Below are 288358 nucleotides of genomic sequence, written 5' to 3' on the forward strand. Positions count from 1 at the left end.
TGTACATCTCCACGTACTCCAAATTGTGGGCAAATAACGTAGAAAGAATTAAAGAAGAAACCATGAAGTGGTAGTTCCAGTATTATTTACTGGAAGGAAGACTTCCTTTCCAGGGCTTTTCCTCATACTCCCTGGGCAACCTCCGCTACCCCAGGACCTAAATTGCCAACTATAGTTGATGATTCCCAAAACTGTATTTCCAGCCAAGATTTTTCTTTCGTGTTACAAACCAATACATCTCGCTAGATACTAGATAAGCCCACTTGGTTAATTCAAGTACCTACAGTTTTTTTCAGTGTTTCCAGTTTCCATGAATGACTTCATCCACCTACTCAGCTGCCTGAGCCAGAAATCCTCTACTGCTCCCTTACTATGCATAATCAGATGTCAAGTCTAGAGACTGCGTCACCTAAGTCTTGAATTCACCCATGCCTCCCTATTCTCATTATCTCTATCCTAATTTAAGTTCTCTCCCACCTGAACTATGATAGCTCAGTTCTTACCCCCATCTCCAATCCCATTCTTCTCTGTAGTCAGATTGCTTTGTCTAAAATCCATCTTACTCCCAAACTTCACTTGCTATGCTTCTCCATATACCACACCAAGAGTTTTGTGATGGCTTTAATGCACCATGTTTTCTCTCATCTCTGAGCCTTCACAGATATGTTTCCTCTGTCTGAAACATGTTTTACTCTCCTGATCCCACCCCACAGTTTCATATATCTCCTTTCTGACCTACTTCTCTTCCTCTCTCTCTTTCTTTAAAGATTTTATTTATTTATTTGAGAGAGAGAGAGCATGAGCGGGGTGAGGGGCAGAGGGAGAGGGACAAGCAGACTCCCTGCTAAGCTGGGTGCCTAGTGTGGGGCTTGATCTCAAGACCCTGAGATCATAACTCGAGCAGAAGGCAGACATTTACCTGAGACACTATGTGCCCTTGACCTACTCCTCTTTCATCTATCAGGTCAAATATCACTTCTTCTGGAAAACCTTCCCTAACTTTCGAAAGTTATTTACTCAGCAGCAACCTGTACTTCCTCATCAGACTTTTTTGAAATTGCTTAAATGCCTTTTTTCCTCAGACTTTAAGCTATACAAAGGCAGGTGCAGAGTCTGTTTTATGGACCATTGTAGCCCCATTCCTAAAATAGTGGTTGGTGTATAAAGGCGTGCAATAAATGTTGGCTAAATAAATATCTGTTGAATGAGCGGATGGATTCACCCAATAAATTTACCTTGTGTTTCACTGACTCATCCTACGTTTACATATAACAAATTTTGAGACTCTACCAGGGTGTGGCATATGTAATATCCCTTACTTGATTTTAGCATCCATAAAAATTCACACCCAGTTACTCACACCCACCAGTCTAAACCCCATACACACTTTTAAAAAAAGATTTTATTAATTCATTCGACAGAGAGAACACAAGCAGGGGAAGTGGGAGAGGGAGAGGGAAAAGTAGACTCCCCACTGAACAGGGAGCCTGATGTGGGGCTCCATCCCAGGATCCTGGGATCATGACCTGAGCCGGAGACAGACACTTAATCCACTAAGCCACCCAGGCCCCCCACACAAACACTTGTTTCAGTTAGTCTTTGTTATGTAACAAACCACATCAAAACTTAGTGGCTAAAAAAACTTAGTGGCTTAAAATGAAAACTATTACTGCAATTTTGTGGGTTGGAAATCTGTTGTTTGCATGGTTCCCCTGGGATCACTCATGCAGCTACAGACATCTGACAGCTTAACTGAAGTTGGAGGATCCAAATTGGCTTCATCACATCTCTGGCAGCTGGTGCTGGCTGTTGGCTGGGTCCATTCTCCGCATGACTGCTCATGCTTGGTAGAATAGACTGTGCTTTTTCATAGGATGGTGAAACATTCTAAGAGTATGAGAGTGGAAGGCGGGGCCTAAGTCCTAGGCTCCAAAGTATACAAGATCACTTCTGTCACATTCTGTTGGTCAAAGCAAATCATAAGGCTAGCCCAGATTCAATAGGGCAGTGAAACAGGCTAAGTGTTTTCATGGGAAGAACAATAATATCACATTGCAAAGGCACGGAGAGAAAGAAAAGTGTAATTCATTGCATACAATCATAATGAATCACATCAAAGTCAGATTTTGTACTATTTAAACTTGAAAATCGAAATTATTAACCAAAAAAGAGAAATAATGAAATTCCAAGTAAAGTAACACTGAAATAATCATTAAATATGTAATTAAAGTATAATGGTTTTGCTTTCATATTATTAATAGAACAACAAAGCCATGACTGACCCTCAGAATAAGCACAACTCCTAAAAGCTTTGTTTCTCTTTATTTCCTTTTAGTCTTTTGAGTTATACTTACCAAGTACTTTATTTTATTTTATTTTTTTAAAGATTTTATTAATTTATTTGACAGAGAGAGATCACAAGTAGGCAGAGAGGCAGGCAGAGAGAAAGAGAGGAGGAAGCAGGCTCCCCGCCGAGCAGAGAGCCCGATGCGGGACTCGATTCCGGGACGCGAGATCACGACCTGAGCTGAAGGCAGCGGCTTAACCCACTGAGCCACCCAGGTGCCCCACCAAGTACTTTATTTTAAATTGTCTCTCTAGAATATAAAATCACAGAAAAATTATCCTCAATCATGTCTTTACTTTGATATGCCCAAGTAATCTATAGCAGTCCCTTAGGCAATGAGTCTATAAGAGAAGGGCAGTGAATATCTCCACCGGGAATGGGGAAAAAAAAACTCCTCCAGTTTCTCCCACAGGAGATTCTGATGCTCCCCTCAGGAAAGGAAAGTGAAGCGACTCTCATCCCCTCATGCCCATCCCTTTAAGCATCAATATCATAAAGATCTCAGACTTGTGTTTAATCAGCTCCTATGAGGCCTTTCTGCATAGAGACTGTTAAACTGACTGTTCGTAGTATTTAGTTAGATCTCTGGGCAGAACAGTTCGGTTTCTCTGGAGTTTAAAAGTGCTATTTGCATTACCTAAGCAGTTCCTAAAAACGTTTGAGAAAGAAATTAAATAATATTAAAGTATTAGGTGTTATCTAAATTTGCTATCCTTAGCATTAGAAGTGGATAAAACGAACACCCAACTCTAATAATCATTTAGCTAGGCTGTGATCTCTGAATTTAAAAAAAAAAACACATTAAAAAAGTTCATAAATTTGGACTAATGGAAGGCTGATTTCAGAGATCCAACAGTCAAAATTATTGAATTTTAAAGGAAAAGCTATTTTGTTTCAAATACAGTTTTTACCAGTGGTTCTCAAACTTTTTGGTCTAACTTTTGGTCTCAGGACTACTTTTTTTTTTTAAGATTTTATTTATTTATTTGAGGGAGAGAGAGATAGAGGGAGAGAGCATGAGAGGGGAGGTCAGAGGGAGAAACAGACTCCCCATGGAGCTGGGAGCCTGATGTGGGACTCGATCCCTGGATTCCGGGATCAGGACTCGAGCCAAAGGCAGTCACTCAACCAACTGAGCCACCCAGGCACCCCAAGTTTCAGGACCACTTTTATTAAGAATTATTGAGAGCCCCCAAACGTCTTGGTATACATGGATATCTACTATATTAGAAATTAAAACTAAGAAGTGTTTAAAATATTTACTCATTTAAAACTAAAAATAATAAACTCATTACATGTCGTATTGGTCAACTTTCTCCAAAGAAATAGGACCAACAGAATGTGTGTATATGAAGAGAAAGTTAGTATGAGGAATTAGCTCACCCAATTATGGAGGCTAGCAAGTCCAAAATCTGCAGTGTGGGCTAGCAGGCTGGAGTCCCAGAGAAGCTGATGATTATACAGATGAATTCTGAAGGCACTCTGAAGGAGAATTCTGTCTTGCTTGGGGAGGCTGGGTTTTTGTTCTTTTCTTTCTTTCTTTCTTTCTTTCTTTTTTAAGATTTTATTTATTTATTTGAGAGAGAATGAGTGAGAGAGAGCATGAGAGAGGAGGAGGTCAGAGGGAGAAGCAGACTCCCCAGGGAGCTGGGAGCCCGATGTGGGACTAGATCCTGGAAGTCCAGGATCATGACCTGAGCTGAAGGCAGTCACTCAACCAACTGAGCCACGCAAGCGCCCCCTGGACTTTTGTTCTATTCCAGCTGATGAGATGAGGTCCCCCTATATTATGAAGAACAATCTGCTTTACTCAAAGTTCAATGATTAAACACTAATTTCATCCCCAAATCATCACATATGTTGATATAAATATATTTTTATATATAGTAACAATATTTTCCAAAAGACATTTAATGATAGTGGCTTTGGTTTACATTTAAAAAAAAAACTTTTTAATATTTGGCTTTGCGGGATCAAGCTGGATTCTTTTTTTTTTTTTTTTAAAGATTTTATTTATTTATTTGACAGAGAGAAATCACAAGTAGTAGGAGAGGCAGGCAGAGAGAGAGAGGGAAGCAGGCTCCCTGCTGAGCAGAGAGCCCGATGCGGGGCTCAATCCCAGGACCCTGAGATCATGACCTGAGCCGAAGGCAGCGGCTTAACCCACTGAGCCACCCAGGCGCCCTCAAGCTGGATTCTTATACATGTTTCTGCACTCAATTTTCTATGATATGTTGTTTGGGTTGAAAGACATGAAAAAACACAGTATCACATAGATATGTAATAGGAAAGGAAATAGTATTTTTCCAAAATTCGGCTTTTTCAGATAATTGTAATTTCTTAAAGACTAGCAATGTAGAATCTAAAACTTTATCCATGAACTTTTTGAACTCTGTTACATTAAAATGGCAATCAACATTGCCCTTGAATGGATTTATTTATTTATTTATTTATTTTTAACGATTTTATTTATTTATTTGTCAGAGAGACAGAGAGAGCACAGGTAGCCAGAGTGGCAGGCAGAGGCAGAGGGAGAAGCATACTCCCTGCGTAGCAAGGACCCCGATATGGGACTCGATCCCAGGATGCTGGAATCATGACCTGAGCCAAAGGCAGCCGCTTAACTGACTGAGTCATCCAGGTGACCCTTGAATAGGTTTTTAAATCAATCCTGACTTAGTAATATCTCACATTGATGGTTTTGAAAATATTAGTTCAATATTATAACTGAGTTATACAGGTCTTCCCAATGTTGATGCACATAATTATATAATATTTTAAAATCATGACAATATCACCACTGATGATCTCAGAAAACTGGGAGGCTGTCAAACTCAGAGTAAGAGAAACAAGTTTTCCAAAACATAATTTTCATTTAAAGCTCAAATTTTCATTGTCAACAAATTCCATCAGTTGTTTCCCTTGAATAAATGGGCTCACATTGTTCATTTTCCCAAAAAATGTCACATATCAAGATCAAATTAGACATCATTTATCTGTTAGACTCTCTGGCAATCCATGAAAAAAGTAGCTAGTTTAGCTTGTAAGTCCTTTTCCTTGAGGAAACCCTCCTGCTTCTCTATGCAATGGAACTCCTTTATTTGTACTTCCTATTTCAGCACACAGACTATTAAAAAGACATGTTCCAGAGCCATGGTTTATTAAAACTAATCACTTTTACTGCCTCATCATGGGCATTCTTAAATGAAACTGGCTTTTTTTTTTTAAACCATTACTGTGTGTAATGAAGACAATGTTTGCAAGTACAGTTTGGTGTCACTAAAGAACCGAGTCTTACCAATCACTGCTTTTGCACTATCAGTGCTAATGTCACTGGTAAAAACAACAACAACAAAAAAAACCCAATTAACATCTTAGTATTAATATGAAAATTTTGACTTGAAGACCTTCAGGGATCAACATGGATCTGGGGACAAACGAGATCTTTTGACCAGACTTTGGGGACTGCTGGTTTATCCTATCATTTGAATTAACATAAACAATGAAAGAGTCGAAAGAGAAGGAATAACTAATGGAGAACAGGAGGTTGAAGATAATAAGAGAAAAATGGAAGTCCCTAAAGAGATGAAGAAACTAGCACATGATGGGAGCAGGGATACCCCTTCCTCTGAAGCAGGGAGGAAGGAAGCAAGTACAAGTACAGTGCTGTTAAGTGAGTGAGTGAGAAGGCAAGAAGTTAAAGCAGTTGGTGACTTTGGGAAACAAAGAGAAAGTTAGGAGAGCTTCCTTAAGGACTTAAAGCAAATTGTGAAAGCCCAAAATGGGCATAATATTATATATTCCCACATAATACTGTGGGAAACTGGAGAAGGAGCAAATGTTTCCTGAGAAGTGTTGTTCTTTGCTTCTGAGGGCTCAACTAAGGTAAGAGACCATACAATTTTTAAAAAAATATTTATTTTATGAGAGAAGAGCTCAAGTGCACACACATGTGACCAGGGGGAGGGGCAGAGGGAGAGGGAGAGAGAGTCTCAAGCAGACTCCCTGCTGAGTGCAGAGACTGACATGGGCTTGATCTCACAAACCTGAGATCACAACCTGAGTGGAAACCAAGAGTCAGATGGTTAACCAACTGCACCACCCAGGCGCCCCTGAGAGCAGGAGAATATACCAAGTAAGAGTTTGCCAGGCTCTTCTTCTCATAGTCTCCATACATATTCTTCTTCTTGTATTTCCTATTCTTTTCTTTTCTTTTCTTTTTTTCTTTTTTTTTAGATTTTATTTTTAAGTGATCCCTATACCCAACATGTGGCTCAAACTTACAACCCCAAGATCAAGAGTTGCACTCTCCACCAACTGACCTAACCAGGTGCTCCTTGTATTTCCCATTCTGATTAATGTCAGCTACTCCAGATAGTATCCCTGTCTTGGATCCAGCCAGTTGGAACTTTTAAATATCTCCCATTTTCCTCTTCATATTCCCATCATTGCCTTCCTTGTTTAGTTAGGCCTTTTCCTTCGCATGAATTATCATTGCAACCTCCCAAATCTTCAGGTGTTGTTCTTGATTGATCCTCTGCCAACAGAGTGTTTTAAAGAAAACAAAAAAAATCAGGGGTGCCTGGGTGACTCAGTGGGTTAAAGCCTCTGCCTTCTGCTCAGGTCATGGTCCCAGGGTCCTGGGATCGAGCCCCGCATCGGGCTCTCTGCTCAGCAAGGAGCCTGCTTCCTCTTCTCTCTGCCTGCCTCTCTGCTGACTTGTGATCTCTGTCTGTCAAATAAATAAATAAAATCTTTAAAGAAAAAAAATCAGTTCGATGTTAGGTGGTTGGTTGTGAGAGAGAGGAGGGGGCGCTGAGGATAACCCTTTGGCATTTGAATGAATGATGACACATTAACCTTGACATAGAGTGGAAGAAGAAGAGCAATTCAACAGGAGAGGCAATACATGTGTAGGGAAGAATGTTACACATGCATTTATTCATTTGGCCACAACTTTTGAGCATCTGCTTTGTGCCAGGCACTCTTCCAGATGCTGGATATATGACATGAACAACAACAAAAAAGACATAGAACTTACTTTTTCAGGGTGAGGGGATTCAAGATAATAAGCACAAGCCAATAAATATGATTTTAGGTGCTGATAAGATCTTGTGAAAGTAGAGAAGGCAGGAAGTGAAAGGATGGTAAGGGAGGCTAGGATAGTCAGAGAAGGACTCAAGATTGATGACATTTGAACAGAAGCTATGTAGTAAAAATAAGTTGACGAATTGCTAAATGAGTATCAAAACAGAAAGGATTACTTCCAGTAAAGGAGATGGTATTTGTGCTGGCCTTCACCGGAAGTTTATGGGTAAAGATTCCTGAAGAGAGTCAATCCAGATAAAAGGAAGGGTGTGCACCAAAACTAGGAAGTCCATACTACATTCAGAAAATAACCAGTTAATTATTATATAATAGAGATAAGTAGAGTCAGAATGTGTCAGTATTTGAATGCCATATTACTATCTGGACTTATTCTCTACTCTTAGGGAGTCACCAAAAATTTATGAGCAGAAGTGTGACATGTTCAGAAGTGTGCTTTAAAAAAAAAAATCACCTTTTATGAATGGATTGGAGAAGGAAAAAACACCAGTTTGAAACCTATTATAGTAGCCCAAGTGAAAGGTAATGAGACACAGAGTAGAAATAAATAGAATATCTTATAGAATATATAATATATAAGAGCTGGTATGAAAATAAGATCACCATGGTTTTGTTTTGCTTTTTTAAAATGTAAGGCCCAAAAGAGAGACAAAAATACTGAGTTCATATGTCTAGGAAGATCTAATTTTTTTTTTAATGTCTGGGAAGAACTTGATGTAACTAACAGAGAAAAATCACAAGAAATCACAAGACAGAAAAAAGTAAATTAGAAGACGTCAAGTGACACCAGTGAGAAGTCCCAGCTTTTCCACAGCAGTAGCTGCAGCTCTGAGATGAAGTGCCTTTACCCTACCCCTACACCTTGCTCTTCTGGAAAGATGAGACTACAATTGATTTTTTTTTAAGATTTTTAAAATTTATTTGACAGTGAGAGACACAGTGAGAGAGGGAGCACAAGCAGGGGGAGTGGGAGAGGGAGAAGCAGGCTTCCTGCAGAGCAAGGAGCCGGATGTAGGGCTGGATCCCAGGACCCTGGGACCATGACCTGAGCGGAAGGCAGACCCTTAACTACTGAACCACCCAGGTGCCTGACTACAATTGATTTTGAACTAGCTTAATATGATTAAAGCCAGTCTTTCACAAATTTCAGGAAAAGGAAGTAGTGTCTGCTATCTGACAAAATTAGTAGCATTATATACATAATTCTCTGTAGAAAGTGAACCACAGGTCCTATCTTGGCTCTAGGCCACCAGGTCATTGAAAAAGAAACTATTTTCTTAGAAAATTCACCTTAATATAAGTTTATAAATTGCAACATATAATAATCCTGTGATCCATTCCATAATTATGCATCGCGTGCCTGCATAATTTTTCATGAAAAGAAAGTAGTTGAGCAAGCTTAAACTGGGTGTGCCCAGAACTAGTGCGTTTTGACCCCAAACAGCACCCTGCCAGTCCTGAGATGGCCTGGGCTGCAATCGGTTTACATCTCCAACCGGGGAAGCTGTGTGCAGAAGTAAAACTACACTTCCCGGCGATCTCTGCGCGGTTAGGCCCGTAGCGAGAAAGGGCGGGGAACGGGGGGGGCGTGTCTCTGTGTGAATAGCCTTCCTATTGGTGCGCAATCCAAAGGGTCGTGTAAACTCGTGGACGATTGGACAGATTCGTGCATACTCAGTGGCGCCGCTTCGCTACCGGATTTAAGTTTTGTTTTTCGGTTGGGGTCTCTGACTCGGAGGCTTAGTGTGGCGTGAGTACAGAGTTTTGGGTTTAGGATGCTGGGATTGGGGAATGGGGCCATAGACTAAAAAAACTTAGCGAGGGAGAAGTAGGTGCGGGGACCGGAAGAGGGAAGTTAGGACGTGCAAAGTGAAAGGGTTCAGGGAGGTGTTGGAGGATTGGGGAGCCATAGCAAGAGGGAGTCAACAGCGGGATGAAATGTAAACGGGGTGTAGAATTTGGAGGTCCTGGAAATGCGTTCCAATGTTCCCTCATTCCAGGATAGTCTAAGCCCTCAATTTCCTCATTTGTAGAACTAAGGAATAATAAAAAATACTTGACAGAGTTGTTGTGGGGGGTGTATAATTGAAAATTCAAATCAAAATATTGAAAGATGTTATTTGTTTATTCAATGATAATTATTACTCTGTGCCAGGGAGTGTTTTAGATAATGAGGTAGTCATAAACGCAGTGAGAGTAATGATGTTCCCACAGAAGTGGTTAGAGGAAGTAGAAAAGAAAGCTGAAGACAGAACCTTTTGAACCAAGAGAGGAAAATTATCAGTAAAAATAATAATGATCTCCATTTATTGAGCACTGGCGTATCAAACACTGTGCTCAGCCCTTTTATTCATTATTTCATTTAATTCTTACACCAACCTATTATAAATGCTATTCTCCTTCTCTTTTAATAAGTAACTCGAGTGTAGAGAGGTGAAGTAACTTGCCTCATCACACATCTAATAAGGAAAAGAGCTTTGACTGAAAGCCAAGCCTTTTTGATTTCAGAGCCCAAGCTCTGAACTACAAAATTTTTTAAAAAGATTTTATTTATTTATTTGCCAGAGAGAGAGCGAACACAGGCAGGCAGAGTGGCAGCAGAGGCAGAGGGAGAAGCAGGCTCCCTGCCAAGCAAGGAGCCCCATGTGGGACTCGATCCCAGGACGCTGGGATCATGACCTGAGCCGAAGGCAGCCGCTTAACCAACTGAGCCACCCAGGTGTCCCTGAACTACAGTATTTTAAAAAAGGTGATCATTACTATCAAAGTAAGCGTATAAATTGAGGAGTGGGGATGCTCAGGTCATGATCCCAGGGCCCTGGGATCGAGTCCCACATCGGGCTCCTTGCTCACTGGGGACACCTGCTACTCCATCTCCCTGCGTATTCTCTCTTTCAAATAAATACATAAATAAAAATCTTTTAAAAATAAATAAATAAATAAATCGAGGAGTGACTTGCTGGGTGGAGGATGGAAAACCAAGAAAGCAGCTGAATTCATTCATTTGGGTGTCTAATGACCAAGAAAATAACTTCAATTCCGATGTTATAGTAGGCGTTGGTAGTATAGTGGTGAGCATAGCTGCCTTCCAGATGTTGTAGAAGTCAGACTGTGAGAGGTTTATAAAACGAAATGAGATGTGAATGTAGATACCGTTTTTGTTGACCTGCAGTAGTCACAGGCAAGAGAAGGAATGAGGATAGTTACTATAAGGAAGAAGAGAAGTTACAGGTTCTTAGAAGGCTCTTTAAAAGTTCCAAGATATTCTGCGGTGCCTGGCTGGCTCAGTTGGTAGAGCATGCAACTCTCTTTTTTTTTTTTTTAAGATTTATTTATTTATTTGAGAGAGGAAGAGCATGCACAAACAGTGGGAAAGGGAGAGGGAGAGAATCCTTGAGCAGACTCCCCGCGGAGCATGGAGCCTAACTCAGGGCTCAATCCCAGGACCCTGAGATCATAACCCAAGCCAAAAGCAAAAGTTGGCTGGCCAACCCACTGATTCACCCAAAGGGGCCTGAGCATGCAACTCTTCATCTTGGGGTCTTGAGTTTGAGCCCCACATTGGGCATAGAGATTACTTTAAAAACAAACAAACAAATGACTCAAAAGATTATTTAAAAAAAAAAAAAGTTCCAAGTTACTCTTAAATAGTTGTAGAACAGTGACATTCATCTTTAAGATGTCACCTGTATTTATAAAAGGGAATATTATTTGGCCATATATAGGAATACTATATATTCCTATATATATATAGAAAAACTAACACCTGCTACAACATGGATGAACCTTGAAAACATCATGCTAAGTGAAAGAAATCCGTCATAGCCAGCCACAAAAGGACCACATACTATATGATCTCATTCTTATGGAAGTCCAAATTAAGGAGCTCTATAGAAATAGAAAGCAGGGCACCTGGGTGGCTCAGTGGATTAAGCCTCTGCCTTCAGCTCAGGTCATGATCTCAGTGTCCTGGCATTGAACCCTGCATTGGGCTCTCTGTGCAGCAGGGAGCCTGCTTCCCCCTCTCTTTCTGCCTGCCTCCCTGCCTACTTGTGATCTTTCTCTCTGTCAAAAAATAAATAAAAAATAAATAAAATCTTTAAAAAAAAAGGTAATAGAAAGTAGATTAGTAGTTGCTTAGGGCTTGGGGGGAGGTGGAACACACGGCTGATGGCTAAAGGTTATAGGATTTCTTGAAGTGATGAAAATGTTCTGTAATTGTGAGAGTTGCACATATCTGAGTATACTAAAATCACTGAATTGTACACTTTGAGTTGTATGGAATGTGAATTATCTAATTATATCTCTATAAAGCTGTTAAAAAAAATGTTGCCCATAATCCTACCATACCAACCCAATTACCATTTTTATTTTCTAGGTTGTTTTTTACAAGAGACAAATTCACCCAGTTTGAAGAAGCTTTGTGGAAGGAAGTGAGTTTAAAGGAGGAGAGTAGTCATTTAAAGGAGAGAGTGAGAAAAAGAGATGGCATGCTTGAAGGGTTGGTGGGCAGAAAGAAGCTAATGGAATGACAGAAGCAGAAACTGATTTTCTAGTTATGTCAGTGACATAAAAGTGAAGCAGAGAAGGTAGGTAAGGAGATGCCAGAAGGTCAGAGAAGACTTTACCAAGAAGGCGACAGTAAAACCCTCAAGGAGAGGGAGAAAGCCATATATAGGTAAATCGGAAAAGAACATCATAAATGAAGTAGAAGGTGGAAGTCTGAGGTAAAGGTTTATCTGGCATGTTTGAAGAACAGCAGAGGCCAGCATTGGTGGCACATTGAGCAGGGGGAGAGTTCTAGGTGAAGCCACAGAAGTCCTGGGGTAGCCAGATCATGTAGGACCTTGGAAGCCATTTTAAAGACTTTGGCTTTCTGACTAAAATTAAAAGTCGTAGGAAGCTTTTGAGCAGAGGAATTTTGTGTTGTGACTTACATTTTACTTATTTTTTATTTTTTAATTTTTGAAAAGATTTTCTTTACTTATTTGACAGACACAGCAAGAGACGGAACACAAGCAGGGCGAGTGGGAGAGGGAGAAGCAGGTTTCCTGCTGAACAGGGAGCCAGATGTGGGACTCCATCCCAGGACCCTGGGATCATGACCTGAGTCGAAGGCAGATGCTTAAGTGACTGAACCCAGGCCTCCCTTGACTTAACATTTTAGATAATCTAACTGCTGTGTTGAAAATAGACTGCAAGGGCTAAATTTGAAAGTGGAAGCAAAGAGACCCGATAAAGAGGCTATTTTAGTCCTCCAAGCAAGAGATTGTAGTGAGTTGGACCAGGGCAGCATGGGCATAAGCCACTGTCTGATTCTAGGTATTTTGGTGGTAGAGCTAAGGGGATTTGCTCTTGGATTGAGCATGTAGGACAAGAGGAGTAAAATTTCTCCAAGGTTTTTGGTCATAAGCAATTGGCAAGATAGAGGTAGTAATCACTGGAATGTAGAATTCTGAGAGAAGAGCAGGTTTTGGTGGTAGGTGTTTATCAGGAACTTGGTTTTGTACTTGGGAAGCTTGAGAGACCTGTTAGACATCCAAGTGGAGATAAATAGGGCAATGAGATAGGTATGAGTGGAGTGGAGGCCAGAGTTAGCCCTGGAGGTAGGAATTTGAAAACGATTAGTGTGTATGTGGTATTTAAGAATGACACTTTTTTTTTTTGACACTTTTTTTTTTTTTAAAGATTTTATTTATTTATTTGACAGAGAGAGATTACAAGTAGGCAGAGAGGCAGGCAGAGAGAGAGAGGAAGAAGCAGGCTCCCTGCTGAGCAGAGAGCCCGATGCAGGACTCAATCCCAGGACCCTGAGATCATGACCTGAGCCGAAGGCAGCGGCTTAACCCACTGAGCCACCCAGGCGCCCATTTTTTGGGGGATTTTTTATTTATTCGTTTGAGAGAGAGTTCACGAGTTAGGGGAGGGATAGGACAGAGGGAGGGGGAGAAGCAGGCTCCCCGCTAAGCAGGGAACCTGATGTGGGGTTCAATCCCAGGACTCCAGGGTCATGACCTGAGTTGAAGGCAGACACTTAACTGGCTGAGCCACCCAGTTGCCCCTAAAACTGACACTTTATACAGTCACCAAGGCCCTATGAAAAGAAGGCAGTGACTGAAAATTAATGACCAGTGAAGAAGAAAGAAAACCAGGAACCTCTGGTGTCCTAGAAGGCAAATGAAGAAAGGTTTTAAGGAGGAGGTGCAAAGGCATTCTGGGGTTCCAAGCGGGAAAGTGATCTAGAATTAACAAGAGTGATGGTCTCTTCACTCTTGTTCATGAAATTCTTCTCCAAAGGACTGAAGATTATAAACAGATACATACAGATTAAAAGAGCACAAGAACAGAATATTACATCATCATGCCCAAGATCAGAATGGGTTGACAAAGCATGCTTGATAAGCCAGCATTCCCCAAAGCTAATAAAATAAACTCTCCCCTTCTGTCCCTCCTTCTCTCCTCCCTCCTCTCCCTTTCTTCTCCTCTTCTCTCCCCTTCTCTCCTTCTCTTCTGTTCCCTCCCTGACTGTGAGGTTATCTTCATGAAAATTTCTGTGATAAGATTATTCAAATAGAGGAACCCAAGCCCCACCTTAGCAATCGGAATGGAGATTGTAAGTGGACCTTACAAAGCTTGAAAGTAATTTTTTCTTTCTCTAAGATGAAGCAATAGATAAAGTTCACCAGATGTCAGTGGCTTTGCATTTATTTTAAATTTAGTGTAACTAAATTAATTTCCATTTGCCGTCCCTTGTTAGGAACATTTCTGCATCTCCCTCCTCTTTCAGCAAAAGGACTGTCAATTCGTTTTGCATTGCTGCAGACAACCTCCATGTTAAGGAGGCTTTTCTTTTGTGTGTGCTTCTCCATCCAAACATTAGATGCCATGATGATTTTATTCAAAAATAATAATGATAAATGCCTTATGAAGATTCAAAAGTCAAAGATTTTCAGGATTTGGAACCACTTTAAAGAATCCTACATTGTAGAGCATCACATTCTCACCAGCATGTGATGGTGGAAATGAAACCTGTCTGTGTATCCTGTACTGTTGTTTTTGTTTTTGTTTTTGTTTTTTTGGTCTGTTCCTGACCCTTCATTCTGAATTTTTGTGTATTTGACAGGTGTGAAGAGGACAGCATGAACTTTACCCCAGTGCGTACCCCCGTCTGCAGAAAGTAAGACATTTGCCTATTTGCGAGTTGTTAAAGAATCAAGAGTTCTGTAGCCAGAAGCATTAAGTTAGCTGAGAAACTAGAAAGGTTTTAGAAGCATGTTTCCAACCTCTGGATTTGAACTATATTACATGTCATTTATCTATTCTTATTAAGTGCCATTAAGATTCAAAACTGGGACATATTAAATGTTGATACCCGAATCCAGGCAGTTTGAATGGGCCTGGTATAGTGCCCGTGGATCCTGGGTTACAGAGGAGACAACCAGCATGCATAAGCAGGGGACTTTTAATTCTGGTTCTGCCCTCTGCTTCCCACACAACAGACATCCTCCTCATCCTCTTTGCAACAACTCTCCACTGCAAAAGCTCAGCAGGACCTCTTAGTTCATCCACTGGTCTATTTCCCAGAGTACTTACAAGGCAACTCCCTTTGAAGACATGAAACATTAAGTAAAAAAACATTTCTGTCATGAGCTTTTAGTTATTGAGAAAACTCTAGGATTTTTTTTCCCCCTTCGTGCTAGCTGAAAGTGAATTTTAATATCTCTTCTATACACTCTTATTAAAGGTGCTGACCATCTCCATTGTTAACTGCAGCTTTGGGAATCCAGTATAAAGTTTCTGCAGGGAGTTAGCCAAAGTGGATTAATTTTCACAGGGTTTTTCCACTTCCACACCATGTATTTTCTGACTTGGCATTGTTTCAGCTGAACGCTCTTGTTTGCTAAAAACAAACAAATAGAACTTCTTGCCTAGCCTTTCATTAGCCTCTGGTCTTGTCTAGTCTTGGTCTGCGTGATTTAAACGTTCTGATGCTGGTGTGATTGCGTGGTTACTAACTAAGGCTCTATCTTCTAATCCTGAATCTTACATTTGTCATTTCCTTTCTTTTTTTTTTTTTTTTTAAAGATTTTATTTATTTATTTGACAGAGAGAAATTACAAGTAGATGGAGAGGCAGGCAGAGAGAGAGAGAGGGAAGCAGGCTCCCCGCTGAGCAGAGAGCCCGATGCGGGACTCGATCCCAGGACCCTGAGATCATGACCTGAGCCGAAGGCAGCGGCTTAACCCACTGAGCCACCCAGGCGCCCCTGTCATTTCCTTTCTTAATAATTTTGCCACTTACATGTACCTGTTCCTAAAAAGTTTCATTTGGCAAGTTCCATTCTTAAATGGTAGTATCTTCTACATATGCATCTACGTACTTTTTACCGCTTAATGTTGTTTGAATGATTCAATGATATTTGGATATCTCTAATCCATTGTTTCTAATGACTTTGAGTAATGTTCCATTTATATAAATATACCACAATTCATCCATTACCCTATTGAGTGGATGTCTGGAAGGTTTACCGGTTTTGTTATTACAAATAATGTTGCTATCAACATTTTCATGTGTGTTGCCTTGTACACATATGCATGAGTTTCTCTAGGACAGAGGGATAGCGGTTTTACTAGATTCTGCCAAATTATTCTATGTAGTGTCAAGTTAGACTCCACCAGCAGTGGAATGTGTTCTTTTGCTCTGTGTCTTAATAGTATTAAATTTTCGGTTATTACCGGGTCTTGCTTGGGTAATATTTCATTTTTAATGATCTTTTTACTCTTTTAACATGTATTTTGAATCTAGCTGTAAGCCTTTAATACTTGGAAACTGGTTCATAAAACTACTTACTAAGCCAGAACATCAAACTTTAAAGGTTTATGAGCACCTTAATTATGGCACTTCCAGAACATAAACATTTTTATTTAAGAAATTACAGTGTCTCATAACTGTTCACATCGTTGAATGACTATGTCCTTTTTGATTTCTCACAGGCCGACGACTGTCTCCAAACACGATGTTCCCTGTAGCTTCAGCGGTCCCACCAAGTGGAAGAGAATGTCTTTCTTGGATTCAATGGAGTCTACTCCCTTGCCTTCCACGGAAGATCGTCTGGCTGTCCTCTGCCCTTCTCAGGAGCTTCTTGAATATTACCAAAAGAAGATGACCGAGTGTGAGGAAGAAAATGAGGAACTGCTGAAGAAACTGGAACTCTACAAAGCAGCTTGTGATGCGCAGGTGAAAGGGATGACACGCTGTACCCTTTTAGGGCTCTGATTGAATCTTTTCCTTTCTGAGAGCAGTTCCAGCTCGTACCATAAGCAGATATCTTATTTAAGAAATTATTTTTTTATTCCTTTCTGCCTCAGCCTAGCTACCTATACACCTTTTGGGTCCCTCACTAGGTCATAATCTCCCCCAGCTGCTGGAACTCTTAAACTCTTATATCTCGGGCTCTTGTATACTTCTAGATCTTTCACCCCCTTACACCTGACTTCATTTAACGTCATTGTTAGCTCTATAGCTCCTTGACAGTTCGGTTTTCTAAGCATTGCCTGCCAGCTTCTGAACTCACATCCTTCCTTTCTAATCCAGGCTCCCCTGGGCTTCACTTCAGGAACTGTACTGCCTACATGGGACCCCTTGCTTATTCTGCCTTGCTTGCCTAGCACAAGCCCTAGCTAGAATTTCGCCCAGTTCCCTACCACCTCTTCTCTTGGAGCAGGATTCTTAACGTTGGCATTATTGACATTTGGGGCTTGGTACTTGTTTGTTGTGAAGACTGTTCTGTGCATTGTAGGATTTGAAGTAGCACCCTTGGCCTCCACTCACCAGATACCAGTAGCGCACCTCTTCTCCCATCCCCCCCATCCCCAGTTCATGACACATCAAAAATGCCTGCCGTTGCCCAGTTTCTCCTGGGGCATAGGCAGAATCGCCCCTGTTGAGAACCATTGTCCTAACATGGTTACATATCATTACAGAATAAATTCATGATAAACTTGTTCATCTATATCCTTAGTCACTATACAGCAGTTTTCTTGGCCTGTGCACACCTGTGCCATACCTTCACCCTCCACCAGCCTGCAACCCCTTCTTAGTCCTCTTCTCTCTGGCTATCTTGTTTCCGAGTTCATGGAGGAAACACCACCTATCACACATGTGCTCCCTTTCTGCCCATCCATGCAAGTTACCTACGTCTACATCCATGTCTCCTCTCTTACTGCTTCGGGGATGAGCTGTCTCTGCCTGTTCAAGCTGCACTAATCCAGCAGTCCCCCTGACCCCCAACCCTTTCTCCCCCTCAGAAACCCTGCTTCATCATCTCTCTTCTCTGTGTGTTCTATTTTTAACTTCTTGCCTGACATTGGCTTTTGGTCCTCAGTATATAAACCTACTCAAGTCTTTCCCAACTTAAAAAAACACCCTTCTGTAGTTGACTTTCCCCTCTAACTTCTTTCTTATGTAGGTGGCTCTTTCTCAACCATACCTTTAGAATAGCTTGACTTTGTCACCCACTCAATGACCTCTTGATTGCAGTTTGGTCTCTGTCCTCATTGCTCCACTAAAAATCACCCCCTGTGGTCCCTGGAACCTGCTAGTCAGAATGATCTCTTCATGGCCTTGGCCGTAGTTGTCACTATTGATCTCTCCTTTCTGAAGACTTGTCCTTTCTTGATTTCCTTTCCCAGTTTCTGTCTTATCTCTCTGACCGGTTTTTCTCAGTCTCCGTCAACGGCCTTCCCCTTCCTTAGTCTTAAGTATCAAAGTTCCAGATTCCACCATATATGGTCTCATTGTATTCATGCCTTCTACTACCACATATGAGGTGATGACACCAAATAACTAATGTGGACTCACTTTTCTCCAGAGTTCCTTGTTAATATGTCCATGTCTGAACTGCTCTCTCTCTCCTACCCTACCCACACATGATGTGTACCACTGATGTTTCCCCTCCTTCCATTCCTTATCTCTTTGCTTTTTCTTTATTCCATGTCCCGTAAATGGCATCATTGCCTGCAATTCTCCCCAGCTCCTACTTCTGTCACTTGGCAAGTCCTTTTGATTCTGCTTCCTAAATGCCACTGCACCCATTCCAACAACTTAATCACTGTTCCCTCAACATCGGTTCCAACTCTCATTATGTCTCCCCCGAACTATTAAAGTGTCCTCCATACCAGTATCCAGCCTGGATATCATACTTCCCCACTCTGCCTCTCGCTGTCCACTCCAGCAATACTGAAATACTTGGGGTTACCCAGACACTTAGGGCTCTGATGGTTTGGTATTTCTCTCCCTTTCCCTAGAGTACTTGTCTTCTGGTTGTCTGTAGCAGTCTTCATCTTTCAAGTTCCGGCTTTGCCTGTGTTCTCTGACTTCCCAAAACCTGCAGAGGTTTTACTCTACTGTACTTTCCCAACAACCATTTTACTATGCATTCTCTTTCATGAAATAACTATTTCATTTTAGTTGTTTGCATTTCTCTCCCCTCCAACAAAATTCTTCAACTCTGTGGGCAAGAATCATACCTTTTTATCCATGTTTTTTGAAAATTTTGTAATCCTTATTACATAGAAAGCATTAAAAAAAAGAAGTGTGACTAGAACAGGTAAATCATGGCATTATAGGGTTCTGTAATCTGTAAAAGGAAGATACAGGAGCTTTGATGTTATAGGCAAACATCACACTCACCCTGCAGCTGTTAAACTCAAGTCTGGACACAACCTGTTGTTGTCATTTGAATTCCATGTTGGTGAAACCATTCACTCTGTAATATTTCTTTTCTTTTTTTTTTTTTTTTTAAGATTTTATTATTTGACAGAGAGACACACAGGGAGAGAGGGAACACAAGCAGGGGAAACAGGGAGAAGCAGGCTTCCTGCTGAGCAGGGACCCTGACATGGGGCTTGATCCCAGGACCCTGGGATCATGGCCTGAGCCAAAGGCAGATGTCCAACCAACTGAACCACCAAGGCGCCCCCACTCTGTAATTTCTGCATGACCTGATCCACCAGGTCCAATCAGAGATACTCCCATGAAGTGCAGTATCTTTTCAATACCTTTTTTCCCCCCCAGCATAAACTAGAATGGGATTTGCAGCAGAGGGAGGAAGAGATTGCGGAATTGCAGAAAGCTCTAAGCGATATACAGGTCTGCCTCTTCCAGGAACGGGAACATGTTTTACGCCTCTACTCAGAAAACGACCGACTGAGAATCAGGTACCCAGTGGGAGAAGGGAAATATTGGAGTTCTATTTCTAAATTACACTAAACAAGATACATTTCTCTTAGGTTGTGTTCCCCAGGAAGCAGACTCTGAGATGGATACAAGGATGGTTAGTTGGGGGACTCAGCAATAATATCTCTGAGCAAATTTGAGCAGAGGGAGAATTTGAACTGTGATTCTATGGTAGGAGAGGCTTTAGCCAACTGCACAGGGAGCTCTGAGGCCAGGACAGCCATTCAGAGGCAAAGGGGTTGACCATTTGTAGCCCATAGTGATCACTCATTGGATGTCGGCTGTCAACAGGGAGGGGATGTAAATTTGAGAGAGGCAGCCCCTGTCAGCCTAGGGCAGTTCCTGGAGAAGGACTCAACTCTTGGGTGATGGATATCTAGGTTCTGAAAGTGGCATCTGAGCAGTGTTCCACAGGATCCACTAAATTTTTTTTTTAATTGTGATAAAATATACTTAACATAAATTTTACCATTTTAGTCATTTTCAAGGGCATAGTGCAGTGGCGCTTAGTATATTTATGTTACCAGGCAGCCATACCACTATCCAGGTCTAGAACTTTTAACCTTCCTTATAGAAACTCTGTCCCCATTAAACAATAACTCCTCATCATCACCCCTCCTCAGCCCTTAGTCACCGCTGTTACATTTTCTGTCTATGTATTTGACCTCATATAAGTAGAATCATACAGTATTTGTCCCTTTGTGAGTGGCTTATTTCACTTAGCATGATGTTTTCAGGGTTCATCCATGTTGTAGCATGTATCAAAATTTCATTGCTTTTTAAGGCCATATTCATATTCAAATTCATATTTAAAAAGTCATTGACAAATCCAGTATCACTATAGTTTTTTGTTTGTTTGCTTGTTTGTTTTTTTAAGAGAGAGCACTTGTGAATGGATATAGGGAAGGGGCAGAGGGAGAGGGAGAAAGAAAATCTTAAGCAGGCTCCATGCCCAGCGCAGAGCCCAACACAGGGCTCCATCTCAAACCTTGAGATCATGACCTGAGCCCCAGTCAGGAGTCAGGTGCTCAACCACCTGAGCCACCCAGGCACCCCCAACTGTGTTTTAGAGTTTTAGCTCTTACAGGTAGGTCTTTGATCCATTTTAAGATAAACTTTTGTATATTGTGTTAGGTAAGGGTCTACCTTCATTCTTTTGCATGTTGGATATCCAGTTTTCCCAGCACCATTTCTTGAAAAGACTGTCTTTTCTCCATTGAAAGTTGAAAATCACTTAACCATACATGTGGGACTTATTTGTGGGCTGTCTATTTGATTCCAGTGGTCTAAAGATCTGTCATTGTCAATACCACACTATTTTGATTACTGTACCTTTGTAGTAAGTTTTGAAATCAAGATGTGTGGGTCTTCTAATGGTGTTCTTTTTCTAGATTGTCTTAACTATTTTGAGTTTCCATATGAATCCTGAGATTCCATATGAATTTTAGGGTGGATTTTTCTATTTCTGAAAAAAAATGTCATTGAGATTTGATGGGAGTTGCTCTGAATCTGTAGATTGCTTTGGGTAATATTGACATCATTATATCAAGTCTTCCAATCCATGTACATGGCATCTCTTCATTTATGTATGTATAGTATACAAGTCTTTCACTTTCTTTTTTAATTCGTAAGTATTTTATTCTTTTTGATGCTAATCTAAAGCAAATTACTGTCTTAATTTCCTTTTCAGGTTGTTCACCATTAGTGTATAGAAATGCACCTGATTTTTGCATGAAGAATTTGTATTTTGCTACTTTGCTGAATTCTCTTTTATCAGTTCTAATGGGATTTCCTTCCTTTGTTTGGTTTGGCTTTTGTTGTTTTTGTGGAACCCTTCGGTTTTCTACATATAAGATTATGTCATCTGTGAACAAAGATAATTTTACTTCTCTCTTTCTACTTTGGATGTCTCTTCCTTTTTTCTTCCTCCTTGCCCTAGCTAGTATTTCCAGTACTGTGTTAAATGGATATTGTGAAAATGGGCATCTTTGTCTTGTTCTCAATCAGAGAGGAAAACTTTTGGTCTTTCACCATTGAGTATGATATTAACTATGGGTTTTCCATACATGGCTTTTATTGGGTAGAGGTTGTTTCCTTCTTTAGCTAGTTTGTTGAGTGTTTTTATCATAAAAGGGTTTTGAATATTGTTACATGAGTTTCCTTTATCAATTGATGATTGTGGTTTTTTTCCTTTCATTTTGCTAATGTGATATATTATATTGATCAATTTTCATATGCTGAACTATGCTTGGATTCCAGAAATAAATCCCACTTAATCATGGTATGTAATCCATTTAATGCTCCTGAATTTGGTTTGCTTGTATTTTGTTGAGGATTTTCACATCAGCATTCGTGAGAGATATTGGTCTGTAGTTGTCTCTTTTTCAGTTTTTAGAAAAGTTTGAGAATTATTGGCGTTGTCCTTTAGATACTTGGTTGGGTTCACTAGTGAAGACATCGGGTCTAGAGTTTGTCTTTGTCAGGAGGTTTTTGATTATCGACTCAATCTCCTTAATAGTTTTAGCCTTGACCTAATGCAGAATTTCCTTTCAACTCTGGGCCACACTGAAAGCTCATCTTTCATGTCACTTGATATATGGGTCAAAGCAGTATTCCATAGTATGGGATATGGTCTCTAAGAGATTTGAAGAGTCCTTTTTTCTACTTGGTAAGGGTAAGGCACAGTAATTTGTTTTTTACTTTGAAGGAAATGTCTGGTCATGCCTAGATCAGATCCCTAAAACTTCACTGATATGCTTTGAAAGGTTTACTCCAACCCTCTCAAGCCCATGTATCTTACCAAGGGTTTTACTGCATCTGCCATTTCTTGTCTAGCCAATCTAATTTAATCTGATATCATTAGTAATGAACTAATGAAATCTGTGGTATGGCCAGATCCAGGTCTCTTTAGACTTATTTGATAGGATGCAGAAGAGTTAACATGGTTTTATGGAAAGACTGTGGTTTTATGGAAAGTGTACTGTGTTCACCTCATACAAATGAGAACTATTTCTGGTCCTGTTAGGAATGGAAAGGAATGCATTTGCTTACTCAGTATCCATATACCATGTATCTAAAACCAAGTTAATCTACTCTAGCAAAAATACTACTTCTAGGACAATGACTGAAATTGGGACCTCCTTGACCTCCTTGGTAGTAGTCCACTGTTATCCTTCTGATTTTGCATAGGTCATACTGTGAATTAAATGGGGATTTGATGGTGACTTTGACCCCACATCTTTTAAGTCTTTATATTCCATCTTGGCAGGGGTGGAGAGGGGCAGTTTCAGAGTCTTCCTTTTACCTTAACCCAGATGCCAGGAAACCAGGCAACTACCAACTACCAAATTTGCCAACTACCAAATATGGCTATTCCAGTTACACATTTAGAGATGGGGAAACTAACCATTGATTGGGTCTGGACCCAGTGGACCCACTGTGAGCTGGGCCTGGTACAAAATTGTGTTGATTACAGGGTTCCTATATACTCCAGTGCCATGATAATGGCAGGTATCAATGTCAGTTCAGACCCTGGATCCATCAGTCCTTGAATTACCTGTGTATTTCCTTTTCTCCAGTGTGTAATTACTTAAATAAATGGCCATGGGTCTTTTGGGGAAAGCCTAGGGGACTCATTATCGTGTACTTGCTGTGGTGTCACCAAGTCTTACCTCCTGGGGGACCCAGCTTCTTTGTCAAGTAATTATCTTTACGCTGGCTGAGGTGTGGAAAATGGATCAGAAATTGTGCTTTTGCGTAGGGTGCTGCCCTTAGCCTCCCTTCATCTTTGATTTATTTTATTTTATTTATTCATTTATTTCTTTTAAGTAGGCTCCACATCTGATGTGAAGCCCAGTGTGGAGCTTGAACTCACAACTCTGAGATCAAGACCTGAGCTGAGATCAAAAGTTGGATGCTTAACCAACAGAGCTACCCAGGAGCCCATCTTTGATTTATTTTACTTTTTTAAGCTGTACTTTGTTAACCACCCGTCTGTTTTGCCCCTCAGAACACTGTGTTTGTTATTAAAGATGTTATTTATTTAGAGAGAGAAAAGGAGCACAAGGGGAGGTGAGGCCAAAGGAGAGGGTGAGAGAGAGAATCTCCAACAGACTTTGTGCTGAGCACAGAGCCCAACACAGGGCTGGATCCCATGACCCTGAAATCATGACCTGAGCCCAAATCAAGAGTCAGGTGCTCAGCCGACTGAGCCACTCAGGCACCACAAGAACACTATGTTCTATAAACCATCTCCATATCACAGACTCTGAAATCTCGTTTTAGAGTTTGCTTCCTTGGTCCATTTCTGTTATCAACTGTCTCAGGTTGGGTTCTCCAGAAAACAGACTTTGTAATGGATATTTGCTTGCAGGAGATTGTTTAGGAGAGTCCCTTCAGGGATAAACCACCTATGAAGGAATAAAGTCTGATTGGGCAGCAGTAGAACTATTTAATTAATCACAGAAGACCTCAGCCAGTGCCACAGGGTGCACTGAAGCTGGGATGGCCCTTCAGAGGTATTCTGAATTGAGGCAAGGGAATTGGATTTTTCTGTCCTCTCATTAGCCAGGCCCTGGGTCCAGTCTGTCCGTTGGGTATACAGTTGGTTAAGGCAGTCCCTCTTGACTGAGGACAATTCTGGAGAGATATTCAGCTGTGAGCCCCAGTTTGCGACATTGCTGGCAATTGGAGGAATTAACCCATTAGTGCTGAAGAGGGGAATCTGAGCAGGGTACCCCAGCATCCACTATAACTCTCTTCGGGAACCAACTAAGAAATTATTTTGTGGTCCCCTCTCTCAATTTCTGAATATAAATATCTGATGTTTTAAAAATTAGATCCAAGGTCTCAATAAATCTTATTCAATTTTAATTTGATGTTGATTGTCTTAAATCAGAAAGGAGATCCTTTAAACAGAAAAGTTTATTTCCTCTGAACACAATGTGTGGTTTACTCTCTTTGAGAATCGCAGGGAGATAGAAGACAAGAAAAAGATTCAGAATCTCTTGGCTCTTGTGGGCACAGACACTGGAGAAGTGACCTATTTTTATAAGGAGCCTCCAAACAAAGTAAGTAGTCTTTGGTATGGCATGGTAAGCATTACTTTTTATAAAAAAAAAAAAAAAAATAGGCTGGGGTCTATAATAAGAGCAATTTTGGTACTTGCTAAAGAAGATAGAAGGAGAATTAGCTGTCTTAGTCCCTAAGTCTTCAAAGCATTTTCTATAATTACAAAGAACTTTGTGCTTTCGTTTACTTTTTTCCCCCAAAAAAACCTTGGGAGGTGGCATCATTTCACTGTTTGGAAATCTTAAAGCACAGAGGAGTGGATGTTTTGGGTGAGGTTAGAGAGGAAAGCAGGAGCTGACTTAGTATGGGAGCAAATTTGCAATACTCAGATTTCTTTTTTATCTTAGTTTATGCTGATGATAAAGTACTACATGGTCTTTATGAAAAACAGACAGATTTCAGAAATCTGTCATATAAAAGTGGCAGTCTCTTTTATCCCCAGAGAGAAAGCTCTTTTCCCATTCATATAGAAATATTTGTGTGTATATATAGTTTTTTTTATTTTTACTTTTCTATAAACTGCCTCAGTGAACATCTTTGTGCATATCTACATATGCATGCTTTTGTGTTCCTGTTATTTTCCTAAAGGTCCTTGCCAAAGATGCCCCACCCCTTTCTTTTAGCAGATAGTATGAAATAACTCTGAAATTTAATTTTTTAGCTTATTTCATTAGCGCTGAGTTTTGTCTACTTTAGTGTCCCTCACACATGACATCCTTGTATGATTATGGTAATTTCGACCAATTGTATTTGTGAGTAGTGTTTTGATCTATAGAAGTAAAGCTAAAAAGTGAAATACAACATTTATAGGAAAGCTAACTCTATACTTTTTGGTTTTTTTGCTTCTTCAGGTCAGCATTCACTCCAAGACTATCCAGGCTATAGGTATATGTGAACAGAATGAATCTTCCTCAGCTTTCAGAGCAGGTATCAGCCATATTGCTATAAATTCTCGTTGATGCAGAATTCAAAAACACAGTCAAATAATTAGATTTTGTTTCTACTATGTGGTAATAATGAATGTTCTTATTGATGTCCCTGCTAGTTTAAGATCTCACTGAGCTTTTTTTCCTTTAACCTTCCTGTGATGTTTTAATAAAGGAGAATAAAGAATACATAATAAACATGCTTATAGGTAATAAAACAGATTTGGATAACTTCTGGGATCACAGAATGTTAATTAGCTTCTAAGCCTCAGTCTCCCCCTGCCCCTTTTTTTTTATGGAAATCCCAATTTTATTTCTTTCTTTGCCTTTTTTTTTTTTTAGAAAATTGAGATGTAATTGACATATAATATTACATTTAAGTATATAATGTAAGGATTCAATATTTGCATATATTATGAAATGATCACCACAATAAATCTAAATAACATTCATTACCACAGTGGTTACAGATTTTTCTTGTGATAAGAACTTTTAAGATCTGTTCTCTTAGTGTGAGCTTTTTGAATCATCCTAGGAATTTTGTTCAGTGTAATTTTAGTGTTTCTTATTTTTAAAATAATCTTGTCTTTTGAAAATTGGGTGATCCATCATAACCAAATATTTAGACTTACTTTTCCTTATTCCTTATCTTTTCTGATTAAATACGATTTTATGAAGAAAACAGATACAACTTCAAAGGAAAATTTAGTATATTCTTTAGAAAGATGAATATTATTATTCAGGAGACATCCTAGCAGAGTTCCTTTAGAGAGATTCTCATTTGAAAAAGTATTGCTGTAGTCATTGTTTGCTTTCCTTTTTCTTCCTTTCCTTCTCTTCTAGGTAAATGAAATCAGACTCCTCTGCAGAAGTCTGCTGATGCTCAAATACCCAAAATAAAAACTAAGTAAAGGTCTTGATTAATTTTTGTTTTCTATTTTAGATTCTAAAGTAAACAAAAAAAAACCAGCAATGAGAGAGAAGGAAGAAAGTTCTGAGCAATATCAGAGAGACATACAAACACTTATCCTGCAGGTAAAGCAGACCAGAACAGTTTCTGTCCACAAGTTTAGCTTTGTGTAACATATCTTTGTTATCATATAAGTATCTCCTTGCACGCATATTATTTTTTCCTTTTGTGTGTGTGTGTGTCTATGTTTTCTTTTTTTTTTATTAACATATATTGTTTATTTCAGGTCTGTGATTCATTGGTCTTATATAATACTCAGTGCTCATTACAATACGTACCCTCTCCAGTGTCCATCACCCTATTACCCCAACCCCTACCTCTCCCCTCCAGCAATCCTCAGTTTCCTAAGATTAAGAGTCTCTTATGGTTTGTCTCCCTTTATAGTTTTGTCTTGTTTCATTTTTTCCTTTCTTCCCCTATGATCCTCTCCCTGCCTCTCAAATTCCTCATATCACTGAGATCATATGATAATTGTCTTTCTCTGACTGACTTACTTTGCTTAGCATAATACCCTCTAGTTCCATCCACGTTGTTACAAATGGCAAGATTTCATTTTTTTACGGTCTTGCGCACATATATCTAGGTATCAAGTGATTACGAAAATTTAGGTTGTTCCTAATTTCTGAGAGTTTATTCTGTATTCAGCCATTCTAGAAGCGCTATCCTTAGTCCTACCTAACAAAACTATCATATAGTAAGAATTTCCTTTGTGGCTTAAGGGATACGCAGAGAGTTACAATTGTCTCTGCTGAAAGATTGACCAGTAGGGGTACATCCATTTATTTAGTGCATGTGTGCTAAAGTCACCAATCATCCTTCTACCACCTGGTAGTTGTGCAGCACTTGCAACCATGCGCTCAAGTTCCTGTCCTTACTAGGGTCTGTTGCTTTAAATGACAGTTTCTGCCTTTGGCCAGTATCTCCCCTGGGAGTCATGACAACCAGAATCAGAGAAGGAAATAACATACTGATTTTTCTTCACTTTTTTAAATTAAAGGATGAAGAAAGGAGTCATTCTATTTCTATGCAACTAGGGAGTCTTAGAAGGGAGATAGTCCTAAGAATCCCAAAAGGAAGCTAGTGAAAAGCTGAAAATGTTAGGGTAGAGGAAACTGGATTTTCCAGCTTTTTGTATGTGACGCAGATCCTGTGTGGTGTGAACAGAGCTTGCTCTTGTGTAGCCTAACCCCATGTATAAGACATTAAATGAAAAGGAGTACACTTAAGATTTTTCTTCTATTTGTTTCGCTGCCGTGCTTTTGTTTGTGGATTTGTTTTGTTTTGTTTTCTAAAGTTTTCTGGAGAAAGACTGGCTTTTTGAGGTAAGAAATAAGTGGAAGTGAGACAGGAGTGGATACCTCACCCCTTTTGGCCTGTCCAGGTGGAATCACTGCAGGCTCAGCTGGAAGAGCAGACCAAGCTTTCTAGAGAGCAAGTTGAAGGGCTCATGGAGGACAGACGGATTCGCATTGAGGAAATACAAGTTCATCACCAGAGAAATCAGGACAAAATCAAAGAGCTTACCAAAAAGTGAGTGTTCAAGAAAGCTGCACCTGACAGATCTGTAAATTTTTCTGAGTGGCTTGGAAGTTAACAGTCCTGTCCTTTAGCAGCATAGCACTGTGCAACTGAAAGGGATCTGGAAAATTCGTCTTTGTCAGATACCCCTGCCTCTATGTAGGTGGGTGTCCGGTCTTCTCCACAAGTGCTGTTGATTCTTTTCTTGAATAGCTGCCAAGTATCCCCCATGCTCCGTTTAACCCACTTGACTTTTAGCTTGATCTTAGTGGTGAAGAAATATTCTCTTATCCACTGATAGGTTATCCAGTGCAGCCCAATACGGTAGGGACATTTTCTTTTGTTTGGCCCTTCACAAATGTGGGAAAAATGACTACGTACCTGTACAAAAACCACAAACTCTCTGTCCTCGCTGCTTTAATTCCGCACCTGCCTGCCTTTCCTCACCTTTCTGCAGTCAGATTTCATCCCCACTGTTTTACCAAGTATGCCCTTTCTTTTTTTTTTTTTTTAATTTTTTTTAAATTTATTTATTTATTTGTTTGACAGATAGAGATCACAGGTAAGCAGAGAGAGAGAGAGGAGGAAGCAGGCTCCCCGCTGAGCAGAGAGCCCGACGCGGGGCTCGATCCCAGGACCCTGGGATCATGACCTGAGCCGAAGGCAGAAGCTCTAACCCACTGAGCCACCCAGGTGCCCCAAGCATGCCCTTTCTAAGGTCATCACTGACTTCATAATCTCTTTAAAGTGCCCGCTGTAACTAGTATACTAGTATCATTCTGTATATTCAGTACCGCTAAGCTCCCTTTCTTTGAGGTGAATTCTCTTTGCTTCTACCTGTCTGACCCTCCTCAGATTTTTTAACGGTTCCAGTGGCTAGACTGTGCTGTACAGATCTCTTCCGTAACGTTCGAATGCCTCCAATTTACTGCAACTGAAACAGACTGTTTTTCTTCCCCAAGAAACATCTCATTGTCCCATCTCAAACCTACTACTACACTCTTTTTCCCATTTACTTTAAAGATATCCATCCTGTTTCCCAAGCTTCCTGACCTTAGAGTTACCTTGAACTCCCCACTCTCTTATTCCTGAATTCCGAGCCCTAATGAGTATGATGAGCCTGGGAAGCCTCTCCAGGCCGTTCTCTCCCTCTCATTCTTCTCACATTGGTTCAACCTATTCTTTTTTTTTTTTTTTTTTTTAAGATTTTATATTTTTCTAAGTATCTCTACCCCCAACATAGCACTCGAATTTGTGATTCTGAGACCCAAGAGTTGGGTATTCTCTCCTGAGCCAGTCAGGGGTCCCCCAGCTCTATTGTTTACATTCCTGCAGTAATCTAACTGTTCTTCCTATCACTGATCCCACCGCCTTCTACACTTTTCCTCACTGCTATGAGTTAGAAGTTACCAACTGCTCCATTGGGAGTTACCAACTGCTCAGAAACATACAATAGCTTCCCATTTATCTCATGATAAAGTCCTGCTGCCTCAGCATGAATTACTAGAATCTTCGTCATCTGGCACCAAATTAACCTTTTCAGACTTAGCTCTTCCTCTACTGCTGTGTTTTAACCTGTCCTTCAGTCTGACCACTCATGTCTATTGCTTATGGGATCCTTGCTGTGTGGCAGGCACTTGGCTGTGCATGGTCATCTCTTCTCTGAACACTTCCCTTGGCAGAATTTAATTTTTCCTCCTCCGCATTCCTCTGATGCCTCGCCTGCCTCCGGTGGCACTAATCACCACCTATTGGAGTTATGTCTGTTCCCCAGGGGCATGCTGTGGCCTCAGTTAAGCATCTGACTCTTGTTCTGAGCTCAGGTTTTGATCTCAAGATTATGAGTTCAAGCCCTGCCTTGGCCTCCATGCCCAGCGTGGAGTCTATTAAAAAAAAAAAAAAGTGTGATGATTAAAATTGGATGTGAGGGGCGCCTGGGTGGCTCAGTGGGTTAAGCCGCTGCCTTTGGCTCAGGTCGTGATCTCGGGGTCCTGGGATCGAGCCCCGCATCAGGCTCTCTGCTCAGCAGGGAGCCTGCTTCCTCCTCTCTCTCTGCCTGCCTCTCTGCCTGCTTGTGATCTCTCTCTGTCAAATAAACAAATAAAATCTTGAAAAAAAAAAATTGGATGTGATTCTTAAATTAAGATCTCCCAATACAGGCTAGAAAATGCATTCTGCCTCTTACAGACTCGGGTTTTTTGTTTTTTGTTTTGTTTTGTTTTTGTTTTTAAGATGTTACACATTTATTTGACAAACAGAGATCACAAGCAGGCAGAGAGACAGGCATAGAGAGGTGGGGGTTGGGGGTGGGAAGCAGGCTCCCCGCTGAGCAGAGAGCCGGATTTGGGGCTCGATCCCAGGACCCTGAGATCGTGACCTGAGCTGAAGGCAGAGGCTTAACCCACTGAGCCACCCAGGCACTTCACAGACTTTGTTTCTTTTAACACAGTATAATATGTTTTCATGTGGCCAGCATATCTCCATCTTCATTTTCATGTTTGGTATTTTGTGCTTACACATAGCATGTTCACTTTTCATTGGATTTTAATTGTTTTTAAGGAAGCAGTGTTTTTAAATTGTCACAGTAATTTGTAATTTTATATCTGTCTTCTAGCAGATTAATAACCATCCTAGTTTAGCATTATCTGCCCATCTGAGCATATAATCAGTCCCTTACATTTGATAGATCATCCTAAGGATATTGAATGGCATGAAATCCAAGGCCTTTAATGACTGTCCTTTGGGTCTCATTTTCTTTTTTTTTTTTTTTTTTTCTAAGATTTTATTTATTCATCAGAGAGAGAGGGAGAGAGAGCAAGCACAGGCGGACAGAATGGCAGGCAGAGTCAGAGGGAGGAGCAGGCTCCCTGCCGAGCAAGGAGCCCGATGTGGGACTCGATCCCAGGACGCTGGGATCATGACCTGAGCCGAAGGCAGCTGCTTAACCAGCTGAGCCACCCAGGCGTCCCTGGGTCTCATTTTCATACCATTTATACATTAACAAGACTATTTCTTGCTCAGTTTGTAATCGAGAACATAATGTAAAATAGAATAAAATAACTCATTGAAAGCACGAGAGATCTTGTGGTAACTGAATCAGTCTCTCTTTATACGCATACGTATTTACCTAAGTATATGTATACATTCGTCTGGTGACAGTTACCCTGCTTTGTGCCTGCATTATGCTCTCATGTTCCCCTTATCTGTGTATCTTATTACTCATGAAAAGAACTTAGTTTCTCTGACATTATTTGGCCAGTGGAAAATTACAGTGATTGCCTCATGGTATTTAATATTCTTTGCAAGCAGTGTGATCATTTGGTACAGTATTTTTCTAGAAAGTATTGATATTAAACTGATGAGTTGCTAACTTCTTAGGGATATCCTTTTTTAAAGATAGAAACATCATTTGCCTATTCCTAAATCTCAGTAGTCAGCAGGAATTTGTTTAGTACTCTGTGTATGTTTAGTATTTGGTACTATTCTTGACAATATGGTGATAGCAAGGCAAAAGCAAATGATAAATAGGGGATATGCTTTCACTCAGGCTAGAAAAAATATGCATGTTGGGGCGCCTGGCTGGCTCAGTTGGGAAAGTATGCGACTCTTGATCTTGGGGTTATAAGTTTGAGACCCACATTGGGTGTAGAGATTACTTAAAAACAAAATCGTTAAAAAAAAAGAAGAAGAAATTGTGCCTGTTGACAGTTAAAACATGACAAAGGCTCCTGGGTGGCTCAATCAGTTAGGCATCTGCCTTTGGCTCAAGTTGTGGTCCTGGGGTCCTGAGATTGGGCCCTAAGTCAGGCTCCCTGCTCAGTGTGGGTCTGCTTCTCTCTCTCCCCTCCTGTTTGTGCTTTCTCTCTCTCTCACTCACTCTCTCAAATAAATAAAATCTTAAATATAAAATAAATTAAAATTACTAAAACATGACACAGTCTATGAGCAAGTGTCAAATTATAACACAGGGGTAGAAATTTAAACTGAAACAGAATTTCAGAGAATGGAGAAACTAAATGGGCTAAAGTTGTCACAATCTCTCCATGGAGGAAACTGATGTTGAGGAAAGGACAAGTTTTGCTACCAGGCAGTTTACATGTGGAGTACAGCATAACAAAACCAAAACTATTTTTGACATTTTAGAACTTGTGTTCACCCTCAGTCAGGGAATATATTCCATACTTGTGCAGGCTCTGTGTAGATATTTCTGTAAATCTTTTAATGATATAAACTAGAATTAGCATTGGGAAAATATAAAGACCAGTCTACGTTGGGCACATGGGTGACACAGTCAGTTAAGCAACTTAGCCTGATTTTAGCTCAGGTCATGGTCTCAGGGTGGTGAGATGAAGCCCTGCATTGTTCTCCGCGCTCAGCAGAGAGTCTGCTGGAGATTCTCTCTCTCCCTCTGCCCCTCCTCCTACCCAATGCATGCGCGCATGCTCTCTCTCTCTCTTTCTCTCAAATAAATAAATTTTTAATTTAATTTTATTATTATTTTTTAAGATTTTATTTATTTATTTGACAGACAGAGATCACAAGTAGGCAGAGAGGCAGACACAGAGAAAGGAAGCGAAGCAGGCTCCCTGCCAAGCAGAGAGCCCGATGTGGGGCTCGATCCCAGGACCTTGGGATCATGACCTGAGCTGAAGGCAGAGGCTTAACCCACTGAGCCACCCAGGTGCCCCAATAAATAAATCTTTTTAAAAAATAATGTTTTTATTTAAGAGCGAGAGATCATGAGCAGGGTGGGAGGGGCAGAGGGAGAAGTAGACTCTGCCGAGCAGGGAGCCCAATACTGGACTCAATCCCAGGCTCCTAGGATCATAACCTGAGCCAAAGGCCGAGGCTTAACCAACTGAGCCATCCAGGTGCCCAGTAAATAAATCTTAAAAAAAAAAAAAAAAGACCTGTCTGTGAACTAGTGTGCGTGGATAGGTACATTACACTTTGTCCAGTAAAACATGTAAGTTTACCAGTGATTAGATTGTCTTTTAAATACTGCTAGTGATATTTTATAGAATTTGTGTATTGCACAATTTTTAAAGAACTCGTATCTTTCCTTTGTTTGAGTAACTATGTACCATATGTACCCCTAAACATGGTGTCCACATTTGTACTTTCTTTCATAGTCTCCATCACACCCAAGAACTTCTCTATGAGAGCACGAAAGACTTTTTGCAACTCAGATTTGAAAGCCAAAATAAAGAGAAGTCATGGATGCTTGAAAAGGATCATTTGATGTCGAAGATTAAGCAATACAGCATGCAGTGTAAGAAGAAAGAAGAAAAAATTGGAAAAGTTTGGCCAGTCATTCATGAGACTCATCATAACCAAAATGAATATATTAAGGTAGTCTTCTTATGTCCTACAGAAATTGTTAATTTTTCTGGAAAAGTTGAAAGAACTCAGAGAATTCCAAAGAACTAGAGAATTGAAATACAAGGTCCATTCAGTCTAGAAAGCTGTTGTAGCAGCAGCCTCAAGAACTAGGTTTCAAAGAGTAGCTTATTGGGACGCCTGGGTGGCACAGTTGGTTGGACGACTGCCTTTGGCTCAGGGCGTGATCCTGGAGTCCCGGGATCGAGTCCCACATCAGGCTCCCAGCTCCATGGGGAGTCTGCTTTGCTCTCTGACCTTCTCCTCCCTCATGCTCTCTCTCACTGTCTCTCTCAAATAAAAAAAAAAAAAAAAAAAAAAGAGTAGCTTATCATTATAGTGTTTAGGGATTTAGAAAAGTGAACTATTGATTGATTCATTTAACAAATATTTATTGCACTCCTACTGTGGGCTTGGCTCTGCAGCAATAGATAAATTAGACCAGGTTTGCCTTTGCGGCATTTACATTTTAATGGGTGCAGGGTGGGGAGGGAAGATGGGACTGGCTGGCTCAGTAGTGAGAGCATGCACCTCTTGGTCTTTTGAGTTCAAGCCCCACATGGGGTGTAGAGACTATTTTAATTAATTAATTAAAACTTTCATGGGTGAGAGGGTACAGAAACAAAACAGAGAAAATGATAGCTTATTTTAAAAAATGGTGTTAAGGAATCAAAAAGATTATATGAAGATTTTATATAGTTGCTGAAAGTCTGCTTTTATAGGGAAGCACAAGGACCCTCTGTGAAGTCTGATATTGTTGCTGAGACCTATAAAATGGTACTGAGCTTGCCATACAGACCTAGGGGAAGAAAATTCCAGGCAGAGGGAATAGCAAGTCTGAAGTATGTCCAGGGAAGAGAGGGAATATCATTGTGGTCATGGAGGGATAAACAAGAAAGAAGTGGTAAGCAGAGAGGTTGGAGGGTGGGTAGCAGCCAGTCATGGAGGGCCTTCCAGGGCCTTTACACGCCTGGAAAGACTATTTAGCTCTAAGTGTTGTATGTCTTTGAAGGATTGTGTGTAAGGAAGAAACATGAGCTGATTAAGGTTTTTATCCATCATTCCCTCTGCTCAATGGAACATGTATATTATGTGTTCTTGTTGTTTCTATTTAAAGAAGAGCAAATTTGTGCCAAAACATGTTGTCATGTCCTACTTGGTATAGTTCTAAGCTCCATTATCTGACCCTTCTCAGAGCCCAAAATAAATAAAATAAATTTATTTTAAAGAATTTCTACTGTGGACACTTCAGGAAAAGGTTAAGAGAATCATCTAGAAATAGGAGGCTTTCAGATGTTCTCCAACGTTCCTTGCCATCTTGTTCCTTAGTTCGTTTTAGACTTAATGGAAATCATTTCTTTCCTTTCTTTTGTTGCCTAAGTACTATTTGAATTACCGAAATTGTAATTTTATTTTCCCTCTGACCTGCAGTCCCTAAAGGATAAGTTAGTTCAAGAGAAAAAACTGTCCAACATGTATCAAGAGCAGTGCATTTCCCTAGAAGAAGAACTTGCCCGAATTCGTGAGGAAGAGGGAGTGAGGAGAGAGATCTTCAAGGTACAAATTCTCTGCCACTTCTGATGGGGTAGGAAGCGCAGATGCTCCGGGAATGTGTCCCTCTCTTCACAAAAGCCTTGCCATGTCTCTATATTTAGGATCGCACTAACAAGATGGGGAAGCGTTTACAGGTGATGACAAGACGCTATGAGGCCTTGGAGAATCGGCGCATCCTGGAAGTAGAAGGCTTTAAGACGGATATTAAGATTCTCCGGCAAAAGCTGAAACACTTGGAGCAAATCCTCTATAAGGTAATCACTGATCCTGAATTACCGAGAGTGGAGAAAAGGGGTGCAGGTAAGGAAACATGGTCGTGAGGGCTCCTCAGAAGAAAGATGGGCTGTTTCCCTGGTGGTAGACCCTCGCGGATCAACATCCTTTAAGTCTCATTAAAAGCAGCTTAAGTACACAGCAGAGGGAAGACACAGTAGACTAAAATCATTGCTAGTCTGCACCATTGTACTTCCATCTGAGTTAAACTTAGCAGAAAGCTTCCTCCTTCCCAGATCAAGAAGCAGATGAAAAGAACTGTGTCTATTTTACCAATGGAGAGGGAGTGAGTGAGTAAGGAATGAAGTAGTTTCTCCCCTCAAACACAGCTTTATTTAGAATTCAGGTTGCCTCAGAATCCTTCTTAGATTTTTTTTTTAAGATTTTATTTATTAATTTGACAGACAGAGATCACAAGTAGGGGGAGAGGCAGGCAGAGAGAGAGGAGGAAGCAGCTCCCTGCTGAGCAGAGAGACTGATGTGGGGCTTGATCCCCAGGACCTTGGGATCATGACCTGAGCCGAAGGCAGAGGCTTTAACCCACTGAGCCACCCAGGCGCCCCGAGTCCTTCTTAGATTTAAGCAGTAATCCACATATCCTAAATGATTGCTATGTGCCAAATGAGGTTAGTTACAGAAGAGAAGCTTTTTTTCCCATTCTTTGGCAAATTTACCAGTAACGTTTATATTGGCCTCTGTTTTTACTCATTACTCTTTGTTGACCTCTATCTTTTTTTTTTTTTTTTAAAGATTTTATTTATTTATTTGGTAGAGAGAGATCACAAGCAGGCAGAGAGGCAGGCAGAGAAAGAGAGAAGGAAGCAGAGAAAGAGAGAAGGAAGCAGGCTCCCGGCTGAGCAGAGAGCCCGATGCGGGGCTCGATCCCTGCGACCATGACCCGAGCCGAAGGCAGTGGCTTAACCCACTGAGCCACCCAGGCACCCCTGTTGACCTCTGTCTTATGGCTTCTTTACTATCGTATAGAAAAGCAGAGTCTCATGCCTTTTCTGCTTTAATTCTACTCTACATTTTCTTTCTTTTAGTCATTAGCAAGCTAAGGATTGAATTTATCTTATGTGCTAAAAGTCTGCCAAAAAGGAGCCAGCATGGCCTAGTCTTTATGACTGATTTCTTTCTCCTGGAATGTGCCATAAACATTTTTTCTTTTTTTTCCCAATCTCTAGGCAACACTGAATGCCCAGGCAAACCAGGATCTTGCCATTCTGTGTGAGGTGCGTGACAGCAATAGACGGGCACATAAGCTTCAAGGAGAACTGAAGAACCTTAAGTCCAAAGTCTTTGGTCTGGAGAATGAACTTAGACTCTGTTGACTTTTACATTTAGCCATTGCCTTTATCTGGAATAGGTCTGCTTCCTAAAATCTGAGGAAAAGGTCCTTTTCTCCCAGAAACTATGCACAGAGCTGGCTAGAATCGTGATATCCGTTATTAAGAAGATGGAGCTAGGAATTGGGGACCACTAAAAGAGCCCTTCTTGCATGCTAAGCTTTAGCTATCATTTTTGCTGTCCTATTAACCCTCTTTGTGTTTTTGGTCTGGATTATAACCTGAATCACTTAGAGACTTTCCCACATCATTTCTCCCATTTATAATATGATGACAGTTTTTGTTTTTTTAAGAAGGCAGTGATGATGAAAATTCCAGAAGGAAGTATTTTTTTGCTATGAGCTTGACTGGGTGTCGGAAGTTGAAACTCTGCCTTAGATCAAGGCATCCTCTGAGGTTGCCCAAGGCAGCAAATCACAATCTATCACATGTAAATAGTAATTCTGCTATTTAACTCTTCCATTGTGAGCCAAATTACTTTTTTGGATACCCAGTCTCAGTAAGTTTCACCAGAGGGCACTAGAGACCCTAGTCTTTTTTTTTCTTTTTTTCTTTTAGAGACGCTATTTTTAAGTAATATGTTCATCTAGGAAAATAAAGGTGCCACGTTGGTAAGAGTGAGTGAAACTTTAGTCATCCTTATATGAAAGATCATTATCATACCAATAAAATGCTTTTTTACTTTAAAAAAAATGCTTTTTTAAAAAAATCTATAAATCAACTATTTTTCAATAAAAATGTAATTTAAAAGATTCTGGTTTCTATAATTTCTTGTTAAAACCACATTTATAACTTTGTTAATGACTCGGTTTATTTACTTGTTCCGTGGTCTCTGTAGTTTTGTACAATTATTAAGGTTTTTTACTCTGAAATTTTATGATTTAATAACCTTTTTGTTTGATGCCTAGCATCAAAACAGTAACTAATAAAAAGTCAGTTCCTTAAGTGTTAGCACAAAAGGAAGAACCATCCGTTATATATGTCCCTCTAAAGCCCAAGACTGATCCTTCTGGGAATTTGGGGTTGAATTTATTAGTGAAAAAACTGTAATCTGGGGGCACCTGGGTGGCTCAGTGGGTTAAGCCTTTGCCTTCGGCTCAGGTCATGATCTCAGGGTCCTGGGATCGAGCTTCACATTGGGCTCTCTGCTTGGCAGGGAGCTGCTTCCTCCTCTCTCTCTCTCTCTGCCTGCCTCTCTGCCTACTTGTGATCTCTGTCTGTAAAATAAATAAATAAATAAAATCTTTTTTAAAAAAAGAAAATCTTTAAAATATATATATAATAAAAAAAGAGTCCCATGTTTTACCAAATGAACCGGTCTCCAAAAGGTCTTTTTTTGTTGTTAAGATTTTATTTATTTCTTTGACAGAGAGATCACAAGTAGGCAGAGAGGCAGGCAGAGAGAGAGAAGAGGAAGCAGGCTCCCTGCTGAGCAGAGAGCCCAACGCTGGGCTGGATTCCAGGACCCTGGGATCATGACCTGAGCCGAAGGCAGAGGCTTTATCCCACTGAGCCACCCAGGTGCCCCCAAAAGGTCTTTTTTTAAGCCTCTACATAGCTTTATGGGTCTCAGCTGTGAAGGAGTCCACTCCTGGACTGACCCGTGGCTTTAGTTCCCAGTTAGTCCTACAAAAAAGCAAGTGTGTACATAACAAAGACTTCTGGAGCACTCACTTCCTTGATTACGTGTGTCTAAGGTGACATCACAGTCTTTCCCTGTTACCGTTTGGAGTAGCTCTCAGTTTGCAAATGACATAATTTACTTCTAAGCTACTAGATGATAATATTCACACCCTAAGTGGAACCTAAGTGTATGGAGTAAGATTGTTACTCCACTGCCCTTGCCATAGCAGCTTTCTGGGAACTCGCCTGTCAAATAGCAGTGATCACCGCTTTTGTTTGCAGATCTTTTTGGTATCTCTTCCTCTTTGCTCCTTGGACTGCATGACTTCTTTTTGAAAACTGAGCCAGCCACGCCTTTTTTTTTAAACTAAATGTGTTGTATTGACACACGAACAGACTGACCAATGGCACAGAATATGAAGTGGAGAAATAGGCCCAATTAAATACTGGAATTTAGGTTATTGTCATAGAGTCAAGTTGGTCTGCTAAATATGTATTTGTTTTAGTTAAACAATTATTTATTATAAAATCTTGTGCTTGAAAAATTAGCTCATTTACCTCCACCTGCTGACATCTATGCCAGAATACCTTTTTTTTTTTTTTAATTTTATTTATTTATTTGACAGACAAAGATCACAAGCAGGCAGAGAGAGGAGGAAGCAGGCTCTATGCTGAGCAGAGAACCCAACGATGCGGGGCTCAATCCCAGGACTCTGGGATCATAACCTGAGCTGAAGGCAGAGGCTTTAACCCACTGAGCCACCCAGGCACCCCCTATGCCAGAATATCTTTTAGATAATTGCAGAGTCACATGTGGTTGTAAGAAATCATACAGAGAGATCCTTTTATATGCAGTTTCCCCAAGTACTCCATTCCGACACAGCTAGACTACAGTTTTTGCATCCCAGCAAACTCTGAATAGGACCACAAGGTTTCTGATGGGCCTTGTGTTGGTTTTGTGCCCCTCCCCCCCTTTTGCTTCATGATTGTCCTACCCACTAAGCATCTTGGTATTTAACCATATCAGTGCTAATTTTAAATTTGTACAATCTTGATATTGCTATGTTGACTGTTCTTTGCCTTGACATTTAGAAAGAGATAATGAAATGTTAAATGGAGGAATCTAAAATCTGAGTAATGTAGTATTATAGTATTGTCATGCAGATTTCTATAAAATTTCACTGGGCCCCAAGCTCCAGAATCAGTAAGGATTGAGCTGGTCTGTCTGAAGTTCTTTTACTTAAACTAGAGTGATTCTTCATTTCAGCCCTACGACTTGCATCACTCCCTAGGCCAGGCCAGCACCTGATAAGCTTCTGCAGAAAATAGCTATGTTCTCTATGTGCCAAAAGCTGTGTTCTCTTTCTTGCTTTGTGTCAAAGCAATGAATTCCTTTCCCCTCCAAAACGACCTCATAAAATTCCTCTTTCTCTGTATGTTCTTTGCTCAAATCCTCTATAACGTTTTTGGGATTCTGTATTTCGCCTCTACTTAGTCTGGGCATAACCCTCTGGAATTCATCCTGCACCTTCTCCTTGTGGGTCATACCTGGCCTCCCAGCTTCACCTCCTGAGCACTGGCATCTTAGGATGCTACCCTGTCCTCGCCTGTTCTCCCTGCTTTGTCAATCTCTGTCCCAGCTCCTCTGTCTGCTGGGTTTGCTCACTCCTTGCCTGATTCTCTTCTGCTTATCCCACAATGTCAGTATCCCCAGGACTCTGTGACCCACATGATCCTCCCTAGGTGATCTCGTGCTTTTCTATCATGCCAACAATGTTATGGGATTTCTTTTCCTAGAGGTCTCAAAAAGCAGGAGTAATCTCCCTTGAGAACAGTATGGAATTTTTAAAAAGAAACTTTTATTATTTTTTAAAATTATTTATTTTATAAAGTACTCTCTACACCCAATATGGGGCTTGAACTCACAACCCTGAGACCAAGAGTTGCATGCCCTACCCACCAACCCCGCCAGGCACCCCAGAACAGTATAAAATTTAAGGAAAAAGTTAGTTGAAAGCAAAACTTTCCATGTAGTAAGCCAAGGTTGCACTGGGTTGGGAGAATGTATAGCAAAGGGTGACTGAACTCAGATGAGAAAAATAAATCAGAGATTTATTTATTTATTTTTAAATATTTATTTTTTTTTACAGAGATCACAAGTAGGTAGAGAGGCAGGCAGACAGAGAGGGGGAAGCAGGCTCCCCTCCCCAGGCACCCCTCAGAGACTGATTTAAAGTTCCCAAGTTCACTTTCTAATAATCTAAAGAAAAACCGAGAGCATGAAATGTCCCCTAAAAAGATCTGGGATGATGGAATGCAAGGTGTTCCCATGCATATCTCTCACTGACCTGTACTGACAGCCCTCTTTTGAGGGTAGGATGTCAGGCTGAAGAGCAGAATCTTTGTCAAGGTAGAAGAATTTTTTTAGAACTCAAGGGAATAAAAAAGTTTAGGAAGACCTCAGCATTTCACTTTCTCCAAGAGTGGTTCCTTATACCCAACACACACCCTGACCACCCTCCACTACCATCACATACACACTGGGTATTTGGTGAATATATGAAGGGCGAGGAGAGCAAAAGAAAAGAAACCCCATCATGTGACTAGTTGTGCTGTCCTTGTCCCAAATCACTAGATGGGTTTTATCTCCTCTCTTCATAGCTTCACCCAATGAGAATGTTCTATTTCAATTGGTTCTTGGAAACTGACTTTATTATTTTTTTTATGGTGAAAAGATTTATATTTAGAATTAGCCAGCTGGACTCAGTTTAGATGATCCCAATTTTGTTGGCAACATCCAAAGCATCCTAGTCAGGAGCCAGCTGAATGGAACATATGCCTTCTTCTCTCCATCGGGCCTGATCAGGGTGTTGACCTTGGCCACAACAATGTCACAGAGCTCCTTCACAGCCTGTTTGATCTTGTGCTTTTTGGCCGCAACATCCACAATGAATGCAAGTGTGCTGTTGTCTTCTATTTCTTCATGGTTGACTCGGTGGTCCTGATGATGGCAGACTGCTCAAGCTTGCTTCTCCTGGGAGTGCTCTGTTGAAGATATTTGGGCTGCCTTCAGAGACGTCTTGGGCCGTCTTAGGTAAGTGACGTGCAGATCTTTTCTCTGTGACTGTGGGCACCTTTCAGCACCCCTGTCCTGGCCTTGCTTTGGCTTTGGCTTTGGCTTTGGCTTTGGGAGGGGCAGGGGCTTCCTCGTCACCTCTGGTGCCATCTTCATGAAAGGGCTGGTTCTTGTAAACTGATTTTAAATCCGACTCCCAATCTCAACACCTTAGCATTGACCATGGAAGGTGATAGGAGCCTCCCCCGCCACCAAGAGGGGCCGAAATCCTTCTTGTCCTCACCCTAACCCCTTCCTGCTCCTGACGAGCCTCAATATTCACGGGGTTTGCTGCCTGCAGAGGGCGTTGAGAGTGGATGAGCAGCGTTGCTCTTAAATTTTCCCTCTCCAGAGCCAAGTTAAATTCCGGAGAACCACATACAGTGAGGATTTTTGTTTTCTTTCTTCCATCCCCAGTCCGGGTGGCGGCAGAGCTCAAAGGGTAGTCTGTTCTGGGGAAAAGACGGCGTCTGCCTCTCTCCCAAACCAGCCCTGATCAAATCCCAAGCAGCCGGTCCTTAGATAACACAGCTGAGAAACCTGAAACCAACAGCCCGGACTCCCATCGGTGCCCAGCATCACCGTCTGAAACGGAGACATGCCGCTGAGATGCCACAGTGATTGAGTGTTAAGTAGCATGGCTGGGGTTCTCTCACCAGAGTTTATAGCCTGGACCTCTGAACTTAGACAAAGAAGGTTTTCAGAAAGTCTGTCTAGGGCTGGAGCCCTGGAGCTGTTTTGTGGCACTCTGCACACGTACTAGCCGTTAGGATCATTGTTCTTCCCTAGCAAAGCCATTCGGTACGTTCATCCAGCCTGCTGTCCACTGGCCTGGGTTGCCTGCCACTTTCCCAGCAGGTGAGGGGATTTGATTGTGTTTGTGGCAAGGAGAGGAACGTCCCTATTTCCACTGTTGCTTTAATAGAGGAAGACATCCTTCAATGAGGGGGTTGAAGAGGAGGCAGAGCCTCCTGGGATAAGGAGTAAGAACACTTCCCCTTATGACAGAGTGTTTACAGAGTGACTTCTGGGCTGGAAGCTCTAGAAGGAGTACAGCTTGTAGCATGTAGAACGGATGTGGTCCTTGACAAGCCCTGTTAGTGACTGGAGAAGCTGGGAAGTGGTAGATGTGTATGGAAGAGTTTCTTCAGGATGAAAGAATAGAGGTAAGAAATCCAGCTCCCCTCAGGGGCTTGGAGACCCACAGTTTATTCTGAAAATACTGAGAACATCCTCAACGCTGCAGAAGGTGGTGCCAGAGAGCTAAGTCAGGCAAGAAAGCTGCCTCTGAGTCTACCCTCTGGACAGTGTGGGTCCACCTTGTGTGTATGCATACTTGTGGGGACCAAGCCTGTGGGGTGTGTTGTCCTGGGAGAAGAGAAGAAAGCACCAAGGGTTCACTCAGAGGTACGTGGGTCATGGGTTTCAAGCCATGGCAAGTCACATAGCTCTCAGACATCAAACACTGCCAGGACGTGGGAGTGGGGAAGAAGCTTCCATGCTTTAGCTTTAGCTCCAAAGCCCCTCACCATTACCTGCAGTAGCAGATCGCAGCATGCAGACAGGAGAGAATGTCTTTCGACAGAAGGGTGAGAGCATGTCTTTCTCATGAGGTTTAGTGGTCAGAGAAAAGGGAGGTAGAGCTCCAGGGAAGGCTCTTTTAGCCTCTGTCTCAGCACCAACTAATGAGCAATGGAGAGTGCTGCTCACCCTTTCTCCTTGTGGGTTTCCCAGCAACAAAGCAAATCTGAGTGGAGGGGAATAATTGCTGTTACTCAGCTGAAAAGCCTGAACAAGTCGAAGTTAATTTTTTGACTTAGATAATTGTCTGTTGACTTGCTGGGGAATCCCTTTCCTTGGGGGAGGAAGGCAGGAAGAGGGGTTGTGATAATTTGGAGGTATTCACACTGCAGACTGGAAAGAGAAGCAAGACCCAGCAATAGACGCCAAGTTTAAGCTTCGAAGCATATAGTTCCAGTCTGGGTCATACCTTGCATTTGCTGAAGATCAAATCAACAACTCCATTTGCTTGGGAGGGAGATGAAGCCATAAGCTCTCAGTCTGTGAACTGCCTGGGAACCTTTCCTGAAAGCTAAAGAGCTTTGTTCTGACCCGTAACATCTCTGCCCTCTGTTCGTCTTTCCTTTGACTCTTCTCTAGACATGATATTTTTTCAAAAAATCTTTTGTTGATTTTAGAGAGAGTTTTATTTATTTGAGAGAGAGAGAGAGAGAGAGAGTGAGAGAGGGAAAGCAGAGAGGAAGAATGAGAGAGAGAAGAAGACTCCCCGCTGAGCAGGGAGCCTGCCCTGGGGCTTGATTCCAGGACCTGGAGATCATGAACTGAGTTGAAGGTAGATGCTTAACTGACTGAGCCATAGAGAGGGGAAAAAGCGACCTCGTTTGTGAAGAGTGGAGCAGCAGCACTGAAGAGGGTGGGGAGGAGCAGGAGGAGAAGTATTATCATGTGGCTCCATGAGTTATGGATGTGTGAGAGTGAGCTCAGAGTTTCCAGGGTGAATATATTGCTCCAGGGAAACTTCCAGGGAAATATGTGCAAAGGGGGGGGGAAGGCATTGGATCTGAAGTTAGAAAGCCTGAGTGTGAGTGTCATCTAAGATGCAAGTCACCTATATCACCTTGAACCAGTTATTTAACATCTCCTTATCTGTAAAATGGAACTAGTGAAATCTATAGCCGTGGATGTGATACATGAGCTGAAAGAGATAAAGCAAATAAATGCTAGCCATGATGGCCATGGCACTGGGAGATAGTTTCACGACTGTCCTTTCCTCTCTTAGGAATTGTCTCAGAATAAAGGAACTCAGCCCTCTGCATTGTCATAGTCTAAGACATTGACTTAGCAATGGCCCAGAAACCCTCACTGAACTATCATCAGAATTTCTACTAACCAAGATACATGTCCATGAAATACTTTGAAGAGCAGAGAAGTTCCTGAAGTAAAAGACAAGAGCGAGGGTCTATATGGGCAGAGGGCAATATGGAAGCTCAGGCCAGAGGAGTTGTTTGGGTCCAATGGAAAGAGAAACAGAGGCTAAAGTCGTGGTTCTAGTTCTGATTCCATCACCGCACTGGTTATCTGATCTTGGCACAGATCACCTTGAAGAAACTGAGGTTTGCACAGTTCATCTGTCAATAGAGGAGAGTATCTTTCCTACTATTCTCATGTGGTCATGAGGAAGAAAACACATATGATGAATATGTAAGTTCAAGGTGCCACATTATAGTGTAAGTGTCAGGTTTGAGGAAATGGGAAAGGGAGACTCTGGGATCATGGCAGTTACATAGTAAAGGCTGCCATCCCTATGACTAGAATCCATATGGCTCTGGACACAAGAGTTCTGCTACCACACCTACTGGTCACTGTACACATTTCCCTTTTGAATTCTCTACAAACCAGAATTTCCTGGTCCCTGTGCTAGCCTCGGCCCATTTTAGAAAGCTTCGACTGACCTCTCTCACAAAGCCTCTGCAATTTAGGAGAAGAGATTTTGTGGTTTGACCTGATGCTGACATTCTAGCCAAGCCAAAGACCAGAGCCCATGCCATCCAAATTACAGGTGACATGATGGAAATGCTCTTTCTTTTCAGGTGTGAATTGTGCAACATGACCCTGGGCCATTGTGGACAGGGGCCAGCACTAAAGTGGGAGAGTGAAAAGACAGTGAAAATCATCAGAAGAACCAGTGAGTATCCAGAAAAATTGACATGACAATGAACAGATATATTGTGCCACTAAAATTATACCTTAACCTATATACTTAGCTTTGGACCTGAGGGAAAAGGACAGCTAGCTCCCATTGATTGAAAAAAAGAATTTGGGTCTCAAAGTCTGGATGCTGCTGCCTTGCTGTGATATTAGGAGTCAAAAGGGGATTTGGAACAAGCTGTCTGAAAGCAGCATCTGGATGGGAGGGAAATCTCAGTGCTGAGGAGATAGAAGAGGAAGAGCCACAAAGGTTTCCTGGCATCCTTATCCTTGCCATCCATGCACCCTCTCACCATAAGTAGAGAAAGAAAAGATTTTTTTTAATTTTTATTTATTAACTTTTTAAAAAGTAAGTGCTACATCCAATATGGGGCTTGAACTCATGACCCCAAAGTCAAGAGTCACATGCTCTTCCAACTAACCCAGGCTGGCATCCCAGAAATGAGCTGTTTAAGGTATAAGAACACAGAATGGGAAGAGAAGGGCAAAGAAATGAGATGTGCAGAGTGATCTCTTTCCCTTAACGAATTTCTTTGGAATTTACTATTAGGACCAGAAACTTAGTCTTTAAGTTGTCAGATCTCTTTCTGTGGAATGTCATTCCTCCTCAACTAAATGGCTGCCCTTTGTTTTATCTCCCTCCCAGTTCCCACATAGTGGATACTTCAAGGGTTTGGTTGATAGAAGTGGTTACATGTGTCCTCTCAGGAGGAACTATCTTTTTAATTAATTAAATTTAATTTTTTATTAATTATTTGATAGACAGAGATCACATGTAGGCGGAGAGGCAGGCAGAGAGAGAAGGGGGGAAGCAGGCTCCTTGCTGAGCAGAGAGCCTGATGCGGGGCTCGATCCCAGGACCCTGGGATCACGACATGAGCCGAAGGCAGAGGCTTAACCCACTGAGCCACCCAGGTGCTCCTTTTTTATTAATTATTTTTATTAATATATAATGTATTATTTGCCCCAGGGGTACAGGTCTGTGAATCTTCAGGCTTACACATTTCATAGCATTCACCATAGCACATACCCTCTCCAATGTCCATAACCCAACTACCCTCTCCACATCCTCCCTCGCCCCAGCAACCCTCAGTTTGTTTTGTGAGATTAAGAGTCTCTTATGGTTTGTCTCCCTCCTGATCCCATCTTGTTTCATTTTTTCCTTCCCTACCCCCCTAACCCCCTACTCTGCCTCTCAAATTCCTCATATAAGGGAGATCATATGATAATTGTCTTTCTCTGATTGACTTATTTCGCTCAATATACTACCTTCTAGTTCCATCCATGTTGGTGCAGTTGGCAAGATTTCATTTCTTTTGATGACTGCATAGTATTCCATTATATATATGTGTGTATGTGTGTATATATATACACACATATATATCACATCTTCTTTATCCATTCATCTGTTGATGGACATCTAGGTTCTTTCCATAGTTTGGCTGCTGTGGACATTGCTGCTATAAACATTTGGGTGCAGGTGCCCCTTCGGATCATTACACTTGTATCTTTAGGGTAAATACCCAGTAGTGCAACTGCTGGGTTGTAGGGTAGCTCTATTTTCAACTTTTTGAGGAAAGGAGGAACTATCTTGAGGAGAGGATTGTAGTAGGGGCTGCTACATGTTTCCATGACAAAGTACCTGAGAGGGACTCAGGCTAACAGTCAATCTGGTTGCTCCCAATGAGAGAAAGAGAGAGAGAGAGAGAGAGAGACTCTCTACTTACAGAGACCAGGCTCACCCAGCACCTTTCTCAACCAAGATTGTCGGTGCTGACTGCTCTTGCCTCTCAGCCTCTTGGTCAGAAGAGCATGGGAAATGTACACGTCTCTGGTTTGGAAATTTGCAGAGATATGTCCTTGGGGCTATTAGAGAATTGCTCTTTAGATCTAACTTTTGTTAAAAAACTACACCGGAAGTTCTGGCAGCTGTTTGCTCCAAGCAGTATCTTCATCCTCAAACATTACTCAGTGCTAAAAGGGACATTGTGCCACCTCTTGAAGAAGCAAAGTTCCCACTTTCCAAGCCTCGCGGTGAGGCTGGGGAGTCTGTATACATCCGCGGGTGGGGCAGGTTATCAGTTCTACAGGAACTCCAACCAGGATAGGGTTGTCCAAGATGGGGTTGGTCCAAAAAAACTTCATAGAACCTAAAACGGACCTTGAAGCAAGGGTCAAATGTGACTAACCAAAAAAAAAAAAAAAAAAAAAAAGATAATGTATTGTGTGCAGCAAATGACTTCATTTTAGCAGGTTTCATATGCTCACATAAAGTTGGAAAAGGTTTTAGAAAACCTTGACTTCCGGATTTACAGTTTGCATTTTAATCAGTAAGCACTAGGAAGTCATTAAATATTTGTGAGCAAGTGTATGAATGGGTCAAAGAACTGGTAAGGGAGACAATGGTGGGGGTGGGGTGGTAGCTGGGAAAAGTCACAATAGTCCCTACAGATTATTGGACTACGCAGTATCCAACTAAGCTTGTAGCAGAGAATGGGAGGCACAGCACTCAATTCTCCGAACTTCTGTCTTGGAACACTGCATGTTGCTGGCTTGAATTAAAAATATGTGGGAATGCCTCTCTGCTCCTTGCTTCCTTCATTTCTCCTGACCACTTTCCCCAGGAAAGTGGAAGGAAAACTGCCATATTACCTGTTGATTGTCCCCAGGCAACTCACTGGGCTCCACTGGACCTTCATTATCTCATTTAAATCAGATGATCATAATTTTACCTGCCGGAAGGCAGAGCGCTGGAGTACGGAATATCTTGATGATCTTTTCAACTCTTTGAGTGCCTTTCTTGTGTGTATGTGTGTGTGTGTGTGTGTGTGTGTGTGTGTTTTAAATATTTATTATTTAAGTGATCTCTGCACTCAGCCTGGGGCTCCAATTCACCACTGGGAGATCAAGAGTCGCTCCATCTTTCAACTGAGGCAGACAGGCACCCCTCTTTTCCATTTTTAATTTTTCAGAACTCTCCAACATCTGCTTTCCCTCAATAGCTATTTCATCCCAGTCTGGGAAAAACCACTTGGGGTTCGATCTGGGGTGTGTATAACTTCCCCAGATTTTCTGGTTGACGTGGTGGTTGAAGGCGGGGATGCAAAGGTCTTCAAATCCAACTCGGACGAGGAATCTGTGGCTGAGTGAAGCGGTCATTGCCTCCCAACTAACACCACGTCTACTCTTATTATTAAAGTAGGAAGGAGGGCAGTCCCTGGCCCCGAGAGGCCCTGAAGTCAAAGCCTCAGGCTTCGATCACCCCCCCCCCCGCCCCCCAGCTCTTCTCCAGAGTGACCGCTCCCCAACTCCCCACTCTGCGCCCCTCTTCAACCCAGCTTCTATTTCACTTCTGCCTGAGGCACCACTCCTGCTAAGTGCCTGGGGGGTACCTCAGTTTCCCTCAGTCACACAGATTTCGGATCAGAACTCGCCCCCTCCAACACCCCAACCGTCCGAGTCGATGAAGGCGCCAGTCAATCTCTGGCCGCATCTTTTGCTGCCCCAAGGAGGTCAAAAGGGGTTCTTCCCCGAGGTTGCTCAGGGGCGGAGCCCACCTGGGCCCCGGGGGCGGGGCCGGGGCGGGGGCGGGACAGGTGGGTGTGCGGTCGCGCGAAGGGCTGGGCCAAGAATCCCGAGCGGGAGGCGGAGGAGAGGCGGGCGGGCGCGCACCTAGGGAAGCCTCCCTGTGGGCAGTGTGAGAGCGAGCGAGCGAGCGGGCGAGGAGGCGGGCAGGCGGGCGGGCGGGCGGCGTCGAGCCTGCGACGAGGAGAGGCGTGGAGAGGAGAGCCGGGCGCGGAGGACACTCGGGGGAGGAGGCGCCGGGTCTGCTCGCGGACAGAGACCTGCGAGGCGGCGGTGCGAGGCGCCCGCGCCGCGGGAGGGACCCCTCGCGCCTGGAGCATGAAGGGGGAGACGGCCTCGGCTCAGCCCTGAGACCCTGGGCTGGGGCTGGGCCACCGCGCGCCCGGGGCGCTGGGCCCGGCAGGGGGGCGGGGGCTGGGTGCCGAGCGTCCAGCGCGGGCGGCTGCAGCCGGGGCGCCAAGCCATGGGGAGCCCCCGGGCCGCGCTGCTCCTGCTGCTCCTGCGCCCGGTCAAGCTGCTGCGGAGGCGCTTCCGGCTGCTGCTGGCGCTCGCCCTGGTGTCCGTGGGGCTCTGGACTCTTTATCTGGAACTGGTGGCGTCGGCCCAGGTCGGCGGAAACCCCCTGAACCGGAGTAAGTGAGCGCCGGGGGCACGGGAAGGGCGCGGAGGTGGGAGGAGGCAGGACCGGTGGCTCCCGGGTTGCGGAGACCCGCCTCATCCTCAGGCCCGATTTCCAACTCCTTTTCGTCTCCAGGTGCCCGGCGCCGCCCCGCTGCCTACTCCGGGAAGAGAAGGGGGGCGTGGGGGCCGGTCGCCGAGTTCGGAAACCGGGCCTGCCCGCGAGGCCGTGTGGGGCCAGGGCATCCTCGGGGCTGCTGGCTGCTCCCCTCGGAGGACCGCGTGGAGAGAGGCTCCCACCCGCGGAAATGCGGGCGGAGACGCGGGGCACCTCCCGCACGCTAGACTTGCAGCCCCCACCCCCACCCCCAGCAAGGGAAACGCGCGGTCCAGGCGTGGGCTGGGGGTCCGTGCCCAGGGTGCTCTCGGCCGTGTGCCCCCCGAGGAGGCGCGCTCCGGTTAGCGCGGCCCAAACTTTTCTCTGTGGCTCGCTCCGTTTCCTCTCCCGCTGCGCTTTCTGCGGTTCTTTATTTTAACCATTCCTCCGAGAGTCCCCACACCTCCCCCTTCCTCTGCGCCACTACCCGCCACCCGGTCCCTTCCTCTTCCTCACTGAGCCGGGCCCCTCTCCTAGTCCTGACCACCCCTCCAGCTAGTTATCCGAAGCTCCTTTTGGAACTCTTCGGAACGTACTGAATTCACCAGACCCTGGGCATGGAGACAATGGACGGCACAGTGCACCAGTTAGTGGCTACATCCCTACTTCTTTTAACGTAGCCAGAGCCACTTATTTTTCTGTGCCTCAGTTTCCTGCTAAGACATGGGAGGGAACGGTCTCTTTCTCGTTTTCCTTCAACAGCTATGGCTGTCCGACGTCATTTTCAGTTTACTGTTGATGGAGCTAACAAAGTAAAATTTCAAGAGTGTCAGGGACTGTAAAAGGTCAACAATAGCAGGAAAAAGTGGAGAAGCTCCCAGAGAGGAGGCTCCCTGCCCAAGCCTGACTGAGTGGAGGTTCATAGTTGGAGCACGTTGTCTCCCATGCCTTCACTTCCCACTTTGAGGAAATTCTGAAGGTATATGCGGTGATGAAATTGCTGGTGAGAAGATGCTTTGACATGTCCTCCTGTCAACTGCTCTGCCCAGAGTTGGGTGTGGTGCCTTGTCTCCTCCTGTGGCCAAAGGGAGGGAATTACTAGGGTCAGTAATTTTGCTGGTTTAGGGTAGAGACATATACTTATGGCAGAACCTCTCTGTTGAAGTAATTCTGGCTTTAATTAGGGAGAGTGGGGTGCCAGTCCTGGTTCTGCCACTAACGAGTTGGAGGAGCAAAGGCAAAATGGCAGCTTCTCAGGTGGAAGGAGCAAGTTGGGCTAAATGATCTCTAAGGTCCCTCTGAGTCTGGATGCTTAGGTTGTGTGATTTCACCTCTTGGGCTTTTCCGGGGCCAGAGAGCTCGAGGAGGGCTTTGCTTAGCCACAGCTCCACAGCTCCAAATAGGAGAGTTCTTCCTTATGGTGACCAAAACTCGCCTTCCCATAGCTAGTTCTTCCCTCCCCTGAGCCTTGAAAGACAGTGCTCTTCCATACTGTGGCCGCTCAGCCCCTTGGAGTGTGTGCAGGTGGGGACTCCCTTCTCTCCTCCTTGGGACACCCCTTCTCAAGGTGACCACCATTTTGTTAATGTGGTAGCCAGTGGGATCCTCTGCATAGATTAAAAACAGAGGAAAGCAGTTGCTTTGTGATCCTGAAATTAGTGATGTTTCTTCTTCCTCCCACCCGCACCCCAACACACTTTCCCTTTACCTCAAGTGTGCTTTTTCCTCAGAGACCAGAACCAGTTTGCCATCATCATAATCTCACACTCTGGCTCCTACCCTGACTCCTGTTGGCTATCTCATCCTTAGCTATCAGTTTGTGGGGCTGTTTGGTTTCCCTTCTAGATGAATCTTAACTCTGACTGGGTTTCCATATTCTGTCTTTTTCCAAACTGACCCTTCTCCAGAAAGATGTTCCCAGCTTCCAGTTCCAGCAATGTCTTTGTTTGTCTAATCATCATTTTTAATGAGAGCCCAGGCCTGGACGCTGATGGGTCTTTCGTTTGCTTGTCTCAGCCTCCTAAAAACCCCGAAACCATCTACTCTGCAGGGTGACTTTTAGTGCTGGGCTGTCTCATTGTATTCTACTCTTGCCTGGATTTCCTTTTGGAATGAGATTTAGACAGTGGCTGTGGTTTCTGGCTCCTTGTCTCCCATCCTTCTTTATTTTCAAGAAGCCCAGACATCTTTCATCGAAGTCCTCTCCTGTCCTATAGGTCTTACTCCCAGCTCAGAGCTGTTTCTCTGGAGGGAGAGCAGGGGAGGAGGAATTAAAGAATAGAGGTAAGGAAAGGCTTCCTGGCCTTTCCTTTACACCCCGACATACCAACAGCAACCAGGCAATAGAACTTTCCCTCCCAGTACTGTACCCGTGGCCTTGACCACAGCAGCCAGAGTCCCAGCTTGGCTCTGCTTCCCAGCAAGCCACCCTGCCTCCTCTCCCTAGTAGTCCCTGCCAACTCACTCTGCCATCAGCCTTCCTGTCATCTGTAAGGCCGGGAAGGGAGGGAACCTTTCATTTGCCTGTCCCTGGATGACGGGTACATTGATCTGATGCTGGAAGAAGTGTATGGAGAAATGGCAGTCCCAAACTCCAGGGTGGTAAAGTAATGACAGGGGGAGCAAACTTCCTGCTTCATCTCCATGGAATAACCCAGTAGTTTAAGATATGGATGATGTGTAGTTTGGGTTCTGTATGTAGAAGGAGATACAACCACAACTGAGTAACCTCAGAGAAAAACAACCCAAATCTTTAACAGATAGAAAATGGGTCCCTTGGACAAAAGAATCAGAACTATTCACTCACTCACTTAAACAAATATTTATTGAGCACATACCTTGAGCAAAGCCTTGTGCTAGGTCACTTCGATATAATGGTGAGCAGATTATGTTGTCTGCCCCTCAGCAGCTTTCTCTCTGGGAGGGGAGTAGAGGTACGTGTATAAAAATAACTGTAATATGGAACAGTCATTAAGTTTTACAACTGGGGACACTAGGTGTTGCTGTGACACTCCTGGAAATGGGATACGGCTCTTCCAACTAATATTTCATGCAAATGGTGACATTTCAGGAGAGCTTGAGAAGTTGGTAAGATTTTAATGGATTTGGAAAAAGAAGGCTATTCCAGGCAGAAGGCAGTATAAACAAAGACCAGGGAAAAGTTAGTGTTTGGGAATGTTGAGCATCTGGGTTTGATGAAGCGGAGAGTAGGAGGGAGGAGATAGGATGGCGCTGTATTATGAAAGACTTTGAAAGCAACCTTCAAGACTGACATTTATTCAGTAGATAAGAGAAGGCAGTTTGGGAATAGGGTAGGTAACCTTGTAGAATGGAGCCAGCCAGGATCAAGCAGTTTTGCGATACTTTGGCCTGGAGGATGCCTAAACAGGGCTCTGAAGGTCCCTTGCTGTGGCTGGCACAAGCCCTTTAGCTGCTGAGTCATGAAGCTCTCCTGGGGGCAGGTCAGGGTGGTCAGGGGCATTCAGAGGGCTTGGGGCAGTCACTCTATGCCAGCATGTTCAGAAGTCTTTTGGTAGTTGAATAACTAGTACAGCCATACTGAAGTGTACCCGCTGAGAAGCAGCCCTGGGAACAGACTATTGTTGGAAGTTAAAGACTCTCCATCCTGGCAGGTTTTAACAAGTTATACCCATTTGTTCAGATTGGATTAGCTAAATCCTGCCCGGGGCCAGAGGTCTGGACCAAAATGGTTTCTAGGTTCTTTGCTCTATAATTGACCTACTGCTGGGACCAACTTGGTGCTGGAGCCAAGAGATTGCGTTCGGGCCCAGAGCCAGGACAGAATGATAGCATGCAGTGGCCCCTTTCTAGATCTCGCAAGGCTGGTTCCGGCGTGTCCCTGTTTCTCAGTGTCAGGTTTACCCGCTGAACCCTAGAGTGTCCTCAGGCTCAGGAATGAATTGACTTTTGCTGCATTACATCTGTAACACACCTTCCAGGTTGGCCCCTGTAACTTTCGATGGACTCCTTAGTGGGCGGAGTGGGGCATACCCACCAAAGGCAGCCAGGCACCTCACCTCCTGGGGTCACCACATCACGCTGGTTTGGAAAGGATACAGACCCTTCCTAGCAGAGGTAGGAGTCTGAGCCACAGGCAGAGAGAGAGGGAGAGCAAGTCAGACAGATGTGTGGGCAGAGTGGGGCTGGTGTGACTTAGGGCCGACCCTCAGAGCAGATGTGAGTGTTGGAGAGGAGCACACCTCCTTCTGTGCTCCATGTGGCTAGGGACCATGTCTCCTCTCCCCCTCCTTCCCTTGGAGCCTCGGTTCCTGTGTCCTACTTAACGCCCCTTTTTCTGCTGCCACCCTGGGCACCTGGCTGCTGTGTGTATATTCAGATCAGTATTCCACTCTGGGCACACACTAGGTGCTTGACTAAATACCTCCTCGTTATGGATGGTAAGCTCTGAATTTCCAAGCACCTGATATTTTCCACTGGCAGATACTTTATCAGGGACCTATCCAAGAATAGAACCTAGGAATTCTTGTTCCTTGTAGTGTAGCACATATAAGCAACAATAGCCTTTCCACACATATGCAAAGGGTAAGAATTAAGCCATCAATGCCTTTTTACATAAGTGTATTTTCTTTGGACCCAGGACCAGCTGGACCCAGAATGCCATGTGTGACAGGGAGTAGGAGACCTTACCCAGACTTGGCATCTCCTTTCCCTGGTCTCTTCCGTTCTCCTTCTGATGTGGCCAGGACAGCTGTAGGAGCACACCTTGCCATCTACCCTGCCCACACCCCCTGGGGGCCCTTGGTCTGGAATCGAGGACCCTGCTCCTCCCTGCTCCTCCACCCCATACGCCTGCAGAGGCTTCTTAACGCTCCCTGTACCGGGAGTTGTTCAGACGCCCTGCCTGGGTAGAACTGCTTCAGAGCACCAGGTCTTTGAAACAACCACTTTTGTGCTGGTTTTAGGAGCTGCTGTTGCTCGCACTGCAGTAATTTTCCAGGCCACGGAGCCTGCTGGTCTTGCCCTCTAGAGCTGAGAGCTTTATGGAGCAGAGCGGAGCAGCCGCCATAGCGGAGTTTGCTTTGGAAGGGGGCCTAGAGGCTGTTCTTGGAGCCTAGTTCTCTACCAAGTTCCACCGGTCTCAAAATCTACCGTTTTTATGTTCCACGAATACTTGCCTTATATCCAAGGATGGTAAGGTCAGCTCACCAGGCCAGCTCTGTAGTTTGCTTTCAGAGCCCTCTCACCTTGTGATCCACAATTAATAGATTTCTGTGTTACCCGATATTAAAAAAAAAATACTACTGGAGGAGGTGAGAAAAGTTGGGAGGGTGTATATAAAGGGCGTTGGGCTGGGTATGTTATATATTCTGAGCAAAGCATGATGGATAGCTCCTTAAATTTTGCAGACTTTTAGGTTCTAACAAGTGCTGCTTTCAGTGTTACAAGTATCCATGAGACAAGCAAAAATGAATATTATTTTTATCCTTGTGATATTTTTGTATGTGATTTATTTTTTATGCTAATTTTTTAAAAACTACTAACCAACTTTTTTAGAAAGTAAAGCCACAAATTATCCTAAAGGTCCCTGGCTGTATGTGGGTTTTATTTTGTTTTTTGTAACTTTTCTTTGAAATATCTGGTGTTTAGAAAAGTGCACATATGAGTGTACCGCTTGAATTATCAGAAACTGAACATACGTGTGTAATGAGCGCCCCAATGAAGAAATGGAACATTGCCAGCACCCAGCAGCCCCCGTTAAATTCCCTTTCAGTCACTACCCTTAGGACAGATATGCTTTACCTATTTTTATACTTCTTGTATTAAAATACATGCTTTATTTTAAAGTTGATATTTATCATTATAAAAATAATGCATGTTCATTATACCAGATGACAGCTTCATAGCTGGACCACATTAACCCCTGTAAAATTACATTTTTGTGCTGTGGATACCCACAAATAACTGATAGAATAGCTTAAGGAGTAGGTAGTGAAGACCCAGGACCTAAAAGCTCTGAGATAGAGCCCTGTGAAATTCTCCATTAGAATTGCTACCAGGGTGGGGTTGAGAAGCATTGCTTATCATGTGTGTGAGAACTGTCCAAAAAGGCTTCTCTGGTCTTGATTTTAGAAATAGCTGTGCTTCTTTTGAGCAATTTGTTTAAATTTTTATTGACCATGGTAAATTGTATAACTACCAGGTTTTTCCCCTTTGTATTGGTTACTAGAAAGCTTTAGAATTCAGTTTTTGGTTCATCTGGAAAAAAATGTAAAAGGCTTTATGATCTGCCTCTTGGTATTAATTTTATGCCTCCCATATCTTTATTCTGCCCCTCCCCCCACAATGACTTCCAGCTTATGTCATTTTACATTCTTTATCAGAGCAAATCAAGGCATAAAAGAAATCAGTAGAAATGCTATGGTATATATAAAAGTATGAAGAAGAAATTAAAAATCACCTATAATCCCACTACTTTGACCTAGGGATTGTTTGAAAGAAAAATAATAAGTATAATAAGCTGTGATCACCAGATGCTGGATTCTGGAATACTTTAAACTAGAATTCTGGAGGAAAAAAAGCCAAAAAATAATATTCCCAGTCTTTTTTTTTTTCTTTTGGTTTTTAGTTTATTTAGGTGTCCGAGTCAAATGGCATTCAAAAATAAATTCTCACCTCTTTATGAGGATCATTAAAAACTTAGAATTTACTAGACAGATGTTGGGGCCTGAGCCAGTGTCATTGAGAACAGAGACATAAATACAAGGAAAATTCAGTAAAGCTTGGGGAAGCCCATGACCACTGATCAGGTAAGTGAGGGCACTGGTCCAGAAGGCCAGGAACCTCAAGTTGGTCATGTGGATTCCTGCCCTGCCAGGCCAGCAGTGAGACCATAAGCGTGAAGACCTGTAGTCCCCAAGCCTGTGTGTGGCTTATGTGCATAACGTCACACACATCAGAAAGCCAGCCCCTTTACTAACAGATGAGAAACCAGGCCCAGGGAAGAGATGTTATCTGCCTCCTCTACTAATTTCTTTTAAATTGAATTCTTGTGGTGCCTAGCAGGGTCTAGGCGCTCATCCTACCCTATCCCAGATAGAATTGTGCTTAACAGTATCAGGACCTGGGAAAAGGGCCCACGGATGGGAAGAAGAGAAAGAAAAGTGGGGGTGGGAAGAGAGAAGCGATGCTGCAAACAGACCGAGGATGTTATCTGTCGATGCCCAGAAGCTGCATGATGTGTATTTTTCCATTTTTATTTATTTTGCAAATCCTGAGTGGCCACAGAGGTGATTAATTTTCAAACTAAAAATGTTCATGGAGCATTTACTTGCTTGTGGGGGACTCTGTGGGGTAAAAAGTGTTGATGGTTCCTGGAAAAAATGATGGACTTCGAAGACAAGGCAGGGCTCAAATCCAAGCTCAGTTACTCACTGGTTGCAGGACTTGACTTAGCCCTTTTCAAGACTCAGATGCTTCTTCTGGGTAAGGGGAGGGGGTAGGTTGGGTTATAATGCCCGCCCTGTAGAGCTTTTCTTATGATTTTGTAAGATGTAGTGAGCCTAACACATATTAGGTGCCCAATTAGATTTAACATAAGCCTTGCACATATTAAGAGCTCAGTGAATGTTGGTTCCCATCTCTGCCCCCTGTGAGTTTACAGTCTGGTAGGAATTGGAAAATGGCCGGACAGGAAGGAGGGGATAGATACATTCTTCAGCTAGCCCTTTGCCAGTGTCTCTTCGGCTCGCAGTCCGTGACACAGCTGTGCCCTGTCCTCAGCAGTCCCCATCTATGTCCAGCACCTGCCAGCAAATACATGGTCTTTAACCACCTTTTTTCTTTGATATTCAGCACTGCCTCCATCTTTCTGTCCCCATCCCAGGGAAAGATTTGCATTAGGGGGAGCGAGGGGTGGATCGGAAATCAAGGATTTTGCTGAGAATGACAGATCTGTTGGGGAAGAGCTCTGTGCTTGGGAAGTGGGAGCCGGTCCCTCTGCTGTGTACCCTGAGCACACTCTGAGCATTTCTGGAACGGGAAGGCAGAAACACTGGGCACACATCTTTGTTTAAATCCTAGCTTTGTAATGGACTTATTGAGGGTCCTTGGGCAAGTGCCTTTTCTTGTGAGGGTTTCAGTTTCATAATCTTTGGAAGGAGACGCCTCTCTCAGGAGTAGGTTTGGAATCTCTGCAGTGTCACTGAGATGTCAAGGGGACAGTCAGTCTTGGCCATTCTGGCACTGGTCTTTCATGACTCAGTTGCCTTGAACTGAGAGGTGGCAGCTATCCCAGGGCTTCTGGCTACTTGGTCTCCAAGGTCATTTCTGACAACGTGGTCTCCATACAAGCAGTTGGCCTCAAAGATTAAAGGCCTCTCTGCTGAGATCTTCTTACAAATCCTCTGATCCACTCCTTTCCACCCTGCCTGCCAACCTGGGTTCAAATGGAAGCATGCAGGCATGTGTACATACACACCCTCCTGTCCCAAACAGCTGGTCTCCTGACCACACACCACCACCTATGACTCAAAGATTGGCAGGAGGAGTGAGGACATTGAGGATTTCTTCACGCACCAGGGACTAATTGTTAATGGAGCATCCCAATTCTTGGTTGTCCTTTTTGTTCCAGCCAAGTTGAGGGCCTAGAAAAAGGGAGAGGACAATGGGGAACAGATCTCAGGTGAACAGCTTCCAGAAGGCAGGGAAATGTACAGCACAATGAAGGGGAGAAGTTGGGTGGGAGAAAGACATTATCCCATTTTCGCAGTTGATTCAATGACTATATTTTTCAAAGATAAAAGTTTTTTTTAAAAAGATTTAATTTATTTATTTGACAGATAGAGATCACAAGTAGGCAGAGAGGCAGGCAGAGAGAGATAGAGAAGCAGGCTCCCCACTGAGCAGAGAGCCCGATGTGGGACTCAATCCCAGGACCCTGGGATCATGACCTGAGCCGAAGGCAGAGGCTTAACCCACTGAGCCACCCAGGCGCCCCCAAAGATATAAGTTTTATCTGGTTCAGTTTTACATTTGGTTCCTTTTAACATACTACTTAGAAACTACATTGTTCTTCTGTTTATAATAACAAAAAATTAATGTAATTAAGTAATTAAAATTAATTGACATAAAATTAATGTAAAACATTTATTTTTTTTCTAATCTATTATCTAAAATTGTTGGTTGCCCCAGACTAAGAGGCTGCTAAAGTGTTAGTGTCTGCTTGATGCTCTGACATTCAGTTCTTTTTTTTTTAAAGATATTTATTTATTTATTTATTTGACACAGAGAGAGAGAGAGAGAGAGAGAGAGATCACAAGTAGGCAGAGCAGCAGGCAGAGAGGGGGAAGCAGGCTCCCTGCTGAGCAGAGAGCCTGATGGAGGGCTCCATCCTAGGACCCCGCGACCATGACCTGAGCCGAAGGCAGAGACTTAACCCACTGAGTCACCCAGGTGCTCCTGACATTCAGTTCTTTTTTTAAAAGTAAACTCTACACCCAACATGCAGCTCGAACTCACAACCCCAAGATCAAGAGCTGGATGCTCTACTGACTGAACCAACCAGGAGCCCCTCACTCCTTTATATTCTGGTTCCTGGAGATTTCCAGAAAAAGACGTTTGTTGTATTTTGTCCAGCCTTTCTTAGTATTTCACTGTATTTCCCAGAAGGAAGTCCTTTGGCTTGAATGTTTAAGACCAAATTTCCAGCCCCACTAGCCTGTAATTATTGGGAGTTGTGTGTGTAAGCAAAGGTGAATGTTCCCATTTGAGGAATCTAGCAGAAGCTAGGTAAACATTGAGGGAATGCCAGTCCTGTAGCACAGAGTCTCACATGGTCTGAAGATGCAGTTGGGACAATGGTTGTGACATGATTGTGTTGTCTCCAAGTGACAGGCTGCTGAGGTTGGATTTGGTGTGGGGTGACATACGGTCTTTTTGTTTTGTTTTGCTTTTAAAGATTTTATTTATTTATTTCATAGAGATCACAAGTAGGCAGAGAGGCAGCAGAGAGAGCAGGGGAAGCAGGCTTCCCGCGGAGCAGAGAATCTGATTCGGGGCTCGATCCCAGGACCCTGAGATCATGACCTGAGCTGAAGGCAGAGGCTTAGCTTAACCCACTGAACAACGCAGGTGCTCCCAACATAACGTTATTTATTTTTATTTGTTTATTTTTAAAAGATTTTATTTATTTATTTGACAGAGACACATACAGCGAGAGAGGGAACATAAACAGGGAGTGGGAGAAGGAGAAGCAGGCTTCCCATGGGGCAGGGAGCCCGATGTGGGGCTTGATCCCAGGACCCAGAGACCATGACCTGAGCCGAAGGCAGATGCCTAACAACTGAGCCACCCAAGCGGCCCACAACATACATTTTTTTATAGCAGGGATTTGATATGATGAAGGCAGTGTTTTCTTATTTTTCATCCACTGACTTGACTTTGATTCTTCAGACACTTGTTGAATACCTTTTACATCCTAGGAACTGTGGCTCTAGGTCAATGAATCCGTTGGAAGCTTGCAGGACAGCGTGGAGATAGTGGGGGCACTCAGGTACTTATCATAGTGACCTAAAGTGTAGGCAGCGAGTGTCTAGCTGAGAAGAGTGACAGAGAATCGCTGAGACCTGTCAAAGAAACAAGTGACAGAATTTGGTGGTAGAGTTGATGTAGAAGGTGACAGAATGTTGGTCGTGAGTTTCTCCCACGGTTCTGTCTACACTGCTGTGATCATTTTAATTAAGGGCAGCCCTGTACAGCCAGCATCACAAAAGATGTTCTCATGGAAAAAAAAAAGGGGCTTTCATGTATCTGTACAGCTTGCTCTCTGGGATTTAGATGTTGTGCTGTTTCTGAAGGACAATACAAAGGGACAGGAGACAGACACTCATTTATTCCACAAATATTCATTGCATGCTCGTTCTAGGTATTAGAATATTGAAGGGAACCAGAAATTCAAGGCTGTCATGGTGCTTACATTGCATGAAAAAAAGTAATAATAAACATGTAAACAAACATAAGAATTTCAGATGGTGATTAGTTCTTGGAAGGAAATGAAATGTGGTGATGGCACAAAATTTCTAGGCAGAGGGGTGAGAGGGAAGACTAGCTTAGAGAGTCAGGGGACTCTCTGAGAAGTGACTTACCTGAAATAGCTGACTAGGGGTAAAGGACATGATTAAGCCCAAAATGAGTGAGTACCTCAGGAGTTCAGAGAATGGGAACTGGGTAGAAGAGGGAAAAAATGTAGAACAGAGTCATTGCTCATTTTCAGGAGATGCTCTCCTGGCTACCGCCTCCCATTGTCCTGAAAACAATGTTCTCCTTCACCTCCCTGGCAGGAATAGGGTCAGCCTTAGACTCAGTTTTCACTGGGAGTCCCTGAGAAAGAGGGGCTAGCCAAAGGCTCTGTCTGGGCCTGAGGAGAAGTAATAGTTGTTGCTTTTCCTCATTACAAACTTGGATCCCAAAACCAGGAATGGAGGGGCAGAGGGTGTCCTAAGCACAGCACAGTTGGAATCCACCTCTGTTCCCCCTTCCCTCACGGATTTTTTTTTTTTCATACGTTCCATTAGTGCACTTATCAAAGTCTGCCTTCCATCAAAGTTATTTATGTCTGTGTTTGTCTTCCCCCATGGGATAGTGAATTTCTAGAGTGCTGGACCTGGGCATTTTTCTCCCTATGTCTCCCTAGTGCAGACGTTTTTAACCTTTTGTGGCTCATATACACTTGTAGAATCTGAAGAAGAAACTGGAAATTTGCACATAAATTTGCCTGCCCTCTTATCTGTTTTGCATGCTGTTTTGGGGAAGTACCCAGGCCCCTGACTCCCATCTGTGGATCCCTAGTCAGGAACCCTGCCTGAGTGATTTTCCCAACACCTGGTACACAGCTAAGTTCCCAGAGTTGTTTTTTTTTTTTTTTTTAAAGATTTTTATTTATTTATTTGACAGAGAGAGATCACAAGTAGACAGAGAAGCAGGCAGAGAGAGAGAGAGGAAGGGAAGCAGGCTCCCCGCCGAGCAGAGAGCCCGATGTGGGACTCGATCCCAGGACCCTGAAATCATGACCTGAGCCGAAGGCAGCGGCTTAATCCACTGAGCCACCCAGGCGCCCCTAAGTTCCCAGAGTTTGATTTGGGGGCATATGCCCAGGTAAATCCTGTTACTCTGGCTGCAGGGGGTGGATGTTGCGTGGGAGAGAGGCAAAAGCAGTCCAGAAGAGTGTGTACAGACCGGAAGTAGCCGTCCAGAGAGCAATCGCCTCACTGTTGCTTCTTGTCCCTGCAGAGTCAGAGTTGGTGTCTCCTTCCTCTCGGGCTGGTCTTCTCCCAGACTCTTGAAGTGCTGCTGTCCAGCCTCATGCTATTCCTTGGGCCTGCTTTTCAAAGCCCTGCCCATTCCTTCAGCCCCATCTTTTCCCTGAAGCCTTCCTCAGTTATTTCTGTGCCAGCTGACTTTACCCTTTCTGGAGCTTCTGTTGCACTTAAGTTGCCTGCAACTCACATGTTGGTATTTTGTTTTGTTATTTTATTTTGTTTTATTTATTTATTAGAGAGAGAGAGAGAGAGGCAGGTGGGGAGGGGCAGAATCTTGAACGGTCTACACGCCCAGCATGGAGCGGGACACGGGGCTCTATCTCCCGACCCTGAGATAGTGACCTTGAGCTGGAATCAGGAGTTGGGTGCTTAACGGGCTGAGCCACCCAGGTGCCCCTCTTTTGTTAGTTTAGATGTTTTCTTTTGTCTCTGCTTCATCCAGTTGGGCCTTATGTACTCCAGCTAGGGTTGTTAGAGAAGCCAAAGATGATGGGTCCCGAGGACCGGGTGATGGCGGTTTGCTCTACCCTCCCCGCAAGCATCGATGAAGTGCTTGGAAGAGGCAGGAGGTGAACTTGGAATTGAGTGGGCACAGGCTTTGTTGTGCCCACGTTTCTTCCATGTGGACACAGCCATCCCTTCTACCTTAATTCTGGAGGTTGCTGTTCTGTCTTCTGTGCCAACTGCTATTGTCTCCCCCCTCCCCCACCCAACTCCTTTTCTTCCTTTGTCGTAGCATCGCTGTCAGGAGCAGTCTCTGAAGGCGGACTGCCTGGGTTTGAATCCTAGCTTTGGTTCTCAGTAATTGGTGCTTTAGTGAACAGAGTACTAAGCTTCACGATGCCCCAGTTACTTGTCTGTGGAATGGGAACATTAATAGTTCTACCTTGTTGGATTTTTGTTGCGGCAGTTAAGTGAAATAAGACACACAAAGTACTTAGAACAGTTCTGAATATATAATGTTTAATAAATGTTAGCTGCTTGTTTTTATTATTGTCTTATTTTTAAAATTATTCTTGTTTTTTTAACCATTTAATCAGCCTTTAAAGCCCCTTTGTTTTTGTTGTTGTTTGTTTTGTTTTAAGATTTTATTTTTATTTATTTGGCAGAGAGAGGAGAGACAAGCAGGGGGGTGCAGCAGAGGGAGAAGTAAGCTCCCTGCTTAGCAAGGAGCCGAGTGTGAGACTCTGTCCTAGGACCCCAGCATCATGACCTGACCCCAGGTCTTTGCTTCAGGTGTCCCTGAAGCCCCTTTGTTTCTCTTTTGGTTTTGGGGAGCTATCCTTCGTATATTGTAGAGAATCCAGGGGCAGAATGGATCTCAGAGATTTTTAAATTCTGAGATGGAAAATACCTGTATTTCTTATTCCAGGCCGATGGCAGACATCTTCAGAACATGGAATTCTTCTACTAAGCCCAGAGGCAGTCTCAACGTCTTTCTCAACACAGCTCATCAGGCAGTGGCGAGTTGCCTCTTCAAGTGTAATCTGTTTGCTCAAACTCCGCGTTTCACCAATGCAGGGTGTAAGGCCTAGAGAGTTTAAGCAACCTGCCTACAGCACAGTGCTGGGCTCAGAATTCCTGAGGCCTGAGCAGTGCACTTGACTGGACACCATGTCACTCACCATTCTGCCACTGCTTGTCCCCATTTTGTTTGCTGAGGGTGCTTTCTTTTCATGTCTAAGTTTCATGACGTTTTTTTTTTCCTACCCATCCAAGCAGTCGGACAGTGTATGAAGCAGGCATATAACCCATTCTCAAGTTTATCTGTTCTTGCCAGTGAAGGAGTAGAAGTTACTGTCCCCTAGCTGGGGGTGGATCGTGGGCCCACCTCAGCTGCTGTGGGGGTGACTTGTGAGTTTTCTGAAATTTCTCTAGTGACTCTCTGCGTTGATATCAATAGCTGAGGGTAACCTGCAGAGAGGCTCTTGTTGATGCTGCATTTTCATATTGCAAAGGGCAGGCCAAGATGTAACATTTCTCATCCAGCAGGTCCTTTTGTTCCCCACACCCTCTCATCCTCAGAACAGCTCCTCTTGGAAAGGAATAAAGAGCTTCTTTAAAAGAAAAAAAAAAAAAGAAAAGAAAAATTCAGGGGCACCTGGATGGCTCAGTCGGTTAAACATCTGCCTTTGGCTCAGGTCATGATCCCAGGTCCTGGGATTGTCCTGCGTCAAATTCCCTGTGCAGCCAAGAGTCTGCTTCTCTTTCTCGCTGCTCATGCTCTCTCACTCTGTCTCTCTCAAGAGGTAAATAAAACCGGGGCGCCTGGGTGGCTCAGTGGGTTAAGCCGCTGCCTTCGGCTCAGGTCATGATCTCAGGGTCCTGGGATCGAGTCCCGTATCGGGCTCTCTGCTCAGCAGGGAGCCTGCTTCCCTCTCTCTCTCTCTCTGCCTGCCTCTCTGCCTACTTGTGATTTCTCTCTGTCAAATAAATAAATAAAATCTTAAAAAAAAAAAAAAAAAGAGGTAAATAAAACCTTAAAAAAAATCAAGGTAAATCAAGACTCTTGAAACATATAAATCATGATGAGATCCTTTGGTAAAAACTACATATTATTTTTTTTTAAGATTTTTTTAATTCATTTGACAGAGATGACAAGTAGGCAGAGAGACAGGCAGAGAGAGAGGACGGGAAGCAGGCTCCCCGCCCAGCAGAGAGCCTAATGCGGGGCTTAATCCCTGGACGCCTGGACCATGCCTGAGCCATAGGCAGAGGCTTTAACCCACTGAGCCACCCAGGCGCCCCCAAAAGTACATATTTTTAAAAGATTTTGTCATCTCCTTTATTCTCATCTCTGGAGAAAGATACAAGCTGATGAGGGCTAATGTTTTCGTAATCCTAGTCCTCATTAGCAAGTGGAAGTCTACTGCCAGCAATTCTGAGCAGGGAAATAAAATGGTTGACAAATTGAACATAAATTGCAAAGAGATAGTAGTAAGGGGGTTCAGAATGCATTTGGAAGCGTATAGAGAGGAGGTGAAAAAATTAATATTCAAGTTTGATTTAACCTGTTGAATAAGAATTCAACTTTGCTCTGATGCATGAAGGTTGGAAAAATATTTGCATAAGGAACATTCTATAATAGTGAAGCTTTAATTATGTTTCTCAGGAAATACCAACTGTCTGTCATGGGACAACATTTATCAAAGCAAGAGGTATTAAATTGGAAGTTGGTATTTACTTTGAGAAAAAGAAATGAGCATGATAAAGTGCCTAACAGACTTGTTGATATCAAAAATTAGCTTCAATGTCTGGGAAATGGCAATATATTGTAATATTTTTAGGGAAACAGTTATGAAATTTTTTAGTGTCCCTTACAGATCTAAAGCCGTTTTGTCAGTTTAGCAAGATAAACATCTATTGTACATAACTTGGTTTGCTCAAAATGATTATGCTTGGTATATTTAGAAATTGGAAAGCCTGAGAGGCAGGGGGTAAGAAAAAAACCCAAAGTTGTTTCTTCTAAAACCAAGAAAAAAAGCCCTCGAAATAAAGGTTGTTTTTCTATATTTTTCTGCCCCTGTCTGTCTCTAATAAGGTTTGGAAAGTTCCAGAGTAGTGAACACTTTCCCCAGCTGGCAGGGGTTTCATGATCCAATCATGTGAGGGAAGGAGTGGAAGGCGAGGGAGAACAATAGTACCTTGTTTTCACCAGGAACTTTTCTCCTGGGAACTTGGAGCAAGTTAGGCTGCGCCCACCTTTTAGGACCAGAGATTGTTATTTCTCCTGGAAGGAAGATTGCTCCTTTTGACCTGTCTGTGAAGGTGTCCTTTGCCGCCGTCTAAGGATGCGTATGGAGCAATGTTGGTGGGAAATGACATTCACCCAGCGTCGTGAGTGCTGGCGTTTACTTGGAAGACAGAAGGGGCAGCCTGCTGCCCACTTTATATAGAGAGAAAACCAAGCAAGAGGGGGCAAGGGGTATACACAAACCTATTAAGCCTGCTGAGGAAGGGCCTTCACTCAAGTGCGCTGGCTGTCAGGGTTGGGGGCTACGGGATGGCTCAGAAGCTAGCGGACCTCAGTAGGCAGTCTAGAATCTCTCTTGAGTAACTTAACTCTCACTGAGGGTATTTTGTTTCATGGCTGTGGCCCTCCCAAAGAACCCTGCCCTAGACCAGTGAGCTGGCATTCGTTGGACAGTCAAAGCTGGGGTAGAGAGAGCACACCTTGGAATCTAGTCATCAGCAGAACAAGGGGGCACCCTTGGTTGCCTGCAACTAGCCAGTGAGGGAGACAAAATGAGCAATTAAGGAAATGTGGAGGAGAGGGTCATTCTTCAAAGGAGGCTTTAAAAAATATATATATATATTTATTTATTTGAGAAAGAGCGAGAGTATGAGCAGGCAGAGGGGCAGAGAGAAGCACACTCCCCACTGGGCAGGGAGCCCAGTGCAGGTTTCAATCCCAGGACCCCCGGATCATGCAGGACCTGAGCTGAAGGCAGATGCTTAACTGAGCGCTCTTAGGAAGTCTTGATAAGGCAAAAGGTGAACAACAGTGTGAGGTGCAGATGAAAGATCCAGAGGGATGAGACTTGAGAGGAAACTAGTGTATTTGGCCAAGGAGCAGGGAGAGTCACTGGTGAACTACATGGTCAGTTGAGTTCTGTCATAACTGAAGGGGGAAGGTAGAAGCCAGGTTATAGAATCATTGAGTATTTGGGCTAGAAGAGAACTTGGATGTCTTTTTCTTTTAGGCACATGGTTAGGGCTAAGAACCTTGGGCTGGGAGTCAGGGCACCTGGATTCTAGTCTTGGTTATGATATGAACTGGTTCTGTGACTTTGAACAGGTCATTTCTGCCATCTGGGCCTCAATTTTCTTTTCCTTTCCTTTCTTTTTTTCCTTTTTCTTTTTTTTTTTTTTTAAGATTTTTATTTATTTATTTGACAGAGAGAGAGTACAAGCAGGGCGAGCAGTAGGCAGAGGGAGAAGCAGACTCTGCTGAGCAGAGAGCCCAGCGTGGGACTCCATCCCATGACCCTGGGATGATGACCTGAGCCGAAGGCAGACGCTTAACCGACTGAGCCACCCAGCTGCTTCAGGGCCTCAATTTTCTTACTTGTAAATGAGAAGGCTTGGTTCCTTGGTCTTTGAGGTCCCCTCTGGCTCCAGCATTATTTCCACAGAAAGTGGTATTCGCACCAGCACTGAGGATTCTGAGCTGGATGTGGCTAGAGAAAGACTGGAAAAAAGATTCAGAGAGATGCCTGGATTCAAATCCTGGCTCCCGTTGCTAGGTATGGTACCTTGCCTTCTCATTCAGTTAGCGCTGGGAATTGGGTCCTGGACCCAGCTTCTATCCCAGAGACCGATGTCCACCTCCACCTTCTTCTAGCATTCTCTCCTCCTCCACTGATTTTGGAAAGACAGGTTCCATAGATGGGGGGGGACAGTGAAGGAGAGGTTGAGTTGAGGTATGAGCCCAGGGGAATGATCGTTGGGGTCTCTGGGAAGCCTTTGGTTGGAGAATCTTAGTGACTTGGTGGGACATCTCTATGAGCCCTAGTGACCATGGTCATCTTTCCCATAGCCCTCCCACCTACTCTTCCTGTGTACTTCTGAGCTGCGGACCCCCTGCCCTTGCACTTCAGCCCAGGGTGAGAGGGACTTGTGCCCAGGGGTTGGGCCTGGGCTTAGCTGCTTTTTTTTTGGCAGCTCCAACCACAGGCTTCCTGAACAGACCGTCAGAAGCTGGGGGACCTAGAGGTGGGGGCAGTGAGTCATGGGCTCACGCTCTGCCTCAGGGAGGGAGTCCTCTCTAGAGGTACCCCTCCAGGAAGCAGACTCTCCCTCCAAAAGAAGGGGACTGATACATCTGGATTCTTCCTCACAGGGTCACTGACTTAGGTCAGCTAATTCGATGAGCACCCTTGTTGGGTTCAGTATAATGGGATTAATGATCCTGACCTCAGAAGGCTGTGGTGGCAGATTGAAAACCTGTCACACCTTAAACTTGCTGGAAGTTTGCTTTCCTTTCCTTGGTGTCCCTTGAGTAAAGAATAGGACCGGGTATACCCCATAGGTGCAGACATGGAGGAAAAGCAGAAGCAAAGCAAAAGTCAAGTCCCACATACATGGCTGTTTTTGCTTCCCCTGTTTCCCCAGTTCCAGCATGATGGGAAAGAGGGACTTGGCTCCGTGCTGCCTTCTCCTAACCCCTTGTTGTCCTGGGCCAGACAGGCTCCCAGTCATTACCTCACCGCAGGGCCTGGCCTGCCAGAGTGAGTGGTGGAACTGCCTGGGTGGAGAGCCGGAGGCTAATTTTAGACCAGGAGACTCCCTGCCAGCAGCTGTGGCTGGGCCCAGGCAGCTGGCCTGGGCCGCCTGTGGGGCGTTCTCAGTCTCCTTGCAGGGAGCCATGGGACACAACCCTCCAGGTCTGCTCTCCGGGCACATTCCTGCCTCTTCTTTGCTGCCGGGAAAGCCTAGGACACGGGTCCTCCGAATGTAGGGTTGGGCCTTGAAGCTGCCACTTTCTCCCAAGTCCTCTCGCAATAAGATATTTCTAGCTTTTATTCCTTTCCAGGTGATTGATATCGCGCCTCCACAGTGGGCTGGTGGCTTCTGAAAAGGGGCAGCTGGGGGCAATGGGTAGAAGAGCGTATCCCCAGACTGTCTTGGGTTGATAGATTAAATCCAGCCTCCCACTCAGCACCAAGTGAATGATGGGATTTAGGGCTCGTCAGCTTTTTTCTTACTGGTACACAGAGAAAGTGACAGGAAAGTATTTTTCTGTCCCGCGGGAGGGTAAAGAGATAAAGGTATTTGTGGATGAGTGCAGCCAGCCCTGGAGTTCCGCTGCCCCAGGACCCCAAGGGGTTGATACTGAGCACATCTGGTACCCATTTGAAGCTGGCTAGAAGGCCATGGTGCAGCAGGTAGGAAATGCATTCTGTCAGCAGCGTGCCAAGTCCTAGCCCCAGGACACACTGGAGACTGAAAAGAAACCCAGAAAGCATGGAAACTGTCCTCTCCTTACAGATGAGGAAACTGAGGTTCAGATAGGTTACCGACCTTGTTTAGGGTTTTGTGGCGAATAATCTTTGCAGTCAAGCTTAAGGGAGAGCGCTCACATCTTAGCCTGTGCACGCTGTGATGCAAGTGAGCTGTTGGGTTCAGTGAGCTGGCCTGGAGGCAGGGGCTGGGGTAATCTCTCTAAACTTCGACTTCCCATCTGTCAAATGGAACTCATTTTACTTGCTACTCCTTCTTGTGTAAACAGTTTGAATATGAATATAAAAGTACCGTATCACTGTAAAAAGTCGCATCTACTGAGAACGAATGCCATGCCAGCAGTATACTGCTCACCTCTTCCCTTCACCCCATCAAGACCTTATGACTGCTGTTTCACAGGGCCGTTTGCCTCCTTGCTCTCCGCACTCCTCCATTAACAAATCGTGTCTCCCTGCCTTCCCCGGGGTGTCCCACTTTGTCAGTGGCAGTCATTCCAGAGCTGAGATGCTACAAAGCATCTGTCCTCTCCCCACCCCGAGTGCAAGCAATGCCACTGTTGGTACATGCCAGGTTCCATGGTTATCTCTGGGGGCCATCACCCTCCGCTGAGAAGGTGGAGGCTTTGAAATCCTTTATTTATCCCCGTGGTTCTCAATCTGGCTACACATTTGAATCACCTGGGGAGCTTTAAGAACTATCCATACCAAGATGTCACCTCAAGTCAATCAATTAGATCTGAGAAGAGGGGGACCAAAGCATCAGCTTTCCAGGTGATTTTCATGGGTAGCCAAGGTTAAAACAAAACAAAACAAAACCAACAAAACCAAAACAAACAAACAAAAAAGTTAGGTCTGTGCTTGCTCTCCAGATGGGATGAGCTAAGAAATAAAGGATAATGAAGAGATAAAGAAGTACATGGCTAAGCAGTGACCCAGAATGCCCAGGGCCTCAGGTTGATCCAGGATTAGGCCAGTGAAGACTGGAAATGGGGCAAGTAACAGAGGAGGAAGGAGACAATGAAGGAGAAAGGAAAGAGGAGAAAGTGGGAAAAAATGCTTGGTGTTGGAGGATGCTATATTGCCCCCTATCATGACCCCCTATATTCCCAGTGATACCTGTTTCATGAGTTGTTTCACCCAATAAATATTTGATCATGTGGATTGTGTGAACTGCAGGAGATACAAAGAAGTGTCAGCTCCACCCTGTTGGTATTCCAAGAGCTACGATGTTCTTGCACAGGTGGATGTATGTATCAGAAATAATGCATTCCCTTAACAGTACTCTCTCCAGCATTCAGAAACTCTCTCACCTTGGGTAGAGCTTATTACACTTGTTTAGAGTCTGTCATGTAAGGGCAAGAAACATGTCTGTTTTTTGTCTTAGTCACCACTCTATCACCCAAAACCTAGCATTATGCCCACTTCAAAGAAAGCTCTCAACAGATTCCATATTTGTTTAATGAATCTGATTATCTGAAACAACTAAAGCAAGGTGAGCTGTAAGGGCATTGGTCACATGGTTATGTACTCAAGCGCCTGGTAGAAGTAAGAGAAATAAAATCTAGCTAGGAGAGGAAGACTTCGGGGGAGATGGGCTTTGAATTAGGACTTAAATGGTGCAAAGGGCTTAGATGGAGATAAAGGAGCTTGAAGATGGAGGGAGTGAGCAAGGATATGCCATGGGCATGAAGAGGAGCCTGGTCTGATAAAAAGAGGCTACTGTAGGGCGCCTGGGTGGTTCAGGGGGTTAAGCCGCTGCCTTCGGCTCAGGTCATGATCTCAGGGTCCTGGGATGGAATCCTGTATCGGGCTCTCTGCTCAGCAGGGAGCCTGCTTCCCCCTCTCTCTCTGCCTGCCTGTCTACTTGTGATCTTTATCTCTGTCAAAGAAATAAATAAATAAAATCTAAAAAAAAAAAAAAAAAAGAGGCTACTGTATTCCCTAGGGAAGGTGGGCAGGGAGAGGAAAGAGGTCCTCACAGTCCAAGGGCAGCTCAAGTTGAGAGAGAGGGAGGAAGGAACCAGCTGTGGGAAATGGGGACAGACTCAATAGATACATGAAGGATAGATGAATTACTTGATCATTTAAATAAATTTTCTGTCTTCATTTTGAGCCTAATTCTATAATATGAGCGATCAGCAAATTGAGACCCCTTGTGGCGGGTTGGTGTTTACAGGTGTTCCATCTAGAAACAAAAGATGTGAGGAATCCATGACCCAGAAATGAGTGAATAACCTCAGGATTCGCAGTCCCAGTGCCTCGGCTGGCAATAAACAATGACAGAGCAGTAGTTCTCAACCCTGGCTGCATACTGGGTTATCCCTGAAGCTTAAAAAAGAATTGACACAAAAGAGTGGAGGTTATACAAGTGTGTACATTTGTCAACACTCACAGGACCGTTCACTTAAAATGGGTACATTTTGTTGTATACAAATTATCCTTAAGCATAGTTAATTTTAAAACAAAACATACTGGAGGAGAAACTTCCAGGGGAACCAGTGCCAGCACAGGAAAACCCAAACTGTAATTGACAAATTGCTAGAAGCTCAGTGTGGACAAGTCTGAGAGTTAAAAACATCAAGGGAGAGATCTAATGCACAGCATAGTGATTATAGTCAACAGTACTGTGTCATAAACTTCAAAGTTACTAAGACTAGATCCTAATTGTTATCACCACAAAAAAATGATAATTATGTGGCACAACAGAGGTATTAGCTAACTGTGGTGGTAATCCTATTGCAGTATATAAGTGTATCAAAACAACACATTCTATGCTTTAAACTTACACAATGCGGGGCTCCTGGGTGGCTCAGGTGGTTAAGTGTCTGCCTTTGGTTCAGGTAATGATCTCAGGGTGCTGGGATCAAGCCCCCCACATCCAGCTCCCTGTTCAGCAGGGAACCTGCTTCTCCTTCTCCCTCTGTCTCCCCTGTACTTGTGCTCTCCCTCTCTCTCAAATGAAGAAATAAAATCTGTAAAAAAAAAAAAAAAAACCTTACACAATGTTGTAAGCCATTTATATCTCTAAAAAGAAAAAATTTCAGGGGGACCCATTCATAGGGGAGCCCTCCCACTTTTGTGTTTTACTTCTAGGAACTCTACCAGGTCCTCACAGTGGATACTGGAGAAAAATCCCCTTGTGCTTCTACCCTGGGGAAGAGAAAGGAACTACTAAATACTCCAGAGCAGTCTCTTCTTAACAAGGTCTGCCCTAAGAAGAAGCTATTTTACCAGGGCCTGACCTATCTAGGGGAAAAGAAATACCCAGCTCCAGCCTGCTTTAGTCATACTGTCCCACCTAAGGGCAAGGAGTGGGAATTGAGTAGCACCAGTGAAGGTCACAGTCCAGATGGACAGGTTCACCAAAAGACTGAGACCTAATCACAGGTCTGTAGAATACTTCCCCTTCCCCCACACCTACTGTCACATCCCTAAAGGCCTATTTACTGCAGTCCTCTCTACCGAATATATTATGTCTGCCTTTCAATAAAAATATCACAAGGCATACTAAAAAGCAAAAGCACAGTTTGAAAAGACTAAACCAACATTAGAACCAGAGTCAGATATGTGGAAATGTTGGAAGTATCAGACCAGTACCTTAAAAAAAATTTATGGTTAATATGCTGAGGGCTTTAATGGAAAAAGTAGACAACATGCAAAAACAGATGGATAACATAAGCAGAGAGATGGAAATTCTAAGACTGAAAAATTACAGAGATCAAAAACATGGCAGTGGAAATGAAGATGTCTTTTTTTTTTTTTTTTAAAGAGGGAGGTTGGGGAGGGGCAGAAGGAAAGAGAATCTTAAGCAGGCTCCATGTCCAGTGTGGGGCCCAACATGGGGTTCGATCTCACAACCCTGAGATCATGACGTAACCTGATATCAAGAGTTGGTTGCTTAACCTACTGAGCCACCCAGGCACCCCTGCAGAGTGCCTTTGATGGGTCATTAGTTGACTGGACATGACCAAAGAGAATCTCTGAGCTTGAGGATATGACAATAGAAACTTATAAAACTGAGAAGCAAACAAACAAATGAAGATTGAAAAAAAAAAAAAGAATAGACTATCAAAGAACCATGGGACAACTATGGAAGGTGTAACACATGCATAATATTCACCAGAAGAGAACAAGGAAAGAAAAGAGCCAAAGAGATATTTGAAGTATTAATGACTGATAATTTCCCCAAATTAATATCAGACATCGAATTACAGATCCAGGAAGCTTAGAGAACCGTATATAGGCCAAATGCCTCTCTACCCTAATCACATACCAATTTCAGAAAATCAAAGATAAAGGAAAAATCCCTGGCAGAAGTGGTGGGGGGCCCTTCTCACCTATAGGAGATCAAAGATAAGAATTGTTTGTCATCTCAAAAACCATGTAAGCAAGAAGGATGATGAGAAGTGTTTAAAGTGTTAAGTGAAAAAAAAAAAACCCAAATTCTGTACCCTGTGAAATTAATTATCTTTCAAAAGCAAAGGAGAAATATTTTTTCAGACAAACAGAAATTGAGGGAATTTATTGCCAGTAGACCTATCTTGCAAAAAATGTTTTAAAAGGTTCGCCAGAGGTGCCTGGGTGGCTCAGTCGGCCAAGTGTCTACCTTCAGCTCAGGTCATGATCTTTTTTTTTTAAAAGATTTTATTTAGGGGCGCCTGGGTGGCTCAGTGGGTTAAGCCGCTGCCTTCGGCTCAGGTCATGATCTCAGGGTCCTGGGATCGAGTCCCGCGTCGGGCTCTCTGCTCGGTGGGGAGCCTGCTTCCCTCTCTCTCTCTCTCTGCCTGCCTCTCTACTTGTGATCTCTGTCTGTCAAATAAACAAATACAATCTTAAAAAAAAAAGATTTTATTTATTTATTAGACAGAGATCACAAGTAGGCAGAGAGGCAGGCAGAGAGCGATAAGAGGAAGCAGGCTTCCTGCTGGGCAGAGAGCCTGACTCTGCTTGATCCCAGGACCCTGGGATCATGAGCCGAAGGCAGAGGGTTTAACCCATTGAGCCAGCCAGGCACCCCCCCCTTTTTTTAAACAAAAAGAGAAATGGACAAATCAGTGAAACAAAATAGAGATCTTAGAAACAAACCCACATAGGGCAACCCTCTAGGGTTCCCTCCCTCCTTGGGAACTTTGTACTATCACTTTGCTATTGTTCAATAGGCCTTGCTTTGCTACACACACACACACACACACACACACAAAAGGAAAGAAACCGACCTACATATAGTCAGCTGATCTTTGGCAAAGGAGCAAAGGTAATACAATGGAGCAGATAGTTTTTCCAACAAATGGTGCCGGAATAACTGGATATCCACATGCGAAAAATAAAACCAAATCTAGACACAGACCTTCCACTTCTCACAGAGATCAACTCAATCTGAATCACAGACCTAAATCTGCAAATCAAAACTATAAAACCCCTAGAAGATAACATAAGAGAAAAAGCCTAGATGACCCCGGGTATGGCAATGACTTTTTAGATACAACACCAAAGGCACAAGCCATAAAAGAAATCAATGATAAGCTGGACTGTATTACAATTAAAAACTTGCATAAAAACCAATGTCAAGAGAATAGGAAGACAAGCCTGAGACTGGGAGAAAATAAGTAAAATAATTTCTGATACTGGACTGCTACCCAGAATATACAAAGAACTCTTAAATTCAACAACAAGAAAAAGAATGGACTGATTTAAAAATGGGCAAAAGACCTGAACAGATACCTCACTAAAGATAGTCAGATGACATATATAAGCATATGAAAAATACGTTCAACATCATGTGATATTAGGAAATTACAAGTAAAAACAACAGTGAGATATCACTGGATATGCTGTACAAATAGCCCAAATCCAAAATACGGAGACCACCAAATGCTAACAAGGATGTGGAGCATCCAGTACTGGTGGGAGTGTAAAACGGTATAGTCTCTTTGGAAGGCACTTTGGGTGTTTTTTTCAAAACTAGACATATTCTTACCATATAATCCAGCAATCATGCTCCTTGGTATTTACCCAAAGGAGTGGAAGAATTATGTCCACACAAAAACCTGCACACAGATGTTTATAGCAGCTTTATTCGTAATTACCAACACTTAGAAGCAATGAGGATGTCCTTCTGTAGGTGAATGGTTCAATAAACTGGTGCATTCAGACAATGTACTGAAAAGAAATGAACCATCAAGATCTATAAAGACATTGGAGGGACCTTAAATGCACATTACTAAGTTGAAAGAAGCCAATCTGAAAAGGCCACATGCTGTATGATTACAACTAGTTGACATTCTGGAGAAGGCAAAACTATGGAGCCCATAAGAAAAAAGTTGGTAACTGCCAGGGGTTGGGGGGAGGGGTGGCACGAATAGGCAGAGCAAAGAGGATTTTTAGGGCAGTAAAACTATTCTGTATGATAACCACAGTGGTGGCTGCATGTCATTATACGTTTGTCAAAACCCATAACATGTACAATGCCGAGAGAAACACTAGTAACCCTATTATAAACTATGGACTTTGGGTGACAATGATGTGACAATATGGGTTTATCAATTGTAACAAATGTACCATTCTTTTTATTTATTTATTTTTTGACAGAGAGAGATCACAGGCAGGCAGAGAGGCAGGCAGAGAGAGAGAGGAGGAAGCAGGCTCCCTGCTGAGCAGAGAGCCCGATGCGGGACTCGATCCCAGAACCCTGGGATCATGACCTGAGCCGAAGGCAGTGGCTTAACCCACTGAGCTACCCAGGTGCCCCAAATGTACCATTCTGATGAGAATGTTGATAGTCGGGGAGTTTGTGGGTATTTTGGATAGGAACTCAGTACTGTTTGCTCAATTTTGCTTTGACTCTCAAATTCCTCTTAAATAAGTTTATTAACTTTAAAAAGTGCAGGAGGGGTCTGTGGGTTGTGTGCCCCTGGTCTAGAGTTATAAAGAAACTAACAAAAAATTGCTGTTTACCATCCCACCATTCCCCAGATACTTTATTTGGTCTGGGAAGGACCCAGGCTTTAGCATATTTTCTAAAAGTTTCTTGGATTATTGTTATCCACAGCTAGGATTTCCACTTGTAGGTTAAAAATTTGGGAGCAGAAAGAAGATCAAAGATAATCTGGGCAAACCTGTGTGTTTTACAAATATGTAAGTGGACTGAAAGTGAAGCTTCTTATTGACCAAATCTAATAGACATTTTTTGTAGCCATTATCCTCAACCTCCATAACCTATCCTCTTATAAACCTCCTAGGCTGCACCATACCTGTGTTCTCAGACTCTGAGACTAACCTCATCTAAATGACATTCTTTTTTTTTTTTCCCAATTTATTTATTTTCAGAAAAACAGTATTCATTATTTTTTCACCACACCCAGTGCTCCATGCAAGCTGTGCCTTCTATAATACCACCACCTGGTACCCCAACTAAATGATATTCTTTAAATATGATAGCTCTTTCTAAAAAACAAGACAAGTTTAAGTGGCAGGGAATTCAGTCCCCTAGTGATTTGAGGATTCATGGTACCCTGGTTTGATTTATATGTATCTTACGTCCTTATTTTCTCCATGAGGCCTTCTTGTTTTCCCAATAAAATCTTACCCATCAAAAGACCCATTTGCATTTGATCTCTGAGTATTCCTATATTCTTTGTTCTTTATTTTTTGTTTTTAAAGATTTTATTTATTTATTTGACAGACAGAGATCACAAGTAGGCAGAGAGCCAGGTAGAGAGAGAGGGAGGAAGCAGGCCCCTTTTGAGCAGAGAGCCCAATGCGGAGCTCAGTCCCAGACCCTGAGATCATAACCTGAGCCGAAGGCAGAGGCTTTAACCCACTGAGCCACCCAGGCGCCCCTATCCACTAGCTTTTTATATAACCTTGGGTACGTTTTCCATCTCATTTAAACATGAATCATCAGGATTTGGAAGTAATTAATAAAAAAGTAACAGTAGCCATAGGGATGGGTGGTAGGTTTTAGGTATCTCTTGGAACTGATGACTCAATATTAGCTAAGTCCTCATAGGTCATACATCACTCATCTGAAGGCCTTCCCAATAAAGTTCTCAACTTCATGGGTATAGGTCATCTTTAGAAAAGGGCCTTATTATCTGTTCCTTAAAACGTAAAGAATCTTAGCCCCGTCGGTCAGAAAGTTCCATTGGCGGCTCTGGTATTTCAAACAACCAAACCCTTACGTTAAACTGATTTCTCCTTAACCTTAAATTCAGCCCTCCACCTGAATTTAAGAGGCAAGAGTTCAGGAGAGTGAGTGTTTGGGCTCTGGAGTTTCTGCTCTCTTTTCCCCCATTTTCCATCATTCCATAGCAGCCATGTAGGATTGGAAGGGACTGTAGTTTAAGGTATTGGAACAACACACAGGTACAGCTTGGGAGAACTTCCTGAAGGATGTGGTTTTCCTGTTTCAGAAACTGATGGGTAATATTAGAAGCTGAGGCTTTCGTACAGGGATGTAGGAAGCCCTACAGATTGGCCCCTTGTTACCAGGCATGTCAATGACCAAGTAGCTTGAACAGCAAAAAGTGGAGCACACAGAGCTCCTGAGAGCAGCGATGGGAGAGTACACTGGGAAGACAGGCTATGGCCTGATGTTGGTGGGTGTCTTTATTCTTTTTTTTAGATTTTTAAGTTTATTTTATTTTTAAAAGGATAGAACACATGAGTGGGAGGTAGGACAGAGGGAGAGGGAGAGAGAGAGTCTCCAGGAGACTCCGCATTAAGCAGGGAGCCTGATGCAGGGCTCAGTCCTACGACCCTGAACTCATGACCTTGGGGGACCCAAGTGCCCAGTGTCTTTATTCTTTGTTAATAGATAGTCATTAATTGGAGCGTTTTCAGGATTTGGACTCAGATTTTACTTGCTATGTTAAGGATATTTGTGAAAGCCCCTACCTAGCCCCTTTGGTTAGGAGTTAAAAAATCTGTGGAGGTATAAAAGGAGATGTTGAGTTTTATTTATTTTTTTTTTTTTTAGGGATTTCACTTTTTTTTTTTTTTAAAGATTTTATTTATTTATTTGACAGAGAGAGAGATCACAAGCAGGCGGAGAGTCAGGCAGAGAGAGAGAGAGAGAAGCAGGCTCCCGCCAAGCAAAGAGCCCGATGCAGGGCTCGATCCCAGGACACTGAGATCATGACCTGAGCCGAAGGCAGCGGCTTAATCCACTGAGCCACCCAGGCGCCCCAGATGTTGAGTTTTAATTAGCTTCAGGCTCTGGCATAAACAAGGTACTGGAATTTTAGTAATAATTAGTATTTGTGGGGGTGCCTGGGTGGCTCAGCCAGTTAAGCCTCCAACTCTTGATTTTGGCTCAGGTCCTAGTACCAGAATTACGAGATCGAGCCCTGCATCAGGCTCCACACTATGTGTGGAGATTGAGATTTTCTCATTTCCTCTCCTTCTGCTCCACCCCCGGCCCCCTACTCACACACTCTCTGTCTCTTAAAAAAAAAAAAAGTGTTTGTGGAGCACTTTCTATGTGCAGGCACAGTGTGAAGTACTTTGCATGCAGTAGCCCATTAAAATCTTTAAAGGCTCCTTGCAAAGTAGGTATTATTTTTCTTTTACAGCTAAGTGAATTGATAATCAGAAGGGTTAAGTAATTTGCTCCAAGTTACATAGTTACACTGTAACAGTCCTGATTTGAGACCAGGTCTGTCTGACTTCAGAACCCATGCTCCTACTTAACTTCCGTATACCTGCTCTTCTAAAGTGATTTTGGATTACCTTTGGTTTGGGGGTTCACCTTACTAAGGGAGGATTTCCGGTTTCCTTCTTTGAGTTTCCTCATTCTCTTCTGAATTCTTGCGGACTTTCTCTCACCCCTTAGTCACTTTCACTTTCATTGTAAACCTTAATCCAATTGATCAATGTGCCCTTTCCCAAATAGGCTATCTGAGATAAGAAACTGAAGAGTCATATAGACCTCGAAAATGCCTTGGATGAGATCTGATTACCTCTACTGTTGCTTCCTATTTTCAGCAGTTGGGAGTACCCAGTTTATTTCCAGGCCTGTGCGCAGGGGTTATTGTATACAGTTGTGCAGGTTGTATACTGCATAGGTATTTGCCTGCCAAGGTGTGAGTGGGAACCAAAATCTAGCATGAGCTCCACTTACTAAGCTGCATGCCTGGAGGAAGGGCACAAAGGCACTAAACAGTCAAATGGTGGCCCTGACTGTGCTAGAGCTGCTCAGGGTTGAGTCTTGCTCTTGGGTAGCTATCTTATCTTTACTTAGAATTGTATCCGCATGAATTAATGGAAGCAGGGGCCATTTGGTTTTTAAGAATTACAGGAATAAGGAGACATCTGGGTGGCTCAGTCACTAAGCTGCTGCCTTCAGCTCAGGTCATGATCCCCGGGTACTGGGATTGAGTCCTGCATCAGGCTCCTTGCTTGGCAGGGAGCCTGATTCTCTCTCTGCCTCTGCTTGCTGCCCTGCCTGCTTGTGTGTGTGTTCGCTTTCTCTCTCTCTCTCTGACAAATAAATAAATAAAATCTTAAAAAAAAAAAAAGAATTACAGAAATAAGAAAAAAAGAATTATAGGAATATCAGCATTCATGAATGATTTACATTTTAAAAAAAGATTTTATTTATTTTTGAGAGGGAGAGAGAGAGAGCACGAGCGAGGAAAGGGGCAGAGGGAGAAGCAGACTCCCCACTGAGCAGGGAGCCCAATGTGAGACTTGATCCCAGGACCCCGGGATCATGACCTGAGCCAAAGGCAGATGCTTAATCGATGGAGAGACCCAGGTGCCCATGAATGATTTAAATTTTAAGAGTATGCATTTATTGTATTTTACCGATAGTATACATTTTGTGTTTTGTATATGTATCCATAAATGTAAAAGCAATTTTATATCCTTGTCCCTCCCGTGTATTCCAGAACTCTTTCTTGAGGGGTAGAGAAAAGGTTGAAATTTGTTAGGTTCTTGAGAATTGCCAAGGACTCCAAAATGTCCATAGATGTGTCATGCCAAGTCACCTGTCAAGGATCGTGGCAGAGAAAGGATTGAGAGCTACAGAACTAAAGAACAGATGGTAGTATTTCTGTCCCTTACCCATCTCTGGTTCCTGCCTTTCTATTTTGATATTTCTAAGCCTTGTTCCCTAGAATCCCTTGCTGCCTTCATTCATTCACTCATTGATTCATTCGTTCATTTTTTAAAATTGAACTGAAATTCATATAATATTGACCTTTTAAAGTGTACAGTTCAGAGGGTACCTGGGTGGGTCACTCAGTTAAGTGTCCAACTCTTGATTTTGACTCAGGTTGTGGTCCCAGGGTCATGAGATTGAGCTCTGCATCAGGCTCCATGCTCCGTGCAGAGTCTGCTTGGCCCTCTCCCTCTCCACCCCACCAGCCCCGCTCATACTCTCTCTCTGTCAAATAAATAAATAAACAAACAAACAAGCAAACAAATAAAATCTCTAAAAAATGATGAAGTCTGTAGTTCAGTGGCATTTAGTACATTGATAACGTTATTTAATTCCAAAATATTTTCCTCATCCCTGAAGGAGACTCTGTACCCATGAAGCAGTCATTCTCCATTCCTTCTACCCCTAGCCCCTGACAACCTCTAATTTGGACCCCAAGGCAGGGCTCAGTCTCATGTCCTGAGATTGCGACCTGAGCCAAAACCAAGAATCGGGAGCTCAACCCACTGAGCCACCCAGGCACCCATCTCCCTCTCCATTTCTGCACCTCACCTTATCTCCCAAGTCCGGATGTAGACATTTTAATTTTTCTTGTTTTCGTCACCAGCATTCCCAAACCTGGTGTCCCTAAGCTGTTCTTGCCATCTTCTTGTCGTGCCTCTTGTTCAGTAGCACAACCATCCTCAAAGTGTTTTGATTTCCTAGTCTAAACACGTCCTAGCTTGTTTCCAGTCACTGCGATCCTTAAGTCCCCTCCTGGGGACAGTGCATGTTGGGTTACTTAGCTCTTCCCACCCTCGCCCCTCTTCCACACTCACCCCAGATTTCCCTTGTAGTGGCTAAACAGTAAACAGACCTGCCTCTACCTTCTAGCTTTCTGCCCTCCTCACCCCCACTGCCCTGGCCGTTTGCCAAGTCTTCTGTGCCTTCTCCTGGACTTATTAATACCTTAGCAGTGCCCTCCATTTGACCTGAAGAGAGATTATTTTTCCCTCTTCCTATTTGATGCTGCTTCTGATTGGATATCATGAAGCCAACCTTCATGTTTCTTACCGCTCAGAGGTGGTTTTGAATGAGTGCTGAGTTCCCCAGCTCCCATACCACAATTTCTACCCAGGTCCAGTTGCCACCCGAAGAGCAGACACTTCAGGCTACAGGTCACTGCAAGGTTACACTGTACTGCTTTGGATGCTCCAAACCATTGCCCCCTCCTAGGCACTAGAATGAAGCTCTCTGACCCGTCTTGAATTTATATAACTGTATCTGTGGTCCCATTTAATGTTGACTTCCTGATTTTACTTTGTTCTTTGTATATTCCTTGTATGTTTATATATACCCACGTTGTCAGTTTCTGTTAGTTCTCAGGAAGCAATGGTTTGTACATGCGAAAGACGACATGCTTGGGGGTAGGCCAAAGAGGCAGGTATGACTGGGTGGCAGGTACAGAAAAATAAAATTTTCAGATTGGAATAACATGCTGAGGAAAGCAGAGATGTGGGGCTAGGTTAGAAGACTCAGAATGGCAAAGTAGAGGAATTTATATTGATAAGGCAGCATTTCTAACTTTGTCTTCTTGGATATTCCCAAGTCTGTCCTTAAAGAGGCTCCCTCCAGCAAGCTGGACAGCTTGCCCTGGCCTGAAAAGACTCTCAATGATGGTGTCACCTAGATAGTAGAACTGGGAAATCCAATGATAAATGGCAATTTGGTGAATCTAGAGGCACAATGGTGGAGCTTTGGTGTGGAGAGAAGACCACAAATCTGGTAGGAATCTGGGTCAGAGCCCAGAGACGCCAACAATGTAATCTGAGGACAGTACTGTTTGAGGGGTCTGGAGAAGCTTCTAGGGACTGATAGTCTCCGTTCAGGAAGCTTGAGCTGGTGCAGGGATAGTATCATGAGACTTGCCTACCTGGTGGTGACCATTCTGACCTTTGTCCGTTTAGCTCAGGGTGTGGGGGTTGGTGTCAGAAGCTTACGGTCCAAGCAGGTGACTTTCAGTAAATAAACAAACATACACTTTGGGTGAGTTACATGGGCCATACTCCATGTGCAAGGGAGAGCCCTCTCTCCCTATACCTAGAATAGTGCCTTGCCTGTGGTGGGCACTCAAAAATTCATTTGTTATATGAACAAAGAAAGGAAGGTGGCCACTACTCAGCTGGCTCCAGCCCTTTATTTCCATTTGGTTATGGGTCCTGTTCTGCCAGTTTAGCCTACTTTGCAAGAGATTAGAAATTCGGAGTTTATGTAAAATCTTCCAAGTTTTAAGTATTGGCTCAAATTTATTCAAAGCACCGTGAATTCTAAGGAGTTTGCAGCTCCTAACTTAGAGCTTTTGATCTAGCAAATGCACAAGGTTATAGGAGAAGTATTTCTTCAAAATGTTAGCATGCACCTGTCAAGCTGAATAAAGGTTCTCAGAGCAAATTTAAATGAGGAGACTCATGGGAGGAGGTGAATATAAGATTTTGACTATTTAAGTTGTACTTGTGGCTGGGTTCCTGTTCATGTCTTCCTGTGTGAATCAAGTTCTGCCTGGAAAAAAGCTCCAGTGGTAGGTGAAGGGGACCAGGATAACTGAACTGGGCAGAATGATGGGAGCGGAGGAAGCCTGGGATTTGGAGCATGGATATTCAGCTGATATGTACCGATATTAAAATATTTCTGCATTGGGAAGTAAATAGATGCTGGTCTGAATCCCCTGGGTGCCGCTCCCCTCCCGTACCTCCCCCGCCAATTCTCTAAATCTCCATGCAGTCTAACAACCAAAAAGGTGATACCAGGCCATTAGCGAGTCCCCAGTACTGTGCTCCATTGCCAGGGCCAGCATCTAGTCTCAGTAATGAGCCTGTGCCATAGCATTTGTCAAGTATTTGGAACTCAGCCCTAGGTAAACTGGAGTTTAAATCCTAGCTCTATTTCTTACTTAGCTGAGTATTTCTTAACAAATTACTTAATCTCTTTCCCCTTAACTTTCTTTATCCATAGAATGGGGATACTACTACTACTCACACTACCCTATTGTTGGGGTTGTTGTGAAAATTAACTGAGATCAGGCTGCTATTATTATTGTTTTCCATCTTAACAGGAAACAGCATCCTTTCTAACCTTTACACAAAGCTTAGAGAAGTAGAGGTCAGAGACTAGAGGCTGAAGGTTTGCACAGTGGTGTGAACTGTGGGGTCCCCAAAGTTGGTGGTGCTAATGAATCACCAAGAGGTTAACTATAGGTCCCTCATGACATGTTTTTAAAAGAGTTTATTTATTCATTTGGGAGAGAGGGAGAGTGAGAGGGAGAAGCAGGCTCCCCACTGAGCAGGGAGCCTGACTTGAGGCTTGATCCCAGGACCTGGAGACCGTGACCTGAGCCAAAGGCAGACATTTAACTGACTAAGCTACCCAGGTGCCTCCCTCCCATAAAATTCTAATTCTGTAGATATAGTGGGGTCCAGGAATCATTATTTTTCTCAAGTACTCTTAGATGATCCTGATTGGCAGCCAGATGCAGGAACTGTCCTATTCTGTCATCAAGGTGAGTGTCATCTCCTGACTCTGCCTCTTCACACAGAACTCAGTGCCACAGTCTACCTGCATCAGGGGCTCAGTGCACGGGACTGAGTGATGGGCCGGTTGGGATGGGAAGAGATAAGTGCTCCTTAGCCAGTTGGGATGGAGGCCATTTCCCCATGCTTTATTGCTTCCTCTGTCATAGAGCTTGTCCCATCCCCTCAGTGGGATCGAGGCATTCCCTAAGGTTGAGAGCAAAGGACAAGGGGGAGAAGAAGCCCAGGGATCTTGTTGGGCTTCAAGATAAACTAAACACAGGGCGAGGATTGGGTTTCCATCCCAGGAGTGGAGATCCGGTCTAGGCAGATTAGCTTGCTGGTGAGTGTTTTCCCCATCACATCCCCTTAAGGCCTGGACCCAGTTGGCTGACCTTGTACAGGCCACCTGTTGACAGGGCTTCCTGTGTCCTGAGCTGGGCCTCCAGCACCCGCCTGCCCCCTTGTCTTCATCAGATGCTCTGACTTGTAGCAGCTGTCATCACTGAGTACCCCTTCTGCCTGGCAGCTGCGCTTGGTGCCTCATCATTGTATCCCTGGGTGGAGGGCTTCCTTGGAGGTGGAGTATCATAACTCCACCTTGAGAGTTCTGCTCCCAATGTTGCACTGGTTCCAAATGATAGGGATGTGGAAAGCGGCCTAGGGATGGAGGGCTGAGAGACAGATGTGGAGAGATCCAAAGAAGAAGAAACGAGAAACCAGAGACAGAAAAAAGGGGAAGTGATGGGAAAAAAATCTCAGGAAGAGAAGCCAAAAAGACCTCAGGAGGGAAGTTAAAATCTGGGAAGCCAGTGAGAAGGTGAGCAGTATTCTTAGCACATGTGTGCAGAGGGTGAAAGTCCTTGCCATTATTTTTAATGGCATTAATTGAGGAGGAGTGACATCTGTGAGCATGATTTCCTTTTTGTTTAAATAAGTTCTTGAGTAGGCACCCCGAGACAGATGCAGTGACTCACCAGATGCAATAGGTAGGATGTTTGGGGTTCGCAAGCTCTGGCCGATGTTTCCCAGCAGGTAGATTCTGGAAATTGCAGGGAGTATGTGCAGTGACTCACATGACCACAAGACCTCCCTGCTTTACAGCCTTGGCCTCGCTTACCTGTTCTCTCTCACCTGCGCACCTATCCAACCCCCACTCAACGACCACGCCCCACTCTCTCAGAGGTCCTCAACTGAGCTTCCTCCGTCACCAGGCAGGGCCCTGACTGCACTCACACACCCATCTTTTTTCCTCCATCCAACCTTCACCTCCCTCAAAGAGTTTCCTGGGAGCCATGACTTCTCTTCCATCAGGTGTCAAATCCTTTGCAGGTCTTGCACAAGCTTCCTTCCTGCCTGTGTCTCAGGTTTCTGACCTGTGAAATGAACCTCAGGCTCACTACTAAACCCTCCCTGCTCTGTGGAGCAGTGAATTAACGTCTTTCAGGAGCTTGGAGCTTGTCAGATGAAAGATGCCGCTTCTACTCTTCTTCCTCCCGCCATACCTCCCCTTCACCCCTGAACCAAATCCTGCCCTTCCCTTAGTGTTTCCCAGGCAGGTGAGCCCTTGATTACCAAAGCGAGACACCTGAGGTCTGTGAACCTTGGTAGACCCCAGTTCTCCAACCTCATCCACTCAGCCCTGCAGCATTTGGTGCTGTTGACGACCTACTTCCTTTCTAAGATTATAAAAGTAATGCGTGCTCATTGTTTAAAAAAAAAAAAAAGAATAAAGAAAAAGAAAATCCAAGACTGTGGAGTTGAATTTAAGTAAAATATAAAAACTACTAGTACTCTCATCTCCCCCATATGGTCATGAAATGTGTGTCTCCCATTGGTCCCCTCTCTCATACCCCTTGAAGCATTTACCATATTCGAGTGTTAAATGTCTGTTTCCTCTTATTTGATTGAGGTCAGTGACTGTTCATCTGTATGTCTTCATTGTCAGGCATAATGCCTACCATACGAAGGAATGGATGAGTTCATAATAAGAAAATTGGACTTGCATTCAAATCTTTGCTTCCTGGTTGAGTGGACCTCTGTTTCTTCACCTTTAAAATTGGAATAATAAGACTGATGAATCACAGACCTGTACCCCTGAAACAAATAATACATTATATGTTTTTTTTTCTTTTTTGTTTTTTTTTTTTAAAGATTTTATTTGTTTATTTTACAGAGAAAGATCACAAGTAGATGGAGAGGCAGGCAGAGAGAGAGAGAGAGAGGGAAGCAGGCTCCCTGCCGAGCAGAGAGCCCGATGTGGGACTCGATCCCAGGACCCTGAGATCATGACCTGAGCCGAAGGCAGCGGCTTAACCCACTGAGCCACCCAGGCGCCCAATACATTATATGTTAATAAAAAAATAAATAAAATTGGAATAGTAATTCATGACCTCCCTGCTGCCCCCTGGGGTTGCTTTGAAATTAAATATGATGTCAGAAATAGGATCAGCTCGGTGCTTGTTGAGTTGGATTCTAAAGGGACCCCCTTGCCCTTCTCCGTGCACAAACCTGGGCCCACCCTGTGGGTGTTGAACACTCCCACTGTGTAGAGCTTGGACTCCTGGTTTCCTAACGGCCAAGAAGTTACCAGCCTGGGGCACCTGGGTGGCTCAGTGTGTTGAGCCTCTGCCTTTGGCTCAGGTCATGATCCCAGGGTCCTGGGATCGAGCCCCGCATCGGGCTCTCTCCTCCTCAGGCGGCCTGCTTCCCCCCCTCTCTCTGCCTACTTGTGATCTCCCTCTCTCTGTTAAATAAAAAAAATCTTAAAAAAAAAAAAAAAGTTACCAACCTGCTGTTGGGGAGCTTCTGGTTTGACTGGGGAGACGTAAGCAAGCCCCACCTAGTGGACCTGCAGTACAGATGCTGCACCAAAGGCCCAGTGTTTGGAGAGGGACAGGGAGGAGGACACAGGAAGAGAGCTTCTGGGAGTACGTTTGGGGATACAGGCTGGGTTGTTAGTTTGAATGAGTTCTAGGTCAACTTTTCTAGGCTCAGACAGGTTATTCCATACGGGAGGCTGTTGAGACATCATCGGCTGCCTCTTCTCCAGATCTCTGCTGATCCTTCCATGTCAGGAACTCCAGCTGGTTACTGTGATCCCCTAAAAAAGTACACTTTACATCGCCAGTACAAACACACACACTTACACTTCATAGTTATAACTGGAACGAAAATTTAACAACACAATACTTACTGCGACTATTGGGGGATACTGTGATATTTTTCATTTTTTAAAGATACTGTTTGCAATCCACTAAACTGATTTCATGGACCTCTGATCTTCAAATAAAAAAATACCGTCTGGTTTAATGATTCCACTTGCAGTTTGCTTTCAGTTCCGTTCTGTTGTGCCTTGTTAACTCCAGTTTGCAGCTGCGAAAACCAAAGCTCAGTGAGAGTCAGAATCTGTCCAAGGATGTATACCCGATAAGTGGCAAAGCCAAGGGTCAAATGTAGGTCTGGATGTCTGTAAAGCCCATTCACTGAGTCAAGTCCCTTTCTCTGGCACTTTGCCTGGAGGCCCTGTCAGCCGGTCACTGGGTCACTAATCAAGGATCATTAAATGTGGCCCATTTCTTCATACCCTAGGATGTTTGGCCAAGGTGACAGCTAAGCCTGCCTTGTATTATCAAGTACCGCTTGCCTAAAGCTGAGCAGGCAGGCCTTAGACAATGAGATTTTAACTTTATATTTGAGATTTGAAGTTTATTTTTATTTTAAGTTTATTTTGGGCAGGGGCAGAGGGAGAGGAAGAGAGAGAATCTTAAGCAGACTCCATGCTCCGTGTGGAGCCCTATGTGGGTTTGATCTCACAAACCTGAGATCAAGACCTGAGCTGACATCAGGAGTCAGACATTTAACTGACTGAGCTACCCGGGTGTCCAGAACAGTGAAGTTTTAACCTGCCAAGTTAGTTATGGAGAAAAGGTACAGAAGATTAATGTGTTGCACAGAAGCTAAAGATGATAAGACAAAGCCGTGTCTCCTTGCCCACAGCACTGTCCTCATACCCCTGTCCTTTGGACCCCTTTAGTCTGAAATTGGGGGGGTCTTCTGTGCCACCCCAGAAAAGAAGGAAGTGTGAAGAGAGACAATTAGAGAAGGAGATGAACTGGGGAAAGAAGGGAGCTAAGGAAGACCGGGAGTACAGACGGAAAAGGATTTCCAGAGAAGGCTGTTGCTATAGCCATAGGTCTGTGGTATCTTTGAAATCCTAAAAACTGCCGAAAGGCAATAGCTTTTATGGGAAGAAGGAGGCAATAAGAGGCTGTGTCCAGCCACAGTTGTAAAATCATTGGCAGTGGGGGAGGGGGAGAGGGGTCGACTGTGGGTGTCCTGCTGAGATAAGGGAGAAGCTCATTGAGATAGTGGGCAGAACTGGCTTCCTGCCAAGCTGGTCTCTTCCCATCTTTGTGCCAAGTAGTGGCTCACTGATAGGTGAATTGTATTTGCTGACATATACGTGTGACATAGGAACAGGCTGGACATACGCACAAGGGTGGACTACATTACACGGGCTACTCTTGGGTTTGCTTTTGAAATCTCTCTTATTTCATATTGGAAACTAATAAGCAGACCTGGTTTGAATTGATCTTGGCACTTTTTCCCTCCCTGGACCTCAGAGCACAAATTATATATGTAATGGTTGTATGTGTGTGTGTGTGTGTGTGTGTGTGCGTGCGTGCATTTTATTGATTCTTGTAACATTCTGGAGAGGGCAGTAGTTATTACTTTATGGCATGAAACCAAAACGGAAAATGACCCAGCACTCACTGAAAGTGGCAGCATGGGCGAGTGCAGTAGCAGAAGGAAAGTGTGGGGCTGACTCACAGATCCAAAGTCCTGTCTGCCTTGAATGCCAGAGTTAGGACATTCACCTCAGGGAGAGCCTAGGCTGGGCTCCTATAAAAATTTACTACTTTCAAGAAGCCGCATACTTCCATTCAATACTAATCACTCCATTATTCCACATGTACCATTGAGTTACTAGTTTGTGCTATGTTAACTTATATCTGCTGGTGCTTTTGTAAAAATCTATTTTTTTCCTTTGTATTAGTCTAGTGTTCTTAAATTTGAGGATATAAAAACTCTTTAAAGTTAGGATAAATTCCTAAACCTTCTATTTCTCTCTTTACCCTCTGCCCTCAAACCCCACACCCCTCCTGCCATGTGTATATACACATCCCTATGGTTGTAGGAAGGCTTTGTCATAGGATTTAACAGATATTCTACACTATGTAATCAGGGAATTAACCAGTTATTTGGTAGCTGTGCTTTGAGACAACCTGGGATTTGGCTGTCTTCCTGGAATAAATTAACATCAGGGGAAAGAACAGAGAGAGAGAGATGCGTGACCACCATGCCGACTTTACCCAGAAAAATGGCACCACCACCAGTGGCTTTGCAATGGCCTCCCCTGTTGGTTCCCACTGCAGCCTCCAACCTTGGGCTCCCAAGAGCCCAGCCAGGGAAAGGAGGGTACTGTCTACACTGCCCATACATCCCCATCCTTCTTGGATTGGACAGTTGCTTTGGATAAACCCCAAGTCAGTACTTGGCTCTTGCTGAAATTTGCCTGGGGGAGAGATTTGCCCCCATCCCTAGGTTTGGCTTTTGTGATTCCTGGCCTTTCTCATTCTTCTCATCCCATTTTCGGAATGTTTGCAATGGGTGAGATACTGTCTCCCTGGCACATTTTGCTGTCATGGGGGATGGTGTCCTGAAGACCCTTGTTTCACATTACCAGGTCCAGGATTGCTATCTTCAGAGAGATAGGGGTTGAATAGGTCTGCCTCTCAAATTGTTCTGCATCTGGAGTTGATAGGAGCTGGGGGAGGTGAATGGCAAACTGGAAACAAAGCTTTGTGGAACCCGCCAAGGACTTTCAACCCTCTCCCATGAAGAGCCCTAGATCAATGACAAGTGGGAGCATTGCCACTTGCAACTCCATCCATCCTTTTTTGTCTTCCTTCATTTGCATAGATTCGAGCCAGTTAAGCATCAGCCAGTACTCTTCTTAAAAATCAGTCTGTAACCCAATTTGTCTCCCCCCTTTTTTCCCCCCTAACTTCGAAAACTACAGCGTACCTGTACATCCCGGAAAAATTCTATGTGGTTCAGATTTTTTTTTTAGGGGCTGAAATATTTTGAATGCATTAGGGGGGCTTTGTTACTTAAAGGAAACCATCACGGATCTGCTGGCAACACACGAGGCTTTTGTGTGTGTTTATCATCACAGAGGGTAACATTTGGAATGCCCCTAAATGTCATCATTTTATAGGTGAGAAAACCGAGGTTCTGAGAGGGTCACTGGGATCGCAAAGCTATAGGGAGAACAAGGACCAAAACCCCTGGCCTCCTGACACCTAGTTTCGTGCACTTCCTATCACAGGAACAACAGAATATGGCAGAATGTTCCAGTTTTGATTCTCCTCTATTTTCATTCCTGTCTATACCACTTAAATCCATTTTTAAAAAATTTAGAAGTGTATAATGTAAACAGTGTCTTCCCAGAGGTAACAACCATAAAAAGTTTGATATGCCTTCCTGAGTTTCCTCTATGCCTATATGATACATGTACACATATAAACCCCTATATTCATAATATAAGTACATTTTTTACAAAGAAATTTTATTTATTTATGTATATATAGAGAGAGCATGAGCCAGAGTGGGGGAGCAGAGAAGAGGGAGAGGGACCAGCAGACTCCACACTGAGTGCAGAAGCCCAACTTGGGGCTCCATCCCACGACATTTAGAGCATTACCTGAGCCAAAATTAAGAGTCTGACGCTTAATTAACAGAGCCGCCTGGGTGCCCTGACATAAGTACATTTTTAAATACAGCTTTTCTTTTAGAATAGTTTTATATTCACAAAATATTGCAAAGATCATACAGGGAGTTCTTTTTTTTTTTTTTAGGCTCCACATCTAACGGGTTTGAAGCCCAGTGTGGGGCAGGAACTCACCACCACTGAGATCAGTTGCCCCATGCTCCACTGACTGAGCCAGCCAGGTGCCCCCTGGGAGTTTTACTTACCTTATATCCAGTTTCCCCTATTATTAATGTCTTAACATTAGTATGGTACATTTGTTACAATTAATAAACTAGTATTGATGCGTTGTTATTAACTAAAGTACATACTTCATTCTTATTCCCTTTCAAATGTCCTTTTTCTGTTTAGGGTCCCATCCCCGTCATTCCATTATGTTCACTTATGTCTCTTCAGCCTCTTTGCCGTGACAGTTTAAAACACACACACACAACTTTTTTTAGATGACTTCACTTTGGTAACGTTATATGGCCACTTTTTCACATAACCATATGTTTTGAACATGTTTCAGGGCTAGTGAGTGAGGCCTTGCCCACCTTTAAAATCACCATGGTAGGGCTCTACCCCGTCATTTTACACTGCCCTTGGCTTGGAGCATCTGTCTGACAGTGTCCTTGAGTCTAGGTACTGTCACGTGACTTAGACACTTCCTGCTGTCTCAGAGTTCTGACATGCTCGAAGGCAGAGAACTCGGGTGGAATGGACTGACAGAGCTCAGAGAAAGGCACCCGCCTCTCTGCGCCAACCCCCCCCCCAACCTGCACCGCGTGCCTCTGCATGGTGGGGGTGGTGAGAGTTGATGCTTCTGGCTGAAGAAGGGCTGAAGAAGGGCTTATTCTGGGAGGCCCCACAAAACACAAGAATTTGGTTAACAATGTGAACCAATAGTGGGGCAGCTACCTTGGCAGGCAGAACATTCCTGGTCACTGGTTCTTTCTAGCAGTGGCTCTGGTGGCCACCTCTCAGGAGTGCTTGAGTAGAAGGCTGGTATAAACCTATGAGGGAAATTTCTGGTGGTGATCAATTATAACCAGAAAAGATCCCCAAAGTCATGTACCCTGTGGTCCTGCAGTCAATGATGGGGGGGCTCCGCAGCTCTGCAGGCTGGACATCCCATTAATACGAGCTGATGAAGACAAAGCTTACACACCCTTCACAGATTGTTCTGTCATTTCAGAAGGGCTAGACCCTATTTTTTTTTTAAGATTTTATTTATTCATTTGACAGAGATCACAAGTAGGCAGAGAGGCAGGCGGAGAGAGAGGGGGAAACGGGCTCCCCGCCGAGCAGAGCCCGATGTGGGGCTCGATTCCAGGACTCCGGGATCATGACCTGAGCCAAAGGCAGAGGCTTTAACCCACTGAGCCACCCAGGTGCTCCAGGCTAGTCCCTATTTTGAAACAACTGTTTTGTCTTAGCATTTTGCCTATTTCACTGAGGTTTGGTTTTCTGCAGACGTCCCTGGGAACATCATACATAGCCTCTGATCTGCCTCCCACCTTCTGACTTAAACATTCACCACCATCCAGGCCCCCTGTTCTCTGCCTCTGACCCCTTGTTTCCAACAGAGCTCCAGGGCTGTCCTCCCTGGACCTGAGCTTACAGATGCACTCCCGGGACTGGCCTTCTCTGACTGAAGCCAGAGGAAGGAAACCCTTAGACGGCCCTCTTTGTATCATTACACAGAGCCCCCGAGCTGGCTTCCCACACTGCAAACTAGAATCAGTCCACTCTCGGAAAGGAGCCATGCAGCCTAGGGAGGCCGACAGGATAGCGTGTGACCCGAGCTGGGCAGAGGCGCTAGGCTCCAAATGCCTTGCGAAAGAGTCCCTCCACTTGGGAAAGGTGTAGACACTACACACTCAGCTGGTTTTTCTCACCCAACAACAGAATCTGCCAGGTCTCCACAGGTATCTGGGACACACTCACTCCCATGACACTGCTTTCCCCATCTCTGCCTGCTTTCCAACTCTTCCAAGGTGGTGGACAGCTTGTGCTGGGGCAGATGGTGTAGGTCCAAGACCCCTGTAACCCGCAGACCTTCTGCTGTGCCCTTTCTCCTCCTCCTTTGTGGTACTTGGACCTCATTTAGGAGTGGGTGGATGGGCTTGTTGAGCAAAAGGGCTGACAGCTGACAAGTAGTTTGCAAAGTGTCATTGCTTAATAAGTCAGCGTTAGGGGCACCTGAGTAGCTAAGTCGGTTTAAGGCTCTGACTCTTAATTTCGGCTCAGGTCATGATTTCAGGGTCATGAGATCAAGCCCCACGTGTGGAGCCTGCTTAGGATTCTCCCTCTCTCCCTCTGCCCCTCCCCTGCTCCTTTGCCCTCACACCTTCCTCTCTTAATAATAATAATAATAATGACAATATAATAGAGCATTAGAAGGTAGTCTGGGGTCACTGTTTGAGGAGACTCATCAGCACTGAGAGGACGGAGAAAGGGAGGTTTCCATGGCAGGAGAAACTCAGGAAGCAACACTGAGTAGGGGGAAGGGGAGGCTTCCTGGGGGATTTGGATGATACTGAAACCCGGATATGGGATAGGAGAAAAAAATAGCAACTTTGCTCTCAGGAGGGAGTCTTCACTCTCCCAAATGCTGATTTCATCGACCCAAATCAGGTCTTTGCTCCTGTTTGCTGGGACCTATTTTAAGTGAGTCTTATAAATATACAAGGACGGAAATGCCTGGGTGTGGGGGGGGGGGTGGCAGGAGGATGTGGTTCTTCTCCAGGACAGGATCTGACTCAAATCACACCTCTCTCCTGGATTCCAGGCTGTCGGGAGGGATGCCTCCGAGGTGGTGTTTGGAAGGAGGAGTGAGAGCAGAGTCAGTCGTTCGAAGTTCTAACTGTGGCCCAGAGAAGCTCCTGACAGCTTTGATAATGTGTGTCCTGCCAGCGCCTGAGGCTGCAGGGGCAGAAACGTGCACTGTGGGTGGGGTGGTGGGAGCAGGGAGGAGGGGACACCCGGACACCTTTTCTCCTCCACACTCCTGGAGAGCCTCTGTGCTCTATTTCCTCCCTTGCTGCATGACATCAAAATGATTACTTCTGTGTCAGTCCTCTCCTGCCCTCCTGGCCCAGAGAGTCTTTCCTGCACAGACCTCCGTTCCCCTACAGGACCTAGAGAATTTAGTCCTTGTTTGTTGAACTGAAAATTCACCAGTCTTAGAGCCTGGAGAAATAATCTAGACCCTGACCCTTATTTTTCACTTAGACCCAGATTACTGCAGGAGTTAGCTGCATGGTATCTCCAAGGCATTCATCTCAAGTGAGTTTGGGCAGGCACAGAGCCCCCAGAGTGGGATACCACTGTCTGAGGCTAAGATGTGGCAGCAAAGCTCAGGCAGGAGGGTTCCAGATACCCTTCTGGCAATCTTGCACATGACAAGTCTTTGATGAACCAGGAACTCTGCAAACATTTGCGCAGATGCTGAGCCGTTTGCCTGCAGGCCTTGTAAGCCATAAACTAAGAAGACGTTGTGTCAGCTCTTCGAGGGGTTGGTGTGGCCTTCCTTGGGTGAGAAAGCTCAGTAGGTAGGGGTGGCAGCAACCCCCTTACCCTCTGGTTTCCTCGGACTGTCTGAGCAGTGGGCAGGGGGTGGAACCGGGAAGGAGAGGGAAACAGGCCCTTCCAGTGCAAGTCAGACTCTGGTGAGCTGTTTATCCCGCCTTGGGCCCAAGGGTGCAACTGTGAGTCATTTAATCTAATTGGTTTAATAAGTAAACGATCTGGTTACAAAGAGGAGGGGGTTGGGTCTGTGAGGGAGGGGCAGGGCACAAACCCAACCTAGGCAGCTTTGAAAAGAAACCTGTTGCCTGCTCTCTAGGGATCAAGATAATTAAACTGGGGGTGGAGAGGCTGGGCTGGAGGGAGAAGGGAGAATAGAGAGACCCAGATGTTTGAGGTGGAAAGAGAATTGAAGGCTGCGGGGGTGTTATTTGTTGATTAAAGTACAAAACTCAGTGGTTTTAGTATATTCCCATCATCACCCTCTACTTCTAGAACAGTCTTATTCCCAAAAGGAACCTGGTACCCATTTAACAGTCACTCCCTGTTTCCCTCACCCTCTCAAACCCTCTCCCCCTATCCCCCACTGGCAGCCTGTACTCGGCTTTCTGTCTCTCTGGATTTGACCTATTGCAAACATCTCATATTAATGGGATCAGACAGTATGTGATAAGTTGTGTCTGGCTTCTTTGACTTAGCACAATGTTTTCCAGGCTCATCCAGGTACTGGTGCTGCAGTTTATAAATTGGCTGACTAATGCCCCTTAGTATGAATATACTACATTTTGTTTATCCATTCGTCACCTGATGGATAGTGGGGTGGTTTCCACTTTGGGGCTATAATAAAGAATGGTGCTCTGATGTTTTCCTTTTTCTTGGGTATATGCCAAGGAGTAGGAATACGGTAGCTCTATATTGAATGTTTTGAGGAACTGCCAGACCATTTTCCAAAGAGGTCACACTATTGTACATCCCCAACAGGACTATATATGAGGGTCCCAATTTCTTCCACGTCCTTGCCATCCTTGCCACTTCTTACTATCTGTCTTGTTGATGATAGCTATCCTAGCGGGTATGGAGTGCTTCTGTACTTGTTTTGGAATAATTTCTACCTTCTCTGGTCAGTGCAGGAAGGTCAACATTGTCATCCCCATTTCCTCCGGAGAGCAACTGTTCCAGGTGGGAGAGAAATGTGCTCCAGGTCACAGAGGTGAATTGTAAGACATAAACAGTGACATTTTTAAGCTATTGAAGAGATGCCCAGGATACATTGTTGAGGAGAAAAAAGCAAGTTGCAGGATAGGATGTATAGTATAAGCCCATCTAGGTTTTAAAAATGGACACTCCCATCAGATTGGCAAAAAATTTTTAAATTAATATGTGGTGCTGGTGAAGTTGTCCCGAAACTTGTAAGTAACACTGGCAACAATTCAGACCTTTTTAGAAAGTAATACTCAGGAATGCCTGGATGACTCCGTTAAGCATCCGCATCTTGATTTCAGTTCTGGTCACTATCTCAGTGTCACGAGATCAAGCCCATGTCTCAGTCTCTGCTTGAGATTCTCTCTCCCTCTCCTTCTGCCCCTTCTACTTGTGCTTTCTCTCTCTCTCTCTCTCACTTCTCTTTATTTATATAAATAAATAAATCTTAAACCAAAAAAAGTAATATTTAGTTACTTACTTTTAAAAATGCACTTTACCGGGACACCTGGGTGGCTCAGTTGGTTGAGCAGCTGCCTTCGGCTCAGGTCATGATCCCAGCGTCCTGGGATCGAGTCCCACATCGGGCTCCTTGCTCGGCGGGGAGCCTGCTTCTCCCTCTCTGCCTGCCATTCTGTCTGCCTATGCTCGCTCTCTCCCCCCCTCTCTCTCTGATAAATAAATAAAATCTTAAAAAAAAAATAAAAAATAAAAATGCACTTTACCTTGCAATCTCACTTTGGAACTTATCTGTAGAAACCATAGCAGCCATACATGCTTGAAGCATTATTTGGGATGTCTATCAGCAGGAAACTAGTTTACTAAATTGTATGGCTAAAGTCATACTATGGAATATTTTTGCAGCTGTTTTTAAAAAAATGAATTATGTTTTGGCCTAGAGAAATATCTGTGTTTGCGAGTGAGAAAAGCAGTTCCAGAGTAGTATGTATGCAATATGAACCTATTTTCTAAAACTAAAAAACAAAGAAATTCTATTAGTGTGTGAGCAAGTAGAAAGGTATGGATGTTTATCTAACCATTAGTATCAGTTAGGGTGGGGAGGGATGGAAGGAGATGAGATACTTTAAAAAAAATATATGTTTCGGGACGCCTGGGTGGCTCAGTTGGTTAAGCAGCTGCCTTCAGCTCAGGTCATGATCCCAGCGTCCTGGGATCGAGTCCCACATCGGGCTCCTTGCTCGGCAGGGAGCCTGCTTCTCCCTCTGCCTCTGCCTGCCTCTCTGTCTGCCTGTGCTCGCTCTCTCTCCCTCTCTCTCTCACAAATAAATAAATAAAATCTTTAAAAAAAAATATGTTTCTGTAGTTCACTTGTTGTGGTGAACACTTGGAATTTTTAGGAAATCAGGAACTATGCAATAGAGTTTGTAATCAGAGCAGAATAGAGGATAAGGACAGACACTGGAGCCAGAGACCCTGGGTTGTGATCCTCCCTCTGCCACTTACCAACTGTGTGACCTTGGGAAGTGACTTAACCTCTCTGAATGTCAATTTCCTCATCTATAAAAGAGAGGTAATAATAGTACCTATCTCAAAGGGTTTTTATGAGAATTAAGTGAGACAATATTTGTAAAATGCTTAGCACACTGCCTGACACATAGTCAATGCTAAATATATTAACTATTAGTATTATTATTACCTCCAGTATTTATTGAGCACTTACTGTATGCTGCTCTCATTTGATTTTCATAATAACCCCAATAAGGTAAATCCTACTAATGTCACTATTTTAGAGAAGAAAATCAAAGTTAGAGGTTAAGGTTACCTAGCTAGGTACTATCACGTCTGCCTAGAGAGTTCTTGCTTCTAACCCTCGTGTGAAAGTACATGGATGCTATTAACAGTGACATTATTCATCCTCTTAAGTGTCTATTCTGTGTTAGGCATAATGAACAAAAGACATGTAGGGAGAAGGTAGATTTTATACATATGCAGGCATAAAATGTCAAGTGATAGTAGGTGCTATTAAGAAAGATAATGCAGGGTAAGGGAGAAAGATGGGCTGGGGGTAGACAGCATCTGTTGTAGGTAGAATGATCAGGAGGGCCTCTGATATTTGAGCAGAGACTGGAATGAGGAGAGCAAGTGTGCCCGGTAGATACGTGAGGGAGTGTGTTTCAGGTAGAGGAAGTGCAAAGACCCTGAGGTACTGTGTACCTGGCATGGAGCAGCTGGAGTGGAAGGATGATGAAGAGATACAGGAGATGAGATTAGGGCAAGGATTTAATCTAATCTGCAGGGCCTCCGTAGATGGGTGACTGTATCATTTGTTGTGCAAACTGGGACCCCATTGACAGTGAGTCCTGGCTGTTAATAAGACTGCTAGAACAGCCACTGACCTGGGTCTGTCCCCAGCCAACTTCACTTCTAGGTGATCAGAGACTCTTGGATTATAATTTGGGTGTGCTAAGAAGGCATTGCAGGATTCTGAGCAGGGAATTGCCATGGCCTGACTTGCATTTTAGTGGAGTCCCTCCTGCTCTAGACTGTAGGGTATGATGGGGGCAGGAGAAGTCGAGGGGTCAAAAGTAGGCCAATGTGGGATCATTTTTGAAGGTACAACTGACAAGACTTGCTGATGAACTGGGGTATGGGGAGAGGAATCAAGCATGGTTCACAGATTTCTACCCTGGGCAGTTGGAAGGCTGGAGTTGGCCATTCACTAAAATGGGGAGGAATGGGGAGAATGGGCAAGAGCAGGTTTGGCAGGAAAAGTCAAGACTTATGAAGTCTGAAATGCCTCTCTGATCTTCAAGTGGGGAAATGAGTGAGTCAGATCCTACCAATGTGGAGTTTGGAGAGGGTCAGCGCTGAAACTAAGGAAGGCATGACAGACTGACTGATGGTATTCAAAAAGATCAGAAGAGATTTGCAAGGGTTGGAGTGTAGACAGAAAAAAGAAGTAGTCCATGGACTGAGCCCCCGGGGTAACTTACACGGTGTGTAAAGGTAGGCAAATGAGGAGCACCTAGCAAGAGGAGTGAGCGGTGGCCTGTAGGGAGGAGAGTAGGGAGTCCAGAGATGGTCACTTTCTGCTCCATGAACTTCTATGCTGTGACCTTGGGGGAGGATGGTGTTCATATGTTACTTTTATTTCAGAAAACGCTTCTGGGTTCCAGTCGAGGAACTGGGTGGGGCTTGGAGAGGGCCAGTGGAAACAATCCAAATTGTCTTGTAAAATCTAGGTCTCTGTAGGGGCAGTGACTGACTTCCATTCCCAGACTCAGCAACTCCACCTGCTTCTCAAAACACTTGCTCTGGACCTGCTTCGTCACCAAGTCTTCCCTGACCGCCAGAGTCCTCCTCTCGACGGGAGCCTTATTTGGTGATTCACAGCGCATCACGTTCTATTACCAAACCTTCCTGCGTGTGCAAAGCAGTGTTGTGTCACAGAAAAAAGCAGGGGGGGGGTGGGGAGACATAGACCTGGGTGTGAAAATCCACCTCGATGGTACATCCACCTCGATGGCAGAGCTATCGGCAGTGGCCTCTCACTCCTGACTGGGTTAGTTTATTTGCCTGCATTTCCTTCCTGTAAATAGGTCTCCAGAATACTGGTTTGTGCTGGTTGGCAGTGAGGATTAACTGGGCAGCAGTGGAGAAAGACTGTGGACTTTGGAACTCAAAAGAACCAGTCTGAACCCCAGTTCAGCTGTTTACAGGATCTTGAGCGAATCATGTAAACTCTTTAAACATCAGATGTACTATGAGGAGAATGGGGGAAATAGTACTTACCCTATAGGGTTATTGTCCCTTGGAAATTAACCCATGTAAAATGCCTGGCAGAGTCAGTGCTGGGTCAGTCAGTAAGTAGCTGGTACCCCAGTTACTTAAGGAGTTGCCGGTGAGCCTGAATGCAGGAACAGATGCCTAATTCATTCATGGAGCGAATTGATCTTTCTAACGGAAATGGTGGGGGGAGGTGTCAGGGATATGAGATAGCTGAAGCTCTGAGAGGTGAAAAGACTTGTCAGAGGTCCCACAGACAGAAGGTGGCAGGGCCGGGATTCATTTCTAGATCTTTCTGACGCTGAACATGGTTCTTTAATGAATGCATGGTCAGCCCAGAGCCAAGCGAAGCCTCACCATGTCCATACTAGATGCTCAATAAAATCTAGTTTTACAGACTGCTCATGCAGCCTCCGCTTTCCATCCCTAGGTCTCTCTTTTAAGGTTTCCTTCCCGCTACGAGCCATTTAGTGCAGCCATCACAACTCTAATAAACGGATCCCAGAAGCCAGTTCAAAACCAACAGCAGACTGTGCAGGCTTTGTGAGAAATCCGGCTCTGTTCTGTATAGGGGTGAGCTCCAGGCAGACCTAACTCGCTGCTTCCACCCGCTCCGGGGAATATTTGCATCTTCCTCCACAGACAGCCTACAACAGGCTCTTTGAAAGATGGAAAGCATATTCCCCTAAGACCAGGGAATGTGAAACAGTTAATGGATTCCCAAGGGTTTTATGTATTACCGGGATACCGACCTCTGTTGCAGGTCAAGGTCATTAAATATCAAAGTTTATGCTCAGGAAGCCAAAAAATAATCTAAGTTCTCTGTGCCTCACTTGTCTTCACAAATAGTCCAAGTAAGAGAATGTTCCCGAAACCATGCGGGTATCACACAGGTAAAATGAGAGCTGCACAGATGGGAAAGATGGAAATATTAAACTGTTAGCGGCACGCGGCTTGGTGGTAGTAAGTCTCCCTCTTGCTTTTTAATCTTTGGAGCTTTCTTGTAGCATCAGCTTCTCCAAAGGGCTCTGTTACTTTTCTCTTTTTTGGTAAAGGATCAGAGTTGTCTGCCGGATTTCTCAGCAGTTTTTATCAGCTCATCTCTTTGGCTATCTTTGAGTTCCTCTTTGGTTTCCACCAGACCTTGTTGATTGGTTCTTTCACTGAGGTTCTTTGAGCCAAATCAGGCACACAAATTCAGGCTGAGTGACCAGCTTCTTAGCACAGTCTACTCGGTAAAAAGTGGGTAAGTTGAGCCCTCACTCAACTTTCAGTAGTGCTCGTGATAATGCTGAAAGTTTTCTTTGATTTGCCAGGTTGGTCCCTTTCATATTTTTGGCTCCATAAGTCCTCTGTGTGGGGGAGCAGATTTCAAAATATATTTTGCTTAGCAGTGATTCTCTGTCATCTCCACTAATGTGTACGGTTTAGGTCAAAAGTCACTTGTATCCAGATAGTGGTGGTAGATTGGCCTGTTGGCTCAGGGAATGGGAAGAAATTGTTGGGGGGTAGAAACTGTCAGGTGGAAGAAATTGTTGGGGGGTAGGGTCAAGATCAGGCAAGATGTGAGACGGAGGACCTTGGAATGACCTTTTATCCTCTTGAATGTTTGGGCGTCTCTAGGCAGCCCTCCTGTTAATCTGGTATAAGTGGGCTTGATGGAATTGTATGGATCAATCGTGCTTTGCCAGTTCACTAGTGAATTTAGCAAATTTGGTGAGGTTAAGGACCATAGAGTTCTATGAAACTCATGGTTTAGTGTCAGATAAACAATGTGACTGTTTGGCCTGAGTTTCCAGGAAAGATTAACTGTTTCAAACATACTGTTGCCTTGGTTACACCACCTATCCTGATTTGGGGTTCAGAAAATATGGTCGCTGACATATCAAATAACCAGTTGATTTAATCAGATATTCATTTTTCTACTTACTGTACTTTTCCCATTAGACATAGAGCTGGTACTTTGATTGTATGGGCTATAAAAGCCATACACTAAATAGTTTAATCAGCTGTCCTAAGCATCAGTGTTTTATTGCGTTTGTGGAGATAAGAGTGGACTGGTGGAAATTGTATGGTATTTTATGGTATTATGACCAATAGTGTCTAAAGTAGATATTTCAATTTCAGTTCCTCTAAAGTAGATATTTCAATCATGACACTGCAGTCCAGGGAGCAGATTTTTATTTGTGAAGGTAGAAGACAGGTAATACCAAGTGAGCTCTTGGTGCTTCTACTCAGCCTTTTCCCGAGTTGAAATTTTTTTCCTATTCCCAAACATATTTTTCCATTTATTTTAAAAGTAGTTGTTTGCCAAGAGAAGAGCATTTTTTTCCCTTCCATGTAGAGTTTTAATAGATAGCATGGCAAAGTAATATTTAATGTGCTTTTGGTTATATATGTATGTAGGTTAAGTATTTTTTAATCATGAGAGAACAGGAGCACCTGGGTGGCTCAGTTAGTTAAGCATCTGCCTTTGGCTCAGTTCATGATCTCAGGGTCCTGATTCAGTTCTGCATCAGGTTCCCTGCTCAGCGGAGGAGTCTGCTTGTCCCTCTCCCTCTGCGCCATGCACGCATGCATGCATGCTCTCTCTCAATCTCAAATAAATAAAAACTTAAAAATAATTAGATAACAGGGGTGCCTGGGTAGCTCAGTGGGTTAAGCCTCTGCCTTCGGCTCGGGTCATGGTCTCAGGGTCCTGGGATCGAGCCCCACGTTAGGCTCTGTGCTAAGCGGGGAGCCTGCTTCTCCTTCTCTCTCTGTCTGCCTCTCTGCCTACTTGTGATCTCTCTCTCTGTCAAATAAATAAATAAAATTGTTTTTAAAATAGAGAACAAAATATAATAAAAACAATAAAAGGTATTTCAGTGAAATCCATTAGTCATTTATTGAACATCTACCATATTTAAACGTGCCTACAGGAGAGACAAAGGTAAGCGTGACACAGCCTCTGTTTCCGAAAAGCTCAAAAGCCTTCTGTTATAGAACAGCCACAGATTCTGGATTTAGAGTGGTCTGGACCCAAACTAGCAGGCTCTCAGATACTCGGAGAAACTTGTTCCCCAGGTTGTCTCTTTAGAGCACAATCCCAGTTTGCACAAGAGTGGCTGTGCTCGGTCCTAGGATTCCAAACGACAAAGGTCTTCCAACAGCACCCTTACCGCTGTGTGTGTTCAGAAAGCCCAAACCTGGGAACCACCTCCTGCATTAGCAGGTTAGTTCTGTGGTCTGAACAGAAGACTCCTGATCCAGAAGAGAGGAAACCTGGATTCAAGTCCTGGTTCTGTCTCTAACTTGCTTTGCCACTTCAGCCAGTGGCCCAGTCTTCAAGGCTTCACCGCTCTACAGTGGACAATGTTGAGGCTCCAGCAATGATGATCTCTAAGCTCCCCCATAGGCCAACAACTCTTGCATTCTCTCTCCCTAGTTTTTGTTTTTTTTTTTTAAACTGAGGTTAAAATGAATTAGATGGAGTATCACTTTCAAAGGCTCTGATGAATGATTGTTTTACCTCTCTTTCTGAGAAATGGGTTTTTGAACATTGTCTCTCTGTATGAGTCTGGAACTTTTCCTGAGGATATTCTAAATAATCAACTCTCCCATCTTTTATGTATTCTATAAAGTCTCTTAAGTATTGGAAAACTAACTCCATGTGTGTACTTTCGGCTATCTCTGCATTTTATGTGCCCCTGCTTTAAAAATATAATGACCCTGACAAATTCCACTTTTTATTTTTTAATTTTTTTTTAATTTCACTTAAAAAAAAAAGATTTTATTTATTTCGGAGAGAGAGTGCACAAGTAGGGGTGGCGAACAGGCAGAGAAAAAGAGAGAAGCAGACACTCTGCTGAGCAGGGAACCTGATGCACGGCTCCATCCCAGGACCCCAAGATCCAGCCCTATGTTGGGCGTGGAGCCTACTTTAAATAAATAAATAATTTTATAAAGGAATAATAGTCAGTTGTTCAGAGCTAAGTTGTTTTCACGTGGAAGATTCAGAAAAATCCCCATGCTACATCTGCTCCCTCCCTCTACCTGTTCTAACTGAGTTTGCTGAGGTCTCATCTTTACTCTACACAACATGCCCCCCCTGTCCACTACCCCCAGACACTGGACCCAAGCTAAAACCACTCAGGTTCTCTTTCCTGGGAATTTAACTCTGAGCAGAGACACACAGAAGGCGTTTAGAGCAGTCTTGGGCCGGCTGCTGAGATTCCAGCCACTACCGTGGTTCTTGGCTCTTCTGGGGTCCGTTTGTGTCATTCTCTCTGATTCTCTGAGCTACTCTCCAGTTTTTTCCAGAGTTACCTGTAGCGTAAGTTAGGAAGGAACAGAGGAAGGAAGGAAGACAGGCAGGTCTATGAAGCTAACCGGAACAAACTATGGTGAAGGACCAGTTTTTCCAGTTTTTGCTTTTAGTTCCCAGTCTGTCACTGACTGATGTGGTCATGCTACATTTTTCCAGGATGTGGCATTCAAAACATCCAAAAATGACCTATACCATGTTCAGTGAGATGACTCCATTATCCCATGTTGATGTTCAAAAAGGCTCTAAATGCTTTCTCTGAGTTTCTGTGCCTGTCTTACTGAGGACTAGTATCAGCACGGAGCTGGAGTTTCTAGGGGCCCAGGAAACGAAACTTCACTCTGAAGTCGGGATGTGTTGAAGCTGCTAATTTCTACATAGGCTAGTGTACTCAGTTCCTAGAGAAAGCCCTACAGTGGGCCCACTCAGAAGTTCTGCTTTTCCTCCTAACTTGTTGGTTGGGAGTGCTCCAACCTGATCCCACACACCCACCCCTCCTCCTCCTTCAACTCAATGTCTCCAGACTTCTTATATTCTCAGTCGAACAAGAAGTTTGCCGCCTTGTCTTTACTATGAGGACAGCAGCCTGGCTCCCTTGGCGTATCTCTGGAAGAATGAAAAAGTTTTTAGCAGTTCAAAAGAGAGTGCCTTATGAAAGAAAAGAAAACAGGGACTCACACAGATATGTGTACATCCGTGTTTATAGTAGTAGTAGTCACAATAACCAAAACGTGAAAACAACACACATGTCCATTGATGGGTGTGTGGAGAAATGAAATGTGGTCTGTACATTCAATACAATATGGTTCAGCCTTAAAAATTCTGACACATGCTAGATCCTGGATGGACCTTGAAAACATGGTGCTAAGTAAGCCAGCCATAGAAGGCCAAATACTGTATGATTTTGCTCATATGAGATAACGTAGAGTCAGATTCATAGAGACAGAAAGTAGAATGGTGGTTGCCAGAGACCCGGAGCAGAGAGGAGTGGGGAATTAGTGTTGAATGCGTACAGAGTTTCAGTCTGGGAAGATAGAAAAAAATATTGGAGACGGTGGTGGTGGTTGCATACCAGTGTGTGCGTAATGCCATGAAACACTTAAACATGGTTACGATGGCAAATTTTATGTTAATTGTATTTTACCACATACACACAGAGACTTGGAAGTTGAAGTTTTGAAAAGAGAGACTGAGCACCCTAAGAGAGCTTTCTCAGAGGTAGCCTCGGTTTGTGCCTTTGTGAGTGCCCACGGGTGTTGAGAAAGCCTTCAGCAGGTCAGCTTCTCAGAATGTCAGGGCTGGTGTCTGTCAGTTCATTCAAGCCTTAGTCCAGAAGACCCCTAAATAGTTCTGTGATGATAAACACGGCAGGTCCCTCCTGCACCCTCTGTGTCGTTCTTTCATTCATTCAGTCAATCAGTCAGTCAGCCAGTCAGTCGGCCAGTCAGTCACTCCGCATGCGTGAAGCGCCTGCCCTCTACAATGGGAACATAAAATCAGGCCCAGGTAGTTTAACCGCTCTCTGAAGCAGGCATAGGTTAAAACTGCTCCTTTCAGCTGATTTATACAGTGGGAGGACAACGAAGAACAAGACCTAGCCCCTGCCAGCACAGTGCTAAATTCCAGCCCTTTCCTCACGTGGCCTCCGTCGGAGTGCCACGGAACGCCAGCAGCTCAGGCACACACCACGCCATGGAGGAGCAGCCTCGAGCCAAGAATCAAAGGCCCAGGCTCCAGCCTGGCCTTAGCACTGGCTTCCATTTGACATTAAACAAGTCTGTTGACCTATCTGTGGGTCTCTGTGTCCCCTCAGCCTCCCAGAATGCCTCCCAGGATGGGGGGTGAAAGTAAAAATGAGACCAAGTGTGTGAAAGAGCTCTGATACAAAACGTGAGCTGCATTGGTTGTGGTGGAATGGTGACAAGGGGTTGGGGACAAACACACAACTCAGGCCTCTGCCGTCGGTTGGTCCAACCTGTGAGGTTCCGCTAATGGTGATGTGTTGTGGAAAGGAGGAGAGTAGAGTCCCCGGATTCCTCTCTTGTCCCCCATGCCTTCCCTGTCCCATTCATCACCTCTCCTTCCCCCAAGCAGGTCGTAACAACCTCAGCTTGGCATTGGCCAGTCACCTTCATCAGCCGTCCCAAATCCAGCCTCTGGCAGTCTGTCAGATCAGATAATGCGTCTGATGCATTTTCAGGCCTGGTGCAGAAAAGAGAATGGGCTCAATGAGATGCGTAAAAGCGTGTGGTGTTCTAAGAGGAGACATCGGGTGGAGAGGGAGGTGGAAGGTGGCTCCTGACTTCTTTTCCCAAACCCAGTCCTTGTGTGGCCCTTAGAAAACTTCCTTGGCCTCTGGGCTCCTCTCTCTTCCTACTTCATTTGGATCCCATTGTTTTTTCACTCACCAAACCAAAGGGTGTGTGTAAGAGAATTGTTAAGAGAATTTTTTTTGATGAGTCAGGTGCTTGGGTTTTGAAAATCTCAGCTCTCACACCGCATCTAGAGGCTGTGAGGTTTGGGCAGATACGTACCCTCCTCACTGCCCATGGCCTCCATTTTCTCATCTGTAAAATGGGAATAATATTACTCTCTACCTGAAAGGATGGTTATGAAGAGTGAATGAATGAATGCTTAGCATGCTGACTGGCCTAAACAAGTGCACAGATGTTAGCTCTTGTGGTTATTCTCTGTTAAATCCACTTGGTACTAACCTGTTTAGTGGGCTGAGTGGGTTAATGCGTGGAGGAGGGCTTTGTCAACAGTGTTGTTCCCCTCCTAGGTCCCTTTTGGCATTTTACTGTAGTAACCCCAGAGTCTTTACATAATTATTATCAAATATTCCCACTTCTCCCCTCTTGTCTCATTACCTGGCAGGGTGGGGCTTGCTCTCCTCTTTTTCAAAGCTCTTCTCCCCTCCTAGCCTTCCCATCCTCCCGCCCACCCCCCACCCCCCACCCCCTCTGGGCTGGGGTTTTTTTCCTTCTGGTTCCAACTCTTTTCTTTCTAGAACACCTTCCATGAGCCTGAAGGTCCTCCAAGACCCGTAACTATGGAAACCACGCCTCTCCCTCATGTTGGGGAGGGGCCACCTCCACCCAGCTGGGAAAGAGTCCAGGGATCTTGGGCCTCTGCTGCTCCCTCCTCCCTCTTGAAAAGAAGTAGAAGAAAGGGGGGGGGGCGCCTGGGTGGCTCAGTGGGTTAAAGAAGTAGAAGAAAGAGCACTGTCTTTTGCCTGGCTCCTAGACTGTTGTTCCACTACGGCTCCCACCTGTCAGGGATTCCAATAGGCAATGTCAGCCTTCAACTGTGTCCTGGGATAATTCTGCCAAAATGATTCCATTGCCATTTTACAGAACCAGGGTTTTCCTATACCTGTGCTGCTTCTCCTGAACTCTCTGGGATCCTAAAGACCAGTTGCCTTATTCCAGAACGGTTTGCAGAGTGTCTTGCCTGAGATTCCTGCAAATCTGGAAGATCATCAAGCCCTATCCCATCACTCACCTCCAGTTAGCCCAGCTGTCTACTGTGGGTCTGTTTGCATAGAGCAGAACTGGCCTGTACATGCCCAGAGTGTATGCACAGGTGTGGGTGCCGGAACACACACACAAGTCCACAGACATGTTGGTCCTCGCGTCTCAGTTTTTACCTTCTGTTTTGTTTTTTATGATTTTATTTTGAAGTAATCTGCACCCATCATGGGGCTCGAACTCACAACCCTGAGCTCAAGAGTCGCATGCTTCCTTCCACTGAGCCACCCAGGCACCCCTCAGTTTGTACCTTTCTGTCTATTAGGGCAGTTAGCAGAGTTCTGAGTATACAACATGCTCAATACATGCCACTGATTTGTTGGTCCACTGATTCATTTATTCACTCTTTCCCAACCTGCTAATTGCTTCTTCTTGAGCACCACTAAACTTTCTCTTTGCCAGGAAGGAAAAGGATTGTTCCCCGTTTTCCTCCATGTTCATAATCTTGTCCGTGTCCCAGTCCAGAATCAGGACTGGAAACAATCCCGGTGACTTCCATCATGATCTGAGGGGCCCGGAAACTACCTAAATGGTCCTTGTCTAGGTCCATGAGAGGATGAAAACACCTCTTCAGTGGGCTTGGGCCAGTCTTAGAAGTCCTGGGCCACAAACTGCGTTTGTGGCTGTAATTGTCCAGTTGACACTGACTAGCAAATAGGGCCTTACATGTTGTCGGAGTTTTTGGTTTTGTTTTTGTTTTATAATAATGATAATGACGGTATCCTAAGGGTGCCTTGGGACCTGGCCAAACCTTCTGGGACCTCTACCGATCAAATCTGTGGCTCCGGGAATGGAAAGTTACAAGCTAGGCTGTGTGCAGACAGACCCTATGTTCCTGGAGCAGTGGCAGAGCCATGGAAAGAGCCTTTACCCTCTCTGTCTCCTCTCCTCATCTACCCCCTTAAAGTTGTTTGCTCGAGTCTGGACGCTTGAGTGAACAGGAAGTACTGACAGCAGAGCTGAAATACACAAGCACATAGTTGGCTTAGCTCCAGTGCCCTCTTTTAGGCCCCCTTTAGGTGGCACCCAGCAGGGCAGTAGGTACAGTCCCTTGCGTCTTGCTGGCAAGCCTCAGCCTGCCAGCAGCCAAAACCATTCCAGCAGCTCAGGTGCTAGCTTGGCAGGGAGCTGGGGAGCAGCTGGCCGTTCTGGTTCCTGAGCTCCGCTCTAAGCAGCGGCAGTTGGTGGTGGGGGGGGGGGGTTTGAGGGTAGGGGGCAGTGGGGGGAGAGGCTCATCAAGGAGGATCTGGGGAGACACCTGGACCCCACCTCGTGCCTGGTCCTCATTAACCTCCCCCCGCCCCCAGCACACACCTGTGCTGTGAGGGAGGGTGAGCAACCCGAGCAAACCACTTCTAATCTTCCTCTGAACCAAACCCTGCGTGCAGACACAGTGCTGGATTATTTACCTTCAGGTTGGGAAGGACGAGGCTCAGAAACCAGGAAGAGGGGAGCAGGCCTACATGAAGATGCTTTCATGTCTAGTTTTCAGCTGTTTGGGGGTACCCGGGTCTCTATACTCCCTCTTGCTTTTCTTTGGCTTATATGGAGAGGTGTTTGTGGCCAAGTTAGAAGGAGTAAGGAAATAGTTGGGGGGGGGTTGGCAGGTGTGGGTGGTGAGGGGGAGGTCATGAGGGACGGGATAGTTTGGTGACTAAATGAGTGTGTGACACCAGGTGATAATGATGGTGATGTAGAAGTGGATGGAAATTCTCAAGTGTATTCAGTAGGGACTAGCGGAGTTAAGGACGTGGGCTTTTTTACCTCGGTTCAAATACTGGCCTCTTCCACTTATGACCCCTGGCTTTCAGCAAAACTTTTAAACCCTAAGTCTTGTTTTCCTGAAATACTCTATATTTCATCTAATATGAATATATATATGGATCACACATCAATATTAACTGCTAAGGTTACGTGAATAATAAGTTCTCTTGCATCATGGTGTCATGGGCTGGGAAGGAAAGATTAAGCTGCACAGCCTTCTGTCTCTGCCACTGGAGCTTTCTGTTTGCCTCAGGGACTGCCTCCCAGGTGACAGTCCCGGGTTTCATCCCTGTTTGGCTGTGTCACCGCAGGTTTCTGGCTGGGGGTGGGGTGGGGGGTGGGGAGGGGTGTCCAGGCCCTGCTGGCTTCTAGACATAGGGGCTTTGTTGTGCTGAGGACATGTGACTGGCCCTAAAGGGCACTCCAAGGTCAGAGCCACAGAGCCACAGTCTTGCGTTTTTGTCCTAGGACTCAGGGCAGGTTGCTGGCATTTGTGGAAGCGTGCTCTGAGTGGCACGACCTCTCATTCCCTTGGCAACCTCTTGTCCTCTAGGTTCATCACCTCTTCTCTGGACAGATGCTGGGCTTCTTAGCAAATCCTCTGCATTCACCCTGGATCTTTGGGTCCCTCACATCTGATGGAGCCCATGGGACCAGCCCTCCTAGGCTCCTCCTTCAGTCCCAACATCCCACTGCCCCAGAGTGGGGGTCAGTGTCAGTCTTCTTCCTGTCTTGCAAAGAGTGTTTGATTCAGGGAAGGTGCCAGCCCTTTCTGGTGGAGCGAGCCCTGCTCCAGCCTGGCGACAGGCTTCAGAAATACTATTTCCATGGCTCCCGCCTGCTCCCCAGGTTCCCCATCTTAGTAAATGGCAACTCTGGCCTTCCAGCTGCCCAGGTCAGAATCTTCAAATTGTTCTTGCTTCCTCTCCTTATATCCAATCCGTGAACAAAGTGAGTCAGCTGTACTTTTAAAATCCCTTCCAAAGCTGTCTGAGCCCTGAGGGACTTCCTTTCCTCCTGGTATAAATGTCCCTGCTGGCCACATGACACCCTGACAAGGGAATCAGGCCAGAGGTCAGGAGAAATGGATGTAAGTTTCGGACCTGCCCCATTGTGATGAATAATAAAACCATCAGCTGCTACCGGCTGGTTGCTGATTATGTCCCAGGTACTAAGTCCTTTACATGGATTATCTTATTCACTGTGTGACCTTGGGCTGATGACTTCACCTGTCTGTTTCTGTGTTTTCATTTCTAAAATGGAGATGACAACAGTCCACAGGGAGGTTGTGAGGATCCAGTGAAATGATGAACTGAGAGTCTTTGAAAAAAGCACCAAGGGGTATATGTAGCCCATATTTTCCACAAAGAGCCGACGTGATCATCTTCAGGCCTTTGAAGAGTTCACATTGCACAGAAGAGAGATGTTGGCGAAATTCCAGCTGATGGTGAATTTGATAGCCCAGCTTTGTGAGGGCAGAATGTGAGGCCCATGGTGGTGCTTTATCTGTCACCTGAGATCGGGGTGTCTGTCTCCTGGCACAAATGTGACACCTGTTGCCCCGGCAGCTGGCACTCTGGGAGGAGAGGTCTGACCAGGAGCAGGAGGCATTCACTTATCAGAGGGCGAGTGACAAGTGTCAATAGTTAAATCAACACATTCTTTAGCACCAAGTTCCCCCCCAGGGGCTGAGCAATGCCTGGGGATCTGCTCGCAGGGTTAGACAGAGGCAGAGAAATGGGAAGAGGAATTACCAGATGCCCATCACGCCCATGCCTGATACGCATTCAGTGAATGTTCACAACACGGAGGGATGGACAGAGGGGAGGACTGGAAAGTAATACCTGGGAAACAGACAAGGAGAGTGTGTTATCCATTGCTCTTTTACCCCTGAACCTGTTGGCCAACAATCCTCTTTCTCCTCTGGTCAGTAAGCAAAGGAAGAGGAGAGTAAGAGAACTACTGGCCATTTGCAGTTTACAAAATTATAAAGGGGCCTAAGCTCATATGTGACTCTGAGGTCTGGAACCCTAAACTCATTGAGGAAGGAGTGCTTACAGTGTGTCAGAGTACTTGCTCAAGCAGTCACCATTTAGAAGTGATAGACAGACAATTAGATCTGACTCTAAAGCCTTGCTTGTCTTTCTCCTATACTCTGAAGTCTGCACAGGGAATTTCCTACTCCTGAACTTACTAAAGGCTGAGCTGTTGACTACCCCAGTCTCTAAGTGTCTCAAAGCCATCTCAACACCTGTCACCAGGTGCAGTGCCCGGTTGGCTTTAACCTCACGGATATCCGCCCCCCTCCGAACCTCCCACCAGTGGATTTGTGCTTGTTCACGGAGAGAACCACCTCTTCCCTTCCTTTACAGAGAAATAGAGGCAGACACTAGTTAAAGGTGATACAGATGGATTTTATTCAGTACTATCATGATATGGGAAAGAGATCTCAGGAGAGAACTGAACTCAGTTCTGAATACAGCAAAGATAGCTGGGGATTTATAGCTAGCAAGCAGAGTGAGGGGCCCAGGAGATGGAAAATTACCAAGAGGAGACATTGGGGTGGGGGGGATTCTTGCTGAACTGGCTTAACAGGATTCTTGTCAGAGGTTGGCCGAGGACTTATATATCAAGGGTGGGAAGATGAGGAATTGATCACATATCAGGGGTGGGGGAGATTTGTCTTAGAAAGACCTAATAGGATTCTTCCTCAGCACGGGGCTGGACCAGCTAAGCACAGGGCCCAAGAACAGGCTTACTCAGAAGGAGGGCTCAGAAGAGCCTGTCTATAATTTGGTCAAGGAGTCTTCATCATATAAATAAAATTAAAAAAAAAAAAAAAAAGAGGGCGGGGTGCCTGGGTGGCTCAGTGGGTTAAGCCTCTGCTTTTGGCTCAGGTCATGATCCCAGGGTCCCAGGATTGAGCCCCACATCGGGCTCTCTGCTCAGCAGGAGGCCTGCTTCCTCCTTCCCTTCTTCTCTGCCTGCTTTCCTGCCTACTTGGGATCTCTCTCTCTCTCTCTCTCTCTCAAATAAATAAAATTTAAAAAAAAAAAAAAAGGAGAGTCTTCATCAATTCCCAGCAAATGCCAGTGATAGTTCATTGACCTTGGGTTGACTCACCTTTGGTGTGACTTCCAAGAGTCAAAGGATTTTTCTGGAGCTGAAAACTAGTCTATGCGAAAGAATGTGCATCTGAGACATACTGTAACTCCCACCGAAAGGGGAAGTAGTGTTTTATTATTTCCCCACAATTTTGTCTAGAAGTAGATGGCTTTTGGTTATAAGAGCAAAGTCAAGGAAGAGATAACTTGATCATTCAGAGGCAGAAGCAAGGCAGAGCCTGCCCACCCCTCCCCACCGTGTGACTCATTCATCACCCAGCACCTAAGCTCCCCAACCACTAGCCAGCGCTTCTTGGACTTGAGAAGGGTGGGGGCTCTTAAATAAGATGTGTCTGAGTTGGAGTTAACAGGTGAACAAACTGCTCTCTCCTGAGTTCATCCAGAAATGCAGGGTGTAGGTCTGGGAGCTTTCTTTCTCTTCCTCCCTCCCATATCCTCACTTCACTCACTGGCTCCAGAATCCTGCTTCCCCAGGACATCCCCCTCTGCCCTGAACTAGTCTGACCTGTCCCTGCCTGCTGGCTGGCCAGCCATGGAAACAGGAGAGACCTTGATGGCAGAGGGATAAACCCGCAAAAGTCCCCATAAACATAACATGAGCAGAGGTTTAAGGTCTGTGCAGAAGCCCAGAGAGGCACAGATCCCCAGCTGAGGCCTGCCCCTGGGACTCTTGAAAGTTTGTGCCAAAAAGTGCCCACAGGAAAAAATGTAGGCAGAATGAGAAAACGCTGGCTTAAGAGACAGAGAGGCTCTCTGTTCTGATCCTGGCTTCTAAACAACTCCCTCTGTGACTTTAAAGTCTGTCTGCTCTTTCCCCATCTGCAAAATGGGGGTAATCAGACCTGGTTATCTCATAAGATTCATTCATTCATTTATTTATCTATTTAGCTAGCTAGCTATTTATTTTACGGGGCGGGGGCACAAATGCACGCAAGCACACGCAAGGGAGGAGCAGAAGGAGAGGGAGAGAGGGAAGCAGACTCAAGCAGACTATGTGCTGAGCGTGGACCCTGACGCAGGGCTGGATCTCATGACCCTGAGATCATGAACTGAGCCGAAATCAAGAGTCAGATGCTTAACCAACTTAGCCACCCAGGTGCCCCTCTCACAAGAGCCTTATAAGGCTCAGAGGAGATAATTCCTGTGAGATGCTAAGTAAGCATTAAAGGGCCCCACCAAACAGAACCGCGAAAAGCATCCCCCGACCTCCTCACCACAGTCCCCCTCCTGGAGTCAATTACATAAACACTCACACGAAATGGTGGTGTCCCCCTGCTTGCGGGCTCACGTTCATACACTGTGCTCTTTTCCTCTGGCTGGTTGGCTGTGTCTCGACTGGGCTCACATCGGGTTTCTCAACACTTCTGTTCTGGGCCAGCTCTTGGCTCCCAACGGTCTGTGAGCATGAGTCTAACCTCTTCTGTGCGGCACCCACCACACTGGGAGCATTTTGATGGAGCTGTTGGAGACAGAGTAGTAGCCCAGTGGGGGATCTGGACACTTGGGTGCCAGTCTCAGCCTTTTCACTGTTACATGAGCCAAAAGAAATCATTTGGCCAGCTGGGGTCCCATTTCCCTCATCTGAAAAGAGGACCAGATGATCTTGAAAGCCTTTATGAGTTCCTGATAACTCTGTGATATGGGTCCATTGACCAGCAGTGGTTTGGTTTCACATGTTCAGTCTGACAGTCATGGCCAAGTGGCCCCCTTGAGGCGTGGGGGGCTCTGACCCGCACAGTGCTTTGCTTCGTGACTCTTTGCCGGCACCCCAGCAATGTCCTGTTCCCTGCCAGCAAGGCAATCCTGCTGTCTCCCTGGGCTCAGAGGAAGGGGACTGAGCTGGCAAGGGAGCAAACTTAGTTCCACTGTCTTCAATACCCATTTCCCCACCGCAGCTTTCAGGAGAAATAAGCCTCAAAAGGCAGTTGAGAAAGGGTCAGCCTGTAGTGCGGGGCACCCTCCATGGACAAACGGATGGTGCTCCCATTTTCACCTGGCCTGGCTCCTTCTCTGATTATGGAAGACAGCAAATTTTAATGTGCTAGGAGCTCATTTCCTTTCCCTCTGGGCTACTGACCTTGGCCAAGTTTTAACTATCTTTCGACCTTCCCCCAACTTCATGCCCACCGTAGCAGGAGGTGTGAGGAGTGGCAGAAGGGAAGGAGCTTACCTCTTTTATTCCCCCCAAACCTTGCAGACCTGTGAGGTCTTCATGTTCTGTTGACCTTATTTCTCTGTTCGTTCCCTTCTGTAGGATATGGCAGCTGGAGAGAACTGGCCAAGGCTCTGGCCAGCAGGAACATTCCAGCTGTGGATCCAAATCTCCAGTTTTATCATCCCCCAAGGCTGGGCCCCCAGGTATGTGGTGGGGCCAGCCCATTTTCCCTACTAGTGTATTAGCATGGGTCCTCAGCTGTCCATGACCTTATAGCCTTAAGGGCATTCCTCTACTTTTCTGTGGTAAGAGAGGTCAAGGAGAGAATTCCTGGAATTGTACTCCGGCATCACAGGATCTCATTAGCTGGAGGGGTAGAAATGTCCATCCTGTCCTCCTCAAAGCCTTCCTCAAGCAGCTCAAGAGGCCCAGAATTGAACTGCTCCAGGCATGTGGCCTTTGTCTCCAATAGTAGCAGAGGGCTTAAGGTAGAACCACACATCCTGCCTCTTGCTGGCCTGAGGCCTAGCCTGATGCCTTAGTGATAATCCCAGATGCTTACTGCTAAGAGTCAGAGATGAGGAGATAGACATCATATATAGTTGCAAATGGCTGGAGGACAGATTTGTAATGGAGCAATTTTTCTAATAGTGTTTCAGTGGTCAGTGGTCCCTATGGAGGCAGGAGGATCTCTGGGTGGGAATTAGGATAATTGTGGTCTAATTCAGTCTGGAACCCTAAGATTGAGCCTCTGAGCCTAGAACAGATGTGGATCTCCAAGGCTGGGCCAGAACCAGACTGAACCCATGAACCTACAAGGTGGGTAGGGAGGGGCTGGCATGTCCCCAGGGGGCTTCTCCTTGTTAGACAAATGAGTGATAGACCTGGGCAGAGTCCTGGAGGGATGTAGAGGAAGACTGAGGCAAGTTCCTGTTCTCAGAAGACTCATCAAATTAGAAATTATTAAAAAAAACAAAACAAAACAAAAAAAAAACACGAGAAAAAAAGGAAGAAAAAAAAATTTTTTTTCCATATGGGAAGACAGAAAATTCAAGAAAGTAAAAGAACCCTAGGAGAGTATGCATTGATGAAACTGTAAGGGGGTGTCTTTCCGAGGGATACTGGGTGAATAATAAATGGGAGTGTCCCTTATACTGATCAGTTTCCTGGAGGCAGGGACTGTATCTCCCGTCCCTCTACCTCCCCACAGGCACTTTTAAGGGGCCCCCAATCCTAATGTTCCCACAAAGTTCATTCTTCACTCTTCTGCCAGGACCAAGACTTGGAGCGAGGTGGGAGTGGTAATAGCAGCTACCTGAAGTGGAATAAGCCTGTCCCCTGGCTCTCAGAGGTAAGGGGTTCTCCACTGTTCGTGTTCTTGGAGACAGTCAAAATACAGTTTTCACAGGTAATTCCAGACCATAGACAATTTTGGTCTGGTGGTTATTATTAAAAATTCTCACCTGGGGCAGCTGGGTGGCTAATCAGTTCAGTGTCTGACTCCTGATTTCGGCTCATGTCATCATCTCAGGGTTTCAGATCACCATCACCGAGGCTGGGCTCTGCACTGGAGCTGGAGCCTGCTTAAGATTTTCTCTCTCTCCCTCTGCCCGTCTTCTCCTCCGCATCCCCCACCACTTGCGGGCACTCGCTCTTCCTCTCTCTCTCTCTCTACTCCCCCACCCATGCCCCCTGAAAATTTTTTTCACCTAATTTGAAAAAATAAAAAGGGCTTCAGGCTCATTCAGTTTTCTTCCTTTAGAGGAGAGCATTTGCTCCAAGCCTGTTGTGTGCTGGTTTTTTCATCTCATCCCTTATCAGTTTTATGACCCATGAAGTAGTGGTCATTGTTCTCATTTTATAAGTGAGAAAAAACAGGACTCAGGAAAGCTACATGACTGACTTTTACATCCACATCATTTTTTTTTGCTGAGTGAAATAAGTCAAGCAGAGAGAGTCAATTATCATATGGTTTCACTTATTTGTGGAGCATAACAAATATCATGGAGGAAAAGGGGTGTTAGAGAGGAGAATGGAGTTGGGGTAAATTGGAAGGGGAGGTGAATCATGAGAGACTATGGACTCTGAAAAACAATCTGAGGGGTTTGAAGTGGCGGGGGGGTGGTAGGTTGGGGTATCAGGTGGTGGATATTATAGAGGGCACGGATTGCATGGAGCACTGGGTGTGGTGAAAAAATAATGAATACTGTTTTTCTGAAAATAAATAAATTGAAAAAATTTAAAAAAATTAAAAATAAAAAAGATTTTATTTATTTATTTGACAGAGAGAGATCACAAGTAGGCAGAGAGACAGGCGGGTCGGGGAGAGGGGAGCAGGCTCCGTGCTGAGTAGAGAGCCCGATGTGGGGCTCGATCCCAGGACCCTGGGATCATGACCTGAGCCAAAAGCAGAGGCCTTAACCCACTGAGCCACCCAGGCGCCCCATCATACACATCATTCTTAAAGATAGGCTTACCGTGGGACGCCTGGGTGGCTCAGTTGGTTAAGCAGCTGCCTTCAGCTCAGGTCATGATCCCGGCGTCCAGGGATGGAGTCCCACATCGGGCTCCTTGCTCGGCAGGGAGCCTGCTTCTCCCTCTGCCTCTGCCGGCCATTCTGTCTGCCTGTGCTCGCTCTCTCCCCCTCTCTCTCTGATAAATAAATAAAATCTTTAAAAAAAAAAAAAAAGATAGGCTTACTGAACTGTCTTTCTTGGACTAGTAAGCCTCATAAGGCATTCCAGGAAGAAAGGAGTCCGTTGTCAAAGAAGGCTTAAACACCTTTATATTACATCCAGTTCTTAGAAATACACATTCACATAGGAAAGGTTCTGAGAAGTTCTGCAGTAAGCTGTTTAACTTCGTTTAGCTCCCCAGGTACCAAAGCTATAGGTCTTCTGCCTTTTTAATCCTGTGAACTATCTCTTAATATTCTATGAAACTAGTGTTTTAAGGAACATACTCTAGGAAATGCTGCTTTAGAAAAATTTTACAGGAAGTGGTTTAATGTGTGAATAAGAGTTGCTACGATATCTTCCACTTTTATAGGATCTGAAGGATTCTTTTTCTTTCGGTAAATAAACTGAGGGGTAGAGCGGTTAATTGACATCTCCAGATTTCCTTGAGTAAATGCTTATGCCGAGACTCTGTAAGTAGCATGGTGCTTTGGGGGTGAGAAGTTTATGGGCTTCATATTTTACATCCTGCCCGTAAACCAATGCCTTTTAGTCCCAAAATCTGCGGACATGTATTACTTTTCTTGGCTGGGTGGTATTGGGAAGCCCAGTCTTTATCCTTACCTATCACAGGTTGAGCTCTTCAGCCTGTGTGATTTTATTTCCAATCTACCTGTTTGCTGTGGGGTAGGAGAAGAGGAGGCAGTATCGTGCCAGATATGGTGTTAGGTTATCCATGCCGTGAAACTGCCCCTCTGTTTAAAGCCTCGAGAGAGAGACAGATTACAACACTGGCACACCTGTGCTAGGTGACATCATCAGGTGATTATGCCCCACCCCACCTGGAGTGTTTTGAAAGAGGTTACCTTAAAGACCATTGGTCCAATGATGATCTAGCCTTGAATTCTTTGAGGATAATTGGGATCATTTTCCTTTCTGTTTTGGTGTGTGTTTTTTTTTTTTTTTTTTTTTTTTAAGATTTTACTTATTTATTTTAGAGAGACAGCGAGGGCAGGGGGGAAGGGACAGAGAGAGAGAATCCCAAGCAGACTCTGTGCTGAGCAAGGCATAGGACCTAAACCCACAACCCCAAGACCATGACCTGAGCCAAAATCAAGAGTCCAGTGTTCAACTGACTGAGCCACCCAGGCACCCCAGATCATTTTTCTTAATAGCCCAATTATTTCAAAAGATTATGACTGCATAACATTCTGCATTTATTAATCATTATTTTCCCCACTTTTTTTTGGCCAATCAAGGATAGAGATATATATGAAATTAAAACAGTGAACAAATAGTAAACAGTGATTAAAATAGGATTAACTTTCTTTTTTAGGATGAACTTTTTAAAAGAAATAGTTGATTTTTAAATAAGTTTGTATGGCCTTTTGGTGATAAATGACTGATTTCTACTGACTTATTTTTTATATTAAAAGTAGCTTTACCAGGGTACCAGGGTGGCTCAGTTGGTTAAGCGTCTGCTTTCTGCTCAGGGCTCAGGTCACAATCCCAGGGTCCTGTTCAGCGCAAAGCCTGCTTCTCCTGTTTCCTCTGCCCCTCCCCCAGCCCATGCTCTCTCGTGCTTTCTCTCAAATAAATAAAATTCTTTTTTAAAAAGTAGCTTTTGGGGCATTTGGGTGGTTCTGTCATTAATTATCTGCCTTCAGCTCAGGTTGTGATCCCAGGGTCCTGGGATTGAGCCTGGAATCAGGCTCCCTGCTCAGCGGGAAGCCTGCTTCTCCCTCTCCCGCTTCCCCTGCTTGTGTTCCTGCTCTCACTCTGCTCTCTGTCAAATAAATAAATAAAATCTTTTTTTAAAAAGCATACAGGGGGCGCCTGGGTGGCTCAGTGGGTTAAGCCTCTGCCTTCGGCTCAGGTCATGGACTCAGTGTCCTGGGATCAAGCCCTATACCGGGCTCTCTGCTCAGCGGGGAGCCTGCTTTCTCCTTTCTCTCTCTGCCTGCCTCTCTGCCTACTTGTGATCTCTCTCTGTGTGAAGTAAATAAATAAAACCTTTAAAAAAAAAAGCATACATTCTTCTAAAAGAAATTATTTAAAAAATAGCTTTTACAAAAAAAAAAAAATAAGTACCTTACAAAGTCCTCATTACAAACTTCATGGATCTTTAGGGAATCACTGACCCAATCATCTTATTTCCCCAAGAAAGAAAACAAGGCCCCTTGGAAAGGCTGAATAAGGTCTGCCCCACAGAGCTACATGGTGGTCCCTGCCCCCACCGCCGGAGCCTTTCCGTTCCCATCTCCTTACCTGTCTCCTGCCCTTTTGACAGACCGTTTCAGCAGGTTAATGATAAATGTCATTTATTGAACATCTAGCTGTCAAGGAGCATCAGGTGGTACTGTTATCCCCCTTTTGCAGGTAATGGCTCAGAGAGGGGTTAACTTGTTCACTTACTCCAGGTGGCCTCACTAGGACACAGCTGTGCTCTGAAGGTGAGCAAGGACAGAGGATAAGAAAGCTGACAGCTGTCTCTTCTTTTTCTCCCTGACCCAGTCTTTACCCAGCAGTGCAGGGTCTCTGGGGCCAGAAGTCACCCTGGAAAGCAAAGCAGCCATCGGCATTCTCTTTGCTGTGTCAGAGAGACTGCCAGAGTGGATGGCTGTGGGGCTGGGCTTCATGGGGTAACTGCCCTCAGAAACTTAATTCATAGCACCCCAAATCCTGACTCTAGTTCACAAACCCCACTGATGACTACAGACCTCAGTGCCAATTTATTATTTACGTCCATTGACCAAAAACACTGTCTGATGCCCAGGGTGTTCCATCTGGAAAAACCAAAATAGTTACAAGAAAGAAATTTGGTGACTCCAAAATAAGATCGAAGCAAGTTAGCGTTTCCCTGGGTCATGCCACGCTGGCTTTGTGAGCTAGGGTCTCTTGAGGAAAGGGCTGAGACCCAGAATCATCTTCTCAAGCTTACTTTTTTTTTTTGTAACAATTTTATTGGCATGTAAATTAAATACCATATAAGTCATCCATTGAAGGTGTGTAATTCCGTAGCTTTTACTAGATTCATAGAGTTATGCATCCATGACTGTTAATTTAGAGCACTTTCATTGCCACAGAAAGAAACTCCATACCCATTAGCCATCAGCCCTCATCACCCCATCCCAGGGGACCTACACAAGCAATAATCTACTTCCTTTTTTCTTTTTAAGGTATGCTTTTTTTCTTTTTTTTTGCCCTTATTATTATTATTTTTAAGTAGGCTCCAGGCCAAACATGGGGCTTAAACTCATGACCCTGAGGTCAGGAATCACATGACCTACCGACTGAGCCAGCCAGGGCACCCAGTAGTCTGCTTTCTGTCTCTCTAGGTTGCCTGTTCGGGACATTTCATATAAATGGACAATATGACCATTTGTGTCTGGTTTCTTTCACTTAGCATGACGTTTTCCATGCTTGTCCATGCAGTTGCCTGTACCAGCAATTCATTTCTTTTTCTGGCTGAGTACTCTTCCATTGTACGGCCGTACCACATTTTATTTATCCACTCTCAAGTATCCATTCTCAGCTCCTGCCTCTCCTGGGGACAGAGGTGACTTGCTCCTGCCTTCATGCCAGGTGCCCCCCGACTCCCCGGCAGTAGCCCCTGGCACAGGGGATACCAGTTGTTAACACGTCTCTATCCTTGGAGGACCACAGCTCTTTTCATCCTGAACTGGTCCAAAGCAGACATTCGGTGCTCATCAAATAAATGAAGGAACAGACGGTCCCCAGCTTAGCTTCCGCAAGCATGAGTTCGTTCAAATAATTAAGATGTTCTGGGAACAGAGAGGAGGGAAGCTGTTAACTCTGGGGAGGAAGTCAGAGAAGGATGAGCCACGGTTTGGGAGGTAGGGGAGAAAGGAAAAGGCCCTCCCCCTGGGAAGGAGTGTTTGTAGACTTGGAGAGGCGGAGTTTGATGAAGGCAAGGAGATGGGTGTGGGTGGCATGCAGGTGTGTGACAGGGAGTGGCTGGAGGTGAGGCTGGGAAGATAGGTCAGTCGAAAAGACCTCACCTGCCAGGGTAAGGTTTTGTTCTAAAGCCTCTTGGGAGTCGTCTGAGGTTTGAAGCCGCAGAGTGACATGATCAGGTCTATGCTTTAGAAAGACAATCTTGCAGGCAGTGTGAAGAATCAGTGGAGGCAGAGAAGGTTCCTTCCAGTGAGGAGGCTCTGCTGCAGGTCTGGCAAGCCCAGTGAGGCCAGGCAGAGGCAGTGTCGTGGCAATGGAATACAGTGGACATTCCTGTCTGAGGACCCACCAGGCTGACGTTATCCTCCTGCATCCGTATTCCCATACACCCTCCCCACTTCCCTAGGGTTAATTGCTGTGTGTTCGGAGGGAGTCAGTTTACCTGTCTGGTCCTCAATAATCTCACCTCTAAAATGAGAGGGTTCCAACAAATATTTTCTCCACTACTTACAACTGAAAGTTCCAAATCCATCCCTGGCTGTGGACATACCCTGGTGATGGGAGCAACCAGCGTCCTTCCCTGGGTCTCAGCCCCAGCTGGAGCGTGAAGGGAGTGGGCAAAGAAAGGGTGCTGCTAGTGAGCTAAGAGTCCCTCATCCCTGCCATGTACAAAATCTCCAAACCTTGGAGAGATGCAAATCCTGATGGGGGTTGCCAGTCCGGGCCTGGGGAGGAAAACCGTGGCCACTAGTCCTGCAGAGACCCCCACCTACAGCCCGAGAGTGGATGAAGCATGGTCTGAGGGCTGCCATGATGCCAAGTGAGGGCCTAGGTCTCGGAGGAGAGGGCTAGTCCTCTTCCTACACCCCCACTTTCCCTGCCTTCCCTTCCCTGGAGCATCCCAGGCTACCCTTGCTATAGCAAGCAAGGCCCTGAATGGGAGGTGGGAGGCAGCCAGCCCAGCTCCTTCCTCCTTCCCCTGCCCAAACCCCCTGTGTCCTCTGGCCTTCTGGCGGAACACAACAGATTTCTCTGGTGGCATGCCCTCCTTTCGCAGTTTGCTGTGGATCTGAGCACACTGCCCTGAAAGTCTCCCAGGGAGGGGCTGAGAGGAGGACATTTGTAGGAGACAACTGAGTCTTGTAAACTGGACTTAAAGAATTTCCCCAGAAGTAGCACAATGTCCCCATTCTTTCCTTCCAAGAAGCCTCAGCCCGCCTCCCACCTACCCAGCCCACATTCTCTCTCCCACCCATCCCAGCCCCCAACTTATATTCCCCGGTGTGATGGCTGCTTCCCAAGGCCCCACATGCTCAGCTTTGACCAGGCCAGTGTGCCCAGGAAGTGCCAGGCTGCTGAAGGGACAGGGAGTGACAGGCTTTCCTGCTTCCTTTCTGGATCCAGTTGTGGGGTCCTGTTTCCTCTGAGGCCGCACCTCAGATCTTTGGCCTTGGTGTGCAAGACTTCTCCCCCCACCATCCGTTCCTCCAGATCCCTTGCTAAAGACCTTGTGCCACTTCCTTTTATCTGGGCTTCCAGTCTGGGTGTCCCTCCTCTGTTTTCCTCTGGGCAGCTCATATTTTGATATCTGATGGCCCACAGTGGGGAAGGAAGGGCAGGGCCTGTTTGTATACAGTAATTGAGGCCCCACCTCCCACAACCTGGAGATTAAGCTCTGGGGGAGGGGGAGGAGAAAATTGCTGAGATGGGGTAATCTGAAACTCTTTGTCAGGATAAATTGGGACAGGATCCCCAGGCTTCCCCTCCCCCTCTCAAATTCCCAGCACTCCCACCCACTCACAGCGCTGGCTGTAAGGCCCTGTCTTGTGAAGGGGGCCCTCTGCTACTGGCCTCTAAGCTGGGTCTCTGCCCCACGGATGATACAGCCAGGGAAGAGAGTGCATACATCCTTTGCTACTACCTTCCCAGGGCTGCCCAAGTCCCAGGCACCTCAGTAGTTAATGCCAGGAGAGGCAGGAGAGCGAGAGCAAGAGAGAGAGGCTTCCAGCTCCTAAGGGAGCAGTCCGAGGTGGTCCTGCCCCTGCCGGATGGGCCCCCCAAAGACCTCCTGCAGCGCTTTCCCAGCTGCTTCCCCACAAGGGAAGCCAGAAGCGTGAAGACTACTGGGTAGATAAGGTTTCACCAGCAGACAGCTGTGGAGCTTACTGTTAGGCAGAAGGGGAGGGGAGGAGAGCAAGTCTTAGCTGAAACCCCAGCCGGGCCCTCCTTCCAGTTCTCTCATCTTTGCCTTTCTCTTATGGCTATTACTCCCCCTTGCCTGGAGAATCTACACCAGCCCCCTTCCTGCATGGAAAGAGCCAGTGCAGCATGCGTGCGTGCATGCGCCAGCGCGCATGCGCGCACACACAAAGTATGGCCGAAAACACCCAGGCCTCGGGGCCGGGCAGTGGGGATGAGGTTGGAGAAAGGCTGTGGGTGTGAGGCTGGGATGGGACTGAAGTGAACCTTCAGTGGCTAAAGGAACGCCAGGGCTGGGGCTGCAGGGACCTGGGTGTCGCCTCTCCACCCGGCCTCCTCCAGCTGCGGGGCAGCATGGGGCTGACCCGGTTCCCGGGCGCGCACACTCACCTGCTTGCTTCTCTGCCCCGCACAGTTCCGGGGCCGCGCCAACCTGCATGTGTTTGAGGACTGGTGTGGCAGTTCCATTCAGCAGCTCAGGAGGAACCTCCACTTCCCACTGTACCCCCATGTGAGTGTTTGCTGGGCGCGCCTCTTTTCTGTCTCTTGCCCCACTCCTGTCTCTCATCTCCCTCAGTCTACTCTATTCTTCATCTGTCCTGGCTTCTTTCCTAGTTCATTTTCTTTCTTTTATATCTTAGGTCCTTTCTTCTTCTGTCTATGATTATTACTATTGCTCCCTTCCTAAGGATTCCTTTGGGTTCTCTGCCATCTTCTGCATCATTTCAGCTTTAGGCTCTCATTGTGGCTCATGATACAGGTTAGCCAGAACCACCACATACAGTCGGGCTGGTTGTACACTGTACAAGGTCACATGGACAAAGAAGCAAGTGGGAGTGGAAATCTTGCCTACACTCCACTCACCAAGTCATGCCCTAGTCTCTTCTGTCTGTCTCCCCCTCCCCGGTCTTCTCACCAGCCCTGAGTGGACCATTTTCTTCAGTTTCTTCAGTTTCTTCAGTTTCTTCAGTTTCTTGTTCCCTCCCCTTTCTTGGCATAGATTCGCACCACCGTGAGGAAGCTGGCTGTGTCCCCAAAATGGACCAACTATGGCCTCCGCATCTTTGGCTACCTGCACCCCTTCACCGATGGTGAGGCCAGCCCCAAAGTCCCATCCTCCTGCTTCCCGCTCCAGGTTCTTTACGATACCCAGAGAACATAAGCCTGTAGCTGAGAAGTAAGTCCACACTAGGCTCCCTGGACCCTGTTAGTCCATCACTGGGGAGAGGGGAAATTTCGTCATGGTGAGGTCTCATCCAGTACCCCCACCAGCTCCCGCTTTCTTCCTGATTTACAGAGTCTGGCACTAGCTTGTCTCTCCCTGTGAGTCTTCCCCATCTTCGTGGTGTCTCCTAGGTTGAGGAGCCCCCCCCCCCAACTTTACAGAGAGGGAAGCCACAGCACCAAAGCCCCTGAAGAGAATGTAATTGCTAAGACATAAAACAGCCCTTCAGTCCTGCATGCTAATGCCCTTCTTGCTCTCATCTGCAAACTCTCTCCCCCACTGCCCAGGAAAGATCCAGTTTGCCATTGCTGCAGATGACAACGCTGAGTTCTGGCTCAGCCGGGATGACCAGGTGTCAGGCCTTCAGCTGCTGGCCAGTGTGGGCAAGGTAGGGTCTGCCCAGCCCGGGAGCCAGGACATAGAAGAGGCACCTGCCCACATCAGGAAACCCTCATTACCCTTAGTCACTCTGGCGTGACAGCCAGAGAAAGGTGTAAAAAAGAAGCATCCTCCCTCTCAACATGCCCCATTTTACAAAAGGATAGAAAGAGTGTAAACTGGGGAGGAGTGAGGAGTTAGTCTGAGGCCACAGAAAGACCTCAGGAAGATTCATCTCTGGGCGGGAACTGGGCCACATCCTCTTTTTGGGTTCCAGTGTCCTTAGCATGGTCCCAAGTATGCATGCCGTGGGGCCTGAGTAGGAAGAGCACAGGTGCTTCTTGCTCTGGTCACCTATCACTCCCCTCACCTCTCCTCCTGTTTTCTTTCTCTTCTTGCTCTTCTTTGCTCCCACATGTCTCCTCCCCATTCCTTCCTGTCTCTGCACTCCCCACCTCCCTTCCTTCATATTTGTCCTTCTTCCTCCTTCCGACTCTTCTCGCTCTCCCGCACCTCTAGACTGGAAAAGAGTGGACCGCCCCTGGAGAGTTTGGGAAATTTCGGAGCCAAATTTCTAAGCCAGTGAGGTGAGTTGGGAGTCTCATGATGTCTTGTGAGCGACAGAAAAAAACCAACGTACCTCAAGTGCTGAGGCCAAATCAGAGTCAGGGAAGCCATTCGTACCCTCCCTGCTCTCCAGCCTTCCTTATCCCAGAGGTGCAGTGTGCCTGGGCACCCCGTGCGTTCTGATAAATGAAGTCTTTGACTTAGAAACCATCTGGCCCATCCTTCCCCATTTTACAGATGGGAAAACTGAGACTTAGAGAGGGTGTGACTGGGTGAAGGTCACACAGCTATTTAAGTGACACTCAGGACTAGAAAACAAAATAGGTCTCTTCTAGTCCTTGCCCTTCCCATTTGCTCCATCTCTGGAGATGCCCACAGGGGTACAGCCTGTACACTGGCTCTCTGCCTGTGCTTCGGAAAGTTCCTCACCGTTGTGATCCCTTGGGACACTGGAGGGAGACCAGGCCTTTCCCAGCCTGTAGTGGCTGGAATTGCTTTAACATGCTGGAAGGGGAACTTAGCCTAACTTCAGAGTGCCACCTGGTGGCCGGCACACACACACACGCAAGAACATGCGTCGGCTTGATGGTGGTAGCCTTGAGGTCAGTAGCCGTAAGACAGTGTAGCTTGTGAAGAGCGCTTGCCGTGAGCCAGTCTCCGTGCTGAGCTCTTTACAGGTAACTCCGCCTGGCAGCTGACGCTGTGGACAGGGACATCCAAATCCCAGCTCCACCACCTCCTACCCCAGTGATTTTGGGGCAAATTACCCAAGATTTCTGTGCCTCAGTGTTCTCCTCTATGAACAAGAATTAAGTGAGTTGGTATGCGTAAAGCACTTAGAACAGTGCCTGGCACATAGTAACAACTCTAAGCATTATTATTACGGATGGCCAGACTTGTAATAGTTCAACTTACGGTGTTTCAACTTGACGATGGTGCAGAAGTGATATGCATTCAGTGGAAACTGTACTTCAGATTTTGAATTTGGAGCTTTTTTCAGACCTGTAGTAAGGGATACAATAGTCTCTTGTGATGCCGGGCAGTGGCCGTGAGCCTCACTTCCCAGTCAGCTATGTGATTGATTGAGCACAGGGTCCACAACCGATATACTTACAACCGTTATATATGCATGCCACCATGCTGTTTTTCCATTTTCATTCAGTAACTGACATGGGGTATTCAGCACTTCGTTATAATTAGGATTTGTGTCAGATGGTCTTGCCCAGCTGCAGGCTAATGCCAAGTGTTCTGAGCACGTTCAAGGTGGGCCAGGCTAAGCGATCATGTTCGGGAGTGTATTAAATGCATTTCGACTAATAATATCCTCAGTTTACGATGAGTCTATCAGAACATAGGCCCATCATAAGTTGAGGAAGATCTGTATATCCTTCGATTGTCCTGATTTCTCTGTGAAGTATATACTGTTATTACCGCCACCTTACAGAAGAGAAAACTAAGGTCATGCTGTGAGTAAGAAGAAGTAGTGGGGACTCCAGGCCAGCATTAAAACCAAAGCTCCTGGAATGCCGGGAGCAGAGAGAAAAGGTCAAGAGGGTCCGGGGGTGGCAGGAGCAAGGTGGGAGCTGGTGTGGCCTGGCAGAAGAGTGGGTTACTGGGGTGACTGCAGGACCCAAGAAGATAGCCTTCTGTGTCTGCTCTCTCTTGCCAGCCTGGCGGCCTCCCAGAGGTACTACTTTGAGGTTCTGCACAAACAGAACGATGAGGGCACAGATCATGTGGAAGTTGCGGTGAGAGCTCCATTTTTCCTGCACCCCAGCTCAGCTCAGAACCACTCCTCACCCCTTGTCCCTTGAACCCTTTTCTAAATCCAGCTCTCTCCGGGGCACCTGGGTGGCTCAGTGGGTTAAGCCTCTGCCTTCAGCTCAGGTCATGATCTCAGGGTCCTGGGATCGAGCCCCACACTGGGCTTTCTGCTCGGCAGGGAGCCTGCTTCTCCCCTCGCCCCGCCTGCCTCTCTGCCTACTTGTGATCTCTCTCTGTCAAATAAATGAATAAAATATTTAAAAAATCAAAAATAAATAAATAAATAAATAAATCCAGCTCTCTCCAACCCGCATCCACCCTCTCTCCTCTTCCAGTGGCGACGGAATGACCCTGGAGCCAAGTTCACCATTATTGACTCCCCTTCTCTCTCCCTCTTCACAAGTGAGTAGACTCTGCCCCTTCCCTGGAGACAGAGGTGAGCAGGTACCAGCATGTGGGGCTCAGTCTGCCGGGGGTGTTTGGTCAAGGGAGGGGTGGAGGCTAAAGCTCAAGGTGCTTGAAACATAGGTGGAAAAGGGGTCCAGAACAAGGAACAGAACTTAAAGGGACCCTAAGTCAGAGATCCTTAACTCTCAAGGGTAGGTGACCACTTTGGAAGCTCCTGAGACCTCACCCCCGAAAAAATGCACTTGTCCATGCACATACAATATTTTGTGTACAATTTCAGGGGCCTCCAGAGACCATGAGGCGGCTCACTCCAGATGAAAAACCTCTGAGTGAGGCCAGTTTTCTGTTTCCCAGTTGAGGGTCCCATGGTTCTTTGCAAAGCCATGACCAGCCATGAAGAAACTTTCTATCTGCTTTAGATCTGTAGTAAATGAACTCTTCAGTTATACTATGTATTGCTTATGACTTCCTATGCATTTGCAGGCCCCACTGAGAAATCACCACCAGGCAGGTTGGGCCACGTGGACCCAGGTATAGGAAGAGCAGGCAGGGCCCTAACCCCAAGGGAGGAAGGGAAAGCCAAGGAATGCTGGGAAGAGACTGGGAAGGCAGTGGGAAGTGTGTGAGAGACAAGAAGGCCAGGAAAGTGTGGGTTCACTGGACAGGGGCGGTGTGGCGTGGGCCACATAGGTGGGAGGAGGTTGGTGGTGAACAAAGCTAGAGGCCACGAGGTCAAGACAGAAGGGGCAGATCGTGAGCTGCTGAGTTGGTACAAGAGGAAGAAGGCAGAGCTGGAGTCCGCAGATGCAATGTGAAATGAGAAGAAAGAGGCCCATAGTAAAATTCAGGGAAGAAACCAGTAAGATGAGCCAGAGGTAACCGGCCCAGGGTATAGAGGGAGAGCTCCACCTGGGGCTGAAGACATGAATCCAGATGGCGGGGAGCAGCCAGTGCCCGGGGTGGTTGGGAGACGGAGGAGGCCTGTCCCACTTGGAGGGGAGAATACTGGTCAGGGGCATAGGGGTGAGTGGGGGGGGGGTTCCGGATGGGGGGCGTTGAGGAGGAACAGGGCTGCAGAGAATGCGAGGGAGTGCCCTACAGTGGTCCACCTTTGCTGGCTCGTCTGTCTGAGACGTGGCATAACCTGGAGGCTGAGATTCCAAGATTCTCAGAGAGCCTTGATTCTGAGAGTCCAGATTCAGCTTTGCCCCCAACCAGTTTTGTGATCTTTGACAAGTAACTTAGGTTCTCGTTGCCGAAATTCTTATCTGGTAAAGTAGGAAAACTTAATAAGTACCTAAGGCATATGGTGCTTATGGAGGTGAAATGACTTGATGTTTATAAGATGCTTAGAACAGTGCCTGGCTGGTTATTTCGTAAGTTCTCTATACATGTTTGTGAGGCAAAGGAAGCAGACTTACAATGACAGATTTCCGGCAGAAAGCAGTAACACTTTTGAGGAAGTGGTGTCTTTTCCCAGTTTACACAAAGTTCTGGTGTGCAGTAGCTATGGGGCTGGTAGAGTGGGTCTAGGGGAGATCAGTAGCCAAACTCCCAACTTGTGAGGGGGCAGGGCTGGAGGGAAGGGGGATCACACACACCTCATACTGTCCCTGGAGTTGGCGGGGGGTTGGATACAGAAGCCTGGGCTCTGGTGGGCAGCGGTCTGGGTTCTAGGTTTACTCCAGGACTCACAGCTGCCTCTGTTCTTTCCTTCCTGAGCCCAGATGAGACAGTCCTAAGGATGGATGATGTGGGCCATATCCCTCAGACAGCAGCCAGCCATGTAGGCTCCCGAGACTCTATTCCCAGAGAGGAGCCACCCCTTGCAGACATGCTGCGGCCTGACCCTCGGGACACCCTCTATCGAGGTAAGACCTTGACCACACACTTCTCACCAGGTCTGGGGACCACACGCTCAGGCCCATGGATATTAGTAGAGGAGACTCTGCAGATTTGTCACTTCTACCACGGTATCCCAAAGTCAGAGAATCTTCGTTTTCTCTTAAGAGTGTAAAATATAATATGCATACAGAAAAGTACAAAAATATATATGCACAACTTTACAGTTACACAAATCATTACACATCAAACATTAGGTAACCACCTCCCAGGACAGAAAGTAGAACTAGAGCCCAGAAATCCCCTGAGTGTCCCTTCACAATCACATATATCATAGTTTCCTAGTGGACCCCAACTCTTCTAATCCAGTGAGAGAAGTGTGTTCCCACCAAGGTGTTGGAGTCATAAATTCTTGGGAGCATTTACATTTTAAAAGCTGAGAAAACCTCCCCAGTCCCCCTATAATCCCTCACAACTGGGAGGAAGTTCAGTTCTTGGCCTTGCACTAGGATGAGACTCGGTGGCCTCTTGGATGTTTCTGAACCTTTCCTGAGGCTAGCCCTGTACAGCAATCCCATGCCATGAACCAGGGACTGCGTTCGAATCCTTGGCCTCCAAGGCTCCTTGAACGCACCTGGCCCAGAAGAGTGGTGCCAGCCTTAGTTTGGCAACCTCAGCTGATGAACTTGGCCTCTGCCCATGGCTGCCATGAGTGAATTACAAAAAAGTGCCTGTTGAGAGCAGAGGCCTGCATCCCCTGCCCCCCTACTCCCTCACAGCCAAGAGGCTTTGTGCCTTGAAGCCAACCTGTTCCAGATTCCTGTCCCTACCCTCATGCCTCTTCCATTACTGTCCTCAGTGCCTCTGATCCCCAAGACTCATCTCCGCCACGTCCTGCCCGATTGTCCCTACAAACCCAGCTACCTGGTGGATGGGCTCCCCCTGCAGCGCTACCAGGGACTCCGCTTTGTAAGTCTTGAGGCTGGGCAGTGGGGGCAGAGTCAAGAGGGCTTGCGGCCTGGGGCTAAGAAAGAGAGGTGCTGGCCCTGACTCTTCCTCCTCCCCAGGCCACATAGCAGCAGACAGGATGGCCTCACATGTCCATGGGCTGGGTGAACTTGCATTCCAAGTTGTCCATGGCCCAGTGGACCGCCCTATAAACTGCAAGAATGAATGGTTGGCCTTAGGAAGGCCTCCAGCTCCAGCTCTGCCACGGTGTTGAGGATGATGAGAAGTGGGTCGGCCTGAGGCTTCCTATGCTCTCAGCTGCTTGGGCCACACAACCCCGTCCTACCTGTGTCCGTCCTACTGGATGATCAGCCAGCAGTTCTTAAACTCATTGATGAGGCACCGAGGGAGGTAAACTATGGAGCGAAGCTTAGTTCTAGAGAACCTGTAGCCCGGGTGGAAACAGCAGAGGCAGAAGGCACACTATACATCCAGATCTAGAAATGATTTGGGTGCTCAAGGCTGGAAGAGGTGACCAGGACTCATCCTCTAGGTCAGAGAAAGGGTGGGCTCTAACTTGGAATTTGGTTGGTGGCATTGCCTGAAGCTGTAAGGAGGGCAGGAAGCAGTGGGGTGGGTAACAGAAGGAGGTTGTTCCAGGGCCATGGAAGGTTGCAGTAAAGGTCCGGAGGCAGCAGGAGAGGGTGAGATGGCAGGAGGAGGAGAGAATGGTACTGGCTGCCACTAGGCAGAAGGAGCTAGGATGGGAGGTGAGGGGCGTGTGCACTGGGAAGCTTGAGTTGGGTTGCATTTTGTCCAGAGAGCCCGGGAGAGGAGCCCTGAAGAGTAGAAGGAAATTCTGGTCTGTGGAACAAATGTTTTCTTCCGGAGCTCAAAGCAGCCCTTTTCCCCTCACCAAGGTTAGGGCCCTCAGAGCCCTGTGTGGTCCTGGTGAGGCTCAGGCTTAACCCTGCTGGCTGATTTCTTGCTGAGATCCCACCCTCTCATTCCTGCTACTTTCTCTGCCTCCAGGTGCATCTGTCCTTCGTTTACCCCAATGACTATACCCGTCTGAGCCACATGGAGACCCATAATAAATGCTTCTACCAGGAAAACTCATACTACCAGGATAGGTGAGAAAGAGAATGGCCTTACAGAGGGGCTCTCCAGGAGCCGGGAGAGCTGCCTGGACTAGAGGGGCCACAAATGCCCTTCTAGCCTGAGGAGTCTTGGCCCTTCCCAGGCATGCCACACACTCACAGACGCACGCACACTCTTGCCCTCCAGTGTGGGGCATGACTCCATGCTTTTGTTGGCGCTCCCTGCAGAGCCTCACACGGCAGCCTGCGGGGCGCTGGGTGCCAGTCTGCCTCTCCCTTCCTTCTGTAGGTTCAGCTTCCAGGAGTACATCAAGATTGACCAGCCAGAGAAGCAGGGGCCAGAGCAGCCAGGTACAGTGTGACCGCTGAGGCTTCCAGGTCAGGCAGGGAGGGAGGAGCATGGTCTGTTTCTAGAGGAAGTTCAGACCAGGCCAGCCCTGTCCCTGACGAGCTTAAAATCTGACCCACATTGCCCCTCCCCTACACCCAAAGGAGTAGAGAGTGGCACTCCTTCCTTCTCCATCCCACGCACATGTGGAAAGTGATACTGTTTTTAACAGCGTGCTGCGGTCAGCTGGAGGAGAATTAGAGCCCCAGAGGAGATTACTTGGAGTGCTGGAGGGATTGCTCTCGCTGGCGTGTCACTGGGGAAGTTATGCTGCAGAGAAACACTGTCGTCCTGTGGCCTCCCTTCTGGAGGGATTAGGGCATGCCGGGAGCCATTTGTTGGGTCCCGTGTGCCAGGCACCTGCTAGGCACTTTGGGTATTTTATATCACTCCATTTTCACAACAGCCCTATGGAAGATGCATGATTATTCCCTTTATGCAGAGGAAGAAACTGGGATTGGTTGAGGTGGGTAACTTGCCCAAGGTCCCACAGTAAGCCAGTGGCGGAGGCCAGGTGCAATCCCCATCTGACACTCGGTGTCTCATTCATAGGATCAACTGCTTCTTGTATATCTTGTTTGGGAAAGGCTAGGAACTCTGATGTGAGCAATGGTTGTTATTATTAACAACAGGCTTTGAGGAAAGCCTTCTAGAAGAATCCCAGTATGGAGAAGCGCCAGAAGAGACCCTTGCCTCCAATGTTCAGGATGCCAGGATGCCAGAGGGAAGACAAGTGCCTACCTTTCCTCCTGGGCAGGATGTCACTGACTACCACCTCCGGAAACTCCTGGCTCAGCCCCGGGAGGGTCTGCTGGCACCCTTTTCCAAGCAGAACTCCACAGCTCCTTTCCCTGCAAGGACTAGTGATGTCCTAGTCCAGCAGCCAGAGGAGAGGGAGCGAAGACCCAGCCCTGAGCCCAGCCAGGATCCATCTTACTCTCAAAAGTGGCTCCCAGGGCATCTGGCAGAGAAACTGCCTCCTGTCAAGGGGCCCAGGCCCACTAATGACAGTCCTAGGAAAACTCTAGGGCAGTCCCAGTGGCTGAATCAAGTTGAGACATACATCGCAGAGCAGAGAAGGGGAGACAGGATGGAGCCCCTAGCCCCTAGGAGGGGTTGGCATGGCAAGGAAGATGTCATGGTTGCTGCAGGCCAGGAAGGACAGGTGGAAGGAGAAGAAGAGGGGGAAGAAGAGGAAGAGGAAGAGGATATGAATGAGGTGTTCGAATACGTGCCCGTGTTTGACCCAGTGGTAAACTGGGACCAGACCTTCAGTGCTCGGAACCTTGACTTCCAAGCCCTGCGGACTGACTGGATCGATCTGAACTGTAACACGTCTGGCAACCTGCTGCTTCCGGAGCAGGAGGCTCTCGAGGTCACACGGGTCTTCCTGAAGAAGCTCAACCAGAGGAGCCGGGGGTAAGGTAAAGGGCTTTTCTGGGACTGGGGCTGGGGCACAGCAGCCATCTAGCCTGGGGGGCAGGAACCTGGGGATGGTCGCCTGTTCCCCGGCTACAGGCTCCCTGGATGATCACACACCTGGGACCCCTTGTTCCTGAGAATGAGCTCTACCTGTCAGGTCTTTGTCCAGCCTTGGGCAAGGTTCTGACATCCCTTGGTACCTGGCGTAGGACATGTGTTGAGCACTGGGAAGATGGGGTCCCCTCTCTCAGGGAAGGAGCTAGTAGCAAAGAGATACAACAGACAAAACTGAGTCTAAGAGAGTAAGACCCTAGGTGTGGGCCAGAAGGGAGTGCGAGAGCGGAAAGCAGGGCCTGACTTCCTTGGTTTTGCATTCATCTGCTTAACCAGTCAACATTCTTGTAATTGAGACACGATTCATGTAACATTTAACGCCCCAGATTAGAGTGTACAGTTTTAGAGTGTACAGTTTGGTGGTTTTTAGGCCCATTCATAATATTGTGCAGCTGTTACCACTATCTGATTCCAGATGTTTTCATCACTTTTCAAAAGGACTCCTGCACGTGTTAGCATTACTTTCATTTCTCCCTTCTCTCGGTCTGTAGCAACCACTACCTGACTTTCTCCCGCTATAGATTGACCTGTAAAAATCATTTCATGCAAATGGAGTTAAATTTCAGGTAAATGGAATATGTGACCTTTTGTCTCTAGCTTCTTTCACTTAGCAAAACTTTTTCAAGGCTTCTGGTTGCAGAAGGTATTGAGCGCTTCGCTCCTTGGTACTGCTGCGTAATATTCCGCATATTGTTGGTTGACATCCGGGTTGCTTCCACTTTGGGCTGTTAGGAACACAATGGTGCTCTGAACAGTCGTGCGTAATTGTTTTGCACGAACAGGTTTTTAGCTCTCTTGGGGGTATACCTAGGAGTAGAATTGCTGAGTCATAAAACTCTGTGTTTAACATTTTGAGAAACTGTGGATCTCTTTTCCAAATCAGCTGCATGGTTCTACATTCCCTACAGCTGTGTCATTTTCTCGCATCAGTGCTTGTTGTTTTCCTTTCTTGAAAAGGGCCATTCTGATGGGTGCGAAATGGTATCACATGGCGGTTTTGATTTGCATTTCCCTAGTGGATTAATGATGCTGAGCTAACCAGTCAGTAGTTTTCTTTTTTTTTTTTTTTAAGATTTTATTTATTTATTTGACAGACAGAGATCACAAGTAGGCAGAGAGGCAGGCAGAGAGAGAGGAGGAAGCAGGCTCCCTGCTGAGCAGAGAGCCCAATGCAGGACTCGATCCCAGGACCCTGAGATCACGACCTGAGCCGAAGGCAGCAGCTTAACCCACTAAGCCACCCAGGTGCCCCAGTCAGTAGTTTTCTAATAACCCATCCTATGTTATGGACTATAAATGAGCAGAGTACTTTATTAATGAGGGTCAGTTTCTCAAGGAAACATTCACCTTTTATATTTAGGGTCTAGAGTTATAACAGACTTTAGAGATCATCCCAGGTCAATGGGTGCATTTTTTTTTTAATTTGACAGAGATCACAAGCAGGCAGAGAGGCAGGCAGAGAGAGAGAGGGGGAAGCAGCCTCCTGAGGACCCCAGGATCCCAGGACCCTGAGATCACAACCTGAGCTGAAGGCAGAGGCTTTAACCCACTGAGCCACCCAGGTACCCCAATGGGTGCGTTTTTAAAGATGAGGCAGTGAACAGTAGCGATTAAACATCTGGTGGAAGCATCTTAATTGATTAATTATTTCCTATTATTTTTTAATTTACTTATTTATTATTTTTTTTAACTGAACTCTGTACCCAACGTGGGTCTTGAACTCACAACCCTGAAATCAAAAGTCACGTGCTCTGCTGATTGAGCCAGCCAGGTGCCCCTGCATCTTAGCTAATGGCAACACTAGGACAAAAAACAGGGTCCCCTGACATCTGACCTCACAGGCTTCTACCTACCATGTTACCCCTGACAGTGGGGAAAGAGTTACTCAAGCTGCCCACCCTTTTTGCCACAGAAAGTACCAGCTACAGCGCATTGTGAATGTGGAGAAGCGCCAGGACCAGCTACGCGGGGGTCGCTACCTCCTGGAGCTTGAGCTGCTGGAACAAGGCCAGCGCCCAGTGCGGCTCTCCGAGTATGTGTCTACACGAGGCTGGCAGGGCATCGATCCAGCTGGTGGGGAAGAGGTCGAGGCCCGAAACCTGCAGGGCCTGGTTTGGGGCTCAAACAACCGCCGGAGACATGTCTTGAGTGTCCGGGCCCCGGAGCCCAAACTGTGTTGGCCCCAGGGCTTCTCCTGGAATCACCGAGCCGTGGTCCACTTCGTTGTGCCTGGTGAGCCTCAAGCTGAGCCCGGCCATTATCAGCAGAGAGGGGATCCTAAAAGTCACTGTGAGCACCCAGGTCTCTGCTCACTGGTGTGATCTTACGAGAACCTGTGGGAGAGGCCACTTGACAGTCGAGGACTTGAGGTCACATGGCTGAGTGTTGTGGTTGGCAAAGATGCTGACTAGCAGGCCAGGTGCTCCCTGTTGCTCCAGATTTCAGGGTGGGGTGGGATCATGGCCACGTCATTGTACCCGGGCTTGCAGCTGCTCTGGGAACAAGACATAGAGTGCTTAGCTGGTATCTGTAGTGGGAAAGGGGAGCAGGGAACAGAAAGGAGAGCAAGGGTGCTACTAGGATGGGCAGATGATGGGGTTTGAGCGTGAGAGCACAGTCCGGTTACTACGAGAGAGCTGAGGACAAGCCCCTGTCCCAGGCCTTCCCATGGGACCCTGCCTGGAGGCTCTGTGGGAGGCAGGGTGCAGAGGCCCCGTTCATGGGTCAGCTCCCCCTCTGCATCTGCCCCTACCTCCCTGCTGCATTGCCGATGGGTCTGTAGTGGCAGAGGTCCACTGGGGCCCTGACTCGTGCAGGAGCTGGCAGTGGGGCTGCCGTTCTCGGTGTTACCGCCTCTTTCTCCCTTTTGCCCACTGTGGTAGTAAAGAACCAGGCGCGCTGGGTGCAGCAGTTCATCAGAGACATGGAAAAGCTGTTTCAGGCCACCGGCGACCCACACTTCAATATCATCATCACTGACTACAGCAGTGAGGACATGGACGTCGAGATGGCCCTAAAGAGGTCCAAGCTTCGAAGGTGAGGGGGCTCCCCCGCTGGAGCCCAGCCTGAGCCACCCGCTTTCCAGAGTCCCAAGACTGCTGGGTGCTGGGCAGAGCCTGAAGTCCCAGCTGGCTGTCCTGAGTCCCAGTGTCTGGCTTTCTCCAGATGACTCACCTGGGTATGATCCCACCCTAGGAGCCACTTCCTCTTCCTCCGGGCCCACCGGTGTCCTCCGGGGACCACGGCCGCCGAGCCTCATACTCGGCCCCTCTTTCCTCTCCTCTCCCTGCAGCTTCCAGTATATGAAGCTGAGTGGAAATTTCGAGCGCTCAGCTGGGCTTCAGGCTGGCATAGACCTGGTGAAGGTAATATCCTGGGAGGGGCCTGGGAGACTGGGTTACAGACTGGTTAAGAGATGGAGACATCTGGGATGTGTGAGGCCGTCAGCCCCTCAGGGAGGAAGGAATGAGGACACGGGAGGTCCTCTCCGTTCTGCTGCAGGGCGGGTGCTGGGCGAGACTGAGCAAATGACAGTAGAGCATTTGTCCGGAGGCCTTGCGGTCCAGAAAGGAGGAAGGGGAGGTGTCAGAATTCATTCTCTGACTCTGAAAACTGTGCACGTGGTGCCCAGTACCGTGGCAGTCTGCCCAACAGTTTGGTGGAAGTTTGTCCAGCATTTGAGTGGGAAGGAGCCTGAGGATTGTCCTCGGGAGTGGCCTGACCCTCAGCCCTGGTCTGTGGGCTCTGCTGAGCCTCCCCCATCTGTCCTCAGGACCCTCACAGCATCATCTTCCTCTGTGACCTCCATATCCACTTCCCAGCCGGAGTCATCGATACCATCCGGAAGCACTGTGTGGAGGGCAAGATGGCCTTCGCCCCCATGGTGATGAGGCTGCATTGCGGAGCCACCCCCCAGTGGCCTGAGGGTGAGCCCTGCCTTGGGCTAGGGTGGGTAGGCGAGCCCTGTCTGGCCTTGGTTCTTTATCCCAGAGCTAGAAACATCCGTGTCTACCATGGCGGTCTCCCTCCTGCTCCTCCTGCCCACTGGACAGCCCACCGGAGAGGTGCCTGAGGGCTGTGCTCAGCCGCAGCAGCAGCAGTGATGAGCATTTCCTCCCCATTTTCCCTTCTTTCAGTCATCAGATACCTACTCTGTGCCAGATTCTGTGCCCTCTGCACATAGAGAAACGGGAAGACAGGCTGCCTGCTTCTGGGAGGAAAACAGACAAGGAAAGCATGTTCGGCTGTGTCTTCAGTGGCTGCCATTGCGAGATTCTGTTTTAGGGCCTGTAGTCACCCTCCTGTAGGACCGCAGTTTCGGCCGGACCCTGAATCTGAGTGTGGGCAGGGACTTGTTTGCATGAGACAGTTTTCAGCATCAGGCACCTACGTCCCCTGTCTTTCAGAGAAGGCTCTGGGAGTACAGCCCAACAGCCTTCCTTGCTTCCTTCTGGTCCCTGGCTCATCTTACAGGGGCTTCTTGTCTGGCCACAGGTTACTGGGAGGTGAATGGGTTTGGACTGCTCGGCATCTACAAGTCAGACCTGGACAGAATCGGCGGCATGAACACCAAGGAATTCCGAGACCGCTGGGGCGGGGAAGACTGGGAGCTGCTGGACCGGTGACTGGGGGAGGAGGGTGTCTCAGAGGGACTGCGGGGAGAGAACAGGACTACATCAGCCGAGGCTGGGGCCATGGGGCAGCAGATTCCTCATCTCTGGGCTCAGAGGACGCCCTGCCCCTCGCCAGGGATCCTATTACTCGCCTAGCCAAGACTCAGTCTCTGTGTCTATTAGAAGGGGGATGATACTGCCTTCACCTGTGTCACAAGGTTGGCGTGGAGATTAGAGTGCATGGTGAGCTGTCAGGATAAAGTAGCTCGAGAGCTGTGTGCATGTAAATGCTGATGCTCTCAGCCCGGGTGTTCTCTGGATCGGAGCCTTCCTCCTCTGCACCGCTGCCCGGCAGGGAAGCTGAGGCTGGGGAATGGACAAAAGAGACAGATGAAGGGTCAGGAAAGACTTGGGGCCAATGTAAGAGACATTAAGGCCATTAAAGGGCAGTAAGATTATCCAGGATGTCCTGGGGCTCTGGAAGCCTGGGAGAAGGGAGTTTCAGGGAGCAAGAAATAGTCCCTGGGAAGAAGAAAGGAGAACACGGGACAGGCCACAGACTTGGGAAGCAGCAGCAGGGTTGAGGCAGGCACAGGTGGGCCAGGACCCCACTGTAGGGTGGTGAGGGAGCAGAAGCTGTGTTAGTAGGAGAGTCCTCTTTCAAGAAATTTGTTTTTTAAAAAAAATTTGCTGCCACGCTGCCTGGCTGGCTCAGAGAGAGCACGCAGGTCTTGATCTCGGGGTCATGAGTTCGAGCCCCGCATTGGGTGGAGAGGTTTTTCAATAAATAAAAGTTACAGAAGAAGGAAAGAAATTTGTTGCCAAGAGATGGGGAGGGAAAGAGGATAATACCTTGAGATTTGGATTGAAGGGAGGAGGCGGAGGAGAGAAAGGGAGAGAGACATCAAAGGAAGAAAGGACCAGGGTTGGCGGTGTATCACTCTCTCTCTAAAGGAGGAAAAGACCGGCAGACTGAGACTCTGAAGGTGACATGCTTTATAAGGTATGGGGCTGGGATTCAGACCTAGGCTGGCTGGCTCCCAACTGCAGCCTCCTCCCATGTCCTGTGGGGAGGAAACAGAGGAAGACAGGGACCGGGGGTGACGTAGGCATGGGAGGTGGGGTCCTCAGGGGCCTGGGCCTCTCCCCACTTGCCTCTGGTGCTTCTGTTGCTCACCCTGCCCCTCCCTCATTCAGGATCCTCCAAGCGGGCCTGGAAGTGGAACGTCTCTCCCTCAGGAATTTCTTCCATCACTTCCATTCCAAGCGAGGCATGTGGAACCGCCGCCAGATGAAGATGCCGTGATCCCAAGGGGCGGCCCGCTGGACTGACTGCTTCCTGCTCCTTGACTTGTGCTGGCTCCCCAGTGCCCCTGCTTGCCGCTGGGGGGTGGGGAAGGGGGGCAGAAGCCATGGCTGAGCCCCGAGAGGCCTCAGAGCTAACACCGTCACCACCCAGAGCTGTTGCCTCACGCAGACAGCTGCCAAGGCCCCTCTCTCTACCCTCGGGGTCTCTGAAGGGAGGACCTTGGGAGAGGGACCGAGAGGGGCCGTTCACTCGTTGACAGAGATGGACTGGCCTCTGGGAAAGGCAGCACAGTGCAGCCAAGGAAGGAAAGACCTGTTTGAGCGCTGCTGACCTATCCGTGAGGTGCATTCCAGCACCCCCCACCAGGCTCCTCATGGGGAGCAGTGACCATGACCTGGAAACTCTTCTCTTGGACATACTCTATTGGGGTTTTTATTTTTTCTAACAGAAAACCAAAACTGTACCTGTCCAGACCCAGCCTTGACTGTGAGAGAGGGATGGAGTCATGCATTTAGGGCATGTCCCAACTTGCATACCTCAGACCCACTTCTGTGTAGCGCGACGTGTCCATCAATTCCTTGGTCTGGCAGCTGATTTATAACCAGAGGAGCTGGCACAGCGTGGATCCGTTCTCAGCTCTACCCCGGCTGTGCCTTCCAGAGACACGCACATCTCTCCCGGGTAGCCACAGAACAGTTGGCCGCCAATTAGGGCATTAACCTTCTCCTCTGGGTGGTGCTAACTCCAGCCCAGCACAGACTGGCATCATCATGGTGCCTCAGCGGGGTTGGGAGACAGAGGGCTGGTGGACCGTGGACCCGTCATTCCTGGGTGTCTGGCGTAGAGGCGGTGCCAGACCAGCATGGTGGAGAAGGAGGGAAGAGAAGCCCCCGGCCTGGCCCTGCCCGGCCTGGCCTGCCTGCAGGCTGAAGCTTTGAGGAGAACATGGAGCAGAGAGGAAAGAGGATGGAGATGTAACAAAGCCCTGGGCTTAGACGGGAAGAGGGAGTGGGCATCCAGCAGGAAGGGGAGAAAGGGAAGTGGGAAATCGGAGTTCCCCACAGTCCAGACCCCGAAGAGACTTGGCCCCCTTCAGGGAGATCCCCAGTCCTGGCCTGCCGGGAAGAAGAGGAAGGGGTATGGACAAGGTGGAGGAACAGGGACCAGGGTGTGGAGGGGCAGGGCCATGGGCTTGGGGAGGTAAGGGCATCGCCCTGAGATCTCTTCCTCAATTGGAGAAGAGTGGAGCCAGGAGGAACTGAAAAGTGGAGCCATTTCAGGAAGCTAGCCCTTGGCCTTTGTAATCTCTGACTGCCCTTTCTCACACCTGCCGATCACACACTTAGTCTTGCACTAAAAGTCCTCAGGTGCCTTTGGGGCTGGGGATTTTTCTGCTGCTGCTGCTGCCTCTGCCGCTGTCGCTGGTTTGACCAGTGGTGCATTGGACACTGGCTCTGGCACTCCAGTCCGTGGAAGGAGGGGAGCCCGGTGCTCGCTGCTGTGAGGAAGGGCTCGTGGGGTTGCCGCGGGGCGCAGGAGGCCAGGCTGCTGAGCCCAGGCTCCATGCCGTGGTAGAGTCCTAGTCAGCTTTCAGAGCTCCAGGGTCTACCTGGTGGGCCCTGCATTCACCAAGAGCACACGCTTGGCATTTAGGAGAATCAAGCCTTGAGAACCTTCTGGAGGTTGAAGAGAGTTTCATCCTCCTCTAAAAAATCAGGAAGGACAAAACTTTACAATTAATGGGCTGCGGCTTCTGGATGCCATTCCTGCCCCTTGGGCCCTGGCTTTTCACACGGCCCTTGCTCAGGCCTACTGCCTTTGGGAAAGGGCTATATGGAATAGGTAGAACTCTGGTTAGCTGGCTGGGGTGGGCAGCTTGCTTTCTGGGGCCACCCTTGGGCGTGGCATTGGTAGGCCTGAGCTAACTGAGGCAGCTCTGCTGCCTCCATGCTTTTAAAGACAGGAGCCAGCCCCGCCTGCCCTGCCCTCCCCTGCCCTGCTCACGACCCCCTCTGACTCTGGCCAGTGCCTTTCCTTCAATGTTTGTTACCTCCACACCATCTGCCTTAAGGGGGAGGGCCCCTACTCTGTAGGGAAATGTGTTGGGTTGCGGGGGAGGGAGGGAAGTGATTAAATACAGCATCTTCTTAGAAAACCAAGTGGCTCATGTGTTCTTCTCATCCCCCATCAAGATGGGAGAGGGCTGGGCTGAGGGGCTAGGGTGCACTTCTCCGTCCTTCAGTCGTCAGGACGCTCCCACACCACCCTCCACTGTTCACCATCAGTTTGGTCTTGCCCTGTGGGGAGCTGCCTGAGTTCACTGTCTGAGAGCGGACTGGGCGTTTTCTGCTCAGCAAGTTAGTGGGAGATTGGTGGTTTCAGTAGAGAAGGGCTACCCTGGGGGACGTCCCCCTGGATGGACACCTCGGCAAGCAGTGGGAAAGTAGCAGACACTCTAAAAATCATTCCTGTGTGAGGTATGATGCCTGGTTGGGTCTTTACAGGTACAAATTTACCGTCCTCATTCTGTTTGGCTAAGGCAAAGATCAAAATGAGTTTGCATGCCTTAAGCACATGCCTAAGGGAAGGTGCTAATTTGAAAGCTATAACAGGTTTTCAAAAAGGATTGTGCATAAACATGGATCAATCCAGAACTAAGTAATCTGCCATTGATGTAGCAGATGGTAATTAGCCCAAGGTATGTGGGGCCAGAAAAGCTGACTCAGAGCAGGACCCAGAGAAGAGGGAGTCGAGCCCTTACCAGAACACAGCTGGAGAGGGCATCCAGAGACTAGCCCAGAGGCACAAAGATTGACTCAGAGTGCATTTACAGAAAACTTTATAGATAGAGATCATTCCATTTTAGAAAAGGGGAGAACTTGGCCTGGAGCAGAGGGAATGGATAGGATGGAGGAAAGGAATGAGGTGGAGTAAGAAGTCCTGAAGTCGGCGGGCTTGGCCTTAGGTAGACACGCCTCAGGTGCAGGAGATACTACCAGAAAGAAAGGTCAGCAGTACCCCATTCTGAGCTCAGGACTCCAGCCCAAGATGGGATTCACTCAGACCAGTGAAATAGCACATCTTCATTCAGATGCTCTTGGCGGGGAGCAAGGGCACCTCCATTGCCCCTCTCAAGCTCTCCCAGGGGCTATGGAAAGGGCCCCTCAGCCTAGCAGAGTGGGTAGGAGAGAGGCGGAAGCTGTTCCAGACCTAGGACCTGTAGGGGGAAGCAGAGACAAGATGGTGAGGAGGGCAGGCCAGACCAGGGGTCCTCAGATTTACCGTGCACACAATTCCCCTAGCAAACTTTTCCAAACACAGGTGCCCATTCAGGAGATCTGAAGTGGGGCTCGAGATCCCACGTGTCCTGCAACCTTCCAGCTGGTGTTGCTGTTGGTCCATGGACCCCAGTTTGAGCAACAGGGACTACAGGGCAGTGCCAGAGAAGGATCCTATACGGCATCTTTCCTCTTGCCAGAGGGACAGAGCCAAGCACTAACCACACTGCCTCCCACCCATCCCAGGCTCTAGAAAAACCCCAGCTTGACCGCTGAGGATGATTCCTCTGTTAGCAGCAGGAGGGGCCTTTCTGGGCCCCAATCCAGGTGCTCTCAGACCCCCTCCTGCCTCAGATCTATCTTTTCCCTGGTCCTTGAAAAGATCTCACTCTTACCCCAAACCCCCAGAGCCGGGAGAAGGGTCATTTGGAACCCTTGGACCCGGGGGAACCTCTCCCTCCTCTCTCACCTGGGTCCCAAGGCTGTGTTCAGAGAGGATTCCTTGAGGTCCTGGCAGCCAGGGAGCCTGTCTTGTGTACCCCGAAGGCTGTAATGAAGACATTGATGACGACCGTGATGGCGACCAGGCTGGTGGCCGTGTTGTTGAGCTGGTTAAGCTGGCCCTGCTTTCCTACCTCATTGAGGTTCCAACGTGCTGCGGACCAAGTGGGGAGCTAAGGGTCAGTGTGAGTTCACAGCCCAAAACCTCCCCCGCAGCATCCACTAGAGGCCAGAGAAAGTCTGGCACCGTGGAGATCCGTGTGGCAAAAAGCAAGGGAGGTGGTAGGCATCGGGCTGTGCCTCCTTCCCCCTCACCGGGATTTGGAAACTTCCACTGGGTCTTACAAGTGGGACACACGCTCACACTAAAGGCCATAAGGACCTCTGCCAAAAGTAAGGGAAGAGAGTCGTTTAGCAGGTATCGTGGAGGGACCACTATGTGGGAGACCAGGAGGCAGGACAGGGACCTGCTCTTACTGTGTAGGAGTTGTTAGCTGGGTGTTAGCTGTGGAGGGCTACCACCAGCTTAGCCAATGGTTGAGATGTTGGCGTGCCAGAGTAGGGGAGGCTCAGGGAGGCAGTCGGGGATTTTCTTCCCACCAGAGGGCCCCGAGGCCCACTCCAGGCCTGGGATCCTCACCAATGACCACGAGGAGGATTCCGATGGCCACCTGCAGGAGCAGAGAAACGCTGATGAGGGTGACGAGGGCGGTGTAGTAGTGGGAGGCCGGTCCCTGCTCCAGCACCGCTTTCAGCCGCGTGGCGTTGGACATGAAGAGGGCCACGTCCAGCATGCTCTCTGCCACGCTCTTCTTGGTGGCATAGTGGTTCAGGTTGATGGGCTGGCTCCTCCGGGGGCTGGGGTTCCCAGGCTGTAACAGAGAAAGCGCAGGCTGACCCGGGACTCTCCCGCAGGGAAGCCACTGAGAGACTGGAAGGAGGAGAGAGGTTCTCAAGCTTTCTCTTAACTGGGTGGGAAACTGAGGACAAGTAACACCCTGCTCAGTTCTGCGGCCTGAAAGAGTGAGGAGTTGGACTAGAAAGCCCTTAAGGACCTTTGAAATGATGGTACGTTGTCATTTATGGTTCCCAAGGGTCTCCCCACTTCTATCTGAGGAAGGGCGAGGGGCAGTGGGGAGTTCTCAGCTGCTTCTGAGACGTCGCACCGTCATTTCACTGTGGACCCGAGCCGGGCACCTGGGCCCCTCTCTTTCCCTCTGAGAGGAAAGCATCTCGAAAACGATAGGAGGAGCTCTGAGGCTCGCGTGGAATGGGAATGGCACCTCTGCTCACATAATGCTGTGGCCCCAAGGGAGGGTGCACGGCTTAGCACATGGGTCATGAGCTGTACCCGGGTCCCACTCAACTCTGTGGCCAAGGGCGCTGAGGCCACAGCTGTGCTCGTCAGAATGCATGTCTGGCTGTGTGTATGGACATGCATGGCAATGCGTACTAGTGACAAGAGCCTCATTTAATTAAAAACAAATTTTTTTTTCTACGATTTATTGACACATAATTTACCCTTGATTTGACTTTGAAAAATAAAGCTTATGTTCCCAAGATGTCACCCACTCTGAAAGATGGAGTAACGAGACAGAACATACGGACAGGGCCTCAGGGTTGGGCCCAGAAATTCAGACGGGTTGCTGCAGGCAATCTGTGGTTACCAAGAGAACTTGGGTATGTTTTCAGAAGGTTAATTCAGGAGTGGTAGCCAGGGTGGGTTGGCCTGGGAGGGCCCGGAAGCAGGGAAACCCATTGAAAGATTATGGTCTGATTTGGGGTCCCGGTGACAAGGAACTGAACCAGAGCAAATGAGAGAGGAGAGGAAAGGGGGGGTGGTTAGGAAGATGTCACAGACTGGAGGTAGGGAAACTGGACCCCGCAGATGACCACAGAGGTGATATATTGAGTGCGTGTGTGTGTGTGTGGGGGGTGGATGGATGGGTAGTTGGGTGGATGGGGCAGGTCTCAGAGGGTTCTGGAAGCTCCTTCTGGATGCTGGACTTGTCTGGAGCCAGCTGGCCTGGTTGGTTAGGACGAGGGATGTCAAGACCAGGCCTCAAAGCTACAGCCTGTGGCTCTGGCCCATTCGGTACAGGTCTGTTCAGGGTACAAAAGACACTAAGTGACAGAGTCTGTGGAGCGGTCCCCAGGCCTCTCCACTGCTCAGAGTGCTTCCGACTGGGGAGCAACTGCGAGTGGGCCTTCCCAGCCCATGGATTTTCCTGTGGGCCGTGTCTACTCCTCCTCTCCTTATCCTACCCTCCAGGGTGCTCGGTAGCCACAAGCTTTGCACTTTCTGCTCCCTCTGCAGCCGGCTCTCAGTCTGAGATCTGAGAAACTTCAAAGTTACTGTGAAAGCCTCAGGGGAGACCCCCTTCTTTTAAAATTGCCTATGAACACAGAGGACAAAAGCTTAAGCCCAACACGGATCTAGTGCTGTGTTCTGAGCTTTGCTCAAAAAGTGGGTGAGGGGTTGGGGGATAAAAGGAGTGGTTTACTCGGGGACACAAAGATCTCCCCAAGCTTTAACAAAAAATACTGCTATCTCTAAGTTTTCACAGAGCTGCGAGGCTTCTGTGGTTAAATGGCTCTAAGAAAGCCATTTCACAGAGGATGTATGAGTCACAGTGAGCAGAGGAGGGTGCGGGCCTATCTATCCCCCTCTAACCTGCTTTTATTTTGATGTGTGCTAATTCCGGGCTACTTTCTACCTAAGGATGCTTTTCCAGTGTCTGGTCGGGTGGCAGTGGGCACGTCTGCAGGGTGCCCCCTTGAAGCCCCAGAAGGCTCCCGATCCCCAGAGTGTCCACATGGTGGCGTACGAGGTCCAAAGAAGTTCCTGGAGGCACCCCGGCAGCGCCGGCGCCGGGACGGTGTTTCTCTCCTGAGGAATCTGCAGGCAGCGCGGGACCCGCCCGGAGCCCGGAGCCCGGAGCCCGGAGCCCGGAGCCCGGAGCCCGGAGCCCGGAGCCCTCGGTGGCCCAGAACAGGGAGCCGGGTTCACAAGTCTGGATGGGCTAACCCCAAAGTCACCAAACACGTGTGTCAAATGTGAGCTCAAGGAAAGACCAATACTGATAGGGCCCGGGTGGGATGGATTGGGGTGGGGTGGGGTGGGGGAAGCACAGAGTGTCCCTTCCCCCACTCCCCACCCCCGCCCCCCAGAGGGACCTCTAGCCCAAGCTGTAGCCTGAGGGGTGGTGTGAGAGGGGAGTTGCTTTGAGACTCTGGAAAAGTTGCTTTGAAAAGGGTCCCCTCAAGGTAACATCTTTAAAAAGCAGGACAAGGTTTTTCTTAATCCTTCTTGGCTGGTTCAGGTGCAGAGGCAGAGGAATGTATGAAATGCCCTGACGGACCTCCCTTACAGTTTGAGGATTCAACTGGATGAACCCCGAATCCTGCGGGACGCCACCCTTTTTTCCCACAGCCCGGAGTCCAGGAGCAACCCCGCGAAGGGTCAGGGTTAAAAAGGAGGGTGGGGGTGGTGCAGGGCGGCCTGGCCGCGCCGAGGAGCTGGCCCTTTAAGGCTGGGCCTTGGCTGGCTGGGAACAAAGACCCGGGAATGTGGGCTGGGCCGGCCTGCAGAGCCACCCAGCGTGAGTCATTTTATATTTCTTGGGACTTGGGAATCCCTGGCTCTTGCCTCCTCAGTCCTCTGACCCTGGCCCTAGCCCCCTCCCCGAGCAGCCCCTGGCCCCCTGCTGCAACCTGCGAGGCCCGGCTGCCCCGAGCCCCGCGTTACCTCCACCGAGCTCCTGGCCCCTTTCCTCTGGCTCCTTAGCGCAGGGCCAGGGCCTGGGGGTTAGGGCTCCCGGCCTTGGGGCCCAGTTCTGCCTCGAGGCTTGGCACTTTGGGCCTCAGTTTCCGCATCTATGACAGAAGAGGAAAATCCCATCTCTGGAGCTGGGGAGGCTATGGGGAGACAGAACTCATTCTATCTTTGTTTCTTCCCAAAGAAAAGAGAACTCCAAGCTCTTTTCATGTTTTCCTTCAGTCTGAAAATTCTCAGTGACTTTTAGTGACCCTCTCAGTATCTTCTGTCTTAATCCAGCCCACCCCACTCAACCTGAGGACAAGGCCCAGGAGGTGGGCAAACTGGGAAAATTATGCAGCAGACTGAACCGGAGATTACAAAGTCCCTGCTTAAAATGCAGATACCTGTGGGAAAGGCACCCCATCAAAATCAGGCCGATCACACCTGAACGCCAGGAGAATGGGGGTTGGTAGGAAGTTGGAACAGGGGTGGGTGTGGGGACAGATGGGGTTAGATCCAGAGTCCCATGCTGGAGCACCACCGGGGTCTGGGCACCAAGAGGACATGGATTTGCTGACCCAGGTGGGATGGAGCAGGGAGGCTTGGGGGACAGCCCAGATCCACTCCATAATTTTCCCAGTTTGCCCACCTCCTGGGCCTGCCTTAGCACAATCACGTCCTCTCTCTTCCTTGTCCTTCCCTCTTGTTTCCACTCGGACTATCCTTCTTATCTTGCCAGGTCCAGCTCCTGAGGCTGGTGTGGATTCCAGCCCTGGAAGTCAAAGTCACCGACTGCTCCATTGTTCTGCAGACAATTATGGGTCCCTTCATCCTTGTTGACCTATCTTTATGTTTCTTTACAAAACTTGAGTTGGATAGGAAAGGAAAGCCTGTTTTAACAGAAAAGTAAACAAACTTTTACATTGTTCATTGACGTTATGGTCAGTGGGGACCACAGGCTCCAAGAGATCATTCTGTCCTTTCACAGAAACAAGATTTCAAAGGGGTAAGTAACTGTCCCACCACAAAGCCATGGAATGTTTGGGACCTGGAGCCTGAGGCAGGCAGGGAGTGCCCTGCAGGGAAGGAGCGGGCCGGAAGGTAGGGCCTTGTGGCAGCCAGGAGAGTATCACAGAGGGCACCCTGGCCCAGGGTTCAAATCCTGGTGCTACTACAAGTTGGAGGTATGAGCAAGCCAATCGCCACTGTGGGGTGGCTTTTTTCCATCTGTGAGATGAGGAGGGTTAGAATACGCAATTTCTTGGGTCCCTCTGAACCCAGAGTGATGTAGGATTGGGGAAGCCCCCAGTCTGAGAGTCTCAGGGGTTGAGGACGTTCCCCGAGAGAGAGAGATAGAGGTCAGGCAGCTGTGGAGCAAGGCCCAGAGGCAGCCAGTGAGTCACTTTGCCCCAGGCAGCTCAAGGGCACTGGTGACCAGCCAGTGAGTCATTAGTGTCAGCCCTGAGAAAAGCCATATGTGTGTCTCATCTCCTTGTGTATCCACTCGTACTCAATGCTACAGACAAAAGAGGCCCAGAGGAGCCCTTGCCCCTTGGCCCTTCTGTTGGTCTCAAAAGGACTGACTGTCCAGAAAGGCCAAGCCTCTCCTGAAAAGCAGATGGGAATGAGCCAGAAGGCTGGTTTGGGAAAGAGCAGATGCCGGCCCAGGAAGAATGATCTGCGTAAACATTTGGCTTGGGGTGGCCGACTACGCCAGTTTGCTTTAAATTAGATGCCCAAGATCCCTAATCCTCTGTCAGAATCAAGTTTGAGAGAGTGCCTCGGGTCCGTCTTAACTGTGCACAAACTCAGTTCCCTGGGGGACCCTAGTTGTTTCCACTGACAGAGGGCTTACCTCGGGCCTGGCAGAAGGCTGAACGTGGGACATGAGTCATCTTACTGAGTCCTCACGAGAACCCCGGGAAGCTGGTGAGGGCATGATCGGTGTAGTTGAAAACTGGAAGCTCAGAGAGCCAAAGTAACTTGCACAAGGTCACACAGTACAGTTTGTGTCCCCGTTTTCTATGTGCCAGACCCTATACTGTGAATCCTTACTCCACCAGCTCCCAGAAGTTGAAGGCATACTCCCTACCTCCAAGGAGTTTAGGTTGGAAAGATAAAAGATGTGTATGAAGAGGAAAGAAGACAACTTGTCCCTAAGGATACATATGCATACTTGCTAAGAGGAGGTAGAACACCGTTAGCAAGTGAGACTTGCCTTTCAGCTTTCTCGAACCCACAGTGTCCCTGAGCATTTGCCCAGTGCAGCAGAAGTCAAAAGGCTTGGGTTCAAACTGGCAAGAGGTGACCCAGGCAGGGGGGGAAGGTAGGGTTGAGAGAGAGAGAGATTTGTACCCATACCTTTTGAATTTTGAACCATTTGCATATTTGAACTATTGAACAAATAATAATAAATTTAAGACAAAAATGAATGTTCACCCTAACAAGGCCAGGGGTTAAAACAAAGGGGGAGCTTCTCCCTCTATGGAATGGGAGTAATGTCTTCCCTGTTTAGCACAAAGCTGTTGTCTTTTTAACAATTTTAACATCAGTGAGATAAAGTGGGCGAGTGGGCTTTGAAACTGGTAGTCAAATAGGAGGTGGGACAGGATTACACTCGCACCTGTGGGCCTAGAGGCGTTTTCAATAATATGTTGTGACTCAGGGCCTGTTCCAGCCCAAATTTCGAAGGAAGGCATCACTCTTCTTCCTAGCCGCCCCTAAGGTCTTTGAAATGCCTCTCTCTGCCCACTTGGCAACCTCTGTCCTCACCCAGCGGAGCCTCACCTTCCAGCTGCCCCAGGCCCATCCATCGGGGAGGGGAATTCTCAGACAAGCCCACCTCCACTGGGTCTCTGGGGTCTCTGCTGGGACTCAGTGGGGCAGGCCCTGGCCACTCGCCTCCCTCTACCCCTCTCTCTAGCCTGGTGGCCTGCTTCTCCTCCCAGCCCCAGGAGGGGGCAGAGAGCTAACCCTTACTTATGACCGCTCACTTGGCCGGCCTGCTGGTGCCAGGCACAATGATGTTCAGCAGCCCTGGGCCACACCACATTACTCACTGTTCCCTGAACACACCCCACCCTTCCCGGCCTGCTCCTGCTTAGCTCTGGGACGTAAGGCCTTTCTTTCCCATGCCCTCTCCACCCAAGCTTCCCCTCCCTTCTAGAACCTGTCCCTGGGCACGCTCTACCCAGACCCTGGACAAAGGCTGGCTTGCTCCGTACTGGCCTAGGGTTTGTTTGGACCTTTCTAGATGGCTCCTCTGGCCACCTACTTTATTGTAGGGATTTCATCTTAGGTATACCTGGGTCTCCCCAGTGCCTAGCTCCGTGACTTGCTTGTATTCAATGCACAATAAAGGATGATAATATCGAATTTTTTATTTGAAAGAGTTTGGTTCCTTTTTTCCTAAAAGGTAAGAAGAAAGGCTTTTGGAGGGTGGGATTTCATGCGCAGTGACTTCTGGGCAGGGAGGGCAGAGGAGTAAGTGTTTGGACAGTGAATCTGCCTTTAAAAGAAAACTCCCAATCCAGGGAGAGCCCTTTCCCCCAGGCTGGTATCTGGCCTCAGGGAGTGAATGACTCAGATTGGAAGCTGCCACTGATATTCAGGCCAAAACTGCAAAAGTCTAGACCCCTGAGGCCTCGGTCTGGAGCAAGCGCTCTGATCCAGCGAGTCCTGTACCAAGAGCAGTGGCTCTCACTCTTAAAAATCAACAGTCTCTTAAACCACCTCTGGTGGGGTGTCTTTTGCGTGCTATTCCGGTAATAATAATAATACCCAACTGACCCAGAAATCTCCTCCAAGCCTTGGGCGCAGGCTTGCTGAGAAGCTCCAGCCCTTGGCCCAGGCTGCAAACCCGGGCTTTAGAGCCCAAACCCTGGCCACGTGGGCAGAGCTCCCCCCACGTCACCCCCCCATGTCGCCCCTGGCTCTGCAGTACCACTGTTTACCACCAGGGGCCCCCCTCCAGGAAATAGCTCAAGGAGCGCCCAGGCTAGCTCCACCTGCCAGGGGCTGGGAGCCCAAGTGCAGATCTTTGAGTTCAGGAGGTGACAGGGTTGCTTTCTAACAAAAGGGGGCTATATATAAAAGGAAGAGAGTGTGCGGGGAGGGACAGGAAGGCACAGAGGTTGTGTTAGGAACCCCATGTGACCTGTTTGCTCTTTCTTAGTAAGAGGTCACCTTGTCAGTGGCTTTCAGGAAACACTGTCATCTCAGTTAGGGTCCAAAGTTAATCATGGTTTTGCCACATAGAAATTTCCAAAGAATTTTTCTGCACTCTCCCAATACCCTCGACGAGAGTACTTCCTGAATTAGCACCTTGCTCTGGGGCTTCCAGACATTTGCTCTAGGCCCTACTTTGACTTTGGGGTTCTCCGCAGCATTCCCCAGGCTTACCCCGCCCCTCTCTACTCCCTGTAAGCCTCTTCATCTTTCAGGGGCCAACAAATCAAGCTGAAATGTGAACAATAATAACGATAATGCTGTGGGCCAGACATGACCCCTGCGATGTGGGTGGGAACAGTTCCGTTTTACAGGTGAAGTCATTGAGGCTCCACGAGGTCACCTGCCCAGAGTCACCAGATACTACGTACAGGATGGTTCTATGGTCAAAATCCTAAAGCGATATTCTCTCTTCTGTACGGGTGGTTCTTTCAGGGTGGTCCCTGGGGGAGCAGCAGCAGCAGTGCCTGGGAACTTGTGACCAATGCAAATTCTTGGGGTCCAGTCCAGACCGACTAAATCAGAAACTCGGGGGCAGAACCCAGCAATCTGTATTTTCAAGGGATTTCCCCCCTCGAGCTCAGGCTGGATGGCCACTGGTCTACACCATGTTGCCAAATGTCTTTACTGTCTTCTAAGCTCAGTGCTGGACCCTCTAGTACTGATTCTGTCACTGAACTCTTTTTTTTTAAAAAAGGATTTTATTTTTATTTATTTGAGAGAGAGACAGAGAGAGAGCACACAAGCAGGTGGAGGGGCAGAGGGAGAAGCAGACTCCCTGCCAAGCAGGGAGCTGGATGTGGGACTCGATCCCATAACCCTGAGACCATGTCTGAGCCAAAGGCATACGCCTAACCAACTGAGCCACCCAGGCGCTCCTGCCACTGAATTCTTTTAACAGTACCTGTTTTACAGAGGAAAAAATCGAGACTCGGAACGATTCAGTGACTTTCCCCGGGCTCACCGAGCCGTTAAGTAGCAGAGCTGGGATTTGAACCCAGGCAGGCTCTGGAGTCTAGGTGCTTACCCACAGCAGCAGTCTCTGGCAGCACTGGCCCTATAAACCTCTCAAGAGTGGACACTGAAGTATGTGGACATAACATATTTAGATCTTTCCACAGTCCTTCACGCTGGCAGTTGGCATATCTGGCGGCTCCTGGCTACCCAGCGCCCACTGCCATCCAGCGCCCACTGCTGCCCAGTCGCTGTTCCTCCTGAACCCGTTTATAAGAGTCTAATACGTTTACCCTTAAGTTCCCTTTATGTCTTCACTCAGTAACATTTATTGAGCCTTTCCTGGTCTTGTAGAACCTTGGATTTTGTGGTAGGTCCTATATCCGGATGGGAAGCCTAAACACAGGTAAGTGAAAATGGCTTTCAGAATCATGAATCCTAGAGCAAAATATCACCATTCCACATGATGGTGTGTGTGTGTTTTTGTTTTTGTTTTTGTTTTTTAAAGACCTTATTTATTTGTCAAAGAGAGAGAGAGAGAGAAAGAGCGAGCACAGGCAGACGGAGGCAGAGGGAGAAGCAGGCTCCCTGCGGAGCAAGGAGCCTGATGTGAGACTTGATCCCAGGACGCTGGGATCATGACCTGAGCCGAAGGCAGCCGCTCAACCAACTGAGCCACCCAGGCGTCCCTGTGTGTGTGTTTTTAAGGTCCCCACTAGATTATACATTTTTTAGAAAGGTTTTATTTATTTATTTGAGAGAGAGAGAGAGACAGCGCACAAACAGGGAGAGGGGCAGAGGTAGAAGGGAGAAGCAGCCTTCCCACTGAGTAGGGAGCCTGACTTGGGGCTCGATCCCAGGACCCTGGGATCATGACCTGAACTGAAGGCAGACGCTGAATCGACAGAGCCACCCAGGCGTCCCTGTCCCCACTAGGTGATGAGCTTCCCAAAAGTGAGGATGATTTCCTTGGGCTTTCAGGTGATTAGAGTCAGAAGCAGTAAAAGCTGTGCCCACAATCTGGCGACAGTCCAGGTGAGGAGACCTCATGAAGCAGATCCTATCTGACTGACATCGAGGTGGGAAAAGGGAAGGTGGTGCCTTTCCCACCCCACCCAGGCCTGCCGGGAGAGCCTGCCAAGATTCCTACTCAGTTCAGTTCAACAAACATGTTTTCAGCCCCTATCACGTGCCAGGCATCTAGGACACAGCAGAGATCCCTGTCTTCCCTGTATCCCTGTTCTCCTAATCCCTAAAATGACAGGGCTTAGCAGAGAGTAAAGTGTAATAAAGGCGGTGTGGGGTGGGGTGGGGGGTGATGGCAGGGAAGCCAGGAGATAAAAAGACCTTTTCAATCCCACGCCAGCAGATCAACGTCATGGGAACGAGGACTCAATCTGTCTTATTCCCAGCTGTATCCCAAGCCTGGCACCTAGCCCCGCGTGTCAAATGAATGCCCTTGTCACCCCTGTCTTCATTCAGTGGGGCTTGAGAGGCAGAAGCATGGTGAATTGTGCTCCACAGGTCTCTCTCTTCTTTGGAGCCCCTTATATGGGCATGTCGATTCCTGACCCCTCTCTGTTCTCCCTACAACTTTAGCGTACACCCTATGTTTGTGCGCGTGCGCGTGCATGCGTGCGTGTCTGCTGTCCCTGTTGTTGCAGTGCCTGGGTCCTGGCATAGATGAGAATAGCTGCTCACAAGGAACGATGCTGTTACACTCCCTGTAGCCCCAGAGGCAGATGGGATCAGCATAAAGACAGGAGTCTCCAGAGTAGAACCCTAGGGACCCCAGCCAGGGTGGGATCCACCGTCAGGGGTCTGCCAGCCCTGCATCACTGCACCCTGATGGCTTCAGCCAGTCCAAAGAGGTCTCCCAGCCTTTTGGGAGACCTGCAGCCCGAGCCCCCAGGAAGCCCCGCTCTGCCGCTCAGGCCCTGCAGGTGCAACAGACCCCGCCTGACTTCTCACACATGCTCTCCCTTCCATCCTCAAGATCTGAATGTAGAAGGGAGAAGCCAACCTCACACATTGTCACCATTCCCAGCTCCTGCACTCTCAGCGACAGCTCGGACACCAGGGGCCAGGGGCTGGGGAAGTGGAGGTTGAGCAAATGGTTGGCTTTGAGCTTGGCTCAGAATGGAGCCTGGCTGACATTTCTTCTTTCCGTGGCCTGGGGCCAGTTGTGCCACCTCCCTGTTTCTCCAGCTTCCTTCTTTGGAGAACGAGAGGATCCCCGCCTCCTCCCTCATTGTGATGACCTAGCTCCTGGTCCGGTCTACAGACATGGAAGGAAAGAACTTCAGCCAAACTCTGTCAAACCCTTAGGAAAAACGTCCAGTGGGTCCAGGCCGGTTTTCACCCCGCCCTCAGGCATTCTCTAGATCTAGATCCACTGTGGGTGCTGAACAGATTAAACAGCCCAAATTCCAGAAGTTTTCCAGATCTATGGCCTCTCTCCTAAGAGCTGCATCTGTTCATAACTCACCGTGTTCCAGTCACTCTTCTGAGTGTTTCTAAGCATTTTCTCCCTTCTCATAGAAACCTTATGGGAGAAGCACGCTCTCAGAGGGACTAAGTCGCATGGAGTCACACAGCTTGAGAGAGCGGAGCCCAGATTTGAACCCAGGTCTGTCTGAGGCCAGAGCTCTAATTCTTAAACAGTGTGTTGTTCTGTGAGCTTCTGCTTAGCTTTGGAAGGCCAGATCGCTGAGGAAATTTTTCCTCTGGTGCCTGACACAGCAGTAGTGTGTGCTGGGGCAAGGAGGAAGAAGAAAGGAAGGAGGAAGGGAGGGATGGCAGGGGGAAAGACAGGCAGGCCGGCTAGCCCTGCCCCGAGCCGCTGGCCCGGACCCATCTTAGAAGGACCCTTTCAGAGCCTGGGGCAATGCCCCAGGGCAATGAGGCAGCCGCTGGGTCACTGCTGTGCCCTCACTCCCTTTCTAAAAATACAAAGGGCACGGGCTGTTCAAGGCTACCAAACAGATATCCAGTTGCTCTCTGGGGTCAGTCGTATACGGGCTTGATCCTGCCACCCGGCACCTGCTTCCTCTGGGCCCCCTGCCCGAGAGCCGACCCCGGTCATCTCCGGGGCTGTTTACTGCAAGACAAAGTCCAGTTCTGCAGCCTAGGCCCCGCCCAGCCTCACCTCTGGTGAATGGTGGGGCACCCGGACACTTGTGATGTCTTTTCCCCTCAGCCCAATTGAGTAATCACTTTGTTGCTGGGGTTCCTTTCCTACGGCCATCAAATAGAGGGGCATTCAGTCTCTCTGGCCCCTTTGGAATTGGAGCAGCAGCCGGGTTCCAGGATAAGGATAGTGGCCTCTGATAATCCCTGGGGTCAGGCTTCAGCACTGTCCCTCCCTCACTATGGGACCCGGGACCTCAGTTAGCCACCTATGAAAAATTGGCATCACATGATCACAAAACAGTGCTAGCATTATCCAATTTTTAGGTGCATCTGAGAAGCTATGGACTAAATGGGAACGGTGTCCTCTCTAATATTCTCTCCCTTTTTGTTTTCTCTGTATTTTTAAATTTTTCCTCAATGAGCCTCAGCGAACAATAAAAGAGAATGAACAATGAGTAGTAAAAGAAAAAAAATGTTAAAACAGTCACCACATCACTGGTGTTGAAGTGTTTGTCCCAACTTATAGGACAGTTTGAGGATAATGTTTATGAAAATGGCTTGCAGACTTTGAAGTGCTTTGCAAGTGTCTGGGGTTTTTAATATAATTATGCCCGCGGGCACTTTGGGGGATAATTTGCCTCCACCTCTATACCAGGAGACACTGTATCTGAGAAGTCCCACTCTGGACCTCGTGGGCTCTAGCCTCACTATGTAGGAAAAGGAGACAGTGATTGTCCATGGGACTTCTCGCCTTGGGGGAGGGCCTGGCCACAGGATGTAACCACCAGGCCTGCTCAGAGCATGAGTCAGCACATTGATTGAGCACCCACTGTATGCAGTGCCCCGTACTCTGTACTGAGTAGATAGCTCTGTTTGCTCTCCAGTCAGTCAGCAAACACTTACTAAGTGAGCATCCATCCACTGGGGGCAAGTCAGAGCACAGAGGGCGTACTGTGGAAATGACTAATTCCAACAGGGAGTTTGTGATCAATTGTAGAGAGTGATGGGTGCCATGTGAGATGTGGATAAAGTGGGAAAGTAGGAGAACATCCATTGAGGAGGTCAGAGGAGACATCATGGACTTCAATGCCATCTCAGCTGGACCTTGAAGGATAAGAAGAATCCTTCAGAATGTTCTTCCTCTGGTAATCATGGAGTCTGTCTTAGGAACCAGTACCCTAATGGGAGGGGCTCATAGACACATGATAAAAGGTTGCCAAATGGGTATAATGTAACCCATAGTAATTTGTAGGGCCCAGTACAGAATGGACATATGGGATCCCAAGTTCAAAATTATTGAGAATTTCAAGATGGTGACAGCAGAGCACTAAACCAGGTGGGGACCCTCTGTGGTACTGTGTCCTTCTGAGCAGGTCCTATGAAGCCAGGCCAGCCTCTTAATAAGTGTGGGAAAAAAGCACGAAAGATTTCTTGTTGCCATGAGGACCACAGGCCTTGGGAAACCCAGTGTCTGCTTCAGTGTTTGCATCTTGGGTCAAGGTTGACCTCCAAAAGGTGAGGTAACCTAGCCTGATCTGGTTCTGTATTTACCTCTTCCCTCTGGCGGCCAGTGCAGTGTTCTGCCTTTTAAATAATGGTGCCCAAAAGCCCAGGGGCTGTTGGCTCCTTTCCCAAGAGCCAGGATTGCGGAGCAGCAAAGAACACAAATTCAGGTGCCTTCAGCAGTAAAAGTGGGGGCAAATGCTTCTCACTGGGAAGTGTCAGCCCCACCTAAAGGCATTCAACCTCAAACCATGAACATGTCCCTCTGCCAACAGGACAGCCCAGTGGCCCTCCTTCTCATTTTATAAATGGAGAAACTGAAGACCGGAGCAAAGAAGGGACTTGTCCAAGTTCCCATAACTAGACAGTGCTGAAAATGGAACACAGGTTTCCCTAACTCCCATCAGGGACCCTCCACCGGCCAGGTGCCTTTCTGTGCTCTCTGCACAGGACTAGGATTGCGGGGTGCTGTGCTCTGCAGTGGTCTTCAGATCTCTAGAATGATGCACTTCTCTGGGCTCTCGCAGCATGGGGAGGAGTTGAGGTCTGGCTGGGTGATGTGCATCTGACCTGCCTCTATGCCTATAACTCTTATTCATAAGCAGATGGTAGAATCACCAGTGACAGGGAGGCACCTGTGCCAATGCCTGGGGGAAAACAAGGCCAAAGGAACACAGTAGGTACCTGGAGTGGGGGCGCAGATTCCCATCCCGCTACGAACAACCTCGCAGGTGAGGAGGCTTGACCTTCCTGTTCGGTATCTTTGTCAGGGTTAAAGGGCATTGGAGTCCTGACCTGGGTCAACAACAAGACTAGGAGAGGCAGGAATCAAGACTCAGGAGACCAGGGCGGACTGTGGACAGGGAGTTGGGACCCCGCTGGAAGCTGTCCCCTCTGCGGGCAGCAGGTGTGGGAGCCCTGGGGAATGCAGACAGGCTGAACCCACAGCGAAGCCCCCTCAGTAGGAACCACTCCAGTTATTAATTTGCAACTCATAGTACCCTGAGGGTGTCAAATATTTACATTGTACGGGACAGAATGTTTACACATGTGTAATCTTACAGGATTTCCATAGCTGCCTAAGGACATGAGCTGAGGCTGCACATTAGGGACGAGCTAAGTGAGCCCCAGAGGAGGGAAGCCGCTTTCCTAAGGCTATAACTGGGACAGAGGTCTGAGTCTGAAGCTCTGGGATCTGGCCTCTAGCTACTCTCCATCCCTCACCTCTTTCCAGTGCTACAGGTTATCCTGTTCTCTATGCCTTTGTGGAGGACGTAGCAAGAGAGTCTGATACATTAGAGGCAGACACAGATTTGTAGAGTAGTGACTGACCATCTTGTCCCCACTGTTTGAAATGTCCTCTGCTCCCCTCCTTGGTATTGACACAGTGAGGTTTTCTTCCATCAGGGATGTTATTTCTAACATAAGGCCTTTGATGACACCTTTTCTCTGATGACTTTTCTGTTCTCTCATTGGACTGTGAAGTTTTTCAGGGCGGGGACTCGGCACGGAGCTGGCACTTTTGACAAGTACAAGTTGTTTAGTTTATGAAGGGGAGATGGGCGGTATGACCTGCCAGGCCCACCGTTTGGACATAAAATTGCAAAGTGAGCATAGTCTATTCCCCAAACCAAGACACTGTAAAGACAACCTGACTTGATCGTTGCATACATGCTAAATACAACAGGGCTCCCCTTTAAAAAACTCCTGAGCTGTGATGTCCCCAAGATGGTGATCTAGGTTGTTCCCGAGTTCGCTCCCTCTCCCAAGAAGAACAGCTAACAATTATTCAAGAATAAGACACCGCCGAGAGGATTCGAGACCATGGGGTAGGTCTGAAACCCCCCCTTGCACCGCAGAGACCAAGACAGACTGCACCGGAAGGATGGCTGTTAGCTGAGCCTATTGTGGTGGTCATCTCCCAAGGTATATAAATCAAGCCATCGTGTCGTATGCCTCGAACTTATACAGGGAAGTATGTCAAGTATTTCTCAGTAAAACTGGGGAGGGGGGCAGGTAACAGGGACTTAGACGCACAGAGGTAAGATGGCCATGCAAAGACAGAGGCAGAGATCGGACTTAGCCATCCCAAACCAAAGTAAGCCAAAGATGGCCAGCATCCACTGGACGATACAAGAAGGAAGGAAGGATTCTTCCCTAGAGCTTTTGGGTGGGAGCAAGCCCCACTGACACCTTGATTTTGGACTTTTAGCCTCCATTTTAAGTAAAATTAAATTAAATTATCTTTCTGGGGAAAAAAATCCTGTATGCGAATAGCCAAATTAATTTACAAGAGAGTAAAATGGGGGAGGGGAATTCATATTGTGAATGGATTCCCGAAGACTCCTTTCAATCGCACGCTTGATGAATAATTTTCTTTCTTTTTTTAAAAAGATTTTATTTATTTATTTGAGAGAGAGTGGGGAGAGGGCAGAGGGAGACAGAGGGGAACAAGAAGACTCCACACTGATCATGAGCCCAAAGTGGGACCCAAACTCCCAACCCTGAGATCATGACCTGAGCTGAAACCAAGAGTCCACTGTTTAACCCGCTGAACCACCCAGGTGCCCCGAATATTTTTCTAATCTTAGATGGAGAAAAGCCTTCATAAATATTACAGGAAATCCAGAAACCATAAAGGATCAATAAATTTGACTGCATAAAATTAAAACTATTGGAATGCATAATAATAATAATAATGGTATATACGACTTTAGTGCTTATTTCACGCAAGCACTAGGATGAACACTTTATATGCCTACACTCATTTCATTCTTGTAACAACCTCATGAGCTAAGTGCTGTTCTGATTCTTCAGTTTACAGACATGGAGCAAGAGGTTGAGTAACGAAACTATGGTCATTTGGCTCGTCTGTTGGCGATGAAGCTGGAGTTGGCCTTCAGACCCCGTGCGCCAGCCACTCCCTGCACCGCCACCATAAATGTCAGAAGACAAAGACAAACGAGAAAAACGATTGCAACACATAGGACAGAGGACTGATTTCTCTGATATACACAGAGGTCTTTAAAGTGAACCCAACAGAAAAATAAAGGGTGCTAACCAACAGGTCACTGAGGAAGCAGATGGCTGAAGTATGCGCACACACGCATGCCCGTGTGTGTGCCCGTGTGTGTGCACGTGTGTGCGTGCATGTCCCCATTACGCTGGTTGCAAAGATTTAACTGGCTGGATAACATTCAGTGTTGGTGATGATGTGGATAAAAAAGCATCTTCATACATGTAGTGGAATGCAAACGTAATTTACTACCAAATGTACCCAGATCCCTACACTCTTCTGAAGGACAATTTGGAAATTATCTACTAAAATTTAAAATATTCTCATCCATTTACCTAATAAGTGCACTTGTGGGAGTTTCTCTCACAGAAAATGGTCTCCAGAGTGCATTTCATCCACCAATGAAATATTATGTATGTCTTTAAAAAAACAATGAGTTAAGGGTGCGTGGGTGGCTCAGTCGTTAAGTGTCTGCCTTCGACTCAGGTGGTGATCCCAGGGTCCTGGGATCGAGCCTGCATCAGGCTACCTGCTCGGTGGCGGGAAGCCTGCTTCTTCCTCTCCCATTCCCCCTGTTCATGTTCCCTCTCTCCTGTGTCTCTCTCTGTCAAATAAATAAATAAAATCTTTAAAAAAATCAAAAGAAAAAGGATGAGTTAGATCCTTATGCATAAACATGGCAAGATATATAAAACATATCTAGTGGAGGAAAAAGTCATTACAAATATGATTATGATCTTGTATTGATACAAATTAAACAAAAAATTCAGACTATCTGTTTTAGACTACTATACATTTGTAAAGCACAGGAAAAAATATGGAAGGAATTTGTGTCACAATAAGGAATTTCCCTAAGTTATATATTTTCCTAATTTGAATTTTTAAAGAAATCTCTCTACACCCAGGGTGGAACTCACCAGCCCAGAGATCAAGAGTTGGACACTCTACCAACTGAGTCAGGTACCCCCTCAGTTTGAATTTCTAACAACCAGAAGGTCATTCTTTTATAATCAGGAAAAACAGAAGTAAAGATAAAATGTAACCAAATCAATCAATAAATATTAATATAGCATATGTAATATACTACATTAATAGAAATAAATTATATAATTATAGTATAATTGTATGATCTTATAGAATTATAAATTATATAATCATAATAATTATAATTACAATAATACATGATATATAGTGTAATATTATATAATATATAGTAATTATATAATATATACTATAATATAATATATAATAATTATATTTTATAAATATACATTATAAATTAAATAACTGAAACAAATTAGATTAAATAAATTAAGTAAAAATTAAATGTAGATAAAATATTTAGAGATATAAAGATAAAATTGACATCAGTGTTTGTGGTAGGGTAGCAACTCCTGTGCATTCATAATCTGCAATCTTGCCCCAGTGGGATTCAGCCTGAGGATGACTTTTCCGGAATCTGGCTCCTATGTCAAGCGAGAGTACCCTCAGTATTCTGGTGCACAGATCTATTTGCGCAGTGCCCATTACGGCAGGCGACCCGGGCCGCTGCTGCAGGGCATTTGGAAGCCTATCAAGGCCAAGAGTCCTCTCTGACGGATGCTCACCGCTGAGCATAACCCTGAACAATACCTCTTCCAAGCAGGTGAGGAATAATGCATTCCGATCAAGGTGACAGCGAAGTGGTGAGGAAAAAAAAGGTCACTATGACCCTTCCCGGGGTTCTTGTGAACCAACAGTGAAGGCGGGCCTATGTTCTGCAGGCTGGTGGGGCCCCAGGCCTCAGCAAGACTCAGGGAGCCCTCTGCCCAGCTCTCAAGCCCAGCGGCCTCACCACTCGCTGTTGACAGTGCTCTGCGGGGCAAAAACAGCGCCGCTAGGCTCACAGTGCTCAGCCCTGCACGCGTCAGCAGTCTGGGGCTGCTGACTCTCCGGAGGCAAGAAGCTTTCTTGCTGTCAGTCATTTCTGCTAAGAACAACAGCCCCCCGCAGTACCCCTGCACCCCGGTCCCTGCCGTGGACTGACTGCTGACTGGGCTGCACCCTGGGTCAGAAGGCTGGGGGCCATTCTGATTGCAGAAGGCTCTGGAAAGGCAGTGTTATGAGAGCTCCAGAGAGCTGGTCTTGAAACCAGAGGCCTCTCGGCTGAGCCCGGACTCCCTGGAGGGATGGTGTCTGTTGGGGACAGACGTCAGCAAGGGAGCAGCTGGGCGTCACCAGGCTGGCTTCTTCCCACTATCTTTTGGGCGGGTTATCTTATGGACCAGCTGGGCTGGGGGGTGCTGCCAGGCTTTGTGGGCGCCGCCTCTGAAGGCCAAGGGTGTTGCTCTGGAAATTCTCAGGGATGAGGGGGCAGGGTCTGAGCCTCATCGTAACAGAAGATCCTTCTCAAAGACTGAATTGGCTGGTGACAGGTGAAGTAACTTGTCACTTTTGAGCAAAGAGCCTCCCTATTTTTATGAAGTCATCCTCTTGCCTCTCCTGATCTGTTCATTGTGCCAGCTGTTCCTTAAAGCTAAAGGCCAGGCTGGAGCCAAACGCACATCTGGTTTGCATTCTTGGTGAACTTTCATTTCCACTGATCTGTAATGGGTACAAAGGCGGTCTTTGAAGTCTCAATGATCCCAGATCTGGCTTTCTTACATGCTAGCCCGGTGAGCTTGGACAAGCTAAGTCCCTCTGAGCTTGGTTTCTTCAAGTGCAAAATAGGAACAAATGATAGTCCCAACCTCACCTGTGTCACTGGGAAGATGAAAAGAGATAATACATGTAAAATAGCACAATGTCTGTAAATAATACGAGGGGGTACTTTCACCCCTAGAAGTATTCAGAGGTGAGGTTTTTTTTTTTTTTAAAGATGTCATTTATTTATTTGACACAGAGAGAGAGAGAGATCACAAGTAGACAGGCAGGCAGAGGGGGAGGGAGAAGCAGTCTCCCCTCTGAGCAGGGAGCCTGATGATCCCAGGACCCTGAGATCATGACCTGAGCTGAAGACAGAGGCTTAACCCATTGAGCCACCCAGGTTCCCCCAGAGGTGAGTTGTTTTTTTTTTTAAAGATTTTATTTATTTATTTGTCAGAGAGAGAGGAGAGAGAACAAGCACAGGCAGACAGAGTGGCAGGCAGAGGCAGAGGGAGAAGCAGGCTCCCTGCCGAGCAAGGAGCCCGATGTGGGACTCGATCCCAGGACCCTGGGATCATGACCTGAGCTGAAGGCAGCCGCTTAACCAACTGAGGCACCCAGCGTCCCCAGAGGTGAGTTTTTAATGCTTACCCCCCATCTGCCCTCATTTCTACAAACTCTATTTTGTGATTTCTGTTAATCTTTCAAATCTCTGTTCCTTCTTCCTTCTTTCAATCTTTTAGTTTATGTTTTTAAGCTTATTATTAAGTCTGCAGAATTCAGTGTGTATTTTACACTTACAGCACATCTCAATTCGTACATTAAATTTTCAGAGGTTCAAGAGAAATGTAGTCTTCCCAATGCAATAAAATTGTGGTTGAAGGAGAGCTATTTTACTGGCTTCAGTATTTACATTTTAAATTAATTAAAATTTCATAAAATTGAAACAACCCAAATGTCCATGAATGGGTAAATGGAGAAATACAATGTGGTATATCCATATAATGGACCACTATTCAACAATAAAAAGGAATGAAGCCTGGATACATACTACAGTATGAATGAACCTCAAAATACTATGTTAAGTGAAAGAAACCAGATTCAAAAGACTGAAACTGTATGATTCTATTATTATGAAATGTCCAGAATAGGCAAATCTATTGAGAACAAAAGGCAGATTGCCTGCCACAAGGGTGGAATGGAAATTGATAGCAACTGGGCATGAGGGTGATGAAAATGTCAAGTGAAATTTAAAAATTCAGTTCCTTAGTTACATTAGTCACATTTTGAGTTGCTCCATAGTCACATGTGGCTAGTGGTTACTATGCTGGACAGGGCAATTCTAAATATTATAATTCATAAGCCTAATAATTACAAATGGAGCAGTGTACTTTATGAAATTCTTACCTTTTTTTTTAAGCTAAAGTGCAATGAAACTGCAATTTAAGCCTCAAATGACCACATGTCATAAAACAGAATACTAAAGCTTAAGTCTCTAAAAACTTGAAAGTTTAGAGGCACCTGGCTGACTTAGATGGTTAAGTGCCTGACTCTTGATTTTGGCTCAGGTCATGATCTTGAGGTTGTGGGATCAAGCCCCACATCAAGCTCCGTGCTTAGCACAGTCTGCTTGTTCCTCTTCCTCTGCTTCTCACCACCACCCCACGCCCCCCACCCCCGCCACACTCAGTCTCTCTCTCTCTAAAATAAATGAATAAATAAAATCTAAAAATTTTTTTTAAAAACTTGAAATTTTAAAATAATGCTTTCAATACACATTTATAGTCCAAAGAATAAACTAAAAATTCAAATATACAATAGTCAAGACTGCATAGTACTTACTTAAGGATAGACATATTGATCGATAAAAAAGAATTGAGAGTCTAGAAATAAACGATCATATTTATTGATTTTTAACAAGGATGCCAAGACAATTCAAATGATCTTTTCAGCAAATTACACAGGGACAAATGTAAACTTATATGTAAAAGGATGAAGTTGAAACCTGGCTTCACACCACATACAAAAATTCACTCAATAGGGGGATCATAGAGGGGTGCCTGGCTGGCTCACTTAGTAGAGCATATAACTCTTTTTTTTTTTTTTTTAAGATTTTATTTATTTATTTGACAGAGAGAGAGAGAGACCACAAGCAGGCAGAGAGCCAGGAAGAGGGGGGTGGGAAGCAGACTCCTCACTGAGCAGAGAGCCCAATGTAGGGCTCAATCCCAGGACCTTGAGCTCATGACCAGAGCCAAAGGCAGAGGCTTAACGCACTGAGCCATCCAGGAGCCCCAAGCATGTAACTCTTGATCATGGGGTCGTAAGCTTAAGCCCCACATTAGGTGTAGACATTTCTTAAATCAATCAATAATCAATCAATCAACTTAAAACAAACAAAATACCCAAATGGATCATAGACCTAAATTAAGAAACTAATACTGTAAAACACTTAGGAGAAAGTATAGGTGTAAATCTTTGTGACCTTGAGTTGGGCAATGGGTTTTTAGATACAATGCCAAAAACATAAGCAATAAAAGAAACAATAAATTGAACTTCATCAACATTAAAAACTTCTGTGTTTCAAATAACACCATCAACAAAGTGAAAAGAAAATTCATGGCATGATAAATGTAAAGAAAATAAAAGACCTCAAGACTGTAAAAAAAAAAAAAGTAAGTGAGAAATAGAACTCATACAATGGGAGAACATGATTTACCAATCATGTATCTCGTAAGGGATTAATATCTAGCCCATATAAGGAACTCATTCAATTCAATAAATAGGAAGACAAATGATCCAATTAAAAATGACCATTTTCTGAAAATGCTATATGGACAGCTACAGTTCACATGAGAAGATACTCATAACCATCACCATTAGTTATCATTGCAAATAAATGAGGTGCCATTTCACACCTGCTAGAATGGCTACAACAAAAAGCATTGAAGTCCCAGCTGTTGATGCAGATGTGAAGAAACTGGAAGTCTCGTTTCTGGTGGAAATGAAAAATGGTGCAGCCACTTTAGAAAACAGCTTGACTGTTCTTCAAAGGTTAAGCATAGAGTTAACCGCATGATCTAGCAATTCCACTCCCGGATACCACCCAAGAGAAAGGAAAACATATTTCCACACAAAAACTTGTACCTGAATGTTCATAACAGCCATGGCAGAAATAACCCGAATGTCCATCAATCCGTTTGGTCTCAAAACCAAATCAAACGTAGTGTATCTGTACAATGGAAAGTTATCCAGTGATGACAAGGAATGGAGTACTGACACAGGGATAACACGGATGAACCTTGAAAACATTATGCTAAGTGAAAGAAGCCAGACACAAAAGGCCTCATATTATAGAATTTCATTTATATGAAATGTCCAAAATGGGTAAATCTATGGTGGTAGAAAGCTGAGTAGTGGCTTCCAGGGACGGGGAGAAGTGAGGAATAAGTAATCCTGGTACGTTTCTTTTTCTTCTTTTCTGTCTTTTTTTTTTTTCCTTGAGGGAGGGGGAAGAGAGAGAAGAGGGAGAGAGAGAATCTTTTATTTTTTTTTTAAAGATTTTATTTATTTATTTGAGAGAGAGAGACAGTGAGAGAGAGCATGAGCGAGGAGAAGGTCAGAGAGCGAAGCAGACTCCCCATGGAGCTGGGAGCCCGACGTGGGACTCAATCCCGGGACTCCAGGATCACGACCTGAGCCGAAGGCAGTCGTCCAACCAACTGAGCCACCCAGGCGTCCCAAGAGAGAGAGCCTGAGCCGAAGGCAGTCGTCCAACCAACTGAGCCACCCAGGCGTCCCAAGAGAGAGAGAGAATCTTAAGCAGGCTCCATGTCCAGTGTGGAGCCCAACACAGGCCTCAGTCTCACAACCTTGAGATCAAGACCTGAGCTGAAATCAGGAGTCAGATGCTTAACCAACTGAGCCACCCACGTGCCTCACTCTCTTGCTTTTTAAAAAAGGTTTATTGGGTTAAGCAATCTCTACATGCAACATGGGACTCAAACTCATGATCTCTAGATCAAGAATCACATGCTCTTCTGGTTGAGCTAGCCAGGTGCCCCCAGGTTTTCTTTTAAAAGTGATGAAAATGTTCTGGAAACAAATGATGGTGTTAGTTGTACAATTCTTCTTTTTTTTTTAGCATCTTTTAAAAAAATTATTTTTAAAATTAACATATAATGTATTATTTTTTTCAGGGTACGATTTTCTAAATATATTAAAACCCATTGAACTATATGCTTTAAACAGGTGAATAAGACATATATATATATATATATATATATGTATATACATATATATATATATTCCCAAAAAGTTGTTTTAAAAAAATCAATTATAGATTTCATAGTTATGGGAATTATGGGAATCAAAAAATATTACGGAATGTAGTAAAAGCCGTTGTTTGTTGGTTTTTTAAGATTTTGTTTATTTATTTGACAGAGAGAAAGATCACAAGTAGGCAGAGAGGCAGGCAGAGAGAGCAGAGGAAGCAGGCTCCCTGCTGAGCAGAGAGCCCGATGTGGGGCTTGATCCCAGGACCCTGAGATCATGACCTGAGTTGAAGGCAGAGGCTTAACCCACTGAGCCACCCAGGCGTCCCAGTAAAAGCCATGTTAAAGCTAAATGCTGGGGTGCCTGGGTGGCTCAGTGGGTTAAAGCTCTGCCTTCGGCTCAGGTCATGATTCCAGGGTCCTGGGATCGAGCCCCGCATCGGGCTCTCTGCTCAGCAGGGAGCCTGCTTCTCCCCCTCCCCTCTCTCTGCCTGCCTCTCTGCCTACTTGTGATCTCTGTATGTCAAATAAATAAATAAAATCTTAAAAAAAAAAATCTAGATGCTTTCATTTGAGGCTCCTGGGTGGCTCAGTAGGTTAAGTGTCTGCCTTCCACTCAGGTCATAATCCCAGACTCTTGGGATTGAGCCCCTCTCTGAGAGCCCCCCTTCTCAGTGGGGAGCCTGCCTCTCCCTCTCCCTCTTCTGGTCCCCCAGCTTGTGCTCTCTCTCTCTCTCTCTTTCTCAAATAAATAAATAAAATCTTTGAAAAAAATAAAATGGAAGAAAAGAGAAATCTGAATATCTTAAATAAATCAACTTCTCAAATTAAGTTGTTAGGTTAACCAACAATAATATTGCTTAATGCAATAATTGTACTGTTTATTTGGTAGAACATTAAGGCATGATAGTTAGGAAAAAAGGAAAAAAGGGGGAAAACTTGCTCTAGAAAAGCACATCTATTTTTTTTTTTAAAGATTTTATTTATTTATTTGAGAGAGAGAGACAGTGAGAGAGCATGAGCGAGGAGAAGGTCAGAGAGCGAAGCAGACTCCCCATGGAGCTGGGAGCCTGATGTGGGACTCGATCCCGGGACTCCAGGATCACGCCCTGAGCCGGAGGCAGTCGTCCAACCAACTGCGCCACCCAGGCATCCCTAGAAAAGCACATCTATTAAATAAAGAGCTCAGTCAACTTTGAAACCGATCTTAGAATAAATAAGAACGTAATGTTAAGGAAATAAACTTATCAGGGCAAGGGATACATTATTCATCAAATAAATTTCAAATAACTTAAATAATAACTAAAGGTCAAAAAGAAACAATAAAAACAGAAGATGAGATAGTGATCTTGGAACAGGGAAGGATTTTCCAAACAAAAAATGTGGGGACACCTGGGTGGCTCAGTTGGTTAAGCATCTGACTCTTGATTTCGGTTCAGGTCCTGATCTCAGAGTGGTGAGATCAAGCCCGAGTCAGGCTCCAAGCTCAATGCAGAGTCTGCTTGAGGTCCTCTCTCTCTATCTCCCTTTGTGCCTCCCCCTGCTCATGTGCTCTCTCTCTCTCAAATAAATAAATAAATAAATAAACAAAATCTAAAAAAAAGTGACAGAAATCACAAAGGAAAAGATTAATAGACATCACAAAGGTTAAATTTCTGCCACTTGAAAAACTTCTTAAAATTAAAAGGTACAGGGCGCCTGGGTGGCTCAGTGGGTTAAGCCTCTGCCTTTGGCTCAGGTCATGATCTCAGGGTCCTGGGATCGAGTCCCGCATCGGGCTCTCTGCTTGGCAAGGAGCCTGCTTCCTCCTCTCTCTCTGCCTGCCTCTCTGCCTACTTGTGATCTCTCTCTGTCAAATAAATAAATAAAATCTTAAAAAAATAATTTAAAGGTACATGGGGTGCCCAGATGGCTCGGTTGGTTGGGCATCTGATTCTTGATTTCAGCTGAGGTCGTGATCTCTGGGTGGTGGGATGGAGCCTGGGGGCGGGGGGGGTGGTTCTGTGCTGAGCATGGAGCCTTCTTGGGATTCTCTTTCTCCCTCTCTCCACTTGTGCACTTGAGCACTCTCTCAATAAACAAACAAACAAACAAATAAAATCTAAAGGTACATCACACAAGATATTTCAAATTTATATCCTGAACAAAGACATACTTAACACATGTTAAGTATATTTATGACCTCAGTTTTCTAAAGTAAAACAAAGTGCCTTTCTATACCCAGGGCAAAAAACCACAATGCTGAACAGCAAAATGTTGGCAGTTATAGGCCGTGAGCTTTCGAGAACTGTTTGGTTCTACTACCTGCGTGACCTTGAGCAAGTCATTAACCTCTCTGTGCCTCAAATTCCTCATATGTAAAATGAAAATAATGATAGTGTCTTCCTGACAGAATTGTTGTGAGGACTAAATGAATTGATGCCAGCAAAGTGCTTACAACAGAGACCTGCATGTGGTCGGCACTCAATAAATCCCAGTATTATTATTTTTAAAAAAGATTTCGTTTATTTATTTGACACAGAGAGAGAGAGACAGACAGACAGACAGCAAGGGAGGGAACACAAGCAGGGGGAGCACCAGAAGGAGAGGGAGAAGCCTGCTTCCCGCTGAGCAGGGAGCCCAATGGGGGGCTCAATCCCAAGACCCTGGGATCATGACCTGAGCTGAAGGCAGACGCTTAATGACTGAACCCCTCAGGCGCCCCCCAGTATTGTTACTATTATCATATGTTTCCTTACACATGGGCTGTTGGAGCTTCTATTTGGTGACCCAGGATATTAAGGATTGTAATGCACAAGAACACTGACACCGACAGACTTAAATGTTACAGGAAAGGACATGTGAAAATAGGTCCAACAACTCAAAGAATAAAGATAATGCATATTATTCACATTGTGTAAAGTTTAGGAGTTATCTTACACACGTGATGAACCAGAATCTCAAAAAAAAAAAAAAACAACAAAAGCCCGACCTTGAGACCAAGTGAAATTGGTCTAATATAGGGCCAAGTGAAATTCTTACTTCTCTTGCCAATGATCAAGAAGATTTCATGGATCATAGCAGGATCATAGCAGCCACAGAAGAGAACTTATTGGCTGGAATTACCGTGAACAGTCAGCATTAAGAACTGTGGTAGGAGCCTGTGTCTCTGAAAATAGAGCTAGCCCTGAATGGAAGGTGTGGGTGGGTTGGGGGTGTGGTCAGCTTGGGTGGAATGCTGACTTGTTGTACCCCTCTAGTATATCATTGAACCCTTCTAGCATAAGGGACTTTCCGCTATCACCATCAGGATTTTCTTTGTAACTCTGGTCCCCTATGGCAGTGGGAGTTCCCCTCCAGAGACAACTTAATCTCTCTTACGTAAATACATCTCACAAGCATCTGCAGACAAGCCTTCGGTAGAGAACTGAGCTTGGTCATGGACGCAGAGACCACTGCTGGCATACCGAATCAAGGCACCGAATTGTGTGTGAGCTCACAGACACTTGTTCCCTGTGTGTGTAGATATGTTCAGATAGTCCTTTGCTAATGACCTGTTTCTAGAATGCCCAGGAATGATTCTAGATTTGACTACATCCCAGGTGTTTTCACTCACTTCCCCTGGGCATCCAGAGGGTGAGGGCCAGAACCTACGTTTAGAGCCCCATTCTGGCACCCCCTTCTTGCTTTTCCTCTCCAGGGAGAGGGGCCCCACAGTGGATTCCTGAGAGAGGCTGAGGTGGCTGCCCGAGCTTGCCCGTGATAACCAGACTGGGCTGTGCCAAGGGTGTGAATGGCATAGACCTGGCCACAGGCCACCTTCAGAGAAGGAGCTCACTTGTGACTCAGCCTGGGCTTGTAAGAAATGAAGAGAAAGGAAGGCAGATGCTTATGCTTAGAACATGGTCATCAATTGAATCTAAGTATCTAATTGGACTCATTCAAGGTATTCCTAGTGTACACCAGACTGTTAGTAGCAATGATCTCTGGACAACAGAATTAAGGGAAATTTGAAATCCTTTTTAGTATATATCTCTATAATGTTTGATTTGTTTTTTGACAAGAATGTATTTGTTTTACAAGCAGAAAAAGAGAAATAGTAAAATAAATAGATAAGGGGCACCTGGGTGGTTCAGAGGGTTAAGCCTCTGCCTTCGGCTCCGGTCATGATCCCAGGGTCTTTGGATCGAGCCCTGCGTCAGGCTCTCTGCTCAGCGAGGAGCCTGCTTCCCCCTCTCTCTCTGCCTACTTGTGATCTCTCTGTCAAATAAATAAAAAATCTTTTAAAAAATAGATAAAACATAAACTTAAAAAGTCTTTCCTGTCTAGTTAATTTGTCAGTGGGTCTCAAAAGCCTTAAAAATGTGTTTACCTTTCGAGGTAGTAGTTTTATTTTAGAAATTTATCTTGAAATAATCAGCAATGTGTGAAAGATTTAGCTTTATGAATATTCACGAGGATACGATTTAGAAGAGTGAGAACAGGCCATAACTAACAATAGGGGGCTGGTTAAAGACTTATGGTATAATCATACTATGCGCTATTAGTATTTTAAATGTTAGTTACTTTAAATGTTATTGTATGAGAATTGTGGTGACAGATACTTAGAGTAGAACACAAGTCAGTAACTAAATGTGTGTACTTCATGACACTACGTACATAAATCAAAGAGCTCAGAAGTCCATTAACAGATGAATGGATGAAGAAGATAGGGGGGTGCCTGGGTGGCTCAGTGGGTTAAAGCCTCTGCTTTCGGCTCAAGTCATGATCCCAGGGTCTTGGGATCGAGCCCCGCATCAGGCTCTCTGCTTAGCAGGGAGCCTGCTTCCTCCTCTCTCTCTCTGCCTGCTTCTCTGCCTACTTGTGATCTCTCTCTCTGTCAAATAAATAAATAAATAAAATCTTAAAAAAAAAAAAAAGAAGACATGCTTTATATACACAATGGAATATTACTCAGCCATCAAAAAACAAAATCTTGTCATTTGCAACAACATGGAAGGAACTAGAGGGTATTATGCTGAGCAAAATAATTCAGTCAGAGAAATACAAATATGTATGATCACTCATACGTGGAATTTAAGAAACAAAGCAGATGAACAGAGGGGGAGAGAAGGAAAAATAAAATAAGATGAAAATTGAGAGGGAGGCAAACCATTAGAGACACTGAATTCTAGGAAACACACTGAAGGTTGCTGGAGGCAAGGGAACTGATGGAGGGATAATTGGGTGATGAGCATTAAGGAGGGCACTTGCTAATAATAAGCACTGGGTGTTACATGCAACCGATAAATTACTAAATTCTACCCCTGAAACTACAAAAATTTCCAAATTCTGAATTTGCTATGTTTTTTTGCTCTGTTTTGTTTTTTATAGATTTTATTTATTTATTAGAGAGAGAACAGGAGCAGGAGCAGAAGGAGAGGAAGAGGGAGAAGCAGACTTGCTGCCGAGTAGGGAGCCCCACGCAGACTTGAACCCAGGACCCCAGGACCAGGACCCAAGCCAAAGGCAGATGCTTAACCAACTGAGCCACACAGGCGCCCCTGAATTTACTTCGTTTTAGAATAAGAGGATATTGATATATCTTATGGTCTGTATCTTTGTAATGAAGTAATTACTACATTGGAACCACTATTAAAATTACAAGCTATTTAAAAAAAAAAGAAGACTGGGAGTTAAAATGAAAACGTTAGCTATGCTTATTTCCGAGGGGTCAGATTACTGGCTTATTTTGATTTTGTGTTGTCTTTCTGTAATTTTCAAAGATTCCATAATAAACATGTATTACATTGTAGTCACATTGTACAATAAGCTTCTTAATATTGAAAAAATTCTATTCACTGAGAGATGAGAATAACAAAGCTGAATCCTAGAAATTCAGGGGGCTCGTAGCCCACAAGAATAGGTAGGTGTCCTAGACACAGTGGCAAGTCACCCACTGAGAGGAAGACGCTGTGCTAGGCTTCTTGCCATCTCTAACCCCCACAGCGTTCCTCAGGGTGAGGATTATTATCGCCATTTACAGACCAACAAATGGGCTCAGAGAGGTAAAGAGACACATCAAGATCTCACAACACATTCTTGGCTTTGCTAGCATTTGGACCCAACTCTCCACAGCAGAGTGTGGAAAAATGTCCCTGGGGCTGGCCTGCTGCCTCTCCTCATCAGCGAGGTCAGACTTGCAGCCCAACACGATTGAGTGGGGGACTCACATTCCTAAGATGTCACCCACTGACTTGATGGTGACACTGTTCACATGGCTGGTCTCTGAACATGGGACACCTCCAATGCCAAGGTTTACACAGTTGAGGAAACACCCCACCCCCGTCCTTTGGCCAGACTAGCAGAGGCCTGATGTTCAGCAGCCCTCCCCTGCCCAACTCTGCGGAATGTGCCCCGAAGCAAACTGGCACTGGGACTCATCTCTACTCCTTTACCTCCTGAGCAACTGGGAGGTCTTGGCTGCCAGAAGCTTCAATGCTTCAGGTCTAAATTTCTCAAAGTGAGCCTTAGGAGGTCCTCCGAACTGGGTCCTCTGAGAGGCATGGAACGGAGGTGGCCAAAGCTAGGGAGAGATGGAGCGAGAATCTTCAGCCTTGGGTAGGAGCTGAGAAATGGGTTGAAATGAGATCAGTTGGGGGAGGGGCGGTGGGGGCAGAACTGTTGTTAAACTTCTTTTATTCCCCATTTCTGTTAGCATTGTTCTAATATTTATGTAATAATAATAATTTAAAAAACCCACCCTGAGTTCTCAAAGAGAAAAAAAAGATATGTGGACATTTCCCTGAATCCCTCAATAGTTAACCACCACCTATTCCTCTGCCCTTTAAGATCCAGGACAGACTGGTTTAGGTCCACATGGACCAAGGCTTAGTTATTCAGCTCTCCTCTCTGTAATTTGCCTTCCATTTATTGCATTTGCAGAACCTGCCAGAGCAGCCAACACATGGTAAATGCTCTATAAATATTTGTTGAAATAATGAGCAAACTGGGTTTGTACCCTCATTCAGAACACATTCTGAGCCTTGCCAGGAGGCAGGGGCTTTTTGTACTAATGGCTGTTAATAGAAGGAGATATCTTTTTAAAAAGCAAAGAAACTATTTTCCATGGAATAAGAGTGTCAAGTTAGGCACAGTTTATTAATTTGTCTGCCTCAGTAAACACTATTTCTCGGTACATCCCTTGAGCCAACAGCAATCCCTTGAGTCAAGATCAGATCGAGAGCAAGTGTTGACACCTCAGGCTGGATCTAATGCGTTGATAAAGTGAGAGCACTGTGCATAAGATAAGCTGGAGACTTCCACATTCAAGAGTGATGATGCTGGAGACTTGCAGTTAGACATGCTGTGTTGACTCTAGAAATTCCAGTTTTATTGAGATGTAACTCACACCATACAATTCACCTATCCAAAGTGCAAAAGTCAGTGGCTTTTAGTATATTCACAGAGTTGTGCATCCATCACCATGATCAATTTTGGAACATTTTTATCACCTTGAAAAAAAACCTTCCATAACCATTTCCTCCCCATCCCCTGGCCTCCATCCTAGGTAACCACTGATCCATTTTCTCTCTGTATAGATTCCCCTATTCTGGACATTTTATGTAAATGGAAGCATTTGTGACTTTGTGACTTTTGCTAAGCATTATGTTTCCAGAATTCATGTTGTAGCATGTATGGGTACTTCATTTCTTTTTATCATTAAGTAAAATTCCATTGTATGGATATACCACATTTGACTTATCCATCTTCAGCTGTTGACTGTTTGAGCTGTTTCCATTTTTTTACTACCATCAATAATTTTGCTTTGAACGTTCATTCATTGTGTGAATATATACACAAGAGTGGGATTGCTGGGTCCTATGGTCTATGTTTATCTTTTTTACATTCCCATGAATACAATGTGAGGTTCCAATTTCTCCACATCTTTAAGAGCATTTGTTATTATCTGTCTTTGTGATGTTAGCCTCCTAGGGAGTATCAAGTGGCATCTCATTGTAGTTTTGAGTATGTCTTTCCCTTATGGCTAATGATGTTGAACATCTTTCCATGTGCTTATTGGCCATAGATACATCTTCTTTGGAAAAATGTTATTTGGATCTTGTGCTCATTTAAAAATTGGGTTATTTGCCTTTTTATTATAGATTGTAAAAGTTCTTCATATATCCCAGATACAAGTCCCTTATCAGATATATGATTTGAAAATATTTTCTCTTGTGAAAGTTCTCTTCTCACTTTCTTGATGGTGTCATTTGGAAACAGAAGTTTTTAATCTTCATGACTAATTTATTTTTTCCTTTGTTACTTGTGCTTTTGGTACTACATCAAAGAAAGATTTTTCTCATGAAAATTTACTCTTATATTTTCTTCTAGAGTTTTAAAATTTTAGCTCTTACATTTAGGTCTATGATCCATTTTAAGTTAATTTCTGTGTGTGGTGTGAGGTAGGGGTTCAGCTTTGTTCTTTTGTGTGTGGATCTCCAGTTATCTTGGCACCACCTACTGAAATGACTATTCTTTCCCCCACTGAGTTGTCTTGGCATTCTTATCAAAGATCAACTGATCACAATATAAAGGTTTCTTTATGACTCTCAATTCTGTTTCATCCATCTGTAGGCCTATCCTTATGCCAGTATCACACTTGATTGCTTGATTACTGTAGATTTGCAGTAAGTTTAAAAATTGGGATATATAAGTCCTCCAAATTTGTTGTTTTTCAAGATTATTTTGGTTATTCTGGGTCCTTGAAATTCCATATTTCTACAATGAACCATGCAAAGAAGTCAGTACTTTTTTTTTTCTTTTAAGTAGGCTGTATGCTCAATGTGGAGCCCAATGCGGGCTTGAATTCACAGCCCTGAGGTCAAGACCTGAGCTGAGATCAAGAGTATGATGTTTATCCAGTTGAGCCACCCAGGCACCCTGAGAAGCCAGCAAGATTTTGAAAAGCATTTTTTAAAAATATTTTATTTATTTATTTGAGAGAGAGTGAGCAAAAGAGAGCATAAGCAGGGAAGCAGGGGTAGAGGGAAAGGGAGAAGCAGGCTCCCCACTGAGTAGGGAGCCAGATTCTGTACTCTATCCTGGGACCCTGGGATTGAGACCAGAGCCTAAGGCAGATGCCTGACCAACTGAGCCACCCAGGTGCCCTTGAAAGGGATTTTTAAAAGTATAAATTGCTTTAAAAAAAAAAAAAAGGGCAAAAAAGCTTTAAAAAAAAAAAAAAAAAAAAGAGTAAGGAGTGGTAAATGATTTGACCAAGCAGTAGAAGCTGTGGCCCAAAGTCTGCAGAAAGGAACCAATAATGGGACATGAGAAGTTCAAGAAGGTCCTCTTACATAAAATCTTTTTAAAAAATGCTTTTCAAAATCTTGCTGGCTTGTCAGGGTGCCTGGGTGGCTCAGTTGGATAAACATCATTGGAAACACAGGGTACCAAGGAACGTGGGAGTGACTTGTAAAGTTGAAATGGAGGATGAGTTAAAATCTATTCTCACAGAAGTCCAACACTCCCAATGTCCCCCGAACACCCCTTCAAAGCCTGGTGACAGCTCCTCCTCCAGGCAAGAGATTAGAGATTTGCTCTTTTCTAGAGCAGTGGTCTTAAGTCGTGGTATGAACCACGTGGTATGAACTGGTTTAGGCCCACAGACTTTGTTACTGGCCCTAATAAGATAAGTACAGAAAATTCAAATAAGTGTTAAGAATTTTCATAGAAAATTAAAATTGCCTCAACATTCAAGTGAGTTCTCAGTGGAGTTTTCTTGCTGAACAAGATGTAGACCAGTTTGGATGTTTGAACTCCAGTTGGAAGTCATGTGTGGTAGGAGATATGGACTAGCCATGCACGCTAGAACTACATGTGGGTCCCTGACAGATCAGATTTAAAAACGGGTCCTTCACCACAGATAGCTTGAGAAGCATCCCCTAGAGGCTGACAGACCAGTTGTATGTGTGGTTAGGAGAGGGTTGAGGCTCCTGGTTAACAAACTTCATTCTCGGGATAGGGAGGGAGACAAACCATAAGTGACTCTTAATCTCACAAAACAAACTGTGGGTTGCTGGGGGGAGGGGGGTTGGGAGAAAGGGGGTAGGGTTATGGACATTGGGGAGGGTATGTGCTTTTGGGTAAATTGGAAGGGGAGATGAACCACGAGAGACTATGGACTCTGAAAAACAATCTGAGGGGTTTGAAGTGGCGGGGGGGGTGGGAGGTTGGGGTACCAGGTGGTGGGTATTATAGAGGGCACGGCTTGCATGGAGCACTGGGTGTGGTGAAAAAAATAATGAATACTGTTTTTCTGAAAATAAATAAATTGGAAAAAAAAAAAAACAAACTTCATTCTCAACAATAGGATATCCAGCCTTCCTCCCACACTCATTCAAGAAAATTGTCAGGTAGGCTTACACCCTCCCCTAACACCCATCTCCAGAGAGGCGTCTAGAAGATTCTTATCAGCAAAGAATTAATGGCCCAGAGAGACTTTGAAACGTTGACATTTAGAAGTCTCTTCAGATAAAAAGCTGCTTGACACCCCATATCAATATCTCTACAGTGAAGTTCTTCAATGGATAAGTTATACCCATGCACCTAAAGCTTAAAATAAAGTTCTAAAAGGTTTGTTTTGTTTTTTGAATAGGTTTTATACTAATACGGTCCAGAATTCAAAAGACTTAAAAGGGTGCAATGAAGAGTGCCATCAGCTACTTCTTTGTTCTCATCTGGTAAACTGTTTAGCACCTCACTCTTTAATATAAACAGGAAGTCTATATGAAAGACAGAAACCAAATTAAAGAAGTAAGAAGTGCAGAGAAAAGAATGTAGAGAGAAGAAAAGTTCAAAAAAAGGAAAAGAATCATGTCCCTGGAGACAGAAGAGAAGCTATTCCACTCATGGAAGAATGGTAGCCTATTTGAAAAAGGAATATTCAGCGAACAATAAAAGAGAACTCTGAGAATTTAAAAATATAAATATTTAAAATTCAACAAGAAAAGTTAGAAAAAATAGTTTATAAAATCTTCCAGAAAGTAAAACAAAGAGATAACGAGATGATAAATTAGAAACAGAAGCTAGGAAACTAAAAGGATCAGGTCAGAAGATCCAACATCCTGACAACAGGAGGTCCAGATGGACGGAACAAAAAAAGAGGGGGGAAGAAATCATTTAAGAAATAATCAAAGGATTTTTTTTTCCCACAACAGAAAGATATAAATTTCCAGATCAAAAAGACCCATCAAACGCCTAGTATAATGAGTGAGGAAGGAGCCATCCCAAGGCACAGCATTGTGAACTTCCAGAATACTAGAGGTCAGGGAGAAGAATCGAAAAACTTCCAGACGTGAGATACAAAGGACAGAGGGTTGATATGGCATTGGGTATTACAACAGCCACTCTGGAAACTAGAATTCTGTACTTGGGGAAACTATCGATCCAGTATAAAGACATTTTCAGTTATATTAATAAGTAACATTTTACTTCCTTTGCTCACTTTCTTAGGAAGTTACTGGAAGATGTGTACCACCTAACCAAGGCAGGAAATCAAGGAAGCAGAAGAGGTGGAATCCACAGGACTGTGGGGAAAGCTGCCTTAGCCCTAACCAGGATGGAGGGGAAAGTAAGGAAGGAAGGGATGGAGGGAGAATGAAGCAATGAAGTGCGTGCAAGGAAAAAGCAGTGGCAAGAGACCAAGGGGGTCTCCTTTGGCTCCAACTCTTCCAGAGGCACATTTTTAATCCTATACTTGGCTTTGTGGGACACTCCACTATCCTCGTAACAAACTCCTCTTCTTGGCTTAACTAGTTCACACTGGATTTCAGTCACTTGCAACCAAAAGAGCCTTCCTGATACCTTTGCTACTCAAGGAGTTAGAACCAACAAGCATCAACATCATGTGAAAATTGTTAGAAATGCAGATTCCCATGAGTCTCCCAGACCTACTCAACAGAATCACATCATGACAGGTTTCCCTCTGCACATTAAAGTCTGAGAAACACTGTCCTAATATAACTACTTCACAAGGTCAAGGACTGGGCATATTAGAGGTAATACGTAGAATCCCTGAAAATGTAGTAGGTGCCCTGTAAGGTATTGATTATGAAGAAGAGGAGGAGGAGGAGGGAGAGGAGGAGGAAAAGGAGACGAAGAAGAAGGAACTAGGAACACTCGGGAATGACCGTCTCAGTCCCTGGGTCCACAATAAATGGTGGTTCTGAACCAAATTATAAAAACAGGCACACAACAGAAAAGGCAAAAGCACATTTCTACCAGGAAACAGGTTTCAGCTCTGTTCCGGGAACCTGTCAGGTTAGTCAGTCTAGGTGTCAACATGGGAAACCAGTAAGAAAAGCCACCTCTCAGGTGTGGCAATTGACTAGGAGTGAGTGACAGACACTCAGCATCTGGGTGACGTTTGGCAGGGGAAATGCTGAGCTAACCCAGCCTTTCTCAGCAGGGCAGGCCTTAGGCCCCAGCACTCAGGAAGTAGGTCAGGAGGAAATATCCTGAGTGAGCAATGCTGAATTGCTTTTTCAGGCAGAAATCCGTGGCCCATAGGGCTGGGGGTGGATAGGCAATGGGAATGACAGAAGGTTGGGGGGCCCACTGCGGGGGTAGGGGTAGGAAATCACATCCCATTCTTGGCAGAAGCAAGGTTGCCTCTCACATAGTTTTCCTGGCTCTGGTCCTTTGGCGTTCAGCCACCTTCTTCGTGCTGGGGGGCTTCCAGGGACTTTGGAATGCTGAGTAAATCTGAATGAAGCCTGGGACTGGAAAGATGTTAAGGGAAGGAGATGTGCTTGTAGAAAACCCGTGTCCTATCTCAGCCATCAATGTGCTGTGGATCGAGCACAATGACTCCAGGTCCGCACCTCCCCGAGAGTTCCTGCTGGTCACTGTTTCCTAATTGCCCACCAATTGTATGGCACTGAACTCAGTCCTTGGGAGTCCTTCCTGGAGATGCATCACAGCCCTCAAAAAATTTACACAACAGAGTCTCCAGTCCTTTAAAATAACCATGGAAATCTTAATTTTAGTCAGAAATAGCAAACTCCATCATTAAATGGACGTCTTTGTGAAGACTGAGTGTAGGTACCGCCTTTGCAGCCACCATGATGGTGACCAAAGCCTAACATTTCCTGTGACTGGCAGCGAGAACATACTTACTATGTGTCAGGCACTTTTGTAAGTGTATTTTATGTGTTTTAAATGTATTGTATATTTTAATTCATTTGATCCTCACCACAACCTTGCGATCTTAAATACAATGTCAGTCTCCATTGTACAGATGGGAAAGCTGAGGGAGAAAGAGAGTAAGCGAGGTCGTGTAGTAGATGGCAGAACTGAGATCCAAACCCAGGCCATTTGGCTCCAGGGACCCTGTTCCTTAACCATGCATCATACTTAGACCATGGGCGCAGGTGTCTGCAATGGCTCTCTTGCAAAGAGATCCCACCTTGCCCTTAAACAAATGATCTGATTTTAGCCAGATAACTCAGAACAACATGGTGAAGGGTAAGAGTGGAGGTGTCAAAGGTCAGAGATCTGGGGTCTACTCGTGGTGCCGCCGTTTGAAAAGGAAGGCCACCTACGTGGATCGGGTGCTCAACAAGGTCAGGTACTGGGCACTTTCCATGTTTGATCTCCCGTTGCTGTCCCTCCCTGGGTTTTTGTTTCCTTACACGTCAGGTGGAACAGGTGAATTCAGTGATTTGGTCTGGACCAGACTCACTGGAGAGGTACCAGGTGCCGTGCCAGGTGCTGAAGGGCACAGACGAATGAAGTAGAGACCTTGCCTTTGCAAGGCTCCTGGGCCAATTCTCTTTCATTTTATAAATCCTCTGGAGTTGAGCAACGTGATCATTACCCCTGTTTTTGAAAATGGGGGGAATGATATTTGAACACTCAGTTCAGTCATAGCCAAAGAGAGTGTGAGCAGAGGTTGATTCTTAGCTCAGGGCTCTCTGCTCCCGACCCTCCCACTTCATCCTGACGTCACTGGGACTAAAAACTACGAAGTCCACTTTGATTTCCTAACTTCCCCCAGTCATGTGGTACCTCTGTTCTGCCTTCCCCATCCTGACAAGTGCAGACACACATGCACACGGACATGCACACATGCTCGGTGCTGGACCCCTGAAAAACACAAGGTCAATGCTATGGAGTAGCTGACAGTCAGCCCCCTCTGGCAGCCCTCCTTTCTGGGGCAGAGTGCAGAGCTGAGAGTCTGAGTGCAGAGTCAGCAAAGCCGCAGCATCCCGCTGACTCGGAACTAAAGCCTCTTGCCCCGTCATTACTTGACAGTGGGCAGGAAGTCCTCAGCTAAAGATAAGGTCAGTCTGGTGGCAGAGAGGAAGGGGCTGGTGAGCGCAATCTTCTGCTAAACACACCCCAACCATTGCCGTGGGCTCTCCTGCAGCAGCCAGCACTGTGCCCTGCAAACAGTAGGTGCCCAGCTCAGTTTCCTGATGGATTAGCTCTTCTGAGCTGCTCCGCCCAGCACAGCTGCGGGATGGGGTTGCTAGGCAGGGGCATAATATGTGGGTCTAGTGCCTAAAGGAAATGACTTCAGCTCCATCTTGTTTAGCCAAGCTGAGCTCTGCCCAGGAGAACCGCAGCTCTGAAGATGTGTTCTTTAAAGAACTCTGTGTTAGACAGCTCACTTCTGCAATCTGTCCCAAGAACTTCCGTTTCTATCCCCCAAGTTAGGATAGGGGAAGAGGCCCGTCATCCTCATGCTTTCTCGAAGTGGCGTTAAGAGGGCAAAGGGCTTTAGATGTTGCTTAGTCTAATTTCGTCCTGTTCTGTCCTCCTCTCCATTCCCCTGTCCATGCTTCCATGCCTGCCATATCTGTCCCCCAAGGGCAGGAACCTTCTCCCCAGGCTAGAGTCAGAGTCAGGAGGGACGAAAACTTCTGTGAAGTTCCAGGAACCAAGGTCACTCTTTCTCATTGAAGGAGATCATCCCCCAGTATCTATTTAATCCTCTCACAGAGTGGTGGGATTTTTTTTTTTTTAAGATCTTATTTATTTATTTGACAGATAGAGATCACAAGCAGGCAGAGAGAGAGAGGGGAGGAAACAGGCTCCCTGCCGAGCAGAGAGCCTGATGCGGGACTCGATCCCAGGACCCTGAGATCATGACCTGAGCCGAAGGCAGTGGCTTAACCCACTGAGCCACCCAGGCGCCCCAGAGTGGTGGGATTTTTGACCAGGCACATGACCACCTAGCTAAAGTCAACCTTCCCCAATCTCTCTTGCGGTCGGTATGTCCACGTGATCACGTTCTAGCCAATAAGAAGTTTCAGGAGGGGCACCTGCGTGGTTCAGTCCGCTAAGCACCTGACTCTTGATTTCAGCTCAGGCCATGATCTCGGGGTCGTGAGATCGAGCCCCGAGTTGAGCTCTGTGCTCAGCAAGGAGTTTGCTTGAGATTCTCTCTCCCTCTGCCTCTGCCCCCCCACCCAATAAATAAATAAGTAAAATCTTTAAAAAAAAAAAGAAAAAGAAAAAGAAAAAAAGAGTTGGCAAGAACAATCATGCACTTAAAAGGAAGGCCAGTCCAGTTAGACTGGACATAATGGTGAACCATCCTCAACTGTGTGCTTAAGACAAATATCCTGAGAGTATAGTAACAAGCTAGAAGGAGCCTGGATTCCTAACACTGGGGAGAGAAATAAACTTCCATCTTGTCTAAGTCCTTCTTACATTGGGTCTTGACAGAGCTGCCAAACTTGTATTCTAACTAACCTTTGTTAGTTGTATTCTAACACCCTTTGGGGTGTAAGGGCGGTCACAACCTCCCCTTCCTCAACTCCACTCACCCAGGAGCAGCCTAGAGAGTTCTATTTATGAGAGTTTATCCTAGTGGTCTGTGAATGCCTGGCTCGTCTGTCTGTTGGCTGAGTGGACCAGGCATAGGCATCCCACCCAAGCAAGGCCAATCAGATTCTCTCCCCTGTAAATTTACAAATGAGATTCACTATTGCCATCCAAATGGTGATGATAGCATGAAACAAGACATGTAAGGAGAAGCAGAAATGAAAGGCCAGTCAGCCTTGGAAAGGCAGAGTGAAAGAAGCTGCCTAGGCTGGTACTGGCTTCCTGGTTTCTGGTTCCAGAACTACTTTGTATGGCCTCGCTGATCACTCTGCCTATGGTTCCTAGGAGAGACTCAGACATCTTGTAATAAATTCTCCCTTTTGGTTTTAGATACTTGAGGTTCATTTCTATTACCTCTAACCGAAAGTGTCTAAGTGTCTTCTGATCCTTGTAAAGACCTATGTATCCTTGTAAGCCAGGGGCCCCCTCCTCTGTGGCCCACTCCGTGGCATGCTAGTTAGATCCTTTATTCATTATAATAGAGGGATCGGAGGTGAACTAAATGGATAGTTAGGTTGATTGCCTGGTTGATTGGCTAGCAGGTCAGTCTATGGACTTTCCAAGGGACTCTAAGCAGGCCTTGTAGTATCTCAGAATTAGGGGTGAAGGGGGTCAAAAGCATCAAGCTAAGTTTGGCCACGGAGGTTTAGTGGCAGAGCCTGGACTGGAACCCCGCCTGGCCTTGGACCCCCCAGTCTCACTCCACCTTCCCTGCCATCAGACTGGTTGATTTTGGGGGTAATCTGACACACAGAAACAGCTCCCCCGTGCTGATGAGCAAACTCCGTAGAGCAGCTCTATCAGATCTGTCCTTTCTGTGGCTCCCAGGAAGAATGCAAAATGATCCTTTTCTCTTTCTTTCTAACTCATTCTTTCTAATTCTAAATCTCACTGTGGATTTTAAAGAATGAACATCTTCTCTTCCATGGAAGGAGTAACGAGTGTACCTCTACCGTGTACCCGGCACTTGTGTATGACACTTTACTGCTATGCCACTGAAACCCTACACGGCGCCATTTTCCAGAGAGGAAAGTGAAGTTATGAAGGACTAATCAGCTGGCCAGAGACACACAGCTGGTAGGAATGGAACTAGGGAAGGAAGGAATCCTGGCTGGTCTGGGTCAAAGCCCTGTATCTTTTACATGGCTTCATACTGCCTCCTGAAGTTTCATCTTTACCAGTTCTTTTCGCCTTTCCTTTCCAGCTTTCTCCATGGGCACCTGCTCAGCAGGGCTTGATTTAGATCTGCGTGGGTGTGGGGCTGTGAGCCCCTGGCCCTAGTTGGGGAGGGGCAGTATGCCGGATGAGGCCTGTGGGGCCAAGGGAGGCGTGGCAGATGGCACTCCTCTCACGGAGTGGCCTCTCATTTCCCCTCTGGGGCCGGTCCTCCCTCACTGCTGGCCTCCATCTGTTTCCCACTTGCCTCAGGCTTGTGTTGCCCTTCTCCATCCCTAGGCATTCTTTAGTGCCTGGACACTAACGGGATTCCAGCCTCCCCTCTTATCCTCCACAAAGGGAGCTCTTGGGTACCCCTGTGTGCTCCCTTCTTCAGAGAATTTGTCTAGCCAGCTCATTTTTTTTTTTCTCTCAGAGGAGGGAACAAAGGGCTCAGCCTGTCTGCTTTTCAAGCTGTGTTTGCACCCAGAGCTGAGTCTCTAGCTCTGGTTCCCAAAGGCCTGAGGGCAGGACTGTGTCTTCACATGCCGGGTGGCATGCATGGTCAGCACCCTCTAGAAAACAAACAGCTGTCATGCACAGATGAGGAAGCTGCCAGGCCAGGAGAGGCTGTGGAAAACGTAAGCAAGCCTGAGGTTTTGACCTCTTCCACTTAGTGTACAAGTTCACATCCCCGACAGTGCCTGCAGAGGCCCTGCCAGGACTCCAGAAAGATTCCACAATTCCACGGTCTCCCTGAAGAATCGAGGGTGCACAGTTATGTGACTGTGTACCAGGGGCTGTGCAGGGAAACCCCTGATCTGTTGTGGACTGTAGAAACAATAATCTGTAGTTAACGCTTACTTCCAGTGAATGAGTGATTCTCAGAGGAAAAGTGCAGGCCCCCTAGGAAGTTTCCTCAAATCTCAGGGACCAGAGGAATCAATGGGAACATTTCCTATTTTTTCCAAAGGAGCATGATTTTTTTTTTTTAAGATTTTATTTATTTATTTGACAGAGATCACAAGTAGGCAGAGAGGCAGCCAGAGAGAGAGGAGGAAGCAGGCTCCCTGCTGAGCAGAGAGACTGATGTGGGGGGCTCAATCCCAGGACTCTGGGATCATAACCTGAGCCGAAGGCAAAGGCTTTAACCCACTGAGCCACCCAGGTACCCCAGGAGCATGATTTTTTTAAAGGACAGACTCTACCCGCACAAAGGCCATACTGCTTCTCGTTCTTTTCTCTGCTTGAAGAATTCTACCTACTCTTTTAAGCCCAACTCAACTGGGAAGCCTTCCTCAGCCCCATAGGCTAAATTTATCTTTCTCAGGTCTCCTGAAGCACCCGGTTCATCCCACGAGTACAGCCTGTACCATAGGCTATCACCGAGGGCTAGATGAGAGCCCGTCACCCCATGGGCTGCACACCGCCCCCACCCCCAGCACCGGAAATGCACCTCACGTGACTTCCTGTACCCATTTCAGGGTCGACCGACAGGCAAGAGAAGATCCTGTTGACTGGCAGAGAGGTGGTGCTGGCTAGAGCATGTGGGATGAGAGGATGGAAGATGTTCCCTGAGACAGAGGGTGTAGGTTACAGGGGATTTTATTTACTGTGAAGGGCTTCAGAAAGGAGGACTTTCAATGGGCTAATGCTCAACTGGTTAGAAAAACCTAATGAGAATTTGTTGGGAGCAGAGGAATTTCTTAGGAAGGTAAAGGATTGATTCAAGGAAATTTTTCTTTCTTTCTTTCGATTTTATTTATTTATTTGAAAGAAAGGGGAGGGGAGAGAGAGAGAGCGTGGCGCGTGAGCAGGGGGAGGTACAGAGGGAGAGGGAGAAGCAGGCTTCCTGCTGAGCAGGAAGGCTGATGTGGGGATCTATCTCAGGACCCTGAGATTGTGACCCGAGCCAAAGGCAGATGTTTAATCGACTGAGCCACCCAGATGTCCCAGAAATTTCTGAGGGTGGGAAACCAAGACCACCCTGCTATCCTTACTGGTTGCCTGGCCTAGATTGAAGAAAGGCCGGCAAACAAAAAAGCTGCAAGAGCAGAGGTGGACCTCACCAGGAATAGAAGCCAGCGAGGCAATGGTAATAACCTGGTCATTGGGATTAACTGTCTACATGCCCAGAATAACCCGACTGCATACATATAAATTGCTCAGCTCTCTATGGTTTATCCCTCAAGATTTTTTGCATTGTGCTGATTAATTATAGATGGCATGAAGGAAAAAAGGAACGTATGTAGGCTGGGGGGTCTTGATCTTGGGAGGTAAATGTCCAGACCCTTGGGTGAGAGCAGCATAAGGTTTTCAAGGGATGGAATGCCAGAAAACATCTGCATGGTGCTCTTATCATTACAGTGAAACACGTGATTGCTCCGGTCCAAGGGACAATGACAAGGACAGTGCTACGGGTGGGTTTCATCAGGAAAGGCACTCCTGCCCCCTCTCCAAATAGGCAGGACACCAAGATGCCAAGAGCAGGTACTTATGAAACGGGTCTATCCACCAGCTCATAAATTAGAAGCCAGACTTCTGCGTGATACAAGGAAACTGCATAATGATCTCCTTTCTCATACCTATAAGCTTTGTCCGAAATGGAACACGCTTCCTTACAGCAGCCCTTAGATGACCTGATTCTAGAGACAAGTGTTCCTAGTTAGGCGAATAAAGGATTACAAATCCTTACTTTACCTTCCAGAATAAACGCTGCAAGTCTCTGGCACGCGGGATGCTGAAATTGCCCGCATTTCATTAAAAGGGTGTAGTCACCCTCTGCTGTGGGGCTGAGCCCCCTGCCCTCACGCGATCAAGGCTGTCGTGGTGGGCACTGGCACAAACTAAGAGGACATCAGCAGAAAGACCCCGGGGGAGAGTACACAGCGGTCAGAGCACAGTGTCTCTGGCTGAGGCTTTGCAGGCTTCTTCCCTCAGATGAAAGCTCTGGCCCTGGGCTGAGCCACCCTCTTGCTGATGCCTGCCTCTCTGTTTGCACCTCTCCTGGCCTCCTAGCCCTGCATTCACAATAGCTGATGAGGCAAGTGTCCCGGCCAAAGCACCGTTTCCCTCCCTTTCTTCCTGGGCTTGTAATTAAGAGGTTCTGTGAAGCTCTCAAGCTCCTTGGGATAAAAGGACCAGTTTCTCACGGTTCCCTGAGCTCTCCAAGGTGGTTATTGCCAGTGGAGGCTCCCACGGCTGGCCAAGCGAGGCGGCTCCCACCCCAGGGCCCTCAGCCAGGCTCACAGGGTTCCCTGGCCCCTGGGCACCCCCGACCCCATGGCGTCAGTGTGTTTTCTGTTCTCTGCTCCTTCCCCAGGATGTTCTGATTTCCTCACCTCAGCTCTCTTTGTTTAGCCACAGAGGTTAGGCAATGACCGTGGGGCAGCGAGCCCAGGGCCCAGCTTCCCGGGAAAGGGCTGTTCCCTCACAAGTTGATCTGAAGTCACTTGCTCTCCAGAGGCCTTGGTCACCCAAAGCCTGGGCCTTTGCTTTCCCGGCACCCTGAGCGCTGTTTTTCTGGGCATTGCCATTCAGAGGTCTCATGCACCTCCGTCCGCACCCAGAGCCCCGTAGAGACAGTGTCATGCTCTGATCAAGGGTGCGGAAGCCTTGTGCATGAACCCTGGACCTGCCACCAGCTAGCCGTGTGACCTTGATCCCCCATGAAATGAGGCTCAGAATAGTTCCCCTCTTACAGAGATGATGTGAGGCTCAAATGAGAGAATTTGTCCAAAGTGCCTCAGCTTTGGTGAGCGCAGACCAAGTGGTTTCCTTTTCTGAGAAATGCTGTCAACAGGGCCCTGGATTCTGATCTGTAAATCTTCCTTGGATAGCCCAAATGAACTGCTTTTCCTGCCTGACCCGGTGCCTTTCTTGCTTTGGGGGAGCTGTACTTTCTGACCCACCCAGGGGACAGGCTATAAAGTGACAGGAGAGATGTCCAAGGCACAGCGGATTGACCTCTCCAGACCGGACCACACTGTAGGTACAAAGCTCTCGCTGTACCTCCTTAAGGATCACCTCATTTTCCTTTGCCCAGTTGAGGGGTGATGATCTTGCTGAATTTGGGTACCATTTCCAAAGGCTTCCCTTTCTGGAGAGAATAATTACACTCTGCCACTTTCCACCAGGAGCCTCAGAGCGCAGTAGGGCATGACCTACATGATTCAGAGAGGTGGGACCGTGTGGGAGAGATTACAGCCTGCGTCTCCCTCCCACTGCGCGCTTTCATCACTGCCCTCCCCCAGGGGGGAGGCCCTGGGGCTGCAGGAAGGGAGCTTGGGTCTCAAGAGGGCTCTCGCATCCTGCCTAGCTCTGAGCAGGAGCTGTGACCTGAAAAGGGGATGGGGTCAAACATAAGGAGCTCTTTTCTCCTTTCCTTACCTCCTTTCCCACCCTCTGCCTCCACAACAAGAACTATCAGAAGGAAGAAAAAGCAGGCTGGAAATCACCCAATACCCTCTGTCCGATCACCATCTCCTCTACTTTCTCTGGTTCTTGCTCACGGGAAGGAATCGAACTAGTGCCGTTGTGTTCCTTTGCAAAGCGCCAAGCAAACTCTTGGTTCAAAATCTCCAGAGGCAGATTTACATATCATTTGCATATATTTTCTATATTACAGATATTTCTCCTTCACATGTTCACACTGAATCCTATCGTGGTAAGGTAAACATCCTTAAACAGGTCTGCATTTGCTCCTGGCATCTAGGTGCCTGTGGTTTCTCTGTAGGACATTCATTCTCAGCTTTGTCATTCTGGTTGAATAATTTAGGTAAATCATTCCATTTACCTGGTCTGCAAAATAGGAATGAGAATCCCTGTCTTTTATGTGGAGTTGTTGTGAGAATTTAAAAATGAATTGTAGGGAGGTGCCTGGCTGGCTCAGTCATTGGAGTATGCAGACTCTTGATCTTGGGGTTCTGAGTTTGAGCCCCACATAGGCTGTATTGATTACTTAAAAATAACATTTTTAAAAAGAGAGCAATTGCTGGGTTGTCTGGGTGGCTCAGTCGGTTGGGCTTCCGACTCTTGATTTCGGTTCACATCATGATCTCAGGGTTGTGAGATCGAGTCCTACATCAGGCTCTGTGTTCAGTGTGGAGCCTACTTCTCCCTCTTCCTCTGCCACTCCCCCTGCTCTCCCTCTCTCTTTCTCTCAAATAAATAAATAAACAAAATCTTTAAAAAAAAAGGAGAGAGAGATCACAGATATAAAACCATTTCATAAACTGTAAAGGACGGGTAAAAAGTTCAGATATTATTGTTAGTAAAAAGTATTCAGTGGAGGGGCGCCTGGATGGCTCAGTGGATTAAGCCACTGCCTTCGGCTCAGGTCATGATCTCAGTGTCCTGGGATCGAGCCCCGCATCGGGCTCTTTGCTTGGTGGGAGCCTGCTTCTCTCTCTCTCTCTCTCTGCCTGACTCTCCGCCTGCTTGTGATCTCTCTCTCTGTCAAATAAATAAATAAAATCTTAAAAAAAAAATGTTAAAAAAAATTATTCAGTGGAAAATAGTACACTGGTTATCTGAAAGGGACAAAGCACTTCCAAAGGTAAGTAGGGGAAGCTATGATTTCTTGATTTAATGTCAAACTGCCTAAAAGACCCCCTTGTTCCCTTCTGCAGTTTGCCAGGACGCTGGATGGCAGCAGTCCTGTTCTGTCAATAGGACTATCTCAACCTATACAACTCCTAGCTGGGCAAGGCCAAGGTGCAGCCCTGACCACCATGTGGTTCCAAGTCCTGTGGGAAGTCAGTGGCAGAGTGGTGTTAGAGGTTGGGAGGAAAAACTTTAGAAGGCAGGGGTGATTCAGGGCAGAAAGGGATTCAGTGATCAATGCCCAGCCCCTCCATTTTATAGCTGAAGAAACTGAGGTTCAGAGAGGGGTGTGGCTGGCTCAACGGCCAGGAGGTTTCAGCGAGCAGTCCTGGTTGATCCAGTGAAGATCAGTCAGGACAGCGCCTCCTCACCTCGCCAGAGCGCTGGGCTCCACCGCGGTGGGGGGATTGGGTCAGGAGCTCGATTTCTTCTTGCTTCAGACATTCTGTCTCAGTCTACAGACAAAAAGAGGCTCTCAGCCTCCCAGAATAGCGAAAGGCAAACACACTTAGTTAAGAAGAGCCCTTGAGAAAGAGACACGAGCGGAGAAGAAAACTCACACACCTTCCTCTAATTCTTGCCTTTTTAACCCCCTGTCTGGACTCAGGTGGTTTTAAAAGTCCGAGCTGCCAAAGCCTTGAATGGCCTCTTAGAGCTCAAGAGAGCCCTGCTCAGGTACAGAAAAACTGGTCTCACGTCTTCCAGGCCATGCCCCTTGGGCCCCAAAGACAAAAAGATTCTCAGAAAAAGTCAGGCTTCTTTCTGATGAGGGCAGCAAAACAAATCCCAGCACTTTCAAAGGTCATGAGCCTCAGGGGAATTAGGTAGGGGGTGGGGAGCCAGCAGTGTCTTTGGAGAGGAGCTGTAGCCAGAATAAATGGTCCAGGAGGGAGGAAGTTCTCAGGACCACCGCTTTCCATGTAGGAAGTACTGACAAGCTGTCCTACCGTGTGCTGGGTGCTTGGGGGCAGGGGACACGGAATACGTTTGGCCTCTGCTTTCAGGGAGCTTGCTGGGGGCTAAGGCTCTTCCACGAGTCAAAACAGACAAAAGGCAGAAGCCGCAATTGGGCCAAAGAGAAAATTCCTCCAGAAAGAATGAGGCAAATCAGCGTGGATTCATATAGTTCTGAAGAACTTCGTGGACCAGGGAAATCTTCGAGTCAGCCTGGAGGCCTTAGTTGGTGAGTGGATCGGGGAGGGAGCACTTCCGGGTGGAGCACAGCCTGGGCAGAGGTGGGAACGAGCTTAGGAACTCACCCTTTCTGACCTCCTCTGTGCAGGAGCTGTGCGCTAGAATTAGGATTTTATTTTATTTTATTTTTAAAGATTTCATTTATTTATTTAAGAGAGAAAGTGAGAGAGAGCAGGAGAGGGGAGTAGGTCAGAGGGAGAAGCAGACTCTCTGCAGAGCAGGGAGCCCTATCAGGGACTTGATCCCAGGACTCTGGCATCATGACCTGAGCCAAAGGCAGTTGCCTAACCAGCTGAGCCACCCAGGTGCCCTAGAATCAGAACTTTAAAGATCAAGTGCCTCTGTTCTCATGGATGAGCACTGTTTATGGAGTCCATCTGGGTCCCTGGAGGATGTGGCAAAGAGGTTCCCAGTTTTGGAAGAGAAGGGCTTCTGCATTACTGGGTAATTATGACTGGCTTTAGAATGATTCCTTGAGTAAAGGGGTCAAAATATCATTTAGTCCTAACGAGGACCCAAGAATCCTGGGACCAGTCAGCCTGGTGTAACAGAGTGCTGCATAGAGGTTACCCCTGTAGGCTCTGGCTTTTGGCTTAGCTTTGAATCCCATCCCTGAAGCCCTTAGAAAGTGTGTGGCTTTGCCATTTACCTCTCCAAGCCTCAGTCTCCTCATCTGTCAAATGAGGATTGAGAATAATACAGGCGTGTGGTAAGGACCACGTGAGGCAGGGCTTAACCCCTGGCCGGCCCCTCTGCCGATGGCAGCCATTATGTTTGTTGCCAAGGCCTGGTGCCCCTCAGTTGACTCTCTTGTCTGATGGTTTCTCAGGTCTGCTAATCTGAAAAGAATAAAGCGTCTTCCACAGGTAAGCAGGGGGAGAATCTGATTGCTTGATTTAATGTCAAACCGCACGAAAGGGTCCATTCTACAGTTTGCTCGGGTGCCTGATGGCAGCAACGCAGTCCTGTCAGAGGGCCAGGGTCCTTTCTTCCCTCAGGTGCCCTTTGGAGAGGTGGCCCTCTTAGTGAGGGGAGGGTGTGGAGGTGTGGATGTTGGAGAGGAGAGTTCCAGGGCCAGTGGGAGACTGGAGGCTCTGAGAACATTCTGTGGCCTCACAGGCCTCCTGCAAAGACCTCCAGTGGCAGTAAGGAAGGTCTCAAATGAGCTCCACCCGCCTCACTGGGAGACTCATATTTTCAGACCACAGTGTCCTCATCTATAAAGCGCAGAGCTTAAATGAGACCAGTGACTCCCTCTTTGAGGGAAGAGGAGAAGGTCCTCAGGAGGTCCACAGTGAGGGGTTCCGGAATCCAGAGGCTTCCTGATCATTGCCTATAGATGCGATAAATAATTCATCTCGCATGTAAGTGCTGAGCTGTTTTTCAAACACACAGAGATGCTCCTGTCATTTTTAAAAATACGTATTTAAAGGAATATCACCCACACTGTTGCTTTTTATCAGCGTGCAGTTTCTCATTCAGGGATACTGAAAGTACAATTACAATTACCCAGAGGAATCCACAAATGTTTTAGAAGTTTTAAAGGGGTACAGGCTTGACAAGTTTGGCTTCCACTAGAACAGGTGAAGGACACACTCAACCTTGCCCAGACCGTGGCTCTTCATGCCAGCCCAACAAATGAGGCCTCCCCTTCTAGGCTCAATGCCCTTGAACAAACAGCAGTCTCTAGAACAGGTAATCCCATGGCAGGGAAGACAAAATGAGAGAGGGGGGACAGCTACGTAAGTCATATCATTTAAGAAGAGAAGGACAGACCTCAGGATTCTATCAGCCTGAAGGGCTTTTTTTTTTTTTTTTTTTTTTTTAGTGACCTGTCACTTCCCTGTATTTGTCACTGTTTCCCAGCGCACACATGTTTGCATCACATGGGAAGTGGGAGGAGTTGGAATGTCCTTCAAATTCCCCTGACACCCAGTTCCCACCTTTATCCTCTAGAAAAATGTGCTGTTTTGTTTTGTTTAACTTCAGGAGGTCACAGACCCTTTAAGAATGTGATAAAGGTTACAGGCCCTCGTTGCAGAAACAAAGGCAGCCACACATATACATACATACATATATATTTTTTCATAACATATATAATTTTACACACCACTTCAGTGGGTCCCCCACACCCTGAATTCACCACAGACATCTTTGGGATTTGGAGACTTCAGGTCAGGAAATGCTGCTCTTGTGTGGGTTGCTTTCAGTAAGTTTAATTTTACCTTCTCTTAGCTTTCTACAGATCAGAGTTCTAAAAGTCTCACCAGACATTCAATGGGACCTCTGAGTGTCCCATCTCCCAGTTGCTATTACAGGCTCCTTAGACGCGGGAAGACTGGTTCAGAAAAAGGCTGCGAGCTCTAAGGCAGAGCGTGGCTCATGTAGACCTCATCTCGGCGCTAGCTCCCCTGGGAAGCTGGAAAAGGTGAATGGAACCATAAAAGGGGCTTGGGAACAGTACCTAAGAGTCAAGAATCCCTCCTGACAGGGCCATTTTTACAAGTGCCTATCTAGGAACTCCGGACCTGCAGACTTGTAGTCCTTGAAACGGGAAGCTGCTCTCATCTCTTCCACCCCTCCTGCCCCCTCTCCGTGGTGGTGCGACTGTCCTTCTGCCTTCCCATCCTTTGTGCAGATGCCTTGTCTAAGGCATCCTGCTGAGGTCGGCTGCCCAGCCTGCTCTGTCCTGTGAGTCCCTGAACAAGCAAGCCAAAATCAAGGAAGATTTTTCCATTCACCTAAAATGTCAGTCTGATTCTGAAAGTCCAATGGTTTTTACACAACTTGAGCCCAAGCTCAGTTGGCCCAAGGGGGTCCAACCTTAGCCTTAGTTTGCACCTAACACTTGCTCTGGGATGACAGGGAGGGCAATACATCTGGAGGGGCTAGGTAGGGGTGGGGGTTGGGGGCAGGGAAGCAACAGGTCCACCAATGAGAGTCCCGGCTGCTAGGCTTGGCTAGAATGCCACAGTTTGCACCAGACAAGGGAGGCAGATTCCCCAAATACCAGGATGTTGGGCAATATTTCAAAGAAAGAAATTCATTGCTATTACAGCCCTTCCTCTACCCGCCACCCTGAACTCTATGTCCTGTCCTTTTCCTCTACAATGTAGCATGCAAATGATCCATTGTTCTCTAGAATCTTAGCCTGCCAGGTTCAATTCTATCTTGGCTTTCTAGGACTCTAAACTATTGCTCTCTATCTTCACAGCTTCTGTAAGGGTATGGGTACTTCGAAGGAAGATTGGCAGAGGAAGGTGCTACACATTCAAATACGTCCACTTAATTAGTTTATCCTTCGATTTAAAAAATTAATTCATCCAGGGCGCCTGGGTGGCTCAGTGGGTTAGGCCTCTGCCTTCAGCTCAGGTTGTGATCTCAGGGTCCTGGAATTGAGCCCCATATCGGGTTCTCTGCTTGGCAGAGAGCCTGCTTCCTCCTCTCTCTCTGCTTGCTGTTCTGCCTACTTCTGGTCTCTCTCTGTCAAATAAATAAAGTTTTTTTAAAAAATTAACTTACCCAATAAATATTTATGGACTTCTAATTAGGTTAGGACATGGAGGATATGGGAGACTGTATCTAATTAGGATATAGAGGATATGAGGGACCATAAAGATATTCTAGGTACATAAAGAAGTACTAGGATACTAGGGACTGGAATATGGGAAAATATAAGAATGAATGAGATTTAGGGGCGCCTGGGTGGCTCAGTGGTTTAAGCCTCTGCCTTCGGCTCAGGTCATGATCTCAGGGTCCTGGGATCGAGCCCCACATCGGGCTCTCTGCTCAGCAGGGAGCCTGCTTCCCCCTCTCTCTCTGCCTCTCTGCCTACTTGTGATCTCTCTCTCTGTCTATCAAGTAAATAAATAAAAATTAAAAAAAAAAAAGAATGAATGAGATTTGGATTCTGCTTTCAAAGAACTTGCTGTCTAGTAGAGGAAAAAAGACTCATAAATAATACATGGAAATTATATCTATATCTATAGATATCTATATCTATATCTATATCTACATCTGTATATATCCCAAACTTGGTAACTGTCATGTAACAAGTGACATTTAAACTGGACATTAAAGAACGGGTAAGAGTTGGAGACACGAACTGAGGAAAAGGCATTCTAGATGGAAGGCATGGAAAGAAACTTGGAAGCAATAGTGGTGAATCTATATGCTGAATAGCACATAGTTCTATTTGGCAAAAATATAGGGAACAGAAGTAGAAAGAGCAAAGGCTGGAAAGCCAGGATATACTTGGCCAGTGGAAGACCTTGCATGTCAGGCTTTGGGTGGCTCAGTCGGTTAAGCATCCAACTCTCATCGTCTCAGGGTTGTGAGATCGAGTCCTGCGTCAAGCCCCGTCTTGGGGTTTGCCCTGAGAGTGGAGTCTGCTTAAGATTCTCTCTCCCTCTGTCCCTCTGTTCCCCTCTCCCACTTTAAAAAAAAAAGAAAGAATGAGAGAGAAAAAGAAGGAAAGAAGGAAAAGAAAAAGAACGAACAGAAAGAAAGAGAGGGAAAGAAAGAAACATTAATTTGGTAGTACTGTGAAGGCTAGGTAGGGGAAAAAAATGAAGGGAAAAAAAGGACTGGGCCATGGCAGTGGGAAGTATCATTTAGGGGAGAAGACTTCTGGTTAACTGAGCCAAAAGTGACCTTATCTCTGTTTTCACTTAGCACTCACTGTCTGGACCTTTCAAGGGGAGCGGTACAGCGTAGCTGTTAGAAACCAACTTTGGGGTCCAACAAACCTTGGCTTGAATGATAGCTCTGTTACAAATCAGCCTCTCAGAGCTTTATCCATCATACATAAAATGGGAATAATTACATCTAGATTTGTTATAAAGATCAAGTGTGATAACATCTGCTAAAACATTATTAGCATAGAAGCAAAGGGTGAGCAATTAATAAACAGTTGATATGATAATCATCATATGACTTGTGTTGTAGATACGTGTGTTTATAGAGCTAGAATCATCTCCTTCATGAGATTATTAGCTGCTGGAGGGTGGGAAACCAGTTTTGTGGTGTGCGCCCTTAAGTCTTAAATAGCTTCTTTTTTTTTTTTTTTTAAGATTTTATTTATTTATCTGACACAGAGAGAGAGAGCACACAAGCAGGGGGAGTGGAGCCCATTGTAGGATTCGATCCCAGGACCCTGTGATTATGACCTGAGCTGAAGGCAGATGCTTAACCAACTGAGCCACCAGGGCACCCCCTACATAGCTTCTTTTTTTTTTTTTAAGATTTTACTTATTCATTTAACAGAGAGGGAGAGCACAAGCAGGGAGAGCAGTAGGCAGCGTGGGAGGGAGAAGCAGGCTCTCTGCTGAGCCAGGAGCAGGATGTGGGCCTTGATTCCAGGACCCTGGGATCATGACCTGAGCCGAAGGTAGCCACCTAATGAACTGATCCACCCAGGTGTCCCTTTTTTGTTTTTTTGTTTTTTTCCCCTGCATAGCTTCTTATACTATCTAGGCCATCAGTAACTCTGAAAGAAAGAGATAACATGATAGATGAGTAACTAGAACGGGAGTAAGATTTTCATTAAATGTCAAGGAATCTGTCCCCTTGAATGAGGACGGATATTTTTGTGCCCCAAGTGCCTCTGCTCTCAGACATACAATCACTCTTACTCGGCAGACATGCTAAGCAATCCTAAGGTTGGCTTGTAGATGTGAAGATGATACGAGTCTGTCCTCAAGACAGGACATTCTTAGTTCTAGGCAATGTTGGGGACTTCCGGGTCTTGGTAATCATTAACCATGAACCTTCTGGGCCTGTTCCTAATGGACCTACATGCAGGCTGTAAAGAGGTCCTCAGATAAAGCCCACCTAGTACCTAGAGGCCTGGCTCGGTGGTAATGTTGGTCTAGGCCTGGAGGCAGCGAGTGAGCTGCGAGCTGGTCCCCAGCAGTATGTGGACCCTGGACTCCTCATCTATTTTTCTGGCTCTGCTGCCCGGAACTATGAAACCTGGGGCAATCTCTCCTCTCTGCCGCCGCTGGGCCTGCTCACCGAGGCATCCCTGAATCCTGGCGGACAACTCACCAGCGGCGTGTGCGGCTGACCTCCAAAACCAGCAGTGTGTTTAGTGCTGCAGGGGCTGAGGGAGGATGAGACAAGGTGCCTGGCCTCAAAGAGTTTCATGCTCGTTGAGCAGAAAAGGTGAGACACGCGGGAAAAATTACGGCAGCGTGGTGAGGAGTAGAAACAGTGGAGTCGGGCTGCCTGGCTCCAATAATAGCATTTCCCCTACAGGAGAACTATTAAGGGTTAGATAGTTCATGAAAGCCTCTTGGCACAGTACTGGCACATAGCAAGTATTCCCCCAATGGTTTATTATTATTGTTGTTATTAAGTTAAATAATAACAACAGACCTGCAAAGCAACATGGGGATTTTCCAGGCCATTCTCTTAGAGTCTAACCTTCTTGATAAAAGACGATCCTGCCCTTTACTTTCATACTTTCCCCAACACCCACGCCCAGAGCCTTGCAATCCAACAAGTGCTCAGATATTTGGGGCAAATGTAATTAACCACATTTCAACTTTCCACTACAAGGGAACTTAGGGCAGTGAGAGCTGGAGTGGTCAGGGAAGGCTTCAGGGAGGAGATGAGATTGAAGTGGACCTTAACAGACTGGGTAGCCTTTGGATGGACAAAGCAGAATAATGAGGACTCTGATTATAAAGCCTAGAATGAGCCGGGGGTTCAGGAGAGGCAGGGGAAGACTGGAAGGGCATGGCCATGGCCCGTCACATGCACACTAGGGAGGACACCAGTGTGCCCAGAACCAGGGCTCTGAGTGTGGGGCTAGGCCCAGAAGGGGGAGCCTGAATCCCCTAGGGGCAGATTTGGGGCCTAGAGGCGGAGCTCCTCAGCTGCTCATGGGACCCTGCCAAATCCCAGTCCTGTCTGTCCTTCCCGCTCTTCTTTCACACTCTGTGCCAGAAGAAGGCCTTGAGGTATGGAGACAACCTCCACAGCTTTCTTTGCTCCCCAGGCGCTGCTGACGATCCCCGGTCCCAGAGCCTCTGACAGAGGCCTCGGTGTCCTGACATTTCCCACAAGGGAAAGCTGGGTGCAGATTCTTTCCTTTTGTGAGTTGCATTCTCTGAGAAACTCTCTGAGGAGTCTCTTCCCCTCCCAGAGGGTAGGAGCCAGATCTTTCCTTTACTCTGCCGGTCCTCAGAACAACACTCACAGTGAGTGTTTGCACACAATGGACGTTCTTCCTGTCAGGAGTGCAGAATGACTGACATGACAGTTACAAGCACTTCCTCATGCTACAGCCAAGGAGAGGAAAAAGCCCATAATCTCAGGAATGCTTCTACGATATATGCTGGTCCCTGGCCTACCCACCTTGCGCTTAAAGCTCACGGTAATCTTAGGAGGCAGATCCAGTTATCAAGGAACTTGCCCAAATTCGCATAACTAGTAAGCAGGTCCTACAACCAGTAGGGTGGGATTCAAACCTGGTCACCATGCTGTTACGTGGATGGACGTAGCATGGGTCTGATAAAGGGGAAAATGGGAACCCAGGAATCCTGAATCAGTCCATCAATGTCTAGGTGATAAAAAAGAGAACTTGACTCTCTGTCGTCCCAAAAGCCTCACCTCAGTTCCTATCCTCTAGTAACTCCAACATCAAGTGAAGTTTTACCAAACTGCTCCCCATTTCTTCCTCAGGAGACTGAGAATGCACTGGGGACCACCTGCCTGTAAGGCAACATTTTTTTTTCCATTTTACAAAAAATGGTATAAACACCTAAAAATCAAGTTTCTGAAAGAAGGTCACTAAAAAAGAAAGAAACAAAGTACGGAAGGAAGGAAGGAAGAGAGAGAAAGGGACATAATTATAGCTAGAGCGGGCCACTGCTTTCTATAAGCAGGACAGCTGCTTCTAAGTATAGCCTGCAAGGTGACTCTTGATCTCAGGGTTATGAGTTCAAGCCCCATGTTGGGAGTAGAGCTCAATTCAAAATTAGTTAGTGATATAAACAATGAATTCTGGAACACTGAAAAGAAATTTAAAAAATAATAATTTTAAAAATTTTAAAAATAAAATAAAAACAAATTAGTGAATTAATTAACCAGTTAATTAATTAATTAAATATAGCCTGCAAAATGCAATCCCCAAAGGGCATAGCCTTTCCACCCCACTGCTTTTTCCTTCTCAAAGGCTGGTGTGTGCACCTCTGGCCACAGACTCCCCACAGAGAGGTCCCAGCTCTGCCAAGTCCCCTGAACCCACCCCACCCCCGCCCGGGGAAGATAGGGAGAAGGAAGGGGTGGGTCGGCTTTCTGCTTAGTGTTCTGGAGGGAAAACAGCTGCTTCTTAAATGTGTGCAGGGATCAAGGGTATATTTGAAAATATCGTAAAGTGCCTTCAACTGTTGAACAAGGACAGGATTGAGCCCTAGGGCTGTGGAGGGGAAGAAGGAAGGGCCAAGTACAGAGGGCTTGTGGGGGAGGACTCAGCAGCAGCCCATCCCAGGCTTGGGACCAGCGTCTTGCCAGCTCATTCTCTATTTCTAACCCAATGTCAGGCACTTGAGTCTCGTACTCCACTTAGCAATTTGGAGAAAGCGCTGGGATGTATATAACAGAACAGGATGCTCTCTGGACGAAAGTTTTGAAAGAAAACCAAAACGGAAGGATAGCTTCCACGCCCCCGCTGGACAGTCTCTAATGACCCTTGGGGAATGTTCTGGACGTGCATGGGCATCTGCAAATTTACTCACCTGAGAGTTGCTTCTACTTCCTGCTCCCTAGGATTGGATATGGGAGGGGCCAGGATTCTCCTTGAGCCGTCTATGTGTTTTGTTTTTTAATCACAGTGATCCACAATCCCTTCTCCTGCTCCTCACCCCATTTTCAGTTAGGGGAAAAAGAAGGTGAAAAACAAGACACCAAAGCACAAAGGTTTTGAGAAATCCATACTGAAACTCCTGGAAGGCTGGAATTAGGTATAAAGGAGTAGAAATCCAGATTTCTGCAATATCTCTTGGGGGGGTGGGGAGCTGAGCTTACTATATGCCCTTTGTTTATGTATTTATGTCTGTGTATATGTATGTATTTAAACATTTTATTTATTATTTATTTGAGAAAGAGAGCACGTGCGCAAGCACCCACAAGCAGGGGTAGGGGCAGAGGGAGATGGACTCCCCGCTGAGCAGGGAGCCCAACCAGCACCCTGGGATCATGACCTGAGCCAAAGGTAGACTCTTAACTGACTGAGCCACCCAGGCGCCCCCTATATGCCTTTTAAAATGAGGGGAGATTTTTCACCACTTCAAAATTACACCAGAAAAGCGTACAGATGAGAAAGTAACTAGACCATGAGGAAGCCCAAAATATTTGGTAAGGATGCTCAAGTATGGGGAAGTTCAGCTGAAATAGCAATTTGTGGGCAGAATATTAGCTGGGAATTACCTGCAGAATTACCATAGCTTGAAGGGACGCTGGGGGTGAGGAGTAGGATGAAGTTTGTACTCCGGTTCGGGCGATGGAAAGGAGTCAGTAAAGCTAGTTCCGTGTGCTTAGGGCTTAAAGTCCTAACCAGCCGCCGGGTGTCCAGGGCATGACCAGTTAAGTCGAATCAGAGATTCCATTGACCAAAAGTAGACAGGAAAACAAATCTCTCTCTCTCTCTCTCTTTTTTGTTTGTCCTGGTTGAAAACCACACACAGTAGCCATCTGAAGAAATTCCAATGTTGGGAGTGTTCAGGCAGGGAAGGAAGGATAAAAATGCAGCCAGCTTCTGACCACAGGGGAAATCAGTCTAATGGTTCCTCATATGCCATTGTCTAGCACTGAGCTCTGGAATGTTCATGGGGTGTCCTTGCATATCCCATGATTCTAGTCCATGAAACACTTCCTGCTTACCCTCTCTTTTCCTGTGACCCCCAAAATGTCAACTGGCAAGGCTCCACATTCCTCTCTGGGACAGAGCAGCTTGGACCACTTGTGTGCATCACAGGTAATCTTTGGCTGCTGAGGGAGAGCACTGAGTGGAGAGAAAGTGCTAGGTCCTGCTGAGCACTTAGGGGAATGGAGGTGGGATGAAGTCAACCGCAGTGGTCCCCAGTTTTTGTGGATCTTTTCAACACAAATTCTGGCTGATCCACTAAGAGCTTTAGAAAACCTGACCTTTTGTAAAAATGAGGAAACTGAAATTACAGCCCTGCCCATAGCTTGGTAGCTTTGGAAACATGGCACCATAGTGAGGCAATCTGGGGAGAGCGCCAAACCAAACCAGAACCCAGAGTGGAAATTTTAGGCCATTAACACGAAAGATTAGTGGGTCTGCTTGAACTTGGGCAAGATCTTACAGGATTTTAGATCCAGTGCATTTTCTAACACTGGATTTCAATTAACAAGGGTTCTGAAACACACCTCAATCTGACATTGGACTTGGGGCAAAGATCTACTTTTCTTTCCAGGGAAGTCTTATGATAACTAAATCAATTCCTCTTCTCTAAAAACCTACCCCACATTCCCTCCTGAACAAATCTACCTAAAACTGTACCACCATCCTTTATTTTAAAAATTAATCATGTCATTTAAGAACTATTAAGGGTATCCTATTGTCTTACTAAATCAAGTGCACACTCTTCTGTCTGGTTATTTAAAAACCCTACATAATTTAGCCCCACCCCACTTATCCACCACTGCTCTCCCACACACACCCTCTGATCTAGTTGGGCTGGCCTTCTCACTATCCCCAGATAGCTCATTCATTCCTGCCTTCATCTTAATATCCCATATTGTTTCCCTTCAACCCTTGAAACAGAATTTACTCTTCCTCTTTAAATATCCCGGAAAGACCCTACATTTGGAGATTTGGGCGACTATTTCCTTTTTCATCTTTCCCATCTCTAGATGATTATCCATTTATATATATACTTTGCCTCCCTAATTGCACTGGAAGCCACAATGGATGTAAATTTTGTGTTACAGTGTCCCACATAAATTGTGCTCATTGAAGAACCTCTGATTAATAGCGATTCTTCTTTCATGAGTTAAAGGCTGAATGCACACACAGAATCAGTCTCATTCCCTTCACGTGGGATTCCAAAACAGCATTACTTGCAAGCGGCAAGCGTATTTGGTAACACAGGGGAAAAAATGTAAAGAATGGTTGTGCCCAAGATAGCAAGGGATGGGTTCAAAATAGAACAAAATGCTTGCTCAACACTGACAATTTGAATGCTAGTCTGAAAATCGGGCACCTCCAGAATGTTGCATTCTTCCTAGCATTCAAATCCAGGGCACCATAACATTCATTACTTAATCCTTTGGTGTTTAAGACTTTTCCTCCTTATTCCCCCCTTGATGGAGTGGGTACAAGGCTAAGAGTTCAGAAGAAACCATATTACTTCTTAAAATGGAATAGAGCAGACATATAGACCAATGGAACAGAGTCAGAAATAATAAGCCAGAAATAATTGATTTTTGGCAAGGGTACAAAACTATTCAATGGGGAAAGGACAGTCTTTTCAACAAATGGTGCTAGAAAAACAGGATATTTCCACATGCCAAAGAATGAAATGGAACCCTTATCTACATCATATACAAAAATTAAGGCAGAATGAATCAAAGACCTAAACTTGAGATAAAACTATCTAATTCTTAAAAGAAAACCTAAGGGAAACTCTTAATGACGTTGAATTTGGCAATGACTTCTAGGATATGACACCGAAAGCATAGACAACAAAAGAAAAGTATGCAGTTTGGACGTCATCAGAATTAAAACTTATGTACAAAGGATACTATCAAAGGAGTGAAAAAGAACCCACAGAATGGGAGAAAATATTTGCAAATCATATATCTAATAAGGGATTAAAATACAAAACATGAAAGAACTTCTAGAACTTAAAGAACAACAACAACAAACAATTCAAATGCAGACAAACAACTTGAATAGTCATTTCTCCAAAGAAGATACACAAATGGCCAAGAAGACATAAAAAGATACTCAACATTGTTAGTCATTTGGGAAATACAATTAAAATCATATTGGGGACACGTGGGTGGCTCAGTAAGTTGGTTAAACATCTGCCTTTGGCTTGGGTCCTGACTTGGGGGTCCTGGGATTGAGCCCCATGTGAGGTTCCCTGATCGTCAGGGAGCCCACTTCTCCCTCTCCCTCTCCTCCCTCCTCATGCTTGCTCTTTCTGTCTCTCTCAAATAAATAAATGAATAAATCTTTAAAAACAAACAAAATCACATTGAGATACCACTTCTCACCCATTAGGATGGCTATTATTAAAACAAAACAAAACAAAAAATATTGGTGAAGTTGTGGAGAGATTGGAGACCTCATGAGAACTGAAGGCTGGTAAGGATGTAAAATGGTGCAGCCACTATGGAAAACAGTATGGCGGTTCTTCAAAAAGTTAAACATAGGCTTCCCATATGATCCAGCAATTCCAGTCCCAGGTATATACCCAAAATAATTGAAAGCAGGGACTCAAACAGATAATTGTATACCGGTGTTCATAGTATTCAGTATTCACAACAACCTAAGGTTAGAGGCAAACCCATTCATCTGTCAACAGATGAGTGGATAAACAAAACATGGTGTATACATACAAAGGAATCTTAAAAAGGAAGGACCTTCTGACAAAGGCTACAATATGGATGAACCTTGAAGACATCACACTAAGTGAAATAAGCCAGTCACAAAAGGACAAGAATTGTATGTTCTTTATATGAGATACCTAGAATAGGCAAATTCATAGAGATCCAAAGTAGAATTATGGTTGCCAGGAGCTGGGTGGGGGTAGAGGACATAGGAAGTTATTGTTTAATGGGTATGGAATTTCTGTTTGGGTGGATGGAAACATTCTGGAAATAGGCAGTAGTGATGGTTGTGCAATATTTTGAATGTATTCAGTGCCATGGAATTGTACACCTAAATGTGGTTAAAATGGTTACTGTTGTGGAACAGATATTTTACCTCAGTAGTTTTTAAAAAGAAAGAAATAGCACCTGAATCCAACCAGGAGGAAATAATCAGACAAACCCAAATTGTGAGTCATTCCGGGGCTCCTTGCTGGCTCAGTTGGTAAGGCATACAGCTCCTGATCTTGGAGTTCAAGTCCCGAGTTTGGTGTAGAGATTACTTAAAAAGGCTTTTTAAAAAAAATCTTTACACGTGAGAAGATGCTCAACATCACCCATTGTCAGAAAAATACAAATCAAGACCATGGTGAGATACCATCTCACACCTGTCAGAATGGCTAAAATTAACACCACAAGAAACAACAGGTGTTGGCAAGAATGCAAAGAAAGGTGAACCCCCTCACATTGTTGGTGGGAATGCAAACTGAAGCAGTCACTCTGGAAAACAGTATGGAGTTTCCTCAAAAAGTTAAAAATAGAGCTACCCTATGACCCAGTAATTGCATTACTAGGTATTTAATCAAAGATACAAAAGATACAAAAAGATACAAAGATACAAAAATACAGACTCAAAGGGGTACATACACCCTGATGTTTATAGCAACTTTATGAACAACAGCCAAATGACGGAAAAAGCCCAAATGTCCATCAACTGATGAATGGATAAAGAAGATGTGGTATATCTATACAATGGAATATTACTCTGCCACCAAATGAATGATATCTTGCCATTTGCAATGCCTTGATGGAGCTAGAGGGTATTCGGCTAAGTGAAATGTCAGTCAGAGAAAGACAAATACCCAGGATTTCACTTATATGTGGAATTTAAGAAACAAAACAGATGAATATATGGGAAAGTGGGGGAAGAAAAAAGAGAGGGAAACAAAGCATTAGAGACTCCTAATGACTCCTAATGACAGAGATGGAGCGAGGTGGATGGGGGACAGGGTAGATGAGTGATGGGTGCTAAGGAGCACTGTATGTTACATGTAGGTGATGAATCACTGAATTCTGCTCCCGAAACCAATATTGCATGGTATGTTAACTAACTAGAGTTTAAATTAAAAATTTGAAAAGAAAAAAAAAGTAGGTCATTCTACAAAATGACTCAGCTGCACTCTTTAAAAATGTCAAGATGAGAGGACAAAAAAAGGGAGTAGGGTGCTGTTGCCAATTAAAGACGCCCAATGCAATGACTAATCCTTGATTGTATAAGAGCTCTAGAGGGTATTGTTGTGTGGCAATTGGGAAAAGTGAATATAAATGGTACACGAATGTGGAATTTCTCCTGAGTGATAATTACATTCTAATTACATTAGGTGGGAGTATACACTTCTTGGAAGATATATGCTGACATCTTTAGGGATGATGTCTACAACTTCCTTTCTAGTGGGGAGGAGGGTGCCTCTGTAGAAAGAGATCAAGTAAATATACAGCAAAATTGATGAATGTAGAGGAAGAGTTTCCAAATATTCCTTGTTCTAGTTTTTCTACTTTTCTTTATTGGAAAATAAAATATTATACGAAAAACATAGTCTAGTCCTGTTGCTTCCAAAATGATCAGGGAAACAATGACTTTCTGTGAATCCATGAGCAAAATGTTGATCTGTTTCTCATCGGGTCATCCTGTATTACTGAACTGACCCCCCAGGGTTGCCAGAAGAAGCTGGCAGGAGTATTTGGGAGGTGAGACTAGATGCCCCTGACAACGGTGACTCTTTTTCCCTTTTTTTTTTTTTTTTAAAGATTTTATTTATTTATTTGACAGAGAGCACAAGCAAGGGGAGTAGCAGGGAGAGGGAGAAGCAGACTCCTCACTGAGTGGGAGCCCATTGTGGGGCTCCATCTCAGGACCCTGAGATCATGACCTGAGCTGAAGGCAGACGCTTAACCAACTGAGCCACCTAGGTGCCCCAACAACAGTAATACTGGGCCCTCTGTTCACTTCCAGGGTTGCTTCTCTGCCCTCCCATAGCACTTAGCATCTGTGCTATCGCCCTTCACTGTTTCAGAAACTACTGTGTGGCATTCAGGGTTTTAAGCCCCCAAAACCAGGCCATGCCTCACTTTTCTTTTCTTCTTCTTCTTTTCATTTTTTTTTTTTTTTCTAGTAGGTTCCACACCTGGTGTGGAGGTCAATGCACAGCTTGAACTCATGACCCTGAGATAAGACCTGAGCTGAGATCAAGAGTTGGATCCTTTTTTTTTTTTTTAAGATTTTATTTATTTATTTTACAGACAGAGATCACAAGTAGGCAGAGAGGCAGGCAAAGAGAGAGAAAGGAGGAAGCAGGCTCTCTGCTGAGCAGAGATCCCGATGTGGGGCTCAATCCCAGGATCCTGGGATCATGACCTGAGTCGAAGGCAGAGGCCCTAACCCAGTGAGCCAGCCAGGCACCCCAAGAGTTGGATTCTTAATGGACTGAACCACCCAGGCACCCCATCTCACTTTTCTTAGAACTCTCGCCTTGCCAGCGTTTTCCCGATCCCATGCTTTGTTCAGAGCTAAATATATAGTAAATGCCTGATATTTTTCTATTAATTGACTATTGATTCTCCCATCAATATAGACAGAAAGGCAAGCATGGAAGTATAGGTTGTCAAGGATAGAGGGAAAAGGTTTATCCCAACCAAGGTCTTAGTATGATGCCGGCTAGGGCCTTGCAGAAAGAATATCAACTGTGGGCTTTGACACAATCTAATTCTCTGTGGCAACCAGGTGTTACTGGTTTAGGTAGTGATTAGTGCTTAGGGGTGGGGTTAAAGAAATACAGCCTTGGCTAAAGCTGATGAATACCTAAGTACAGAATGTCCCTAACTAGGTCCCATAGGGCAACTGCTCTCACAGCCCTGTGAATTCTTCCCAAGGAAGCAGAGCCAAACAAAAGGACTGAGGATCTCAAGAGAGGGAGTTCTCGGGGCACCTGCGTAGCTCAGTCAGTTAAGTGTCTGACTCCTCAGCTCAGGTCTTGATCTCAGGGTCATGAGTTCAAGCCCCACACTGGGTTCCACACCAGACATGGAGCCTACTAAAAAAAAAAAAAAAAAAAAAAAAGTTCTCATTTGGGTTTCTTGAGCAGAGTCGCTGTGCCTTAAAGAGCTTATCTGCACCACTTGGGAATCAAGGAGAACAACGTGACCCTCTCTCTACCTGAGACTGGAAGTGAGAACAAATCTTTGCGCTGCCCACAGGCCCAAGGAGTTGCAAGAGAACGCGTAGGCCTGGCGCATTCCAGCTCCAGCTGAGACACCCGTGCCCTGCTGTGTTGCAGCTTGTTAAGGGAGTGTAGACTTGTCTTTCTTGTCTTGAGTCATTTTTCAAGGAGGCTGGAAGAATTGAGAACTAATGGGTGAATTTCCTCTCTGTCCCAGCCAAAGCTGCCAGGAGGCAGGCTCTAGGCTCTGTTGTTATATACAATGTATTGTTATTTCCTATTAAGTGGCAAGCACTGACACCTGGGTTTGAATTCCATTTAATATTTTATTACATACTCTCTTGTACTGGTCTGGGATTATCTCATCTAAGTCCCCAGTTTCCCCACCAGCTTCTTGGAGAAACTATGGTCTATGCTACTTTACCACCTATGGTTCCTCCCACATCTTGTACCGTACACAGTAAACATGAGATACACAAGAAATATACAGGACTGTGTAAATAAACTATTCTATGTCCATCCTGAGACGGATCTCCATATTCCGACATGGAGAGATTTCTAATTCACATGAATGTGTCAAAAAAAGAAGCTATTAGGTACAGTATGAAACCTTTTATGCAGAAGGGACTAGTAAGGAAACAAGGGTTTGGTCCACTTATCTGTTTATTTCCTTCCTCGTATATTCCTCTGGTCTCAAACATTGTTATAATTAGTGGAGCAGAATTGGGTAATCTCCTTTTCAAAAAGAACTCGTGTTAATGTTGAGTAATAAGGCAGTTAACATGAGACTGCTGCAGGTGCCTGGGTGGCTCAGTTGGTTAAGCGTCTGCCTTCAGTTCAGGTCATGATTCCAGAGTTCTATGATCAAGCCCCACATTGGGCTCTCTGCTCAGCAGGGAGTCCACTTCTCCCTCTCCCTCTCTCTCAAATAAACAAATAAAATCTTTAAAAAACCTAAACAAAACATGGGACTTGCTGCAATAATGTCACATTTATGTAGCATTGGCATGGAGCAGACGTTCTATGTGAATTAATAGTCCTGTAAGAACCTGAGGGATAGAGAGTTTAAGGAATTTGCCTTAGGTTACGACAGCACCCCAAAGAAGTAGAAGACCCAGGATTCAAACCCAAGCAGTCCAGCTCCAGAGCCTGTATTCTTAACCCCTATGCTAAAGGTATCCAGTTAATGGCCCCTTTCCCCACCCCTCTCCTACCTTCTCTGTGTTTCTACATCTTTGGTATGCCTCAACGACGACATGCAGATCACTGTGTGAGAATTAACTGGAAAGAAAAAAAATCCCATTCCCCACCTTAACCTATGGCCTCATCTATGGATTTGAAATTTCAAGGTACCTATAAGGAGCTACTGATGCCTTCTGGAAACTATGTATGGGCTGTTACTGAGAGATCATGACCATTTGCCATGTCTGTATTTAGTCATGCGATATACATAGATTTCCTCGGCAAGTGCCTCCTAAGGACGGTGGTAGTCCAAACTGTGGAACACAACACGTGGGACCCCAGCCTCATAGGCAAGGCTGATGTTGGTCCAGGTGTAATGAATCTTACCTGATGGAAGGTGGGGCATGGACCGGGTGACTTTTTTGAGGATCATGGGTAGGCAAGTTTTACCTTCTCAAAGTCCTGAGGCATTCTGACAGATGTTACCTAAAAGCAAATTAGGAGGCTTTGCTCCAGGCCCAGGTCCCCAATTGTGTGTTGAAGCTAAGTGCTGTTTCAGATTAAATCAGCATGCTTCAAATTTGCCAGCTATTATCACAGCAATATGTATCCCCAGTTCACACATGGAATGTTTGCTCTCTGGCAGCCAAATGCACTTGGAACTGGCAGTGATGATCTCATAGAGCCGGAAAGCTGAGCAGTTAGTCAGATGATTAACATGTTATTGAGATGGAGGAGTTGAGCATCATTTAATGAAAATATCTGGGTGTTGCAGAATCAGAAGTTTCCAGAGTTGGGGGCAGCTTAAGAACCCTCACAGCCAAAGTCCTTATTTTCCAAATGTGGAAACTAAAGCTTTATGAAAGGATAGATAGCAGAGCTTCTGGCCTGAGAAAAGTTAAAGTGGGTTTCTTCTAGCACAATACACCCTAGAGAAACAGCCCTGCTGGCTGCTCAGACTTCCCTTTTCATGGCTCCAGAACCTTCTGTGCTCAACTACAGTCAGTAACTCATCCTCCCTTTTTAATGGTATTCCTTATTTTTAAATGACCTGTTTTTATTGTGTTTATTCACATTAAAAAAAAAAAAAAGAAATCATACCCCCGCCCCCCCTTGGCTCCACTGCTACACATTCTTTCCACTTTCAGTAGCAGAGGAATGGAGGGCTGTAGTTTGGAAATGGGGGTGAGAAGTGATCTTCATAAATTATTTGCATGTCCTGAGTCTAGGGATCTTCAGAGATAGGTCCTCCAGATGGGTTTCAGGCTTCTCTCTTAAGGAATTATGTTTACCAGGTAAAATTATTCGACAATTGGCTTGTACTATCTTAAAATACTAAACAACAGTCCTTGACTTACTGATCTCTCATCAAAACAAAAATCCTTGTCTTCCACGTGTAAATGCTCTCTGGCTTTCAAAGCTGCTTCTCAAACAGTCCTACCCTCTCTCTGCCAGGGAGTAGTTCTGAGGACATGAGATGGGTCTGCTCTGGGGGGCACAAGAAGGATAGGACCTGGGAGACTGATGTCCTTCTCAAGCACTGTGAGCACTGAAGGTGACTGTACAGAGTTGCTCCTACTGCCTCACTTTCACCTTTCAAGACTGGTTCTGTTTATGCTGAGTTTACAGGTCAGTTCCAGTTGGAGATGCTTTAGACAAAAGCAATGGCTTGTTCTTTCTCGGCAGAATGAAGGGGAGAGGAAGAGGCATGTGCAAGGGAGGAGGAATGTGCCCTAAGCCAGGATGCCTCTCAGGAAGTCAGGAAAGAATTCCAGATCACTAGCTTTGATTAGATCTCGATGTTAAAGAAGTAGGCTCTTGGGGAATCTTTTCTAATACTGCCCCAGAGCTAGGTTATTTCCTAGTCTGGCCCCCAAAAGTGTTCTGGAAGACAATGTGGCCTTAGGGTAGAATTCAGCTGCCCACCATTAGTCTTCTCACGCTCCTGGCAAGGCCTCGCCCGGGGAGCATGACGGGGTGGGGGGCGTTGGGGGGCGTTGACCAGCGATGGAGTTCCACAACCTGGGAAGTGGATCCTCGCTGAACTACTTGCTAGCTGTGACATTCAGCAGATTAACTCATCTGAACTTAAGTTTTTTCATCTGTAAGGTTAATGATAACTACAAAGTTGCTCTGAAATATAAAAATGAATATGTAAAGTGCCCGCTTGATATAAAGTGCTCAGAAAATGTTATTATTAATAACATAAGGGAAGCCTAGGGGAAACTCAGCAAGAAACCCAGGACTCCAGGCAAAGAAGGAACCGAAATAATCCAGACCCAGCTCCACCCACCGAGATCAGCAAGTGCCTCGGAGGGGGAGAAGCAGGAAGAGGGCCCTCGGCCTTCCCCGACCCGAAGCCGCCGGACAGTCAGGATCCGAGACAGAGGCTGGGCCAGGCCGGGGTGGGCAGGGGCCTGTTTTGCTTCAGCAGAGGGTGAGGTCGGCCCTCCGCCTTCTGCGGGGGAAGGAAGAGGGACAGCCACGTAACAAAAGCTCAAGGCCAACCCCCACCCCAGCAGGCCCCGGGACCTGAGCGGGAAGCAAGCCTTTCAGTCGGCTTCCCCCTTCGCCCGCGCGATGAGAGTCAGCTGACCTGCGGTGGCGGTCGCTAGCCCGCCCCGCCCCGCCCCTCGGCCCCTCGGCCCCTCGGCCCCTCGGCCCCGCCCTTTCGACCCAGCGGCCTTGCGAGCTGCACGCCCGAAGCTGGGGGGTGTGAGGGGTCCGCGCGGCGCGAGCCTCCCCAGCGGCCAATCAGCGGACACCTGGCCGCGCGGCCTCTTCAGCTCCCTCCCCCCAACCTCCCGCAGCTGCCAGTCTGGGTTGGGGAACGGCGCTCTCCCGGGTCCCTTCACGGACGCGGTGTCTCCTTATGAAAGGAATAGTCACATTGCCTGGGCAGCCTCTGCCAGTGGGCGCACCCCTTATGGGCAGGCCGGCTGCCCGAGGCTCGCGGTGACCACACTGTGCGGGCTCTGTTCTGGAGCTTTCCGAGCTTCTACCGAGGGCTGCCCCCAAACACTGCTCCTTTTCTTCCCTCCCAAACCTGCCCACCTGCGACCCTAACTGACCCCGTTTCCTCCAGCTGCTAGGAGACTGAACGGAGACAACACGCCCGCCTGCAGCGGACCTCAGTCTCCGGCCCCGGCTGGAGGAGCAGAGGGAAGGGTGGTATTTGCAAGTACTCGGAGGTGTTTACGGTTTCAGAAGCTCGAGCCTGAGTAAATGCGCTGGGCCGTCACTCAGATCACGGAGAAGGGACACTTGATCCCGCCCCTACTGTGTGCCTGCAACTTGACTTTTGTTCTCTCTCCTAATCCTCACAATCTTCCCCAGCCGTGTAGAGGGGGTACCATTATCCTAGTTCTGGAACGGGGAAAACCAAGTTTCTTAGAGAGAAAGAATTGTACAACTACTGAAGGTCAAGTTTGCAAGTGGAAGCCATAGTTTTTTCTAAGTGACTGGGCTTCATACCAGGGCGCCAAGTAGTGTCTAGACTCAAACCCCCATGGGTTCCATTGTTTGCTTGGGGAAGCAAACAGCAAGGGCTGTAGATATTCCCTCAAGTTATGGGCCTTTCCAGGCCCTTTTTACATTGTAGGAGGAGCCAGTCCACTGAAGAGAGCACCAGCCAACCCCCCTTTCAGGTCTTAGAGTGGAGAGCACCTTCCTTGCCCCGCCCCCCAACAAGCCTAGGTCAGCTGCCCCTGACAGCACTCCTCTATGCCTTTTTTGGTAGTCCTTATGACACAGCCTGTTGCAATTTCCTTAGCTATCTCCCTCTGTAGATAGATGGAGGGAAGCCACCTGAGTGTAGGAAAGAGATCTTGACTAAAACCTCAGCATTTGGCTGAAATGCCAGGTATGGTCCAGCTCCCAGGACACAAGGCTGGAGCAGGGGCTCCACTTGAAGAGCACTGAACTAGCGTTTAGAAGGTTAGAAGTAGGGTCGAAAGGGAAACTGGAGACAACTATAAAAAACTGACCTTTAAGAAGCTCAACAATAACAATAATAACAATGGCTAGCACGTATTGTTTATTACGAAGCTGGCATTGTTCTAAATGCTGTAGTCCAGTGCTACCCAAACTTAAATATGCATTCCTGTTACCTGGGGATCTTGTTACCTGGAGGATTCTGATTAGTACATGGGGGCCGGGGGGGATGGTGCTGAGATTCTGTGATTGGTAACCAGCTCCCCTGTGATTGCATGAATCATACTTTGTATAGCAAGGCTTTGTGTGTTAATTGATTTTATCCTCTTAAAGTCATTATGAAGTAGGTGTCACTATTACTGTTTTATACACAAGGCAACTGAGAGTTTAAACCCGTATGAACTAAGGTCAAATAAATAAACTGCAAGGCAATGAGGAAAGGGGGAATGGTATGAGCAGGTACAGTTGTGGAAGTAGAAAGACAATCCTAAGCCAAGGAAATAGTATTTACAGAAGTCTGGCATGCAGGGAAAGGGGCCAGGGGCTGCAGCAAAGGACTGCTTCACCTATTAGGCACCATGTGTATAGTATTCATGAGCTTTCCAAACACCCCAAATATCTGAGATCTGAAAAAAAAGTCTTGGCACCTGTATGCGAAAACTGAACATTTAAGTGAGTCATTTCAACATTCAAATCATTAAAAATCCTTTCAAAATATTTATATTAAAAAATTCATATTTAGTGAACAACAGGGGTGTATTTTTAATACGTCTGACAAAAAATGGAGCAGGGCCTCCCAAGCCTAGGGCCTACTAAGGACAAGATAGGCCCCGGCCACACTGAGTTTGGATGTAATCCTGAGGGCAGCTGGGAACCACTGATAGAAGCAGGAAAATGTTCCCTGTGGCTTCAGTGAAGAGAATGGATTGGAGGGAGGCCAGACTGGAGGGCCAGTGGCAGGAGACAGATAGACGTTTATAGACTTTCAGGCTGCAAGACAATCTCTCCTCGGTGCCAAGATTAGCGGAAAATGATAGCTTTATACAACCCAATTATTGTTTGATTCCTCCAGCCCCTATCTGACTCAGCATTCCAGATTTGCTTAAGATCCAGGGACAAGAGTTTTGTCAAATCCTTTCTCATTAAGGCTGGGCACTACAGTCTAGGGGAGGTGTGTTTAAGAGTCCACCCTTGAATCAGACAGCCACAAGTGTGAACTTCCGCTCTGCTCCTTGCTAGCTGTGTGATTTTGTATAAGTGATTTAACTTTTCTGAGCCTCAGACCCCTTATTGGGCACAATTCATACCTCCTGGAATCCAAGCAGCTGTTACCACATACATGCCATTATTCTGAGACCTGGTTAAGTTTTCTTTAGGCGGGAACTGAGGCTAGGGTCACTAATTTCATCTTTTCATCCATTTTCTGCGGTAGAAATTATTATTCCCACTTTGCAGATAAGGAAACAGGCTCGGAGATTAGATAGCTCAATGAACTTGGGGCAGAAAGTTGGAGACCTGCAAGAGGTGGAATTTTGTTTTATTTTTACTTCTGCATGTGTACTCTGTCCAGCCATCAGCATCTGCTGTCTTATCCCAGTCTTTGGTCCAGAACCTGTTTCCCTTAGTCACGGCATGAATTCTTCGTGATGGCCAATGCCACACCACTGCGTGCTCTCCTCAGTTCCGCCATTGCCCTTCCTCCCCAACCTTCCCTAACCTCCCCACTACCTTGCCCCCACCCCCGACTTTACAGCTTCTGGATTTCCCTTATTAAAGAGACAGCTTGTCTCTTTGAGAAGCAGACAGAACTGCCCTAGACTGGGATGCTTTCCAGAGTACCTCCCTTTAAAGGGAGTAGATAAGTAGGTCACATCAGGATGAAGGGGAGGAGGCCGACTTCTAATGGGAAGGAGGAAAAGTACTGCACATCACGTGGAGAATGGAAAACAAAATAACAGGCCTCCTCTCTGTATCTCTGTCTCTCCATCTCACAGTCTCAGTGGCAGTTCCCTGCTGGCCACTACTATGGGGACCCCACAGGGCATACTGAACTCTTGGGGTCCGGGATGCCACTGGAAACCACAGTGAGCAGGAACTGGAAACTGCATCTCCTTGCTAGCTGTGTGGCTCTGTGTAAGTGATTTAACTTCTCTGAGCCTCAGACCCCTTATTGGGCATAACACATTCCTCCTGGAATCCAAGCAGCTGTTACCACATACATGCCATTATTCTGAGACCTGGTTGGGTTTTCTTTAGGCAGGAACCGAGGCTGGGGTCTTCCTTCGTTCCCTTCCGTCCCACCCTGCCTCCTCTTCAGGTCCTCCCACAACCACCAGTCTCTGTTTTCCATTTATATGGAGAGGAGAGATCTCCGCCTGGAGAGAGGATTTGGAGCTCCTGTCCAATTCCTGCTCCCTGAGGCGCTGAAAGCACGGAGACTTGCAGCTTGGAGGTTCCATGGGGCTGGGAGGGCACTGGCTTTGCAGCGATTGCTGGGAGCAGCCCGGGATCTGGTTCTCAGAGATTCTGCTGTGGCAACCAGAACAAGTCCCGGGCCTTGCAGAAGAGCAGCTTCCCCACTCCCAACCCAAACCCCATCGAAGGCAGCTCACCACGAGACACGCGATGAGTGCTAAATGACAGAGATGGCAGTGAAAACTGGGAGACAGAGACAGGGCAGGGCGAGGCACTAATGGTCCCGCACTGCCAGCCCCGCCCTGCCCTGCCCTGCTCTCCCTTGGGACGAGCGCTGTTTGAATCCTAACTAACGCCTGGCGGTCACATTCTAGGGGTGGTCACATTTCTAGGAAACTGCCTCCGAAGCCTGGTGGGAGAGGAGGCCGTGGTCAGCCAGTGACACCAGCCCAGCTGTCTACAGATGAGTGCTGAAAATGGGTATCCAGGCAGAAGATGGGTCGCTGGCCTCGGTGCCTGGGAGACTGGGTTGGCTCACACACGCAAAGACCAAGGCCAGATTCTTGCACCTGGGACTAAACAGTCCCAGTTCCCTGAATGGGGCTTTGGAAACAGAGTTCACCTCTGCAGGGGCCCAGGGTTTTCCCATCCCTCGGCTCAGAGCCTGGTGGACTGCCAACTCTGAGACTCACCGCTTTAGGAATCGGATGAGCCTTTGTGCCCAGACACTCCGGATTGCAGGATGCAACTTGCTCCCACCTGGCTGCTGCCCCCTTGCCCTGCTTCCTCCAATCCCCAAGGCCCTGTATTCCTGAGCTCTCTCTGCTCCACCCCTGCAGGGAGGGAGTACTTCCCCACCTCCACCCCAGGTGTCTGTGCCTTGGGGGAAAGTTCCATCCTTGCCCACAGCTGCTCTTCTTCCTGCATGTGAGGCAGGGCCGGGTGAGGACATCATCTTCACCTGGGCCCTTCCTTATGCTTCCTCTCCCGAGGCTGGTCTAACACACTCTTCCCCAGGCTGGATCCCACCCACACCACCTCTCATCAGAGTGTGTAGAAATCCCCACGGGTATGTGGCAGGCAAGTCGTAGCCATGACAGGGTGGCGGTGCCCCCATATTACAATAAGAGACTTAGATCCTTTGTGCTCTCAGCTGGTGACAGGTAGCTCCTCTCGCCTGGCATCCCAGCCAGCCTGAGCCTCTTGCTTTGCCAGCAACCCTGCCTGATCCTGGTCCCTGCCTTGCTGTAGGTCCTGCACAAACGCAAGCACTACTCCCTGGCTTATCTATGATTACCTGGGAGAAAGGGGCCCAGGCTTGGAGCCTCCATGGCAGCCCCCCACAGCAATCAGCAATGTATCTGGGCAGGGGTTCTGAAACTTCAGAGGGCATCAAAATTACCAAGAGACTGGTTAAAATACAGATTGCTGCGCCCCCGTCCCCAGGGTTTCTGATCTAGTAGGTCTGGAGGAGGAACTGAGAATTTGCATTTCTAACCAGTTCCCAAGTGATGGTATACTGCTGCTCCAGCAACATTTGAAAACCAGGGAGGGTGATGGGTGTTAAGGATGGCATGGGACGAGCACTGGGCATTTTATGCAACTTATGAATTACTGAACACTACATCTGAAACTAATGATATACTATATGTCGTCTAATTGAATTAAAAAAAATAAAGATTCAAAAATTAAAAAAGAAAAGAAAAGAAAACCACTGAGCTAGAGTACAGAGTATAGCTAGAGTATAGCAAATGGAAAAACCAGGTTTGATCCCTTGCCCTGCCACTTTCTTGCTCTGAGATCTTGTACTTGACCTTTCTGAGCTTCATTTCCTCTTCCAGTAAAGGTGGAGTAATGACCACTGGATGACTAGATTAGAGGATTAGATTTCATCATGTATTTGGTAGAGCCTCTCATTGTGCATGGCAAATTGAATTATGAATTAGTCAACAAATATAGTATATATTGAGCATTTTGTTGTCTTCCCAGTGTCATGGCTGACTTTGGGCAGATAATATGTGAGGATTCTAAGACCTAGTTAAACATCACAATTCTGGACTATTTTCTCTCCAATAAAATAAGACCTTCGGTCTACCAGACTAATGGCCCCTCTGAGTCCCATATAGAAAGAAGGTCAATTCTGGGAGGGACCTTAGGTCTTGGGAGGCATAGCCTCATTCCATTTCCTTTCCCATCCCTTTCTAGGACCTCCACCTGCGAGCTCGTGCTTCTGCAGAGCAAAGAACATCAGTCACCGGTCAGCTCATCCTTGAGGAGAGTAACGTGGCCTTCACTGTCCCATCATGATCTGGTTCCAACCTACCTTTATAATCATAATTCCACTGTTTTTCCTCCATCCACCTTAGAGCCTAGACAAATGGGACTACTCATCCTTACCCCAATACACCCTGTGATGCTCTGCTTCCAGGCCTTGTTGTCACTGTTCTCACCACTGAAATATCTTCTACTGGTCAAAGTCCTACTCATCCTTCCCAGTCTAAGCAATGACTGCCTCTTCCAAGAAGTCGTCCCAAATCCTTCTGTCATCTGTCTAGCTACCTAGCTACCATCTTTGTATCTGTCTCTCTACTTAAGACAAATGATTTTGTATTTTTCTTTAAATGATCGAAGGACAAGTTATTGCAGTTGTTAGGTATAAGATCTAATTAAATCAGGATACAACCACTTCACCCCCTCCTCTTTGTGTCCCTCTGAAGGGACTGCGTAGAAACTCAATGGTCTGCAGGTTTGTCCTGGGATTTTAGATTCCTAAAGTCTGTTCTTGAAGCATACTGAGACATAAAACACAAGAGTGGAGATACTATATAAAACTTCTAAAATGAGGGATGGCCACTTACATACAAGGAGATGCCTACTTACATAGAAGACTAGTCAGCTGTTTATTTTCTATGGTAATCAGAGTTGGGAATAAATATATATGTGTGTATATATCTGCTCATATTCACGGATTTACTCATTTGCATATAGGCACATCTGCTTCTCTAATTTTCTTTTTTAAACTACAGGGTTTTTTTCCTATTCTAAATATATGCATTGGTGAAAATGTGCAAAGGAAATAAAAAGTAAAAATAAAAGTAAAGTAAAGGTAGAAAGTAAGTCATTCATAACTCCAAAATAACCAGTATTAACATTTTGTTGTATTTCTTGTGAATAGTTTTCGTGTACAGATTTACTCTATATGATTTTTAAAGGAATTGGGATAAAATGTTTATATACTTCTGTAACCTACTTTTTTGATTTACATATGATTAGCATTTTGGTACTCTTTTAAATATAATTCCCAAACACTGGAAAAAATTGTTTCATGATATCAACTTACAGATGTACCAAAATGTATTTAATCATCCCCCTCATTGTTGGATACTCCTTTTTATTATAAACAATATTTCAGTGAACATCCTTACATATCTGAACACATGTCTGACTATTAGGCCCATTCTAGAAGTGGAATTACTGGGTCATTTTTCTTTTTTAAAGATTTCATTTTTTAAAGTAATCTCTACACCCAACTTGGGGCTCGAACTCACAACCCCGAGATCAAGAGCCACATGCTCTACCAACTGAGCCAGCCAGGCACCCCATTCTGGGTCATCTTTAAGTGTCTTGATATACACCATCAAACTGTTTTCTGGAATTTCCATTTGGAAACGCCTCCTCCAAAATACTTTAGCTTCATGTTAGCAATAAAAATTTTGAAATCATTAAGTTTGATGGATCCGTTCCCTTTTTTGTAACACCCACTATAACTATAAAGATGGCCATCCCAATAAAAAATTATCAGCCAGTAGTAGTTCCTTTACTACCCATTGGTGGTATTATACCCCATTTTTGGGAAATACTGTTTTATTTGAACAGTTTCTCTATATTATAGTTGTGTATATTTCTTCCACTTAATTATAAGCTTTCTAAGGTTAGGCACCATGGTTTATTTGGTGCTTCTTACAGTGCTGAAGCTCAATAAATATTTGTTCTCCCTTTGGTTTGGTTTGGTTTGGTTTGGTAATGGGATAGTGAGGAATAGGAATCAATCTATATACTTAATATAAATGAAGTCTTCAAGATCAGGATTATAAGGGATATTGATATGGTAAAGAGAGTTGCTCCAATTTAAATACTCTGCCATCATTATTTGAACTTGAGTTTTGAGGTGTTTAGAGTGGAAAACGGTAAATCATTCACATACTTTCTAGCTGTTTTTCTTGGGGTAAATAACACATTTGCAAGTTAAGAATTAGTCTTGGGGCTTTAAACCAGAGTAATACTATTTAGCTCATGTAGCATTCATCCCACCGTAATGACTCATAAAATAAGAACACTTTTCCAGACCTAGCAAGCACAGAGGGAAATAGAGGGTCATTGATTAGTAAATACCAGTTAGTAGATGAAATGGCTTAGCTACAGTCCATGTATCTTTACCAACCCTGGAAAACCTCAGAAACAGAGGAACTAATATTTACTATGTATATAATATTCTAGGGACTTTATTTATGTCTTTCCTCTGGATTTCCTATGGTAGCTGCCATGTGAGGAGAGGGTAAAATCATACTACTAGGGAACAGGTGTTTCTGCCTCTCCTTAATCCAAACTTGCCTTCTTCCCAGAACGGCAATGACTGTTCCTGAGAAGGGTCCAAGACCTAATCAGATCCAGAGAGCTGGTCAGGAAGATGCAGAAACTCATGGATGATCTTCTGACCAACAAAAAAACTAAATGACCAAAGGCAGGTGTGAACAAGATATTAGAATAAAAGAGTATAATTGGAGAAGAGAGAATAACTCTAATAAAGAAGAGAAGGGCACCCTAACACTTCAGTTACCGGGTGGAAATGAAGACATTTATCAAGGCCTGGCCAGTAATGTTCTCCTCCTTAGTTCCACCTACCTCTTTCTTTCTGAACCATTCTTTCAAATGTAGAGTCCTTAGCCCATAACTCGGGATTGTTTAATTCATCAGTGCATAAAAAAACTTGTTCTTCAGAGACTGAAAATGAACAATACTGCTTCTTTAGCTACTAAGGATCCAACGGAGACAAGAACTAGAGGAAGTAAAAAGAAAATACATCGAGGGGGGCGCCTGGGTGGTTCAGTTGGTTAAGTGTCTGACTTTGGCTCAGGTCATGATGTTGGGATTGTAAAGTGAGCCTGGCATCAGGGTTCCCACTCAGTGGGGAGTCTGCTTCTCCCTCTCCCTCAACCTCCCTCACCCTGCTTTCTCTTTTGGTCTCAAATAAATAAATAAATAAAATCTTAAAAACAAAATACACCCTAGCATCAGAAGACCTGGGTTGAGGCCTGACTCTGTCAGGGTCTGAGTCACCTTCTGCCTATTATTCATCCCCTCTAACTTATGGTTTCCTTAAGTTAACCACATACACGTATTTTCTGAGCAACTACTGTGTACCAGGCATCGCCCTGGGCACTAGGGCCACAGCAATGGAAAAAAACCAGAGGAGATCCTCTTCTAATGGCATTTCTGTTCTGAGATTGCTTAGATTGGATAAGTAATCAAACACTGTAACTTCAAATAGTGAGCAGTGCTATGGAAGAAATTGAACAAATGATAAAGACAAACTGGAAAGAGGGTTCCTCTGCAGAGAGTGAAGGGAAGGTCTCCCTGAGGCAGAAACATCTGAGCTGAGATCTGAATGTACTAGAAGGAGAAAGACAGAAGACAGCAGACCTGAAAGACCAGAAAGACAGAAAGACAGCAAACCCTGAGTCGGGACCACATTTGGGGCTGTGTGACCATCAAGGAAAATAGACCTGTGTTGTGGTTGTACTGGACCAGTAGCTTTGAAACAGGACTTCTGGTAATCCTAGGATTTCCCTGGCTGTGTATCAGGGGTGATGGGGCCGGGGGTGGAGGTTCAACTAATGCCAGGCCCTCAACACCTGGCCCAACACACACTCCTTTTCTATTTTCTTTCTTTTCATTTCTTCTTTTCTTTTTTTTTTTCTAAGATTTTGTTTATTTATTTGACACAGACAGAGAGAGAGAGAGAGAGGGAACACAAGCAGGGGAAGTGGGAGAGGAAGATGCAGGCTTCCCACTGAGCCCAGATGTGGGGCTCGCTCCCAGGACCCTGAAATCATGACCCAAGCCGAAGGCAGACACCTAACCAACTGAACCACCCAGACGCCCCACGCACTCCTTTTTCATCTGAAACACACACCAGGGTGTTGTTGAAGCTTTTGCCTGAAGGACAGATGCCATGATCAAAAATCCTTGGTCTCAGAAGCCCTTCTCCACTCCGTACAATTCTATGAAACTCTATGAAACTTTGCCGTACAACCTCTGTGATCTCTACAGAAGGGTTGACTTCATCCTCTAGACAGACAGGGAATGCTGGTTCCAGGATCCGGGCTCTCCTCTCACCAGAACAACCCAACCCCTTCCCCGACAATGATAGATTGTAACCTCAGATGCCCTCCAAGCCTGTCCCAGGTAGCCAAGGACATACATCTCTGCCTCCTCCTAACACATTACACTGACTTCCTCTTTTCCCCCCACCCCCGGCCAAATGAGACACTCTGCCCTACACAGGAGAGCTTTGTGGAGAGAGCCAAGGAGTGGTTCTAGCTTTTTCCAACCTGTAAAATGCAAAGTTGGCAGCTGCCTCTCTTCTTAACTTTGAAACTCCTATCTCTTCATGTCTCTAGAGAACCACCCGGCAGCTCTCAAATAAGTCTCTACTGTCCTGGGGTTTGGAGGAAAGAGCTATGCTGAACTTGAAATCATCTTCTGGTAACATGCATCTAATTAGCTCTTTGACTGACAAGAGGAAGCAGAGGCCAAGAGGGATTTAAACAATCCCTTTCTCGCGTATTTCTAAACAAGCAAAGAACCAGACAGGGAAATGGAAAGAGAGTAAAGAGACAAAGCTTAGGGGACATTTGAAGAAGGGGGTGAGTAAGAAAGAGAGGGGGAGGAGAGGGGGAGAATATCAAATGACCAAGATATCAATCCTTCCTTCCCTCGATGTTCCCTCTGCTCCCCATCTCCACCCTCTCATGCTCTCTCCCAGAGAGAACTTACTTGGAGGTCGATGATTTCTCTTTCTGATTCCATCTTGCTGCCCTCAAGCGCCGGCCTTCACACGCACTGCTGCTGCTAACCGACTGCGTGGGCTACTCCAGGCTCTGCTGTCTGAGTCTCTCCTGCTTTCTTTGGGTGGGAGAGAGCACACAGCTGGCAAGACAGACCTGCTATTCATCCATGTGCTGTGGGATGCCTGTCCTGACCTCAGCCCCTGCAGGAAGTGTACACATGCATACCCTTGGCGTGTGTGTGTGTGCGCGCACATGCGTGTGCACTCCAGGGGCTGGCGGGGGCACACTGATAGGTAGCCTTTTGAGTTGGTAGTGACAGCATCATTTTCTTGAGTGGCGCCAATACCCCCCCAGCCCCAGAGGGGCTGACGGAGCTCACTCAGTCTGCTTTGAGTTAGTAGCTCTACTTGCTGGCATAGAAACCCTGTGGATTTATCAAGGAAATTGAAAAACAGCCTGAGGACGCTGTCTGACTTCGCATTGGTGGAACTGAGTAAGGTCCCCAGTCCACGGGGGTGGGTGGACTCCAGCATATTCTCAAGATTGAGGCTTAGTGACCTCTTCCTCTTGGTCCCCTTGTCCCTAGAAGTTAAAAAGAAAAGATTGTAGTTTACTTATTAGGCTCCGAAACATAAGCCTTGTGCTACAAAGTGAGTAAGCAATAAACTTTTATTGACAGATTATTTGACGTCCTCATTTTCTCCCTTCATCGGCCAGGAAGAGAGCAGGAGAAAGTTATACCTTCAAATTCTGTTTAGGCAAGTGGTTGCATTTTTCTTTTTTTTTTTTTAAATAAAGTTACCGGGAGTGAGTCTTTTTTTGGGAAAGCTTTTCTTTCTCTTGTTTACCTTAGAGCCTAAAACTCTTCTGGCTGGTCCCTGAACCTAGTTTTAGACACTAGCTTGTGGACGGACGTGTGGGTGTGGGTATGTCTGCGAGCACACAGGACAGGGACAATGTTAAATGGGAATCATCCAATTCAGAGTTTAAGGAAATGAGGAGAGTAACAGTCACAAATTTACTCTCACCACACTTAAATGTGCTGCCCAGGGTGTGTGTGGGGGTGGGGAGGGCATTTGTTTGTTTCTATTAAATGATGTAATGTCCCCACCACCCTAGACATGTGGTGAGTGGGAGGGTCGGTCAATGGGATGAGGATCACATTTCAGTCTAGTCTAATAAACACAGTTGGATTTAATTTAAACAGTAAACAGTCCAGTTTAGAGAGAATGCATCACCTTTCCAATTTCCAATCCTCTCCCCCAAAGATGGCATCTAGGATGCACAGGGGAAGGGGTATGATTTATATATACTTGGAGGTGGAGGGGTGATGGCTCTTCGAGGTACCTTGGAGCCTCTGCTAATTTCTCCTCTGGAGCTGCTGGGTGGGCTCTGTGTTGCTCCCTGAGTTGGGGACTGCTGGGGAGAGACTGAGCCTGGTCCTAGGTCTGTTCCTGGGCCTCCTGCTGCTGTCTGTGGCCTGATAACTCATGGTCCATTCTCTCTCTGCTCTTCCGGACTCCATGGGCTCCCTTGTTGACTTTGCCCCGTCTCAGCTCTCCGTGGTGATGTGATCATCCAAAGACCTGCTATGGCTCACATGTGCTCCTGTCCCAGTGGTACCAGCTCAGTGGCCCACCCCCTCTAAGACGATCCCTTCTAAACTCTCCCACCAGACACTTGGCTACATGGGAACTGAGAGATACGGACAGATACTGGGGAGAGACAAGCTCAGCCCCATTTCTAGTAGAGAATTTGTTTTGATGTGGCGGCTCCAACTAGTGCAAGGGCAGCCTTTAAGGTGATCTCTTTCTGGACTCCAAAGCAGGAGTGACAGATGGAGCCAACTCTCTTCTCATCATTCCTTCAAAGATCTATGGGTAATAAGCATCTCTCCCATCCCCCAAAACTACACCAGGGAATAAGTGCTATTCTAAGCGCTTTAACACACACTCAACTTACTTAGTTCCCATAACAGTTCTGCAAGGTAGCTAATATTACTACACTTGTTTTACAGATGAGGAAACAGAAGCATGAAGAGGTGAAGTTGCCTGAGGTTGAACCGAGGTTCGAACCCAGGCAATTAGGATTTAGAGCCTATGCTCTTATCCATGATTTTGGCTCAGAGCAGACAGATGGAGACACATGTCTGAATACCTGCTTTCTCTTTCTCTACTTTAGTTATTCCCATGATTCCTATAATCTAGAATCAGAAAAGGTGGATTTTATGTTCCTTCTCTTCCTGTTTGGTTGGAACATGACTTATATGGAGCTCTATTAAAATAATTCTAAGAGGAAATAAAGAAATTTAGAAAATCCCCATTCTCAGCAAAACCTGACAAAATTCTCATTCTTGACAAAACACAACCAAAATATCATCTTGCTGGAAAAATCTCATTTTGGGTGTCAGAAGCAAAATATCAACATTCCCGTTGTGACAATCCCAATCATTCTTTAGATAATATGGGTGCATCTGGCTAAATAGAGAGGAAATCAGAACAAGAAAATGCCAAACAGAAAAGCATCTGAACATATTCCTTTCCTACCCCCAATTTCCTATTGATTTCAAAGGGAAATAGCTTGGTTTTGGTTTGGTGAGACCTTTCCAGATTTGTACCTTTCCTAACCTCGTAAGCATCATTTGGAAGTAAATTTGGGTTTGGAAAGTGGTTTATCTACTGTGACTCTGGACCAAGGGTCAGCAAACTTTATTGTATAAGGGCCAGAGAGCAAATATTTTTTAGCCTTGGAGGCCAAATGGTTTCTGTTGCAACTACTCAGCTCTGCTATTGTAGCACGAAAGCAGCCATAGACAGTATATAAACAAATGAGTATGGCTGTGTTCCAATAAAACTTTATCTACAAAAACGGATAGTGGGCCAGATTTGGCCCCACAGGTCATAGTCTGCTGACTTCTGTTCTAGAATATAAATGGAAAGAGAATCTGGAAGTCTAATTATCACAGCCATGTCCAGTCTTCCAGACCGTGTCTTTTAAACCTGATTCCCACTTGAGAGGTCACAGCTGAGCCACTACTGTGAGGATAATATGTTAAACACTAACCATGGGGATATAAAATGACAAAATACGTGCCCTTGTGAGACTCAAGCGTGGAAAGTTAACCTTTGTGAAGTGTATTCTGACATTTGGCTGTGATACTGGAACTCTCCCTACCTGTAGATTATCCAATCTAGATAGGAAAGGTTTTTGTTTTTCTTCACTGGGAGGGTGACTTTTTCAGTGTGAAGCCCAGGGGACATTTTTAGGGAAACTGCCTCTTGGGGAGGATATTTTTTAGAATATCCTTAAACTGATAGAGGTATAAACACTCACAGCAACTCAGAAAGTGGTCATGGAATGCACGGCCTACGATGGGACCCTAGTGGTGTCTTGCTAGGTAGGAGGAACAAAGAGTGGCCGTGTACGGAAGATACTGGCAAGAAGAAGATCCCTCAATGGTAAATAATGAGGAAAACCCCAGGGTGAAAACCAGGTGATGTAGGTTCCTCTCTGCGTGCTGAGCTACTGTGTGTTCTTAGGCAAGTCACATGACTTCTCTGGGTCCTATTTATATTCTCCTTTGTGAAAAGTGAAGCTGTCAAAAAAGATGAGTCCTAAGATGCCTTCAGCTCTTAAAAGTCTGTTTCTAATGTGTGTCTCTATTAACACTCTTAGTCACTTCCTGCCTGACAGTAGAACATCCCAGATCCAGGTCTGAATTTTGAAATGTAAAAGTTAAGAATCACTAATGGAATATCTATGTAGTTAGAAAAATTTTAGCTGTTACCTCTGCTAGTGAGAGCAGGCAGAGCAGACCTAGAACAAACAAGATATAAGAGTGAGAGTTAAGGCACACTTCACACACAAATTCCTTTATGCTCATTTACACATTAATTTACCCGCATCCAAACTCGCTGCTCCAGGAACCTAGGACCAGGATGGATGGAAAGAGAAACTTTTGGGGCACCTTGGAGGGAGCTGCCCATTCAGGGATTGATGAGGGGCCCAGGTTGGCCAAATGGTAATTCAGAATTACACTGGGTGACATTAGCCCTGTCTACTGGAACTTTCTGCAGTGACTGAAGTGTTAAAGAACATTTACATCTTCTCAGTTCAGCCAAGTAGCTGTCAACCATATGTAGGCAGGGAGCACATGATATGTGGTAGCGTGGCTGAAGATCTGAATTTTAACTTCCATTTCATTTTAATGGATTTACATGTAAATAGCTAACAGCTACCATATTGGACAATGGAGCTCTAGGCCAAAATTCAGTATATTTAAAACACTGCTTAGCTCTGGCCATCACGTATTTAACAATCCCATTCTGGCCACTCATCTCTTGAGAGAGGTTCATCAAGCAAAAGCCTGATTTGACATAAATAGGAACCCAGGGCACACAGCTCTCATGGGAATGCCCCCACAAGCCCCGGGGATGCTCTTGGTTGTGGTGAGTAAAATTTCCCTTCCTGCTTTTGCATTCAGGGTAGGGGGATTTTAACTGTGACTCACTCTTTGATGAATGATTAAGAACGGAGCCTCTTCATGTTGCTATGCAACATTTGCCACCTCTCACCTCCGTGATGAAGTTGAAAGGTGGTGCCTGGCACTCTCTTGGTGGCGTAAGGAAGGCTGCTGGCTGATCGCAGTAACAGGAGAGAAACGCTCCTGGTCTTCAATATTTTAAAGCAAGGGAACACTTTTCTCATTTTTAAAAATGAAATCTTATGCAGAAGGTAATATAAAGCGGGTGAGGGGCTCCTGGGTGGCTCAGTTGGTTAAGCATCCAGCTCTTGATTTTGGCTCAGGTCATGATCTCAGGGTTGTGTGATCAAGCACGGAGTCTGCCTAAGATTCTCTCTCCCCATCTCTCTCTGCCCCTTCCCACCCCTAAAACAACAACAACAACAACAAAACAGGTTAAAGTGAAGCTGCTCAGATCCTGAAGTCATATTCACTTTTGTCCCGCCCACTATTTTTCAAGTTATCCCTTAAGGGACCTCCGGGGCACCACTTTGGGTCTGCTGGGGCTAAGCAATCATAAGTCACATGAAATGCCACATTAAAAAAATTAAAGGAAAGGAAGATTTAAAAAGCACAGCCCAAATTATGGCCACTTATCCCAGCAGCAGACGGGATGCTGGCCCACATGGTCTTTTCAGCAGACAGCCCCGTTCTGCAGTGAGATCTGAGAGTCACTGTTACACCATTTCCCAAAGAGCACAAAGGACTTTGGCTTAGGGGCATGGGGAGGATGAAGGCTGGAAGGTGCTATGGGAAGGGCCCCCAGGACAGCACACACTGCTTTGAAGACTGGGGGAAGGGGCAGGGGCAGGAGGCTTGGGGGCACAACAGTGGGATTCTGAGTGGTGTGAAAATCAGAGCTCTGAGACCGAAACAGCCCTCCAAAATGGAGGTCTCAGGCCCAGTACTTCCTCTCACCGATGACAGAGGCAGCTTGGTGGTGAAGGTGAAATGAGAGAAATAGAAACTGAATTTCCTGGCTACCCTTTGAATCACAAGGGTGTGTACAAGGGTGAGTATATAACTGTAAGTATGAGTGTATTTGAGTGTGTGCATGACAATCATTGGAGTCGTGGTTTAGGACTTCAAGGAACTCTGTACATATGTAATTTCATTTAACCCTCCCAATGATCCGGTTGCAATTTACAATTGAGGACCCTAAAATCAAAGGACTTGCCCAAGATCACTCAGCTACCACGTGATGGCGTGAAGACTCAATTCAAGATTTCTTCTTTCTTTTTTCTCCACTTGGTACCACTTAACACACCGCTTCCAACCCCTGCCCCACACACAGATACGCCAGTGTGATGTGCAGTAGCTGTCACACACACACACACACACACACACACACACACTATTGTTATTGCTGCCCTTGCTGTGGGGCTGAGTAGGTCATTGATGACAGAAACGTATCATCAATGCAAGGGGACAGACCTAGTTTTTACCCTCAGCCTTGCTATTTACTAGCTGGGTGTGTTTTAAAGTATAGAACCCATTTTATAGAGGGGTTTCAGGTTCACAGCAAAATAGAGAAGACAATACATAAAGTTCCCAAATATCCTGCACCCTTACACACGCGATTTCCCCCACTATCAACGTGGGAGCCCAGAGTGGTACATTTGTTATAATTCAGGAACCTATAATTCATGATTCTCCAAGTCCAGAGTGTTCACTAAGATTCGTCCTATGGCTTTTGATGAGCTGTGCTTTTGAGCAAGTTACTTGGCCTCCCTTCTCCCGGTAAAAATGGGGACCTTAGTATCTATTTTATAAAGATCATTGTGAGGATTAAGATAAATCAGAACACAGATGTAAAGCAGATTTCCTTTCTGGCACAGAGAGAGAAGCACTCGTTAAGTGGAGCTAATATTGGGGCACCTGGCTGGCTCGGTTGGTACAGCATGCGACTCATGATCTTGGAATTGTGAGTTTGAGTCCCACGTTGGGTAGAGAGATTACTTAAAAATAAAAATCTTTTAAAAAATGGAGCTAATATTAAATTTCGTATGAATATCATCCTTATAAGCCTGGCTGGATGGCCCTTCTGAGTCTTTCTCTTGAACTCCTTTATTTCAGCCCAGAACCTCTAGTCTGGGCCTATGTAATTCTGCCAGAGCTGAGTTCTAGAGGTCGGTAAAAGGCATTCAGCTATGCAGATTTTCTGTGCTGCAAAAAGGAACTTAAATATGAAGTTTGGTTCTTGGAGGAGGAAGGGTTTGGCAAAGTAGGGATAAAATGCATGGATGTTCACAGAAGCTTCAAGGTGGGCCACAGAACAAAAAGGCTCTGACTGGGAGACACAGAAGGGGAAGAGAAAGTGCAGAAGGGAAAAATCAACTCAATGGGCATCTGGCAGCGTGAGCTGTAGCTTGAGCTACTGTGAATGGGACATGAGGAGACCTTTTTAGTGGGAGTCTGTCAAAGAGATCTTTAATCCTGTGAACTTTGAAATGCACCAACTGAATTATCCTGTACATTTAGATCCTCTTTTCCTCACACCGTTCACCTTTGGAAACCCCTACAGAGAGTAGCTGGGGGAAATCAAAAGGAGCAAAACTCCAGCACACCTCAGGTTTGCTTTGTGAGCAAATAGCCCTACTGAAAAAAGGTTTTGTGCTAAATGCTCTCTGTTGCTCTGCTGAGACCAGTTCCTGCCCCTTCCCCCACCCCCAATGCCTCTTACATTTAGAATCTGCACAACAGTATTGATACCGCTACTTCCTATATAGCTAGTCTATAACCCCTTCCAGAACAGGGGTGGGGGCTTGTCCTTCTGAACCTCCATGGCAGTCAGCCCGCGCCCATGAGCACAGAGAGGGTGACCCCGGGCTTCAGAGGGGGCCCTCTCTGCAGAGTGTGCTTGCTTCTGGGCTCCCCAAACCCAGTCAGATGCCCAAAGAGATTCTTGTTAGAAAAACATTGGGTAACTCAGACCCACGTCAGTGGGGCTCAGAACTGGAAGTGCAGTTTCCTGAGCCCTTGTCATACCGTGACATCGACCGCTCTGTGATCTTTGGTGACTCACTTCCTACCTGTTACCTTGGTTTCACTCATCTGCAAAATGGGGAGAACGGTTTTCTAGAGGAATATGTATTTGCTTTTTTTCTGATTAAAGTAGTATGCGTTCATTATGAAAAATGTAGAGTATACAGAAGACTCAAGGAAGAAATAAAAAGAACCTGTAAGACCCCCACAGGTTAACGCTCTTAACCTTTTGCTTTATTGCTTTTCAATCTCTTGTGTGTGTGTGCACGCGCGCGTGCTCATGCCTGTGCATGTGCGTGTGTGTGTGTCTGTGTGTGTGTGTGTCTGTGTGTGTGTTTTCCCAGAACCGGCCTCATAATTTGCAGGGCCCACTGTAAAATGAAAATGTTGCTCCCCTTGTTCAAAAGTTATGATGAATTTTAAGGTGGCAACAGCTGAGCATTCAGGCAAAGCACAGAGCCCTTCCAAATCCCAGGCACGCAATTTGCTTTACACCCTGTGTGACTACACAGTCATACAACTGTGGAGCTGGCTCATTAGGCTTTCTCCTCAAAATAGTAATCAAATCATTTATTGAGTGCTTCCCATGTGTCAGGTGTTTTAGTTGAATTAGTTCTAATTTAATTCAGCTTTCCTAAAATAAATGTAATCCCCCCACCAATCTGGCAGATAAGGCTCACTGAACTTACATAGCCAGCCAGTAGTGGAAATCAGACTCACACCTTAGTCCTTCTGATTGCAACCCTTGCTTTCTCCAACTACGGTGTACTGCTTCTGGTACTAACATAAAGTAGTAAAATAGTTTTTAATAAATTGAGATGATAATACATATAAAATCTTATATTGCATTATTTCCCATTTTATAACATGAGTGCCTTTTTCTCCTTCTGCATCTTATCTATTTGGGGTGCTGTAAGAAAACACCACGGACTGGGTAGCTTCTGAACAAAAGAAATTTATTGCTCATGGTTGTGGAGGCAGGAAGTCTGAGATCAGGATGCCAGCAGGGTTGGGTTAGGGCCTTTCTTCGGGGCCACAGAGTTCTCTTTATATCCTCACATGGCAGAAGGGGCTAGGGAGCTTTGTGCTTTTTTTTTTTTTTCCAAGATTTTATTTATTTACTTGACAGACAGAGATCACAAATAGGCAAAGAGGCAGGCAGAGAGAGGAGGAAGCCGGCTCCCCACCTAGCAGAGAGCCTGACTCAGGGCCCAATCCCAGGACCCTGAGACCATGACCCAAGCTGAAGGCAGAGGCTTTAACCCACTGAGTCACCCAGGTGCCCCGAGTGTTGTGCTTTTATAAGAGCACTAATCGCATCCAGAAGGGCTCCATCCTCATGAACTCATCACCCCTCAAAGGCCCCATCTACTAATACCATCACATTTGGGAGTTAGGATTTCAACCTATGAATTTGGCAGGGGACACAAACTTTCAGATCATAGACTTGACATTAAACAGAGAAGAAGAATAGTGGCTACTCATAAGAAATAGTGAAGTTCCAGATGGCAAAGCACTAAGAATAATTCCATTGCAGGATTATATTAAATATAAAGCACCAATGGGCCAAAGCAGAAACATGTGGTTATAGAGACTTAACCCATATTCCCCCACCAGATAAATGGAATATGAACACCTTACTTCCCTGCTCTGAATGTCCTCCACCTTAAAGATGATTTCTTTGCACATTTCAACCTCTTAGACACACACACACACACACTCAAATATCCCTATAGGGAGTATGTACTCACCCTCTCCCCCCTCAACAATCACTGAACTACATGTCTGAGCTCAATATTAACAACTGTACTATATATCACTCTGTGGTCCAGAAAATTTATTTAATCTCAATATGTCTCAGTAGCCACATCTATAACTCAGGGCTCAAGAGCTCCTGTGACAGTGTAGTGAAGAAAAGGCATACTAGGTAGGTCTTTCTCAGAGCCAGCGATTTCCAAACCAAGAGCTAAGCTTAGGTTACCACAAATTAGAATTTCTTAGGAGGTCCTGATTCCTCCATGAAAAGTTCCATCATGTGTGTGGTCACTGGGGTCAGGAACTGGGGAAGGAATAAGGCCTATCACTGTACACACTTCCCCTCACATATGAACCGTATTAAAGGAAGACCATGTGCGGGCCCCTCTGAACTTGGCTGAGCCGCCATTTTCCTTCCTCACTCCATTCTGTTCCCCACTCCACCACCAGTATTTTGTCTCTACATTCCTTGGTCAAAGTATTTGGCCACTTCCTCTCCCTGATCCTAGATAAGCCTAGCACTTTCAAATTTACTCTGAAAAGCTTGCAGATAGAAAAGACCCTTAAACTTTTCTGCCTTTGATGTCTCCCCCAACTTGAGATGAACGCCTACGTGAGAAACTGAGAATCCTTGTAATCACAGTGGGTTACATTTTGGTTTTGGTTCTCATTATGATTTTTCAATTATTAATATAGTACAATTCTATTATAGAATATTTAGGCACTAGGGAGAAGGGGGGAAATACCATAATTAACTTCATGATCTTAATACATTCCTGCACACAGGCTATTTTTATAATGATGATGATTTAGAAAAAATTTTACTCTCCATTTACTCCTGTAATTATTACACTATTTTTGCATTTAGAACGTGTTTTAAACTAGTGTTCTCTTTTCAAGACACTATGGCCAATTCAGGAGCACAGGGCATTGTGCTCCTGAATTGACTGTTCTGTCTTGGTCTGTCAGAAAGTAACCACAAATCCAGTTTTGTTTCAAGGACTGGTCAGCTTATTTTAAACAGCTTATTTTATGTTGCCCCCTAGGTAAAAGAAGTCCTCTTTGAGGATACCATTTGGACTGGCTGATTTGGGGGTAACAATAACTATGTTTACCCAAACACAGCCTTGTACAGATCTCACCATTGAAAAGTTCTTGGTCATTCAGGCTAAATCAGAATATGTCTTTTGCTCAGGGAAGAGGTTACTTAGGGGTAGAGGACTATATAAAATGCATCTATATATTGAGTAGAACTCTTCCTAACTTGGTTTAAAATTTCCCAGGTTTGGGTGTATATTACATTTTTATCAAGGCATGACATAGATACACAAAATGATAGAGATAGAAATGACATTGGAGGTGGTGGTTGAGGGGGCAGAGGGGGGAGATGTAGGTAGAAGATATACCAGGATTATGTGGATTACATATGGCTACATATGTAACAGATAGGTCATTAGACTCAAAATGTATAGAGAACTACTATAAATGAACAGGAAAAACACAAACAACCCAGAAAGTAAACAGACAAAGAATTTCAAGAGATGATACACAGAAAAAGAAAGTAAGTTGCTGGGGCACCTGGGTGGCTCAGGCAATTAAGCCTCTGCCTTTGGCTCAGGTCATGATACCAGGGTTATGGGATCAAGCCCCATGTTAGGCTCTCTGCTCAGCCAGGAGTCTGCGTCTCCCTCCAACTCTCCCTGTGTTTTTGTTTTCTCTCTAGCTCTCAAATAAACAAAATCTTAAAAAAAAAAAAAATAAAGACAGAAAGTCAGTTGCTACCTATGAAAAAAACAGTCCATTTCACTGATAATCAGGGACATGTGACTTAAAACAAAAATAAGATACTATTTCACACCCATGGGATTGGCCAAAAGTAAAACATTTGACAATAACAAGTGCTGGTGAAGATGTAAAAGAGAACTCTCATACACATCTGATGGAAATTTCAAGGTATGTTTCGGAGAGTAATTTGGTAATACCTAGAAAAGTTGAAAATGTCCCTATTTTATTTATTTTTTAAAAATTTTTAAAGATTTTATTCATTCATTTGACAGAGAGAGACAGCAAGAGAGGCAACACAAGCAGGGGAGTGGGAGAGGGAGAAGCAGGCTTCCTGCGGAGCAGGGAGCCTGATGTGGGGCCCAGGGTCCCAGGATCATGACCTGAGGCGAAGGCAGACCCCCAATGATTGAGCCACCCAGGTGCCCCCAAAATGTCCATATTTTAAAACCTTGTGATCTACTTCTAGGTTATACTCCAAGCATCCTTTCTCAAATAAGAACCTTCATCTGAACTACAAAACACAGATAATTATTTGAGTAAAAATTTTACCAACTCTCCCAAGGACAGTACATTACTAGTATCATTCTAGATGCAGAAGAGAAAAGTTAATTTGTTATATACTGTGTATGCATTATGACATTAGAATTTATCTCGTTAAATCCAATTGAGAAAGATTGACAAGGAATCTCTCAGACTTATTTACAATACCATACTACCAGTAACAATAAAAAATTGGATATAGTTTCTTTATGTGTATAGGAATGGATAAATAAGCCACAGCATATTTACAGTACAGAGTTCTATTCAGCAGTTCAAATAAATGAACCAGGTATATGATTCATCTTAGATAAATCTTGGGGGAAAAAGTGGATTTAAAAAATTGTAGGACATTATAAAAGGATAATTTCTTAAAAATATTTCATAAAATGCACAAACTAATACTATATATTATTTATAAGTGCTCATTTCATAGTAAAAATACAAAATAAGTTCCAAATATGCACCAAACTCATGAGAGTGGCCACCTCTGAGTAGAGAGGGAAATCTATCTGGGGAGAGAAGCATAGGGAACTACAATAGTCACTGCGTCTGTTCATGAATGTTTTGGCGTTCCTACCATGCACATGGTAGGATGTACTTCCTTCCATTCTTTGAAATGGGCATGACCAATAAAATGTGAGTACAGTGTTACTTGTATGTGGAAGATTTAAGAACCAAATGTAGAATTTGCTTTGTTCTTTTCCTTGTGCTAAAACGACCAGCGATTTTTCAGGTTTCATTGTTTCAGGCAACTTCTTTATCCAGGGTCCTGGAGTGAGAACAATGCATAGCAGAGTTCCCAAATGACCCACAGCGAACATGAGGCACAATTGAGAAATAAAGCTTTGTTGTTTTCAGTCACTAAAAGTGTGGGATTCTATGTTACTGCAATATAGCTTAGCCCATCCTAACTGGTACAGGGATTTCATCTTTACCTATAATGTTTTATTCCTTCTTTTTACTTTTAAGGTCTAAAGACCATATAACTAAACGTTAATAGCTATTTACTTTGAGTCTGAGTATGTGCTGCTTGTGTGCTCACTCTCTCATATGGATGAATAAAATCTTTAAAACGTTGTATTTATCTATTTGAGAGAGAGAGAGAGCAAAAGAACGAGAGAGCACAAGCGGGGGCATGGCAGAGGGAGAGGAAGATGCAGACTCCCCACCGAGCAGGGAGCCTGATGTGGGGCTGGATCCCAGGACTCTAGGACAATGACCTGAACTGAAAGCAGATGCTTAACCAACTGAACCACCCTGGCCTCTTTGAATAAAATCTTAAAAAGGAAGGAAGGAAGGAAGGAAGGATGGACTCCAGATGAATTTGATACTGCTTCCCTACCTCTTCTCTGATGTATAAGGCATTTCTTCCTTTTATAGGAGGTGAAACTGAGGCATAGAAATAATAGACATCTTGCTCTTCACAGAGTTATCAACAATAGCCAAATTATGGAAAGAGCCCAAATGTCCACTGAATGATGATAGATAAAGAAAATGTGGTGTGGGGCACCTCGGTGTCTCAGTGGGTTAAGCCTCTGCCTTCAGCTTAGGTCATGATCTCAGGGTCCTGGGATTGAGTCCTGCGTGGGGCTCTCTGCTCACTGGGGAGCCTGTTTTCCCCTCTCTCTCTGCCTACTCATGGTCTTTCTCTGTGTGTCAAATAAATAAATAAAATCTTAAAAAAAAAAATTCTCTCTCTCCCTCTGTGCCCCAACCCATCCCTGTGCTCTCTTTAAAAAAAAAAGAAAAAGAAAAAAAAAAAAGAAAATGTGGTGTGTGTGTGTGTGTATAGATATACATATATATGTCTATCTACATATGTAGATAGCAAGATTTACATATGTAGATAGACATATATATGGAATATTACTCAACCATTAAAAAGAATAAAATCTTGCTATTTGCAAATGACATGGATGGAGCTAGAGAGTATTATCCTAAGTGAAATTAGTCAGTCAGAGAAAGACAAATACCATATGATTTCACTCATTTGTATAATTTAAGAAACAAAACAGATGGACATTGTGGCACAGGGGGAAAGAAGAACTTAACTATAGAGAACATACTCAAGGTGGGGGTGGGGTGGGTTGGGACATAGGTTAAATGGGTGAGGAGGGTTGAGGAGGGCATTTATTGTGATGAGCACTGGGTGTTGTGTGTAAGTGTTGAATCCCTAAATCCTATACCTGAAACTAAGATTACACTGTATGTTAACGGAATTTAAATAAAAAACTTGAAATTAAAAAAAAAAGACCAATCTAATGCCATAGCCATTAGGTCTTGCTAAAAATAATCTTGACTCCAATCCAAATCTCAAATCTCTAATCCAACTCAAATCTTCATAGTCCTATGAAAATTTTCTGCATTTGTTATAAAGCTACTATCCACAACAACACCTATTAGATTGCATTATAGCCCCTAAAATAAGGTCCTAAATGAGAAAAAGAATTTTTTAAAAAGATTTATTTATTTATTTGACAGAGCAATCACAAGTAGGCAGAGAGAGAGGCAGAGAGAGAGGAGGAAGCAGGCTCCCTGCCGAGCAGAGAGCCCGACGTGGGGCTCAATCCCAGGACCCTGTGATCATGACCTGACCCGAAGGCAGAGGCTTTAACCCACTGAACCACCCAGGCGTCCTGAGAGAAAGAATTAAAAAAAAAATAGTTCTAGGAAAATCTTCTTCTATTGTGAATAATTGGTAGGCAACCACTCTTCTTTCTAACTTGTTTTTCCTTTTCACTATGGTTGCCAGGAAACTCAGAGACAAATGTGTCCTCAGTATGCATGGTCACCTTCCTGGTGTTTTAAAGTAAGCCTTCCTCTTACTTCAAAAGAATCCTGATACTAACTTTATTGTATGTATATCCTTTGTTTAAGCTATCTCAAACCTCTTCCGAAAAAAAAGGTGATTAAAGCATGAATCTTTGGGGTGCCTGTGTGACTCAGTTGGTTGAGCTTCTGCCTACAGCTTTGGTCATGACCCCTGGGTCCTGGGATCGAGCCCCATATTAGGCTCCCTGCTCAGTTGGAAGCCTGCTTCTCCCTCTCCCTCTGCTGGTCCCCCGCCTCTTTCTCTCTCTCTGTCAAATACATAAATAAAATCTTTGTTTTTATTAAAATTTTTTAAAGATTTCTTTATTTATTTGAGAGACAGAATGTGAACGAGTTGGGGAGAGGAAAAGGGACAGAATCTTCAAGCTGGCTAACCACTAAGCAGGGAGCCAGACGAGGGGCCAGATCCCATGACCCATGAGATCACGACGTAAGCTAAAACCAAGAGTCAGACGCTTAACCAACTGAGCCACCCAGGCACCCTAAATAAAATCTTTTAAAAAGATTTTATTAAAAACATTTTTTTAAAAAAAGATTTTTTTCCTAAAAAAAAAAAAAAAGCAACAATCTTGTCTTTGTCAGATTGCCTCCTTTATACGCTCTTTCTTTTGACTGTGCTTTATTTCTTCTACACCAAGGGAACCCCAACTGCAGGAGAAGTATGTTCACCAATCCTTAGCACCACCACTATGCTAAGTAAAAGCCCAATATAACCAAGATGAGTCTACCACCTGAGATTAGTTCTGGTCTCTCACTTGGGTATAATAAGGGGGTTCTCTCTGTGGATAGATATTTTTGGGTCTACTTCATATTTCTTAAGCAGATGTTTTTACTACTATCTCTTCCTTTCCTTCCCACACAGTATTTTTTTTTTCTAAGATTTTATTTATTTATTTGACAGATCACAAGTAGGCAGAGAGGCAGTCAGAGAGAGAGGAAGGGAAGCAGGCTCCCTGCTGAGCAGAGAGCCCCACAAGGGGCTCGATCCCAGGACCCTGAGATCATGACCTGAGCTGAAGGCAGAGGCTTTAACCCACTGAGCAACCCAGGCACCCCCTCACACAGTATTTTATACCAAATATCCAAATGGGAAACACAGAATCAAGATAATTCAAAGGGCTCAGTAAGACACCTAACCCGTCAATGTAAGCAATCAGCAGTCACTACATTAGTAGTGACAAATAGCCTAGTGCCAGGAGACAGGGTACCTCACTTCTATTTCTAGGACTGTGATTCTCTCATTGTGTGACTTGGCTGCAGTAGGATTTGGCTTCATTCCTATATAATTCTAATTCTAACTTTCTCTCAGGATTTTATCTCAAAAAATTAGGAATAGGGCACCTGGGTGGCTCAGTGGGTTAAGCCGCTGCCTTCGGCTCAGGTCATGATCTCAGGGTCCTGGGATCGAGTCCCGCATCTCTCTCTCTCTCTGCCTGCCTCTCCATCTACTTGTGATTTCTCTCTGTCAAATAAATAAATAAAATCTTAAAAAAAAAAATTAGGAATAATTCTTTCTTATATTACTTGAAGTTCTCAAAAAAAATTTTTTTTAAATATTTTATTTATTTATTTGACAGACAGAAATCACAAGTAGGCAGAGAGAGAGAGGGGGAAGCAGGCTCCCCGCTGAGCAGAGAGTCTGATGCGGGGCTCGATCCCAGAACCCTGGGATCATGACCTGAGCTGAAGGCAGAGGCTTTAACCCGCTGAGCCACCCAGGTGCCCCTAAGTTCTCAAAATCTAAAAAATGATTCACATTTCAGAAAGAACCAAGGAAACAAAGAAAGAGTTAAAATATGACACATGAGCAAGCACATGATCAAAGACAGGCTGTGGAGGAAATAATTTCCTCAGGGCATGTAATGGCTTGTGATACAGGAATGAAATCTCAGTCTCCAGGGTGGGATAAGGGTGATGTGGGGGCAGAATAATTTCAGAAATGGTTATTTTTCAGCATTCCAAGAGCAGCTTGATTATATAATTGAGAGGAATTAGTGGAGTAGAATTCATGCTGGTAGTATCAACGAAGGCCCTGTTTCTAAGCTAGTCCTCTGAAGAAAACGATCTTAAGAATTGCTAAGTAGGTATACTTAATGGTCGATCTAGAAAAGTAAGTATTCTCTGCATCTCTGCTGGAGAATTGTAATGCACATAGGGCGTTAAAGGTTGACAAGTCCTGCAGAAAAGCTGTTCTATTTGTTCAACACTGGATTTATTGTACAGATCTTACTTGAGCACAGAACGCTCTGGCACTTACCCTTTCCATGTCAGGTGGGGAATGCTGTGTGAAGGCAATATCTTGGCTGCTTGCTGTGTGGCCTGTCAGTGTTGCTGAGTAACAGGGCCAGGCCTGTTGAGGTCTTGATTCCTCCACTTGAAGACTGAGGAAGATAACACTTGTCCACATTTAACAGGGAGAAGTTAGATAATGTCCGTGAGGGCTTTGAACACCCTGGAAACTAGGTTCTATAAAAACAATACCATTATCTCAGCCACATCAGTTCAAAAGGATAATAAGTCAGACCATTAGATACAACAAATCTGGACCCAGCCCATGCTCCACACTTAGCTTTCCTTCCTGGTCTCTGAAGGGATTTATAGAAATTTCATATACTTCAACAAGCAAACCTATTTCATGCTGGTGCCTGTTTCAAATACTTATGGAGAAGAGAAGAAGGGGGGAATAAAGAGGGGCAGACAAAGTCGAGAAGTAGAGGGTATGGCAACGGCGAGAAGACTAACATCTGTTGAGTACTTCCCCCGTGCTGGGTAATGTGCTATGCAGTTGAAACCAACTATATTTAAACTCATCCCATTCAAGCCACAGCAAAATCCTAATGAAGACAAATTCATTATGACAAAACTGAAGTTTAGAAAGATTAAGTGACTCGTCCAAGATCATACATGTATTACGCAGCAGAGCTAAGACCTGAAAAAGACTTTCCTGATTCCGGAGCCCATGCTCCAGGGATGTCCCCTAAAGCGGTGCACGTAGGATGATCGTGGGCACTGAGAGATATTTTGTTTTGCAACGGTTTTGCATTTTAATGTATATTAGAAAAATATAATATTGTAGCAAACCCATGGTATCCTTAATGAACATTATAGGTAAGGAAGAGCCAAAAAGTTTAAGTTACATTTTTAAAAAATATTAAGGAAATTATAGGTGGTATTTGGAAACGTCAGAAATCATAAAGGTAGTGTTCTAGTGACTGAAGATGGACAATCTCTGCATTATCCCCTTCTACCTCCCCACGGAGACATTAAAGGCAAAAAGCCAAAGACCAGTTGGATTCACTGTAACAGGGCTTCGAGCTTGTTTCTGTCTCCACCCAAACATAAGTGTCCTGGAAGTTCTTCAGAAGGAAGTGCATGAGAGGAAATGAAGTTCTGTGAATGCGGAAGGATGGCAACAGTTGCTGTGTTTACCTGGATGGGGATGAGGGTGGGGTCAAGGAAAATATCTATGATTGTGAGATCTGAATCACAGAAAATCGCACACTGACAAGTACTGCCTCCTACAGAGAAGGAAACAACGCCTGTGAATCCTTGGCAACCCTCTCCCTGACCTCCCAACAATGTGCAGGTGCCTGGCGTATCTCCCAACTACATGCAGTTGAGTCTATGAAGAAGCCTTTAGTTCAGACTTCTTGGTTGCAAAAGAAACATACTCAACTGGTTCAAGCCAAGGGGAAAAAGAGGAAGAAATACAAGCAAAGGGGGTTTGGTGGATTTACTGGGTTTCTTAGAGACCACAAAAAAGTGGAACCAGGAGTACGGAGCAGGACCCAGGATTGCTGTCTGTTTCTTTGAGGGTCTCATCCCTGCTTCTTTGAGATTTTCCTTCATCCCCTCTCTCTCAGAGCATCATCAGACCATCTGGGCTCTAGCCTTATATCCTTAGCAATTCTGGCTCCTAAAGGACAAACACCAGTGATTCTAAGTCTTAATTACAAATTGCCACAAGAGGGACACCTGGATGGTTCTGTTGATTGGTTAAGCATCTGTCTTTAGCTCAGATCATGATCTCAGGATCCTGGGATTGAGCTCTGCTTTGGGCTCTCTGCTCAGCAGTGAGTCTGCTTCTCCCTCTCCCTCTGTGATCTCTTTCACTTTCTCTCTCTCTCTCTCTCAAATAAATTTAAAAAATCTTTAAAAAATTGTTATATGAGAACAAGATCGGCTTAGCCTGAGTCAGGAATTCATTGCTGTCCAGTGTGTCCAGTGTATTCATGGCTGCCAAGGTCTAAGGGGCTCTTCTGAAATCCAGCATCTCCACACTAATTGCTATTGGGTTCTGTGAATTCTAATAGACAGGACCTGGGTCAACTTCCATGAAATTATATTTCCTGTAGTCCCCATATTTGCTGATTTTTCAGTTCAGCTAGTTCTATTTTGATACTTGGTGTTTCCAATGAGAGGATTTCCTGTATCAGTAGCAATGTTTCTTTCATTGTACCAACTCTGGTTTCCTTGAGGCTTGAGGGTGATGGTCACTCACAGGGTGATAAAGCTATAATCATCTGGTATATAAAGAAAAAGAGTTAAGGAGCTGGGGAATCAGTGATGGGTATAGAATACCCACTGGCACTGTGCAAAGAGTTCTGAACGTGTTGAGTGATGATGATTATGATTATGGTGATAGTAAGGGTGACAAAAGAAATTAGAAGCATGAACCTCATGGAAAGACATAAGAATATGGATAGAGGAGAAGAAGCACAGATAGATATTATCATGTAGTAAAGAAGACTTTTGAACTAAGGACTCAAAGACTTGGCTCTGTTCTTTAACTAGGTTAGCAATCTCAGACTAATGACTTAGCTAGTTTGGATCCTCATCTATAAAAATTGGGATTATAGATGGTCTATAATTCTATACTGGAGGAGAAAAATAAAATCTCAGAGTAAATGGGGTGATTAGAGCCAGATGAAGACCAGAAAGGTCTAGTTTCTTACAGAAGATAAATTTTTAGAAAGAGTTGAAAAGTTTGAACACGGGTTTTGGTAGAAAGGAAAAAGCAAGTTTTGGGGTAATAAGGAAGGCCTAAGATAATGACTTAGGAGTAGGAATGGGAAGTATTATGCCGGAGAAAGAGCCCTGGACCAAATATGATCTGGATAAATCATTTCTCTTTTCTGGGTCCTAGCTTCTTCCAGCTGCATTTTTCAAAGAAGAAAATTGCATGAGGATGGAAATGGCAATGAGGTTTGTCTAGGTGAAACAGAGTCTGAGTTGAGGATTAAAAAAGCTAAGGTAGGGGCGCCTGGGTGGCTCAGTGGGTTAAAGCCTCTGCCTTCGGCTCAGGTCATGATCCCAGGGTCCTGGGATCGAGCCCCGCATCGGGCTCTCTGCTCAGCAGGGAGCCTGCTTCCTCCTCTCCCTCTGCCTGCTTCTCTGCCTACTTCTGATCTGTCTCTCAAATAAATAAATAAATAAAAATCTTAAAAAAAAACAAAATTTAAAAAAAAAAAAAAAGCTAAGGTAGGTTGGAGTGAGGAAAGCTGAAGAGGGGTGTCTTGAAAACCACACTAAGGAATTTCCCTGACGTAAGACAGAGTAGTTGGTTTTTACCATTAAATTCTCCTTGGTTTTTCCCATTAAAATTCCAGGATTGATGCCCTTTCTTCCTCATCGTAAATGTTGATGAACCCATTGAACATTATTAGTTGCTTAGGGGAAAAGAATCAAGATTGGGACAAACTCTTTTAGGCATTGGCCACAACTGCAGGTCTACGAGATGACTCCAGTAGACCTTAACTACACGAAGATAATGTCACTGGCAGCCAAAGAAGATGAACTACAATTCTAGGGAGGAAGTGAAACAGGCAATTTCAAAGAAAAAAATTCTTCAATATGCAGAATTACAATCTCCTAACACAACAATTTGCTGGGCTCTGTTTTGATTTTAATGACTGCATGACTCAAGATGAAGGTCTGGCAGGTTGAACCACAAGTGGTTCCTCAGCTGTATCTGGGGGGAGTTGGAGGGCTGGTTGGCAGCCCAACTCACCCATTTTTCAAAGAAAGTCTTTAAGGGATCCTACCAAACCAACTGAGAGGAAACCTTCATGTCTTAGGCTAAAGGAAGAGCAGAACAGAAAGTGGAAGTAGAAGATAGAGGTGAAATAGAAGGATGGAATGATTCCAAAGGACTTACTTTTTAAGTAAGTATATCAAAGTACAGGAACTCAGTCCGGGTTCTCTTTGAGGAACTTTTGTGTGATTTCCCCACTGTGGCTACACTGGGACCAGAGCACCAGCTTTCCTTCAGTAAGAAGGAGACAGAAGAGAGGGGGGAGGGAAGGCAGAGAGATGAAGGACAGAGCATGGTGAAAATGACCATTGTTTTCTCAGATAAAAACCCCAAGCTCCATTCTGTTCTGTTCTAAAGAAAGAAAACCGTCTCTCTGGGATTTTTTTTTTGTTCACCCTTCTTGTCTTATTGGGCAACGAATAATAAAGGGAGCAAAAGAAAAGAATGCTGACATCTATTGAGGGCCTTTTGTGTGCTAAGCACTTTCTCATCTACTACTGTTTCTTTTAATCTCCACAGTTTTACAGATGAGGAAACTGGGGGGGGGTACAGAGTATTTAAGTAACTTCATGTTTCCCCACAACAAAAGGCAGAAGTGGTATTTGACCCCAGTTCTTCTGACTATCAAACCCTGTCTCTTTCTACACCAATGACAATGGGCCATTAGCTCCCAGAAGGTGGGGGGTGGCAGTAGGGGGTTAGGGAGGTAGACCGGATAATCTGCAAAACTTAGAGCAGTGCCCTCAAACTTGAGGGTGAAGCTGAGTCTCCTGGAGGGTCTTTTAAAACAACAATTTGCTGGTTGCTAGACCTCTTCCAGAGATTCCAATTCCACAGATTTGGAATGGGGCCCAAGAATTTTCATTTCTAACCAATTCCCAGGAGATGATGCTGCCACCAGTCCATCCAGAGCAGTGCTTGAGAATCATTGACTTAGAGTTAATACATGTCCAAGAGTAGAAAAGCATCTCCCCTAAGGAACATGTCAGTGTCATTCTCCTATAGGAGGGCTGACACATCCCAAAGTGGACGTAGAATACAATTCTCCACGTTCTGAAAGCATAGAGAACCATGTGTTCTTGATATCTGATTCCATGGCAAGATTTCACCAACAAAATGCTCTCATTCACTAATGCGTACAGTTACAGGATGAGTCCTTATGAATTTGTGTATCTGCCAAAATTGATTTGTAACCTCCAAATCAATTCTACCAATGCTTTTTTTTTTTAAAAAAGTAGTCTCCACACCCAACATGGGGCTTGAACTCATGACCTTGAGATCAAGAGTTGCGTGCTCTACTGACTGAGCCAGCCAGGTACCCCCTTTCTCCATGTTTTTGAGTTCACATGAACATATATGTAGAGCTGTGAAAAATTTGAGCTGCCCGAAGCAGCTACATGTTCCCAGCTGGGGTCAAATGATGTTATGTTCCTCCTCGTTTCAGCTCTCATTCTGTAAGTAAATGTCCTATTCAAGGTCCATGTAGTGCCATGTTTTTCAGGGTTCTGTACTCTTTGTTGGTGATTTTGCTGTGGTTGGTTTTTTTTTTTTAAGATTTCATTTATTCATTTGACAGATCACAAGTAGGCGGAGAGGCAGGCGGTGGCGGGGGTGAAGCAGGCTCCCTGCTGAGCAGAGCGCATGATGGGGGCTTGATGCCAGGACCCTGGGATCATGACCTGAGCTGAAGGCAGAGGCTTTAACCCACTGAGCCACACAGGCGCCCTGACTTTGCTGTTTTAAAAGGCTTCTAAGTATAGTGCTAAAGTGCTGTCTAGTGTATCTGAGTGCGGGGAGAATATGACTTGCCTTACAGAGAAAAAATGTGTTAGGTAAGCCTTATTCACACATGAGTTATAGTGGCTATTGGCTATAAGCTCAATGTTAATGAGTCAATAATATATATTAGATAAGATGTCTTGAAACACACATGAATGATCTGTTAGTGCAAATGTTGTGACTAGAAACTTGCAGGAACCGAGCCCTGTATTTTCCCTAGGAGCAACGTTTCAGTATTCACTAATTCAGCATTCAAAATGACTTCATAGAGCATATCTACCATGAAAAATGAGAACTGAGTATATAGTGTAAGGAATCTGAGGTGATAAGGTGCAGGAAGGAACCATAAAAAACAAGACAAGGAAAAAAAGGAGAAAAACTTGAAAATTGGCTCAAAGACTATGTAAAGCTTGGCAAATGCAAATACAGGTATATGAATTACAGGCAAAATGATGTTGTTTCTCTGGTTATTTCATATGCAGCATATAGGAAAATATTAGTGATGATGGTTGTTGTAATATCTCAGCCTTCTCCTCCTGTCTCCTTGCAGATAATATATGGTGTTTAAAGAGTGAATTTTTGCCCACATCTTCATCAACTCTGTCTTTTGAGAATTGTCAGAACCCTTTGTACTAATTTGAGGCTCCGTGCATGTTCAGTACCCGGGCCTGGGGGAGGAAAGGCAGGGGCCTCACAGCTGCTATTTATCTCACTCCTGTTGTAACCAGAGAACAATGGGTCCTGCTGAGGGAGGGATGAGAATAATACTCCCATTGTTGGCAAAGATGGAGCTCTGAACTTGGGGATCAGGTCCTGCTCCTGCCTTTTGGGTCTGAGTTTTCTCAGGAGCTTAGCCACTTTTCAAAGTTGTGTTGTTATTCGGGAGAGAAATCTAGTATTCAATATAACACGGAATCATAGATACATGAAAAATGCAAATAATTGGCCTAAAACTCAGACCATACTTAACAAAGAGAACTCTCTTCTCAGAGGTTTGGGTGGAGTTAGCTCTATGTAATCCCACGGTCCTCTGCATAAGCACAGCAGGACTGAGATATTTGGGGAGGAGTGGTCCAGCCACATGGATGAGACGGTGACAGGATGGTCACTGAGTCAGAACAATTAAAGATCAGTGTCAGTTAAGTATACAAGGTACTTCTTTTTTATGTTCTAGCTTGAAAAATGTGTGATTTTTTGTATACCTCATCAGATGTATACAAACACAGATGTATATACACACAAATTCTGTGGGCTCTTGGCCATTCTATTATTTTCCTACTAGATACAGCTTTTCCTCTAGGTTACTTGATGGCTCAGTGTGAAAGGGACTGGAGTGCCTGTTTCCTCAACATTATGCTCATTGGTTTATTTTTATTTTTATTTTATTTTAATATTTTATTTTTAAGTAATTTCTACACCCAGCCTGGGGCTCAAACTCACAACCCTGAGATCATGATTTGCATGCTCCACTGACTGACCCAGCCAGGTGCCCTTATGCTCAAGGGTTCAAATTCCATTTTCTCTTACATTTGTTTTGCCCTTAAACACCACTTGATGGAAAGATGCGCTTATACTCCTCTCTCATGTGTTGATCTTGTCTCATCTTTTGCTTGACCTGCTTCATGGCAACATTCACATTCTATTAATAGAGTGTACTATGTTTGCATTTGAAATATTCCTACAAGTACAGTTCCTCATAATTGGTCAGGAGGGGGTTGGGACTTGAAAAGTGAGCAGGAGGAAGGTGAAGTATAGTGGGATGATTGCGAAGAGGGAGTGGGAATTAGAAGCAATTTTGCTGAAAGTAGCATCCTTTAAATATTCAGAGTATTCAGAGAACCAACTTCCCAATCATGTTCTGAAATCGTTTAATTTGTTGCCCTTTTAGTATTCAATTAGACTGCTTTCCCTCATTTTTATTATTTTATTATTTTTATTATATTTTTGATATATTTTTATTTTTATTATTTTATTATTTTCTCTGTGTATCCCATTTTGCATCCTCTGGTTCTTCCTGTTATTCTTTTTACCAGCTCTTGGAATCTCTCAACTTCCTTTCCCACTGTTTCTGTTGGTTCTAAAACCCTTGTCTTCACGCAAAGCTTTTATAAAGTTTTGTGTATCTTTAATAATAGTTACCCACAGAGTACTTATTCTGGACATGACATTATCCCAAGCGCGTGATACACAATAATTCATTTAATTCTTATAGTACCTATATGAGATAGATTCTAGTAGGACCCCGAGTCCCAGGAGGAAACTGAAGCACGGGGAGGTTAAGTAATCTTACTAAGCTCACCTCATGAAAGTATAGGACCAAGGATTCAAACCAGGTACTCTGGGTCTAGAGTCCATGCTCTTAACTACCACACATAGACCCTCTTACAGGAAATGATATACCTTCCATTAGCACCCCACTGCCACATTCTCACTGGTGCCTGTGGCCCATGATTTTCTGTGCTTCTGAAACTTCCCTCAGCAAGCTTTCACAAAAACTACTGTGATGGATATGGTGGTATGCCTCCCAGACCCTCCTTTAAGGATGGACTTATGGCCCCAACCATGGAAAGTGTGGCAGGCAGCTACAGGATTCAGAGCTTATCTCAACTGCAAAGAGCCTAACTCCTTTGAGCCTGGCTCAAGGTCATGTCCTTCCCAAGGCAGCCCATATCCAAAGATGAAGAAGAGTATAAAGACTGCTGTGTTGGCCAAACATGGAATTACTTGATGAGCCATCTTAGTTCTATACTTCCCCCCCTGGGTTGGGATGAGGCTGTCGTCAGACCTGCGTGGCAGTTCAGCTTCTCCTTCTATTCAATTTTACTTCCTTTCCTTTTCTTCCTCAGTTGCCGATCCCAGAGACGCTCTCTAATAAACTAAGATTGTTGCCATAGGCCTCAGGCACATAAAAAAAGAGTAAAATCTTCACTCTGTGGACTAAAATGAAAGGAAAGAGGCAGACTTACAGAAACTCTAAGAACAAAGAAAACATTGATGATAAATTTTAAAGATTCCAGACTTATCATCTTGCATCACATCTTTTTTTTTTTTTTTTGAGAGAGAGAGAGAGAGCACATGGGCACACAAGTGGTGGGGGGAGGGGTGGAGGGAGAAGGAGAATCCTTAGCAGGCTCCACATCTAGAGTGGAGCCCAACATGGGGCTTGAGCCCACAACCCTGAGATCATGACCTGAGTGGAAATCAAGAGTTGGACACTTAGCTAAGGGAGCCTCCCAGGCACTGCTTATCTTGCACCCCTTTAGCCCAGTTGCCATTCATCGTTTCTGAGTGATTTTGCTATCCTCTAAGACTTGGCAATTCCTCAAAAAATTAAATGTAACAATATGGCAATTCCTCAAAAAATTAAAAATGGAATTACCATGTGATCCAGCAATCCTGCTTCTGGATATATATCCAAAAGAAGTGAAAACAGGGTCTCAAAGAGGCATTTATACACCCATGTTCATAGCAGTATTAGTCATGATAGCCAAAACTGATGAATGAATAGATAAACAAAAGGAAGTATATGCATACAATGGAATATTATTCAGCCTTAGAAAGGAAGGACATTCTGACACATGCTAGGAAAAGGATGAACCTTGAAAACATTATGTAAGCAAAAGAGGCCAATGACAAAAAGACAAATATTGTGTGATTCCACTTAACATGAGGTACCTAGGGTAGTCAAATTCATAGAGACTGAAAGTAGACCGGTGGCTGTTTGGGACTGGAGGTGGGGAGGACACAGGGTAGAGCTGCAGTTTTACAAAATGAAGTGAGTTCTGGAGATTACGAGATTACACAACAATGTGAATGTACTGAACACTACTGAACTGTACCCTAAAAAATGGCTAAGATAGTAGTTTTTGGAAAAGATTTATTTATTTTAGAGAGAGGAGGGGGGAGGGGCAGAGGGAGAGGAAGTATCTTCCTTTTTTTTTTTTTTTTTTAAAGATTTTATTTATTTGTTTGAGAGAGAGAGAGATCACAAGCGCGGGGAGAGGATAGAGGGAGAAGCAGGATCCCCACTGAGCAGGGAGCCTGATGCAGGACTCATCCCAGGACCCTGGGATCATGACCTGAGCCAAGGCAGACACTTAACCAGCTGAGCCACCCAGGCGCCCCAGGAGAGAGAATCTTAAGCAGATTCTATGTTGAGTGTGGAGTGGCCTTGGGGCTCAATCTCACGAACCTGAGATCATGACTTGAGCTGAAACCCAGAGTCCGAGGCTTAACTGACTGCACCACCCTGGTACCCTTAAGATGGTAATTTTTATGATAAATTTTATATCAGTTAAAGAAAACTTTCATGTGGTAAGATGTCAAAATTAAATTTTGGCAAGGGAACATTGAAGAGAACATTGCTCAGACTTTTCTTGCATACACAGTTCTCTGAAAATGGTCATAGGTCTGAGATCCTGCAGCGGGAACCTTTGAAGCAGAGAGGTAAATCTTTCCCCACAGGATACAAGCAGAGAAAGACAAAGTCTTGAAGAATCATGGAAAAGAACAAGCAGGAAGTTCTCAGGGGAAATGGTGCCAACTGCAGGGGGGCCCGCCACAAGCTTTGACACGCGGTGGCTGCCAGGACAGGCACTTCTTGGGTCCCACAAAGAAGATCTGAATGCAGAATAAGGAGGAGAGTGGAGAGAGCACGGGGTTCACGGCTCCAAACTAGCTGGATCTGGTTGTACACCACAGCCAAAGGAAACTGCTGGAAAAACCTTTTGTTGTGAATCTCAGAGGACAATCAGAATAGCAGGTGCTAAACAGGAAGAACCAGAAAAACAGTTCTTGAGCCCCATTGGGCAGCTCTGGAGAAAAACGCCTGCAAGGAGTCGAAGACTGACTTTTTTTTTTTTTTTTTTAAAGATTATTTATTTATTTATTTATCAGAGAGATTGAGCACAGGCAGACAGAGTGGCAGGCAGAGGCAGAGGGAGAAGCAGGCTCCTTGCTGAGCAAGGAGCCCCATGTGGGACTGGATCCCAGGACGCTGGTATATGACCTGAACTGAAGGCAGCTGCTTAACCAACTGAGCCACCCAGGCGTCCTGAAGACTGACATTCTGAAAACAAAGGTGGCAGCGCAGGACAGACTGAGTATCAGACAGAGGGTTCTGGCAGCTTCTGGCAGGAGCTGAAGAGACGTTGTGACAGTGCATCAAAGTCTCCCTGGTGCCAGGTGGTTATCTGGCCTTGGTCTTGGCCTTGGCTCATGACAGGGAAAGAGGAGCCAAACAAACAGGTGGAATGGAAAGCTAAACCTTGTAGGGGTTCCGTTTCAGAGTAACACTAGCCCTACCCTGTCTGGCCTGAAACTACTTTTCTCAAAACATTGTCACTACCAGCCCCTGTAGCCATGGGTGTTCTATTTGACACACAGGTGAGAATTACCTGTTCCGCTCAAAAATGCCCCTTCTTGGGGCGCCTGGGTGGCTCAGTGGGTTAAGCCGCTGCCTTCAGCTCAGGTCATGATCTCAGGGTCCTGGGATCAAGTCCCAGTCGGGCTCTCTGCTCAGCCGGGAGCCTGCTTCCCCCTCTCTCTCTGCCTGCCTCTCTGCCTACTTGTGATCTCTGTCTGTCAAATAAATAAATAAAATCTTTAAAAAAAAAAAATGCCCCTTCTTGTCTTTCCCAGAGACCTCTGAAAATTGTTTTTATTGACTTAAGATGGTACAGATTTGCCCTGGATGTTACCGAAGTGGTCCCTTTGAAGAACTCTTTGCATTATTTCCTCCCTCCCTTTTTCCCTTCTTCCTCCCTTCCTTCCTGTACTTTTTTTTTTTTTTATGGAAAAGGACATGTAATAGAAAATTCATCATTTTAAGCATTTTAAAGTGTGCAATGCAGTGACACTGATTGCAATCACAGTGTTGTATAACTATTACCTATATCTATTCCCAAGACGTGTCTGTGACCCCACACATAGTCTCTGTATCCTTAAACAACTCCACATACCTCCCTCCGCAGACCTGGTAACCTCTGATCTATTTTCTGTCTCCATGAATTTGCCTGCTATAGGTACATCACAAAAGCAGATTCATACAATATCTGTCCTTTTGTGTCTGGCTTAGCTCACGTAGTACTTCTTTAAGGTTCATTCTTTTTGTACTGACTTCCTTTCTTTACAAGGCTGATTAATATTTTATCATATTTTGTTTGTCCATTCATCTTCGAACACATGGTTCTTTCTATCTTTTGGCTATTGTGAATAATTCTTCTATAACACGGATGTAAAATATCTATTTGAGTTCTTGCTTTCAATTCTTTGGGTGTCTACCGAGAAGGGGAATTGCTAGATCATACGGTAATTCTATGTTTAGCTTTTGAGGAACCGCCGAACTGTGTTTTGTTTCAAACTGTTTTTCATGGAGGCTGCACTATTTTACATACACATCAGCAAAGTACAATGGTTCCAATTTCTCTACATCCTTACCACCTTTTGTTATTTTCAGCTGTTTGGATTTTTATAAATAGTAGCTTTCCTAATGGCTGTGAAGTGGTATCTTAATATGGTTTGTATTTTTCTTTTCTTTTCTTTCTTTCTTCTTTTTTTTATTGTTTGTATTTTTCTTTTCTTTTCTTTTTTTTTTTAAAGATTTTATTTATTTATTTGACAGAGCGAGATCACAGGCAGGCAGAGAGGCAGGCAGAGAGAGAGGAGGAAGCAGGCTCCCTGCTGAGCAGAGAGCCCGATGCGGGCCTCGATCCCAGGACTCTGAGATCGTGACCTGAGCCGAAGGCAGCGGCTTAACCCACTGAGCCACCCAGGCGCCCATGTTTGTATTTTTCTAATGACTAGTGATATTGATCATTTTTTCATGCACTTTCTGGCCATCTACATATCCACTTTAGAGTAATATCTGTTCAAGTCTTTTGACCATTTTTGTATTGGGTAGTGTCTTTTTGTTGTTATTGAATTGTAAGAATTCTTTGCAGATGTTAGGTACTAATTCCCTTCAGATAAATGATTTGCAAACATTTTCTTCCATTCTATGGGGTGTCCTTTCACTCTCTTGGTTGTGTTCTTTGATGCATAGAAGCTTTAATTTTGTTGAAGTCCAATTTATTTATTTATTTATTTATTTTTTCTTTTGCTGCCTGTGCTTTTGGTGTCAAATGCAAGAAATCATTGCTAAATCCAATGTCATGAAAATTTCTTTTAAGTTTTTTTCAGTTTTAGCACTTATATGTAGATCTTTGATCCTTTTTTTTTTTTTTTTCGTTTTTATATATGGTGTAAAGTAAAGGTCCAACTTCATTCTTTTGTTTGTGTGCATTTAATTTTTCCAATTCTAATTGTTGAAAAGTCTGTCCTTCCCCCATCTTATTTTCTTTTATGTTTACATGCTTTTATTCTTTCTGCATGGTAGGGAGAGTGAGAACTATTTAAATTGTAAGCAATATATAAGTAAAATATATTATACTTAAGTAAATATGGTAACAAAGCCAGATAACTATGATAAAGGGCTATATTAATGTTACAAATCCAAGTTTCACCTCTGTTATAATCTCCATGTCGGCAGCCTGAAATGATTCTTCTACTGATCTCTTAGTCTTCATTGTCTATAATATTTTTAAAATTTTGCACGAATTTTTAATCAAAATATATTTGACATTAACATTGGTTAAATTTAAGGTGTTACAATATTTTTAAAATTATTAATTGAGGGGCATCTGGGTGGTTCAGTGGGTTAAGTCTTTGCCTTCAGCTCAGGTCATGATCTCAGGGTCCTGGGATAGAGCAGGTCCCCTGCAGGGACCCCACTTCCTCCTCTCTCTCTCTGCCTACTTGTGATCTCTCTCTCTCTCTCTGTCAAATAAAATAAAATCTTAAAAAATATATTAATTGACTCACCTTTTACTCTAGGCCCCCACGCCCCTTTTTTTAGCTTATAAATAACAGAAACTTCATTTTCACAGTTTTGGAGCACGGTAAGTTCAAGATCATGTGCCTGCATTTCCAGTGTTGAGTGAGGGTCTACTTCCTAGACTGCACCTTATCCATTGCTAACAGATTGATGCTGGCTTTTTGTAGGATACATCAGCTGTTCCCCATATGGTCTTCTCCACCCCATAGGGCTGCTTAAATGTCCTCACAATATAGTAGCCAGCTATCCTGAGGGGGAATAAACTAAGAGACCAAAAAAGAGTTTCCTATGATCTCTCAGTTGCTGGACAGCTTATTGTTATTAAGTTCAAATTAAGGATGCATGTTAAGCATGATGTCACATACATCTGATGTTTTCTAGTACAGTTTCATCAAAGGGAATATATGATTATAGAGGCTGAGGAGTCTCATTATCTACTGCCTGCAAGATGAGGGCCCAGGAAAGTTGGTGGTATAGGTCCAGGTCAACATTAAAGGCCTAAAAACCAGGAGAACCGGTGATGTAAGTCCCATGGATAAGCAACCAGCTTCTCTCTGGCACAATTGTTATGTTCTGCCCCAGAACTCAGACTGAAATGAAGGAATTCCTACAAAATCCGGCCAGCACTCAGGCACACACAGCCTAGAAATGCAGGGGAATCTGTGCCCCACAAAGCAAACCTTGACCAATGTGACCAGGAACCAATCCTTCCCAATCTAAGGTGGAAAAGCCTGAGGTCATTTCATGTGGCTTCTCAAAAAGCCCAAAGAGACATAGATGCAGTTTCCTATAACAACCATTTGAGATTACAGCTCTATATTTGTTTTCTCTCCTTCCCTATTTCACTCTCCCTAACTCTGTGGGATCACTGTCCCTTACCCCCAAATACTTTTACTTGAGACTTGGTCTCAATCCTTGCTTTCCAGGTAGAGCACAGCCTAATACAACAACCTCAGTCTTTTGATATCTCTTATTTCTATTTTTAGCTAAAAATAACAAATAATTCTCCTAGACCAGTTAAAAAAGACGAAGAGGAAAGTAGATGTTGGGAGTCAGCAAAGACTTGGCTACGTGATTAAGATAGAAACACTTGGTTTCTGTATTAGGCTAAGCTAAGGCAACAGTCTGAAAATAGCCATTATGGAATCAGCTATTTTGAAGTCACTGTCAGTTGACTGGAAGCTATAATTTGTCCTGTGTGTCATTATAGTGCTTCCTTCACAATGCATTGCTCTATGCAGGCAGAGCTGGTGTGATAACTTCTCACATTTATCCGTGTCATACTCCTTCCCTTAGTTCTTTCAAACCATTTATTTATTTGTTTATTTTTGAAGTGTACAATTCAGTGGTCTTCAGTATATCCATCAAGTGATGCCATCATCACCACTATCTAATTCCCAAACATCTTTATCATTCCAAGCAGAAGCCCATATTCAGTAACAGCCACTTCCAGTTCTCCCCTTCCTTCAAGTCCCTGCCAGCCATGAACCTACTTTCTGTCTCTAAAATCGGTCTGTTCTTGACATTTAATATTAATGGAATCATAGACTATGTGGCCTTTTCTGTCTGGATTCTTTTGCTTACCATAATGTTTTCAAGGTTCATCCATGTATCAGTGCTTCTGAGGTTTTTCTTCTTTTTCTTTTTCTTTTTATTTTCTTTTATTTTTATTTTTTTAAAGATTTCATTTATTTATTTGACAGAGAGAGAGATCACAAGTAGGCAGAGAGGCAGGCAGAGAGAGGGAGAAGCAGGCTCCCCGCAGAGCAGAGAGCTCGATTCGGGGCTCAATCCCAGGACCCTGAGATCACGACCTGAGCTAAAGGCAGAGGCTTAACCCACTGAGCCACCCAGGCACCCCTGAAGTTCTTTCTTCTTGACATGGACCAATTCCTTGCTACCAACTGGGTGTCCTACAATTCAGCTCAATTCTGATTCTTACTCCTGGAGTTAGCATCAGACCTTACAAAGTTAAGGGGTCAGTCTTGTGGGACTAAACCCCACTTCATGCACTAGCTGCTAATGGGGGGCCCAGGCTCTCCATATTTCTGCCCAGCCAACTACAAATTCAGGGGTTTCCATGAACACAGGTCTTAGGTTTAATAATTCACTAGAATAACTCCAACTCTCAAAAGCACTTTACTTACTGTTACCAGTTTATTATAAAAGATATAACTCAGGAGCAGCCAAATGGAAGAGATGCATGGGGAAAGTATGATGAATGAAGGTACAGAATTTCCACACCCTCTCTAGACATGCCACCCTCCCAGAACTTTGATGTGTTCTCTAAGTTGGAAGCCCTCTGAACCCTGCTGTTTAAGGTTTTTTTATGGGCCGTTCATTACTAATTGATTAAGAGATTAGCACCCGGTGATTAAATGCAAGCTTTTATTTCTCTCCTGGATGTTGGGAGTGGGACTGTAACTTTCAACTCTAATCATGGCTGATCTTGCTTGCAACCAGCTCCCTTTGTGAAGCTATCTAGGGGCCCACCAAGAGTCACCCCATCAGTGTGAACTCAGGTATGGTTGAAAGGGGTTTGTTGTGAATAACAAAAGACTCTCCTACCACCCCATCACATAAAAAATTCCAAGAGTATTAGGAGCTCTGTGCCAGGAACCAGGAACAAAGATCAAATCTACATTTCTTTTTGTACTGCAATATTTTATCCCTGTTTATGACTGAATAATATTCCAGTTTATGGATATACCGCATTTGTTTATCTATTCATCTGTTGATGGACATTTAGGTTTTTTCCACCCTGGGCTATTATGAATAGTACTGTGGTGAACATTCATTTACAATTTTTATGTGGACATATGTTTTCTTTCCCCCTGGGCAAATACCTAGAAATTGAATTGCTGAATCAAATGGTAACTCCATATTTAACTTTTTGAGGAACTGCCAAACTCTTTTCCAAAACTCATATTCTTTTTAACTTTCTATGTACACTATATAGATTTCATCTCCCAATTAACTTTATAAACTCCTTGAAGGAAGGACAGTTACTTGAAGATGAGGAAACCAAGGCACAAATAAGTCAAATACTTACAGCATGTGAATTATGTCTCAATTTTTAGAAAAAGTCACATAGCAACCTTTGGCCAGAACCGGTTATGTAATATGCAGGGCCTAATACAAAAGGAGAATGTGGGACTCCTTGTTCAAATATTATGAGGAATTTCAAGATGGTGACAGTAGACCCAAGCACAGGGTCCTTCCAAGCTTGTGACCCAATGTGACTATATAGGTCACATACCCATGAAGCCAGACACAGATCTCAGATTTCGATTTCTCAATCGGGTATGTGAATGTCTCAAGCAGATCAGTGATTCTCAAAACTGGGAACACAAGTTCCTGGAGTTCCTCTGATAAATTTTTTGGTGTCTTGAGACTTTGTTTCATTGTTTTACTTTATAGTCATCACTCAAGTTTGGGAAACACTGGCCCATCTCTCCTTCTAACAAAAGTCACTTCTTCCTCTTCAGAGCAAAACCAGGTTTGGGAAGGGGGAGCTGAAGGCCTCTTTTGAGAGAAAGAATACAAAATTACAAATACAAACTAGGTCTTGAAAGAGGCTCATGCAAGTATGGAGCCCTGAGGCTTCAGCTTCATTAGCTCTGGGGTAAATCCTTCTCTCCCTTCACTGCTGTCCCAGCTCTCAACTCCTCTCAACTCTCAAGGACTTTGTTCCTCTGGTTATGGCTTTCCTGTCCTACTTCATTAAACTCATTCCATCTATTATCATTCCAACACTCCTGTCTCCCTTTGATTCTTCATCTCTCTCAGGGTCACTTCCTTGTCTCTGCTCTCTTCAGAGCCAAACTTCTTTAAAGAGTGAAGTCTTCACACACTGCTATTTCATCTTCCATTTACTACCTTGCTTCCTGACCCACCTGCCATGGACAAATGGCTTTTGTCATGCATATTTCTAGTATATGGCTTCCTTGTGCCTTGAACCTGTGAGTACTGCTCAGTGCTTATCTCTCTGACCTCTCAGCAGCTCTTGCCATAGCTGGGAACTCTTTCTTCAAGCTCCTCTCTTGCTTCAATGGCACCATTACTTCCTTGTGTTGATCTCCGGTCTCTGTTCCTTTTGCTCTCCTTTGCAGGCTCCTTGTCTCCTACTTACACCCCAACAGTCGCTATGGCATAGGAGCTAACTAACCCACACAGGGCTCAGTCCTTGGGCCCTCTTCTCTTCTCTGTTGACAATATTTTCCTAACCCTACATACCACGTATGTGCTGAGAACTCAGAATTTTCTCTTTAGTTCTGTCCAGTCCTCTCCTTTGAGCTCCAGTCCCAGATCAGTATCTGCCCCCTTAGCATCTCCACTGGAACAGCTCATGGGTAAGCTCAAACTTAGTGTGTCCAAAACTGGGCTTGACATGCCTGTACCACCCTCAAAGCCAGTCCTTCCGTCAAAGCCAGTACTATACCTCTCAGTGTCTAGTACTCTCATGTAACCTATTGCTCAATTCAGAAATGTGGAAATCATCCTCCATTCATCAGTAAACTTTATAGAACCCCCCACCAAATACCATATCACGGATGTATCTGCTTCTCCCCATTCCCCACATTAACACCCTAACCCAACCCATCAGTTCTAAATTCCAATGATAGTCCCAGTCCTGGTCTTCTCGTTTCCTCTGTTGCTCTCCCTGCAACTCGTTTTTCATAAATAGCCAGAGTAGTGCTGTCTTATAGAGATATAATGTGACCACATATGTAATTTAAAATTTTCTAGTAGCCACATTAAACTAAAAAGAAACAGGCAAAATTAATTTTGATGAAATATATGAATATGCAATCAATATAAAAACATGAGTGAAATATTTTACATTTAATGTAATTTTGAATTTTGAAAAATTTTAAATACAGAAAATAATGTATATTCTACACTTACAGTCTATCTTAATTCAGACTCACCATAATTCAAGTGCACAATAGCCACATGTGGTTAGTGGCTATCACACTTCAAGAAACCAGACTGATTTTTTTTAAGATTGTATTTATTTATTTGACAGAGAAAGAGAGAGAACAAGCAGAGGGGGGCAGCGGAGGAAGAGGGAGAAGCAGGCTCCCCACTGAGCAGGGAGCCCAGTATGGGGCTTGATACCAAGACACTGAGATCATGACCTGAGAGCAGAAGGCAGACACTTAATCAACTGAGCCACCCTTAGTGTCTTTTTAAAGTAAGTTGGGTTGGGTCATCACCTGCTTGATAACTACAAAATGGCTTCACATGGGTCATCACCTGCTTGATAACTACAAAATGGCTTCACAATGCACTTGGAACAGGGCGCCTGGGTGGCTCAGTGGGTTAAGCCTCTGCCTTCGGCTCAGGTCATGATCTCAGGGTTCTGGGATAGAGCCCTGCATCTGGCTCCCTGCTGAGCAGGGAGCCTGCTCCCCCCACCACCGCCCTGCCCTTTCTGCCAGCCTCTCTGCCTACTTGTGATCTATCTGTCAAATAAATAAATGAAATCTTTTAAAAACAAAACAAAACAAAAAATGCACTTGGAACTAAACCTAAGCTCCTTAGGGACGCCTGGGTGGCTCAGTCAGTTAAATGTCTGCCTTAGGCCCAGGTCACTGGGCTCCCTGCTCCATGGGGAGCCTGCTTCTCCCTCTCCCTCTGCCTGCCATTCACCCTGCTTGAGTGCTCTCATTCGCTCTCTCTCTCACTCTGACAAACTAATAAATAAAATCTAAAAAAAAGGAAAAAAAATCTAAGCTCCTCAGCCTGATCTCGCCATGCCTTTTCAACATCTTCTACGTCCTTGGGTCCTTTTTCTTTTTGTTCATTTTACTTCAGCCACCTTGGCCTCCTTTCAGCTCTGAGAACACACCAACTCTCTGTGTCCATGTATGTCTTGGCTGGCTCCTGATCCTCAAATTGCTGTTCAAATAGTATCTCCTCAGACAAGCCTTCCTTACCTGTACCTGAGAAGGTCCATGTAGTTACCATTTAACACAGTACTCTGCTTGTTACCTTCAGTGTGCTTTCTTCAGTCTCTGATTATATATTTATTAATCAGTTTATTGTCTATCTCCCCTATTAGACTGTAAATTTTAAGAAGGAAAGAATTATGCCCAGCACCGCATACGGATTCTGGCTCTAATTGAGACTCAATAAATACTGGTTGAATATATGATTATCTGGGCACCCTCCCCCACACCCTCATTAAGGGAACTAAGAAGCAAACTGATTTCAGTAGTGCTGTGTATCAAATGACAATAAATGCATGATAAATAAATACATCATGGCTAGAAGAGATTTGTTTCCCATTAACCAAACAAAGGTTCGAACGTAGGCAAAGTTAGAGTCTGTATATTAGCTTTCTTTTTTAAGAGGTCTTAATTATTTACTCTGCAAATAAAGTAATTTCCCCTGAAAACAGTTCTAAGGGCAGTGGTGCCTCTGGGAATCCCCACCTCTTAATATAATGGCTTCATGAAAGTTAAACTCCTGTTCTATGAGACGGAACCAGAAACTCCAAAACCTCTGTGGCTTTGGGGAAAGGCAGCTGGAAGATGGAGAAATGCCCTTATCCCAACACAGAGTGATTATGAATGTGTTCACTCATTCAGCAAGTGTTTCTGAATGCCTTTATAGCCGGCCTTGTTCTAGGTTCTGGGGATGCAACAAAACTATGAGGCAAAAATTTATGTCCTCTTGGAGCTTATATTCTGATAAGGCGAGATAGATAGTAAATAAGAAGCTCATCTTAGACTATGTTAGATAGTGGTAAGTTCTAGGAAGGAAAATGAAGGCGGGAGAGGGCAGGCTGGTAGTACAGGGCTTAGCATTTTAGCTAGGGTGACCAGACAATGCTTCACTCATGGAGGTGAGAAGGTGAGGGAGTGACCCAGGTAGCCAGCTGAGGTAAGAGAGTTCCAGCAATAAGGGGCCAGCAAGGAGGCCAGTGTGGCTGGAGTAGAGTGAAGGATAGAGAGAAAAGGTGGAGATGAGGTCACAGATGTTGGCCAACAGTGGATAGATTAGGACTTTGGTTTTCACTCTGGGTGAAGTCAGTGGAGGGCTATGAGCAGAGGGGAGTGACATGGTTCTGACTTACATTTTAGAATGATTATTCTCACCTACGTGCTGAAATGAGTGAATGAATGAAAGGAAATGGGGCCAGAAAGAAAATGGGAGAACTAGGAGGCCTTCAGTTACCTGGAAACCAAGAACCAACACCAGAAATGATCGCTTCAAAAGAAGTGTAACACCTGACCACATTCTCACTGCGTTAAAAAGGCATAACAACCCACTTCAGGTGCCTGATCGCTCACCACAGGTCTCTCCTTGGGGGGTGCGAGCCTTCAGGAGGGGCGGGGAAGACACTTGAGTTCACCAGAGAAAAGCAGCTGTTTGCTGGTGAGGCGGGAGCAGGACCTGAAGCTGCCCTTTTGTCACTAGAAACCTGACCCTTTTCAGTTTAGTCAGACAATGACGGCCTTGGCTGGGGAATGTTAGGGAAGCCTGCCAACTTTGCAGTCTGCCTCTCTCAGCCTAGACAACCTTTGAGAGAGTAGCATATCTTTTGAATTTGAAGAAATGAGACAGAGCAGAAGGGAGAACTAACATTTCTCATTAGTACAACAAGGCGACGATGTCAAAATGTGTTGCTGAATCTCTTCTATTCCAACCGTGAGAAAGCAAGACATCCATAAACAGAAAGGAGGACATAATTGTGGGGTTTAGGATTTAAGGAGCTCCCAAATGGCTTCTTCAGATAAATTTATCTCTGCTAATTATTGTTTACCCCTGTTGTATTCTTTTAATTTTTTTTTTTAGAATGGAAATGAACTTTTTTCTGGTTATAAAAAATAATACGTATACATGGTTAAAAATATAAGTGGAACAAGAAAGTATACAATGCTAAGAAATAATACAGACATGTAAAGTCTCAATAATATGAACATGTAAGATCTTTCCTAAATTCATCTACATATTTGACCCTGTCACAATAAAAATGTTGTCAGATTTTTTTTACAAGTCAAAGAAATGATAAAGTAAATGCTGAAAGCAAATATGCAAAAACAGTGATGAAAATTCTGAAAGACAAAAATGACAGGGTAAAATTTGCCCTAGAAAATTTAAAAATGTTATAATATTACTGTAATTAAAAGTTTGGTAGAGGCACAGGAATAGACAGATTGGTGGTATAAAATAGTATCAAGAAATAGACCCTAGTATACATGCAAACTGACCCTAAGATAAAAAAAAAATAATTTCAAGACTTGGGAGAAAAAGATGATTAATAAATAGAGTTGGGACATTTAGTTTAGTATTGAGAAAATAAAATAAATTCATATCCTCTTTTGGGGGGTAGGGTCTAAAAAGGTAATTAAGTTAAAATTAGGTCATTGCAGTGGACACTAATCCAATCTGACTGTTGTAACAGAAAAAAAGGAGGGGAGGACCCAAAGACAAGGAAGACCATGTGAAAACACAGGGAGGAGGCCACCAGCTACAAGCCAAGGAGAGAGGCCTCAATCTTAGATTTCTGGCCTCCAGACCTGAGAGGAAATAAATTTAATTTGTTTAAGCCACACAGTGTGTGTAGTACTTTGTTATGACTCCTTAGCAAATTAATACAGGGGACTAAAATTTTTCTCATCAAGATATGAAATTCAGAAACCATAAAAGAAATGATTGGTAAGTTTGACTACATAACCATTTAAATTTTCTACACAGAAATAAAAATATACAACAATAATTAAAAAGCTCCCCAAGGAGTACCTGTGTAGCTCAGTGCGTTGAGTATCTGCCTTTGGCTCAGGTCATGATCCCAGGGTCTTGGGATTGAACCCACGTTGGGCTCTCTGGTCAATGGGGAGCCTGCTTCCCCCTCTCCCTCTGCCTGCCTCTCTGCCTGCTTATGCATTCTCTCTGTCAAATAAATAAATAAAAATCTTTTTTAATTTAAAAAAAACCCCCAAATTTAAAAGACAACAGTCTGGGAAAAAAATATGATACCCAGAAGGGCTAATCTTCTTAGTTAAAAAAAAAAAAAAAGGAAAAAGCCCAAGATTGCCAGATCTATTTTTATTTATTTACTTCTCTTTCCTTCAGCAAAAGCTGGAAAGCTTACATTTTATGTGCTATCTCCTGGTGGTTTCACACTGACTACTAATTGAAATTTTAAACACTATACAGGCCAACAATGTATGAGGCTCTAGTTTAGGACCTAGGTTACCTAGGCCTAGTCACAGGGGGCCTTCCCTCAGCAGATGAGTCCAAAGTGGGCTGCGAGACTCACTTTTAAGATACTGCCATTGAGAGATGCAGAATGAGGACCTCTTCCTAGTCATCCAGAATCTCTCTCTCTCTCTTTCTCATATACATAGATGCATGCATACCCGAGTAATGCTAACTCCCAAATATAGTCTGGGAGCTACTTTATGGAAGAAAACCGTTTCCCCATATGTGACATAGTATTGACTGAGCTTCTCTGTCCAAACGGGAATAACTTTATGTTGTTGGTGCAGAGCAGTGTCCGTCACTTCCTTTCCCCCTCACTTTAAATGGTAATATAAGCCCTAAGAGGTCTACCTGACCAAGAAACAGGAGACTTTACAGGGCTGTCAGTTGATTGATGGATACACTGGGAACCTGAAGTAGCTTAAAAAAAAACCTCTCTCTGTACTTTAAGCCAAATCACATTCCCAGGCAGACATCTCTAGAAGGCAAAGAGGAAATGGGAGAATTTATGACCCACTTGCACAAGAACCTCCTCCTATAACTAAGTGTGAGGGGAGAGTAGAGGTGATATGTCTGTTTGCGGAGGGTTGGTGAGGGGCATGTGTATGTAACGATTTATCATTTGGAATTTTAACGTGGTTAATTTGGGTAGTGAGATTTGGGATGATTTTTATTTTCTTCTGTTTATTTTTTTTTGAAGATTTTTATTTATCTGACAGAGAGAGAGCACAAGTAAGCAGAGCAGGAGGCAGGGGAAGAGAGGGAGAAGCAGGCTCCCTGCTGAGCAGGGACCCCCCCCCCCAGCCCCCGGGATTGTGACCTGAGCCGAAGGCAGATGCTTAACTGACTGAGCCACCCAGGCTCCCTATTTTCTTCTTTTTAATTTTTTGTATTTTATACAGTGAACTTATATTGCTTTTATAACAGGAGAAAGAACAATAAATGTCATAGAAAGTATATTGTATGTTAATCTTATCTTCCTAACTATATAAATTCTCTGAGAGAGGCACACATTTTTTTTCTAATCCTTTCCCACACCTATATTTTAGGTCTCATTATAGGCACTTAACCTCTGGCTGGTAGTCATTAATTTGAAGTCTTTTCCAGAACTAGTCCTGATTAAAGTCACATAGGTAGAATAAGACTTGCCTTATTCATCAAGAATCAGAATGAGGGGCACCTGGTGGCTCAGTGGGTTAAAGGCTCTGCCTTCAGCTCAGGTCATGATCACAGGGTCCTGGGATTGAGCCCCACATCGGGCTCTCTGCTCTGCGGGGAGCCTGCTCCTCCCTCCCCCGCCTACCTCTCTGCCTACTTGTGATCTCTGTCAAATAAATAAATAAAATCTTAAAAAAAAAAAAATCAGAATGATTTTTGAGGATCTGTCTGAAAAGCAGAATCTGTGGGATAGATATGTATTAACCTATACTGATCTCCTAGGCACATTATCATGCTCAATGGGCACCCACCCTCATAATGCTATCTTCTAGGACTTTGTACCAGGACTCTGCTATTTGGTATTATTTTAAACTTCAGATAGTACTTACTAGTTTACAAGATCCATCTCTTTATCTATATCTATCTATCTATCTATCTTCTAGCATTACTGTGAGGTTTAATGAGATAGTGTGCAGTACCTAATCCAGTGCTTAGTACACAGTAAGATCTCCATGCATATAAGCACTACCTTCCTCTCTACTCTTGTTTCCCACTTCGCAGCTAAGCTAAAAGAAGGCACAAAGCCAAAGGAGAGATGAATGGATGACAGCTGGCAATAGAGAGATGTTAGTCAAATTCCACAGGATTAAATGGCTGTGAATCAGAGGTGTCAAGGTCCACTCCCAAGATTCCAAAGAGTAAATTTAAGTCTTGAAAGAAAAGTTGGTGAGAAGAGGGATAAGTGAGAGGCCTGCTGGAAGAAAAGAGGAAGTAATTATTCCTAGCAGAGGGTGCAATTGGTTCTTGGGATTCCTTCACTATCATGAGTGACTATTTTGTTGGCCAGGATGGACTGGCCCAAGGTTATTTAGAGATCTATGTATTTCATTGGGTCATCTGCATTTTACTGAGGAATAGGAAGATTAATTGCAGGCACCTGCCAGTCTGGTCATCCCACTTAATGCAACCAAGCCTGGAAAGTCCTCTCACATTCCAGAAACTGCTCAGTCTCCTGTTTCAACGAAGTTTGCCCCATCTGTCTGGAAAAAGGCAGTTCAGGCCACATTTTTCCCAAGCAGTAGAAAAGCCCATCTCGACAAAGCTAGAAGTTTGTCCTAAAAATCTGGAAGATTACTTAAGAGATATTTCAGCAACCTACATTTTCAGTAAGACTCTCCCGAAACAGACTGAAAGAGGAGAAATTACAACTGATACCAAAGAAATACAAGGGATTGCAAGAGACTAGTAAGAACAATTGTATGCCAATAAACTGACAACCTAGAAGAGGTAGATAAATTCCTGGAAACATACCATCTTCCAAGACTGAATCATAATGATGTAAAAATCTGAATAGATCAATTACTGGTGAGGAGATTGAATCAGTAGTCAAAAACCTTCCAACAAACAAACATCCAGGACCAGAAAGCTTCCCTGGTGAATTCTACAAAACATTCAAAGAAGATTTAATACTTAACCTTTTTAAAAAAACTCTTGCAAAATACTGAAGAAAGGGAACACTTCCAAACTCATTTTATGAGGGCAACATTACCCTGATACTAAAACCAGACAAGGATGCCACAGAGAAAAGAAAGAAAGAAGAGGGAAGGAAGGAGAGAGAGAGAAAGAAAGAAAGAAAGATTATGGTGCTTGAACCTTTGAATTTATTGTAGAAGACACAAATAAATGGAAAAGTATCTTATGCTCATGGATTAGAAGAATTAATTTTGTAAAAATGTCCATATTACCCATATTAGCCTACAATTCAATGCAATCCCTATCAAAATTCCAACAGCATTTTTCACAGAAATAAAGCAAATAATTCTCAAATTTGTATGGAACCATACAAAATCTCAAATAGCCAAAATAATCTTGAGAAAGAAGAACAAAGGCATCATCCTCCCTGATTTCAAACTGTATTTTAAAGCTATAGTAATCACAACAGTATAGTATTGGCATAAAAACAGCTACATAGGCCAATAGAACAGAATAGAGAACCCAGAAATAAACCCAGCATATATGGTCAATTAATTTATGACATAGGAAGCAAGAATATACAACTCTGGTCATGATCTCAGGGTCTTAACTAGCCATACTTCAAGAGCTCAGTAGCCACATTTGTGGCTAATGGTTACCATTTTGAGCAGCAAAGATAGGTAACATTTCATCATTACAGAAAGTTCGATTGAACTCCACTTTTGCCAAACAAAAGAGAAGGAAAGTTTTGTGTATTTCATAGATTATTAAAATTCTATTTGGGGCTGGAAAACTGTCAGCACACCCCAGCTGGCCCCTTCTAACACAGCCAGGAAGCTACAGTCTTCATGTTCCAGCTATTATTATCACTAAATATGCAAGTTATTGAATTAAAAGGTAGAAGGATCTCTGTTTTAGCTGAATGAGTCTATATAAGAGAAGCAGTTTTTGCAGTCTACATTTGTAGGTACAGTGGTTCTTGCCTTTCTCCTGGGACTACCAGGGAATAAACTAGCTAGCAGATAAGAGCAAACCAAAACTTAAAAGATCCTAGAAGAAAAGTGAATGTGTTGCTACCTGACTTATTAATATCATTCTTTATAGATTTTTCTAAATTAATAATCAGAGAACATCATCAACCAGAACATCAGTTTATAACCCAAATTTGTGATGAATTTCATGAACACAGCAGATGTACTCCTTCTCTTAATTAGCCTTTTGGGAGAAACCATGTTTTGAATTGCTGCCTGCAGCCCTGGGAGTCTTATACAAAGCAGACTAAGATTAAGCTCTAGAAGAAATCCGTACCAAAAGCTGATTTTTACATATGATTTGGTGAATCTTGAACAGACACTGGTTGACATGCAAGATGTAACCAGGTAAAAAAGGAGAAGACTATGTCATTATCAAAGGGAGAAACCATAAAGGATCTGATGTAAACATATTAAAAAACTCTACATCAAAAACTGTCAAAATAGGGGCGCCTGGGTGGCTCAGTGGGTTAAAGCCTCTGCCTTTAGCTCAGGTCATGATCCCAGGGTCCTGGGATCGAGCCCCGCATCGGGCTCTCTGCTCCGCAGGGAGTCTGCTTCCTCCTCTCTCTGCCTGCCTCTCTGCTTACTTGTGATCTCTCTCTCTGTCAAATAAATAAATAAAATCTTTAAAAAAAAACTGTCAAAATAAAATTAAAGATGACTTAAATTTTAAAATATTGCTACCTATGTGACAGAATTGATATCATTATTACATAAGAAGTTCTTACAGATCAGTAAGAAAAAGACAAATCCCTCAGTAGAAAAATGATCAAAGGATAAGCAAGTCACAACACAAAAAATACAAAAGGCTAATAAACATTTAGTGTCTAGAATAGTACTTGTCACATGTTGGCGGTCAGTAAGTATCCACTGCATGAATGCATGTCTGTTAAAAAATGTTTGATTTCAGGACTGAACAAGAACTGCCAATTAAAAGAACAGTGAAATGCCATTTTCACCTGTCAGCTTTGCAACAATGAAAACTAATACCCAGTGTTGATGGGAGGGTAGAGTGGTATAAACTTTTTGCTGGGAAAGTTGACAATATGAAAAAGCTTTGTCTGAACCTTTGACACAGCAATTTCTTTTTTCAAAGATTTTATTTATTTATTTATTTATTTATTATTTGAGAGTGAGAGAGAGAGAGAGAGAGAGAGAGAGCATGCAAGCAGGAGGGAAAAGGAGAGAGAATCTGAAGCAGACTCCCTGGTGAGTGCAGAGCCCTACATGGGATTGGCTGGATCCCACCACCACAAGATCATGACCTGAGTCCAAACCAAGAATTGGAGGCTTATCCAGCTGAGCCACCCGGTGCCCCACACCCCTTTTGAAAAGATTTTATTTGTTTATTTGACACGGCAATTTCTAGGAAGTTGTTCTAAGAGAATTCTTTGAACTGCCCATACCTATGTATACAATGGTAAGGTAGATGAAATGTATTTTTTGTTTGTTGTTTGTTGGGTCATTCTTTATAATACACCCTCCTGGGCTTAGTGGTTGGTACAGAGACATGGGATACAAATAAGTCAGGCTTCTCCTTTCACACAATTATCCAAGTTGGAAATAGAAAATGAGTTCCTCTTGGTCTGTGGCATGTTGGCTTCTGGGTCAGCTCTAGAGTATACAGTGACCATGTCCTCCACTAGAATGCAGTCAATGTATAGGAGTAGAAATGAGATTGAAAGATGGAGGGAGAGGGTGCCTGGGTGGCTCAGTGGGTTAAGCCGCTGCCTTCGGCTCAGGTCATGATCTCAGGGTCCTGGGATCGAGTCCCGCATCGGGCTCTCTGCTCAGCAGGGAGCCTGCTTCCTTCTCTCTCTCTGCCTGTGTCTCCATCTACTTGTGATTTCTCTCTGTCAAATAAATAAATAAAATCTTTTAAAAAAAAAAAAGAAAGAAAGAAAGATGGAGGGAGAAAGAAAGTGAAAGTATTCTGGTGTAATTTGAGTCAACAGATCCAGTCAACCTTAAGGCTGGTATAGATTCTTCATTTCTGTGGTTATATTATGTGAGCCAATTAATTCTGTATTTTTGATAAATTTGTATGAGACTTCCAATTCCTGTGAAGATGGAATTGTAGACGCCAAATTTATCCTTTCACCCTAAAAGGATGAAACAACTAAAAACATAGACAAAACATCTTTTAAATAACTATTTTCAAGACATTGGACATCAGGCCATGAAGAACAATGATCCCTGAGAGATGGGGAATAAATGAGGTAAGCCGCTATGATTGCCCAGCTTACTGCTTTGAGAGAATTTCCAGATGGTGGCACAGAAAAATGGAATCTATGTAGAGCCTGGCAGATTTCCTGGGGTGAGGAGATGAAGCAGAGAGTCTAGGGAGATCAAGACAGCTAGAGTTTGTAAGGTAGAATACCAGCTAGGAGACAGCTATGCACAAAGAGAAAAATAACTAACAACAGCAACAAAAATCTAGAGATCTTCACAAGGTCCCCATCAAGTATTCAACAGAATACTCACCAGCACATGAATGTGAGGAACTTGTTTAAGGCCAGGTAAAGAACTGCCTGAAAGTATTGTGGGAACAGTAACTAGAACTCATCAGGGACAGTAGAGTTCCTGTTACCACCAACCAGATTGGAAATCTTGTAATTCATGGGACATTAAGTAAAGTACTCAGAAGGACCTTACCTCAATCGTAGAGTGAAATTGGCCCTAGCCTAAAGGCTGCTCTTCTCCTGCATAACAAATTTTAAAAGCAAGACTTGAAAGAATCAAACTGTTTCCAAATAACTGTGCTCCAAAACAAACTCAAGAATATTTATGGAACTGCAAAAATATCCAGCACTCAACAAGGTAAAGTCACAAAGAATAGCATTAGTGAAAAATTATTGGACATACAAAGAAGCAGAAAATATGAACCATAATGAGGAAAGTAATTAATCAAACTGACCCAGAAGTGATGCAAATGGGATACCTGGGTGTTCAGTCAGTTGAGTGTCTGACTCTTGGTTTTAGCTCAGGTCATGATCTCAGGGTCATGGGATTGGGCTTGGCATTGGACTTGGCTTCATCACTGGGTCTGCTAGAGATTCTGTCCTTCTCCCCATGCCCCTATCCCCACTGGTGCACACTCTCTCTCTAATATAAAAATAAATAAATAAAATCTTAAAGAAAAAAAGGAATTATCAGGCAAGAGCATCACAACAGTTACTATAACTGTACTCTGTAGATTCAAGAGACTAGAGGAAAAATCAGGTATAGCAAGTAGAGACATCAAAGATATTTTTAAAGGACCAAACTGAATTTTAAGAAATGAGAACTATAATGTATGAGATGATTACTATACTGGTTGGAATTAATGGTATATTATCCATAGTGTTTTCAAATTTCATCCATATTGTACATGTATTCATGCTTCATCCTTTTTTTTAATGCCCAAATAAGATTTCACTGTACAGATGCCACATTTAATTTATCTATTCATTAGTTGATGGGCATTTGGATTATTTCTACTTGTTGGCTACTGTGAACAATGTTGCTATGAACATTCGTGTACAAGTTTTCATGTGGACATGGGTTTTATTTCTCTTGGCTATGTACCTTTAAGTGAAATTTTTGTAAACTTCTTTATCCTTCTGATCTCCATTTATCAAATATATAAGTAGCCTAATTCCGCCCCGATTGTGGGGATTGTATCATAACTCTGTGTGTAACTTTCTGAGGAAGTGATAGTTTTCCAAAGCAGCTCCCCTACTTTATGTTCCTACCAGCAATGAAGTCCAATACACCCATATTTTTTGTTGTTGCTTGGGCATCCTATATAAGAAATCTTTGCCTAAATAAAGGTCACAAAGATTCACTCCTATGTTTTCTTCTAGTAAGTGTTCTATAGATTTAGCTCTTCCATTTGGGTGTATGGTCCATTTTGATTTAATTTGTGTGTGTGGTGTGAAGTAGATATTCAGTTTCATTCTTTTGTTTATGGCTATCCAGTTGTTCCAGATCATTTGTTGAAAAGACTATTCTTCCCATTGAATGGTCTTGACATTCTTTTTTTTTTTTTTTTTTTTTTTTTTGAGAAAGAGAGAAAGCATGCATATGGGGGCAAAGGGGAAGAGGGAGAGAGAGAGAATCTTAAGCAAGCTCTACGCCTTGCACGGAGCCTAATATGGGGCTTGATCTCAGGATACTGAGATTTTGAACTGAGCAGAAATCAAGTGCTTAACTGACTGAGCCAACCAGGCACTCTGATCTTGGGATTCTTGTTGAAAATCAACTAATCAGAGGTGCCTGGGTGGCTCAGCCAGTTAAGCATCTGCCTTCATCTCAGATCATGATCATGGGTTCTAGTGTCAAGTCCCACATTGGGCTCCTTGCTCAACAGGGAGTCTGCTTCTCCCTCTCCCTGTGCCTGTGGCTCCCCCTGCTTGGGCTCTCTCTCTCTCTCTGTCAAATAAATAAATAAAACCTTTAAAAAAATCAACTAATTATAAATGTAAGGGATTATTTTTTGGACTCTCAATTCTAGTCCATTGATTTACATGTTTATCAGTTATGCCAATTCCACCCTATGATGATTCCTGTAGCTGTGTACTATGTTTTTGAAATCAGGAAATGCAAGTGCTTTAGCTTTATTCTTCAAGATCATTTGCTATTCCCTTGAGATTTCATGCAAATTTTAGGATCAGCTTGTCAATTTTTGCAAAGAAGCCAGCTTAGGTTTTAATAAGGATAATGGTGAACCTGTAGTTTAATTGGAGAGTATTTCATCTTAATAATATTAACTCTTCCAATTAATGAACATGAGATGTCTTTCTGTTAATTAGGTCTTCCTTGATTTTTTTTCACAGTGTTTTATAATTTTTAACATATAAGTTTTGTACTTCTTTTGCTAAATTTATTTCTAATTATTTTATTCTTTTTGATGCTGTTGTATATTAAATTGTTTTCTCAATTTGTTCATTGTTATTGTACAGAAATACAATTGATTTTTTAAAAAATATTTTATTTATTTATTTGACAGAGGGAGAGAGCACAAGTAGGCAGAGAGAGATGGGGGAAGCAGGCTCCCCGCCGAGCAGAGAGCCAGATGCGGGGCTCCATCCCAGGACCCTGAGATCATGACCTGAGCCAAAGGAAGAGACTTTAACCCACTGAGCCACCAAGGTGCCCCACAGTTGATTTTTCTATATTTATTTTTTTAAAAAGTTATTTTAAAAAGAGGGAGGCAGGGGTGCCTGAGTGACTCTGTCACTTAAGTGGCCAACTCTTGATTTTGGCTCAAGTCATGATCTCATGCATCATGGGATGAAGCCCTGTGTTGGGCTCTGTGCTCAGCAGGGAGTCTGCTTGAAGATTCTGTCAACTCTGCTCACATGCACGGACATTCTCTCCCCCCCCCAAAATAAATAAATAATTCATTCTTTCTTTTATTTTGTTTTTTTTTTTTTTTACTTTTTTTATTAACATATTATTTGTTACAGGGGTACAGGCCTGTGAATTATCAGTCTTACACAATTCACAGCACTCACCATAGCTCACACCCTCCCCAATGTCCATCACCCAGCCACCCCATCCCTCCTATCCTCTCCACTCTAGTAATCCTCGGTTTGTTTCCTGAGATTAAGAGTCTCTAAAGGATTATCTCCTCCCTGGTTTCACCTTCTTTCACTTTTCCCATTCTTTCCCTATGATCTTCTGTCTTGTTTTACAAATTCCTCTTATCATTTCCCTTAACATAATACCCTCTTGTTCCATCCACTTCATGGCAAATGGTTAAGATTTCATTTTCTTGATGACTGCATAATATTTCACTGTGTATGCATATATATATATATATATATATATATATATATATATAATCACATCTTCTTTATCCATTCATTTATTGACAGACATCTAGGCTATTTCCATAATTTGGTTATTGTGCATATTGCTGTTATAAACATTCGGGTACAGTTGCCCTTTTGGATCACTACATTTGTATCTTTGGGGTAAATACCCAGTAGTGCAATTTCTGGGTCATAGGGTAGCTCTATTTTTAACTTTTTGAGGAACCTCCGTACTGTTCTCCAGAGTGGCTGCACCAGCTTGCATTCCCACCAACACTGTAGGAAGGTTCCTCTTTCTCCACATCCTCACCAACATCTGTCATTTCCTGACTTGTTAATTTTAGTCATTCTGACTAGTGTGAGGTGGTATCTCATTGAGGTTTTGATTTAAATTTCCCTGATGCCAAGTGATGTGGAGCACTTTTTCATGTGTCTGTTGGCCATCTGGGTGTCTTCTTTGCAGATATATCTGTTCATATCTTCTTCCCATTTCTTGATTGGATTATTTGTTCTTTGGATATTGAGTATGATAATTTCTTTATAGATTCTGGATACTAGCCCTTTATCTGATATGTCATTTGCAAATACCTTCTCCCATTCTTTCTGTTGCATTTTGGTTTTGTCAACTGTTTCCTTTGCTGTACAAAAGCTTTTTATCTTGATGAAGTCCCAATAGTTCATTTTTGCCCTTGCTTCCTTTGTGTTTGGCAATGTTTCTAGGAAGAAGTTGTGGCTGAGGTCATAGAGTTTGCTGCCTGTGTTCTCCTCAAGGATTTTGATGGATTCCTGTCTCTCACATTGAGATCTTTCATCCATTTTGAGTCTATTTTTGTGTGTGCTGTAAGGAAATGGTACAGTTTCATTCTTCTGCATGTGGCTGTCCAATTTCCCTAACACTATTTGTTGAAGAGACTATCTTTTTTTATTGGACATTTTTTCCTGTTTTGTCAAAGATTAGTTGAACATAGAGTTGAAGGTCTGTTTATGGGCTCTTTTTTTCTGTTCTGTTGATCTATGTGTCTGTTTTTGTGCCAATACCATATTGTCTTTGTGATTACTGCTTTGTAATAGAGCTTCAAGTCCAGAATTGTGATGCCACCGGCTTTGGTTTCTTTTTCAACATTCCTCTGGCTATTTGGGGGCTTTTCTGGATCCATACAAATTTTAGGATTATTTGCTCCATATCTTTGACAAAAGATGGAGCATTTTCCCATTTCTTTGTATCTTCCTCAATTTCTTTCATAAGTATTCTATAGTTTTCTGAGTACACACTTTGCCTCTTTGCTTAGATTTATTCCTAGGTAGCTTATGGTTTTGGGTGCAACTGTAAATGGGATTGACTCCTTAATTTCTCTTTCTTGTGTCTTGTTGTTGGTATATAGAAATGCAATAGATTTCTGAGCACTGATTTTTATGTCCTGACATTTTACTGGCTTCCTGTATGAGTTCTAGCAGTTTGGGGGTAGAGTCTTGGGTTTTCCGCATAAAATATCACATTATCTACAAAGACCGAGAGTTTGACTTCTTTTTTGCCAGCTCAGATGCCTTTTATTTCTTTTTGTTGTCTGATTGCTGAGGCTAGTACTTCTATGTACTACGTTGAATAGCAGTGGTCATAACAGAGATCCCTACCGTGTCCCTGACCTTAGATGAAAAGCACTGTTTTTCCACATTGAGAATGATATTAGCTGTGGGTTTTTTAATACATGACTTTTATGATATTGTGGTATGTACCCTATATCCCTACACTGTGAAGAGTTTTGATCAAGAAAGGATGCTGTACTTTGTCAAATACTTTTTCTGCATCTATTGAGAGTATCATATGGTTCTTGTTCTTTCTTTTATTAATGTATTGTATCACAGTGATTGATTTGCAGATGTTGAGCCAAACTTGCAGCAAAGGAATAAATCCCACTTCGTTGTGGTAAATAATCATTTTAATGTACTGTTGGATCCTATTGGCTGGTATTTTGGTGAGAATTTTTGCTTCCATGTTCATCAGAGATATTAGTCTGTAACTCTCTTTTTTGATGGGTTTGTCTGGTTTTGAGATCGAGGTAATGCTGGTCTCATAAAATGAGTTTAGAAGTTTTCCTTCCATTTCTATTTTTTGGAACAGTTTCAGGAGAATAGATATTAATTCTTCTTTAAATGTTTCGTAGAATTCCCCTGGGAAACCATCTGGCCCTGAGCTCTTGTTTGTTGGGAGATTTTTGGTGACTGCTTTAATTTCCTTACTGGTTATGGGTCTGTTCAGGTTTTCTATTTCTTCCTGGTTCAGTTTTGGTAGTTTATACATCTCTAGGAATGCATCCATTTCTTTCAGATTGTCTAATTTGCTACCATATATTTGCTCATAATATGTTCTTATGATTGTTTGTATTTCTCTGGTGTTGGTTGTGATCTCTCCTCTTTCATTCATGATTCTATTCATTTGGGTCTTTTCTCTTTTGTTTTTGATAAGTCTGACCAGGAGTTTATCGATCTTAATTCTTACAAAGAACCAGATCCTATTTTTGTTGATCTGGCCTACTGTTCTTCTGGTTTCTATTTCATTGATTTCTACTCTGATCTTTATTATTTCTCTTTTATGCAGGTTTTAGGCTTCATTTTCTGTTCTTTTTTCAGCCCCTTTATGTGTAGGGTTAGGATGTGTACTTGAGACCTTTCTTGTTTCTTGAGAAAGGCTTGTATTGCTATATACTTTCCTCTTAGGACCAACTTTGCTACATCCCCAAGATTTTGAATAGTTGTGTTTTCATTTTCATTTGTTTCCATGAATTAAATTATTCTTTAATTTCCTTGTTAACCCATTCATTCTTAAGGAGGTTGCCTCCATGTATTTGAGTTCTTTCCAACTTTCCTCTCGTGATTGAGTTCTAGTTTCAAAGCATTGTGGTCTGAAAATATGCAGGGAATGATCCCAATCTTTTGGTACTGGTTGAGACCTGATTTGACCCAGGATATGATCTATTCTGGAGAATGTTCCATGTGTGCTGGAGAAGAATGGGTGTTCTGTTGCTTTGGGATGGAATGTTCTGAATATATCTGTGAAGTCTATCTGGCCCAATGTGTCATTTAAAGCCTTTATTTCCTTGATCTTTTGCCTAGATGATCTGTCCATTTCCGTGAGAGAGGGTGTTAAAGTCCTCTACTGCTATTGTATTATTGTCAATGTGTTTGTTTGATTTTGCTATATAATTGGCTATTCCTGTGTTAGGGACATAGATATTTAAAATCGTTAGATCTTCTTGTTGGATAGACCATTTAAGTATGTTATAGTGTCCTTCCTCATCTCTTATTATGGTCTTTAGTTTAAAATCTAATTTGTCCGACATTAAGGATTGCTACCCCAGCTTTCCTTTGATGACCATTAACATGGTAAATGGTTTTCCATCACCACCCCCATTTTAAATCTGGAGGTGTCTTTGGGTCTAAAATGAGTTTCTTGCAGATAGCATACCAATGGGTCTTGTTATTTTATCCATTCTGATACCCTGTGTCTTTTGATTGGAGCATTTAACCCATTTACATTCAGGGTAACTATTGAAAGATATGAATTTAGTGCCATTTTATTGCCTGTAAGGTGACTGTTACTGCATATTGTCTCTGTTCCTTTTTGTTATATGTTACTTTTAGGCTCTATCTTTGCTTAGAGGACCACTTTTAATATTTCTTATAGGGCTGGTTCGGTGTTCACAAATTCATTTAGTTGGTTGTATGTGTGTGTGTGTGTGTGTGTGCTGGAAGATTTTATCTCTCCTTCTATTTTCAATGACAGTCTAGCTGGATATAGTATTCTTGGCTGCATATTTTTCTTGTTTAGTGCTCTGAATATATCATGCCAGCCCTTTCCGGCCAGGTATCTGTGGATAGCTCTGCTGCCAATCTAATGTTTCTACTGTTGTAGGTTATAGTCCTCTTGTCCTGAGCTGCTTTCAGGGTTTTCTCTTTGTCTCTGAGACTTGTAAGTTTTACTATCAGATGATGGAGTGTTGACATATTTTTATTGATTTTGAGTGGGGTTCTCTCTGCCTCCTGGATTTTGATACCTATTTCCTTCCCTAAATTAGGGAAGTTCTCTGCTTTAATTTGCTCTGATATACCTTCTGCCCCCCTCTGTCTTTCTTCTTTTTCTGGGAGCCGAATTATTCTAATATTGTTTCATCTTATAGTATCACTTATCTCTCAAAGTCTCCCCTCATTATCTAGTAGTTATTTATCTCTCTTTTTCTCACCTTCTTTATTCTCCATCATTTGGTCTTCTATATCACTAATTCTCTCTTCTGCCTCATACATCCTAGCAGTTAGAGCCTCCATTTCTTATTGCACCTCATTACTAGTCTTTTTTGTTTTTTAAAGATTTTATTTATTTATTTGACAGACAGAGATCACAAGTAGGCAGACAGGCAGGCAGAGAGAGGGAGAGGAGGAAGCAGGCTCCCGGCAGAGCAGAGAACCTGATGCGGGACTCCATCCCAGGACCCTGAGATCATGACCTGAGCTGAAGGCAGCGGCTTAACCCACTGAGCCACCCAGGCGCCCTAGTCTTTTTTGTTTTGACTTGGTTAGATTTCAGTTTTTTAAATTTCTCCAGAAAGGGGTTCTCCAGTCTCTTCTATGCTTTTTTCAAGCCCAGCTAGTATCTTTACTATCGTTATTTTCAACTCTAGCTCTGACATCTTACTAATGTTCATATTGATTGTGTCCCTGGCAGTCAATACTGCTTCTTGTCCCTTTTTTGTTTTGTTTTGTTTTGTTTTGAGGTGAGTTTTCCTCTTTTGTCATTTTGTCCAGAGAAGAATAGATGCATGAGAGAACAAAATGCTAAAAGGGTAACAATGACCCCAGAAAAGTATACCCTACACAAATCAGAAGAGATCCAATACTAGGCAGGGGGTGAACAGGTGGGGAAAAAAAAAAAAGAATATGATCAGGCTGGTAAATAGAACAGAGACACACCCTAGATTTGGGGTGTATTTTGGTGTGTTAGAAGAAATTACCTCCCAAATATTTAAAGAAAAAAAACTTATATATATATACAAAAATAAGGGCAAATATTAGGACAGGATGGAATATGTAAAGATGAAAATTAAAAAAGAATTGCAGAAAGAAAAAAATTAAAAATTAAAAAAAAAAAAAAAAGGAGAGACTGTAATCAGGCAGGAGACTAGAACAAAGCCATACACTAGATTTAGGGTATATTTTGGTCTGTTAGAAGAAACTGTATCCCAAAATTTTAAAGACAGAAAAACTTATATATATATATATATATATATATATATACACAAAAAATAAATACAAAAATTTATATATACAAAAAATATATATATACAAAAATACGTACAAAAAATTATATATATACAAAAATATATATACAAAAAATAAGGTTAAATATAATAATAGAATATGACTGTAAAAATGGAAATTAAAAAAGATTTTTAAAAAGGAATTGATAAGATGTTGGTTGAAAAAGGAAAGAAGAAAGGTTCAAGAAAAATAGATAAAGAAAAAAATTTTAAAAATTTATATAATTAAATTTGAAAGACTAAAGAATCCTGGGGGAAACAGCATGAATTCTATGGGCTGTATTCCCCTAGCACTGGAATTTTGCAGTTTTTCCTTGATCGGTAAACTTGGGCTTGGCTGGATGTTCTTGCTGATCTTCTAGGGGAGAGGCTTGTTGCAGGATTCTCAAGTGTCTTTGCCCGAGGCGAAATTGTACCACCCTTGCCAGGGGTCAAGCTAGGTAATCTGCTTGGGTTTGCTCTGGGGAGCTTTTGTTCCCTGAATGCTTTCCGTGCAGCTTTGGAGGACAGGAATGAAAATGGTGGCCACCCAATCTCTGGTCCCAGAGTGGCCAAGAGCTCAGGACCACACTCTTCAGTGCAGCCTCAGAGAAAAGTGGTTAATCACTCCTGTCTCCCTGGTCTCCGGTCACACTCTGAGCTCACCAAGTCTGTGACCAAGCATTTCTATCTCTGGTGCATGACCCCATTTGGAGTCTCCAAACCCAGCAGATTCCTACAGTGAGCTCCCCACTGTTCCTCCTGGAGAAGGAAGGATGGGGAGTCTTCCCAGATCTGCCAGTTGTAGGGTCCCTACTTGAAGAGTAGTGGCCCACCTTTGCCTTGGATCACAGTTTAAAGTAACCCTGAGCTGAGAGCCCCCTCCTCTGCTCCATCTCTGTAGCTGGCTTCTTTGTTCCAACACCTGGAGCTCTGCTATACTCGGACAACACTGTCTTTCTGTGACCCCGTGGGTCCTAAGAAGACACTGTGCCTGTGAGGGCTCCACTCCTCTGCTTAGCCTCTGGAGCAATGTCCCTCAGTGGAGCAGACTTCTTAAAGTTCTGATTTTGTGCTCTGCTGCTTTCTCACTTGCCAGTAGCTGGCTGATGGAGACTGCCTCCCCACCATGGTCTATCTTCCCAAATATAACCTCTGTTTCACTTCTCTGCACATCCTACCTTCCAGAAAGTGGTAGCTTCTCTGTTTATAGAATTGCTGCTATTCTTTTCTTAGATTTCCTGTTGAATTTGTTGGTGTTCAGAATCATTCAATAACTATTTAGCTGAATTCCTGGGATCAAATGAAATTTAGGTCTCCTATTCCTTTGACATCTTGCTCCTCACTATTTCTTTCTTTCTTTCTTTTCTTTTTGTTGTTTTTTTTTTTTAAGATTTCATTTATTTACTTGAGAGAGCACAAGCAGGAGGAACAACAGAGGGGAGGGAAAAGCCCAGGCTCCCCACTGAGCAGGGAGCCTGTTGTGGGGCTCGATCCCAAGATCCTGGGATCGTGACCTGAGCCGAAGGTAGACACTTAACCAGCTGAGCCACCCAGGCACCCCATAAATAATTTTTTAAAAAGAGGGAGGCATACCATAAGACAGACTCTTAACTATAGAGAACAAACTGAGGGTTGCTGGAGGGGAGATGGGTAGGGGAATGGGTTAAATGGGTGATGGGTATAAGAAGGGCACTTGTTGTAATGAGCACTGGGTGTTGTATGTAAGTGATGAATCACTAAATTCTACTCCTAAAACTAATATTACACTATATGTTAACTAACTGGAATTTAAATAAAAACTTGAAGTGAAAAAAAAAAGTAATTTAAAAATTTTAATTAGTACCATTTACCAATGGAGAAATGCTCTTTATTTACACCAGCAGCCATAGGAGCAAGGGAAATACCCAGTTAGTTAGCAATCTGTATATGACAGATACTTAGACAAAAAAAGTAATCTCCATAACAAAGGACAGTGGTGAACTTCACTACACTTCCCCAGTGGTCCCAGCATGTGATAATGCCAGGCAATGGCCCCTGGACATGAAGTGGTAGAAACTATTGTATGGAAGAAAAAGCCATAAACCACAAAAATTTGTAAAGAACCCCTTCACCCTAAACACACACACTCAGATACATAGAATTACAGGGTGATCAACATACTTAATTGAGGAAGGAAGGAAGGCAGGAAGGAAGGAAGGAAAGGAATTCTGCTGTTAGAGGGGAGATAGGTAGGGAAAGAGAGAATTCCTAACCATGTCAACTATATGGTAAGGATTGCTCGCACCCCAGAAAAGAAAGGAGTTAGTTATTCCCTCAGGCACCTGTTGGACCTAGCCCCCTTCATACCCTATGCAGGACAGGTCAAGGGCTACTGCCCTAATAATGGGAGGGCAAAAAACAAAAACCAGTAAGTAAGAGGGAGGTAATATGAACCAACCATTATTCAGAATTACTTTCCACTTCTTCCTCCTCTAACCAAGAGAAAGACCAGAAAGGAAACAGAAATGTCACAATCAGATCTCCCTCTCTGAAGGAAGGGTGGACCATGGCTTTACCACCAGCCTATTTCCCAGATATTATTTGGAAGCAGGCCAGAGTTTCACTTGGACCCTCCTTTCCCTCTGCATCCCCACGGAAGAAGATGTCCTATGTCAAGGGCAGACATCCAATCATTTTAGCTCTTGACAAGGCTTAACCTTCTAAAAAATTATCACAATTCTTGGATTGCAGACCAATCTGTAGGTCGACCTGAACCCTGATTAGCACAATCTTAGGGGAAGAATGCAAAAATAGGTAGTCTTTTTTTTTTTTTTTCCACATTGATCTTATATCCTGTAAACTTGCTAAACTCAGTATTAGTTCTAATAGTTTTTTTAGTAGATTCCTTGGGATTTTTTATATATAAGGCACACCATCTACAAATAGACATAGTTTTCCTTTCCAATCCATTTTTGTTTAATTGCCCTGGCTTGAACCTCCAGGATAATGTTGAACAGAACTGGCAAGAGCAGACATTTTCGTTTTGTTCTAGATCTTGGAAGAAAGCATTTAGTCTCTCTTCATTAAGTATGATGTTAGCTATTGGTCTGCATTACGTTTATTTTTTTCTAACTAAGCATCTTGCTAAATTCATCCTGGTCATACACCAATATTTCACATATAGTTGTGAAATTTGCTTATCTCTCAATCACCTATTGAATATTTAGAAGGAACAGAACTAGTTTTATCCCCAGTATGTGTTGTACAAACACTCGAACCCAGCTACCAGTTTATTTCCATTTTGTGCTGGCAGTAACAACAACAGCAGAAGATATTTTGACCAAAACATTAACCTTCTTCAAGGCTCCATTAAGCTTTTTTATTTTTTTTTTAAGATTTTATTCATTCATTTGGCAGAGAGAGAGTGATAGAGAAGAAACTCAAGCAGGGGGAATGGGAGACAGGGAAGCAGGCTTCCTGCAGAGCACATAGCCTGATGTGGGACTTGATCCCAGGACCCCGGGATCACGACCCCAGCTGAAGGAAGATGACCAACAACTAAGCACCCCTCCATTAAGTTTAATGTAAATATGGGGTAGGCGCAGCATAGTTTTTATAAACCCTGAATGGCTATTTGGATGATCACAATGCCTTACGCATTGTAGGTTCTCAATAAATATGTGACGTGTTGTTGTAGGTTAACTGATAATGGGAGAAGGAATAACATGGAAAAACAAAATCCAGAGATAAGACAAAATTCAAGTTTTAGACAGTGTTTTTTTATCCCAGCATCCCTCCTCACATTTTTTTTTCCCAAAGCTTCTTTATCCTTTTGTCTCCTTTGTCATATATATAAGTAGCCTAAAAGATAGGTAAGCCAAGAGAGGAGAAAGGCTGAATAATCCACAAACATTCTAATTTTTATGTGAATTATGAAAAGGAGTTGGTATACAAAACTCCAGTTTTATAAGGAATTCTTTTTTTTTTTCTTTTCTTTTTTTAAGATTTTTTATTTATTTGGGGCGCCTGGGTGGCTCAGTGGGTTAAGCCTCTGCCTTCAGCTCAGATCATGATCCTAGGGTCCTGGGATCGAGCCCCACATGGGGCTCTCTGCTCAGCAGGGAGCCTGCTTCCCCCTCTCTCTCTGCCTGCCTCTCTGCCTACTTGTGATCTCTGTCTGTCAAATAAATAAAAAATCTTTTTTAGATTTTTATTTTTAGATAAATAAATCTACAGATTAAAAAATCTAAAAAAGATTTAAATTAAAAAAATCTAAAAATAAAAATCTAAAAAAGATTTTTTATTTATTTGACAGACAGACCACAAGTAGGCAGAGAGGCAGGCAGGGGTGGGGAGCAGGTCCCCGCTGAGCAGGGAGCCTGATGCAGGCCTTGATCCCAGGATGCTGAGATCACGACCCAAGCCGAAGGCAGATGCTTTAACCCACTGAGCCACCCAGGCGTCCCTTTATAAGAAATTCCTACCATCAGGAAAGTAAACTCCCTGTTGGGACTGGGGAGTCCTCTGTATTCAATAGGCATTTGCTAGCTTAAAAAAAAGTATTATAGTTTTAATATGCCTGGCTAGTAAAAGAATGTCAGAATCTTGGGACAAGTAATTTAGTTTCCTTAGGTCATAGTTTATTTATCTGTTTTATTATTCTATTTAAGTCCATATTTTTCCTCTGGGAAGACAATATTCTCTATGCTTCATTAAATAAAACCAAGAAACCACAATATAGATTAAAAACACTTTTCCTTTTTATTTGGGGATGGTGGGGAGAGGTACTAGGGAATTTGTCTGACATTGATAAGGATTGGGAAATCAAAGAATCTCAGAGTTGAAAGAGTCCTTCCTGGTCATCGAGGCTAACCTACTGTCCAATGTGGAAATTCCCTTCAATATCACTGACTGCAGATCAGTCATTCAGTTTCTGCTTGAACATTTCCTGTAACAAGGAGTTCACTGGCTCACAGGACAGTTGATTCTAATTTAGTGCAGCTTTAATCATTACCAAATTCTTGCTTATGTTAAGCTGAAATCTGTCTCCTAGTAACTTCTACCCTTCTGCCCTTTGGAGCCACACAGAATAAATCTAATCCATTTTACACACAGAAGTCCTTTCAGACATTTGAAGAATGTCATCATGTCCCCCCCAAAAGTCTCTTATCCATGCTATGTTTCCTAGGTTTCCACTGTTTTTATAAGACATGATTTCCAAGACTTTTGCCATCCTGGGCTCTATTAACTGGGACTTATTTTATCGGTTTTTTAAAAATAGTGTTCAGAACTGAACACTATATTATAGATTAGTGGTTCTTAAGCTGTTTTTCTCTGATGGCGGAGAAGTCGAAGACACACCTGTGGGACTCCACTGAAAACTGCGCACACTCTCCTTTTAAAAAAAGTAGACAAAAACTCATCATTTGCACAGGCCGTTCAGTGAATTTGAGAATTGTCTAAAGCCTTTATCTGCAGACCCCAGTTATTAAATTGTATTTATGGAATATAATAGGTCTATCACCTTCCTGAACTGAGTATTTGATAAATTCTAAGGTTTCTATTGTCTCATGTTTGTTTATTTGAATATTCAACTTGTTGGGGCACCTGGGTGGCTCAGGAGAGGATCCTGGAGTCCCCGGCATTGGGCTCCCTTTTCAGCAGGGAGTCTGCTGCTCCCTCTGCCCTTCACCCCACCCACGCTCTCCCCTCAAATAAATAAATACCACCCTTTTTAAAAAATGAACATTCAGCTTGTCAATTTTGGCAAGTAGTCTTTCCTACCTTCCTTCCTTCCAACCTTCCTTTCTTTCTTTTCTTTTTTGTTGTTGTTAATCGGCAGTCTCTTCAGGCCTCATGTCACCTGAAAATTTAGCTCCCGTTTCTTTTAGTGTTTGCAGAACACACTGATTAAATTGTTGAATTGTACAGGCAAAGGACGGAGTTGTGTGGCATGTTCCTGAAGACCTCCTTTCAGCATGTCACCCATATTCTTTTGATACCTCTCTGTTCACATTTCTCCCTTTTGTCTGTAAAAATAACCTAAGGGATTTTGTAATAAGCTTTGATAAAAATAAAATGACACTATGTTTTACAGCATTTTTTTTTTTAATTTATCAAGGTAGTACTCCTGTCAGAAAAGGAAAAGAGATGGGGTGCCTGCTGGTTCAGCTGGTGGAATGTGTGACCCTAGATCTCAGGGTTGTAAGTTTGAACCCCACATTGGGTGTAGAGCTTACTTAAAAATAAAATCTTAAAAAAAAAAAGGAAAAGGAAATGAAATGAGGATTATTGTAATAATAATTCCTTGTAAGGAATTAGTTTCAAGGTTGATACATATCTACCATTTTATGCAGCAGTGACCCTCCTAAGAAGATTTATGCAAATCATGTATCAATAACAACTAACAGCCTAGGACTCTTCTGAATTTTTTTTTTAATCTACTCACTTGTTTATTTGATCTAACAACCTCTGAGGTGGGTACCGTTGTCATTCCCATCTTACAGATAAGGAAGAAAGCTGAGGGAGCTCAGGAACTTGTACAAGTTAAATTCCTAATAAGTGGCAGTCAGGGTTTGAATCCAGATAGGTTTTTGTTTTTTTGAGAATTTACATGTGAATTTCGTTTCCTCTCTCATGACTGCTTCCACAGCACGAATGAGTCAAAGAGAATGAATAGAGCATCCTTAACCCTTGCTCTTTGCCCAGGAAGTAGTCTTAAGACAGGCAAGTTTCTTTCTAACCAGTAAACACGAGGAGAAAGCATGCTAAGATTCGGTAAGATCCAGTGACTTGCTCTACATGGAGGCTCTAGCTCTAATGCGAACACAGAGAACATACTTCGTCAGTTTAATCACTGGCTCGGTGGCCTACCTCTTCCCTTTCTGTGTTGCAGTTTTCCCATCTGCTTTGTCCCATTCTTCTTCCTCAGAGGGACTGTGGGAAAATGGAAATATGAGTATGACTTTGAGAAGAGCTTTGAGTTCGAAAGATACCAGGAAAATACAAAATGCTGTTAAAATTGATCTGTCCTGGGACGCCTGGGTGGCTCAGTTGGTTGGACGACTGCCTTCGGCTCAGGGCGTGATCCTGGAGTCCCGGGATCGAGTCCCACGTCGGGCTCCCAGCTCCATGGGGAGTATGCTTCGCTCTCTGACCTTCTCCTCGCTCGTGCTCTCTCTCAGTGTCTCTCTCTCTCAAATAAATAAATAAATAAATAAATAAATCTTTAAAAAAAAAAAAATTGATCTGTCCTGAACAATAACTCCTTAAAGACCAATTATCATAACCAGTATGAGTAGGCCATTGCGTCATCACCTTTTCAAAAACACGGACAGGCACCTCCACTTAGAAAACTATTTAATCTTAAATTAAAGGTGAGGATTAGGACTGCTGACTTCATTTAAATTACAAGTTACATAAATTGCCAGTGGCTGGTTTAGGGATTATTGTTGATGAGGGATTTTAACTGTGGAATGGACTGTTGTCAGTATTAGGCAGGTCAAACTTTATTTGGACACAATATGCACTGTCTCTGGTGCCTTTATTTTTACGTGAAAAACTATATGTAAAAACTGAGTGGGAAGGTCTTTTTAAAATCCCAGTGAATATTAAGTAAATACCAAAAGCTTATAGTGTGTTAGAAGCTGACAAGGTATCATAATATCTAAATGGATTTGTTGACCTTTAAAATGGAGCTTGGCTCTCGTGTCTATTTGTCACAATTTCCTACTTATTTCCTTCCACACCTTTTCCCCATTGTCAACTCTTGTTATTCTCAATGGTCATGGAAAAAATACATTAGTTTGAGTGCCTTAATGTAACCAAAACAACACAGACTGGCAGGTCATCTCTCCTTCTTACTGAACTATTTTTCTTTTCTTTTTTTTAAGATGTAACTGACATACAACATTAGTTTGAGATGTATAACACAATGATTTTATATTTGTATATATTGCAGAATGATCACCATAACCAGTCTAGTTAACATACGTTTACTGAAGTATTTCATTTGGGCTCATTGCAGAGCTTCTACCAGTAAGAATAAAAACCTTTAACACAAAGCTTGCACCAACAAACAGAATCTCATCAAGATGTTCAATTTGGCCTTCCCCCTAAACTCAAGAGAATATTCTAGTAATAACATCCAGTCCGATTGTATATCTTCTACACGTGATTAAAATGAACAGGATTATCAGGTTGCATAGACTTTGAAGTGGTCTTCTTATGAAATAAACAGTCATTGTGTTAGTGTGAAGAGAGAAACCAAATACTGGGAAGGAGGAATGAGTAAAATGATGTACTAGTGTAAATCAGATGACTGGGTGAGTCCAGTTGGAATGGAGAGGGAAAGCAAATGAAGCTCTAGATGTTATATTTAGTATTTAAATAATAATTTAAAAAAACCTTTCTTAAAGAAGGTGTGTTGATGGGGCAGGCCTGGGGGAAAGGAAGAAGGCCTCTGGGGGATGCAGTCAGTTCACATTTTACTTGATTTCAATTTCCTACTCCATTTCCTACTGTTCACAGTTTCCATTTTAGAGACAAATCTTCCAAAAGTATACCATATATAATACTGAAATATTAGTAACAATTTTAAAGTCCAGCAATGAAGTAGAGTTTAAGTAAGTCTTAGTTTATACTATGCTGTTATTTAAAATAACATTATAAATAAAAAATAATGATAATTTTGATGGTAATATGCAAATATTATATTCTTAGGTAAAAAAATAAAGCACCATATAAAAAGCATAGATAATATATTGGAGAATATTTTTGGAAAATATCAGATAATGTGGTTATCTCTCTGTTGTAGAATTATGAGTGATTTTTACTTTTTTTGCTTATTTTTATTTTCTAAATTTTCATAAAAGAACATGTACACTGTTCGACTAATAAAATAATAACATTTTTTAAAGACTGCAATAAATAAAAATGTTTCTTGCCTTTAAAGAGATAAAATAATGTAATTATTTAAAATATGACTTTTGCTGTTACAGTGAACAGAATATTTATTTTTTTAAAAAACTTAGTTTGGGGACTCCTGGGTGGCTCGGTTAAGCAGCTGCCTTCGGCTCAGGTCATGATCCCAGCGTTCTGGGATCAAGTTCCGCATTGGGCTCCTTGCTCAGCAGGGAGCCTGCTTCTCCCTCCGCCTCTGCCTGCCGGTGCTCACTTTCTCGCTCTCCCTCTCTCTGACAAATAAATAAATAAAATCTTAAAAAAAAAATAAAAAAATAAAAAAATAAAAACTTAGTTTGTTGTATGACTGTAAGTGTGGGAGTGGTTTGGATACACAGAGTTAAATTTAACATTTTGGATTAATCAATAGATAACATCTGCTATGACCAGGGCCCCCTCACAGATATTGTAGAGGACAGACTCATTTTGAGGCACAGATCTTGTTTATAGAAAGGCTTACATCTGATTGTTGAAACAAGGCTTAAGCCAGCAGAAATATCAATAATAATCGTCATGACTAGCTGATGTGTTTTTCCACAAGTCATTACATGATATTTTCATTCATGTAACTTGATGACCAAAAGATGCCTCTGGAGAGGACCTGTACAGTTGAAAACATCTTAGCTAATCTTTTTCTTGTGGGGGCGGGGGGGGGATATTATCTATCTCTAGGTAATCACCATGTATCACAGGCATCTGAAGAGGCAGGACATTTTTTTTTCCATTAAAAAATTGAATCGGAATTGATTTAGCCTAAGATAGGAGCTAAATCTTTACAGGATTTTTAAATTTGTCTTTGGGCCAGGGTTCAGCCTTTTGGGCCTCTTTCTAATTAGCACCCTTGACTTTATTTTTTCTAATCAAGACTTAGCATTTGTGTTCTGATTCTTTTGGGTAGCCAACCCAACACTTCAATCCGTCCTGGTTTGTTACAGACAGAGACAAGTGATAAGATTCGCCAAACCTATTCTGTCATAGCTTAATGTGACAAAACTCAGTGATAAGAGCTGGCAAGATGCTCAGATAGAGAGCTAAAATTTCAATCTGGCAGTTGCAAATGTCTACTTTGAGAAGCTGCTCCCAACATGTACTAAGCTATACGGCAACATTATCTTGTCTTTCTCTAGGAAACCCCTACCTTCTAAATTTAGATTACACATGCTTATCTAACCTGGCCCCCGATTATCATCATGATTGTTATTATTGCTTAGCACCCTTATCAAAGAATTAAAATCACACACATACAAAATGTGACGTTCAACGTCCTTCCTCTCCAGAGGGCACATAATCTAGATACACACACAAAAGAAATTTAGAACTATCTTAGGAAGAGGGAGGAGGAAGGGAAAGCAGTAGAGTGGCAAAGAAATAATCATTTTAGAATTTTCCTAGAGAAGGTATAAAGGAACTTCACAGGAAGTCCCAAAGGGAGTAGGTTGAGGTCACCTGCCACTCTTGACAATGGAATAGCAGCTTATTATTAATTCAGTTCAATGAAACGCCCAGCTCTGCAAAAGGAAATTTGCATCCATTACTAACCTGAATGGCCCAGGCTCCTTTTTCTTCATCTTTTTCCTCTATTGTTTCCTTGTATTGTGTATAATTTTATGAACTTTGTGATTAAGTTGAAGAAAAATGAGACTACTATTTAAGGACTATTATTAGTGTTTTAGAATGTATACTTCTGCCCACTGTAGTGTATTACCCAATGTAGAAGTTGGCACTTTCCCCCTAATTCTCAGATGTTCTAGGAAAGCACATTTACAATGATATCTTTAATTGGCCTCAACAGATATATTTAGAAGACAATAACATTATTGTTGTCAGGAAGTTTACCGAATACTCTTTTTAGCTGCAGAATGAATCTGTGAAGGTTACTAACCAAAGTATATTCAGTAAAATCATCACCTTTAGATTCAGAAAATTATCACTGAATGTTCATTTTATGAATATTGATGTAGTACATAGGATTTCCCTTGATCATAGATTACTAAATAATGCAAGCAAACTCTTAAGAGAGATCATATGTAATTGTAAAGCTTATCTTTTAATTTATTGGTAAAAAGATACTCAGAAGATGAGCAGTGATTATGTTCATAATTCTTTTCAGTATTTTTCCTCATAGTTATCCCTGTCCCTCCAACCAATGGAAATGGATGAACAATACTATCGCCTAGGGGGTTATCTAGCTGAACTAGTAATCTCATTTTTTCATTTTTACCCATAAAGTTCATGTAGACTTTTAAGTATTCTGTTTAATTATAAACAGAATAAAATGCTTTGTAGAGTATTTATGTTTCAGTAATCTTGGCAGAATTATGTGCCACTTAAAAAATCTACTTTATTGAGGTAAACTTCTGTACAATAAAAATTTCCCAGGGGCTCCTGGGTAGCTCAATCAGTTAAGTCTTTGGCTTAGGTCAGGATCCCAGGGTCCTGGAATCAAGCCCTGCATCGGGCTCCTCCTTAGCAGGGACCCTGCTTCTTGTGCTGCCTCTACCCTTTCCCCTGCTTGTGCTTATACTTTCTCCCTCAAATAAATAAATAAATAAATAAAATCTTCTAAAAAAATTATTCACTTAACCCAAAGTCACAGTGATTTTCTATGTTTTCTTCTGGAAGTTTTATAGTCTTAACTCTTATATTTAAGCATATGATCCATCTTGAGTTAATGTTTGTGAATAGCACGAGGAAAAAATCAAGGTTTATTTTTTCCTATATGGCCATCAATTTTTTTTTTAGCATTATTTGTTGTAAAGTTATTTACTTTTCCCACTGAATTACCTTAGCACATTTGTCTATGTGTCTTGGCACTCTCTATTCTGATCCAGTGATCATTTGTTAATCTCTATGTCTGTACCACACAGATGACTCAATGATTGCAGCTTTATAGTTGAGTCTTGAAATCGGTTAAAGTCTCTCAACTTTGTTCTCTTTGCAAATTGTTTTGGCTATACTAGGTTCATTGTATTTCTATGTAAATTTAGAACAAGTTTGTCAGTTTCCATTTTTAAAAAGACTGCTGGGATTTTGATTAAGATTGTGTTGAATCTTTTACGGAGGGCTAACATCTTAATATTGAGTGTTCTGATCCATAACAGGGCAATATCTCTGAATTTATTTAGGTCTTTAATTTCTCTCAGCAATATTTTGTGGATTTTAACTTAAAAATCTTGCGCATCGTTTGTTTAATTTTTCCTGAAGCATGTTTTTTGACACGATCTTAAATGATATTTAAAATTATTTATTTACATTAAAAAAAAAGTTGTATATATCTAGGGTATACAACATGATGATTCGATATACATATCCATAGTGAAATGATGAGTACTGTCAAGCTAATGGATGTGTCTTCTCTTCACATGATTACCATTCATCATCTGTGATGAGTGCACCTGAAATCTACTCTCTACTTTCCAGTGTTTAATACAGTATTATTAAGTATAGTCATCATGCCTATGCATTAGCTTTCTAGACCAACTCATCCTACGAAACTGTAGGTTGGACCCTTTGACCAACATCTCTTCATTTCCCCATTGCCACCTGCCCCAGACTCTGGTAAACACCACTACTCTCTGGTTCTAAGAGTTTGACTTTTTTTCTTTTTTCTTTCAGATTTCACATATAACTTAGATCATACAATATTTGTCTTTCTCTATCTGGCTTGTTTCACTTAACATAATATTTTCAAGTTTCATCCATGTTGTCACAAATGGCAGGATTTCCTTTTATCTCATGGCTGAATAACATTTTGTTGTATATTTATACCACATCTTCTTTATCCATTCATTTTGTCAGTGGACACTTAGATTGTTTCTATACCTTGGCTTTTGTGAATAATACTGCAATAAACATGGGAGTGCAAATATCTCTTCAAGATCCTATTTTTATTTCCTTTGGATTCCATTTCCTTTCCTGAATTGGGATTGCTAGATCATATGGTTCAATTTTTAATTTTTTTGAGAAACTCCCATACTATTTTCATAATGGCTGTACCAATTTATATTCTCATCAACAATGTACAAGGATTCTCTTTTCTCCACATCTCAACAACATGTTATCGTTTGTCTTTTTGGTAATAGCGATTCTAACATGAGATATTGACTTGCATTTCCCTGATGATTAGTGATGTTGGGCACATTTTCATATACCTGTGTGTCATTTGGATGTCTTCTTCATTTGGATATCTATTCAGATCCTTGGCCAATTTTTAAAATTAAAATATTTTCTTTTTCTTTTTTTTTTTTCTTTGCTACTGAGTTGTGTGAGTTCCTTGCATATTTGGGATAGTAACTCTTGATCAGCTATATGGTTTGCAGGTATTTTCTCCATTCTGTAAGTTGCCCTTTCATTTTGCTAATTATTTTCTTTGCTGTGCAGAAGCTTTTAAGTTTGATGTTAAGTCCCACTTATTTATTTTTGCTTTTGGTGCTTGTGCTTTTGGTGTTATATCCAGGAAATCACTAATGTGTTGTTTATTTGTGGTTTGTTGTTGTTGTTCCTTAAGATTTATTTATTTATTTGAGGGAGAGAGCATGCACACAGTGTAGGGAGGGGCAGAGAGAGAGAATCTTCAAGCAGACTCCCTACTTAGCAGGGAGCCCCACGAAGGGCTTGATCTCATAACCCATGAGATCATGACCTGAGCCAAAATCAAGAGATGGGCTCTTAACCAAGGAGCCACCCATGTTTTCTTGTTCACTGAATTTCTTTGAGAGGATTATTCTCAATTCTTTGTCAGATAGTTCATATATCTCCATTTCTTTCGGGTCAGTTATTAGAGCTTTACTAGTTTAGTTTTGTGGTACCCTGTTTCCTTATTTGTGATCCTTGTGACCCTATGTTGGTGTATGTGCCTTTTAAAAAGTGCAGACTGGCTTCAGCAGGGAAAGCCCTTCACCAGTCAGCCCATCCAGAGATCATGGGTGGGTTGTCTGGTGGGGTCCGTGGGTGGGGCTTGCTGCTGGAATTCTTAGTCAGGCAGATCTGGTGCTGGGGTCAGCAGCTGGGCAGGCTTTGTGCTTAGGTCCAAAGGGACCAGACTGGTGCCTGAGTCATTGGGAGGAATGCTCCTGGAGCCTGATTCTATGGGGAGAGTTCTA

General features: G+C 44.6%; 3 protein-coding genes across 5 annotated transcripts; 2 read left to right on the plus strand and 1 right to left on the minus strand.

Moving 5' to 3' along the window:
- The first annotated feature begins 9118 nt into the window (after positions 1-9118).
- On the plus strand, positions 9119-37522 carry CCDC77 (coiled-coil domain containing 77). Of its 3 annotated transcripts, none has more exons than XM_044227211.1 (12): positions 9119-9203; positions 14577-14630; positions 16447-16690; positions 19529-19671; positions 24663-24759; positions 25612-25687; positions 26630-26721; positions 28038-28186; positions 33307-33526; positions 34985-35110; positions 35209-35361; positions 36565-37522. In XM_044227211.1, the coding sequence occupies exons 2-12, from the start codon at positions 14593-14595 to the stop codon at positions 36709-36711; spliced, it is 1485 nt and encodes a 494-aa protein (XP_044083146.1). In that variant the 5' UTR covers positions 9119-9203; positions 14577-14592; the 3' UTR covers positions 36712-37522. The 3 variants fall into 3 exon arrangements, with proteins under 3 accessions (XP_044083146.1, XP_044083147.1, XP_044083148.1); XM_044227212.1 differs by having other exon boundaries at positions 19619-19671; XM_044227213.1 differs by lacking the exon at positions 19529-19671 and having other exon boundaries at positions 24655-24759.
- Positions 37523-49206: 11684 nt separating this feature from the next.
- On the plus strand, positions 49207-140658 carry B4GALNT3 (beta-1,4-N-acetyl-galactosaminyltransferase 3). The gene is made up of 20 exons (XM_044226436.1): positions 49207-49410; positions 113729-113832; positions 114903-114980; positions 122837-122932; positions 123422-123512; positions 123934-124034; positions 124544-124611; positions 126261-126339; positions 126691-126757; positions 128491-128634; positions 129465-129574; positions 130586-130686; positions 130943-131004; positions 131674-132460; positions 134490-134809; positions 135460-135613; positions 135870-135942; positions 136350-136503; positions 137072-137198; positions 138388-140658. The coding sequence occupies exons 1-20, from the start codon at positions 49242-49244 to the stop codon at positions 138494-138496; spliced, it is 2994 nt and encodes a 997-aa protein (XP_044082371.1). The 5' UTR covers positions 49207-49241; the 3' UTR covers positions 138497-140658.
- A 1607-nt stretch (positions 140659-142265) lies between these two features.
- Positions 142266-220307, minus strand: NINJ2 (ninjurin 2). The gene is made up of 3 exons (XM_044227244.1): positions 220228-220307; positions 142919-143150; positions 142266-142432 (listed from the first exon to the last, which is right to left on the minus strand). Exons 1-3 carry the CDS (start codon positions 220258-220260, stop codon positions 142266-142268), a joined length of 432 nt encoding a protein of 143 aa, XP_044083179.1. The 5' UTR covers positions 220261-220307.
- Between the last annotated feature and the right edge of the window lie 68051 nt (positions 220308-288358).

This window comes from Neovison vison, chromosome 12, assembly GCF_020171115.1.
Source record: "Neovison vison isolate M4711 chromosome 12, ASM_NN_V1, whole genome shotgun sequence".
Lineage (NCBI taxonomy): Eukaryota > Metazoa > Chordata > Mammalia > Carnivora > Mustelidae > Neogale > Neogale vison.

What these genes read in the sequence shown, in the direction of transcription:
- CCDC77 (XM_044227211.1), top strand. Translation starts at nt 14,593, where the DNA reads ATGAACTTTACCCCAGTGCGTACCCCCGTCTGCAGAAA. An exon ending in TGAGGAGAGAGATCTTCAAG is followed by an intron (nt 35,111 to 35,208) that starts GTACAAATTCTC and finishes CTCTATATTTAG; the next exon opens with GATCGCACTAACAAGATGGG. An exon ending in TGGAGCAAATCCTCTATAAG is followed by an intron (nt 35,362 to 36,564) that starts GTAATCACTGAT and finishes CCCAATCTCTAG; the next exon opens with GCAACACTGAATGCCCAGGC.
- B4GALNT3 (XM_044226436.1), top strand. Translation starts at nt 49,242, where the DNA reads ATGGGGAGCCCCCGGGCCGCGCTGCTCCTGCTGCTCCTGCGCCCGGTC. An exon ending in GGTCCACTTCGTTGTGCCTG is followed by an intron (nt 134,810 to 135,459) that starts GTGAGCCTCAAG and finishes CCACTGTGGTAG; the next exon opens with TAAAGAACCAGGCGCGCTGG. An exon ending in CTGGCATAGACCTGGTGAAG is followed by an intron (nt 135,943 to 136,349) that starts GTAATATCCTGG and finishes ATCTGTCCTCAG; the next exon opens with GACCCTCACAGCATCATCTT.
- NINJ2 (XM_044227244.1), bottom strand. Translation starts at nt 220,260, where the DNA reads ATGGAATCAGAAAGAGAAATCATCGACCTCCAA. An exon ending in GAGAAATCATCGACCTCCAA is followed by an intron (nt 143,151 to 220,227) that starts GTAAGTTCTCTC and finishes TCTCTGTTACAG; the next exon opens with CCTGGGAACCCCAGCCCCCG. An exon ending in AATCCTCCTCGTGGTCATTG is followed by an intron (nt 142,433 to 142,918) that starts GTGAGGATCCCA and finishes CTTGGTCCGCAG; the next exon opens with CACGTTGGAACCTCAATGAG.